Source organism: Phalacrocorax carbo, chromosome 1 (genome assembly GCF_963921805.1).
Source record: "Phalacrocorax carbo chromosome 1, bPhaCar2.1, whole genome shotgun sequence".
Classification (NCBI taxonomy): Eukaryota; Metazoa; Chordata; class Aves; order Suliformes; family Phalacrocoracidae; genus Phalacrocorax; species Phalacrocorax carbo.
Window position 1 is genome coordinate 27845593 of NC_087513.1, and position 250308 is coordinate 28095900.

At 42.4% G+C, this 250308-nt stretch overlaps 3 protein-coding genes across 6 annotated transcripts; 2 read left to right on the top strand and 1 right to left on the bottom strand.

The window, feature by feature from the left end:
- The first annotated feature begins 6357 nt into the window (after window positions 1-6357).
- ASZ1 (ankyrin repeat, SAM and basic leucine zipper domain containing 1) lies at window positions 6358-49527 on the top strand. The gene is made up of 13 exons (XM_064455757.1): window positions 6358-6505; window positions 8027-8123; window positions 13422-13544; window positions 16639-16750; window positions 28348-28459; window positions 28720-28854; window positions 31283-31395; window positions 35048-35123; window positions 35505-35561; window positions 41202-41314; window positions 46201-46306; window positions 46733-46846; window positions 48664-49527. The coding sequence occupies exons 1-13, from the start codon at window positions 6392-6394 to the stop codon at window positions 48808-48810; spliced, it is 1419 nt and encodes a 472-aa protein (XP_064311827.1). The 5' UTR covers window positions 6358-6391; the 3' UTR covers window positions 48811-49527.
- Window positions 49528-56097: 6570 nt separating this feature from the next.
- On the top strand, window positions 56098-74486 carry WNT2 (Wnt family member 2). Its single transcript, XM_064446828.1, has 5 exons — window positions 56098-56884; window positions 58310-58533; window positions 61596-61873; window positions 64734-64998; window positions 73977-74486. The coding sequence occupies exons 1-5, from the start codon at window positions 56805-56807 to the stop codon at window positions 74204-74206; spliced, it is 1077 nt and encodes a 358-aa protein (XP_064302898.1). The 5' UTR covers window positions 56098-56804; the 3' UTR covers window positions 74207-74486.
- A 6647-nt stretch (window positions 74487-81133) lies between these two features.
- On the bottom strand, window positions 81134-241471 carry ST7 (suppression of tumorigenicity 7). Of its 4 annotated transcripts, XM_064446841.1 has the most exons (16): window positions 241192-241323; window positions 175711-175820; window positions 155740-155822; window positions 145856-146015; window positions 139074-139128; window positions 138382-138497; window positions 137154-137229; window positions 134741-134895; window positions 131417-131514; window positions 119041-119155; window positions 107647-107719; window positions 105998-106100; window positions 94027-94177; window positions 89384-89476; window positions 87090-87229; window positions 81134-81455 (listed from the first exon to the last, which is right to left on the bottom strand). In XM_064446841.1, the coding sequence occupies exons 2-16, from the start codon at window positions 175805-175807 to the stop codon at window positions 81360-81362; spliced, it is 1611 nt and encodes a 536-aa protein (XP_064302911.1). In that variant the 5' UTR covers window positions 175808-175820; window positions 241192-241323; the 3' UTR covers window positions 81134-81359. The 4 variants fall into 4 exon arrangements, with proteins under 4 accessions (XP_064302911.1, XP_064302921.1, XP_064302929.1 ...); XM_064446851.1 differs by lacking the exon at window positions 175711-175820 and having other exon boundaries at window positions 241192-241471; XM_064446859.1 differs by lacking the exons at window positions 175711-175820; window positions 241192-241323 and adding an exon at window positions 199527-199906.
- Between the last annotated feature and the right edge of the window lie 8837 nt (window positions 241472-250308).

Sequence of the window (250308 nt, forward strand, 5' to 3'; positions counted from 1 at the left end):
AAACTGGTAAGAGCAAAATAAGAATGTGGTGACTAACAATAATATTATATATGTGAATATACTGAGATTTCTGGATAACCTTCAATCCTGATAAAAGCAATAAGATAGTGATATATGAGAATAAAAAGTAAATGGGGTACAAAGTTCAAAGCACCACTTGATCATAGAGACAACAATTAGCGTACTCAAACATTTAAGTCTCCAGGAGACAGGCATTACTTTTTGAAGTGCCCACCCGAGGATCAGCAGAGAGTGAACAGGCTGAAACAAGAAGGTACTCACCATTCAGCAACATGATAACGAAGTGGGAGTACTGCCAGTCAAGATTAAGGGGAAGAAGTAGTGTAGAACAGAGTAGATAGTGGAGGAATGGGGAGTTTTTATCAGAGAGGATGCATCTAGTAAGAGCAGGAACCATTCTGACATGGACTTGCCATACAGACCAAAGCTTCTAGGTTATACAGAAAGAAGCTAAAACTGTGCCTGACTGACATAAGAAGAGGTATTACCTTCAGAATCCTAATTCCTAGGGGTTTTTATACATTACTGTGATAACAAGATATTTTCATTACACTGGCAACTAGGAGGTCCTGAAAAGGATTCAGGTTTACACAACACCCATAAATTCCCCACTAATTAGTTCATGTGGTCTCATTTTAACAATGATTTAAGACTTTGACCAGAAAACAAATTTTATGAACAGGAAGATAGTTGGTATGCAATTTATACTCAAGCTTTTGGCAGAAAATTGAAAGTTTTACATCATGTACTATCCAGACAGATTTGGCAAAATGGACAGAATGAACACAGCTCTAAAAAATGAATTATCAGAAGCAAAACAGCTGAAATTAAATGCTTTCCATCTATTGTCAGTCCATTAGAACAATGACTGAAATAACTATGAATAAATTTGCTGTAGTGCTGCAGCTCATAAGAAAATTTCAGGATGACAAAACTAAGACTGGTTTAACACAAAGGGTTATTTTACAGATCACAGAAGGACACAGATCATTTCAGTGCTTTTTACAGAATAAATGCCTTACAGTCTGCAATGAAAGTTTGCAATATTAGTCCTACTTTATACTTGAAACACCTTAAAAATAGGAGATGCTACAGGTATAGACAGGTCAGCTGAAAATTCATCCAGGACAACGTAAACTACTATGAAGTACCCTCTTTCCCATTTGTTTCATGAATGTAACCTGTGAAATTGCAATCACCTGTGCTACTTTATGGGACTTTTTGCAAATTATGCAAATCCTGTATGATGTCTTGCCCTTAACCATGGAACTGGTACAGATAGTATTTCACCATCCCCCAGCTGCAAATTTACCGGTAATTTGTGAATTTAGTAGACTCAGAGCTACTAAACTTCTCTGGGAATGAGAAAATCTTACAATTACTAAGTGCCTTCTTTCTGGAGTGCCCATTGCTTGCACAAGGACTTCTTTCCTCCTCTGCATGAATAAATTAGACAATCATGAAAGGAATGGGTTCAAGACCTTCTATCAGTTGTCCCACAGTTCAGTTACGTTTTGTCAAAGTACTATCTAGCTACCATTAAGATAACGAATCACTGAGTTTTTACTCTAAGTAGTGTTACCACAGAGGAAAATTAAATAAGAATAATGCTGAAAGGGCATAGACTGTTACTCAAACTAGTAGCTGTGATAGAGAACTATGTAGAATTCCACTAAAATGCTATTGCTTTTAAACCTCTAAAGTAGTAGCTGCTGCGTTGTTAGTTATTTCAGTAGTTAAGGTTTAGAGTAATTCTCTTTAAACATTTACCAATCCTGATTCTCCTCCCAAGAACAGTACTTTCCCAACATCAAAGCCCATAAATATTTGCTGATTCAGCCTTTTGGTCAGAAACACAGGAAATTGAACCAGTTAAAATATTCTGGAACATTCTGGCAACCATGCTTGAATAAAAATTCTTAGCTATACATCTATCAGTCCCACACAAGACAAAACATGAGGTATAGAAAAAAATACAGAAGAAATTCAGACAAGTAATGAATCCTATTTAATACCAGAAGTAATGAGAGAAGATTAAAAGTCATCTGATTAACAACAACAAGGTGAAGTGTAAATGCAAGTATGGCCGGCAAGGAGGGCAACTAAAGACAAGGCAGGAAGTGTATTAAGGAAGTTCTTTTATTCACAGCAAAAATAGGTTCTTAAAAGAATACTGCTATTTACCACAACCAGTGACTTCTATCCTTATTATTCACTGTATTTTTAACAGGTGAGTTTAGTATAGGCTAACATGCAAGTATAAGTGGTTAGGCTATGCACAGATTAGGTATTTATTTTAGAGTTGGCTTTTAGTGCTTGTTCTGATGCCCCTTGTGACACAGGAAATTATTCTAAGCTGTCTTCCCAGCTTGAGCCATTCTATAATTGCCTTCTGCATGTAAAATGAGTACTGCATAGCAATGAGGAAAACATATGAGGAACTGCTCCTACCAGAGTAAGTAAAAACATACCAATATTTAACAAATATGGATGTGTCATGGCTTAACCCCAGCCAGCAACTAAGCACCACACAGCTGCTCACCCACTCTCTCACCCACCCTACCAGGGCGGGAATCGGAAGAGTAAAAGAGAAAAATCATGGGTCTAGATAAAGACAGTGCAACAGGTAAGTGTATTTCACTTATAGTGATAATTAGAATAGACAGATATACATCACTGTTGATAAGACACTTCCTATTGAAATGTCTTATCAACACTGTTTCCAGCACAATCCAAAACTAGCCCCATATTAGCTATTACAAAGAAAATTAACTCTATGGCAGCCAAAACCAGCATATTCTCCACCACTTATTCCATACCGTTTATGTCATGCTCAGATCCCACATTATCGAAAACATCCTTACTAACCACCCCCCTCCCTTCCTACCCCTTGATATAATACACAGATATCATTCCCTCAGTCTATGGACCACCCCTGTAAGATGTCCATAAAATGCCCACAAAATGCTCATTGAGTTCATTCATTCCATGACTTTGGGCTCCATCTGTTCTGGTGGTCACTCAGGACAGGAGAGGTGGTGTGTTGCATGGATGATGCTACCTGCTGCAGCATGGACTTATCCACAACTGCAGCCACTTTGAGGTGTACCTTCTCCACCATCAACAAAGGGATTGGGCCACAATCCCTTCAGAGGCATACCTGCTCTGGCACAGATGTAACCACAGCCACAGACACTTCCAGATGTACCTGCCCTGCTGTGGACTTATTCACAGCCACAGATGCTTTGGGGTGTCCTGCTCGCACTGGACTCATCCACAGGTCACAGTCCCTTCGACTTGAGTTCACACTGGAGTTCCAGCTTGTCCAGTACAGCAGCACAGAAACAGCAGGGGTGCCCTGGCCATCTGCCAGCCCAGTCACACAACACAGTCAGACGACCAGCAGTACAGCAAGCAGCAAAAGCAAAAGTCAGCCACTAACAAGCACTAGACCCTAATATACAGGAAGGCAAGCAAGCGCCATGGCAAGCACAGGAGCCTGCCAATTAATGGCTAAACAGCAATAACAGCTATAACTGTGATCTAGCACATTCCGATCAAACACATCGTTGCCTTGAACCCTTCGAGCCCCACGTTGGGCACCAGAAAGGACTGTCGTGGTGTAAGCCCAGCTGGCAACTAAGCACCACACAGCCACTCGCTCACTCCCCCCTTCTGGGATGGGAGAGAGAATCAGAAAAGTAAACATGACAAAACTTGTGGGTTGAAGCAAAGACAGTTTAACAGGTAAAGCAAAAGCCACAAGCACAAGCAAAGCAAAACAAGGAATTCATTCACTCTTTCCCATGGGTAGGCAGCTGTTCAGCCATCTCCAGGAAAGCAGGGCTCCATCACGCGTAATGGTTACCTGGGAAGACAAATACCATCACTCCAAACTTCCCCTTTTCCTTCTTCCTCCCCCAGCTTTATACGCTGAGCATGACGTCATATGGTATGGAATATCTCTTTGGTCAGTTGGGGTCAGCTGTCCCGGCTGTGTCCCCTCCCAGCTTCTTGTGCACCCCCAGCCTCCTCGCTGGTGGGGTGGGGTGTGAAGCAGCAAAGGCCTGCACTCTGTGCAATCACTGCTCAGCAGTAACTAAAACATCTCCACATTATCAACACTGTTTTCAGCACAAATCCAAAACATAGCCCGATACTAGCAACTAGGAAGAAAATTAACTCTATCCCAGCCAAAACCAGCCCAGATTGACAGCCAGGACCTACCATACTGTCAACCAAATGAAGAGTCTGCTTAGCTGAGAAATTAAGACAGACTTCACGGTCACAAATGAATTGGATCAGGAACAATGTGAAAAAGAAGAGGGAGAGTCCACATCAACAACATCTTATTTACAGTTCCAAGCAAACACACAAGGAGAGATCGCCTGCTATCACCTCCTGCTCAGTCAGCACATTCACATATCAAACAGCTATCAGGTACACTGGCTGCCAGGTTCTTTGGCACTGTGAGCTTCTGAAAGTGGTTTTTTTTTTTTGTAGTTCTAGGGACTATCAGGGCTGTTACTGAAGGTGAGCTTTTAAAGTGAGGTGACCTTTTATCAAACCAGCAGCATGCAGGTTGCATTTGAAGTGTCTGTTGTGACGTTTGAAATTGTACATAAGATGGTGCAGAGAAAAGGAAAGGAAAAAAAAACCCAACCAGTCTCAAACTTTGAAACCTGAACCAGGACAAATAAATCACAATTGTCAAATACTAAATAATCAGTAGTGTATTAAAAGTAAGGAATCTATAGATAGGTCCATCACCAGTTAGAAGCAACTGTCTTGCACTGCATCAGGTCAACTGTAAAAAGCCATGCTTTGTTCCCCTTAGAGTTCAGCACCTAGGGATATAAATTCTGCTAGCAAGCCCGTGTTCTGTAACACAGCTGAGCCAAAAAATAATATTATGGAAGCTTGATCCTGGATATGGAGACTATAATGCTGAGGACTGGAAGACTCATATAAATATGAAGAAGCTAAATAACAATGCCATAAATTCTACTTTTTCCTCTGCAAGCAGAAAGTGACACAAGAAATTTTCAGGCCAGTGATCAGAAAACTGAAAACTCTGAGAATAAAAGTTACAACTTTATAAGGACATGGCTACAAAAATGTTTCATTACTACATTCAGTAAATATTATACCTTCATTACCAAACTAATTTAAGCAGACCTTTAGTATATGGAGGTAAAGCCAAAACAAACACATAAAGCTAAGCCCTTATATAGAGGTATGTATTATAGCTGAATCAATTTTAGCATCTTTTGTTCCAGGGAGGTTGTGTGAAAGGAAAGGCTTTTGCATTTCTATCAAGTTTCCAGAACTGGGAGTTTCTTTCATGGGAGTTCATTTAAAATATTCAGCTAGCTCTATACCAGAGCTCCTCATTGTTAATAACCTGACTTTCATAATACTTCTATGCAAACAGGTTGTCATATTTTACAGACAAGCAACTAAAATAAAAAAAAAACCCAGCTGTTAAAAATGTCAGGAGTGCACAACTGAAATATGCAGACCATGGGTGTTTTTTAATAAGTGCAATTTTTATAGCACTTAGTATGTTCTATGCACAGCTCTAACTCACCTGCAAATTCCCAACATGGTAAAAGTTACCTCACACACTGCATTGCACCAAAAATAAAATAAAAAAAATAAGAAAAAGAAGAAAAAGGGAAGAAACGTATCATAGCCACCTTCTCAGTAAGATGAGTGAATTTTTTTAAAATGAACTCCCCAAAATTACGCTTTTACACTGTTGTGGGCGCAAGGACTACACACACCTGCCTCTTCTCCAAGACCAGGCTTTTTCCATTCTGTTCTTTCCCGCTCAGGGCAAGAAGACCAAATTCATTTCAGCTCAGGGCAAGGTCTGCACTGAGCTCAAAGAGCAGTTTTGCCTGTGGATGAAACACAGAACGTTGTCCCTCATCTGTTCTTCAAGGCGTTTCACGTGGACCTTGTGACAGATGAGACATCATTATCTGCCATTAGAAGGAAATCTAACCCACAATTCCGAGACTGAAGGCGATGCCCGTTATCTACCCGGGCGGGAGCGGGCAGGGTGAAAGTTTAGCTCATTGCACGTGGCTGCTGTTCAGCCGTCACCACCACAGGCTTTGGCTACGTAACAACGCGCACACAGACACACAAGTAGCGTAACCGGCTGCTATGGGGTTAGGTGGGGTTTTAAAAGCGTATTAACGACGGACAACGGGAATCGAAGCGACGACGCTCCCGCCACGCGACGAGCCGTTGCGCGCGCGGGAAGGCGGGGCGGGGCGGCCGCCGCGGACCACGTGACCCGCGGGCGGGTTGGTGAGGCGCGGCGCGGCGCGGCGCGGCGAGGCGAAGGGAGCCGGGTGCCATGTCTGCCATGTTCGCCGCGCCGTGGGGATCCTGCGCCGTGGCGGGGGGCGACGAGGAAAGCGACAGCGACGAGGACGGTTGGGATATCGGCGGCGTGCGGCGTGAGCCGCAGGTGGGGCCCAGCCGCCCCGCTCTGCTCCCCTCCCGGCGCCCTCCGGCTGGGGCTGCGGCCCGGCGGCCCGGGGCGGGTAACGCGAGGGAGGCGGCCTGGAGCCGCGGTGAGGGACGTGGGGTCCTTGAGGAGGGTGGCCGCAGCTGGCGCCTCCTCTGCCGTTATTTCCAAGCAGGACAGTGGCGGTGTCCGCGTAATCCAAGTGTAAATAAAACCGGTGTTTGCGGGGTTTGCCGTCTTACGTAAAATCTTAATGTTTTCAACCCTTTCGTACCCTTTAATAACAGGCCCTAGTCACTGTTTCAACATGAGAATAACTTGAAAGTGACCAGAGGCCTGTAAAGCTGTTTTAATTATCTGTTTCTTGCTAGCATGAAGACATAAGTGGTTTTATTGTATCTGACAATTGATGCACCTGACTGTGTGAGGCAGAGGGAGATTCTGAAAGGTCTTTTAGCCCTTAGTTTGTCTCATGGCTGGAGTTGAAAAATGAAAGTAACTAGATACTTGCAGGTTATAGTTGCTTTTTCAGTGGCCTTGACCTTTAAATCAATGTTCTCATTTAAAGAGATGGGTTATTTGGAAATTTTGGGGTGAGTAGCAGAAAAGTATTGGCTCTTTCTCACCTTTGGTTTTGTAGACACTAAGCACCCATTAAAATTTTACAGAAGCTTTTGGAAAGATAAACTACAGTGTACTGGGGAAAATCGTATAATTCTGAATTCTCATGTTACAGCTTCAAAACTTATCATAAAATACAACTTCTTTCCATACCCACTTCTGTATGCAAAGGACTAGTGAGTGGTCCTCAACTTAGTGATGTATATTAGTATTTTGTATAATCTGGATAATGCCACCAGCAATCTTCAGCTGCATCTGCACTTCTAATGGAGAACAAGGGTGTGATTCTTCTGAAAGGGACTTGCATCAGGCAACTGTCTGATGCATAAACTCTTCTTTTGGTCAGGGCATTTTTTCAGCCAAATGGTTTTATGATGCAGTAATAGAAATACCTTGGCTACCACAGGAGTAGGAGGAAAGAGGAATGGTAACCTTTTCCAGCAGTGGATTCATGCTGGATTAAGCCACACCCATTGAGCTACCTTGCCCTAAACCATAACTTCTATGTCTGATTGTATTAGATATAATTTTCATGCTGTGCTTCGCAACACATAAAATGTACAAAAAAGGTAAAGTAACATTTTTCTCGCATGAAAAATTGAAAAGGAATCTTAACTGAAATGAAATCAGAAAAACTGAGAGCAGCATAGGAGGATAGCAGGTCTGTTGAGAAAGGTTCCATTCTCTTAAAATGTAAATATCTTCTTTCTGAAAAGTTAATTTTAAAACTTCTGTTTTACAGTAGAGCCTAAGAAGGAAAGTCTTACCTTGCTTCTATCCCTACCACTACCACACTTCATCCTTGCAGAGACCATCAGTGCTTTTATACTGACATCAGGCTGTAGTTTTTACCTTGAAACAGTTAGTAGGTTTTGACTTAACTTCTCTCTGCTTATCTAGCAGTTGGATCAAATGCTGGAGGCGGACAAGAAGGAAGCGTTAAAGCAAGCTCTGTTTTGTGGTGATGTGTCATTAATTGAAGAACTCTTAAACTCAGGTAGGGAAAGTCGGTTATGAAGTTGAATATTTTTAATTGAACTTGGCACAAATTCTAAAGCTTCAAAGTTTCTTGTTTCAAAATAATGTGTTGGGTGCACGTAGGAATATGTGACTGTTGCCAATACAGGATGTAAACTCGATAAACTTTAAAGATTAAATTACTTCTTCAGTGACTCAGCATGTTGCATTCCAGCAAATTCCTTCTAGTTTATATTTATTTCATTAGGAGCCCTGAAAATTGAGAAAAATATAATGTGTGAACAATGAAATAAGGTGCTGCTTTGTTTTCAGATGCATCTTTAGCTTGAAAATATAAAATGCAAACACTGAATTTGAGGTGGTTTAAATTGAGACTGAGGGTGGTCTTACTTTGGTGTTGAAGGTTGCTGGGGGGGCAGGGGCAGGGAAGGGAGGCTGGCGCTTTTGTTTTAATGCTCACTTAGTTTGGAAATTGCTTTTTTTTTTTTTTTCCCTCACTCACAGCACTGTTAAGTTTCTGGTATGTGTCCTGTGTAATAGTGCTGCCCTGGCAACATCAGCTGGACAAAGATTTTGTGACTCAGAAAGAGCTAATAGGGTTTATGTGGCATTTGTCACTAAAAAGTAGTTTGTCTAAACACTAAGAGCCTTTCTCCCCGTTCTGTTCCTCAGTATTTCTCTGTATTGTGTTTCTGTTACTCAGTGTTAGGAGGATTGGATCACTTATTGAAGCATCCAGGGCAATCAAAAACTGCATAGCTGAGTTGACCTGCCTAGTGATAATTGTCGGGGAGTTCTGCTTCAGCAAGCAAGCAGAATATAGTACCCAAGAGCTTGTTCTCTGAGTAAAGTCTTGCTTTATGGCTGGAAGAAGGGAGTTTCCTAGTTAGCAATGAGTTTTTCTGAGTTTTAAAACAGTGATGTTACTTGCCCTTTTAGAAGAAAACTGTTTCTCACCATGGTGGGGAATGGTTTTCTTTTCAAATTAAGTAAAAACTATTGCACAGGCTGAAACACAGAGGTGTAATACTGAGTGAAATACATTTTTTGTCTTGCTTTGAGAAAATAACTTCTTATTTATAGTTAATTTTTAGTGATATCTACACATCAGATTGCTTGTTTTGTTACAGCCATCCATGTTTAATGGCTTGTATTTCAGTCAAACAGCAATAGTTCACTTTCCATGTTGATGCCTGACACATAACGAGCAGTTGTATGCTGTTGGAAGATGACGGTGGATATTCATAAGAGCGTACGGTCAAGCTAAAGATCCCTGTAGTCCAGTGTCCTGTCCCCGGAAAGGCACAAGGCATTATCACAAGAGAATCGTATCATTTCATGAAAATATGATGAACAATAAATCTTGACCCATCTAGTACTGTCCTGCAGAGCTGTAGAACACAATGCCTCTATAACGGGGGTGTGTCTGAAGAAAAGTAACATTGTCCTTCAGAGGATCAGTGCTCAGTCAGATTTAATCTTTGCCTCCAAAGTTGCCTTTAGTGTATGTTCAGTAGAGCTTGCAGGAGGCTCGCTATCAGCACTTGACCAAACTCAGGGTTTGCATTGGAAGTGGATTTCCTAGCAACAGTTGTGGCCCTTTCAGGTAGAATGAGAACAGTTGCCTCTGGCTTGCTTAGTCACTGCTTTAGGAATCTCTGGTGCTGAGGCAGTTTCGCAGAGCTGTTTCAGGAGATGGACAAGGCACAATGTCTTCTCTTACTCCTCTTGTAAAATGGCAACATACTAAGAACAAGTTACTGAAGTGCACGTCACAAAAACTAATGCAAGCAAGTACCAAGTTCAAAGATGATGTGGGTGTTTTGGTCTGCTTTGGGAGTAAAATACTTAACACCATATAATCTATATGTTCATTTTCCTCAAATGAAGTTAAAACTTTCGACTTCATGACAGTTCAGGCTTATCAAAGATATAGCTACATTCAGATCCTCTTTCCTACTTTCATTCAGCAGTCTCTTCCACTTTTATCTTTGCACAAGTGCTGGAGCTCATCTGATCTTGTGTGAGCCAGTTCAGGGAATTAAAGTAGTAGTAAATGGTGGGGGTGGGGGTGCGTGTGAATTATTTTTCAGCCAGTTTAAGACTCTGAACCCTGAGTCAGAACTGTAGCTGGCCCCTCAGTGGGACTTATTAGCAGCTCTGATTTAACTCAGCTTTAAGGTATTGTGGAACTACAGTACAAAGTGCTGACAAACTTAAAATAAATCAGTACTTCTATTAGAGAGAAGTCTGGTAGAATCAAGCGTTTTAGAACTTTTCCCTCTAATAGTTAGAATCATTCACATTCAGACCCAATTTAAGGGCTGTTATTAAATGAAAGTCCTTCAAGACCTTTTTTTGGCATCAAACATGGAATTATTTAGCATAAAAAGCTGTATGTAGAGATTGATTGTAGTTCTTCAGGCATTGCCTTGTTAACCTTTTTGGATTTGAGGTTACATTTTTCTGTATAAAAACAGCCTTTCTGCTATAACTGTTATTAGCCACAGTCAACAAAATACATGAAAGGTACCAGAGAAACTGTAGTAAATACAGAAAGAACATCATTCTTCCTTTGCTGTTCTTCTGCATTGCCATTATTCACGTGCTTTGTATAGTTTCTGCTGTAGGGCATGTCTAGGGCCAGAATGTATTTCTGCCCATTTCTAGTTAAAGAGGAGGATAGTTACGTGTAACTCGGATTGTAAGAAAGAATGTATCTGCTTTGCCTCCTAGACATAACTTTTGAGGTTGTGTGACTGAAAAGCTCCTCTGCTCATGCCCACAAAGGAACACAGAGGGGCAATGGCAGATGGGGAAGCCCAAATAAAACCATGGTCCAGCTCCTCCCAGGCCTGTTGTGGAAGCCATCAGCCCATCACAGGCCCACCTCCACAAGCCCAGAGGAGCAGAGAGTGCCAAGGGTCGGCAGGAACCAAAATAATGGACTCAGAGGAAGGGTCTCCCAGGGCTGTCATAGGGCCCTTGTGGCTGGGTGCTGGTGACTGCAGAGACTGGTGCTGAGTGAAAAGATGTACCAGCCACAGGAGGGGGACCAGGGGTCAGATGCCCATGTGTCCATGATGCCAGCAGCTGGAGGAGATACATCTATCCCAGAGGGGAGCAGGATGAGACCATGGGTGCTGTCTCTGTTAATGCAAGTGCTCTCTCTGCTTGTGTCAGTTAGTGTGGCTGGTGGTATATGTGTGTCCCTGCTGGGAGTATATGCTCAGCATCGATACTGGTTGGACCTGGGGATGTGAAATTGCAGGAGCCTCCCCTATCTCTTGCTGTTGGATCTGGCCTGATTTTTTCACCAAAATTTCTTTTTTCTGGGCTTCACTGTTGCCTTATAGGACTTCTTAAGGGCCATTTTAAATGCTAAACCTTTGCTGCTTACCTCAAGAACAGCTCATGTAATGAGAGAGTCTGAGTAGTAACCAAGGGGAGACATTTCTGGTTTAGCCAACAACTCCTATAACCTTACAGCCAAGAAGCAATGTGACTGCTACTGTTTCAGTTGTCCTTTCTTTGTCTTCCTCTGAGACTGTAGCTGGTTTGCATTGTGGCTTTCACACTGCTTGGTACTTCAAGGCAGTCACTACAAAGGCAACAGGAGACCATGCAGGACAAACACGCTGTAACACAGCTTTGACATTTTATTGCCAAAAAAGGCCATTCTACTTCTAGGACTTAGAAAAAGCACCAGCATCATGACAGACACTGTCTTCTATATGTATAAAGGAAGCAGCAAGGAAAATAACTTCTCAAGAGTCTCTCTATGCCTGCCAAGCAGATCTTTTATCACTGTTATTGAGATATGTATTAATTAAAAAAAACTAGATAGGAGCTGTAGTTACATGGACTGCTTTTCTTCTGAAGAGGAAAAGGGACTTCATAAAGTTGACAGAGTGCCAGCTTTCTGGTATTCCTTTCCTACTAGTGTTATTTCAGTGGGCTGTTGGATTTCAGACTTTCTAAATTCTTGAAGTGACTTGTCTGCAAGGAAGTTCACATAGGACTGCTGAGGGATGCTTGCTGGCTCCCCCTTTAGAGCTTGGCTGGGGGCTTCAGTTAAGTGTTTTGTATACTGCAAACTGGTGTGTTGTGACATTAAGAACTGCAGCTAGTATGTATGTTGTTACTAAGCAGACTTGATTGTAAATTCTGTGGCTTTCAGGTGTTAGAGGTGTTAAGAGTGCTTCAACACCTGGCTTTCATTGAATGTTACTTCTTTACTGGTCACTTCAACTCCAGTGATCTTAAACAGTTGAAGAATCAATCCCAGAGCAGTGACCTGTTACTCCCTCATCTGTAATGACTTTATGTTGCTACACTGAGCACATCTCTGACAAACTGCCAAGGCAGGGAAAGTAAATAAACATTTTGCATGAAGAGGTATGCATATAGCTCAACTGTCACAAATTTCTTAGGACAGTTCTGTTTTCTTTTCAGAGCTGTCTTGTAAAGAAGTGTGTTTGATTATCCATAATCACTGCTGGATTAATATGGAATCAGCTGATGGAAACTGTTACAGAGGAAGTAATATTTGAGGAAGGACTGAAGGAAATCTGATTCCTCTAATTGCAAAAATATACAGAAATTTTTATTTGAAAGTTGTCAGGTGGTTATTTTGGTCTGGTGCATGGTTCTTGGTGAATTTGGGAGGGCTGTCTGGCAAGCTTGCTTCTAGCCACAAAGAAAGATGTGGCAATTATAAAAAGTAACAAATCTGGTGATTGTGAATGAATCTTGCATAATCTTCTATTTCTTCTTTCTATTGAGATAAGATTTTGTTAGTTCTGAACACAAAACTGGTATCTGCTAGTTAACTGTCTTGCAAGACAGAGAATAAAAGAGGCTGTGAAGCAGGAAAACCCTAGTCAATATGATCTTAATAGCCTGACGAGCAAGTTGCTTCCACAGCAGTCCACTTGGCTTGGCAAGAATCATAATTTTTCATTTTGATTGAGGAAAGCTATTGCAAGTAAGTGGAGAAAACAGATTCTGTGCACTTCTCTGAGATTATTTTTGCAGCTAGGCTTATTATGTACATTTTTTTTTAAATGTTGCCTTTCTGTGGTGCTTAACTTTGAGAGCTGAGCTTCCTTGGTGTCAGTTCTGAAAGTTGTTTTCTGGTGTCCTAGGCCAAGGTGTATTAAAAAAAATGAAAATGCTACGAGAGACTTCACTCCCTAGGACTAAACGCAAAGAGTGTGTAACCTTTATAATTGACACATATTAAAGAGTAAGGTTTATAAAATGCATGTTTATTGTGGTGTAGTTTTATGATTTTTTGTATCTTAAATTTTGACAGGTATAAGCATAGAGTCTGGCTTTCAGTTTGGATGGACTCCCCTGATGTGTGCTGCCAGTGTGGCTGATTTTGCAGTAGTGCGTCTTCTTCTGGACAGAGGTGCTAATGCATGTTTTGAAATAGGTAAGATATGAATGAAAAATACTGCCCAGTTAATGCTCAGTACCAGACATTGTCCTATCCTTCTTCTCTTTTACGTATAGAGGGAGAAAACCAAAGTTCACAATGGAACTGGGACCTAGTCTAGCTTTCACAGTTTTGAAGTAAAAGTAGTAAAGTAAATATTGTATTCTTGGAACCGATCTGGATTCAGTTGATGCGCTTTCTTGTTCTTTCTCTCTTACTCTGTCTTTCCCCCCCACCTTCCCAATCCCCAAGTACTTTTTTGAAAAGGGTGTTTGGAAATAATTGTTCAATAATTCTATGATAAAGTTGTAGAGTTAAAACTTCCTTTATTTGATCCTGTTATGAAGTATGTACATGCAGAAACCAGCTAGAATCCCAAACAACAGGAATAGCTTTCAAGTTTCCCACAAACTGATGTGGACTTCTCTAAAACCAGAGCACAATTTTTCTGTTAAGTGAAATTATTCTTCAGTGTGTTGCTAGATCACCTTTTTCTGAAGAGTTCAGTGGAGCTTCTAAGTAATATCAGTTCCTCTGTCAGTTTTTATGGCTTAATAATAACTTAAACTGTGGATATTTTCCTTCTCTTTCATTGTGTTGGAAGATTTATCCAAGTTCAAAAAAAGACATTTCAAAATCTGTGAAAAGACAGGAGAAACTGATCTGACACACAATGCTGCCAAGTACATGAAAGCAGTGATCTTATTTTCTGGTAACTTGCTGGTATTTGTAGTAGTAGTAGACTGAAATGCAGATGATACAAATCAAGAAACTTTTCATAGCCAGAACTTTTTAGCAGCTGAACAGAGTGTGAGATGAGAGTAGATTGCCTGCACCAGAAGCAATCATGCCTTCAAATTATCGTCCTTGTAGCCAACTTCAGAGAACTTCCATGTGGCTGCCCACAACTTATACCTGTTCCTTGTTTATGGCTGTAGAAAGCTATAAATGGGGCAGAAACTGCTGTGGGCAGCAATTTCAGCTGACCAGTTAACCACCGTGCAAGGCATTTTTTCAGTGTGTGACCAACTGTGTTTGCCTGAAGTGGCACCTTGCTAGGATCAGGTTTCTGGGCTTGTTTCTCTTAGTCTGTGTAGGGAAACAGTAGCTAGGGCATATGCGCAGCAGTGTACTGTCCAGCCAGGAAGTCTTGAAAGTCTTTGATTCAGGTCAGGCCACATGTGTTCAGTAAAGCTCTGCCATCCTAAAGTGGTACTAAAAGTCACCAGTCCTGCTGCTTTATTTACATCAGCAGGCAATCACATAAGTGATCCTATACTAATTAGCCTTTAATGCATATAATCCTAATAATAGCTATAGTGTTAATCACTGTCAACCTTTGTAAATGGTTACTTAATTTCACCCCTTTTGGTAGTAGTGAAGAACAAGGACCTAATGTAGCATTCACTGTGTGGTGGGATCAGAGTGCAGTACCTTTGAGGAATAAATTCACTGGCTCTTCTGGGTTTTTCAGCTAGGCTGAACATAAACTAATCTTTTCTGCAGTCACTTACCAGTTTTTCTCTGTAAAAGAGAAACCTGAGAACTCTAAGGTGTTTCTTTCCCTTCTTCTCTTGCTCACATGTATGAGCTATAGGTAGGCTAACAGAAATTAATTTCCCACTCTCTATCACTACTAAATATCATTCCCAGATTAATGGTGCTTATTGCTACCTTTGTTCAATGTCCTGCCATCTTCCCATTCATGCTGTTGTTTATAACCTAGTTATCAATATTTTGAGTATAAATCTGTCAATGTATCAAGTAATTTGCTGAAGTGTTAATTGCTTACTGTTCTGGAGTTTAAGTGACTCTCTGAAACTTAATTTTTCATTTAACATACTGATTTAGGTGTGTTAGAACTTCTACATGAGGTAGTCGAAAATTAAAGGATGGTATATTAAAAAAAAGATTAAATGCAAAACTAAGGTCTTTGGTTGGAGGGGTGGGGGACAAGAAGTGGTGAGAAATAAAGTAGAGCAGAGGAGGGTAAAGTATGTAACAAACTTCTTATGTTTACATATAAAAAAATCTGACCTCAATTGAAGAATAATGGTGTTAATATATTCAGTCTTAAAATTTCTACATGAAAGTTAGAAAATGGGTTGTAACACTTCATGGTATGGTCTGAAGTAGGTACAGCTAAAATTATACTGTTAAAACAAATTGTTAAAGGCATGTTTGAACTTGTGAACAAGTTTGTGCAATAAGCAAAATGGGCAGTTATTCAAATGGCAGTCTTCTAATTGACTCTAGGGCCAAGTAACTTGCTGTGGTCCTTGAGGTGTGATGCTTCCCACACCTCTAGGAGAACTGTGGGAAAGGACATCTACCCGTTCTGTGGGCAAACAGCGGTGGTGCACAATTCCGATTTGTGAGCAAAGATGGCATGTTACACCCAGACAGCTTTAGAGCTGGAGCAAATATGCTGGTTCCTCCGAGAGAATCTCTGTTGACTGTGTAGATGTTCTTTAAATCCACATTTAAAAACATGCTTTTAATCCTCCTCTTGCCACTGCTGCACCATAGTAGTCTAGTTCAGTAAACTTCCTTCTTAAGCCCTATATAAAAGCCTTGTTACTTAACTGTCCTTTGTATGGGCCTCTCTTCTCCCTAAAATTGATGTTGCTGTGTGTTTATAATGCATTTCACGCACTTTTTATATCCATTGCAGTTAACTTCCTGTAAGCTGTTTCTTCCCTTGACTCTATTTTGGGGAAGGGTAGGGAGGAACAGGAAGTGAATCCTCTGGTGTGGAAGAAGATTTGAGAAACAAGCATCTATAGTTAAGTTCCTACTGGAGTTTTTTGGGTACCTAAGAAATATTCTAAACTTCAGTAAGAATAGATGCTTTACTATTACCATTTGCTCTGATTTTTCTGAGTATCTTCTCAGATGCCTTTATCTTACCTGATAATTCTAGTGACTTTCATTGGAAGGAAAACAAGTTTCTTATCCTTTTCTAAATATCTTAGAGTAGCAGAACTCGATTAACAACTCTAGCAAATGTAAAGCCTTTTAAAGGAACTTCTGGGTTAGTGTAGTATTTACATTTACATATGTAATTATCTAACTGCAAGTTTCAAAACAGATAAGTACACTGTGCTGATGGCAGCATGTACTGCGCATGCTTCAGAAGAAGACATCTTGAAGACTGTAGAACTGCTTCTCTCCAGGAATGCTGACCCTAATCTTACTTGCAGGTACCAAAAAAACCCATGTCTCTGAACACAGCATAAAATTTAGTATTAATATACAGAGACATCTTTATAGACATAGATGTTGTTGGTTAAGATGGCGTGTACTTCGTTAGCTTTTTTTGTAACTTCACTGCTCTCTGTATTAGGAAAAATTAGTGTCCAGATATTTATTTCGCCTAGTATAGTCATTCATCTGAGGAAATAAGACTATAATCAGTTTTGTCAAATTTAAGTATATTCCTCAGCTGAACAAGATATAAATTTAAGATAAAAACTAATCTTAATACTTTGGTAGACTGCAGTCTAAGGGCAAGAAATATGTCTTCTGCCTTTCCCAAATTATATTGCCTCTTCTGTATATGGATGTAACTTAAATCAATTAATTCTTTATTTAAATTCATGTCCTCCTCTTGAGCTTTTTGTGGGTATCTATAGTCCTTTCACAGGCAGCCTCCTATGGGAAAAGAAAAATTCTCTATAAACAAAATACACTTATTCCAGTGCAATCTGGAATATTCCAGGTTAAAAGGAGACTTAATCTCCTTTTAGAAACAAGTAACATCTTGTTTCTTGAATCACCACTTTGTCTCAGCAGTCTGAAGTACTGCATTGTGAGATGTCAGTAGTTGCATGGTCTGCTGCAATGTTTCATTTTGCATCAAAAAGAAAGAAATTCTGGGCTGACCCAGGATAATCTGGCCTCCCTCTTCTGGGGGGGGAAAAAATTACTGTTTGGGTCAGATTGAAACTGCTTGTCTTTCAACTAACTAAGATTTTTTTTTATACCACAGCTCTTTCACCACATTACCTGAGATATGTGGACTGTGTAGCCCTCTGAGGGGGAAAAAAAAAACAAAACAAAACAAAAAAAAACACACCCAGAATTGAAGGCCTGTTGGCTCTCATTAGTAGAATTAACTTACTCTGGGCCCTGAACCTCACTGTCAGCGTAGTACTGCTAGACAAGGAGGAAACATAGTTGTGGTGAAGTTCCACTGATGTCTGGTACCACATTTAAATGCCATTAATTTCCTCTTATCAGAGAGGCTAAAAATTGTTCATGAAAGAAGAGAAATCTACAGACTCTGAAATAATTACATATTGTTGCTGTCAGATAGCTGGGTGTTAGGATAAACATCCTGCTTTAAAGAATGGGGGAAGTTTTTGCATTATTAAACTTCGAAAATGTAAGCCAGAGTGCAGAGCTGCAGGTTTACATTTCAAAAGGCCTTTGGTTAAACTTGGGGGGCCAGGGGGAAGTTTGGATTCTGACACAATGAGATGGGAATTTTAAGGGTAAAACTTTATTTATAATCTTAGAGTATGTTATGCGTAGTTGGTCTTTATGTACAAATATTTATTTGCTATCTGTTTCCTAAGACCTTGTGCTAACATACGAGTTATGCTTGCATACATGAGATACCGTTCCGGTTGTGGTTTTTTCACTTTTGCAATAGCAGTCTTTCTCAAATGAAAAGATAAATTAAGAGACAATCAAAAATGTCATATCTGTACCAAACAAAAGTAGAAGTTAATGGCAAGGTCTGGGTTTTTCAAAAATGTTTGTGCTGCCTTTTTGCCTTTGCAGTATTTGACATCGGTGCATACCACTCCCTCATTAGAACTGCTCAGGCAGCAGCTGCTGCTTCCCATGGGCTTCTTCCACAGTGTTTTGAAACGGGTCTGAAACACATCAAACAAGGTTCTGTGAAGATAAGGGATCAAAACAGACCCTCTATATGGCACTGCGGTCCCACTTCACCCATTCCATTAGGGCAAGCAGGGTGTTCTCTGGGAGGACACCAGAACTGTCAGTGAGCTGAGATTATTGTGAGAGTACTTCCTGTGTGATCATCTTGCCACAGGTGTTAAGAACTAAGCTGCACGTTATTTGGCTGTCTCTGCACTTAGGAACCAGAATGACTTCAGAAAGCTTCTCTTTTGTCCGCCACTAACTGGAATGTGTGTGAATGCAAAGCAGAATGCTTAACTTTGATGTAAGGTGGAGTTTGGTATTTATCCTTGCTCTGTTGGGCTGTCAAGGCAGGCAGCAGGCTTTATTTCATGTCATCTGGAGGTGATACACAGAAACCTGCAAAATTTTCTGTCTAATTTGTGAAATGTGCATGGAGCAGGGAAGGACTGGTGACAAATAAGCTGATTTTTGAAATGCAGTCTCAGAAAGTAGATGGGTTTAGGGGTGGGTAGGTAGATGGTTTCTTTGCAATAGGACAGAGTACCAAGGAGAAAGTACCTAGTAGAGTTAACTGCTGATATTTTTGCTAAATCAAAATTGGGGACTGAACGATGATGGCTGTAAAAACAGTTTTGTTAATGAGAACATAGCATATCAAAGTATAAGTGGTAACTGAAGAGTTTTGACAGACAAGCAAGAAGTAAGGTAATGGCTAGGTGAAACAAGAAGGCATTGTAAGACTGCTCTGCATAGTCTTTGTAGAGCTGCTGTAGCCTGAGTGCATCATTTAAGTGCATGCTTCCATGAGAAATTTGTTCTGCTTATCATTCACCTCCCCCTTACTCCAAAATGAAAGTTATACTTTATCCTTTTGTAAGGCCTGGAAATATTTCAGCAGTTTGTGGTTGGTTTTTTTTCCAAACCTCTTTTAACCTGCAGTGCTTTCTTAAATGTACGCTGGTTTTATTGTTAAGCTGTGATTTTGTTATAGGCAGAAGGAAAAGGCATAACCAACTGATAACGAAGTTACTGCTGCTAGGATTACATGTCATAGGTTGTTTAGTAAATATGGATTTTAGTGATGACATCCCCCAAGTTCTTGTTTATGTAAAGTAGAGTAAAAGCAACTTAATGGCTTTGCCAGTAAAGAGAGTGTTTTGAGTTGACGTTTCATGCCAATAGCTCTTTGTTAGAAGAAGGTACAAATAGGTGAATGACTGAAACATCCTTTATTTTGACATAAGCTCTGTGTCTCTTGTTCTGTGTGGGATATGTGGAGGTTTAATTTTGTTTGTGTGGTTTTTTTACCTCACTCTTAAAATTTCTAGCGCAGTTGAGTCATGATCAATGACCAAGTCTTCAGTGTTTCTGCTCTAAAATGGTTATGAATCTTGTGTATACTTAAAGTCTTTAGAAAGTCTCCAATATTTTATTTTCCTCTTTTTAGTGTTAGTATTTTAAGAACTATATCTTTGTCTGTCTTCTGTCATGGTACAGAGTAAAAGTGGAGATGGAAGCATGCTGTCATGTACATGAATGCATATACATGAAAATAATAATCACTGCTCAGGTCTGGTATGAAGTTGCCTATGTTCACCTATGCTTACATTCAGAGCAGTTTTGAGGAGTATCATAAATGGTTTAGTGACAAAAGTTTTTATCTATTTTGCCCTCTTGAGAAGATGATAATGGAAAGGGGAAGTTTTTCAGGTTGCATAGTCAGAATAAAGCAATTGTGTAACACCTCAATTTTAGCAAGATATGTATTTCTACTGATAAGATAGTAAGTATGCACTGCTGCATAATAGTTTCAGAGACCTTGACATTATCATTGTGTGATAGCTAACCATGACAAATGACAAACAGTATGTTTCAGTAAAGGTAATTAACCTGGGAAAAGTTAATGCACCACGGTACATTTTATGGCCGGGGCAAGAAAATCAGGGAATTTTAATACTGATTGAGTCAAGATCTTTGATCCACTTCAGAGTTAAAAATACCTTGTGATGTTAAGCTATATTATACTTCATGCCTTTAACATTTTTTATTCTAGCACTATTAAATCAGGACAGAAAGACTTACTTTATTATGCTGATGAAACATCAGGACAGCAGGACCAAATATAAAAAATCAGATGGTAAATTGCATTTACCAAAGTACTGTGTTCATCTGGGCTATGTCCATATATCTCTTCCCTCCTCTTGTCTGTGTTAGGGAAAAGTCAAAAGCATGGTAAATGTGCAAGTTATGTAGGTTTGGAAGAGTGGCTTTTAAGTGGTGAGGCTTGTTCATCAGATCTTTTGGTAGGGCGAAGGAGTCTAGACACCAAAATAGATGATTGTACTTTTCACAGCTGGTATTGACTGTACAGTAGTACCAACAGGCTAATAACTGTTACTCACAGTTTCTGGGCAGGAGTATAAAATACTTGGGGGACAGTAGCAACACTGGATGCTATTTTTAACAGAGGCATTCTGACAATGTACTGTGGTGTGTTGGAATGTCACCTGAGCAGCCCTTGTGTAAAACAGAAACAAAACCTGCACTGAAATCCATTAGCATTGTATCAGCAACATTCTATGACAAGTATATTAATCTTCCTATCATTGTGTTGTGGCTTGACCCCAGCTGGCAGCTAAGCCCCACACAGCCACTCACTCTTTCCCCCCTGCTGGGATGGGGGAGAGAATTGGAAGAGTAAAAGTGAGAAACTCGTGGGTCTAGATAAAGACAGTTTAATAGGTACAGCAAAAGCTGCACATGCAGGCAAAGCAAAAGAAGGAATTCATTCACTCCTTCCCATGAGCAGGCAGGTATTCAGCCATCTCCAGGAAAGCAGGGCTCCATCACGCGTAATGGTTACCTGGGAAGGCAACCATCACCCCGAATGTCCCTTAATTCCTTCTTCCCCCAGTTTTTATATTGCTGAGTATGATGTCATGTGGTGTGGGTTATCCCTTTGGCCAGTATGGGTCAGCTGTCCCGGCTGTGTCCCCTCCCAGCTTCTTGTGCACCCCCAGCCTCCTTACTGTCGGGTGGGATGAGAAGCAGGAAGGGCCTTGACTCGTGTGTAAGAATGGCTCAGCAACAACTAAAACATCCCTGTTTTACCAACACTGTTTTCAGCACAAATCCAAAACATAGCTCGATACTAGCTACCAGGAAGAAAATTAGCTCTATCCCAGCCAAGACCAGCACACATTGCCACTAACTTCCCCTGATCATGTGTTATTTGCATAGAATCGGTTTGGGTTTTTTACATGAGAGAATTGCCCTTTCATTAGAAACATGGAGTAGATTTCTGGATCGCAGAATAAACTGCCCCTCCCCATAATCCAGGAGGAAGCAGCTGACAACCTGCTGAGCCCCCTGGACACTCACAAGTCTATGGGGCCAGATGGGATCCACCCAAGGGTACTGAGGGAGCTCATGGAAGAGCTTGCCAAGCCACCCTCCATCATTTATCAGCAGTCCTGGTTAACAGGGGAGGTTCCAGATGACTGAAGGCTTGCCGGTATGATGCCAGTCTACAAGAAGGGCTGGAAGGAGGATCAGTGGAGCTACAGGACTGTCAGCCTGACCTCCGTACTGGGGAAAATTATGGAGCGGTTCATCTTGAGTGTGCTTACCAGGCATGTGCAGGACAACTAGGAGAACAGGCCCAGCCAGCATGCCTTCATGAAAGACAGGTCCTGCCTGACCAACCTGATCTCCTTCTATAACCAGGTGACCCACGCAGTGGATGAGAGAAAGGCTGTGGATGTTGTCTACCTGGACTTTAGCAAAGCCTTTGACACTGTCTCCCACAGCATCCTCTTGGAGAAGCTGGTGGCTCATGGCTTGGATGGGCGTACTCTTCGCTGGGTAAAAAACTGGCTGGATAGCCAGGCCCAGAGAGTTGTGGTGAATGAAGCTAAATCCAGTTGGCAGCCAGTCACGAGTGGTGTTCCCCAGGGCTCAGTTTTGGGGCCAGTCTTGTTTAATATCTTTATCAATGATCTGGATGAGGGCATCGAGTGCACTCTCAGAAAACTTGCAGGTGACACCAAGCTGGGCAGGGGTCTCAATCTGCTCAAGGGTGAGAAGGCTCTGCAGAGGGATCTGGACAGGCTGGATCGATGAGCCGAGGTCAGTTGTATGAGGTTTAACAAGGCCAAGTGCCGGGTCCTGCACTTGGGTCACAACAACCCCATGCAACGCTCCAGGCCTGGGGAAGAGTGACTGGAAAGCTGCCTGGTGGAGCAGGACCTGGGGGTGCTGATTGACAGCTGGCTGCACATGAGCCGGCAGCATGCCCAGGTGGCCAAGAAGGCCAAGAGCATCCTGGCTTGTATCAGGAACAGTGTGGCCAGCAGGAGCAGGGCAGTGATCGTGTCCCTGTACTCAGCACTGGTGAGGCTGCACCTCAAATACTGTGTTCATGTTTGGGCCCCTCAGTCCAAGAAGGACATTGAGTTGCTGGAGCGTGTCCAGAGTAGGGCAACGAAGTTGGTTAAGGGTTTGGAGAGCGTTATGAGGAGCGGCTGAGGGAGCTGGAGTTGTTTAGCCTGGAGAAAAGGAGGCTGAGGGGAGACCTTATTTTTCTCTACAACTACCTGAAAGGAGGCTGTAGTGAGGTGAAAGCTGTTGGTTTCTTCTCCCAAGTAATGAGCAATAGGACTAGAGGAAATTACCTCAAGTTGGATCAGGGGAGGTTTAGAGCAGATATTAGGAAAAATTCTTTCACTGAAAGAGTTCTCAAGCACTGGAACAGGCTTCCCATGGAAGTGGTGGAGTCACCGTCCCTGGAGGTGTTCAAGAAACATGTAGACATGGCACTTTGGGACATGGTTTAGGAGGTGTGGTGGTGTTGGGTTGGCGGTTGGACTTGATGATCCTAGAGGTCTTTTCCAACCTTAATGATTCAATTCTATTCTATTTTACATGTATGTACTGAATTTCTTTACTATAGCCCTGGGTCGAAAGTAGAGTTGAAAATAGTCTGGATGATCTCTGATTGTTTGGTTAACTCAGTTGTTTTTCTTCTCTAAATAAAGCTGTGCATGTCTTCACCTAAACCAGCTCGCTTGTAAAAAATGTAATGGAGTGAGGATGAAAGAGACCATGGCAGGATAATTGGGAATGTTCCGCCATCCTCATTGTTAATCTTTATACTAATGTCTTTTATAATCACATCCTTTATATTTTTCTAGTCATAAGAAGCAAAATTTGTAGCTGTCTACCTTCCCAACTCTGTGTGCTGTAGAACTTGTACTGATACCTTTTTAAATGTTGAAACAGTCATGTAAACAGAGTTCAGAAGCAGAAGGATACAAGAACTGGCAATCTAAAATGAAGCCTAAAACTAGGGAACCTGAAACTCATCTGTCATCTTTTGTGGCCCAACCTTCTTACTAGAGCTGTATGACCATTCTCCCAGCAAGTTCTGCTTCAAGAAGGTAGGGGACTCTACTACCTTGCTCCAGCAGACAGTGCCTGGAAAAGTATCCTGCAGCTCATGGTACACTGAAGTATGTTCTTTCAATACTACTTGTTGTCTAGGGTTTCCTATCTCATTGATTAAAACCCAAATAAGCTAGAAAAGGGACAAATAGCTTTGGTTCTGTTGCTGTGGATACACTGTTACCTTTTGTTTCTCAGTTCCAAGCTTAATGTGCAGCACTGGAGTGGTGATAACTGTCTCCAAAAGCTGAAGATGCTTCCTGGTTATCTGAAGCAGTGTTCAGTTCACAGATCAATAGACTAAAATATTGGTGTCTTGTAGAATCATTTCCTATGAGACTAAACTCATAAGGTTAAATTGTTTTCTACCTGCTGTATTTTTCTGAATGTTAATGATACACTGGTCTAGCTAATAAACACATATCCAGGTATAAGACTATGTACAGCTTATTTCTCAAGATCACCAACCTCAAATACTGAATTTTCTATGGATATCTCTCTGATGGAAGGAAACCTGTGTCTAAATGGAAGACATCTTTTCTTCTCTTCCCTCTTCTGAAAGTTTCCAGGAAAACGAATTTTGTCTTGCTTGAGAGCGTGACCCCATACATAAGCATGTGTGTTTGTCAAGTGTGGTGAATTCTGCACCACAGATTCAGCTTAGTGGTAACAGACAGGTGCTCGGGACATTTTTGAGTGAGATAGCTAGCTAGCACTGTATCACCTGGTTTTACCATGGCATGTGGTTATCCAGGGTACGAGGCTCCAAGTGGTAGCTTTTCGGGCTGTTCTGGTCAGCGCGCTCTCTTGTTATTATGTTTTGCCACATTTTTTTTTTTTACAGGATGAAGATGAATTGAGCCTATAAGAACTTCTTGTATCTTTGTGTGGATGTCAAATACAAAGTTTTGAATGGCCCTGAAAAACGTTTTGGTTTTGTGTCCTTCTCCAGCCTTAACATAAAAGCAGGGAGACCTAAAGCTAAAAACAAACAAAACCCTTCATTTGCATGAGACGAGTGAAGAATTCCTTGTTTTTTATTTCAGCATAACTGGAAGCAAACAGTTGGAACAGACATCACACTTAATTGATAAATTGCTTATATGCCTTTTAAGATTTTTATTTATTTATTGACTATCATTTGAGTATCATGCCCAATATGGGCAAATGTTGTGGCAAATTGTGCCATACAAAAGGACTTCACAGGTGTTTGGACAAGAAGGTCATCTGCAAACCAGATTGCTGAAACACGAATGTCTGCGCAGCTCCTGAAAATGATAAAAGGATTCTTCAGTTCTTTTATCTGGGTGGTTATCACTACACTTTCCATATACATTTTCAGATTGTGGTAAAATGTACCAATACATTTAATTTCTCTTCAACTTGAGCAAGAAACAGTGGATTTGGCATCCTAAAGCTTGCTCGTGTAATTGTGGAAGTTCTTTGCAGGGTTAGAAAAACAAAATTTGTTTTCCCTAAAGCTTTAGTCTCCCTCTTGTGGACATACATGTAAACGGACCTTGCTTTCTGAGGTGGTGCCTATGCAGCATGTGTCCCAAGACATTAAACGGTGCCCCCTCCTGTATAGTGGTGCATAAATGCAATTGCAAATTTATGCAGCACTGTATATGTTTCTACCCTGAAACACCTTGTAGCATTTGAAATTAAAACTTGAACATTAAAATTAAATGCTTGAAGGACTAATTGCATATTCATGTTGGTGAACCATTTAAATGTCATGTTTTTTGGGGTTTTAATTAAAAATGGAGAAACTTTTTCAGTGGCTTTAATGTTATTGAGTTGTTGCCTTGATTTCAGATACCATGTCTGCAGTACTGTGCAGCTGTAACCACTACATGGAGTTTTTTGGAGAAAAGACAGTAGCCTCTAGACTTTTGTTCAGTAATTTTTCCTTTGAAAGAGCAGAAAGTAATTGTGAGGTAGTACCAGTGTGCAGGTTCAAAAAAAAACCTACATGTTGAGAGCAGAAGAATTGAAAATGAAAAATAAATGGACTGTTTTTGCAGTCAGATATAAATATTTCAAAGGTGATAGCATGGAAAGTGTGTCAAAGCTACCTGCCACTGAATAGAAAGAAGTGTGAGAGTGAGTGTTGGCATTGGTTATCTATAGACAGCTATATCTCGCTATCTCATCAGTTAGTTGTTAAGTTGTAGAGTCTTTCTCTATTTTTATAGTCATCTGCATAGGATCACAGGGTAGTTCAGATCAGAAGGCACCTCAGGAAGTCTCTAGTCCATCTTGTTCCTTAAAGCTACCTCTGCTATGACGTGGGGTTAGGTTGCCATCTGGTCATGAAACCCCCCAAAGATGGAGACTACAGAATTCCTTGAAGCAACCAGTTCCACTGGTTGACTGTGCCCCATGGTAAAAAAGTCTCCTTATATTCTGGTGGAAATTCTGCTTTTGCAGTGTTGATGGACTAAATCAAATTAGTTAGACTGCTGCAAGTCATCTTTTTTCATTACCAAGTTCCTTTCTCTTATTGACTCTGTGTCTTGAAGGCCTGGCTACCTTTCAATTTTGCTTATCTCCAAGTAATTGACTTTTTTCCTCCTATCGTAAGGCACTTTCAAATTTGTAATATGACTGGATTTTTTTCAGTGTACTTTTAACTGTGTTTGCATAAGACAAAATATTTTCCTTTTGTGAATGAGCAATAACAAGGAACGATGAGCAAAGCCTTAGACCTAGCAATGCTGTGGAAGGAAGCAGGTGGTCTGTGTTTTAAGACAGCTGCTTTGGTTTACTTACGCTTTTCGGGGTCCCTCTAGTGGTCGGTATTGAACTACTTACTAAGAACAGAAGAGTGATCCTCCCCTCAAGTATATCCTAACAAGATAGAATAATCTTTTGGCAGCAGATTTTTGACGCAGAGCTGTACATTAAAAGCAATACATGATAGTTTTGGGTTTTGGTTTTTTTTTTCAGAAAAAAATGCATTTTAAGGTATAATAAATTTTAATTGAATGTTACTAGTAAAATATTTTAGCTTACATCTAATTGCTTCATAGCGATCAGAAACTCCACATATTTGTCTTCCAGTACTGCACTTTTTTAAGTTCTCCAATCCTATTACACCAAAGAGTAAGTGTCAGGCATCTGGAAAGACGCTTTTCTAACAGAAGCTTTTGAGCAATATTTTTTTTCTTTCAGAACAATTCACAATGGCTTCATCTTATAAGCATCTCAATAGAAGTCTAAGGTCAATAGGCTGTTGTCTTCATGGTTTTGGGATATAAAGAAACGGAATAATGGGAAAGGTGGTGTCTGTAAGTAAGAAGTAGTAATACATGTAGGAGAGAAAGCATCAATACCTACACTTCTGGGAACAGAAAACAAGAATGGGGTAAAGGACAAATTTTGATGTGCATTCAGTTTTAGTACTTGAAAAGTTAAGAATTACAGTGTGGTGTTTGTAAGTAATTCTCTGAAGACTCCTCTCACATATATTGAGGGTGGGGCAGGGGGGTGTGGGTCTGAATGTCGATAATACGTGTGCCCTCTGCGCTATTGCACTGCTCTTCTGCACACCAGCAAGAGTTGTGGGACCTGTGGTTCTTTTGCTTACATTGCTTTACCAGAGAGGGTTTTGCAAGAATATACATAGTTGTTGTTCTTCATATTATTCCTCTTAAGTACTCGGTTGTGGTTTACAACTTGCCCTCCACAAAACTGCATATTTCTTTTCAGAACTTTGGATTTAAATTAAACTGTATGTAGAAGCTGTGTCTTTTAAAGATAATTTTTGAAGTAAAAAATTAAAGTCTCTGCCACTTTTTTTGAAGGAAAAATGGGTGAATCGCTGATATTCTCTGCTTTTAGTAAGGTGAAAACTGGGATCTGCAGTTCTGCCCATTCCCTTTTCATTAAGCTGGTCCATGTGCTAAAAGAGAGGCCTGCCACTGGGTCTGCGGTAGCAGCAGGAGGGATGGTCTTTAAAAACTTGTTTTGTGTTGCTCAGAACCAAAACAGAAGTGGTTTAGTCAACGAGCTACCGTGTTTCATAGCTGGGACATGCTAGGGTTATTTATGGTTTAATGCACTACTTGAATTTGGAGGTGATAAGACTGATATATTTTTTAACTTTTTCTCCCAGATGTATTATAAGTCTATATTCTAAACTGAAAGAGACTTGTTTAGTTTTGTCTCAGTTTCCTTCTTGTGAAGGACAATTGACTTCTTTACTTCATTTCAATCAGGAAATAAATGCCAACTCTTAAAATATTTAAAAATTGCTAACTGGACATAAATGAGTTGCTGAATCTCTACGTTCTGTTAAATTGACCCTTGTGCAGAAGCATGAATGCAGTGTCTTAGGCTGTCATCCTCTACTTCTTCTCTAGAACAGAGAATCTTTACAGACTAGAGGTGCTCTAATTGATAATGCAGTTGGATTTTGATATCTTGAAATAATTCTTTTCACCCCTCCCGTTTTCAGGAGACAAATGACTCCGCTGATGTATGCAGCTAAGAAAGGCTATGCTCAGGTTACTGCTCTTCTTGTTGCTCATGGATCACACATAAATGCCCAAGATGAAAATGGATATTCAGTAAGTGACTTATTTGTGTGTTGTAATTAATGAAAAAAATTTTTAAAAGCAAGAACCCACAAACTTGTTTCTAAGCGCAACTTCCTCAGAAATGCTCATAAGTATGTTCTTCTGCGTTAACACCACTTTGAAATTTTGTACTACTTGTCTTTGTGTCCAGATTCTGCCATGTGAAAACTTGTGAAAGTTGCAATATTGATCAAACCTCTGTTCTTTTTGCTCCCTATGTAAACTTAGTAAAATGAAGTTGTTCTTTGCAGGCATTAATATGGGCAGCACAGCATGGACATAAGAGTGTAATTTTTAAGTTGCTTGAGCTTGGAGCTGACAAAAATCTACTGACTAAGGATGAGAAAACAGCAGCAGAGATAGCAAAAATTAATAAACACTCAGAGGTATTTAATTTCTCTTTGCAATGCATATTCTGTGTTTTGCCTCAAAAAATCTGTTCACCAATTTTATAATCTTATGTAGAAGTGTTACCTTAACTGAACTACAGCAGCTAGTTGAATACTTGTGCTATTGCATCTGTGTAGACTATTTTGTGTTATATCCCGGCTTTTCACAGGGCTTTAAATGCTATAATGTTTTGGGAACTTTTTTTTTTTAGTATCCTTGACTTCAGAATTAGAATACAGAACAAGGGATTATTCATGTTATTAATGTTGATATGAGAAACAGAAAAATAATGTATTGGTTTTTTCCTGTCTGCCAAAGTGTGTGAGAGAATGCGGATATCAAACTGATCTGCAGCGTATAGTTTCTGATTGAATTTGGAAGTGAAAAGGCTAAAGCTAAAAGGGGGGGAGTTGGTATTGGCCATCTTCAAAATCCATGCTCAGGAGGGAAGAAGGTGTAAAATAACATACATTGGTCATCAGATCACTGGAAGAACAGCCGCTAGTCACCAATGTAAAGAGAGAGCTGCTGAAGTCAACACATATTCTCCTAAAATAAATCTGTTTACTGCTGTTACCAGAAGATGCATGGTGGATCAATCAGACCAGGTTTCTACGTATTTTGCTTTGAGTTGCTCTTACCAGTGATGTGGCTTTTTGCAGTGGCTTTTCAAAAATATATGTGAATTGTAATTCACTTCACAGCTTCCTTTTCTTTCTTTCTTTCTTCCCCCCCACCCCACCCCAGACTCCAGGGCTAGGCTGGAGCAAAAATGATAACTATGCACAAAGCTGTCAGTGTAGGCTAGCAAGATCAGTGTCTGAGCCTCCGTGATCTGTTAGCTCAAGTTACTGAAAGGGACTACAAATGCTTTCTGCCTTTGATAAATTACTTGTTCAGCAGGCTATGGCCATATAATCTTATAACATGACTTTGTCTGACATGGAGGGAATACAGGCTCCTCACACTTGAGAGGTGGGTCTTGCCTCTTGACCTGTGAAGCGCTAACTTTCACACAGTTACCGCAAAGTCTTGCAGATGGTATTGAGATACTTAATGGTCATGAGCTTCTTCCAGCTTGGGGGTCTGCTCTTCAGGCTGTTGACAGCCCCTTGGGTTGTCATATAGACTATGTCTGCAGAAACTATATCTGGGAGGGGGGAGATATTTTTCTTACGTATTGTACAGGGTTTGGCAGGGATGGAGTTATTTTTCTTCCTGTCAGCCTGTAAGGTGCTGTGTTTTAGATTTGTGACCAGAACAGTGTTGATAACACACCAGTATTTTAGCTATTGCTGAGCAGTGCTTGTGCAGCATCAAGGCCATCTCTGTTTCTCACTCTGTGCCCCCACCCCCACCCCCAGCAAGTAGGCTGGGGTGAGCTAGATATTGGGAGGGGGCACAGCCAGGACAGATGACCCCAACTGACCCAAGGGATACTCCATACCATATAATGTCATGCAAAGCAATTAAATTGTCAGAGGAGTTTTTCTGAAGTAGCCATTGCTTGGAGGCTGGCTGAGCATTGATCTTCTGGTGGGAGATGGTGAGTGATTGCCTTTGCATCACTTAGGTTTTTGAGGGTTTTTTCCCTCCATTTATTGAACTGTATGTATCTCAATCCATTAATATTTTCTCCCATTTACCCTTCTGATTCTCCCCTGTCCTGCTGGGAGAAAGTGAGCAAGTAACTGGGTAGGAGCTTATTTGCCAGCCAGGATCAACCCACCACATATGTATATGTGTATAAAATTTGCTAGTCACCTGAATTTCAGGAAAGTGGTTTCACCATTCTGTCAGGTTTACTGAGGTTCTACTTATTTTGCTGGATTTTCTACTAACTATCTCAAAACTGAGACAGGGGTAATTCAGTTTCTGGAATCCATCATTGATGCATAGTGATGTCTGGCAGAAGGCTTGTTTCTTTAATCAGTTGAAAGAATCCCTGTCTGTCAGATACAGCTAACTTAGATTGTCACTTGTATATTGCAAAATGTTGGGTCCATATATGCACTGGAAATGGAGACATTAAAATAGTCATAAGCCTCGTGCTCTTTAGACTACTTATTCCCTTGAGTATGTAGAACTCTTGTCTACAAACCACAAAAATTAGTATAGTGGTGTGTTGCTCCTTCTGTAGTGACAGATGCTAACTTTTTTAGGCTGTGTTATATATACACTGTTTTCCTCTGTGTCAGTTCATCGTTCTGGAATTTGGTTAATTCAGAAATGCTCTTGATAAACTCTATGGGCTTAGTCTTAACTCCTCGTTGTAGTTGTGTGCTTTAGAGATGATGGTGTGGCAGATGTTTCATGTTCCCTGTAAGTAGTAATTTATGATAGAACTCTTTGTAGTCTTACTCCTGTGTATTTCTTTATGCATTTTGAGTTTCAATAATAATTAATTCATTTTGGCTTTTTCAGATTTATAGTTTACTCTCTTTGGCTGCAAATCACTTGCAAGGGAGATACCATGAAACGATTACGCAAGAGGCTATCTACAAATTTCTGACAGCTGTCCCTGACCTCAGAGTTGGGTAAATACAGTCATAGTGTAATTTCAGCTTATAAGCATTCCTAAGAGATTGTATTTGTTCATATCAGTGATTAAGTTGTACTGATATGTATTGTGTATTGTTTGGAGCACTACCAAGAATCCACAGCAAGTATATTAATGTGCTGTTAATTTTTCAGGATTGCAAAGTTTCTTTACATTATAAACAAAGAGGGTGCTCTAGATGTATCCTTCCTCTCACTTGGTGTAAAGTATAGATATAGAATAGGGTCCAGTGTCACTTCAGTTCATTTCAGATGTGTTCCATTTGGATGCTCCTTGTTGTGTGGTTATCTTCACTTGATGTTAAATTTTTTTATTTTTTCAGTGATTACCTGTTTTCAGTGTGATGCCACCAGCTATGCCCTTTTCTTAATTTTGACTTTCATATACAGGGGAAAAAAAGTATGAACACCAGTTAAGCTCTGTAACTTTTTGCATAGCATGCCCCTGACCCTGAAGCTTGCAGGTGTCCTGTGACTGAAATCAGCACCTACCTGAGCAGCTTCAAAGACATCTGATACTGTTTTGTCCCAGAACACGTTGGCTAAGAAGTCCTCAACAAATCATCCACTTGCCTTCTTGAGCTGCACGGTCTTCAGTAAACAACTTCCACTGCCCATAGTCCATTCTGGTTGGTCAGCCCTACCCTGCTCAGCCAAGTCATGCTGAGTTTGAAGTGCCCTGGTTTTGTATCAGTACACTGACAGCAGTTCACTCGGTAGCAGTTCACGTGAGGTAGTCTCAGTCTCGGACAGAGTACCTCAATTTGGACAAAGCCTCACCAGGTTCTGTTGCTAGATGAATGTGTACATCAACCAGATTTTTATTCCCTGGTGCTTCAACCACAGTCGTCTTAGAGGTACTTCTTGGAGCAGAGGGGTGAAGGCTTCGCATGGTAAAATCAGTTATCTGTGCTGTCCTCTTTGTTCTTGCATCTTACTACTCATAGATTCCTGAAGGCATTGTTCTGGGCATGTCTACCGTGGGATCTGTCTCCCATAGGGATCTGTCTGCTGCTCAGGGATCATCTTTTGAGTCCCTGTATACCTGCCATGACAGTGACATTCTTTTACATAGATTGGTCTTCCAGTACTCTTCACAGAGATTCCTACTCCTAGATAGAGCCTGTACTTAATGACCTCAGTGTTAGAACAGATCTCCCTCTTTTTTTAACAGGTTTAGGTTATTTGGAAAGTCTCCCAGGCTTCTTCTGGTGTAAGGAAATAAACTAACACTATGCAGCAGTTATCCAAATGGATTTAGTGCTGCTGAAACCTGTTGGTGGCCGGAAGACATTCTACCAGTGTCTGGGTAATCTTGATAAGCTTTTAAAATAAGACACTGAAATCCTGAAGCCCACTTAAAATACTTTGTGGCAGCCAGATGTCTAGCTATGCAAATATATTTCTGTATTAGGCAATTCTTGGGCTTCCAGGATTTCACAATGTCTCAGTAGTCTTTTTTCTACTGGTTTTCTCTGCATCAGATAAGCAAATGATTTGTTTGTATGAGCAGGCATTTCTGTCAAGCTCAAGGATTTTTATATTAACAATAGCCAGTTTTAATGTTTCATAACTTTGAGCATTTATGGTAATTAGTAGAACTCTTGGTTTCAGGAAACAGTCCCCTGGAATATACCATATATCTGGCTGATAAACACCTGTTGTTACAAATCTAGCTTCTCCATTTCCACACACACATACCCACCCCATAGTGAGTGGTTTCTTCTTTCTTCTACTGATAGCCAACAGGTACACTGATACCTGTGTTTACTTCATTGAGCTGGATGTCTCCTTCCTGCCATTTGCCTGCATAATTTTCATTGCAGGCATTGCCAGTTTTCTTCTCAAGTCCCTGTTCTCTTGGTTGCTCCTAATGCATCATCTGGCACTGGGTATCAGTTGTGCCCCACCATGCAGGGTCAGTGGGTATAACTTGTCACCCTTGCTGTTGTCATCCTTAAGTAGCAAGTGTGGCTTCAGTCATTGCTGTCTACTATCCTAATTAGACAGTTGACCTGGCTGCAGAGCCCTGGACTATACAAGGAAATGCATATACCTGGCAGGAATTTGCTTTGTTCAGCTCCTGGATTAGGTCCTTTTCTGGTTCAGGGGATTTCAAGTTATTGTCTGGATGCTGAATAGCCCTTTCTTTGATCCTGAGAAAAAATGTCCTTTCCTTGCACCTTTAGCAGAACCAAAAGTCTTGAGTTACCCAAGGACTCCCAAAATCTTTGGAAACTGGGTACTTTGAATGCCTAAATAAAAAGATTTCATCACTGAAGGTCATTCACACAGTGTCTCCTCTTGCCACGTGAGGGGCGTTGGTTGTACATACAATGTTTGGATGCATGTGTGAATTGCTTGCTTCAGAGGCTGGTTGTTGCTGTCTGTGTGTTGAGGGGGGAGGAATCAGGCAGAGGATAACACAGTTCTACACAACTTTATAGGTAGGGATGATGGCTTTAAACTCTATTAAAATTATTGTAAACTCTTTTTATATTTTGCCTGCTGACAGAAGGCATGCTCATAGAATTATTGATTTGTTACAGTGTGGAAGTTGCATAAAATCCTTTGTGTGTGATTTAGGGTGTCCATCCTCGTAAAGGGATAAGTATGCTTAAATACCAGAAATCCTAGAAAGCAAGATTCTCAGTGTGCAAGCCTGAAATGTTTTCTTATATATTCAGAACAATTTTCAGAGAGGTTTGGTGGTTTTTGCAGGGACAGGGAGGGAAGTGTTTGCTTGCTTTTTCTTTTTTGCTGTTGCTACAAATTTTGATAGGAGCTCTTTAAGTCTTTGCTGTGAAAAGGGGGGCAAACCTTCATTTCAGGGCCTACAATAAGATGAAGCAAACTATCTCTCTTAACTCAGGGTTTTGGCCAAGGATTTGCTGTAGCAATTGCATTTGTCCTTTCTGCATTTCATAAGATTTGCTTTTTGGTTTAGTTCTGTTCGTTGCAGTTGTTAATTGTTGAAAGCTGTTCAGATAGGTTTTTTTTTCTTTTCCCCCCCTTATATCTCTCTTCATAGGGTGTAGAATTAAAATTGATATTTTACCTTTGTTTATAAATGTTAAACACTGAACCTACAGTGGGGTGTACTACTTCCTCAGTCTACCTTCTGAACACTGGTCTTCTGACAACAAATTTCTTGTCAGAGTAATTTCCACTATCTTTAATTATAGACATTCCTGTTTTCTTGATAACCTTTTTTGGTTTAAATGGAACTGGGAGGGTAACAGTTGTAAGCTGAATCCAATTTATATGGAAGTTATCTGATAAGAATACATCGTTATCTTCCTTAACCCCACTTGCAAATTTTTCAGGTTTTGCGATCTAACTTTAAGGTGCAGTTAGAACGTTTTGCTACTTAAAATGACATTTATTACATCATTCCCCTTAGGCTCAATTCAACTCATCAGACAGAAAATAATTTATAAAATTTTGATAGATTAAATTGTACCCCATGATGCTTATTAGATACTACTGTCATCAGTAGGTGGGTACAACTTTAGGTTGCTCCTCAGAGCTGTGGCTGGGGAGCTTTTCCATAGTATTTTGTTCTGGGTGTCTTTTTTTTTTCTTTTTTTCCACTGTTCTCATCTTGAACCTCATTAATTATATTTACAGTTCATATTCAACTTTTGATGACATGGAAGTGTTCTTACATGGTCTTGGTCTAGAACACATAATAGGATTGTTGAAGGTAAGTTTGTGGTGTATCTGCTAACTGTAAAGTAATCCATGAAAACAAAATGCACCTACAGCATCAAAAAAGTTCTATCACTATTAGTCTATTATTTCAAATAAATTTATTAAATCAATTAAAATAAATTTATTAAACAGATGTTTATATATCCAGTATTAAGTTAAACTGCAGTGGATTGAATTGGATTAATTTTGATTATGTACATTAGTCACAATGTGTGATGTTTCTAAACTAGAGAACTCTCATTACTTTGATAATGGCGTTGTGTAGCTGGTTTTGTTTCTAAAAGCTGAAGTAAAACATAAGTGAAAAAAATTAAGGGAAAGCTGTTTTCTCGGAAATTCTTTTTGATGGCCAAAACCCCTTTGTTTTATACAGGAAAGAGAGATAGATTTAAGACAACTTCTGGTCATGCAAAAAGATGAGTTAATACAGGTCAGTTTACTACTTTAGAACTTAATTTAGTTCTCTCCTGTTTCTTAAATGTTTTTAATGTCATAACTTCTCTTTATAAATGTCTAACTTTGTAAGACCTCTTTTTTTCTTAAGATCAGTTTTCAGAATCTTCTGCAACTTCCTCAGTTTTAATGTGAATGTAGACAGACATTTTCTAACATATGTAATCCCACAGATCAGTCTTGAATTTTGTGAGTTGAATTCTTGCATCTTTGCTGCCTCGAACTGACTATGAAGTGGAGGTCACCAGTACTTCTTTGCTGCAATGATGTAGGATTTGGGGCGAGCAGGAAATAGTTCCGTTTTAAATTTTAGTTCTTAGCATTTTTAGTGTTTAAGTATGTTTTTCCTGAAAGGAAGTCAGTGCTAGGATTAGCAGTAGATAATCCTAAACAACTACTTTAAATGTGGTCCCCCTTTGTGAGGTGGTAATTTCTGTTGGAAAAATGAGAGCTCACTTATATTGTGGAATCTCATATCCCATACAAGTTTGTTTGGGATATGAGGAAAAGAAAAACAAGGAAGGAGAGAAGATTTGGTTTCTTACAGTTTACGGCAGCTAGGCAGGTTGCTATTTTGCTGTTACCCAGGTGTAAGTGATGCAGTATTACAGGTTTTCAGTTCCCACTTGAGATGAGGAGGTTTCCTTAGCCTTCACTGGAGTTACTGCTGTGGGAAACGAAAGACTTCCTGTGCTTACAGAAGGATGCTATGATAAAATCCAATTATAGGAGTCTCCCTGGAACAAAGCAAGTACTTCAGGCCACAGGATTCTTCTGAGCACTCTGTACCTGGTCTGGGATACCAAAGACGCCTCGTTAAAATAGCTGCTTCAAGCCTGCTCCCTGCTCCTGATACTAGCCATGTCCTCAGTGTCAGCTTTTTTCCCCTGTTCTGGTACCAAGGAGTCATGTGTTATGCTGGGACCAACATTTGCATACAGATACTAATATTCCTTCAGAGTTGGTGTCACGAGGATGTTTTGCATGAAGTTTTGTTGTATAGCTGAGTAGAGTTTCAGTGTTTTGACAGAGCTCAGAAGTAATTCTGTATTCTCAGAGGGTGCACGTATAGGGAGCTTTGTTGATTAAGAGATTTTTAAGAGTTCACTTAGACCTAAATATAATAAGGCAAGTCAGCGTGTTCTGATGTTACTGCTTTTCTGAAGCCTTGGGATCATGCCCATTGGACAGCATCCCAGTGTAGGCTTTATATGAATCCTAAAGCCCCCGTTGACAGGAATTTTGCTCTTAAAGGAGACTTTTGTGGCTTTCGTCTCATTGCTGTGTGAGCTGCTGTCTTGGTCATGATTGCATTAAACTGCAAATCTGACTGAATATATGTCCATTTTGATCATCTCTTTTGATGTTGTATCGTTGCTTGGTTTTGTCCGGAGGACACTGGGGGAAGGGGAGAGAATTGTGGGCTTCAGTGAATGGCTAGGCCATACGGTTCCTTTATAATAGGGAGCCCCAAACATGTTAGAAAACTGAAACAGAAGTTATCTGTTTCTGTGAAATTAGACCTCTTTGGTAAAGGGGAGTTTTTTGGACAAACTGAAATAAATATGTGGATCAGCTGCTCTTGCACAGGAAGATATCTATAGGAACAGAATTGGTTTCCTCTTAAGTCTGCAACAGCAGGAAACACCTCCTGGAAAATAAGTTGTGCTTTGTACATGGACATAAATTAATTAGTCTTCAGCTGAGAATTTTAAAAATGACATAACACTCCTGCCTTATTAGCACTTCATAAGTTACCCTAAATTCTTGATGCAGTCTAGTTTTAGAGCTCTGCTAACAGTTTCTCCCCACACTGCTGATAGAACAAATCTAATCTGTTTCCTCGTAACTCCAGAGTTGAAAGTTTTTAGTGTGATGGCAGATCTTCAGCTAACAGCCAGCTCTTTTTTAAAGAGCCTGGATCTTATTACTACAAAGATTAATGATGACCTCTGATGGATGCCTCTGAACCAAGGTGCTTTGTATCCAAAGAACTGGGGAGAAATCCTGTCACTAACATGATACACTTTCTTCCATCAAACAATATCAGAAAGATATTTTCTTTGTAAATATCTTTATCTGTATTCTACAACAGAGCCTAAACAATGACTCTTTCAAGCTGAAATCCTTGCATTCCTTAAGCTTATAAACTGTTCCGTACTGAGACAAGTCTGTTCAATATACTGGGACATGTCTATTCAACATTCAGAGGTTTTTGTCTGATTCTGTGCTATTCATAATACTCAGATCTTTTTTGTCTGGTTTTTTTGAGGATTTGTCTCACAAGACAGCGACAGAAGTAATTTTACTTCTTGATGCATTTAGGGCTAAGACGTTTCCTTTCTCACGTGTTTATTAGTTTAGAATAAGAGAAATTGGTATCCTGTTCTGGATTTGAGAATGCATAATGAAAAGTTGACACATAAAAATTCAAAATATAACATAGGAGTTTAACTTCATCATTAGAGAATTATCTGGTCTGTGTGCTTCCATATCACAGTTCCAGGACTGTCCTTCCTCTGCCCTCACTCCCTGCAAAAAAAGATTTAATATTTCACAGAAAATTGTCAGTTTATTAAAAATAGTGGCCACTTCAGCAAGATGGCAGGGATGTAACAGTTCATGCATAACCTGACTGGCTTTGAGAAGTATGTCATCCTTGATGTGATGAGGCAATCTGTTATTTGCCTCCTTTTTTGTTTCCTTCTAAACGATGACAGAAAAGTCATGTTGATGCTGGAGCATGAGGGGGAGGATTTTCAGGGGTTGGGTTTTATTTAAGTAAAGAATAAAATAAATGTTGTTATAGTTGACGTGCCTAAAATAAAAATCTATACTGTGAATTGTCTGGTTTACAGATATAAGCAAGTTCTTGTACAACACTTGTGCATTCTTAAACATATGGCTGCTTCACAATAATATTTGCATTATTTGGACTGCAGACTATAACTGAACCAACACCAACTTAAAAGCTTGCTTATCCATAAGGAAGAAGGTCATCTTGCACTGTGTTTGTTCCATGCATTCATCATTGCATGAAGAGTCAAGTTCTGGCTAACCCTCATGTTCAGCAGAAATGGTCTAGAAAGGGAAAATATGTCGTCTTTGGGAAGCAGAATGGGGTGGTCTGTCTGCTCTTGTCGCTAACTTCTGCACCTAGTACCTCTGAATTCAGGATTACTGTGGTGGTGGAAGTCTTCATCTATGATGACTTTTATCACATTCCTTATTTCCTAAACCATGTCTGCAAGATGTGGTGGTGCTCAGTCACTGAGCCATTTGCAGAAGGATGATGCTATATCTTATTTGTAGGGAAAGAAAGTACATCATCTTCCTGCTATGCTGGTGAGAAAGCTGTATCTTGATTCGCTTGTTCCAGGAATAAGAATATGGAGTCAAAAGCAATCCTAATCTTCAGAATAATTCCTGCTTTAAGTATGATAGTTTTTTAATATTCAAGAGTAACTGTCATTCTGTCCTTGGAAAAGCTCATTTAGTTTGTTGATTATAATCAAAAGTAAACTTGCTGTTCTTTTATAAATCAGCTTACTCTCTATCATGAAATGACTGCTGTAATGCTTTGTAAGCATTAAGAAAACATTCGTTCATAACAGATAGGGCTCCACAAGGCAAATCTGAGAACAAATAAATTGAGCAAACTTACAGCTCAACGTAAGTAAAGCAAATTACTTCTAGGAAACCCAGATCGATCTTTCTTAAGGCTGCTAGTGATATTTACCAAAGAGACTTGAGTACAATTTGTTCAGGTACCCATGGCAACCTTTCGGAACTCAAAAGTTCTTGACACCTGTAGTTAAACTCCCTATTAATCTTGTTGGGATTTTAAATTTCTGAAGAACTTACTTGTTTATAGTCTTATAATGTGGTTTTGAAATGCTTAAAGACAGACTTGTGAGCCCATGGTTACATGTTGCCTGTCATTTCTGAACACCTGGTGGAGAATCTGGAGGACTGTTTTATGGAGCCATGATGAACACTGGGCGCCAGAAGCAATAGTCTTGCAGAAAGCAAGCATTTCTCTAGGCATCTTCTCTTCCCTAGAACTGCTGCTGCTCAGCACCATCCAAGGAAGATCCTGGCACTTTGATCTGATGTGTCTTGTCAGCTGTTCCTTCAAAATTCTTTCTGCAATAATTACAGAAAGCTAGAAGACTGCAAACACAAACATCTTAGATTTCTGAGGCTGCAGCAGGGAACTTCAGGTCCTCAGAACACCAGTGAGAGCCGTGTACGTTCTGTCTTTGGAGACTCTGGGATCCTTTTGGTCTCCAATTCCAGAGTGGTCTGCTGTTGCTGCATCCAGATACTCAGATGGAGAGTTAAGAACAAAGTCATGCTTGGAGCTCGCATTACAAGGTTTTTTTCACTTGCGTGGAGAAGCATCCTTAGGGCTGCGAGCATCAGAAGTCCTGTGGTGCACAGCAGTCTACCAGATGAGCAAGGAAAAGTATTGAATGTGCCACAGAAGCGCTTTCGTTTTAACAAATGGACTATTGTTTTTTCTTTGTGTTCTGCAAGAAAACTGTCAGCCTATGATTTAAATATGAGTTAAATTTTAATCTGAAATAGTTTGTGGATAACACAGCTGACAACGTTTTCTGTCCCAGGCATCACTGGGAGAACCTCAGTTACACAATGTATATCTTCTGAAGAAAATTGTGCTTTTGTTATTCAGCTAAAAAAGACAAAAAGCCTTGAGCTCTTCAGAACTTTTCTGTTGTTGTTTGCAGCATTAGCCAAGAGTATAGATGATGAACTGATTTGAGCTTAGGGACTGTATAAGCTGACGTCAAGTAGTATTTAGGTTTGGTCTTAATTTGAGGCAAGAAATCTATTCTGGGTTTATAAGTATACTATTCTTCAGATATATTAAAAGGCTGCTTTTACAGGCTATTCCACGGTAGAAACATCCAGCTGAATGTCTCTTTAATAGATCATATCGTCTCTTTCAACTAGTTTCTGATCAGTTGAGTTTTTGGAGGTAGTGTGAACCATCTAGGTTTTTTTTATAGAAGTAACTTTTTAAAAGAGATTCTAGAAGAAAATAAAGTTTTAGAAAGAGGTGTCACATCTTCTGAGACCAGTTTCTCTAACTGGAAAAAATACACACCCAAAAGCTTGTAAAAGCCCGTCTTAAAATCTGGCCTCTTCCTGTAAAACTCTCCATTTGATGCTGAATTGATAGTTTTCATTCTTTCTTTCTGAGTTAATGTTGCTTCCCCATCATGATTGGTTATTTTGCTATAAGAGATGACTGAGATGATTCTGAAATAGATGAGCATAATGTCCCTAACAACACTGGGGTACTTATAAAAACTGCTACTAATTTTTTAATAAACCTTAAACAGATTTTCTGAGTTTCCTGTAAAATTTCAGTTTGGCTCTTCCTCGGGTCTTGTAATTTTGTTTTGCATCATTGAATAGTTTCTGTGGTTTTCTTTTTTACTTTGGCAGTTACATACATTGTAGTTGGTTGCAATAACTTAAAAGTAACTTCTTTTGACTCTTAATAATTAGAAACTCACAAAATAAATGGTACTGTACTGTTACGTCTAGTAAGTGTTAACTCATATTTGGAATTACTCTTTAAATTTAGATTGGCATTACAAATCCTGGAGATCAACAGAAACTCCTAGAGGCTATTAATGAGCTACAAGTGGGAGAAACAAGAATTGAAGACCTCCCTGAAGTGATGAAGCTGGAATTCAGGTATTAATTCTATATCTAAGGGAATGGAAGTGAAATGTGAACTATTTATGATGACTGTATTGTTTTCTGTAGCTCAGATAAAATTCTCTCACACCTTATCCCGTGCATAACATTCGTGACAGTACACCAGTTAGTGGATTATAAGGGCTGGTGGTAGGCCTGTTTTGTACAAAGAAAGTTGGAAGCATAGATTCCTGTTGTAGGAATTTGTTTCTGCGTTATATTGCCATTATACGCTGTTACTTTGGCCATCTTTTTGAGTGATGAGTTCTTTCTTTGTACCTCAGACAGGGTTTCATGGCCTTGCTGTGCAGGGTTTTCACTACCTGTGTTCATATAAACTCTGCAGCTGGCTTCTTGGGCTCCAGTATTAACTCATTCTTTAATTCCTCGGATAGGCTTCAGTGAGAACGGTTTTTTTCAATTGTGGAAATGGGGTCTTGCCCTCTTTGTTCCCCCATGCTTCAAAAGTGCCATGGACCCTTCAAACCCCACATGATGGGTTCTCTGTAATTCTCCATTGTGTCTATAGACAAGGCAGGCTCTGTTAGTCTTGCAGTCGCATTTGTCTGATTTTAAGATGCGATAAAAAGATGTGTGGGAGGGAGAGATGCATCTAATTTCTGCATAGGGCTTTAATTTTTAACTGATAAAGTAGACATGCACAGGCAATTAATTTAAATGATAAATGTGACTTCTGTATAGATTCAGGATGTTTTTTCCATGTTTTTCTCTTCCACTGGAAGTAGCTTTAACTGGCTTCTAAAAGGCCTCATTTTTTATATTACAGATTAAGAACTTCATAAGGTATTTTCCATATCATAGATTACATGTATCAGTAGAAGTAGGTTTATAAGGAAACTGGATTTTTTTAAGAAAGTGTTACTCCTTCAAACTTCCATTCCAGCTTGGTATTTTTCCCATTATAGGTTCTTTCTTACTGCCTTAAGCATCAGCTCTGGAATACCTCTTATACTTCTAGTGTAGTGCAAAGTTGTCTTAAGATTCCTTAAACTTCTTATCCTCTATTTTGTTGTGTAAATGTAACTTTTTTTCGAGAAAAGTGACCTAGACTTGAATTTAGATTCTATGCTCATATCTTTCCTCTTTTTACTTCCCAGAACTACAGAATTGCTCCTGAAAATAGGATTAGTTTGATATTTTAATTTGCAAATGTTTTAGAAATGGACTTGGGCAGAAAACTGTGGCTTGTCTTTTAGAGGCTTTAGTCAGTTGAACTGTGTGTGTTTAACTTAGACTGGTTTGGAGATACTGCTCCTTCCTCATACTGTAGCTGCATCACTAGTAAGTTAGGCTTTCTGTGCTTGTTTCTCTTCCCAGTCCCAGCACCATTTGCACAGTATTGTGTTGCCTTATTCGCAGTGGCCTGGCTAGAGTAGTACTGGGGAAAAACGCCTCCTTGCAACCAGTCTACTCATTAAGTAAATTTCTACTGTCTAGAAAAGTATGGGTTCAGTTTCTCTTTAAAGTGTGTGTATCTCCCTCTTGACTAGTAACCTGACAGCTGTGCTGCTACTGTTAGCTATTTCTTCCCTCTCCAAAATACTGGGGAGAGCTGTCTGCATTATTTGGGTACTATAAGGCTAAACTCTTTGTTAGTTATGTTGTTCATTGGACTAAAGAACGTGCTTGGGTTCAAATTCGTTCTGTACATGTCACCATCCGTTGGAGGCAGCTGAATCACACTGACACTGTGTATTAGCAGTTGTGTCATGATGTGGTCCTGCCATAGCATTGTCTTTTGTGCCTTGGTTTCGTGAGTCTGTCTACCGGGTACTCCACTCCCGTCTAGTCATTCTTACACTGATTGCTCCTGATGCTGGCACTGTGCCTGTATCTGTATCCAGTACTGTGTTTATACTAAAGAGGCTTTGCAGCCTGCTTGAGGTACATTTTTTCAGCATGATGCCAAGTTTGAGCTGTGGGATGTGGGAAGACATGCAAGGCATTTTGGGAGCCTCTTGAAAGACTGAGGTGAGCTGGGAGAGCAGGGTGTTCATGTCCTAATAGAGGACCTCGATGCTGCTTCTAGTCTGTGAGGAGATTTCTCCATCAAAACAAGCACCTGTGTACTTCCAGAAGAGAATCCAGGTGCAAACTAGTACATGTGCAGCAAGACTGAAGAATTCAAGTTCCGGCATGTGAGACGGTACAAACCAGCATGATATAGACACACCAAAAATACTCTGACAGCACGTGAGCTGCTTTTATTAAAAGAGAGGCTTTGCTGCTGAGCTGAGGCATCTGGATGCCTAGCTGTCCAAGTTAGCCACCATTGGAAAAGGATGTTGACTCTTCAGCAAGGGATAATTAGCTGCGGTTTAGGAGGACTTTCCTCAGTTTAAGCTTCATGCATTTTTGTGCTAGAAATGTATGCTGCTTTCAGATTAGTCTATAGTGGTGTTTAGTATATGCATTCAGGCGGACAGCTTAAAAATTTGAAGAGAGGGACTAAGTGGAGAAATACAAAAAGTTAACAGTTCAGTCTGCATGTGTGGCCAAATACAGTAAAAAGCCCATATGATGTCTGGTGCAGTCTCACACACCAGTGCCATATGGAATTCCTAGGACAGTATGGTTTTAGATCATGTATAGTTCTCAAAACCAGAAAATAATTGATTGACTAAAGATTGAAGTACACAAAATATGACAGCATTTCGGTTATGGCAAGCACTGCATCGTTTTCTAGAAAATGGCTTGACATGTATTCTAGGAATCTGACCTTGAGACTAAAATCATAGGCTATGTTTACATGCTATTATATAAAGATTTTACTTCCCACTTGTTCAAAGTCATTCTGTGAGAAGGAAAATCAGTCATTAAGTCATAGAAAAACTAACACAGTAGAAAATGTTGAACTGATTGATTATAAACTCACAGAGTGTCTAGCACTGTTTAGCCACTGGTGTTTTGACAGCCATTAATTCTTTTAAAAAGTGATTATTTTTTGAAAACATTATTTCCATTTACAAATATAAGAACATGTCACTGCAACAGATACAAAATTATATGAAAATATTTTTTAAGAACTATCATTGGTATAATAAAGAAGTATGAGAAGTATAAATGTTTTTCTTTTCTGTTTTTTCCTCCCCATTTCATGCCCATGACATACTTTATTTTTGCTGAGAATCCTTCCAGAATTCCTAAAAATAATTTCCTTTGTGACAAAGTACAGAAGGTGCCATAACTGATCCTAGTCAGCTGAAAAGTTATCTTTCTAAGTCGACGGACATTTTCCTGAGCATGGCTTGACTGTAGTAGTGTGGAAGAAACTTTCAGACTATCTCCAGATGAGATTATTTTGTTCAGTGTTTGCTATTGTTCAGAAATAAATACTTTATTTTGTAAAAACAAGCTAATAGGCTTTCTTACTTGCTCATCTTCATAGGCACCATGAACAGTCTTGGGTTTTAACTTCCAGCATCCTTACTGATGCTTCTATGTATTTCTGTTTTAAGTGTTAAAGTCTCAATGGTTCAGCAGCGTTACAAATCACAGATGTCCTGAGCAGTGGTGGAAACTTTGCTCACTAGTGATCTTGTGTCAAAGTTGAAGGAAAACACTCTGTGGGCTAAATTCAGTCTGTTTAGATACTTGCACCATGCTGGCATGTAGCTTAGTTCAGCTGTTTGGCAAATTTCACATTTACCTTTTTGCCATCAGAAGCAGCAGCAAGTAAGGTGGTGAGAGTACGTTGCATTTAGGTTTAGTAGCAGGTTGTCCTAGGAAAGAGAGGAGCATTGGGGTCTGAATTCATTTATCAGATCCTCCCATAAATATAATGAGAAGTCCTGCAATAGGAACTTAAAATTGTCTCTTGTTTTGGCCTTGCTTTTGTTATTCACCTGAACGGTTTATAGCTAGTGGAAATGTTTTTGCTGGAGATACAGGCACTTCTCAGGAGTTTCAGGGTTTGAGAGCTCTCCCTGTAAAAACAAATGGATGATCTTCTTGCTCAGTCAATGGCAACAACTTTCTGGCCGAGTCTTACAGTAAAATAAATTGAGTGTCATGTGGAAGCTCTGGAAACTTAGCATGGAAATTAGTCTGTTAAATTTTTCTGTCCTTTTCTCCACTCTTCAATGATACAGATCAAACTAATTTTCAGAGTTGTTTTCCTGTTTGTATTTGACCACTAAGTGTAAATTTTCTTCAGAGCAGGTAACATCAGATATTCTGGGCTTTGAGAAATTTATTTCCAGATCCAGGGGCCAAGTCAGAATTATTGGATCATTCTTTCTTCCACTATGCTGGAGACTAAATGACTCTAACCTAGTCATTTCAGTCCTAGCTCCAAGGTACAAACCAGATTTCCACCCTCCCACCCCCCCACCCCCATCTTCCTCAAAAACATAAGCTGCAGGCCAAGAATATTGATATGTCAGCATAAAATTGACTATAAATTCTCCATTTCTGGTGTTGCAAGACTGATCTGTATGTACAGTAAAAGTGTTGCATTTGTTATGCTTAGTGTGTTATAAAATTACTCATGCAGCAGGTAGTGAAATGCTTTGATAATACAGGGTTGATGAGAGTTAGGAACAAAAGTGGAGGTTAATAGAATGTTTCTGAAAAGCTTTTGGGTGACACTTTTTCAGCTTTTAGTGTGTCTTACTAGCTGAATATTCCAGATAACTTAGTCATTTGTCCAAAAGTGGGGAGGTGGGGACTTGCTAAGATATTAAATGTAGTGTTTAACTACCCTGTGGTAAAATGACACTGGATTTCTTTTTTTTCTTCTATGCAATGCAACTGCATGTCTGATGCACTCACTAGCTGATGTTGGAAACGCGTAGACAATATTTGGCTTACAAAATGTTACAGCCTTTAACAAATAAGGGAATATCATTTTATTTTTGTAGTGGAGATGAATTCCTCAAGTTTCTTCAGAAGTTGAATAAAGACTGTGGTAAGCTGACCGTTCTTGTGCAGGCCGTGAATAAGCATTTCCACAAAAACTCCCATGAGGTATTAAACCAAAGAAACAAATACTGATTTTGAGCATATTAGTCTATTCTACAATATTATTCTACCTTGTAAAATGGAAAATACGAATACTTGTCAACCATCTTGATCATTGTATAGTTATATAGAGCTGTCCAATGTTCTTTCTCTAAAGGACACTTTCTTTTAATGACTTATTTAAGAGAGTTAAGCCACCCAGTTGAAGAAGATAGATCTGTTTCTTTGTGTTTCTGCTGATAGAGGAGTTAAGGTGAGAGAAGGTTCCCACAAAGGCTGATAGAGAGTAGTAGTGTTATGCATAAACCATACAATGAAAACCCAGTATAAATGCAGTTATAACCTTTTTCTGACACTGTTATGATATATTAACCAAAGAATATTAAATTGTAATCTACAGCAATTCTGACAAATAACTGTAACTGTTAACAGATAGTACTGCAGTGGGCAACGACTGAAAGTTTTATTGAAGTCTGCAAAGACTTAGCTCGCAATGTTGAAAAACTGGGAGAAGAAGTTACCAAACTGAAGGACCTGGTGGAGAAGGTACGTGGGAGTGAGGGTATTAGACACCGTATACAAGTTTCTGAATATGCAACCTCAAATGTGACACCCACCAGTGAAATGTTTCATACCTTGGGTCTGGCACAGGCTCTTTAGCTGTAGCTTAGATATTGCATCTATCTCTCCCCCTTCTGCCTTTCCATGGGCAGAATGAGAAATAATCCAGAATATTCCACAACAACATAGACTTTCTCCAAAGGCAGGCACAGTCAATCTTTTTCTTTCTACCACAGGAAAGAATTAAGTGGAGTGTATCCCTGTGCTCTTGGACAACTGCTGTGGCATAAATGCCACTCTGAATACTTAAACTCTTACTTCTTTATTAAGGAATCTTTTGTTTGGAATTATTGACTCCCAAGGAAGATACTAAAGTTTTATGGATTGAATGGGAGGCATCCCAGATAACTCTGCAGAGTGACAAAAGAAGAGGGTGGGAGAGGTCAAGGCTAGATGTTAGCACCACATCAGTCATTCTCAAACCAACACAGTGACACGCTCTTGTCAGATGGGGTCATTTTAAGTAATAGACTAGTAAAAGGAATGGCCGCTGGGATAGAGTAAATGGAGCATCAGTGTCAGAAAGGAATCTGTTGCTGAACGAAGCCATGTGGAACTCAGACCTTGAGCATAATGCTACTAATGCAATTTCCTGTAGTTTAAGTAAATTTAATGTAATATAACAGCCTTCTCCCAATAAATCACTTAACACCAAATGTATTTAAGGGGTAGATCGAGGTTGTGACCAAGAACTTCTTAGCTATTTGTGTTCCTTTTTTGCATATGCAGAAATCAATTGTAAGTCTATATTTGCCTCCTGTATATGCAGGCCAGTTGTAAGGGCTGGGGGGGATCTGAGTTAGGTGCCACTTGACTTTGCTCTCATCTGTACTTAAGGTTTTATAGCTGTCAAGATGAAGCACAGAGGCTCTGTACCCAGTGTTAAACAGAGGTGTTAAAGATTAGCCTTCTAATTACTTCAAAACTGTAATTCCTGTTCTATTAAAATACCGTAGTGTTTTATGGATTTCACTGATGAAGACTTTAATACAAGCCAGTTTTGTGCTACTTAATTTCTGGTGGGCACTCCAGAATGAGTAAAGCACTGAAACATTTATTATGAAAAGTGCCAATTTAAGTGAAACAGTTAAACCTCTTAGACAATAAGTTTGTATAAATTCCCTTAAAATCTTCAGTACAGTTTACTAAGCTTAGTCATTACAAGACTTTGCCAGCAGTACATGTTATGTCTGTAGCATACAATTTTTGAAAGCAAGGTAAAGATGGCCTGCAAAGCGTTATAACTAAGGTTGGGAATCGGGACCTAGCCCTGCTGCACTTCATGACAAGGCTCCACTCAGCTCCAACATGAGCAGGGGCTTGGAAGGTACTTCCTATTCTCCTTTTAATTTCAAGGAGGTCTAATCTGTTATCTATTTAACTTGCTGTTTAATAAACAGTTGTTTATACAAAAAAATTCTGGTTAACCATTGGGGATTAAATGCTTTGTGATTAGATTTCTGTAGCATCTATTAGCAGTGTGTTCTACTCCTGAGGAATTAAGTTTGTAAAGAAACAGTTTGTCTTTCTAATATATATTACAGAATGATCGAGTATCAGGTAAGATGAAGGTTTGCACATGTTTATTTCAATTGAAGTAGGGCACAGAGAGTGAGAAATAATTTCAATCCTAGATGTATGCAGGTTCTTAGGACTGGGTAATTTCTCATGTGCTTAAGAAGCTTTCACACTAACTTTTTTCTTTTGTTGCACTTTTTACATGAACTTAACATCTGCCTCAGCATGATCAGAAGAATGACCACAGCCAAGTGCAACTTCCAGAAAAAGCACCCACCTTGGGAAAAAGATTAGTAAAAATGGGAGTGGTAACATTGCTTGGACTTGGTTTTTTCTTCTTTATAACTAAGTTAGGAGCAAAGAAAACCTGACTTTAAGTTCAGTTCTATGAATAATTTTGGAAAACTTGGTCACATTATGCTTCTGTTCAGTATATGCAGCTGAGCTGAAGTCATGTGAAAATTTGTGTAGTTTCTCATCATACCGGTAGCATTTGCATCCACTTTGATCTAGCAATAAAGTTATTAAAAATTAAAACTGCTACATAAATGTATCTTAAGGTTCTATCTTCAAAATTATTTCTGATGTAGACTGTAGGTCTAAAATCTTGTCAAAGCAGCTTTTTTTTTGCATAAAGCTTACTAATTTGGCATTATTGCTTACTAATTACTGGTTTCATTTTTACCTTTAGCTGTTGTTCAGAGGAGAACATAAGAAAATAACTCTGATTATATCACATGTTTGTATTTAAAATTGTGATGTAAATGTGTTTTGAGGATTGGGAGGGTTTAAAATATTTTAAGTATCTCATGCAATTTTATGTTGATAAAGATCTTTTCTCTTGCAGTTTTTCATACGAATCTATCATATGAAAAACTTCCCGGTGAGGTGTACTTTTCTTTCTTTGTCACAATCACAGGACTGTGGAGATCTTGTTACACATTGCCTGAAAAGTCATTTCCCACTGAACTATGATATTCAAATTATGCCTGAAATCTGTTTCCTCAGGGATACTTACTTCTATTAAGAGTTTCATCACATCTATTAAAAGGATTATAGCAGTCCTTGGCTATAATAACGCAAGCATAGCAGCATGTTTTTTTCTTGGTCTGGTCTTTCACTACAGCAGCTTCATGTTTAGATTAATTTTTTCTTAATATTTTCTCCACTTAAAAAGGTGTTTATAATTCTGCAGTGAAACATTAATATCTGTTTTTCATCTTGTTACCAAACCAGCTATGTTGGAAAAAAGGGAGTTGGTATAAGTAATTCAAATCACAGTTATGTTTTGGCAGACTTCAGTAAACATCTGTAAAAATGCTGAATGTTTCTGAAGGGACATTCTTCTATCAAAATAAAACAGAAGCAGTCTAGAAGAACGTACGCCTCAATGGGTGTGTCATTGCTCTCCTCTGTTTTCAGAGATGTTGTGTGGAATCTTGATCGTTCGTATTCCCTCCGGGGGCTAGTAAGGAGAAGATAAAAACCTGAGTGCTACTCACTGTCACAGTTGTTCTCTGCTTTTTGTTTCAGAAAACTACACTGGGTGTTGGTATGTTTCCTTGTTACTGCAATTGTTTCACCTCCTTTCCTCCCAGGTTTCTCCTTCACGCAAGGACCGTCCTACAGAGTGACGAGGCCAGAGGCAAATACAACAACATAAGCTGGGGTTTTTTTTCCATTCTGTTCCCAGCTCTAGGTCAGAGGGGATAAGCTGTATTCCCCACCACCACCATCTACCAGCAGAAGCAGAGAAGTGCACATACTATCAGCATACTGACTCAAACCAGAAAAGTATAGAAAATGAAATATTTAAAAAATAGTTCTGTTTCTTGATAGTGCCTTATAATTAATCCTGAACTAACAAGACGCATATCACAGAAGGAAGAATCCATGGAAATAGAAAAATCCATTCAATACAAAAATCTGTAAAGTGCAGTTTTAACCGCTTGTCAAGCGCATAGAAACATATATACACAGCACTCCTCTAATTACCTAAAAATACAGTTCAAATGCAGTTCCCAGGGATGGGATGGCTCACAAGCATTACTAGAACTTTGACACGTAACATCTTTTGGGTTTTTCTCCTGTTTTTAGGGGGCAGTGGGAAGGTGGGCAGGCGTTTTGTTCATACTGTGTTTCCAACGTACTTTCACTTCAGTTAAGTGAAACTATTTCAACCACTCATAAGATTTCTGTGCTACTGCCTTGAAAAGGTTCTGTTACTTAGCCTCACTATTCCTTACTTCTCCACTTCAGTGAGAATTTGCATTAACGAAGCCACTTCAAAGGACACTGAAAGTAGCTTCCATTTCAAGAGGTGCATTTCCTACCACCAGCAGATCTTGTCATTTGAGACAGTAACTGAGAATTTAAATGATCTTTTTCCATGAATTTGAAGAAACGATCCACTTGTACGAAGGCCTTTTAAGCTAGTCTTGAAGGTCTTGCAGTTGAATAGATCATCTGCTCCAGAAAATAGTTTTATCAGTATTTAATTAAATTATAGGTTTAACAATGTGAATGATGCCATCAGTATAAAATGGCCATGGGGGAAAATATCATGCATGATACTTGCCAGTAAATGTTGTCTAGCTTGAGAGTTAAAATAAAATATTCATTGCAGAAATGAGTCAAAAGTCTGAATGTGTGGAGCTGACCTCCAGAACGTGTTTGGGAGAAGCTGGTCCTGTTAGCTTATGGATCACTTATTTCAGGTGCTTGTAATCACGATGGCAAACACACATGTGAACAGCAGTTGGGTTAAACATAGGCTTTCTGCCAGCAGCATCCGTAGCACGGTGCACTGCTGAAGAACAGTGTTCAAAGTGGCATAAACCACCCCGGAGGAGCAAGGGTTCTGGCGTAACTGGTGTGAGCTGTCCCATTCACTGATCCGTCATGAACTGTGTTGCATGAGTAAGGTGTGTTAAGAGCCGAATCAACAAAGATCATTTTAACCTCCCATATCATGAAAAATGTCTGTTTTCAGATTCCAGGCTCAGGCTTAAACAATTAATTTCAAGGTCCTTTATTCACTTTCATGTTGTTCCAGTGCCTCTTTCAAAATCCCTGTTTGAGGAGGTATCACAGTCTGGCTGTGATAGGGCAGGAAGCAAAGAAAGAGATTCCTTCGACATCTGTCCCCTGAGCTATGCTGTCAAAATTCTCACCCCCACCAGCACCCGGTGAGGGAGCCTTCAGATGAAAATGTCCCTGCTGAGAGGCCTCCTTCTGTAAGTCATCATATTAAAGTCATTATCCCAGAACAGTAAGAATACAATGATTTGCACATCTATGAAGGGATTGGAGACCGCTAAAGAGCTTTGCATGCATTAAGCAGGTAAGCTGCCGGGCCCTGTGAGGTATTGTTCTCCTCTTACAGTAGTGCAAATTGAGATGCGGGAGGATTGAGTGGATTGGACCTGGGGCCAAATCCTGCAGATACACAGTTGCTTAAAGATGCAGCAAGGTTCCTACTTGCAATACCATTGGATACCTAACTTCTCTCCATAGAGGTGAATATTCATGCAATGGCCTTTTCTGAATCTTTAGACTGGTATGTAAAATTAGGGCCTTGGGTGAGTGATCCCATGGAGATCTGAAAGAACCTAAAGAATTTTTATGTCTGATCTGTGCTGCCCAAGTTGAACTGCAGGTTGTGTTGTGCAAGTCTTCCTGTGTGTTGGGGTTTGCCCTGCTCTTCAAATTTGACCTGTGGAGTACCTGGTCTGTCATAAGGCATTGCCTGGTTATTCCTGTTGGGTACCAGCTGCAAATAGTAGATGGTAATTCGGGGTACGTGCATTCCCGAACTGAGAAAGTGTGGCTTTTTAATTACATTCTCCACTGACTTAAGAGAAGTGCTGTGTTTAGTTTTCCTTCTTCATCCAGCTGCCTTGGGGACAAGACTTAAGGTTGACCTGTGCAGTTTATTCTTTTTCCTCTTACTATCTTTGAACCCCTTCAGGTGTTCCCCAAAGCCGTAACTTGCTCGTATGTGCATGCTGTTTGCTTGCGTTTGCCTCTTCTGTTCCAGCAGTTCTGCAAAAGTTACGGGTCATCTTTCCCAAATAAAGCTGCTCTGTTACTAGGAAAGTAACAGGAAAGATGTTGCTTTAGGCCTTACGTGGTGGAAGATTTTGAGTTTTTAGCCTTGCTAAACAAGTCCCTTTTGGAACAAATTGAATAAATCCATCTTACCCCGTGTCATGAAAGGGGTGACCAAGTGGTCTGTAGCTTGTCTATGTTAGCTGTCCCCTTCCTTGCCATCTGTTTCAGTATTCGTACGGGAGGTAATTTTTCTGCACAGATAAAAAGCCTTGAAGGTCTATCAGGTATCATAGCTGCAGGTTTCTGCTTTCAAAGACTTTTACTGTCATTTCTTTGTTCTGGAGACATGGGGGGAAATGTCTATTTGGAAATTTATATTTCCATTTCCAGGTAATGGGGCTCTGTATTTTACAGACCTGAAATGATAAGCAGTGAGCTATGAAATGGGGTGTTGCTGGCTTTAAATGAGTGATGTGATGTGTATCCTTAACAGCTTTAATAGCTGTTAAATTACTTTTCATTTTCATCCTGATTCAAATGGCGTAGTTTCATGTAATATAGAGCCATAGTCCCTGGAACTGGGACTTGTAGGGATCCCTCTGGGAAGGGTTTTCAATTCTTTTTCTTTTAAGCTGTGCTACTGACTGTGATACATACAGGAAGACGCCTTCTCCTTAAGGGTCTGGTGGGTTTTTTTTTTCTTACTAATTATTCTCAGATGAGCCTTCCATGTCTTCAGCTTTTCTGAAAACAGTCTTTATTTGAATGTAGAAATACAGGTTTAACTACATGATTTTCACTATTGTATTGAAAAACCTCAGCTCGATTTCATAAGGTATGTATTCAGAGAATCGGGCTTTCAGTGTTCCTGGCTACTCTGCTGTCATCTCTCTTGCACATGACATGACTTCTTGACTGGGTGAGAAGCTGTGTGCATAGTACCTGTTGAAGGCACCTACAGCTCTGCAAGTCCAGTCTGCTCTTGCAGCAAGGAGGGCCAACAGCCTCTCCAGGGCTGCATCGGGAACAGCACTGCATCGCCTGCAGGTTGGCGGTGGGATCCTTCTCTCTTGGCACTGGGGAAGCCACAGCTGGTGCACTGGGTCCAGTCTGGGCTTCCCAGTATGAGAGGGACATGGACATGCTGGAGTGAGTCCAGTGAAAAGCCATGAAGATGCTGAAGGGCTTGGAGCACATGAGTTTCGTGGAGAGGCTGAGAGAGCTGGGGTCATTCAGCCTGGAGAAGAGAAGGCTCAGGGGCATCTTATCCATGTGTACAAGTACCTGGTAGGGGGGGAGTGAAGACAGAGCTAGGATCTTCCCCGTGGTGCTCAGGGCAGGGCAAGAGGCTATGGGCACAAACTGAAATGCAGGAAATTCCTTTTAAACACAAGGTGGGGGGAAAAAAAAATCATCCCAGATCTTGACACTGGAGCAGGTTGCCCAGAGAGGTTGTAGTGTTTCTGTCCGTGGAGGTGCTCAAACGTGGACACAGCCCAGAGCAACGTGCTGGCTGACCCGGCTCCGAGCAGGGCGTTGGACTGGAAGAGGTCCCCCAGGGCCCCTTACAACCTCGCCCTTCCTGTCACTCACTATGACAAGAAAGAGCAGTTAATAGAAATAAAGTATCCAAGGTGAATTCATGTAAGGCCAGCGCAGAGTGTAGCGCTGGGAGAAGGAACCTGGGCAGCCGTAAAGCTGGAGCACAGGTGCGGTAAGTGCCCCTTCTGGAGAGGAAGGGGACAACATTCACGAGCTGCCGGTGCAGTTGCCACCAGTAAGGGAGCTCCTGTCAGTACAGAAGGGTGTCTCAGGAAGGTCAGGCGGGTCAACTTTGTACTGCACACCTGAGAAGGCTGGGGGCAGGGAGGGCTGTAGCCTCTGCTCAGAGGGGTCCGAAATGCTGCTGGAATTTGCTGTCCTCTCCCTGGTGTTCCTCTCCCCTGCCAGCTGAACCAAGGTGTATATCTCAAACGTCAGAAACTAAAGTTGGCCAGCAGCTGGAAATCGGAGTGTGTTTTTCACACTGCTGATTCTTTATCATATAGATGTTGAATGCTCATCTGTTGCTTTTGAGACCTGCTGGAGTTAGTAACAGGAACCGTAGTTGCCTCTGGGCAAGTAGTACTGCTCGGGGAGCAGTACTGTGCTCCAGGCTTCACCAGTCCTTAACCTGAAGTCTTTGCAGCCAAAAGCTTGTCTGATATAGGGGGTGGGGGGTGGTGGTGGTTTTTCTGGGGGTGTTGGGGTTTTGGTGGGGAGGGGGCTTAAAGTTAAATTGAGAGGTGGGTGAATGTTACCACCTCAGAAGTTGATACAACTCTACCTTTTGCATTTTCTGAAACACTACGTGTCCATCTGGTTATGTCTAATCTCAAGAAGTCACGCTGAGTGACAGCCTGGAAGACTGATGCCTTCTCCACACAGTCACGCTGTGATTTGCTGCCTGAAGAACAGATCTCAGAGGGTGCTTCCTAGCTCGCTTTTCCAGGATTTTCACCTGGGGTTGACAACCGAAAGCATCTCTTAGGAGCAAGAACTGTGCTGTCCCTAAGTTATTTAGCAACCTTCAGAGTTTGTTAAAGACAACGAGGGCTGACTTTGAACTGGGGCGTCTCCACCTTGTTAATAGTGGTGCGTTGTCTGGAATATCTGTTCTGTATTTGCCCTATAGAGATGACACCAAGTAAAAAAAGTTGCTAAATTCCCTGTTCTTGAATTTGCTTATTTGGCAACCATCAGCCAGGGACTGCTTCACCTGGCAGCTGATTTCTGCTCGAGCGGTGCCAGCGCCTCTGCGCTCTTGGTGTGCGGGCTGGTGCTGCGGTGGTGCCAGCCTGAAGGGACAAGGCACCTTTATGGGTTGGAGTCCAAGGACAGCTGCTGCCTCCTGTGGCACCCGCCTGAGTGCGTGCGTTGTGGGTGACATGGGGCTGATAAAACCGACTTACTAGGACTGTTAAGCTGGTGCGCTTTGGTTGTGCTTTTGTGATGGTCAAAGAGAAGTTGGCGTTAACAGCAGTGAATGGGGAGTTGAGGAGCAGAATGGTTCTTCAGTGGATTTTTTTCGGGCTCGAGGTGTCCCCCCTTGCACTGGGGACGGGGGGGGGGGAGGAGACCTGCGCCGTGAAGAGCTGGTTTGAGGTAAGGGTGAGATGATGGGAGTGGATGCTGCACGGGTGAAGAAGAATGGATTAAGGACATGCAAGGATGGGAGGGAAAAGAGGGGTACGCGGTGGGTGAGGCCTGCCCCGCCGCGGGGCCCTTCACCCACGCCTTCAGCAGCGAGCGAGCGCGTTCCCCCCACGCGTGGGTACGAGGCGGGCCGGGGCCGGGGCCGGGGCCGGGGCAGGGCAGGGCAGGGCAGGGCAGCTGCCGCCGCTCCGGCTGCGGCGGGGGCGGGAACCGGAGCGGCCGCTTCTCCCACTCGCGATCGGGGCCGCGGGGGGACGCGCTCCCGGGACGGAGCCGCTCCCGGGACGGAGCCGCTCCCGCGGGCGGGCCGGGGGCCGCAGCCGCCCGCGGCGGTGCCCGCAGGGCCCGGAGGCACCGCCCCGCTCCCCGGGACGGGCCGCGCCGGTGCCCGCGGAGCCCGGGCGGGGCGGGGCGGCGGCGCAGACCCCGCCGGGGCGGCCGGGGCTCCCCGCTCCCCTCGGCGGGTCCCGCGGTCGGTGCTCGCCGTAAAGCGGCGTCGTGCCAAGGCCCGCGAGGTGCCTGGAAGCGCCGGGGCGGCGCGGCCGGTCGCGAAGCATCTGCTGGCGTGTTCGAGCTGTCTGTCTGTCTGTCTGCTTGTGGGGTTATTGGAAAGCAACTGGCTCCTCGGGATTCCTCGCCTAATCAGAGGTGTTACCTCCTCCTCTTCCCCCAGTGTCTCTTGACATCATTTCATCCATCAGAGTTTCAGAGGAAAAAAAAAAAAAAAAAAAAAAAACACCAAACCAAAAAAAACCAACCCAAAGCAGAACCCACCCAGTCTGCGAGCCGCCCGCACCAGCCCCTCAGTTTTGCTGTGACTGCAGGGAAGAGCTGGATCAGGGCAAAGATGAAGGATGGGAGCGGGGCTGAGCTCCTTGTCCTGAAGGATTTGGTGCGGGGCGAATCGAGGGGAACCCGGAGCGATGCACCGACCGGCATCCCCCGCACCCCGGTGCGGGGTCAGTAAACCCCGCGGCCCTGCGTGGGGCTGCGGAGCCGCTTGACCCACGGAAGAAAGAAGCCCTCAAGGTGCGTTTGCTCCCGCCGGTCATCGCTGCTCCATGGGACTTCTTCTGCCCCCCGCGACTGGCCTGATGTGGACCGAAGCGTTTCTAACATGAACTTTCTCTCTGGGATCTGGTGGTCTCTTCCCCTGGTCTTGGTCTGGGCGACCCCACCGGTCACCTCCTCATGGTGGTAAGTTGTGCAATTCCAGGAATTTTTATTTGCTCTTGGGGAAGGTGGGGTCGGATTAATTGTAAATTGGGGGGGGGGGGGAGGAAGCCTCTCCCTCGCAGGCTCGTACAAGCGGAGCTCGCTGCTGCCAGCTGCTCCGGTCCAGAAAGCCCGGCCTTAAAGCAAGCGGGATTAGACGGTCACGGCATCTCCTTCCACACCCCGTCCCTGCTCCCGGGCCTCCTTCTTCACATAAGCCCAGAGCAGCCGGGAGGGCTGAGCGGGTCGGGGGGCTGGGGGGGTGTGGGGGGGTGGGGACGGACGGGGGGCACCCCCGGCCGCCGCCCCGAGCAGCGGAGCCGCCGGAGGGAGTGGGAGGAGGGCGGCAGCCTTGCGGGGAACACGCCCGCCCGGCGCGGGTGAAGCGCTGCTGCTGCTGCTGCTGGCCGCCAGCCCTCCGCGCCCCGGCGGCCCCGCGAATTGGCTACGGCAGGGACTTTTTTTTTTTTAATTATTATTATGATCCCCCCCCCCCCGCCCCTTCTTCCTCGCCCTCCCCATCCCCTCCCTCCTTCAAAGCCCCTCCCGGCTGCACTGTGAGCGCAAAGGGCCGAAAGCCGCGCCGACAGCGCGGGACCCGCTTCAGGGGCGGCTCGAGCTCGTTGCGGGGCGTCCGAAGCGAGCGGCAAAACGCGGGGCGCTGTAACGGGTTCGGAGGGACACGGAAACCTGGGGGCTCCAGGTCCCCCTCAAACCGGGGGTCCCAGCCTACCCCAGGCTGCAACGTCGTGGCGCAGAAGAGGAGTTAAACCCCTGCTTATAAACCTGGGGAACACATTTAACCTTGACACTGGCTGACGCGGGATCAAAGCCTGATTTATCAGGCTGAGCATATTTCAATAAAATGACTATCTGTATCCATAGCCGTATAAACGTTATTTATTGCGGTGGCTTTTTTGTCATGGTGTTTTTTAACTGCCACTTAAATATATTGGGGGGGGGGGGGGAAATCACGGCTTTAACGATTTTATGATCGTATAAAGTAATGAAAATACAAGAAAAGGACATTTTCTTCTGTTTGATCCCTTCAAAAGACACCTATAGTAGTTTGGGTTTTATAAAAGGTACCTTTCGAAACATTTCAGGACTAATAGAGACCATCTGGCTACAGATGATGATGTAATTTAATTTTTGTCAAGCGTTTTTTGGTTTAGTTTTTTTTTTTTAAGTACTGCACGGGGCTGTAATTGCGGGGTTTGGGGTTCTCCTAAAAGCTTCACGTCATTAAACCCCACAGCATTGGAGGCTAATTTTAAAGGGTTTGCACGGCAGAGGCGGCGGCAGCTGCAGCCGGGGACACCCCCCCGTTCCCCCGGCGCCGGCTCCCGGGGGTCGCGGCGGGCCCCCGCCGCTGCCCTGCCCCTTCCCCTTCCTTCCCTCCCGCAGGTACATGGGGGCCGTGGGCTCGTCGCGGGTGATGTGCGACAACGTGCCGGGGCTGGTGAGCCGGCAGCGGCAGCTGTGCCGGCGGCACCCCGAGGCCATGCTCTCCATCGGCCGCGGCGTGGCCGCCTGGACGGCCGAGTGCCAGCACCAGTTCCGCCGCCACCGCTGGGACTGCAACGCCCTGGAGCGGGGGCAGCGCCTCCTCGGCCGCGTCCTGCTGCGCAGTGAGTCCCGCGGGGCGTGGCGGGGCGTGGCAGGGCGTGGCGGGGCGTGGCGTGGCGGGGCGTGGCGGGGCGGGTGCCTTCCCGCGGGCTCGGGTGGGGCGCGCAGCCTCCGCGCCCCCGCGGGTGAAAAGGGGTTGCGGAGGGTCGGCGTGAGGGTGGCGGGGGGTTTGGGGGATGGTCAGTGCCGGGGCACAGTCAGCGACCCCGAGGGAGCGAGGGCGCGCGGTGGCCCTCCTCCCACCACCCTCCTTCCTAGCAACGGGGAAGCTTCGGTTTACCTTCCAGGAGGAAGGGAAGGGGAAATGCAAAGTTATCCTAGAGTCTCCCAGTCAGCAGAACAGCGCATACGGTAACAAGAAGCGCCCCTTTGCTTAAAAACCTGTATCAGAGCGGAAAGACGTGGCCAAGGTTCAGAAAGGGGGGGGTGGCACAGCTTGGACTGGCCCTGCAATTCCCAGCTTTTCAGCTTTTCATTGTGTAATGGACTCCCAAATGAAGGGCTACAAAGAAATCGAGGTGCCAGAATGCAGTAGTTGGGCAGGGGGCTTTCCAGCACAGCCCACCCTGCCTAGGGAGACCCATACCTTGGGGGGGCTGGAAGGGGCAGCCCGTGTCCAAACAGGATCCCAGTGCGTTGGGATGGCGGCCAACAACCCCTTCTGCAGGCCGGTTCCCACTGGAGCATTTCCCTGGGGAAGCGCCGTGGCAGGGTGCAGTCCCGCCAGGGCTGTGCTGCCCAGGGCGAGGTGTGGGGTCTGCAGCCCCCCAGGCCTTCAGCCCTCTGTGGGGGGTACGACAGCCGGTCCCTCAGATCGGGCTCCGGGGGAGCGATAAGCAGGGACGCACGTGATAGGGGTGAGCCAGGCTTGTGCAGACCCTGAGCAGCTGAAGGCTGCAAATGTGCGTCCCACTCTGAGGGAAGGTGGTTAAGAAGGGTGTTGTTGCCATCTAAATGTTAGACTGAGGCATCTAGTGAGCCTTCAGACAGCTTATGTGGTCCTTTTGACCCAAAGAAAGGGCTAAGATCTGTTACCGTGCCAGGATATCCCTGTCCGAGTGATAAACGAGTTGAGGTTCTTCTAAACCGCCGTTCCTGGGCGCACAGCCGTGGCACGCAGCTGGTGGGGCTGGCCCTGCCCTGGCACCTGTGACCCCGGCGTGTCCCCGGCACCGTTGGAGGCAGCCTCTCCAGGCTGTGAGCAGCCTGGCACCTGCAGCGAGAGCAGGAGGAGGAAGAAAGTACCCCAGGGCCATTGCCCCAGCGGTGGGGGTGGGGAGGAGGGTGGGAGACGCCGGGAACGCTCACCCGAGCGGTGGGATTTCATCTACAGAGCGTCGTTCAGTGCCAGGCTCCGCTGCTGGGAAACAGTTGGTTCCTGTAACCAGCTTCATGTTCCCTTAGCAGTTATTTGTGAGTAATCAGTAACGTCACCCATCAGCTGAAGTTTTCTGTGAGGTTTGTCTGACATTCAGGAAAATGCGTCTGGCAGAACATGGCCTAATTCTGGGGAGGCTATTTCATTTAAAAAAAAAAAAAAAAAAAAAGTAAAAATACAGTTTTTCCAAAAGTGAAGCTTTCACTGTTGGCTCATGGGAGAGAATTCAGGCGTCAGGCTTCTGAGCTCCACGCTGAGCCGGATCAGGCAGTGACTGCGATGGGAAATGTAGCTTGATATTACTCTAATTTGAAATGAAATGTTTTTGATTAATTTAATAAACTCAAATGAAACACTTCTCTTCCAAGAACGTCGAGTGTTTCTTTTTAATTAGAGCTTTAAAAAGTTTTGCTGTTTCTGAATACATTTTCTCAGAAATCCGTCTTCAGAAGAGCGTGGTTTGTAACAAGCCTCAGTATCCCCTGCCGGATTTTGAAGGCAGTGTAGGGAAGGCAGGGTTTGCCCAGTCCTCTTGCAAGCTTTTAGTTGCCATTTGGTGAAGGTTTGCGCAGCGTGCGGAAGTCTAGGGCCCGTTCCCTCAGAACCATCTAGATGCTACCGGAATATAAATACTAAATAATAAGTTATATGGTGTAATGCTGCCCCTACAATAAAAATCACAGGTAACGTTCTCTCTTAGGGTCCTACTTTACTGTACTAACATTATCTAAGGCTCACAAGTCCTCTGAATGGGTCTCTCTCGCTGCCAGTGGCCTTAGATACTGCCCAAAAGTCTACTTCTCACTCCTTCCATGCTAAAAACGGTTAAAACATGTAAATGTCCCATTATCATAAATAGAGTTGTGCCAGTATGTGACAGCTCCGTATTGTAAATTTTTACCTCTTAAACGATACTTAAGCAATTACTGCACTGAAATACATACCTGATAGCTTAAGAGTAGGCGTAGTCTAGAAATGCAGATAATTGTTGGTATAATAAAGTGTCTTCGTTAGGAGAAGGGAAAAACTGCCTGCACAGCTGGCGTGCGGACGTCACGGCTGCCGGGCCAAATCCTGCCTCAAACATGACACAAGCAATGCCATTGATTCAGTGGAACTTGCTTGTATGAATTACTGTTACCGGGCTTGGTGCGAGGCAGGAAACCTAAATTTAATTTATTTTCAAAAAGTAACACCCTAGATTCCTCCCTATCGCCTTTTAAGCAGGAAAGTTTATCCTGAGTGCTTCAGAAGAGGAAAAGCTAGTTTCTGGAGCTATTTGCAGTATTTTGCAACGTACATGTTGTTCCAGTGTCCCTATTTAATAATTTCTTAAACCTATCTCTGAGATAGCACTTCATATATTTTCCTAAATCGTTGAAACACGATAGAAACACCAGCTGTCCTATTCACATATCTGTATAAAACAACTGATCCATGAAAGTGTATTAATCAATATCAGAAGCACACGTTTAATGTTTTCCAACTCTAACACTATATTGATGAGCTTTTACCAGGGAGGGGTCCAAGTTTAAGCCATGAGTAATTCTGGCTCCAGGGAACGTGTGATTTCAGCCCAGTTTTATCTTTTGCTCAGCAAAAAAGTCCAGGCTAAATGGCTGGAATTAGGATAGGCACTCAAACTAACTACCCCAACGATTTTTAAAGTGAATTTTTTTGTTTCAGGTAGTCGGGAATCTGCTTTTGTACATGCCATCTCCTCCGCTGGAGTTGTTTTTGCCATCACCAGGGCATGTAGCCAAGGGGAGCTGAAATCCTGCTCCTGCGATCCCAAGAAGAAAGGCTCTGCCAAGGACAGCAAGGGCCATTTTGACTGGGGTGGCTGCAGCGATAACATCGACTATGGCGTTAAATTTGCCAGAGCCTTCGTGGATGCCAAAGAACGGAAAGGAAAAGATGCAAGAGCACTGATGAACCTTCACAACAACAGAGCTGGAAGAAAGGTAGGTGTCCATCCAACAGATGGCTGGAGATGCTCTCAGTGAGCTCTCACGGGTCTGGGGCAGGTAAAGGTTGGCCCTCGCTGGCTGGTCTCAGCAGTTAGGAAGAACTACGGGATGAGCAGGAGCCTGAGATGCTGCTTCTGTCTCCCTTGGAGGTTCAGGGTGGCCAGAGATCTCCAAGCAGCCTCAGTGCAACTGCTTAAGAGCGCTCCTGTCTGAGCCAGCGCAGTGGCTTTCCTCGTGTGGGAAGTTAAGCCCGAGCCCAAGTCGTTGCAGGATCGGTTTGGATGGAGGTTTTGTTCTGAGCCTAATCTTTAGATATGGAGGAGTTTCAGTTAATAGAGAATAGAAATTCCCAAGGGAGGCTGAAGATCGCACTGAAGAACAGGCTTGACTATTGAAGAGCAAATTCAAAATAGCATTGGAGAAAACAGAAATCCTGCCCATTCCTGTATGTCTATGGTACACCTAAACACAAAATGAGCAGAGATAAAATAAAATTACCTCACTTTTTAAGAAAAACCATCCAAAAGACATATCCCTCCAAAGGCAGTGGCCTTGAGGCGTGACCTGCTCTAAACAAAACCCTTCTCTAAGCATTGTATGGAAATACCGTTCCTGAATTTCAACAAGAAGAGTCTTTTTTATTGCAGGTGAGCAGAAGGAGCACTTGCCAGGCATATTGCCCACTGCTGGTGCAAGGCCTGAGGAATACACGCACTAACGTTTTGTGGTGGTGGCTGTAAATAGTAAGGACAGTGCATGTAAACTGGAAGACACTGTTTCATTATTCAAAGCATAATCAAAACTTGCTGCATCACGACATCTGAAATAATACAGGAAAATATTTTATAGTGCTAGACCAAGCACTTCTAAAATGATCTGTAGAGACTTGTCTTTGGTTTTCCTTAACACATGTTCAGTAGGAAGTGAAGTTCCCTTTATAAACTGGAAAACTGTTCTATACTAACTAGCCCTTATTAGAAAAAACAGATCCCATTTTATGAATTGTACTGCAAGTAGATTATTTTTTCTGGTAAATATTTCTCCTTCAACATCTTTCTTCCACCTGTTTATTACCAGCAGGTGTAATTAATACGTAATACAGACGGATGAACCTATTGAGATCAGTGACATGCATGTGCAATACCATGGCTGCATTTACATTACAGTCCTAAAGAGACTGCAGCCTACGACACAAGCAAAGACTTTATAGGGGTGGATTAACTCCATGCTAGAAAGTACTTTCTGAAATTGTTGAGTATCTTAGTAAGTTTAAAAAAATGCATATGCCAAATAATAAGACGGTATTGGTAAGCAGGCAGGTTTTTGAGAAAAAGATCAAGAGGCTTTAATCAACACGTTCTCATATGATCCAGGACCTGCTTTATAGAAAGGCTGCTGTTGTGTATCCACAGTGCAATCGCGTAGGTTTAGCTTTGCAGGGATCTCACTACCTCAGCCCACCCACGAGCCTGGCATTCAGACCTGGGTGACACCAGCTGTGCCCTTGGCTTTTTTTCACCCCCAAAAGGGGTGTCGGTAGGCTTCTTTTAAAACTAGGCTATTTAGATTTTACTAATTCAAAAATACATAGAATAGATATTTATAATATTCCCATATGAATCATCTAAAATAATACACTGTGTATCAGTACAGGAACATCACTGACAAAAAGAAGTCCTGCGTTCCTATGTGCTTCTTCCACTATTCCAGCAAGTTGTTTTAAATGTATAAGCAGTTAAAGTCATTGCTACCCAGATAATTAAAACCAAGCATCTGCTTAAATCCCAGTTTTGTGGTAGTACCATTGGCAATGAAGTGGGGCTGTGGGAATGTCAGTAACTTCTTTGAAGTAGTCATATCACTTACAAGTTGGGAAGAAAATTAAAAGTACTTTGGTTTTATAAGAGATTCTTGCTTTATTACTAAGTGCTTGACCGAAATATGCTGCCCCACTGTGCTTCAGCCCCACTTCTAATCATGGAGCTTTCCTCTCTCTTACCTCCCTCCCATAATGCTGTTCCTCTTGTACAAACTCTAAAATGTTCATATTTCATAAACCCTTAAGGCATAATGTTTATAGATCAAATATCCATATCTTCAGAATTAGAAATGAATTATTTATTGTATATGAACCCATCAGTTGTTCTCCAACATCATACAGATAACTTAAATGTCTGAGATGAAGCCAGAATGGCTCTAATGCTATCCAGACATTAAAATAATGATGAAGGTGATCTCTACAGTGCCAGCTAATGAAGGTCGTACTCTAAAACGTTTATTAAAAGGTTTATAAACATTTTAAAAATACCTTATTTTAAAAGTTTGCATAAATCTGATGCCTATCTGAGGTATGATGCTTTGCACGGTCTCTGTAAAATCATTTAAATATAAAATGCTGAGGAATTTCTGGGCAACATTTGAAACGCTATTCAGGGCAAAGGGCAACTTCATGAAGGCGAGCTAGAGAGGGTCAGCATGGCGAAGCTTCAGTGGAACGATGGCGAAAGGGGGTTACCTTCGCCTACCAAGGGGCTGAGCGATTCTGTCCACTTCCCAGATCGTTTCCTCCTGCCCAGTCTGTGTCCCAGCGTCATGGACCATCTCGATCTTCGGGATGACTGACAGGAGCGGGGAAGGTAAGCCCACCAGCCGGAGGATTGTGTGTTCGGTTGAGTCGAGCAACCAGAGCAGACCAGCCATGTGGGGATGACTTGATGCTACCAGTGGGTGTCACTACAGACCGTGATTTGGAGACCCAGCGCAAGCCTGGCATTACAGGCTGAATGGAAAAGGGCTGAGAAGCATAAATTACAGTTTGTTTTACCTGTGTATATTTTACTGCGTTTTTAAACAGGCCGTGAAGCGGTTTTTGAAACAGGAGTGCAAATGTCACGGTGTGAGTGGATCATGCACTCTAAGGACCTGTTGGCTGGCCATGGCAGACTTTAGGAAAACAGGAGATTATCTGTGGAAGAAATACAATGGAGCGATTCAGGTGGTCATGAATCAAGATGGCACGGGTTTCACTGTGGCTAATAAGAGATTTAAGAAGCCAACTAAGAATGACCTGGTATACTTTGAAAGCTCTCCAGACTACTGTATCAGGGACAGGGATGTAGGTAAGCCTCTATTGTTACACATGAATGGTTTTATTTCAGACATTTGTACTTTGAAGGACAAAAATTATCATTATTATTGAGTGTGTGTGTGTGTATATATATACATATATATAAATCCATGCATGTAACCAGCAGGAAACAGGCAGGAATAATTTTTGGAATGGCAGCTCTGTACAAGAACAATAGCTCCTTGATGTCCCTAGATGTACGGCAGCCAGTTGTTCTAATATAATTCAGCAGTTCCCTCCAAATGCTGTGGAGCCCTGGAGATGCTGCAAGGCAAAAGCTGCTTTTAGGACAAGTTTGAGTTACGCTCTGGAGGCAGGTCCGTACTGTACACAGCCACATACACGCTTGTATCACACAGCTCTTCCATATTGTTATGCTACTGCTGCAGACGCCCACGAGACCAGCGTCCTCCTTTGTCTGCACGTTCCCTGCAGCTCACTAGGATGCCCTAGTTGTAGGCACACCTCTCCCCATCGGTAATGTAGGAGGTACAGCAGCTTGGTGCAAACCACGCTTGCACCCATCGACGCAGCTGTCGGTAACGTGGCGCGAGGCAGCTGGAGGACATGCAGGTGAATGAAAGACTAGGGCTCGGTGGGGCACAGCACGCTGCATCGAGCGACTCAGCTGCTTCTTCCTCTTCACAAGGCAGTGTTGGCTCTGTCCATGATAACCATGACATTTTCTGAAGAGTCGTGCCAGCCCCAGTGGGAAGAGGTAAAGTATCAGGGCTGCTGTTAACACTGAACTTTTCTGCTGATTTCAATAGAGAGACACTTTCACAGCGTTGCAGGGTTCAAGGCATTGTCAAGCGCCAGGAATCCCGCTAACGGTTCTTGACCCGTGTATAGTATTTCCTGATGTGGCAATTAAAAACTAGCAACTAGAAAACCAGAAGTTTGGAAGAGAAAGACAGACTGAGTAATGTATGAAAGATGTTGTGGAACTAATTAGTAGGTTGTATAACATACCAGATTGCACCCGGTGTGACATATCCCGAAGTATCTGGATAGCAATGTAGCTCAGCTCTTTTTGGCACTGCTGCATATTTACAATCCAAGTTTACTTGGAATAAGCATTGCAAAACAACTGTACTTAAATAAGAACAATATGTGAGATGCTGGTCATGTACTATTGGCTTCAGTGAACCCGCAGTTTTATCCAGTGTTCTTATGTTGTACAGTGTTTCTGGTTAGCTGGGTAGTCAAGGTGATTTTAAATGTTATTTATGGCTTTTGCAGGTGATGCTTATTACCTGCACAGGCACATTTTGTTCCTTGAATAGTGACCAATACTGTAAAGTCTAATACTTTAATCCAAGTGAATAAATGGGCATATTGTGGCATTGTGCAGAGACGAACTTTTTAGACTAGGATTTAGTCAAAACTTGATTTCTTGAAGTTGCCTCGTTCATTGTAAAGCCCGCGATTTCTTTCCCAGCAAAAATGAGAGCCCGTACATGACCCACTTCTATGTCAAAAAGCTGTTTAATAATCTCTTTGCACTAAGACTGATCACATCTGTCAGCCTTGTTATTGTGGAGGAGAGTGGGCATTTTTCACCGCAGCGCGTGACGCACGCTTGCGTGACGCTGTCAAGCCTGCCCAGAGATGGCAGAGTCTGACATGTGCTTTGGCTCAGCTCAAGATAAGGCTGCGGCTGAGGCGGTGTTTCTTTGCTGCTCAGAATTCAGAGAATGTGGCTGTTTGGAAGAGCACATTTTTGGCAAGCTGCAGTAAACCTCTAACGGGATGCGGGATGCCCTGCTGCTCGCGCGGAGCAAAGAAAGAATCAGATGAACAAAAACTGATCTGGCTTTGGCAGAGGTAATTTTGGCAGCTGAGCAGCATTTTTTTCTTTATCACCTTTGGTTTGAACCGTTGAGCGCTCCAGAGTGTCAGCCCTGTTAAATGACTGGAAATGAAATGAGATTATGGAAGTCTGAGTTTGGAAATAAGTGGGGAGCATCTCAGCATCAGCTAAATGTGATACCACAGCGCTTCAGTATGTCCTTGAGCACAGTTCTGCCTTTCATTCTCTGGGGAATTCAAGTAATTTAGTGCTTCAGGGAAAAAAAGTGTATCTAGAGGTTGGTTAGTATTGGGACTGTATGAAGGATTCCCAGAGCAAACCTTATGAAGCATCATGACTTGACCAGGAAACAGCTTCACAAACTGTAAAATGACAGAGCCAGTGTCCTCTGTGGCCTCGGTGCACTAACACGTATGACCAAGTAAATTAAAGGTGCTCAGGGGTTGTATCATCGGTGGCCTATCCAAAAAACTACGCATCTCATCTTCTGCTGTTGGGGCTTTCAGTGGTGGATCTTCTCTCTGGTAGTGGGCAGCCACTGGAGGGTGATGGGATTGAACACACCCCACCGGGTCTGGCATTCTGTCTGGAGGAGGCAGCTGGATGTAGGTACATGAATCACCCCTACGAAGTGAAAAATGTGTTGCTATTATTATTTGTTTTCCTAGAAGAAAAAGAGAAGTCATAGAATCGTAGAATCAGAGAATCATTAAGGTTGGAAAAGGCCCTTAAGATCATCGAGTCCAACCGCTAACCTGTCCCTGCCAAGTCCACCACTAAACCGTATCCTCAAGCAAAGAGTTATTGCTTTTGGGAGTGAGATAATATGTGGAAAACATTAATAGCAACTCAATAGCAAGAGAATGTAATAACCCAACCACCTCTTGTCTAGCATTAAGATTTCATGACTTTCAGAAAAGGACCAAAGGAAGATTTTCAGAAGTGTCCAGAATTCACTTAACTCTGCTCACACAGATGCTGATATAATTTTTACTCACAATTTTTTACTCAATTTGATAGAAACAGAGGTAGGACATCCCAGAGGGCTTTTGAAAATCTTGTAAAGAACTTACAAATTTTGCCATACTTTGCATGGTCTTTCCTTATATCATGATAAATTTCCAGCTCCCAAAACCAATACAAGCATACCCAGGACTACACAAGGAGAGACCCATTAGAAACAATAAAGCTGTGAAGGGAGCAAAAGCGACGGCAACACAAGCGGCAGTCCCGCCGTAGCATGTACTCTCTTAACCTGAATGTGTAAGTTCACCTCCAAAATGTTCTAGAAAAACCTCTTGCTCGTCTGCTTATAAGCTTCTGTCAGAAGCGTTTTATGTTTTGTAAGATTGCTGTTTGACCGTCCATGCAGGCTAGGCAGATTGAAAGCTCTTGCAAGCTTATCATGTTTTGAACGTAGTGGTGGACAAGCAGAGACTGCTTTAGGAAGAAACATATGAGCAGCCGTAGAGTGGGCGTCACCAGCTTGCTGGCTGAGCTTTTTTTACAGGCTGGGATCATAGAGACTATTAAAGCAGTGTAGTGTCTTCCTGCAAAACAAAATATTTTAGAACAGGTTTATTAAAAATTAATTTGTACAGAGCAACCAAAAAATGTAGGTAGTGCTTGAGTGAAGCCTCTTCCTGCGGGGAGACCCCCACCAAACTGTGCAGAGCAAGCTGAGTGCGGCTACGCTGTTGAAGTGGTGCATGTGATCGAGGAGGTCACTCCCCAGGAGAGGACTCCAAGGTGGAGGTGGTGGGTGAGCAACAGGATGGTGTTGGTAGGTGTTTGTTGACTGTTCGCAACTGTTCTAGTAACAATGAGGCTTCGGCCATGTGGAGGTGGTGGTGGAGCAGAGGCAGGTCCTGTCTGTGTGTGCAGGATCTGCTGCAAACCCATGCGCCATGTGCTTCATGTCATCCATAGGTTTCTCCCAACACTCATGTGGTCCTGGTTTGGGTGCTGTCAAAGCCAGCATCGCTGCCTCTGCCTGCGCATAGGGTGTGGGCTGTGTGCCTGCACTGCGGTCGTCATCTCCTGTGTTCCCAACAGTCAGGGTGCTGCGGCTGGCTCTGAGGACCACACCTGGTCTCCTGGTGGAAAGTACTGTGAAGATGTACATGCAGTACTGTGGGCAGCCCCCGGAAGCTGCGCATTGGGTGGCAAACCACACGCCTAGGGTGATCGGCTTTGGGTCCCTCACAGGGTTATTTTCATGTTAATTTACTTCCCCTGCTGCCCCACGTAAGCCATTTCTGAGATGAATAAGACCAATTCCAGAGTGAAAGAAAAATGTGAAATTAAAGCGTAGCCTGCAAAGTATTGGGGCTGGGCAAGATGTGTTAGTACTTCAGATATGTAACCCATGGAGGGAAACCAATCCTGCTCTATGTCAAGAACTTCTCACTGAGGTTAGGCACATACAGGCGGTCCCTGCACAACTTCTTGGCCTGTGCCTCCCAATTTACACATTGCAAACCTGTTGGGCACCGTCCCAACCCTGTGCAAGCTGATGGTGGAGCTTGCGATGATTTCCATCAGGGCAGCCCTCCTCCAAGCACCGTCCGGCAAGGGAGCAGAGCGGTCACCCCAAGAACCTCTGGTTGCCGAGAGGTTATGACAGCTATCAGTGGCTATGGAAATCAGAGTGAGACACGTTTGCTCTAAACAGAATCTGGACAAGCTGTTTTTATCAGCACGTTGCTGTCTCTGTTGCTGGCCTGGGGAATCCCAGCCCCCCTGGACAAGGCTGCCTCTGGCATGTGCTGCCTGCCCTCTCCAGCCCTGCTGTACCGAGGTGTTGTATGTGAAATGAGTGAATGTTTCTTGGTTTGAAAAGTAACTTCGGAGCTACTTTTCTGTGAATATTTCCTTTTTCTTTTTTTCCCAAAACGCTCGTGTAGAAACTAGTTTATTGTTGTCGGGGGTTTCCCAGCTTTTTTTTCAGGTGAAAGTCAAGTAATGAACTTTATCGCTTGAAGCCAGATTTTTAATCAAGAGAAATAGAAGGGAAAATCTCATGTTATTAAGGAATAAATACATTTTAGTGATTTAGGAATGGGAAAAAAAAATATTTTTCAACATATGTTTGCTTAAGAAAACAACTGTGCAAACCAAGAAAAAGGATTTGATATACGGGCTGTAAAGTTGGCAGTATTAAAAGCTGTGGATGTTTTGGCAGGTATAATGTTGTGTGTCGGCATGGCAATTCCAACACTTGAAATAAAAACAAAGAGGTTGCACGAAAACCTTTTACAAGTTAGGACATACTCCTACCTCTTAAGTGATGAGGAGAGGCGTTACAGGTAGGAGGCAAAGCTCAGAAAACTCTGCAGTATTTTGCTTAGTGTCTTGTGTTGCCTTCATCGCCTGGGTATGTGAGTGCCCCCAAGGAGCACAGTAACTTGCCTGGCGGCTCGCCGTCAGTGATTGCTCGTTTTCTTTCTCACGAGAGAAGCCGCAGAGATACTGAAGATGCTGTTTGAACTTTTCAAAAACGTTGGTTTCAGAAACTAAGCCTTTATGTGAGCCTGTTTTCTCTTTCATCACATTCTGTGGATACTTTAGTCTCCTCTCCTAGTGGCATAGTAAATGTTGATATTGTATTGTGGGCAGTATCAGATGATCCTGGCTTCTGACTATCTGTTAGGGCCTGCAATCATTTTGGTTTTGAGGTCTGTGGCAAAACTCCCCTTGAAACCAGCAGGCGTATCCCGCTCACATTCTCCTTCGCTGCTCTGCAGTTTCCCCAAACATCTGGAAATGAGAACTTTAGAGTTGGAAACTAACCTGTGCATCGGCTGAGGAATGTGGTCAGACCTTCCTGGGGCAGATCCTGCACCTCATCACAGCTGGGTGTGATGGCCCATGCCTGGCCTCACGCAGAGGGGATGTGGGGGTCTTCCTTCGACCCCAGCAGCCAGGCGGCACGGCCCTGCTCTGCTGCTGGTCAGGAGGCATGCCGAGGTGGAGAGAGGCTTTGCTTTGCCTCCGCTGGAGGAGTGACACCCGGCCGGCCGCCGCGCGATGGTGGCACAGCGAGGGCTACCAAGCGTCCAGCTCATTTCACAAAAAACCACACACAGAGAGCAAAGCACCAAGCGGTTTGAAATCTAACCCAAATCATGGTTGTTGGAGATTATTGTCCTAGACATTCTGTGTTACACGGCCCGAGCACTCCGGGCCTTTGGGGCTGGGCCCCTTCAGCAGGGTGAAGCAGCACGCAGAGGAGGGGAGGTGAGGGGGAACCCGTGCAGGGAGGTAGAGCAGGAATTCACACCAAATTCCTGACACAGAACGTTAATCATACTAGTCACAAGCTTGGCCTTTGTACCTGCTACGTTTTCTGAGCAGAGAGAGCGGGACAAGCGCCTATAAAAGTGGTAATTCAGTTGTATTTTGCACAGACTGGAATGTAATGGATATTGCTGGGGGCTGACACAAGCACCGGCACTTTACGTTCAGATGTCCCAGCTGTTTGCACAATGTCATGGATGGAGGAGAATGTGGTAGCCAGGAAGTGGGGTTTGGTGTGTTTTCTGCCACAGGCTTCTTATGGGATCACAGGTGGATCATGTAGCTCTGCATCCTCCTGATTCCTCAGCCCTGCCTAGATCAGGGGCACTGGGGGCCACTGGAATCCTCTCTCCCCCAGTGTGGAGCAATTCCTGGAAAAAGGATCTGGAAAGTTTTGGCATCACTGCTTTGCCCATCGGGCAGGTTGCCCTGGTGCAGCTGGCCTTGCAGCAAGAGTTTTGTGGCAGAGGGCTTGCTAGGGGTGGTGTGTGCCTGTGTGGGACGTGGCTGGTGGTACCTTCTCCCCAGGACACCCTGCACCGGGATTCAGGTGCCGTCACTGGCTGCCAGGACAGGAGACAGGGAGTTACTGGTGGTTCCCTGGTGCAGAGTGTGCCCGATACAACACATTGGCCCAATGGTTTTTACATCCATGTGAGGTGCTCCACCAAATAGCAGAGACTTAAAGTGCTGTTCAGCTGCCTCCCCAAGGATGCTACGCAGAGCACTGGTGTGTGGGCAGCAGCCTGAGCGGGTTCGCACCCCAAGGAGGTCTGGGATTTATCAGGCTGCAGGTGCAGGCGCCCATGTCTGGCTCTGTTCAGCATGTCTTTTCCTCCTTCTGCCTTTTCCCTTTCAGATAGCTCAGCAGGTCTCACTTGGCTGGTGCCACAGCACCTTTGCAGCTCAGGACCCCCAAGCCGGGGCCAGGGCCTCCGCCGTCGGCAGCAGCTGGCAAGCAGCTCCTGGGGCAGGTGGCCAGGGTGGCCGTGGGCACCCGCTGAGCCTGGGGTGCATGTGGCCATACAACACCCTTCTTCTGCTCTGCCTGCAGCAGGTCTGGGCCAGCGATTTGCTATTGAAGCTTTCCAGGTGTATAATTCTACCCAATGGATATTTAAATATTTACATATTTAAATAAATACAGGAATATAGGCTGTGGGAGAGAAGGCTGAGATGCCTCCTAGGGACTGAAACATTCCTCTGTGGCAGCAGCTGAAGCCTACCCTGACTTGGATGCAAAAAGAGAAAAACACCCCCCACCGTGGCTAAGAGGCTAAAGCGCATATCTGTGCCATGAAGAGCCGCAGCCTCGGACGGTGACTTTCCTCAAGTGCCTGAGACCACTCGTTGCCTCAGTGTCCGGGCCCAGGCCTGAAAAGACATGAAGTCTCCCTGGTGCTGGGGACAGTAGGGAACGGAGGAACAACAAATACGTGTATATTGTGAAGTGCTTCAATACAGCAGCAGTGGTATATACCACCATAGGGGGAAAAAATGTAGAATTGATGCAGCTTAGAGTTTTAATGATTACAGATTAATTAGAGCTTAAGTTTTATAAATTAAGATTGGTTTGCTGTCCTAGCTCATGCAAATTTGAACTAATGTCTGCATGTATGTTTTTCTTTACGAAGGTAAATTGTTCATGTTTGATGTACACCTGTGAATGCACTTTGTAAAATGTTTCCAGTTAATTTAGTGACTGCAGTTGATATTTAGGGAATCCCATTTTGGCCCAGAACAGAAGAATGGAGCTATAATCAAGTCTAGGGAGAATGTCAGAACAATGTTCATCTCATAGATGTACCTGAAAGTGATTTCTAATAGCAATACATAAGAAATTAGGTAAAGCAATGAGCATTCATGAAGTTTTCAGATGGATAATAATAATCTGTCATCAGATGTGATAGAGATCTGAAAATGAAGCCTAAGGTAAGTTTGTATTAGGTGATGAGCAGCTCCCATGTGGTACTGTAGTTTTTCAGGCTAAGGCATGCCTTAAAGAGCCATTTTGTGCCACGGGGCAATGGGCAGTGGCATTTCAGCCAGTCCAGAGAGACTGTAACAACATGAAGAGGTGGGGTATGTTCCCCTAGCTGTCCTTCTGTCCACAGTAGGCTGTAATTTAGTGTATTCTAGTTTCTATTGAGAAGGACGAGAACAACCCTTGGTGCTTACCCTGCAGAGATGAGAGGTGCACAGAGCAGCCACTCCTCAGCTGCCATCTGAACTGGTGGCATGGGGGGCGGTGGGCGGACACAGCGATGATGCCAAGTGGTTGAGGTGCTTCTGTGCTCACTTCTGCAAAGACTTTAACCACCGGCAGCATGGTTACTCTGCCCAGCGTGTCCCTTGCAGCCACCAAATTTAGCAGTCTCCTCTTTCCCAGCCCTCCCCTGCCCACCCAGGACTCCCCTGCAGAGCCCATGAGCTCCCGAGCACCACGGGGGTGCTTCTCCTGGGCACCCCATTTCACACAGCCCTGGGGGACTGGATGCAGGGGGCAGGAGGGGGCTGCACGCCTCCTTTCGGGAGGGTATCTGCTCGCTGGAGAGGAAAGAGGTGCTACGGAATGAGGAAACAAAACACAATAATGCTAACAGAGTAGTGCAGAGCCTTGAAGTATTTGGCCCATTTTGCTACTTCTTATCTCCAGAGCTGATTTCCAGGACAAATTTGAGAATTCTAGAGCAATTTTACCTTATTATAGACATTTCTCTGGCTTGATATTGAATCCCAGGTGATGTGATGTTGAAGGATCAAATACATTGCAAATTATGTCTCCTATACCTATTTTCATATGCTTTCTGTCCTTCCTTAAAATCCACCTCCTGATCTTTCCTGCATTTCCTTTGCAGGGTCCCTCGGGACAGCTGGTCGGGTTTGTAACCAAACCTCCCGCGGCATGGACAGCTGTGAAGTGATGTGCTGCGGGAGAGGCTACGACACCTCCCGCGTCAGCAGAATGACAAAATGCGAGTGCAAATTCCACTGGTGTTGTGCTGTGCGCTGCCAGGACTGCCTGGAAGTGGTAGATATTCACACCTGCAAAGCGCCAAAAAGCGCTGGCTGGATCTCCCGGACTTGATGCACAGGCTACTGATGCTTGCAGACTACAGCCCTTGCCTTTCCTGGTCCGTGCAAGGAGTGCGTCTGAGGTCTTCTCTACTTTTACGCCAGCTTTGCCTTTGTCTTTCACTGCACAGAAGCTGCTGGATAATTAATACAAACTCTGCAGCATTTACTTCCTATTTCTGCATGACGGTGCTGCTGCAGAGTTGTCTGTGCATAAACTGATGCAGCTCTGGAAGCACGTACTTCTGCAGTGACTCTTCCAACCAACACACACATCTCCTCTGGACTCCACATGTCAGGAACACAGCAAGACGCAAAGATGGGGCATTTTGTACAAGACCACCCCCACCAGCTGCATGGGCTAAGCTTGCTCAAGCGTCTTCCAAAGGATCTTGTGCTGGCTACAGTCGTGCCCTGGATACTGAAGTGCTCCCGAGTTTGAGCACCACTTGCTGATTCCTCCATGAGACAAAATCTGGGGCTAGGCTGGGTGAAAGGCTTTACCGGAGGGGTGTTTGTCCATCCCTGGTGGACTGCCGTTTGCAGTGAGGTGGCCACCTCAGGCCACCCCGGCCACTGTTAGCATGCTGCAGCTTCCCGTGGGGCAGAAATTGTCCCACAGCGAGAAGCAAAGGAAACTGCAGGAGATGTATTCAACCACAGCATTTTCATAAACTATTAAAGAGTCAAAGCAAATGTCTTCTATATTTGTGAAAACTTGCCTTAAAAGCTTTTAAGAGGTCATTAATATTAACTGCTGAGTTTTTTTGTGTTCTGAAGGATTGAAGAGATTTGTTTCTCAGCCTAGTGAGAGCTGGGTATAGGACACTCAACTACCTGCAGATAAGGTTTCCTATTTTTCACTTACTGAACAAGCAGAAAAACATTTGCAGAAAGCTGATGGAGAAGGAAATATCTTGTCTCAGTAATGATCGTGTTTCTAAAGAATCTATCAACTTCTATGTTCTTTTAAATTTAATAAATCTATTAAATGTGTTCAGAATGATACTCTCCATTCAGATGGGGACTTCCAACGAGATTTTTCACCGAATACCTTCTGCAGATACTTAACGTCTATGATTAACAGTGCATTGGCCTCTGATGGAGGCGGCTACAGGTTGTGCCAGGTCCGTATGCTGGGCTGGGATCAGCATAAAACAACAAGGTACTGGAAAGAAGTGCAGGCTCACGAGGCCCAGAAATCACAGCCTCGCTGGAGAGGAGCTGGGTCAGAGAGGGGCCAGCCGTCTCTGCTCAGCACAGAGACCAGCAAATGAGCCAAGACGAAAGACGGGGCCTGTGCCGATAAGTCTAATAAGGCTCCGGAAAAGCACCCTTGAAGTGCAGAGACAGACAAGGTAATGAAAAAATAACGTAGGAAAAGGAGGTTGAGTGGGTGATAGAACCTGCTGTAGATACAGGCAAAATTTCCTTATGAAAATGGACAAGAGGAACCTGGGTGGGTACAAACCGTGCATGACAAAGCAATATACAAGTAGCCACCATGGCAGTAAAGTGAGTTACCCTGGTTACGGTTTGGTTTTTTTTAAAAAAATAATATTTTAAAAGAATGAGGGTTTTTTTTTTTGCATTCAGTGGTCTAGAGAGAGCAGCCATTTACATCTGAAATGCTTTGGAAAAAGTTTGTGTCATTAAAATGGGCAAGTCATCTCCAGAAGGCGCAGCTGGCATTATAAGATTAGGAGGATCCAGAAAGGGATTTATCTGGACAATAAGCTAATGTTTCAGTTACAGTACGCGGCACTAATGTAATGCTAATGGCTAGAAGTAAGAATACTCACGCTCTGGGTATAACCCAACCGCTGGTGGGAATAGCCCTGTCAGCGTGTTAGGGTACAGGGTGTGCGTTACACGCACACACGCAGCGCGTGGCTGCGTACACGCGCTCAGCTCAGCGGCTACACGGTGGCCTCATTACTCTGGCAACTCTGGCTCTGGGCTGCCTAAGGAAAATTTCACACCTAATTGTATTTAAAGGTAAGCCCCAAGGAGAATTTTTTATTAGGATTTCATTGTGAAATTAAACCTGCATGTAGTTCATAACCTGAGCAATATCACATTTTAAGCCTTAAAGAACTTAAAATCAGTATACTGTTTTTTGATTTTTTTTTTTTTGTACCAGGTGTTTTGAAAGATGCAGGGACCCTCTGAGTGGTCTACAAATTCACCATGTAATAATGCAGAAAATATTTCAATGTTCGGGGAAAACTAGAGGCCTCTTTCTTACAAGGGAACTTGTTCTAGAAGTTGAATAAAAGGTAATGAAATCAGATCACTTCTTCATGCCATCATTTGGTTAATACATCAGAAAACAAACCCACCTGAATTCTGCAGTGTTTTGAGGTCACTGTATTAAAGGTGGAACTTTTATTTCCCAGCCTGGCCCTCCTCTTCCTCCTCCACCAAGGTACGCCTTCTTGCTCCAGACTTCCCCCTGCTCTCAGGATTCCTGAAGGCTGGTCTTGCCAGTAAGACCAGAAAATGGTGGCACTGAGTACCTTAGCCTTTCTGGCGTCCTTTGTCACCAGATCTCCCGCCCTGTTGAGCCCACCAAAGGTGCACAGCAGGATGGATTTTATATTCCACACAAGTGCCATATTAATAAGCTGCAGTGCAATCCCCCCACCAGCCCCACTTCACCAGAGGAAAATCAGAGTGTTTTGCAGCACAACAAATGTGTAACAGCTGAGCTGGACAATTATTTGTGTTACATTTTTTGCTGTATTTGATTTTTTTTTAAAGAAAAGAGCTCAAGGTAGGCTTCTTACAGCTGTAAGCATTTCTGTTGCCTCTTCCATGAAGAAAGGACTTCCAGGAGTCCCTTTTGCTATTTCTTAGTGGGATAAGATGCTCAGAGGTGTAAATATTGCTAGGAAAGGCACCGCCTCAACACTCAGCTAATCAAATGAAGAAAACAAAAGCAGGGTTGGGGGGTGGGGTAGAAAAGAAACAGAAATCAGGCAAGGCAAATGAAATAATCCTTAATTTTGGTCTATGGAATAAATTTATTCATGTATTTGGTCATGAAGAGGAAACAGCTGTCCCTAGGTAGACACTTTAGTGTCAGAATAATGCTAGCTGAAGCAAAAGGTTGTAGGATTTATTTTTTTTTTAATCTGAAGTCCAATTTTCTTGAGGGAGTTCCCTTTACTTTTACTGCATGAAATCAGAATCTAGCAGTGCTCTGAAATGCTGTTAGCCTGCCAAGCTTTTTGGGATTGCTCCCTCCCCACTATTTTCTTTTTTTAAACAAACTTAGCCCTAAAAAACATGTTGAGCTGGTTTCGGAGAAATCTCATGAAAAAAGGTGTAAGTTTCTTTTCCCTCACGGAAAATGGGGAATGACTTTTAGGAATGGTGGTGTGTGTTAGGGCATAAGGGTATGGTAGCACGAAAGATTGTTGTGTTGCTTCTTGGTTTTCCTGCAAAACTAAACCCAATTTGTGCACCTCACCCTCACCTCCCGCCCCGGGTAACCCTCTGCCCCCGGGACTCGGCGTATGGTGGCAAAGGGGAAACGAGTGTTTTACTGGGGATTAGTGAAGGTCACAGAGCTTTTGGGCTGAGGAGGCTGCTTCTACCAGGAAAAAAAATCGCTCTTAATCCAGCGTGGCAGCATGAAGCCTACCAACACTTGCTCATCTCTGTGGGTTTCACCCCACACACCTGGGAGGGGCTACAGCCTTCATGTACAGGCGATGGCCACCCGAGGGCAGAGGAGGTTTTGTGGTCACATATGAGAGACTGCAGGTTTCTCCTGCCACTTCAAATGCCACAGCTGAACTTCTTTTATTATCTGAAAGACAGCAGCACTTCATGGGCTCTGAGCACAAACTTTTTTTTCTGTGTATAACAGCTCATTTGCCTGATTAAATGGATGTGACTTCATGATGCAAGATCTTCTCTTGTGTGAAAGAAGCAAATCTGTATGAATCAATATACTGACCGCTCCTCCGTTGTTCCAGGGGTGCCTCTCGGCTCCCTCGGCAGTGGGAACCACAGGAGCCCGCAGGAAGCCGGGTGGCACGCCAGGCCGGGGCTACCTTGCACACCGTGCCTTAACTAGCGCCGCCAAGGAGGTTTTCAAGCCCTCTGTGCAGTGACAGCCACACCGGGTGTGAAGGGGGGCGTGCGAGGGGTGCAGCTTCCTTTGGTTACCTTCTGTAGGCTTCTGCAACCCTGGAAAACTGATTTTTTTTCTTTTCCTCCTTTCTACTGGTGTAAGGACTTCTGGCTATCCTGCTGAAAAATCAGAGTCTGTGTATTTGGCGTTCACACCAAATCACAGCAAACGAGTAACAACCAGGGAAACCAGCCGCCTTCCGTAGGTGCAGCATTCACCTCGCTGAGCGCGGCTCTCGCCTTGGAGCAGCTGTAACTCTACCCGGTGGAAGGGCCAGAAGGTGGCCAGCTTGACTTACCTGGCACTCCTGGGCTTCTCTTTTTGTTCTATGCAGGTACAGTGTAAAGAGATAGCGTGTATCGGGTTGTCTTTAGAGAAAAAAAACAGGAACTGCGAACATTTGGAGCTTAGACGCTCCCCCCGCCATAAATCTGCAAACTGAAGATTTGGCTGAGTTGTTATCTGAACCAGATTTCCAGAAGGCTCATCTCCACACTAAGCCAGAGGCTTTCCATCATTATAATCACGGGCTGTGTTTGCCTTTTGATCTAAGCCATGCTGAACTTCACAGCAAACATGTCAGAGGCAGAAAAGCCTAAGGCAACAAACTCTGCCCGATGAAAAAGAAAACCCTTTTGTCTGACGTGCCTAGTCTCTCAAATGCCTAGAATTATGATTAAAGCTAAAGAGATATTTTCTAGATAAAAATTCATGGCTCATTACTGCTTCCAAGGGAGATGGATACTAGAAATAGTAGAAATAAAATTGCATAAAGGTGTTTCTGAATTCCTAAAAGTTCCCCATGGTTCAAGGGAAGGAACATTCCTTTTTATCAGATTATTACAGATAGTACTTCCCACATAGCTCATAATTCACATTATGCCTTCTTCTAACAGAAGGCCAAACTACTACCTTAGTTGCTGACAAACAGAGATGTTTGTGTATAGCTAGACATATATATGCAAACACATTTACATGTTAGGCCAGTTAATGAACGCAAGTTGTTCTTTTGAAGCATAGGGCATCTATAAATGAAGTTTGAAAGGTTTTTGAGGTGGCTGGGAATAAGCGCCACAAATCAGCACGGGACAACAAGAGCTGCCTGCCTGCTCCCGATTTTCACCAAGCTTAAATAATTCTGACAGTGCCGTTGAGAGGCAGACGAATGAATACGGTTACGCCTAGTTTTACAGCTAGAGATACACAGGGGCACCTGCTGTAAAGGTGTTCCCCGTGGCTGTTCTGGCAATTCAGATGCAAAGCCGAGAGCACAAATATTGGCCCATTTCTCACTTCCACGTGCTGTCCACTAGCAAGCCACTGCCTCTATCTTATGCCACATCCCACATCAAATGAAGCCACACTAATTTCAACATCACAGTGGATGTTTTGCAGGAATAATGGCCAGAGATTAAAAACCTGTACAGAAATCCCCAACAGCGACACACCTCACCAGTTTTAACATTTAGCCATGGGCCTCTCTGATCTTCTGTGTCCTCCCTCGGGTCTCATATTCTTACAGTCAGTTCCTCCGGGTGCGGGGCTGTCTTTTTTCCTCATAGCACAGCGGTGTTTGCTTTAATGCAGTACCGTTGCTCACTTGGGCAAAAATCTTTCTTCTAAGTAGACTAGCCTATCTGTGATCAAGAGGACAAAAAAATAATGTAATGCATCGCCTGCTGTTAAGAAACACTCTCCTTCTATATGAACTTCAATAATAGTTTTGTCTTTGCTCACTCATTTCCTCATTGATTAACAAACTTATCTGCTGGTGATCGCAATCCCTCAAACTGCTCAGCATTTTTAGAACAGCAACCTTGAGCTGGCAAAGTGGAATTTTTGATCCACTGCATTGGGTTTATGCTTCTTTATCTGGGAGAGGAGTTGGGGGGCAAAAAAAATCCTTGAGCCACCTGTAAGGATGCACTTTCAATTCCTGCCAGACAGGACCATTTGTTTCAACTTCCAGATCAAATTCTTGATCTCGGAGCTGGCCTCGTGCACTAGCAAAGGTGTTTGCGGGAAGTTTCCACCTACAGTGGGTAAGTTATAAATGAATACTTTGTCTACACCTCTCACAGCACAACGATAAGATTTCCTGAGGTAAGCACTAATGATGAAACACCAGCCTCTCTATTAATTGTGCATGAACGAACACCGATTTTGCTAATGGGCTTCTGGCCTCAAGCAATAGTTTATAATGCTGATGTTTAACCCGTACAGGAAAAAGTACCTGCTTTTTTCATACTTGAAAAATACTAGTAATGCAATATAAACTCAGCAAGAAATACACAAGGGCATGAATGCAATGATCACTCACGACAGGTAAATCTGTCCTCAGTTCTCTGTCATTACTTATGCTTTGTTCTGTAGGCAGAGAACAAAGCACGGAGCTTCTGGTGGTACTTGAAATAACAGTGGTGTGAGAACACCTGTCAAGCACATGGACTTTCTGAAAACTGAGATGAGGGCAAATCTGACCTATGTGCAGGGACAGGAATCAGAAGCCCAATGTGGCATCCAAACTGCCAGGAGAGCATAAAGCTGCTTTAAGCAAGAGCTTTAACTGCCTAGAAACCGCGTCTAGCCTGTCTGTAGCGGTGAGGGCTTCACCCTAACTGAACTCCGTAAGAAAAGGCAGCAATACCGCTGCTTAGTTGTAAAGTTATTAGTGGTTTTTTTCATTAACTGAATGGAAAGCCAAGCCCTAGCCGTGGTGAAGCAGATAGACCACACATGTTTAAGAACACAAAGTACAATCTGAGCTTTGAAGAAGCAGCCAAAAGACAGCAATGCTGCAATACACAAAAGTTTATTTTTAAGTTTTTTTTTCTGAAGGCAAAATATAATAGAACCTAACATCATGTATTTTGTACAACAAAACAGTTTTTATATGAGAACAGACAATCCATGAAGAGTTTTTAAGTCTTAGAACTGCTTCCCTTTTTTATCATGCTTTCTTGTGGTCAACAAAAAGTTGGCACAGAAGATGTCATGGCAGTCAGTCAGCGGGCGTGCTCCCTCAGATCCTCGTCAGCTGGTGCCACAGGCTGGAGGGCAGGATACTTTCTACTTTTTCCATCACAAAATTTAAAGGGGCAAAGAGGGTGCTGAGAAACTGCAAAGAAATCAGATACACATTCAGATCAAAATCCAGGAGACAATATACCTCAGGAGAAAGCTGTCCAATAAGAGGAGAAACCCCTGCTGCGTTCCTCTCTAAAGCCCTCCAGCATGATAAAAAGTTATATAATTCACATATAAAGACTCTCTGCCAAATTCTGAGCCTTGCATATCTACAGATTTCTGGGTTTTGCAGTAAAAAGAAGCAAGAGGCCCACTTTTATGAAGATCAAAGTGATGAACTACAGGAGTTTTCACACATCTCGCATCCCAGATTCAGGCTCACACTGAAGCCACTAAAAGCTCAAACCAAAGCCTGCTGAAGGGTGAGAGAGGCTTTCTGATATCTGCAGAATCTGCCAGACCACCTCTCAGAGGCAAAAAGCATGTCTTTAGATTCAGGTTTAAAATGGTTCTGGGTTATCTATAGATCTGCTATATACACTGAGGCATCACTAATAGGGATTTATCTTAATATTCCCCCTCTTATTACAGAGCACAGTTGGCAAGGTTGAAAGAGGTTTCAGTATATTAATGTTAGGCCAGGCACATGTGACAAAAATCAAGCTAATAGAGACCATTTGGTATCAGGGAAAAAACACTGCCAGCTATACGTCTCAGAACTCAGGTACTCAAAGCACTCCTAAAATTTTGCAAAAAACATATTAACTGTGCTTTACATTAATAGCAATTTAACTGTACACATTACATACAGCTACGTTGGGGCCCTATACATGTGTAAGAGAGTACAATAACACGCAAAGTCAGCCACCTCGAGACTGTGAACCCTGTGGCTTCTAACCATTAAGGCTGATGAGACCGAGCTGCAAGAGGTTTGTGTTTCAGCTACTGCTCAGTTGTGCTCAGTCAGCACAAAACAGATAAACTCCACTTACTGCACTGCACTGATGTGTATTAAATCTGCTTGGTAGGTCAGTATTAAAGCAAAGCTGGTGCTGGATGTGTTCTCTTTTTGCCTCAGAGAACTCTCTCTCCTGACAAAAGAGAGCATCAGGCTTTATAAACACACATCCCTTTTCATGTTCTGGATTTGTCCCATATATCTTTAGGCACGTAAAGGATGCAGATGTGGGGGTCTGGTCCCCCTGTAGTCACTGAAGAGAACTGAGCACTTCCAGGGAGTAATTCTACCCATCCCAGGGACCAGAATGGCCCTTGGAACTTGTCTCTTCTCTCTACCCCCAGCTGCAGAGGGAGCCGGGGCGGTTGGGCTTTGTCTTCTCCCATAAAGCAAGGACAGCAGCACAGCACGGGGTGCTGGCCTGCCCCAGCCACGCTCCTGAACTGATAGCACAGCTCCTGACACAGCTCTGGCCCGTGCCGGTTAGTTTCTCCTCAACGAAGCCCAGGCAGAGTTTGGGCATAGCACAGGGCAGGGGCAGTTCCCAGCAGCCAGCGAGGACGGGGACATGCTGCATTTGAAGGGAGGAGAGCTTAGAGGTACAGCTGTGAACTGCGATGTGTCACTTGCCTTCGGAGCCACAAAACAAACAATATTTTATTACTTAATACCGATATCTCCTTGGTCTCCAACTTAGGTTCTTAAGTATCTAGTTAAGTATGAAAAATGCAATTTCAAAAATTGTTAAAGGTCTGTGTGCTTCTGAAACACACCTATATATGGCAAATGTATTTAAACCACTTCAGAATTTCAGTATCCAACAGCCAGAGATTATAACCATTGAATAGTATCAAGCAAGAAAATATCTGCAAACAGTTTCACTGTTTACCAAACAGGGCTTTGTGCAGAGTTTAACTGTAAAAATCTATGATGTTTATGATGCTTATGCATTTTAAAGGCAACAGTAAGCACTGAAGTTCTTTTTTTCCTCTTGGACAAGACTGCACACAATACAGACACTATGTCATGGACAACTTGTGCATCATGGGAGAACCAGGTAACACCATCAGCAGTAATAAGATTTTGTCATAAGCACAGGTTGAAGAAAAAACTTCTTCTAACTGAAGCTGAACAGAGTATTTCAGCTGTAGTACTAAAGGTCAAGCTGTATAATGTGAATCACACCTGAATTAATGTAACACTGACTTACCTAACTTTAGAGTTCGCTATTACCATTTCAAGTGGCTTAGCCCAAACAGAAGCATTCCCTCTGGTTAAGCTGTGAACTGTTTAAATAAATATGTCCCTTTAATTTTGCCAAATGCAAAAGGCTCACCAGAGGATATTTTCTGCTCTTTGAGTAGCACTTGATCTATATGGTAAGTTTGCACCATCACATCTACTTGGATAAAACTCAGCTTTGTAACCAACGCAAATTACGTACTTGTTAAGCCAATGAAACAAGAATCATTTGCCTGACAGTAAGTTTTATTGCAATTCATAGGAATTTTGTTGCCGAAGTAGTTGATTGCATCCTATAACAAACTCAGATTGTGGTACTCTTATTGATACCATGTTATCAAAGGAACGGCACTTACATATTTTTAACGATTTCCCAGCTATTGTTATATTTCTGTAACAATGAAAGAAATTCAATGCTACTGACACTGTGCTGACAATTTTATCCAAGCCATGCAATCAGAAATTTGTTCCACTTGTATTCATGTCTTAAGTGACCTCCAAAAGCCTTTTGTTAGAGAGCCTAGGAAAAAAAAAAAACCACAAGCTTTGAACATGCTTCTCCCTAACTGAGTGAAAATGCTAAGACCTACTGCCATTTTAAAGTTGCTTACATTCAGTCTGACAAAACAAAGAACTGGATTCTTTCAATTTCATTATGGGAAGAGTCAAGCTTACTTCCAGGTACAACATTACAGAATCAGCTCGATGCAGTTGGACATACCTAAACTTGCTGCTGAACTGGCAGGCAGCGCTCACAGCATGGTCTGGCTCTAAAACATGGGTGCACTGATGGAGTTTGGTGAATTCCATCCTATGCTGAACCTCCCAGAACAGGACAGTAGTTTTAAAGTACCTTTGACTTCTGCATCCAGCAGGGGAACATGGGCTGCCCCAAGGAACTGTCACAGTGGCACAGGCCACCTTCAGCAGTCTCACACGTGGACAAGGTCCGCAGCTTTCAAGGGCTTTTTCTGCCTTGAAGAACCCAGTGTCTGGGTTAATGGGCTATGGAAAAGGGGAAGAAGGTGCTACCCGGAGGACAGCTCAAAGCCAGTTCCCAACACACAATCATGCTAACCTATTCAGATTTTGTGAAATATGGTAAATATCAGTTTGCAGTAACATAAGCCTGGGACATGCTGGCGATATTACATCTGTGCAATGCTTTTGGGATTGGCAGGCATAAGAGAAGGAATAATTTTGACCTATTAAAATTAAAGCGTATGTGCATAGGTTCACAATGTAATATACCACATCACAATGAGTACCAACCATCCAGGAACAGGTAATTCAATGCACATAACCACAGCAACCGTCAGCACATTCACCTTTTAGCTATTTATGAAATCAGTTATTTATGAAACAATCTTCCATAAAACTGAAAGGGAAGAGCCAGGCCTGGCCAGCCTCTTCTACTCCGTTCTGATACAGCTGCCTTTTGAAGAGATGTCTGCCATGATTTTCTTCAATCTCATACACCTGGGCTACTTTTCCCAGAGGAGACAACAAAATGAGCCTCCTGAATCAAAACCTTTCCTCGAGCTACATGCTACTAAATGAATGTCACAGGCTTAAATTCTGCCCTTCACGTGTACAACAACTCAGCTGCTGCACGTGGTGGTTTATGAAGATTAAGGTATAGCTAAAACAAGTCACAATACATGTTAACTGACATACAAACTGCATCCATACAGGTTCAGAGATCTTGAGTGATCTTGCCAACTTTATGCAACATAATGCAGCCCACATTTCAATTTTATTTGCCTGTGCTTATTTTACTAACTAGGAGCTTTACCTGCTCCGGTATGCAAAACTTAATAACCACATACAGAGTCTTGGGGTATGTATTCTATTAACACCAATGGCAGCTGCACTTATACCTCAGGGAAATAGATCCTTCTGGTCTGACTCTACTCCCCAAAAGGCTTTGGAACCTGCAAGCTCCAAACCATGAGAAGCAACTGCTAATACACCACCAGTGTAGCTTTTGATATCTCTGTTTGACTGCGCTCAGCAACCAAAGCCAAGTGAGTTAAGCCCATGTAGTCATGCTACCAATTTTCTCCAATTCCAGTAGCTCACTGCCTGCTGCAGGAGCACTAAGTACAAAATCTCATTGTATGCCAGCTTGAGGTACATGCTTTGTTCGGGATACAAGGCTGACAAGCACAGGAACAAGGCTAACAGGGACAGATTTGGGGTCATTAACTGTGACAGCATCAGTTGAAAGAGCCCCCAAACAAGGGTCATGCATTTGAATGACTTAAGAAAAAAATCAAGCCAAACAACAAACCCACAAAATAAGCTTTACAAAGAAGTTTAAGATCATATGCCTGAGTTACATCCTTATTGTCCACCAAACGTCTACATACACACTCAAGAAAGAAGAGAAAGTAATAATATTTCAGGTACGTTTCAGCACTTTCTTGCTGATAGAAGTGGTATCTTTTGCTGCTGTTATTTTCCGTCCTCTAGTTTTAAGATAATCTCATTTTTTGTCTTCTAGAACTAATGAAAGAAACTTCTTGATACAAGAACTGTTGCTGTACCAGACCTCTATCACTCACAAGCCTGAGTGGCAGAAGACCTGGTTCACCTGCAAAGCGGGTCTCTCACCATTTGCAATGGAGTTTGAGAAAGTACTTACAATCTGGATTTTGCCAAAGCCTTTCAGCCTTGCCTCTTCCTCCACCCCACCCCTGATGGCCCACAGATCAAAAGCACTAAAAACATTAAAAACAAGGCCAGGAGGCTATTTTTGAAACACAAGACCTACAAGAGATACAAATATATTTGAGAAAAATATATTACAATGGAGGATATTCAGTATTTCTTGGAGAAGAAGACAGCTTTTTTTTTATTATCCTAGAACCTTTCTGTAGGTGGATTTTTCATATCCTAGCACACTGCAGCAATGATGCTCTTGGTCGTGCAAAGAAAAAAGTGTGTTTTAGAATAACTCATGTCCCTTCCCACACATCCTCCAAAATTTATTAATCCTTAGTGGATTAAAAAAGCAGATTTAGCAGAGAATTCCCTGGATGTAGTTAAGAAAAGTTATGAGGGAAATATTGAGACTACTTCCTTCATGGCAGTTTAGGGAAAGAACGCAGAGGTTTGCCCTCGTTAACAGTACACTCTATTTCTGTTCATGCTAATAGTTTCTACTGCACTGGAAAGCACGGCACAGTCATTATGGCACAAAATAGAGGGGTTCTGCAAACCACTATTAATTTATTTTATTGGATTATATATGAAAAAAAGGATACTCCATTCTCCCACCAAGCAAAATCACAAGAGGTGTAGCTTAACAGAAGAGCCATAATATAAACCAGAGAAGACAGCAGCAGTGTGTTTTACTGATTAGTTCCCTAACAGTTGCTCACGTGTCCCCCTGCTCAGACATCTCTTGATATTCTATTTATACTACTGAATATGCAGATATTTAATACCCAGCAATATTTAGCTCAGCTCTTCCTGAATCTGTGTCTGCACCAGAAGAGAGGAGCAGCAGAGAATACTCACAGCTTTTGCGAAGACCCCCATAAGCTCTGGGAACTGATGCGTCAGGAGGGCTAGCATGGCTGTGAAAGAACATAGTCCAGCAGTGAAGAGGATGAAGAAGGGAAGCTCTTTCTTGGGGTAAACTGAAACTTCATGAAATGCTGTAGAAAAAAAGAGGGGAAGGGGAATGCATTATACTTAAAAAAAACCCAAAACAACCAAAACCAAACCAATGTTCTCATGTGGTTTAAACAGCCAGAGACACCTGAAGATGCTTTTGAAGGAAGAAACACACAGAAGGCCTGAAACATGTAACATCTACATTATCATTGTGTCAGTCATCTCACTGCCAAGTAATTCTCATCTAAAGATAATTTTTCTGGCTTACTGTGGTCCTATGTACACGTTACTTTTGCCTGCCTTGGGTCAGCACTAACCATAAGGCAGCTGGGCAACAACTACCCCCAGAAAACTAACCTACATATAAAACATCCAGGTTTTTTTTATGCAGGTCATTGACGAGTCACATGGCTGCACGTTTGCTAATGCAACATCTCTTTGATTTAAATTAAATTTAGAGATTGGTGAATACCAGATCATGGACTTTGTAAGTCTAAGATTTCTTGTGCTCGGTTTTTTGTACTTGCTTTTGACAGAGGTGCAAACTTGTTGTTCTGGTCTGTTATCTAATCATGGCAAAAGTTTTGTGATTGATATTTTAAATGCAGATAGCCTATCAGATCTTAGTGTTCTGATATAATTCCGGCTGACTCTCCTTTAAAACGCACGCAATTAAAGGGTGTGGACAGGTATGCAAAACCCGACCTGTGTCTGTCATGGTATGTTAAACCCTTCCCTCCTCAAACCCAAGAGATTTTGCAGTGAAACGCATTTCCCATAACTGCCAGAGCAGAACACAACTGTCTGCGTATGCTGTTAAAGAGTCCCTCGCTTCTAACATTTGACAGGAACGATTAGTTTTGCATCTAAAAAGAGAATGTTGAGCTGTTCTGCATGACTTTGTCATTCCTAAATCTCCTGACACTCCACCCTCCTCAGCTCAGCATCCCTCTGAGTAAAGCAAGCAGAGCACTCTGAGAGGTGTTGTTATAATTAGGGTGATTATAATGGGGTGGGGAGATATTGTCAGTTGCCAAGGATTTCTGTGTAATATCAGCGAGAATGTACTGTGAAGGAGAGACTCACAATGAGTGGATTTTCGCTGTACTATTCTCAGCTAATGTTTACTCACATAGGCTTATAAAAAGTGGCAACACATTTTTCAGCCCAAACCAGAGAGGTTCTGAATGAAAGACTACAAAGAGTGTGAGTGCAAGTGCCCTCAAAATCAGCCTTCACAGCAGAAAGCAGGTTACATTTTACTTCTTCCAGAACAATTTATCTTTATTCCCCATTCAGAATAGAGAAGGTGAGAGAAGAATCTCCCTCCTTGGATTAAATTGTATTTGCCTCATCTGCCCTGACCCTGCAAACCCCTCTGCACTTGTGCATGTCCCACTTGTGCTCACACAAAGTCCCGCTGACTTCAGTGAGAAAACACATGGGAATGAAGCATAACTGTTTGCAAGATTGGCTGCTTTGGCTCTTCCTCTGCATTTCTGTGCTTCACGGCATGCACTGCAAGAAGTCCCATTAGCTTGAACTGCAGCTCTTCCCAAAGGCTGGATCTGTCTTTATGTATCTTGCAGAGCACTGGGAACTGCTAATACATGCCATAAACGTATATAATAAATGACTGATGTAATTTCACATCAGTCTCTTCATAACAGCACACACACCATTACATGAAGAAAACTGTTTTTGCTTTTTAAGACTGCTTTTCAGAAAACGTCAGCATAACCTGTCAGAATAACAGCTGCGTAAATGATCCAGCCGTCCTCGAGCAGGTTTGATCTTGCCTTGGAATTTAAGTAGCTACTGAGTCTACAAAAGATTAACTCGGCTATGCCACTGTGCTTTTGGTTTGATGGGATGTTACCCTAGATGAAAGATCAGGCATATTTTCCAGTGTCTTGGCAAGAGAGAATAGCAAGATCTAACTGATTTATATCTCTCCAGTAATCTCCCTCCCTGTCCCCACACTGTCAACAACAACAAAGACAGCTAATCGTTATGAACTATGGCTAGGAGCTGCCTCTTAAATCATCAAGGGACCTCCAGAGACTCACTGTCAACACAATTATTCTGATCCAGTGTATTCAATTTAAAAGGCATCATCAATGGACAGCAGTGCTGCAAGACTCAGGTAAACGATTCTTTGATGTCAACAATAAGAAGAGAAAAGTTGAACGTACATGGTAGTAGTTCTCTATCTGCAGTTTCTGTACAAATAGGGTAAGGGTAAAAAAGATGTCCTTTTTCCAGTGGATAAGGGATCATTCTGAAAGCTGAAAAGAAAACAACACCATGCACAAGTCACCGTGAGTGTGGCAGTCACTGGACATAATTAACTATATTTACAATTCAAAAAACAAACACAGACAAAACATAACATTTATATTTGGTTTCAAACAGCATATAAATTGTTTCATGAAATGCCAAAATATAAATCTACACTTAGCTTTTAATCCTGCAAACACTTAATGTTTCTTTTTGTTCTTGACAGAAGGTTCATGAGCGTCAAGTGAGACCACACTACAAGTACATACATAAATGTTTGCGTGATCAGAGCCCATGGTACTTACAACTACATAACCAAATTTACTCATTTTGTCTTAGGCTTTTAGGCTGAAGAACTTTAAAATTTCAGGGGAAAGAAGTGTATCTGATACAACAGGTATAGCCTACAAAAATGACCAGCCAAGTTTGTGAATTCAGGCCAATACTCACAATCTCTGCATCAAGCATAATATAAGTTTTGCAGTAGTGTACTTTTTCCCATCACACTCCAGCAGACCAGGTAACACTCACAACTCAAGCCCAGAGAGCCAGTTTTCCAACGCAGTCATGTTTTCATTTTATATTTGGCAATCAAAGATTAATACTGAATTATTAAAACCAGGTTCCTCACATGCATTCTTTTCAAATGTAGCAGATCACGTTAGATTTCCAGTATAAATCTTCAGGTCATGGATTAAATAATACTTAACCTTATGCATTTTTAGAATTGAAAATAATAACAGAGAAGGCGGGAAATGGATTACTATATCTGGACAGTGATGATGTCAAAGGCCATCTGAGTGTGGTTTACAGAAACATCAGAGCACTTGACTGAATTATAGCTTTGCAATCAAGGCATCCTTTTCCATTACCCTATATATTATTCTCACAGTTAAAATGTCATCAATGCGTTGTTCTCACTACTCCTATGAACATCAGTCACTGAAGCAATATTTTCCTTAACAGATGTCCTAGAAGCGATGTTAGGTACAGCCCACCGCCACACGGTAATACTCCATTATCTCTTGCTCACAAGGCAACTGAGGAATTGGTTTAAAATACACAATACCCCAATATTTTCAGTCGTGCACACTGCATCTGAAATACTGTTAGCTGTATTTTTGGTGCAGTTCTATGAGTGTATTTATTCTTGTTTACTATGTTTAAAGCAATAGTAAAGAATGCAGAAATCCTCAAAGACTGTAAGACAACCTGGGCTATAACGCTCTTGCAATATTAACCCCCCCTCTCCACAGTACCCCAAAAAGCCAAGTACAAATGCAATAATCCAAGCCTTGTATAATCTTCACATGCAACAAACTTGACTGTCTGTACAAAAACATAGGTGGAGGGATGTTCAATGCTCATTACTTCAAAATCATGAACACAAGTATTTCCTTCCAGTCTGGTTTAATATTTAAACAGACAATCAAGGCTCTTCTGCCTTACCCTAAAGCACAGTAGTATTAAGATTCTAACAAAAACAAAAAGGGTCGGTAAAGATGTTGCTTTTACAAATCAAGTGAAAAATGTCTGAATAGATTTTGCTGAATTTAAACAGTCATCTTTGACATGAGATGAAATATGGATTATTTACAGCAAAACAGTTTATTTAGCAATGTTATCAGCCATAGAAGAAAGCGCTCTGGTTCCTCTGTAGCAGTTTGTGTTTACGTAGATACTTCTCTACCTTACAGATCCTATTTTACATTAATCAATTCACGTAGCACAGAGCCAGTCTGCCATTCAACCGTGTGCTCGTCGTAAAAGCCATCATAGTATTTGAGAACCTCTAGGTTTTTCTTCTTCATGCAAACAACAGGAAGCATGACACAAGTTTAGGAACGGACAGTGACGAACAAATACCTCAGACTCTTTTGAAATTTCGTTACACTTGAAACTACAGACATTCCATACGGAGCACCAGAACCAAACCCAGAGTAATGTTTCACGTGGTGTCACTTGGGCTTTTTTAGTTGTACTATGAAAAAAACTGTACTTTCACCGATTGAATGACGATAGAGCAGGAAACAACCAACATTCCAGTTCAATGATGATCATTATTTTTATAACCTCACTTTTCTCAGTCATTGAATGGGATTTGAGAAGACCACTGTGAAAATTTCAGAGTTTAAAATATCACAGAGACACTTCTGCATAAATTTTGTTAGAGGCTGTCTTAATTAGGAGTGACCTTATTCTCCTCAGAAGCATTCAAAATGTACCCCCCAAGTGACTGACTTAATGTACTTAATTCCGCCCAATTCCCACAAGGTCAGAACAGATGGGTGTATACATGCGGGCATTAAATTCCTACATACAAGCGTCCAAAGTGAGGCGTGTGGTTATTTAAGGACACTGACAGAATAGTACACTTTAAAGGCATGGCAAGTACATAAGTACCTAGTGGCAAGTATATAAATACCTACGAAGAAAGCGAGGGCAACTGACCATGTACTGTATGTAGACTGTTGGTTAGAACTAGTATTTAATTAAATTTCTCTGTCATGTTTCCACTGGTTTTAACTTAAAATTGTGCAGAGATGACCAGGAAACATTTTGCAAGTAAAGGATGTAAGAGTGACATAAATAGTTCACTCCAGCCTTAAAGAATATTACCCAGACTAAGATATGGTCCAAAAGTTACGATTATCAGACTAGACACTGGTGAAACCATTAAAATCCATGGAAGTCTCTACATGTGAGCAAAATCTGAACAAAATTCTTGAGGACTGGTGCACTGTTCATCTCTCTCTCAAATCACTGAGCAAAATGAATTACGGATTTTCCTTTAATATACAAATATTAGCTAATAACGTACATATTCTGATTGCTGTGGAGGTAATATGGAGAGGAATCAGTTAATGTAGTTGGATGGGAAAGCCCTACACTGCTTTCAGGCACAGATGACTAGATTCCCTACGTGGCAGGAGGACTGCAGGGCAGCCAGCCTCCTATGCCAAAAGCTGGTCCTTCTAAACAGCCTCTTAGGGACTCCCCAACCTGACAATGCAAAATAAGATCTATTCAGGATTCCCTGCAAAATACTGCTCCATAATGATGGGTTAATGAGCCCTGGGCTAAAGGACTTCTGCAAGCATCTGGAAGAGAAGAAATACTACGTAAAAGCAAACTACTGAAAATAAGGCACTGGGAAGGAAGCTATGACAGAAAAAATAGACTGGGAGAAATGACAAGAAAAGAGCAAGCAGGTAGGACAGAGAACAATGCAGCAGAGCAAACCCCAGGGGGCAATTACATGAATTACTGAGTAAGGTGTTTTATGCACCTAGAAATAATGCCGCTGCTTCCTCAGGGAGCCTAGATTGCAAATTAGGCAAGTTCAGGCCATTTAATATGGTGACTGAGACCCTAAGTCACTTTTACAATGGAGGTATTAAGTGCATTTCTGTAGGAACTATCATGGCAACAAGCTGTTTCTTTTATAACAAACCTAAAAAAGAACAGCAAATGGAGGGAGGAAAAAGAATGGTGGTATACTAACATATGGAGAGGCTAAAAAGATAACAGAAGAAAGCAGAGCAGAAAAGGGGAACCAGATTACAGAAAGAAAAATCTGCATTAAAGAAGCCCAGAGAGGCTGATTCTAAATGGCACTTTTTAATCCTCTGGAACCTGAAAAGAGCACATCTCCAAGACAGAATACGAAAATTTAGGTTAGAAGTTTAGTATATGACTCCGACCTCCTACTGAAAGCAGGGTCATTTTCAAAGTTAGGTCTGGTTGCTCAGGGCCATGTCCACTTGAGGTCTGAGTATCTCCAGGGATGGAGATCCCACAACCTACCAGCAGCCTGTTCCAGTGCAACACCACTCTCACTGTGAAAACATTTTCCTTACATCTAAATGAAATTTCTCTTGCTACAGCTTGTGTCTATGGCCTCTTGTCTTTCCGCTGTGCCCTTCTGAGACGACTTTGACTCTGTCTTCTATATTATCTCTCCATTGGGTGGAGGAAGACAGCAACTGGATCCCCTGTTCACACATCCGAAGTCTTTTCCAGGTTGAATAAAACCAGGTCGCTCAGCATCTTTTCCTACTTCGTATGTTCCAGTCCCCAATATATCCTAGTGGTCCCCCACTGGGCTCATCCCCATTTGTCAATTAAATATTAATGAATAGTATAGAACAAACCAATATTTGTTGTTGTTGTTGTTTTTGTTTCTGCTTATAAGGCACTGTCATAATTTCCCAGTTTCAAAGCGTTCAGAATAATGACAAATAAGTCTCTATAACTCTGGAATGAGGAAGGTAAAATATTAATTCCCTTATTCCATGAGTAAGGAAATGTGTCAAAAAGAAGATGGAAAATTTTGTTCAGTGTCACACAGAAAACACAATCCAAGACTTCAGAACTCTTTTTCTTCATTAGATGAGGTTTGTATTTTCAGTTTGAATTTCAAATATTTCAGTGCTGGTGAGGATATAACTGACCTCCAAAATTCCCACATACCATACTTCACAAAAGCTATTATTTTCTCATGACATTCAATAAAAAATATTTTATTAGCTCCTTTGTAAGAAAGAGAATTACTTACTGCCTTCCCATGTACAGTGTAAGAGATTCAATGCTCCCTCTACTCTTTTCCAGTGTTGAAGATGAAAGAAAGCGTATGCTATTGCTTCACTGTCCCCTCTCTTCAGAATATGTTCAGGGGGCAGAATTAAGCTTTTCATTTCTAGTAGATACTGCAATAAAAAAGCAGAATACAATTATTTCAGAGGTAATAAAAAACACAGAAAGCTGCCTGCAATTCTATAATGCATATTGAAAGGTCTATTTCCCTAAAGTACTTTCCCTCATAAGTGTTTCATCAAATGTGTAACATCACCAACTGCACTTGAAGATAATTATTGAATTATTCCCAAAGACTAAGATACGCTGACAGATGGTTAATGTGCTGCTTTTCAGCTGTAGTAGGGGGAGTATAGAGAATTTCAAAATGAGATGTCTCTCTTATCAAAGGAGATGGAGAAAAGGGCTCAAAGCAGAAAAGAGAATCTAATTATGAGTGCTTTTTAATGAAAAGTGTTTATAATAAAATGAAGACATTAAGCCGCTTGATGCACATAGCCTTTATATAAGGAACATGCAGTACTCATAGTTTGCACACAGGTTGCTTTACTGCATTGCCATCAACTGGTTGCTAAGTCTATGAATATGCAAGGCGGGCAGCCACCTAAGTAGCTACCAACGAGGTACAAAGTAAAAAAAAATACAAAATGTAGCAAATACCCGATTTTCAGGAAAAAAAGGATTGGAGGTTTAAACTTGCTACTAGAAATACTTATTGAAAATGGTATGAAAATGAAAAGCACCACTGACTAAACACACAAGCAATCCTCCCTGTTACTGGATCCCCCATAACAGAAGCGGAAGAAACACACGGAGGGTTCATGCCACAGAGGAAGACAGAGGTCCTGGACATTATTCAAGCAGGTGATTTTATCTCTTTCCCCAGCCCATGAACTAGACCACTACCAGTTCAGCAGACGTTATCTCATCACTGATGTTACCACATTCCAGTTAGTGGAGGGGAAAGATACAGCGGAGATGAAAAATACATCCCTCGTTGGCATGCTTTACAGGGCAAGGAATGACACACAGAAATCACAGGCTGCCGAATCAACTGTCAGTTCTCCAAGAAGTGTAACATTTCCCAGCTGTGTGCTAGCTGCTCTTCAATACTGTAACTGAACCATTGCTCTCTTTCAAGATGTGTATGAGCAAATGTTCTCCCCACCAGACTATTTAAGTTAACACAGAGGCAGCAGGTGAGTCAAGCAGTAGACTGTCAGGCCCCAACACAAGGTTTGGAAAGGAAAGTTATAGTTGATCATTGGCAAGAGAGTGAGCACACAGCCCCTCCACTTCATGAAGCCTCTGTGCCTATGCACTGGTTTCTGCTTTGGTCTGGAAGGAGAAGGACTGCAGGGCTGACAACAACCTGGTGAAGGCACCCAGGAGAAGGCAACTTGACACCAGAGGTGAAACAGAGGCACGGGTGGTGTTAACCCAGCTCCTCTTATACACTGAATGGGACACTACAGGGCATGCTTGAGCACCTGCTCAGTGTGTGAGGTGATGCAGAAAAGAGGAAAAAAAAAAGGGCAAAAGAAATAAATGAGAATTGAAAATCAGCCTTGGGGAAAGGAATAGGAATGCCCAGAGGGAAATGAGCGCAATCAGCATGACGCCACAGAAGGCATCCTAGAACTAGTCAGCGCTTTCACCTGAAGGAGCCTGGAAGGAGCTAGCAAACAGGTGAAAGACTTGAAGAGACTGTGATCAAAGCAGAGAATCATAGAATTGTTTAGGTTGGAAAGACGTTTAAGATCACCAAGTCCAACCATTAACCTAACACTGCCAAGTCCACCACTAAACCATGTCCCTAAGCACCCACTTAGGGTGTCCCCTAAGCACACATCTTTTAAACACCTCCAGGGATGAAGACTCCACCACCTCTCTGGGCAGCCTGTTCCAATGCTTCACAACCCTTTCGGTGAAGACATTTTTCCTAATATCCAACCTAAACCTCCCCTGGCGCAATATGAATCCATTTCCTCTCATCCTATCGCTTGTTTCTTGGGAGAAGAAACCAACAGCCACCTCACTACAACCTCCTTTCAGGTAGTTGTAGAGAAAAATAAGGTCTCCCCTCTGCCTCCTTTTCTCCAGGCTAAACAACCCCAGCTCCCTCAGCCGCTCCTCATAACACTTGCTCTCCAGACCCTTCACCAGCTTCGTTGCCCTTCTCTGGACACGCTCCAGCAACTCAATGTCCTTCTTGGACTGAGGGGCCCAAAACTGAACACAGTATTTGAGGTGCAGCCTCACCAGTGGCGAGTACAGGGGCACGATCACTGCCCTGCTCCTGCTGGCCACACTGTTCCTGATACAAGCCAGGATGCTCATGGCCTCCTTGGCCACCTGGGCACGCTGCCAGCTCATGTGCAGCCAGCTGTCAACCAGCACCCCCAGGTCCTTCTCCACCAGGCAGCTTTCCAGCCACCCTTCCCCAAGCCTGGAGCGTTGCATGGGGTTGTTGTGACCCAAGTGCAGGACCCGGCACTTGGCCTTGTTGAATCTCATTCAAATGGCCTCGGCCCATCGATCCAGCCTGTCCAGATCCCTCTGCAGAGCCTTCTCACCCTTGAGCAGATCAATGCTCCTGCCCACTTTGGTGTCGCCTGCAAATTTTCAGAGAGTGCAATCGGTGCCCTCATCCAGATCATTGATAAAGATATTAAACAAGACTAGCCTCAGTACTGAGCCCTTGGAACCACCGCTTGTGACCAACTCCCAACTGGATTTAGCTCTGTTCACCACAACTCTCTGGGCTCAGCCATCCAACCAGTTTTTTACCCAGCAAAGAGTACACCCATCCAAGACATGAGCCACCAGCTTCTCTAAGAGGATGCTGTGGGAGACAGTGTCAAAGACTTTGCTAAAGTCCAGGTAGACAACATCCACAGCTTTTCTCTCATCCACTAGGCGGGTCACCTGGTCATACAAGGAGATCAGGTTGGTCAAGCCAGACCTGTCTTTCATGAAGCCATGCTGGCTGGGCCTGTTCTTCTGGTTGTCCTGTATGTGCCGTGTGATGGCACTCAAAACCATCTGATCCGTAACCTTCCCCAGCACCTGGGTCAGGCTGACAGTCCTGTAGTTCCACGGATCCTCCTTCCAGCCCTTCTTGTAGACAGTCATCATATTTGCTAAATTCCTATCAGCTGGGACTTCCCATTAGCCAGGACTGCTGATAAATGATGGAAAGTGCCTTGGTGAGCAGTTCTGCCAGCTCCCTCAGTACCCTTAGGTGGATCCCAGCCAGCCCCGTAGACTTGTGTGTGTCTAAGTGGTGTAGCAGGTCGCTAACCATTTCCCCTTGGATTACCTGGCTTCATTCTGCTCCTCGTCCCTTTCTTTCAGCTCAGGGGGCTGGGTACCCTGAGAAAAACTGGTTTTACTATTAAAGACCAAGGCAAAGAAGGGTTTAAGTACCTCAGCCTTTTCCTCATCCTTTGTCACTGTGTTCCCACCACATCTAATAAAGGACGGAGATTCTCCTTAGCTCTTCTTTTGTTGCTAATAGATTTATAGAAACATTTTTAATTGTCTTTTACAGCAGTAGCCAGATTAAGTTCTAGCTGGCCGTTGGCCCTTCCAATTTTCTCCCTGCATAGCCTCACGACACCCTGTAGTCCCCCTAAGTTGCCTGTCCCTTCTTTCAAATGTCATAAACTCTCCTTGTTTTCCAGCCAAAGTCCTATGTTCAGCCACCCAGCCTTCTTCCCTGTCAATTCGACTTTTGGCACCTGGGGACGTCCTGCTCCTGCACCTTTAAGGTTTCCTTCTTGAAGAATGTCCAGCCTTCCTGGACTCCTTTGCACTTCAGGGCTGCCTCCCAAGTAACTCCGTCAACCAGGCTCCTAAACAGGCCAAAGTCTGCCCTCCGGAAGTCCCAGGTAGCAGTTCTGCTGACCCCTCTCCCTACTTCTCCAAGAACCGAAAACTCTATCATTTTGTGATCGTTGTGCCCACGACAGCCTCCAACCATCACATCACCCACAAGTCCTCTGTTTGACGTGCCTTCCATAGTTGGCTCACTCACCAACTGTGTCAGGAAGTTATCTTCCACTCCAGGAATCTCTTGGACTGTTTCCTCTCTGCTGTATTGTATTTCCAGCAAACATCTGGTAAGTTGAAGTCCCCCACAAGAACAAGGGCTAGCAATCATGAGACTTCTCCCAGCTGCTTATAGAGTATTTCATCTGCCTCTTCATCCTGGTTGGGTGGTCTATAACAGACTCCCATCATGATAGCTGCCTTGTTGGCCTTCCCCCTGATTCTTACCCATAAACACTCAACCCTATCGTCACCATCATTAAGCTTCAGACAATCAAAACACTCCCTACCACCTCTCCTGCCTTGCCTATCTCTTCTGAAGAGTTTATAGCTATCCATGAGAACTGTCAGCCCTGGGAAATAGATAAATACTTCAAAGAGGAAAGAGAAACCACACGTTTCTGACGCAGGTAACAGCATTAAAGGAGGATAAATTGAATTAGCAGTGGGAGTAATATGTGTGATACTTGGATTTTCCCTAAAACCTTTCAGAAAAATTTAAGAGAGCTTCAGAGCAGGTGGATTAATGAAGCAAGCTGCAATTTAGTAGGCAGGACAGGGGATTAAGAGTGACAGAGAGAACAGAATAAAGAGCTGCCAAGAAGGACAGTGCTTACAGAGGCTTACAGAGATCCAGCAAAGGTTCTTATTCACTGCCCTAATGAATGTGCCACCCTTTAAAAAACACATTATACCTGTTCAGCAGAATGGACTACAGCTGCAAGAGCTGTATGCTTCTATCTGTTTTATTAATTTGGAACATAACTTTTATTTCCATATTTTTTGCAAAAGGAAATGAGAAAGTAAGTTCTCAATATCTAAATATTTCAATCAAAGGAAAAAAGAAAACCAACCGCAAAGCCATGTCACTATTTGTAAGAAAAGAATAACCAGGAAGGAATGTCCTACTTCGAGGTGCGTTGAGATGAAAACATGTTATTTTGATTCTCTTGCATTGCTTGTTATCAGCAATTAAAACGAAATCAACCAGAAATACCAGATGGAATGATACATCCTGATACTTGTAAATCATTCTTAGTTCTCACTCAGTTGTGTTGACTTTTCAGGCTGCATTTTTTCTCTGTTTCAGAAAGAAAAACCTATTTTTAAAAGTTCCTCAGATCAAAAATGTGAAACACTCCTCCCTCATTACTCTCACACAGCTACTTTCCCAAACAAAAAGTCCATAATCTGGTTTGGTGATAATCAAGAAGAGCCACACATAAAGTTGATGGTTGGCTCCAGTCTCATTCAGGCCTCTTAATAGTTCTTGCTTCATGCACAAAGGTCAGCCACAACTTTCGAGCACACAAGCTGTCAATGAATTTATTCTGGAGGCATTTCCAGAAGGGATGCTAATTGTACACAGCCCCAGAGAGACCTCGTCTGGAACGCTCTGTACAGTTCTCATCAAGCACCTTCAGAAACATAAAGATTAAATTCCACAAGTACAGAATAGACCTAATCAAAGAAATGGCAAATCTGCTTTGCGAGAGGGACTTGAAGGCCTCCATCTGTTTAACTTCTCTAAAGAGAAGTAATGAGTACCAAAAACGTACCCAGCTGTAGGTAGGCTTGATTATTATGGAAGAAGAGATATGACTGTTCATGAAAATTAGGATGGTCTCAATGTCCTAGAATATCGTATCCATTTGTGCATCGCTATATTTTCAAGGAGAGTTCAAGAGTCTGGAGGACATTCAGTTTCCTGGAGGTTTGGCTGACAGGGCTCAGGGTCTACTTGGAGATAGCATAGCCAAGGGCAGCTCCCTTTTATGGTAACTGCAGGATACTGGCACCCAGACACTTGACAGGCAGGACTAAGTCCCAGCAACCTGCTGGCTTTCTAGCAGATTGTCCATGAAATCAACACAGTCCTGAGACGTTTTGGACTGGACAAACAGACAAATTCCAGTGAAATGAAATTAAATGAAAAAAAATATTTCTTAAAAAACTACCCAATAAACTGCAGCCCTCATGCTGCCCATAAAATGTGTGAATCACAGTCCTGATGGACTTCTGCGTGCAACAATTATCTCCATCTCTTGGAAAAAAATCAGCCAAAGACATCTGATGGTACTTCCCAAGAGGCTGCTATTGCGCTTAATCAAACATACTGCACCAGACAGGTACAGTCTTCTCTTCAGCCACCAAAGACTTCAGGGTGGGAATCTGACTCTTAATATCTCGACATATTGAAAGGCCCCAGGCCAAAGCACAGCCCTTGCTGTTACAGGACTAATAGGGACACAAGATCCTACCATACTACTAAAATTCATACCAGTATGAACTCCATCTGGCTTTACAAGAAAACAACCTACACCTCTCGATGGACTCCCTATTAACTGTAACTCCTCATACACTGGCTTCCCCTCAGATTCAACCACGTTCTTTACAACTGAAGTATTAAAACTTCACTACCTTTTCAATACTTTGAATACACAGGGAAGACTCTGTCTTCCTGACAGAGCTCTGAAACCAAGCCTGGCTCCACTTCAGAGTGGGAATCAGGTAACAGGCTAAATAAAGAGCTTAGCAAAGAGCTAGCCATCATGGAGGAAATGGAGATAGCAAGCCCAGCACATCTCCAACTGCATTTCTTTTTCAACGAAGAATGAAGAAGTTTAACTAGAACAGGAAATAGCAAGTCACCGCCACCCAGGGTTATCATGTTCCTTTAAAAAAGGAATCAGCTCAGAATAGACAGTCTAGGAAATTATAGGCAGAATCACCTAGTCTTAATCAAGTTATGAGTGAATGCTAATGTCGCACAATGATCTGTGTCATCAACAGATGGCCCAGCCCTTCTCCACTGCACTGTTTTGGCTTGGATTTTTTTGGTTGTCTTTTCTGTTTTCCTAATCTCTGTCTTCTCTCACCCCAAACTTTTTCCTGCCCAAACCCTTTATTTCAGGAGTTACAACTTGGGTAACAGTATTTTTCATGTGCTTCCACAGCTGGCTTCTGGGCTGGTTACATGACATTGTAACAGATATTGCTCCGCTATAGCCATTCTGTACACATATGGGAATATGCCTTCTAACCAGCACTTGGAGGATGACAATGGACCTTGTAGACATTAAGTGCAACATGGTGGAGTTTATATTTCTCTTACTTGAAATGAATGAATATACATTATTTATTTAATAATATTGACATCACTCTGGCTACTAATTCTCTACTGGGAGTGATTTTAGCATTCCACATTAATGAGCTACTTCAGTGTCCTTTCATAAAATAAAACAACCTATCTCAGGCAGGTTTCCTTCTTTTCCTCAATTGTTCAATTTGCCTCTGAAATTACAGCTCAGGCCACAAATAGGCAATAGTCATTCCTGCACCTGTGACAGCATCCCTCCAGGCCGGAATATGAGAATTTAACACTGTTTGAACAGGAATTCTCCTCCTCCCAGTGGGATGAGCAGCACAAGCCTTAAACAGTTCCAAAATACTGGTTTCTACATGCCCAGAGAAGCCACTTTTAGGTCACCTTACAAGTTCTCATTGGATTGATGGTAATTAAGAAGTTTGGCCTTTTTGCTGGAGATATGAAAAAAAATCACCGTCTCACTGAACTGTTAAAAACTCTCTTCAACATGACTGGAATAGTTTCTCTGTAATATCATGGGGTGTGCGGAACAGATTCATTTCCCATCTGGTATATGCATTTGTTTGCATTATTTGTTTCTATTAGCAACTACAACTTACTAGAAACCACACAAGCATACAGCCAGGCTTAGTTCTAATTAAAATAAAATAAAATAAATAAGAAAGAAATGAGAAGAGGTGAAACTGAGAACAGACACATCTTTAAGAGTGTTCAAGTCAATGGTTTGTTACATCCTTTTAAGAAACTTTTTACACATAAAATTAGTATTTGTTAAAGTAATATCAATATTTAAATTGTCTGATTCAAATACAGCAAACTTCAGCAGGTACTCCCTTTAAATCAGCTCAGTTCCTGGCTTACACAGCAAACACACATAACTGTGGGCAGAGCACACTTTTGATTTACTTTTAACAATTAGATATACGGACCATCATTTGTTTTCTCTTCCGTTTGACTTTACCGAATGGCTTGTGTCTCATAGATCACAGAAAAGAAGGGGTGATTTTCATGAGGAGTTTGAATGCAGGGAGGGAGCCTTGCAAATCAGCTCAGAAAGGGTGTTCCACAATTAAGGAATGTCCCAGAAACAGCTGCAGTACTTTATCAGCATTAGCTTGGGATAGTTGCATTACATGTGAGTGCGGAAGCTCCAAACACAACATATAAATAATATTGATGAAGTCGTGTGTGTGTATACACCTATACTTTTTTTCCCCCCACCCACTCCACAAATTATGTACTTTGTGTGACATAGGATGTACTACTCTCTTTTCTATACAAAACCTTCTGGAATTACAGTGATACCCCAACTGCTTCAGTGTCAATAAACCTGTTTTTGTTTAACTCTTAAATTTTTGAGCAACACATTGTCAGACAGTGTCAGCAAGTCCCTGGGACCAAAACTCCACAGTGCATGGCGCTTCACTGAAGCAAAAGGATACTAGTCCACAGAATCTCATTTAAGAAAAAGATGGTTGAAAAAAATTCAGACGAATGTTCACAAACAAGTGATACAACTTGTTGTGATTCTTCTCACAGTGAAATTCACAGTTCTTTGTTCTCTTTCCTGCTGTACTGCTGACTTCAATCTGCTATGGGTTATGTTTTTCTTCTACTAAGAAGAACCCTGAAACCACTCTACCTGGTGAAGTGCTTTCTTTATACACAGGCAATCTCTGCCGAAGTATAAAGCTGCAATTTGCTGTAGCTGAGTTGTTCCAGTAACATAAACAAGACAAACCGTAGGTAGAGGTAATCCCTTTTATCGGATATTTTTCTGGTACAGCTTAAAAAATTTAGCCACTTTCAAGCACAGAAACATTTTTGCAGGTAAGATTTCTTCAGTATGAGAAGTATTGGTCAGTTTGACAGTGGTGCCATTTTTGGTGCAGTCAAGGAGATCATATCTGACACACCTGAGCTGGCCTTACCCTGCACAGCTCAGCTTCCAGAAACAACAGTGCCAGGTCAGCTGCCCAGCTTCCTGGAGAGGTCTGGCAGGCTGCACTGAGCTCTGGATTGCCTTTGTTCACTTAAACCGAGTTCTGGTACCTTCACATGTCACGTCTTGAATCCAGTGTATTCCAAAACCAAAGAGAATTTATCACCTATTGCTGAGACTTAATGGACTAATCTCTGGGAATTAAACTTCCATTGAAATGTAGTCAAAAATGGAAGAGGAGATCTGTGACAAAAGAAGGTTATTTCCTGGGAGGGTGGCTGCCTGAAGAAAGACTGCTTGCATTAAGAACAAATTGGATAGGAGTTCAATCATAATTGAGTGGAAATTGAGGTGTAATATCCATACTGTGCATAAAATTATAACCAAAACCATATTTTTTGCCACCTTATTCTTTCTGCTCTTGGCTAAAGGATATTAAGTATGAAATCAGCAGTGCTGCTTATTAATCTGATTCAGGCTACACTGTCTTAATGTTAAAATATGAACTAAAAAAACCCTAGTCTGCTCCCTTTACTACCTTGTTATCCTGATAATTTATATGTTTCACAAAGGTTTCAATTTCAAAATGACAGACTTTGAAAAACTGAGGGAATCAATTAACAATGTGAATTGACTTAAAAGCTCAGGAACTTAACTGAGGAAGAGAACGGGAATTTCTTTAAATCAAAAGTACTGAAAATAACACATAACCTGTATTTCACACGTGGGGATGCCTGTCAGAAAGGAGATTTAGCCTTGTATTGAACAGCCACCTGAACAGAAACTGGCTAGTCAGAAGGAGGTCACAAGCGACAAATGAAAGTACTGACCTATAAAAAAAGCAGGATCTTGGAGATCTGGAAGTGCAGAGGTTATGGGGCAACTGCCACAACCTACAGTAAGGTAGATTTTGCAAAGGAAGTCAAACCAAAGAAGAGCAAGCTTTTAAGTATAAACAGAAAAAGAACAGGCAAAAATGAAGACTTAGCCTCTGTTTCATGGCAGTGCAGAGCATGGGGGCAATAGCAGGATGGACATAGAAGCATGTACAGAAGTGGAGGCCACTGCAGCCAATGATCTCTGTCCCTGAACAGTGAATGAGCTAGTCCCAGAAATGGCCAGACCAGCATAAATGACTTAAAACAAAAAGATCCCCACTCAGAATCAAGTGATCCAGTGATGAAAGAAGTAAATGCAATGCCATTCACTAGAGGAGGGAAACAATATGTGTTAGTATGGAATCATTAGTATGCAAACTGTTAAAAAAAGATTTCGATGGAAAGAATTATTGAAAGCATGGAGGTAAGTGAGGAAAATGGAACAGGCTCCCAAGGATTGCTTGTGACAGGCTGAACTGATACCTCTGCTTGGAAAGACAGCTAAATTTTTAGACAGCAAGGATAGAATGCTCTGACAGGGCTTCAGTAAAACATTCATAAAGGTTCACCCAAAACAGGACTGGAACAGACAGTTAAGGAGACAACCAGGCAGAAGAGAAATATCAATGGTTATGCTGGAGCAAGAACCATTGGGATGGAAGAAAGTGAACAGACGTCCACAGAAGCAGTCCTGGAACCAAACTTTGTTTAATATTTTCATTTTATAGCTTGGCACAAAAATAGAAGATCAGCTAGTAATACAAAGGGACTCATCTCACCTAAATCTTGTTGTCTAAAAATCAGGCTTTTACTGGAAAATAGTTGCTCCTTTCATAGTCAATGCAGAAACAGGCACCTCGGAGGGAAAGTCTGTCTAGAGATGTCTAAGATAGTTCCTTCTTTCCACTGCCTGTAGAGGAAGTCTAGATGATTTTATTAAACAAACAGCCTAACTTTCAGATAGCTAAACCACACTATTTAGTGGTTGGCATAACAGATATAGCTCACAGAGAAAATACTTAATTCCTGCAATGCATGAGAATGAACTTTCCGCAATCGGTGTCTACATATGGGAGAGGTTTTGGGTTTATCTTGATCAGACTTGGTGTTCAGCTGTACCTAATGAATAGGCTCCCTACATTAACACACACCAGTCTTGTGCTCTCCAATGGAGGCCACTTACTTTCAAAGGCCAATAGTGGTCCAAAGGTTTGTGGGGTGAGGTTCAGAGGCAGATCTCCAAAGACCAAAAAGCATCTGCCTCTAATTTGCCTTTACAATGAACTTCCAGACTGCAATACTGAGTATCAGGTGATGAAATAATAAAATACATTAGCCTTTAGTAGCCTCTGGGCAAGATTCTTACTGCTGAGATACATATCTAGAGAGGGGATTAGGGAATTAGAACATAAATCCCTTTTCTTACTTTGTAGTTCTCAGCAATTCTTCATCTCGGAGCTTTGCAGTCTCAGAACTTAATGACAGGGTGCTGCATAAGGAATTACTAATGGAACTTATATGAAGCACACCATGAACTCCAAACATAGGCTTCTTTGTATAGCATGCCAAAAACATATTCTTACATGTAATCATCAAAACAAATAAAACATGCTATTTTGAACGAGATCTTTAATGGCTATTTTGTAAATAATAATCTGTCTTTACATTCTGTCCTGCAGCATAGCATCTGGTGGTGTCGACTACTGCAATCCACCATGTAATTGTTGCTCACATAGAGGACTCACTTCAGCTAAAATTTCAAGTTGCACGGTCCAGAGTAGAAGACACTGAATGTGAAATATGAAACAAAAAAACTATGCACACTCTCAGCTTCTTTCCCTTCCTATTGTTTGCTCCCCATTGCACAACATCACTCATTAATCTAACACAGAAATCAGGATTTAGGTCCTCAGCAGTGTTAAAGCTACAACAATGCTTCCTCCATACTCACTTTTGGCACATGTGGATTAAATTCTACTGCTCTGTGAATAGCTTCTACTGCATTCATCTCTGCAGTACTCAGCCCTCGCCTTGAGGCAGCCTCTGGAGAAAATCTACAAAAGCAAAGAAATGAACACATTAGGTCAGAAATGCTAGTAAGAAAAAGCCAGAAAAGGAATCTAGAACATGGGCCCATGTAACCAAACTGAGTCAATTTCCTATGCTCTCCAAACTTCCATAGCAAGTGGAAACTCTGAGTGATCTATTACATCAAGGCCAATGAAAATCCCAGCAGAAGTGGAAAGCATGTTTGCATCTAATCATGGCAGAAAGTCAGTTCAAACAGTCCTTTCTCTGTCACTAATCTAAATTTGCTCTAGGTACCTTACTAAGGGGCATATTCAAGGCTGAAGTTGCAGAAAAAAGAAAAGCAAAAAAAAAAAAAACCCAAAAAACAGTGCCAAATTATTGTTGGAGGGTTTCTATTAAAAACAGGTTTGGGGAGGTTTTAGGGGAGGTTCCCAACCCAATGCCCCTGGGTCAGGTTGGGATGGAAGCACGATGCAGCAGCAGTAGCGGGTGGTCTACTGGCCGCAGCACCATTGCGGGTAGCATGCCCAAACTGTGGGCAAATCATCTGCCCCAAGTGAATGAAAAACCAGACCATGCAATCTCTTTCTCACCTCACACCCCACGGCTAACTCCAGAGCTGTACTTGGCAGGCAGACACCACAGGGAAAGCTGTGACAACCTTAGCCCTGCCCTCCCAAGCTGGAGTCGCTGTGTAGGGAGGAAAGATGTTGCAGTAGGTACTGGCGATCTACAGGATAAAAAGAATGAAAGAAAATTACTTAGATCTTGATGTGTACATACACTTTAAAAGCAAAAACTGTCAGGACGTCAGTCAAGAAAATGGCTTTCCACTCTACTTGCTTTCCAACTTTAGGGAGGCATTCGACCCTCAGGTGCACAGACACAACTCTGCCTCGGATTTGTGTGAAGGCATCTGAGAGCAGAATCGGGATTTTTGAGCTCCATCTCACAAGGAGCTGAGCACCCTTTCAGAGTGGGCCAGTGCTCTCAAGTCCACAGGCATCAAGTAGATGTGCTCAGCACCTTGGAAGGTTGAGACCCAAGAGAAAACCATAACAGGAATGAGCAGATATTTTTGTCTCTAAAAATATGAACACCATCTACCTCTCAGAATCCCTGACATAGTCATGCTAAATACACCTGCCACTATTTAAGTAGATGAGCAGTCTTCTGACAGCACTTGTAAAATGACGTTGCCACCAGCACATCCACATTTATTACCTTTTTGTGGTCTGGTTTATACAAAGTTGAAGAGGTTCAGCCACACAACACCTTTTAGTTGCATCTTCATTATACTATCTAGGAAGCCAAAGCTCACCCAGATAGTATACATAAAACTGAAACAAGAATTGAATTTATGCTATTTCTCTTCTTTTCTTCTTCTGTAATATTTGAAGTGCAATGTTTGATCACTGCAAATTTTTCTTATATATAAAGCCATTTTATGAATTTACTGCAGGACTGAATTCTCCTGCTAACCCAGAGATTGTTAGGGTGTGGGCTCAGCTAAGAGAAATCTTGAGTTAAATCAGGAATTTTGCTGGACAGTGGTTCTTATGCACTTACTTGTCAGAGACAGCTCTGGCTTTGAGCAATGCAGCTGTGTAACATATTGTTGCTGATTTTGGTAAGCTTATATCTGTTGAAAAGAAAGGAAAAAGTAAACACCTGAAAATTCAAAAGTCAGCAGAAAGAAAAGTGTTTGATACCTCAGAGTATGCAGAGTATATGTAAAATTATTACATGAATTCACAATACTTTCTGACCTTGGGACTTGTACTCCCACGTCATATGGATTTTTAAATTTCCATCCAATATATAGGCTTTAAAACCTGTGTTAATGACCACTGGAACTGCTATTTAAGCAGCATCTGGATTCATTATTACATTTAGATGTATTATTAGATGCATGATACATAGATGCATATATTATATTAAAGAATTAATTCAAAGAGTGACATGACAGAGATATAGTGAAAGAATTCATTACTTCATACATAAATATATAGGTAACCTGGAATACATGAATATTTCCTTAGTTCACAAAACATTTAAGTAATAGCTGGGGGCTATTTTATTCACACCTCGTCTTCACTCAGGAGCAGTTGTCTAATATGAGTATGTGGCAGCTATGCAAGTCAAGACAGCTATTTAATAATAATGGATTTGACTTGCCAGCAAACAACTATTAGATTTATTGCAGTTACAGATCAACAGCAAAATAAGGTGGTTTGCCTCTTAAAGGAAATCTTAGACCAAAATATTCACCAGAGAATCTCTGGCCATTTTATGCTGTTGCAGAGACACAGAGGAGCCATAAACCTGATTAACCCATTAGTTCAACTTAATTTATACCTGTTCTCTACCAGTAGATTGGCACAAAACATCCAAAAGGTAGAGAGAAATGCTGCTTAACAGACTTGAGTTATAGATTTGCTCCCACTGTTACAGAGGAGAATTGACTTCCACACTAGTAATCTACCCAGCTGACACATATTTTATAGTGACCGAAATATTCCAGCATTAAAAACTTAAAGATTACAGCTCAATGAAGAAAAAAAAAGAAAACAACCCCCACTAAAGGCTGGATGCTGCAAACACTTCTGCACATTGCAATATTATAGCTTCCTATAGTAAATAGCAAATACACAGCACAGTAAACACAAGGCACTGGAGTAGGCCTACTGTAAAAGTGAGGAGCAGCTGATCTGACTCTTGTTCTAAGAAGCTATCTATCCCTCAGTTTGTCATTAAAGTTGATTAGAAAGATGAAATTACCATCGAGCTTCGTAACTTTAGGGTTAAGAGAAACTTATGACTTACTGAACTCCAGTGCCTTACAAGAGAGGGATCCAAAAAGGAGTTGAAGAGGACAAGCAAGTAATATCTCAGCAGTCACCATCCTTCACTTATTAACAACCACGCAACCAAGCAGAACATTGTTCTGTTACACAGAAGACATTGCCAGAATGACTAAGGCACTTTGAAAATGCTACCTGTTAAATCTTTTCTATTGCCTTTTTATGCACTTGCACTTCAAGTATAAGATGTAAGGAACTTTTTGGAGGCTCCTTTATAATATATTCCAACTATAATTTCAGTGGAGTATGTAATTTAGTGACTAAAGTAATTAAAATCAACAGCATGCAAAGCAGTCTGGGTGACAGATATGTTAATTATTCCACTAATAGAACCTAGCTACAGACACAGACATGAGCACATCTTCAGTGACAGGAGGTGAAAATATTTATAAGCACTTTCAGTAACCCTGCTTATATCAGGTTTTCCTTAAGAGTTAAAAGTTGTTTCCAGTAAACAGAAACGACATTTTTCAGAACATATTGGTCTCTGTCTTTCAGTATAAACCTTATTCATCAAATCACAAATGGAGTGAAAGGTAGAGGAATGGAAAAGGAAAAAAAAAACCAAAACAAACCAAGAAAACCAACAATGTGCTGTCATTTATAAGGTTTTCAGTTGGTCAGTATAATACCTTATTTTTCCCTTACCTGTCAGTGTTCCTCTGGGCCATCAAGCCACCATTACCTCACAGGAAATATTTTTCCCTGAATCAGTTCAAACCTAGTAATGTTGGTTCAGGACCTGACCTTTACAAAATTTTGCATGAATGACACAGAAGAAGAGGGCTACCTAGGAGTCCCTGGAAATACATTTTCCCAGGCAAAAGGCAAACTCCACATATAAAAGAAGTACCAAGAAGATAATGTTTGCCCAGACTTGTGTGAATAATGGACTGAAAGCACCACCTAACTTTTCTGTCCATTTGAAGGAGCTGAAAACTAGGAGTAATCAAGAGGTCTGGAGTATATAACTGATGCAGCAGAGGAAAAACAAGTGTTATGCTGATGAAAGCTGCTGACTTAATTTCATCAAAGAAAGCAGGCATGCCAGCAAAAGCCAGAACAACAGCAAGAAAATGGCAATTCATGGAATCATAAAGTCAGAGAACCATTCAGGATGGAAAAGACCTCTAGGATCATCAAGTCCAACTGCCAACCCAACACCACCACACCTCCTAAACCATGTCCCAAAGTGCCATGTCTACACATTTCTTGAACACCTCCAGGGATGAAGACTCCACCACCTCCCTGGGCAGACTGTTCCAATGATTGACAACCATTTTGGTGAAGAATTTTTTCCTAATATCCAACCTAAACCTCCCCTGGTGCAATATGAATCCATTTCCTCTCATCCTATCGCTTGTTTCTTGGGAGAAGAAACCAACACCCACTTCACTACAACCTCCTTTCAGATAGTTGTAGAGAAAAATAAGGTCTCCCCTCTGCCTCCTTTTCTCCAGGCTAAACAACCCCAGCTCCCTCAGCCGCTCCTCATAACACTTGCTCTCCAGACCCTTCACCAGCTTCGTTGCCCTTCTCTGGACACGCTCCAGCAACTCAATGTCCTTCTTGGACTGAGGGGCCCAAAACTGAACACAGTATTTGAGGTGCAGCCTCACCAGTGGCGAGTACAGGGGCACGATCACTGCCCTGCTCCTGCTGGCCACACTGTTCCTGATACAAGCCAGGATGCTCATGGCCTCCTTGGCCACCTGGGCACGCTGCCGGCTCATGTGCAGCCGGCTGTCAACCAGCACCCCCAGGTCCTTCTCCACCAGGCAGCTTTCCAGCCACCCTTCCCCAAGCCTGGAGCATTGCATGGGGTTGTTGTGACCCAAGTGCAGGACCCGGCACTTGGCCTTGTTGAATCTCATTCAAATGGCCTCGGCCCATCGATCCAGCCTGTCCAGGTCCCTCTGCAGAGCCTTCTCACCCTTGAGCAGATCAATGCTCCTGCCCACTTTGGTGTCGCCTGCAAATTTTCAGAGAGTGCACTCGATGCCCTCATCCAGATCATTGATAAAGATATTAAACAAGACTAGCCTCAGTACTGAGCCCTTGGAACCACCGCTTGTGACCGACTCCCAACTGGATTTAGCTCTGTTCACCACAACTCTCTGGGCTCACCCCTTCTTTCAGTTTTTTACCCAGCAAAGAGTACACCCATCCAAGACATGAGCCACCAGCTTCTCTAAGAGGATGCCGTGGGAGACAGTGTCAAAGACTTTGCTAAAGTCCAGGTAGACAACATCCACAGCTTTTCTCTCATCCACTAGGCGGGTCACCTGGTCATACAAGGAGAGCCATTAATACACATTCCATGAGGTTAAACAATGAGACCAGTCAACACACAAAACCACATGTATAAAGGCTAGTTTCTGCATCAGATCATTGATACTTGAATGGAGAATGTTCAGTGGACATTGCACAGTCCAAGCTGTGAGGATTATTATAATTCTTGGCTAAGAGATTAAGTTATCATACAGTAGGAACTGAACTCGATACAGAGTTAAATATACTAAAATAAAACACTGTATCACAAAACATATTTTCTACTAGGCAGTAAGTGCTCCTGAGTTGGGAATATCTGTGCATACATATTGCAGGATGATCCACAAAGAACTGCTGGCATCTGTAAGGAAGGGAAATGTGAGGTGAGGTAAGGCTCAGATACACCACCTGAGTCCTTTCTGCAGAAAAAATGGGATATCTCAAGGAACGCTGTGTTTAAATATGACCACCCATGGTCAAGAACAACAAAATCAAATAGACTGGATTGTTTTTATAACAGTCCAAATGAAATTAAGTCTGAGAGAAGATACAACTGTTCTCTACACATACCCAAAAGGAACACTAGGAAAGGAGAAGGGCTGCTTAGGTGCAGGATAATGTTGTCACAAGAATAAACAGTTCAGAAATAAATTTAGGCTGGAGATTAAAAGAAGGTTTATGAGAAGTGAATTTTTGAGGCAGATTTCTATGTAGAATAGTGGGGCAAACAAAATAGCTAATTCTAGGATGGAGCTTGCTCAGCTCATGGAAGGGATAATATCATGTAGTGAAGGCAACAGTGGGGGACCTGACTCACTCAGCGGGCCTCTTCCAGTACTATGGTCCTAATGAGCACATGGCAATTATTTGAGGATAATATCTACAGTCCCTTGGAAGAAATACGTGTAAATGTTCATTTTTATGTTGCTGTATGTTGCTGTGGAGATAGCCCTGAGTAGGTCCATGCCTGCTTCCCTCCAAAAGTGTTTTGCTTTTTGTTTGCTTCATATTAGACTATAAGTATTTGTTTCTGCTGTTATTCTGGTCTGATCACTACAATACTTCAAAATCCTGATACAATTTAGGCTTCATCTCCAAAACTGGACCCTTGTAGGTTAGAGAAAAGCATAAAACAATTATGTCTGGTTACAACTTCAATTTAGCAAGGGAATCAAGTATAAACCAGCCCTAGGAGATACGTCGCCTGTCAGGAACCAAAGTGAAGTTTTTCATAAACGACTGTGTCCAGCTCTGTGAGCCATCTGGCAAAATTTCTTCACATATATGGTTTCCCACCCTCCTGTGATTACTTGTGGGGCTCCCACAATGTGCTGAAAGATGTGACTGCTATTCTGTTGTCAAAACCATCAGGACATTTTTGCCTAATAAGAACTGATGTGTCAATCTGAAAAAAAGGCTCTCCTTCTTCCCTATTGCTTGCATCTTTAAACAGAATACAAAATTTAATTTGTATCCAAGATTATATATACAAGATTTATTATATATACAAGTTTTAATTTATGAGCATTTTCTTTCGATTAACCCTAGTCTGCTATGGGGACGGTTGTGAAAGTTAATTCTTATTGGTCATTTGCTTCATAAGCGGTTGCTTGTGACAGTGAACTAATGGAAAGATGCGATGGATACAGAACTGCAAACATAATGTCACTACTTTTCTGATTCAAGATATCCAGCATATGCCATATATCATCTAAATAGGTCAGGGGATTTATTGTTTTTATAAAATAGCAACTAAACCAAGAAATGATGAATCTGGATATGGACTGGTGCAACAGCCCCTCTCCAAGCTATCAGAAAGCCCTAAATGTGAAGAGACAGGCATGCTGCAATTGCTCTAGTCATGAATAAATGTAAAATCAAAGTCACTAATCAGAAATTATTCCCTATTTCAACCCCAAAGCTTATGCTATTCCCAAGTCAACAATACAGATTCCTATTGGCTTAATTTCAGATAGTGGAATAGTCTTATCAGCACTAATAGGACTTTAATTTTGGGGCCATAATTTGCACAGTAAGGTCCTTCCAGTCAAACTGCTAGTTCTTCTTCACATAGCACTGAAGAGAGACTACATTAAGCAGCTGGAATAATTCATATATTTCCAAATATATAAGGGAAAGTATATCAACAAGCTGGAAAAAGTTATGTGAAGAGGTAAAACAAAAAATGGTGGAATACAGGACATGTATTGTGCTATGGCTTGGGGGTGAACCCCAGCTCCGATTTTCTCTCTCTCAGCCTGTCTGTAGACTCTAGTGTTTTTAAGTGATAGGCCAACACTTGCCCTGTCAGCACAGAATTCCCCCCGTTCTCTGCACCTGCATGCTAGATTGTCAGCTCTTGCACAGGTGGTAAGAAAAATTGCTTATGGGAAAGACTGAAAGTGCTCTAGCAAATAAGTATGTGCAGGCTGGATCGGCGATGACAGAAGAGAGATGCGGTCATCTATAAAGACACAAACCTTGAGGAAGAAAGCGAATTAAGCTGATACGAATGGTTAAAAGCAAGAGTAATAGGACGGAATCCAATAAAGGAAAGTATGAACTGAACATCAGGGGAAAAACACTTTGTCAAAAAGATCTAATATCCTGTAGTATTATCTCCCATGAGAACAGTCATTGCATTTTTCCACAAAACGTGGTAGAAAATGTGCTGCAGGGAGCAAAACTATGAACACAGTGATCTAACGCTTACTTTGTGCTTGCAAAACAAAGCAGTTCCGATTCTCTGTACTTTTGACATTCTTCCACAGTGATGGGAAACACCCCAACCAAACCCAGACACACAGCCACTGTGTATGTTAAGGCCTGGGTTTTGGTCCCCTGATAGGATGGGAAAAACATGTCAGCACAAACAAAAAGTGTTTATTTTGCCATGACCACAACTAAAACTCTTCAGTTACAGAAAGATTTTGAGGGTCACTGCTGGTTGTAAACACCTCAGATGCAACTCTTGCTGAGATTAATATCTCAGTGACCAGGCAGGTGTCGGCCCCTTTGATTTGGCCAAGCTCAATCCTAAATGCATATAAAGGGGAAGGAATCATTTCTCCTATAGGAGATTAGAAAGAGCAAGATTAGTATTAGTTTAGACTTTTTGTGCTTTTGCACAAGCAGGAGAAACAAAAAAAACCCAACACCACAAAACCATATGGCAAAAAAAAAGAGACCAGATGGTATGAACAGACACAGAACTGATGCAGAGACCCAGCTGAAGTCACAAGTGACTTGGACATGGAGGAGAGTAACTAGTTCTTAGCAGCAGAAGCTGAAAAAGATGTAATGGGAAAAAAGACAAACTATTCTCTCGACACTGCTGTTTCACAAATTGGGGGTCTTACCTGGTCTGCATCTCTCAGAGAAGGTAGACTAGGCTTTGGTCCTTAACTAAAAGGAACTTCCTTTTAAGGTCTCTTTTCAAAGAAACAGAAGGATTATAAAATAATGTGCATGAGGTAATGCTTGCTTCAATACTGCCACTTGCTACATCTTTAACTCAGAAGAAAACCCTTTCTTGCACTCAGAACACCTACCCAGATAGCTCCACCAGGTAGAACATCTTCTCAAAAATACCAAACATAATCATGGTAAGTGATGAAACTGATGGAGTGGAGCTGTGATCTCAGATATATACATACACACAAAAACCCGGGAGACCATAGCTAATATAACTGAAGACAACATGCAATTGGTTCATCAATTTGCAACTCTCTACAAAAAGGAATGCCTTCAATGTAAATAGAATTTACCCATTTCATAAGCCTGTAAGGACAAGAAGAAATTGGACAGAGGGGGACTGGACAAAGGAGAGTAGCCCATTCAGGCTCAATTTTAGAGAACTAATTCCTCTAAATGAACGGTTTGGATTGTACTAAGTTGAAAGTATTCCAAGACAAAGAAGACTGTGTTTCTAAAGTGCTTCTTCAAAGGCCTGTGTTTTGATTTAACACCATTTTAAAGCAGGATTCTTTGAGGTAAGCCATTACCAAATAAAAATTGTCATAGCCTAGAGCAGAATGAGGCCTTCTGTGTGTAAAAAACACTTTCTTCCTATGTATCCTTTGGTCTAAATTCTCTTCTCAAGTGAACTCTGAATTTGGGACTCTGTCTACATGGTGACATGGTCTTTCTCCTTCTTTGCAAGTGGGTAAGTGAAAGGGGAATCTGTATAAGGTGTTCCTCTTGCAAACCAGAAGGCTTATAGTCTCACTGGAAAACACTGTCATTTAAAAAAAGGAAAGCAAGGACAGGTTTAGGGAGGAACCACTGCATCACTATGACTAAATACATAGGCATCCACTCTTTTTAAATCTGACCTTCAATTGCCAGAAAGGTCTGAGTTTTCACACAATGTCCAGGTTACCAGATAATAACAAGCAAAGCAACTGGCTGCCCAGAGAAGTTAATAAATCATTTGCTCTAAGCATCACAACAAGCAGACCTACTGTACTCGAAAACAATCTGTTTAAAAAGCAAGGAAAGAGGAGCAGAGAAATTTTATCTACTATGAATACCAGAAGCTTATTCCATCAAGAACAGTCTCTTTAGCAGCCATAACTATTTCTGCTGTAAATAACACGGATATGTGTTCCATCAGAGCCAAAAATCCTTTCAGAATTCAAGAGTATTTAGGTCATCTGCACTCTATTGACAGGCACTGAACTCTGAAACCATAATGATGTAGCTCAGCAACAGTGCATGCCTTCCCACTAATGAGGCCCTTTTTCCATGAATAATGAGTATGGACATCAGCTCTGTTGCCAGGTACATAATATAAACACAATTTAACACATGGCTTTTAGTAAAGTAGTGTGTCTGCTTGCACAGGCTGAGGTTTCGCATAATGTGATCCAACTTTTTTTAGCCCAGGGTGGGGGCAGACTGCTCAAGGAAATAATTTGTTCATATGTTATCAAAATACAATAAATCAGGTTTGGTCTTAGTCAAAAAGAGGCAGTGGAGTGGGACCAGCAGAAACTGCAGATAGGAAAGTATAAATGAGTTCATTGTTTTATATTCCAATAAATCTAACAACACATGAAGCTGATGAGTTCTAAAATGAGCTGAGACTCCCTGAGACAGGCCTTCTGAGACTCATGAACTGTAAGGGTTATACTGGTTAAGCCTGAGTCCTTGTGCATACCTGGTGTATACGCACACTTTTGTTTATGTATGGCAAAGCATGAGTTGACAATGCATGGGTTCAAACAGACAAAGGAGAGTTTTATTTTGAAAAGCCTCATTTGCTACATTTACGACCTCAGTTTTGACTCTGTCAGATGCTTTTGAGAAAACAAAACAACCCTTCAAGTTTTATGAACTTCCATGACACAAAGTGCCACCATGGTATTGTTTAAAACTAGGGATCAGTACTTTGGTATGCAAAAGTAGAGCTGGTACAGGAGTTTAGTCTGAGATTTCAGAGGGCATGGCTTAATTCCCTGTTCTGTCACAGTTCTGCTATCTCCTCAGAGCTATTATCTCACAACTACATTAAAGACTAGAAGGTGCCAACATCCTGTGGTGCCTGGGGCATAAAAATGGGCACTCCTATTAACTTGCTTCTTAATGTGCCAAAATAAAGTCCATGCAGATCTACCCCTGTGTCACAGGAATTACTGAAATACATGGAGCTACAAGAAAGACTCTGATGTTTCTACTTTAACAGCAGGTTTCTACAACCAGACTAAGCACAACCAAGATCTCTCCCAGAGTCATTACTGATACTGTATGGCAGTACTTAAGGGCCTGGGTGACATTTTGATCTCTGCTTAGAATGATTTGACTCCAGAAAGAGTTGAAAACATTCCAGGCTGGACTGGCAGCAGTGACTATCACTAATGTTGCCTGTAATCAGTTGCTTATTTATCTTCCATTAAATAACTTCAGCTCCGTCACCATTTACTTACTGCAGGGGTCTGAAATTCGGTAGGATGATTGTGTTAGTATCAAGGCAATGGCCTATTGCTAGCCTTGTTAAAATTTATCTTAATTTCCTAAGTTATAAGATGTTAAAAGAAAGCAATTAGCACATGTTCAGTGGAAGCTTCTGCAATTTTTGCAGATATACTCTCCAAAGATTCTTTGCTCATCAAGTACATCTCAGTACTCCAGTAAACTTATGCATCATCCTCTTGCCACCATTCCATGAGATGATACGGGCCAAGTACTGGGGCTGACAGCAAGAAGCCTCTGTCTGCTTGTACTCTTACTGTTCTGCTTATTGGCATCCAGGCAATGCGGCACAGAATGTCAACTGAAGAGGAGGCAGAAGCCACAGAGAAAAGGGTAGATGGAAAAGATGTATGGTAAGACAGAAGTTGGAAAGTGGTTGAGGATAGGTAGGTAGGTTTGGGATGGGTAGTTAGGAGAGGCAGAAGAATGGAATTAGGGATGAATGGTGCTGGCTGAACAAGAAGCCTCTGGTAGGAACCAGGAGCAGTAGAAAGCTGAAACTGACCATGCAAAAGAGAAGTAGAAGACAATTCAGTAGACAAATAGGACAGAAGATCAACTAAGGGCAGGCTGGAAAAGATGCTAATTCCTTCAAAGAATCAAAGAGAAAGAGTGGCCAAAGCACTGTGGATACAGGCTCCGGAGCCCATATTGGTAGCTATTTATACAACAGTAACTCAAATGATGTCTATCTACCTTCTAAAAGCTTTTGAAATTACAAGCCTTAAAATCTCAGTTCAAAGAACAGCAGAAAGGCTGTAAGAGCTAGTAATTAAGAACATTTTAAAGGCTACACAATCAACCTAGAGAAAGAGTTCAGAAACATCACAATTAGGGCTACCTGTTTCACTTAATTCAGCTTTATGATCCACGTGTGTTATAATTTCACTTTTAGTTATACGACTACATAATATTCCTTTCATAAACTCCCTTGCCATACTCCAGTGCACAGAATGAGACTTTTCTGAGGATGCGTGAGGATTGTGTAGTAACACAAAAGGAAACTGATGGCTGTAGGATTCCTGATTCACTTGTTGCAGAATTTGGAGTGCAGATGGTGAGTAAGCCAGGGACTGCAGGAAGAGGATGAAGAGTGGCACTGTGAAGGTTGGCGAACACTGCTGAGGAGAACTGGTTTGTATTCCTGTTTCTGACACAAAGTTTCTACACAGTTCAAGAAAAGCTATTTAACTTAAACAAGTATGCCAGTTGCTGCTTCTTATTCTGTCCTTTCTCTGTTTGAGACCCTGTGTCTGAATCCAAGTTCAAAGAGCTAGAGCGGCAGTCAGCAGGAACTGTGATTGGAACATAAAAAGTGACATAATGCTGCATAAATCAATGCTTACTGAAAAATACTGAAAATTAACACAAAAAGTTCACCTAGTCTTCCGAGCTTTCCAAGTTTTCCCCATAAGACATGAAGTCTGCTACTCACTAGACTGCTGTGAAGTTAAATCAATTAATGTTTGTAAAGCACTTGTATGCTACTAAGTCAACATTCATAGGAAAGTCCACAAGGGAACTGATAATCTTTTCTTCAGACAAGGTTTGAACAGCATGCAATAAGAAGTCTGCAGAACCTAAATAGTAATTCTTTAAACATCAACAGAAAGCAAAGCAAGCACTGAAGAGCTGCTAGCGAGTGAGTTCCCTCACCCTGTACAATGAATTAAGCATGGGCTGGCAGAAAAAAATGCACAATGATTGGTCTTTGGATTAAGGACTGTGTAAGAGGATCTATGAAGCTCGTGCCAGTCACTCTAATTACAGCATTTCCTAAATTTTAAGAGTTTGACTTAGAAACATTGCTTCTGTGTGTACCATATAAAGAAAATATAAATGTATATGAACTTACCATCATACTTTGCTAAGACTGCCTGGACATCGGCATATGCTTGCAGTTCCAGCAAAGCCTCTAGCAGGTTTTCATGGATGTTGAACATGCTGAGCAGGGGAAACTCCTTCATCAGCTAAAATCAATAACACAAAAGGGTTAGATTATTAACATGGAAAAGGGTTTCTTGTTCAAAATGCATTGAAATAACCAACAACAAGTTAAAACCCCTCAGTTCCCATTGTTCTTGGCTCTTTCCCAGAGTTCACTGTTATCTCAGAAATTTCTGAGCTCTTAATGGACACTGGGTCAGGTTTCTTGACTTGATTTGCATAGGATGTAATCAGTCAAATCCAAGAACACAGCTGCCTGAATATATATCTCTCCTTCAATTAACAGTTTTCTTCAAAGTGAAGAAGACTTATCTTATTGTACTAGAAAATAATCTTCAACAATGTAGTTCCTGTATATCAGTAGTAAATAATCCAGCACCTCTCTGGTATATTAGTAGAAAAAATGGAAAATCCATTGAAAAAAATCAGAGTAAAATAAATTGAGAGAAGCTTACATATGTGCAACTATATTATCGAGTATGTGATATTAGGATTTGTAATTGTGGATACTTTAGAACATAATTCCAATTGTGGCCAATACTAAAAAAATATTTTTTTAAAAAAAAGCAGCAACAATAGGAAGGGTAGGGTTTATACAAATATAACAATATAACTAAAGAATCTGCCTTGTATGACAAACTGAATGAAATGTGTAGTTAAAATAATCTAATCCTTTTACATGTAAGTGCCTTTACTTTATGAACTAACCCTTTGAGAGATACCCGGGATTTGTTCTTATACATCCTCAGTTTCAGGGTCTTCATAGATTCAAACGCCTGAAGCTGATATTCTGTTACATCTCCTTTTTGAAGCCACATCCATATAATTTACTGAAGAACTGATTAAATAATATTTTTTATTGTCAGAGTGATTCTATAAAGAACTGAAGTGTTAAAAGATACTTGCTTCCTTGTGTCCTCTTTATGGCTGCTTTACCATAACTGCCTACATGACGTACAGTCAGCACAAAAAAGTCCCACACAGCATAGAACTAGGAGAGCTGATCTTACTTCTGTTCTTCAGGAACTTGGAGGGGAACGCTATCATTTACAGTCTCTCTGGGATGGTTTATGAGAACAGAAATACTATAACAACCCCAGTAAAGAACATGATTCAAGGTCAGCCTTGCTCAATTTGAAAGTAGTAAGCTGGACCTGAAAACCCTGTCACTTAACAAACTGCCTTTGAAGATATAAATAGAGAAACTGATGCGAACCAGCAAATCTTAATCTCACAAACAGGTAACATAAACAAAAATAAACCAGGATTGAAACAAGAAAGGTGGAGATTCACCAAGAACTTTAGAAAATGAAAAACAGATAACGCACTAGAGCTGCTTCACTCTGTTAAGGAAGATACCTTAACAGGTAAACAGAGATGCAACACGCAGACAATTTCCTCGTGTTAGTGGTCTGGCATAAGTTAATATAAGAACTATTCCGACCTTAATAAATAGATCAGTCTAAATTTGGCTATCTGGGTAGTACTGACTTTGCTGCAGTTTGAGGATTATTAAAATATCAAAGGCAAGGATGGCACTGCTTTGTTTAACTGATTATATAAATTTCTGGTGAGAATCATGGTCACTGAGAGAGCAGCTGACAGACTTCACTGAATTTTTAATGCTAGTGGCATGGGGATGGCCATAAAGCTCCTAGTTTCAATGGTAGGAGTTGAACCTGTGAAAAATAACAGAAACAAAACTGCATAGTTTGCAGATTTTTCGCCTTCTCCAGTTTTCCAAAGAATGGACCACAGGCCTTGGTGCTCGTCTAGGTAAGTGGAAGTATTTGACAATAAAATAAAAAGTTTAAGTCATTGCCCATGACGAAAAATAACTGCAGGTGAAAATTCACATAGTTGAATTCATCAGTTAAGGATCCAGCACACAGCCTTCATTCTTCTCTTCATTCTTGTTCTTACTCAATATTGCATTTTTAACAGAGGAAGCTACTATTTGGCAGGAAAAAGCACGACAGAATCTGGCCCTAAGTAAATAGTGATTTAAAGTTCAGAATGAACATATTGCAATGAAACCCCTCCAAGGGATTAAGAAAGATTATCCCTGCTCATTGAGAATGAATAATGGCTGGCAGAATAACATTCCCTCCATCAGTGAAGAAAAGGGAAGAGCTGCAGCTAGTTACAGATGTACTGTGGCCAGTAAAAGCTCTTACTCTGGTTGTCCGTTTCTCACTGACATCACTCACTGATTATTTTTTTCTATTTTAATTGGGTCCTGTCAGAGTGATAAACCCTGCCTAAGACAGCAGCATTATAAAGGTCACTGTCTGGACTGCCAAGCCTCCAAACTGACAAGTGTTAATAAAGGTTTCATCTGAGAAAGGTCAAACGCTAAAAAGTCCAACCCAGTTATAATTAATTCAGTTGATATTGTAGCTAAGGAAATACAACACCTTTAAGTAGCCACTCAGCTATTCAAACACTGATTGTGCACAAACAACAGAACATTTCCTATTAAAAAAAAAGAAAAGAAAAAAAGACGACATGAACTAATTTCTCTACCATCTCAGGATATATATAGTTTTCACTGCAAATAGTTTTCAGTCACAGTAAAAATTTGGTTTTTGAGAAACTTCCCAGAAAGTAAAGCCACTAAGATGGAAAAATATTATGACGGGTCATCTTTCAGGCCTCATAGTGAAAGCAAACACTGGGGAAGAAAAAAACCGCCACAAAGGTTGCAACATAGGCCTGCTGGATGGTCAGGGCAGGCCAAATACTGCGTCATGCTGAGCAGCAACAGGGAGCAGACCATAAGCCTGCTCCCCTCCCCTCCCTAGCAGATGGAGAGGGAGGTTGGCTCATACTCCACACAGAGATTTAAAGATGGGCACATTATCCCTGAACACAAGATGAAGAATGCACCCTTAAGTTCCCCAGACCCATACAGCAACGAGCTCTAATCTGGACTCTAGTTTAAGTCACAGACCTCCCTTTGCAGCCAAAGATTTATTTCCTGTGAAGTTACAGGCTAACATTTGCCAAATTATTCGGCTTATCAATTTTAATTCTCTTTACGTCTTTACAGTAACCTGACAAATGCTTTCATTTGAGTTATAAGCACTGCACTTAAAGACAAAGGCTCTGTTATCACCTTTTGCCACACCTTAAGATCTCAGGAGCCAGTCATCAAATTCAGCACTCAAGATTTCTCACCAAAGCCTACGGATCTTTATGTAACGACTAGTTAGGACTAAAAGTTCCATTGTAAAATTTCAGTTAGTTGGCTTCTCAGCTGGTATGAAAGAGCTGTGCTCCACTGAGCGAAGCTTATTTTCATAGCATATGAAAACAGACACGACATGGCTATGATGTATTCCCTTACAATATAAGGATGTTCAAACAGCTATTGAACATATTAGACCAAATCTATGTTCACAAGGATTTTACTTTGAACTTTTGTTGTTCAAAATACTTTATAGCGATGAAATTCAGACCTGGGGCTGCGTTAGCCCCTATTCTGTTCTAATTGCTCTGCACATGTGGGGGTAAATAGGCGCAGGTGTAGGAAATGGAATTGCTTTTCATTGAAAGATTCATTAGGTATACTGCAGGCATATAGCTTTTGCAAATAATAATTTTTAATATTTTAGATAAATGATATTTTGGAAGCATAAGTTTGGAGAAGAATTCTGGAAATAAGTCTGACACATCAGATATCTTATCACTAGTCCTGGGAGGGCCATATTTCCAGACTCACCCCAGTCCATATTGCAGGGTGTAGGTTCAATGATTTTGTGATGGATATGAAAACGTGATGATCACAAAAAATGCTTTATGGTACAAGGAAATCCACATCTGATTTACTGGATGAGGAACAAGTTTTATCTCCCAGAACAGTTTCACGAAGAGGACTCCCTTCCTTAAGAATATTTCAGTCATCAGCATTTTCTCATTTAGATCTAATTTTTGAAACACTTTCAAGGAATGTAGCTTTAACTGTTGCATCCGTTATTCTCTCTGTGAGGACATTAACGTCATGCATCAATTAGCTACGATACATTATTTGTGTAGAAAACAGCTTTAAACTACAGTTTATGCCTACGCCTACACCATGGCGCTCAAGGGGATACAAAGGTGGATAAATGAATGATCTTATATATAACCTGGTGTTGACATATTTATTCTCCATTTGCATTATGGCTGTATGCATGGGCACATATTTTACAGGCAGTGCATGCAACCATTCATTGCTGCTTATACTCATATCTCTCAACAAACAAAAACATTTTTAGATCAAATGTATTAAAATGAACGCATTCATAAATATGAAAACTGAATGCAGCTTAAAAAGAAAAGAACAACAACAAGCAAACAAGAGAAATTCAATGCAAACCGTGACACTGTTAACCACCTTAATTCCTAGTGTATCGGTTCCCACAATGGGTATCTGAAATGGTAACATCTGTCTCCTAAAGGAGGAAAGACTGAGGCTGCAGTCTTCCAGGTGCAGCTGTCCACCACCATTGAAAAATCAAACACACAGTATGGATAACACTGTTATTTTCACAAACGCTTTGCATAAGCTGCTTTCTTGTATATGACTTGTCATCTGTAAGAACTGTTAACTGAAAAAGGTAGAAAAGGCTGAACTCCAAGACATTTCTGAGTAGAAAAACAGAAACCTCCACTTCTGTGGGATTCATTGCCTACAGCTGAGCTTTCAGATGTCTAAGCTCTGACTGAAGCTTACCGTGGGCTCGAAGCATTTGCAACATGTCACTCCACACTGACTCTCCAATGTCTTATAAGATACACTAATGCTTAAGTTTTTCTCCTGGCCAGCTCACCTGGCAAGGACAGAAGCGAGGCAACATTGTCAGTAGGCTAGGGCTAGCACACAAAAAGACTCTGTTAACAATGTCAGATGCTTAAAAACTAGGCTAACTCCTGGTCCTAGAAGTGCAAATCATTCCAGCACAGTCTCATTGTGAGTGGGATTCATGTGATGTAAAGAGACACTCTCATAGCTCTTGGAGTTGGAAAATCATCTGAAATTCACTGGACCTACCTGAACTGAAGTTCTACTTAATTACAGCAAAAGTAGGATTCTGTCATTTAATGCATTTCTCTGTGCACTACATTCCTTTTGGCAAATAATCACTGTTTTGTTTGGAAACAGCTCTGCAGTTACACTTTTACAGGTCAGAGAGTATAGAAGCTAAGAAGCCAAATCTACCCGGTCCTGGTCTTTCGGAGCTTGGAAATGATTAGCAGTAGGATCCATGTATTTTCATCCATGGGTGGAATTCAGGGAATTTGTTATGTCATCTAATAGTTGAACTTCAGAGTGTCAGAAAAGAGACCCAGATCCAGTTTACACTAACTGCGGGATGGCACAGGTATAAAATCTGCTGATGTTCCATTTTTAATTTGGCAATTGTGAGTTTAGTCCTAGTGCTCCATAATATCCACAGATAATATGACTTCTCTTCAATGTAGGATTAACAATGAGTCAATAAAGTGAAAAATATCTTACCGAATACACAAACTCTAAGGAAATATGCTAGAACATGCAGCCTTTATATTCTCTCTTAATTGGAGGATTAGAGCCTTCGCAGTATGACTTGAGTTTTTAAGGAATATAATTATGAAAATACTGTTATTTGGACTGTGTTGTAAAGATGCACGTATTTCAGGAATAAAGGGAATTTTAAAGGCAGGTGTGGCATGAAACCAGAAGAGCACAAGTTGTTCCAGATGTACATTTACTACTAAACAATCACATCACATAAAAGTAGTCATAGTGATAATTTATAATAATGTTTGTTACATCAAAGATTAGTAACTTTATAAAGCATGAAAATAAACTCATTACTCATAGCCCTCTTCAAAAACATTCCTCTATTTGCATAACCCCGAAGTACTTTTTGCAGAAACTTTGCCATATTTTTAGAAGTAGATTTTTAAATGAAATTAAAGTGAGGAAATCATCTAGTAGCTCAAAAATGGGCTAGGACATTCCAGAGAGATGGAGGAGCATAATTAAAGCCCCTGCCCCTGAACATAGAATGATGCAAGAAGGCAGACAAAAAAAAGAGTCCAAGTTATCAGGGCTCCTACCAAGACTATGTGACCACATTCTAAGACTACATTCTATATTAATATAGTTACCATGCTGGAAACCCATATCTTACATGAGAAATGTTATTGTTGGGTTTAGGTAGTAGTCACCAAATTTCTAGTTTTTGAGGGTTTTGCACAGGATCACAGCCATGACATAAGTGAGGGGACTGAGTCACGTGCAGGTAAAGGGAAGGGATAAACATCAGGGGAATCACAGGAGTCTCCATTTTGTTTAAGAACCCGTTCAAATGAGGGATATTCCAACCCACACCTCCCACTTACCAGTAACGTGAATCTGTGACAAAACAAACCACATTTGAATATACAGACATATGGAAATGTTAAAATCGGCATTCATCACTTGCTATCATTGCGGTGCTTGTGTGCCAGGACAAGAATTAAGTGAAGATATTACTCTGTGGTGGAGATTGGCAAATGTCACCGTTCACAATTGTAGCACTCTTCTAAAATTTATAAGATAACTCTTGGTCTCATTTAACTAAGAAGTACTTTTCCTTCAAATCTTAGTAAATAGTACTTTAAATAACCCCTACAGATGTTCATAAAGCTAGAATCCCACTCAAGGCAGAGCAGCCTGCTTAACCTGACCTGTGTAACACAAGCCAAAGAATCTGACTCACTAATCCTTGCCTCAAGCATAGAAGTATTTGGGAGAGACAGACAGTAGCTGCCAATGCAAGTAGCTGCAGAAGTTGTGCTGTTAAGTTGCTAGGGATCATAACATCTTTATTAGCAATTAGTACTCTCTTTCACAAAGCTTGATAATTCAAGGTGCAGAACACTGTCCCAGCTCTGTATTCCCATTACCCAAGAGCAAATCAGCAATGCATGCAAGAGCACAGAATCCAAGAGAATACTAAGCAGAAAACCTAATTCAAAGCCCAGCAAAAGAGATTGCCAAGAAAGTATGCTAGATTTGCAGAACCATCGTACCAGCAAAAATCACTAATACCACTGGTCATATAAAGATAAAATCCCAACCTACCCAATCATTTAAATTGTTTTAGTATGGTTTAGTACCCTTTTGAAGCCTTCAAGTGGCAAAACCTCTTAAACCATTTTACATGCTCAGGGCAGCCTAAGCATTTAAACAACTCATCATGCAGCCCATTGATAGGCATGCAGCACTCTAACAATAGAACCTGCTTAGGCACTGATAACTCCGTAGTGTCTCCTGTGGCATAAAGTACACATTTAGAGACTGCAAGTGGGCACTGAGATGAGCACATAAACACATCCAACTGAAATCTGCTCAGCAAGGTCCTCAGAGTTAGGTACATAGAAGTACACTTCTAGGTCCTTTACTATGATCTGAAGAATAATTTCTCAGTAGATATGACTGGTCCCAGAAATAAAATGTACTTTTCTGACCCTTAAAAAGTGTTTTGGTTTCTATTCTTCTCCAGAGCTGAGGAAAGATGTGGAGAGTCCCTCCTCTCCCTAAACCTCACTCATTTCTAAACAAAGCTGCACAGCACGGGGCAAGTTGCAATTCCACTGTGTCTCAGAAACATACTTGTTAAGACTACAAAGCAGTCTTCAAGGGAGCACAGGGCCATGGGTTAGGAGATAAAGACACTCTAGAATGAGTTTATTTCATCTTCTCTCTGAAAGAGGACACAATTAAGAGCTTCTGTTCACTTTGTTCACTAGCACGCCTTCCACCTGCCACCCTTCTCCTTCATAAACGTACATCACCCTTCAAGCGAACGCTCATTCCACAGTCCAAATGTTCTCCAGAACAATCCCAAGAAGCTCAAATTAATTTGACAATTCACTTTCTTGCATGGTGCATTTTCACCTGGATACACCACTGATCCAGTCAAGGAAAATACTGTGTCTGTCTGCTCCTGAATTCAGTAGCACAGTTGCTCATCCAGTTGCCCACAAAGTACAGAGGGAAGAGCCTTTGCATACCTTCCACATCCTCTCTGTTTTTTAGCCAATTAAAAACACGAAACACAAACCCAGCACACTTCTGTTTTCTTCCATTGTAATGGTGAGGGTGTCGTGGTTTAACCCCAGCCGGCAACGGAGCACCACACAGCTGCTTGCTCACTCCCCTCCGCTGGGATAGGGGAGAGAATTGGAAGAGTAAAAGTGAGAAAAAAACCTCATGGGTTGAGATAAGAACAGTTTAATAATTGAAAGAAAATAAACTAGTAATAATAATAATGACAAAAAAATATACAAAGCAAGTGATGCACGAAGCAATTGCTCACCACCCACCAACTGATGCCCAGCCAGTCCCCAAGCAGTGGCCCCCCAGCCAGCTTTCCCCCAGTTTATATACTGAGCATGATGCCATATGGTATGGAATATTCCTTTGACCAGTTGTGGTCAGCTGTCCTGGCTGTGCCCCCTCCCAGCGTCTTGTGCACCTCCAGCCTCCTCAGTGGGTAGAGCATGAGAAACTGAAAAGTCCTTGACTTAGTGTAAGCACTACTTAGCAACAATTAAAACATCAGTGTGTTATCAACATTATTCTCATACTAAATCCAATATACAGGACTATACCAGCTACTAGGAAGAAAATTAACTCTACCCCAGCCAAAACCAGGACAGAGGGAATCAGCAAGTGCAGACAGAGAGCAGCTGGTACAAAAGGCTACCTTTGCTCACCAGCATGCTCACTCAGCTTGCAACGTTGTCCTCAATAAACATTCAACATAAAGGGATACTGAAGATTCCCCACAGCCACTGTTAAGGCCTTTCACCTCTGTACACACCAAATTTTCCAACAACATTTAGAACACACTAGTTTAAATCCTCCTAACATAATCAGCACAACAAATAAAACAACCAGCACCAGAGACTGTCTCCTCAGGGACAGTAAAAGAGACCTAGTTCCCTCACAGACCATATCATGCTCTGTATAAACAGGAATAAAATTGGAATAACTGTTGACTAGACTGGAGTGATGCCAACAATATACTATTCAAAATGAGATCATAAGTTAATATATACAAATAGTGACAGCTGCTGGTTTCTATAGCAAAATATAGTAAATAATTATCATCAGAAACACAAGCAAAAGCTACACCTATGTATGATTCAATTACATGCTTCCATGAAAATTACAGGTTCATTATTCTGATTAATTCAACTCATCTAAATGAATGACATCCAAGCAGCAAAGCCAGCATCAAAATACTACCTCAAAATCAATCACAGAAGCAACAGAAATTCCTACCCAATTTTTTAAACTTAGAAAAACCCCTATATTTAAACAGTTTTTTTAAAGTTTTAAAAAAACCTGGTTTTAAGTATCTTCAGTATAATATTAAATCATATTATTTTCCTAACAGCAGTGTATATAACCATAAAATCAAAATCTTATTTAAGTCACCAACAACTCATTTTCTTTCCATTAAGGTGTTTTAAGCAGGATCTCAGTCTTTTCTTACATAAAATTCAAGTAAGACAATCTAATCCATCAGTAATGTCCTCAAGATGGCCTCATATATGCAATGAATTAAACACTCTAAAATATTTTATTTTTTCAAAGTGGCAAAGACTCACTACATCCCAATCATATTTCCCAGATGGTGTCATGAACCTCTTAACACTTCATTTCCATCATGTTCCATGTCTTGAGAAATCTGTTTTCAATCTTTCAAACACAAACAGGGCCTCCACCCTCTGTCCCCTGATGCAAGATTCAGCAGTCCCCAGCCAACATATTCTTCATATTCTTTTTAGGGTGAATAAATTAATCTCCTCCCTCATCAATCACATAGAAACCTTCAATGACACATTCATGTTCTTCAAACTTCTTCGTAAGTATATTATTTACATCTTCTATGAAGAAATGGAGGATATGCATTAATCAGGAAATAAGTAGCTCCAAGTCAGTCTAAGAAAAGCATCTGCAAAGCTGACTTGACCCTACTCTTGCTCCCAGTGTAGTGGAGGTGTGAGCTACAGATACTGCTGCTTTCATATTTCATCTAGGGACCTGCTAATTCTCAGCTCTGCTTGCTCACAATGAAGAGCTCTAGAGGCATCTAAACTCAGTTCTGAGGATTTGGCTCAGTGTCTGTATGTGGAAAAATACAGAACACATTGATCTGAATTGAAGCTCTAGAAGCTGAAATTCTGTCTTTATACCTCCTTCGTGTTGCATCCAGCCCTTTCATTTTAGCAAAACGTTCCTATTGAGGAGAGTGCTTTTCGTCCTTCAAGTGTCTAACAAACAATGACTTTCGGTCTCCCTGTCATTGATGCCTGTTGAGATCCACATTGTACTTATCTTCAACAACACACAATTTTCTCTCTAGTGACAGAGTAAGCCATTCATTATAATCACAGCATTCTGGGTTTCACTTTGCGTAAGAAACCTAGGACTAGACGGACCATCCAAGTCCCTGAATCCAGTGCTCTGCATACACAATTAACCATACAAATTCACATCAACAGAAGGCTTCACAGAGTGTATGTTCCATATACCCCATCTACAAATCACACAACACATTCAGCAGCCCATAGTAAGCTCCAGTAGCTGCCATAATTATGATGTGTGACATTTGAATGTGAAATCCAAAATTTTATCTTTCTTGTACATTAATGCCAGAACTTAGAATACCAATGTTTGTCCCCAGATTTTCAGTATTTGTCCCAGAGTGCCTGTGTAACAAAATTCATGAAGAATCGGTGGAGCTTACTGGACTGAAAATGTTGTTTTTTAAATCACCATTCTCCCAGCTGACCACAAGACTGCAAAATCATGTCTTTCTTCCTCACCCCTCTTCCTCACACTCCTAGCTGTACAATGGCTGGGTTTTTCAACACCTCTGTCTGGGAGCCTAGTGATTCTGGGGAGTGAGACCTGCGTGCCTGAAAAACCCCAGTGAGACAGGAAACAAAGTTACTTACCACTTGCCATCTGGCAGATTATTTAGGACAAGGACCTGCATTATTACGATAAACTCAGCTCAATGTTTTTAAAAAAATACTCCTGAGTGCCCCAGTTCCAGAAGATGTTGGGTGCTGGATTCCAAGCTGGCAGACATACTTGCCCTACTGCTGTTGATGCAAGCGTCTAAGCTCTAGAGAAAGTCACCTGCCTTTTTAGATTAAAATTCCCACTGACCTTCACCGAGAATTTCCCTTTTCACTAGGCAGGTTCCAGGACCATTCGTCTGAGCTGCCTAAAGCACACTTTACAGGTGCTTCATTCTGGTCTGGGATTCCATTTTGTGCCTTTAGAATTCAGGTCTTTCAACCTAACCTGCAGAACTCTGTATCTTGCCAGATTCATCTCTACCTCACTTCTGTGGGAGCTGGAAAACGAAGTGTAAGAAAGGAGAACACAGGAAACTGGTAACCAGTTTTACCACCATCCGCCCAGAGCTCTAGGGCTCCATTCCTCCTTCTGTCACAGACTTGCTACCTTGAGTGAGCCAAGTCGCTGCCTCAAAGAACTGTGTTCCTAATCTGCATCCAGGGTATGTCACTTGAAGAAATGCTGGGTATTCAACAGCTGTCTCTAAACTGGAGCATTTTACATACCTGAACCATATACAGTGCCTTATGTGGACAGCTGCCCCTCCCGCCTGCCCAAAAACAGCTACCGTTTGGTGTTTCAAATTTGTAGCTTTGTAGCTTACTGACTTATGACTACCATTGGTAGCTCCTCTGCCTACAAAACAGGGATACAATCACCCCCCATCTCAGAGGGAAATCAGTTCACTATAGATTAATTACTTGGTTTTGACTTCTTAGTAATAGGTTTTGCATGAATAAACAACACTGTCCTCAGGTCTGAATAGTGTGACATAAACAATGCAGAGAGCCAAACTGCAGCTTTGCAAGGAGGAAACAGAATCCTTAAGACCTGTTTATTAAGTTAGCAGCATTCATTACGTGCTTCAGAAAAATGTTATGTAACTTCATGATCAAATAATTAAAGACCACACTCCATTGCACATGTACCAGCATGGGAAATTCAGTCTGCATGGGCAACCGTCCATCTGGTATTTTATGACTTCATAGTGTTGCTTTCACAACCTTGTAAATGATCTCTTAACTTAATCTTTATGTACATTACACATAGAAAGTGACTATCAGCAGCGCTGTGTGCAGCAGGAATGGATGCTGACTTGTAAGCAAATGCGTATCATTTCTATGCTACTATTGTCTAAGTATCACATGCGAAACAAATCCAGACTCACATCTCTCATCATTTTCACTGCTTCCCTGGTCCTTCCCAGCTTTCTTGCACACATTGCCAGCCTCCTCTTTATATAAACTAACACATTGGTGTCCCTTCCTGTATAAGAGGAAAAAGAAACAGCATTAAGATAAAAAAGATAAAAACAAAGGTTCATTTAATTTTCCAACACAAAAGGCAACATAGTTTTCTTGCCATTTTTTGTTATTCTCTAACATCAATGCTTTCACAATAATTTTAATAAAAATTACCAAATTCTTCTGATTTAGATGTGGCATAACATCACTGAAATCAGTGGAATTACTCCAGCCATACAGTGGTATAAATAAGGACCTATGGGTTAGCCTTACCTCTATGAAATATAAGCAGATCTGAAGGTACAGAGAACGCTATAGGGTATAGACCATCAAGTAATCAAGTGAGGCAAGGAGAACCCCTATGAAGTTAACATTGGCACAAAACTCTGCAGTCACACACAGTAGTAAATTATTTACCAACTCACATACATGGTTAAGGCAAGAGCAGCCAAGAAAATGCACGTTATACCCTGCCTTTTTGGTAAGTTATGATGTACTTGCTTGTTAATAGGAGATGTAGCAAAACAAATCCTCATCCTCTAACAGTCTTTTCCCTTAAAGATTAGAAGAAAAGACATATACCCTGAGCTTTCTGTTTACAGAGAGCCTTTACTCGTTACCCAGTTATCATCTTCAAATTCCTCACACCACTAATTATGGATGGTAAATTAACACGTTTCAGATATGACAGTCCTATGTGTTGGAAGATGCCCTAATAGCAAAGATGACAGAAACTAAACAGCTGCAATAATTATTCTCTTGGAGAATTCTTACTCATTTCATTTCTCATTCTCTTCCCTATAATTCCAATGCAAACTCTTAACATGCTTCTGTACCAACAGGAAATGAGTGGACAGCTAACCATCTATAAAATTACCATATCGTGAAAATATAAGACACCTGCTACAAATTATCTTTGTGTGTAGTATGTGAACTGTAAAGACTGTGGTCTGTTCCTAACGTTTTCAAGTCTTTCATAATAAGAACAAGACGTGGACTAAAAACATTCCAGACACCTACAAATTGTTTTAAAGCTGTGATTACAATTTTCAGACAGATTAAGCAGCAGAAAAAATAAATAAGGGATGGAAGGAATTTCTTTAGCTGTATTTTATATTATGTAAATCCTTATCTCTGTATTGATTCCTATATATTTAATAAACAATTTATTAGTTACATCTGTTTCAACATGTTTATGTAATGTACCTAAGAGGTATACATTTCAGGCCAAGCTTCTTTTCAGAAGGAATGGTCAAAAGGCATTTACTTACTATGAAATCAAGATAACCTTTCATGCCAAAATTTTCTGTGGTGGCAAATGATTTGGGTTGACTAACATGAGCCACCTTAAAAAAAAGATTGCCCATGCTTTCTATAAACTAGCACCTTTTGAAAGAGGTTAAGTTGGGTACTCAAAGTCATTATTTACTTTTAAAATTCACGGTCTAACATAAAATGCTGTATAAAGGAGATGGAACACATGAATAAACAGAAGTATAGAGCAATATGCTGTTTTTCAAGAAATTACATAGTGTTTTTCTCCTGTAAAAGATGAGAAGCCCCTTCTTCATCCTGAAGTCAACTTCAAGGACCAGAAATGTAATGACAGACATCTCAACCATGGAGTAACTGCCACACATCTGTCCATGGTCCTTCCTCTCCAAAGAGATCTGAGCTCTCTACCTTTGTAAACCATGCAGAAGTCCAGCATATAATCAAGAGAATCCTGTGTCCAAGGCACCATCTGAGGCTGCAACGTCTCTAACTTATGTGGATGCACACTGACATTATGAAGGGAAGGCTGGGTGGTATAGAGAAGTGTGACAATCTAGCCCCTCCTGAAGCCACAGTCAGAGCTGGCAGTCACTTTTCAGGCCCTCCTTGCTCTGTGGCAACGCACTTAATTTTTCGATTCAACTGGTTGCTTCCTCTGCTGTAATACTGAAGTTTCAGGGTGTCAAACATGACGATGACAGTAGCCATCTAGCACACACAGGCTACAAAAATACCATACTTACATTTGCCTGCACAAACTTAACCAGGCTATCTCGGACATAAGCATCATGACAGTGTTTAATTACTCCCATTGTGTATTTTTCATAGAATTGCTGTCATTTTCTGTGCTCAGGACAGATTGAGCACATAAATTAAAGTCTCACAGACAACCATAAGCCTGCTAGAGCCTGAAAATTGCTTCAAGGGCTCAGCTGCTCTGTATTTTTATTTTCTCAAAAAATAAGCCAATCATCCTAAATATCATTTTATAACCAACAAATGTTTAAAATACTACCCCCAAGCTTTATAAAACCTCAGGTTTTCAAGTATAGACTTGTGTACACTTTTGAAAACAGAGATCACAGATAATTTCACTATGTACAGTTTTTATCAGCAATCTTCAAATTATATGAGATAGCCAGAGGCTGTGAATTCAGGTCCTGAGAAACCCAAAGATGCCCCAAGTATGTTAGTGCTTGTACTTACGTAATTAATTGGCATTATTTTTGCCTGAGGTATCCACTGTAGACTAGAAATAACCTAGACTGTTTGCTTTATTTATCTTTTTGTTCACTTAGTGGCAGTGAACCCTCATGTATTTTCTTAGGTTTAAGAAGTATCGAATGAATATCAGCACAGCAGCTAAATCTGCTTCTTCAAAATTAAAAAAAAGTAATCTAGACTTTCAATTAGAGCAATGTATTATTCCAGTTGTTAATTTTTATGTTTCTGTGACCTTTCTTTACATATGCAACTAACTTTTCAAATGCCACACTGGATAATGGGCCTCAGTAACTTTTACACAGAACAATGTAGGTATTTACCCTCACAGCTGACAGAAAAAAAGCTGGCAAAGCATCACTTCACTCCTGTTTCCATCATTCTTTACTGCCTTTTCACATCATGAGCCCATGCTTTCAAAATGGCTAAAGGGACTTCAGTGCAACTTCCTAAAACAGAACCCAGCATTTTCTGAATATCAGGTCTCTTTTGGCTCTGTTACCTTTTCTTTTCTGTTAAGTACATACTATATATTTTCTGCCATGACAAAGAAAAGGTACACCTGTAATCTGAGCATTGCTAGCACAGCAACAGAATCAAGCAAAAACATTGAAACCCAGGAGTCCGGCTCTAGGGCCATATTCCAGCCGATGTTAAATACTGAGAGGCAGGGGAAAAAAAAAAAAAAACCCAAAAAACTCCCTAGGCCTTCTCTGCCTTGAGGAACAGCTATTCCCTCCAAAGAAACTTACTGTGTTGGGCTTCATACTGTGCACCATGGTGCTGTAACTGCTGGCTGCGCCTGTAACAGCCCTCTCCAGCTTTCAGAGCTTGCTTGAACAGCTTCTCTGCTTCTACAATTGTTGTTGCTTCTTCTTCAGCCAAGAGAATATAGGCAGTAGCACACCTGCAAAAATATCAGAGGGAAAACCATGAGAGAGTTGCATGAAGCAAAAGCTATACAAAGACATGCAGACTGGCAAGGATATACCAAATACAGAGGCAATGGAGTTTTGTCATATATCTACTGACAACTGCTCCAGAAAGAAAAGCACAGTCTCACTAAGCAGTCATGGTCTACATCACTAAAACTCCTTCTGGAAACCAGGACCAGTTTTATGCACTATTGTTTTAACACAAAATGTCTCCATTACTGTAATGATATGGAAAGAATCAATAAACCTATAACACTTGCCATATGCAAAGAACAGATTTTTAATGTAAATTGCAGAGATCAAAAAACATAAAAAAAAAAAACCAAAATGAAAAAAAACCCTCACAACAGGAAAGCAGCTTTAGGAATACACAGAAAGTTGAAATGAATGGTGAGAGTCACCTCATTCAGCTTTTAGCTAGTTTAGAACTCTTAACTATCTCTGCCCCTCTACCTCCATCAAGGAACATCTTCACAAAGCCATTAATTTCACATGCTAAAATATCTCTCCAAGAACAGGGTGAACTGCTGAATGGAGATGGCCCTCTCATTGACTATAGAGGTAGCCCAGGCAACTACTTGAAATGCGACGGTCACATTTTTAGCAGCTGAAGTTAGCTGGGATATAGCCCATTGACTTCTTTCCTATACAAAGCACACTGCTGGTAAGATTCTTCTTTCTACAGAAATAGAATCAGGCTGCAGCAGTTGCCTTCCACAGTCATTGGCTGAGGAACCAGAAACAACACGTCTGGGTGAAAATGAGATTCCAGGCACCAGTACTTGCTGTGGGCCACCCAGCTGGAAAGCAGTTTGGCAGAAAAGGACTTGGGGGTCCTGGTGGACACCATGAGCCAGCAATGTGTCCTTGTGGCAAAGAAGGCTAATGGCATCCTGAGCTGCATTAGGAGTGTTGACAGCAGGTCAAGGGAGGTCATCCTTCCTCTCTACCCAGCACTGGTGAGGCCACACCTGGAGTGTTGTGTCCAGTTCTAGGCTCCCCAGTACAAGAGGGGACACAGACATTCTACAGAGAGTCCAGCAAAGGGCCAAGAAGATGACAAAGGGCCTGGAGCATCTCACGTATGAGGAAAGGCTGAGAGAGCTGGGACTGTTTAGCCTGGAGAAGGCTCAGGGGGGATCTCATCAATGTTTGTAAATACCTGAAGGGAGGGTGCAAAGAGGATGGAGCCAGGCTCTTTCCAGTGGAGTCCAGTGACAGGACCAGAGGCAATGGGTGCAAACCAAAACACAGGAGGCTCTGCCTGAACATCGGGAAACACTTTTTTACTGTGAGGATGACTGAGCGCTGGCACAAGTTGTCCAGTGAGTTTGTGGAGTCTCCCTCCTTGGAGATATTCAAAAGCTGGCTGGACACGGTCCTGTGCAACGTGCTGTAGGTGGGCCTGCTCGAGTAGGGGGGCTGAACTAGATGACCTCCAGAGATCCCTGCCAACCTCAGCCATTCTGTGATTTGTGAGTAGAACAGGATAGGCTTACAACTCACTTCTGCAAAAGCCTTTTCGGCTACATGCTCCCTCAGTTAAATGGCTGTCCAGGAACAAACCATTCTTTTTCTCCTTCTGAGGAGAATTGTCCTTCTGTGAAGGACAATCCGTAAGGCACCAGTTTATAATATTCTAGAATACAGTAATCTCTTACAGCAACTTAAGGGACTCTCTCCGCTTTATGCACTTGGCAACATTTATACAGTTTGCCATGCCAGTAAAGCATCACAGCATTGGGTTTACTGTGGGATCTCAGAATACTACACTTCTCATTGAGAAAATAAATAATGGACTTGAAGACCGAAAGTCCCACAAAATTACATCATGTTCTCTAACACTAAGAAATGAATATTTCAGAAGGTGTTTATAAGTCCCTTCTTTCTTGCCTCTGTTCAGGACGACTGAGAAATCCAGAAGGGAACTCTTTATCCCATGAATGCATATTTCATACGCTCGTCAGGAGGCAACTTAATTAACACTTTGCTATGCTGATCCAAAGCCCACTGACATCAGTGAGAAGACTCCATTGTCACCACTGCCCTAAGGATCTTCTGGGTGGCTAACACAACACGCAGCTGTGCTTTTTTCCTCCCATTGTAGGCCTTCCTGTGACAGGCCTGTAATCATGGCTAAAAAATTACTGTGGCAAACCCCCTGCCTTAAGCGATCATCAAATGGATTTTTAAATGACAGGAAATAAATGTTAATGTTGTTGTCACTCACTCATTCAATTCCAAAGCTTCATGTGCTGCAGAAATTCGGGCTTGGGGGTTTCTCTCTCTCCAGGCTTTTTGCATTACTATTCAATAAAAAAAGCAGAACAGGGGCATATCAGTCATTACAGTGTTAACAAGGAGAATCTACTGCATTATAACAACAGAATTTATTGCTCTCAGCCTGACCCACTCCAGAGCATTTCAAAGAGCTCAGCGATCACTCAAAAGATACATAATCAACATGAGCTTTTGTCCCAAATACTCAGATTTATTCTTTCATTTAATTAAACTTTTTTCCATGGGAAAATCTGGCTAAGAGATCGTGCCATCTGCACTGTCACATACAGAGGCGATAAGCAGCTTTTTCCTCTCGGGAAAGTAGATTCCACAGTGCACAAAAGAATCAAGGATAGTTGGAATTCTTACTCTAGTTCTTTACTGTGCTGTTGCTTTAGGTGAATGTTAAATGGAAACAACATCCAGGCTAATCAGACCACCTTATAATTAGCCCACTGAGTTCAGAAAATAGGATTCATGCTTATCATGTATCAAAAAAGCACAGTATGTTCTCCTTTGTAATTACGGCCTCGGAATGGAGTGCCCAACTGTCAGTATCTCTCCTTTCCCAAAAGACAAAGAAGATTTATCTTTTCAGAGGCAAATTCTGATGATCTAAATAATTGTTGTACATTTTTAGCAGAACCAAAGTCTGCACGTGGACTTAACAGTAAAGGCTTAATAAAACTGAAGCTGCTTACATCAAATTCAGTTGCAAATGTGTTGTTCCCATTCTTTACAAAGATTCTAACTACATCAGGGAATGAAACACAGGACTCAAGTTTTACAGAAGCTCTCTCTCTTCTGTTAGCACAGACTAAATGGGACCTGGATAATGTAGCTCAACATACTAGTCGTATTAAGCTATACATGTTTGAAGCTACTGCAAGAAACAGCACGAAAAACCAAGTCTTTACACCTGCAAATGGTACCTTGAATGACTTCAGCAAGGAAGCAGAACAAAAGTAGTGACAGAAATTAAATAGTTTATACCTATATTGATACTTGTTCAGGTCTACAGTACTACAAACCCAACAGCAACAGCTTTCCAGGCACAATCAAACTTTTGCATTTCCTTATCAACCCGAGAGAACTGATGTGTGACTGCATTCTTCTTGCATTGGTTTAAAACAACCATTAACCTATTAGCTAAAACGGTTGTTCGCAAGGTCTCTTACTAGCGTCTGCAGGCCGTAAATGATCCGTGTCACATGTAAAGAATGTTTGATGGTCCTGTGCCGAAAGATTCATATCGTAGTAAGTCAAAGGTTCTCTCCCTGTTACCCACGTATACCTGTAAACATGCCAAGAGACATTTCAGTTAATGAGGTCACATTCGGCAAAATTAATCTAGAAAAGAATCCTAGACGTTAGAGATAGGCATAGCCTACTAAGTGCACCCAGCCAACCTCCTAACCAACACACACTGCATTTCACTGTACTGTGATGGAGTAACCGTAGTTGAACCTAAGCTAATGAGGATGTTGGAAACTACACACTGGAAATTGGTAACACACATATTCAAATATTAAGACTATATGAAACCTAGATGTAATTCATTAGGATGTTTGCTGGAACTGATTTGAACAGAATTATTATATTAACAGTACCAGGTACTCCACACTTAGGTTTTCTGTTTTTTCATAAGATCACCAAAGATGGCAGAAATAACAAGTGCATGAGCATGAATCTGAATTCCTTTCATTAAGAAACATTTCATTAAGAAACATCTAGAAAATGACAGAAAAACATGGCATAAGCATATGTGTCCACAGCTGGTTTTGTTTTTCCATCTCTGAGTTAGATTAATGGAAAAGTACAATTAAGGTCCTTAACCCAGTGCCTAAATCTGTAACATCATAGCACTTACCGATTATATTCAGCTCCTCTGAACAGATTTAAAGGATTTCGCCAGACTTTGCATTCTGTCATAAAGAGAAACACACAACAATGAATCTCTCCCAAATTACAATGGTACTTGAGGTTTATCAGAAACATCAGTTATCTTCTAATGAGCCTTATCAAATAACTTTTAGTTTTTATAGGTGTGAATGGAAAAAAAATCAAGATCATAGAGACGCAGGTAATTAGACTGTTCTTCCCTTTTAAAATAATAACTTCATTATAAATTAGTCTCAACAAATGCTATTATTCCAAACAAATAACCACTAGCAGAGCTCCAAACACCAGATGAAAAGACAGTACTGATTAGTGCCAGGACTCACATTTACCATAATGCAGAATTGAAGAGGGATCACACTGGGTTATTGCACTGAAAAACAGCAATTAACTCAGTCCCTATGGACTTGTTATTTCTACAGAAAAACTTCACTGTCTAGTTAATACTGTAAATCACTGAGAATCTCAGCTACAGTTGCCAAATTTAATTCCTTCATAGCTCATGAAGTAAAAAATCCATGGCAACATCTGCTGACCTTATTTAAGTTATAAGCATCCCACAGGGTTGACAAAGGATACTGAAGTTGATTGGCAGAGAAAAGTTCATTGCACTGCAAAGGTTTGGGAACACTAAAAGCATTTCATACATTTCTCTTGGGGTGGGGAAAAGCAAATTCTTCATGCTACAGGTAGGAATAGATAAGAAAATCCACAAAAATGTAATTTAGAACAGAACTCAAAGAAAATCACAAAAATCAATTTCTATAGCTTTTGAAAAGGTGAGGTCTTGATTCTGGCTTTCCTTCCCTCAGTAACTGATTTGTTCTCTTCCTTTCAACAAAGACAATTTACTCCAGTGAAGGTGAGACCAGGTTCAAACCCAGTATTTGCAACAAAGACTCACTGAGGCACCACAAATCTGCTCCTGGATGACCCCTCACGTGGTGCTCTGCAAAAACTCCTCAAGCACTGGCCCTGCAGCATTTCACCAGCTGCGTTCCACCACCAAAAGTCAACCAGCATATTTTTCCCTATGAAATTCTGTGACATCGTTTTGGAAGAGATAACAGCAACAGTTTTCTTGTGGGATACTGACTCAGCAGGGTATCTCTCCTACTTCATACAACACTGGTGAGTATGTGCCTGTTCCCTTTATGCCTGTTCCATTAAAGAAAGAGACAGACATACAGAACAGCAAGTCAAGCCTGTCTCTTCTCCCACGCACCTACATCCGTGGGACAGGAGAAAGCATTTTACATGCACTATTTGCAATAACATAATGACACCTGCAGCCTCACAAAAACTAGTCAAGTGGTGAAGGAGGTGGGCCCTCAGCTTGGTGCCTACATCACCTAACGTGCACATGAAAGAGAGACATGGGAAGGGCAAGATGTTTGGGAAGAGGGCATTGATTATACACCTGCATCCTTCCAGCAGGTAGGTAATATTAGAAAGCTCCACTAGTTTACTCAGCAGAAGTGCTCGATCGACATTCAGCGTTCCGTTGTGCAGCCAGAGGGTAACAGCTGTTTGCCAAGCTTCAATCTGACAGTCTTTACATAATATGACTTTCAAGCCATAGCAAATATTAAATAAGCATCAGCCTTCTCAGTTCCAGAGGTACAACTCAATGGCTTGGCTTACTCCATTTGCAACCCACGTGATTTGGCAACAACTATTTATTCACAGTGATACCACTTTTTTGCTCACCTTATTTAAATTTAAGTGGTTATATTTTATCCGAAGTATGCAGTACTTCAGCACTGTAGCAGGGAAAGGGGGAATCGGGGAACAAAAAGGGGAGGTAAAGAAGGTATTTTATCACCATCTCCTGTCCTGTTTGGCATCTGTCTGGCTAGTTAAGCATGATATGCTCTTTACTGCTTTTGTCTTGGTATCACAGAATCACAGAATGGTAGGGGTTGGAAGGGACCTCTGGAGATCATCTCGTCCAACCCCCCTGCTTAGGCAGGCACACCCAGAGCAGGGGGCACAGGAACGTGTCCAGGCGGGTTTTGAATGTCCCCAGGGAAGGAGACTCCACAACCTCCCTGGGCAGCCTGTTCCACTGCGCTGGCACCCTCACAGGAAAGAAGTTTTCTCTCATATTGAGGTGGAACTTCCTGTGTTCCAACTTGTGCCCATTGCCCCTTGTCCTGTCATTGGGCACTACTGAAAAGAGCCCAGTCCCATCATCCTGACACCCACCCTTTAGATATTTATAGGTAGTGATGAAATCCCCCCTCAGTCTTCTCTTCTCCAGGCTGAACAAACCCAGGTCTCTCAGCCTTTCCTCATAAGGGAGATGCTCCAGTCCCCTGATCATCTTGGTAACTCTCCACTGGACTTGCTCAAGCAGTTCCTCATCCTTCTTAAACTGGGGGGCCCCAAAACTGGACACAGCACTCCAAATGTGGTCTCACCAGGGCAGAGTAGAGGGGGAGGATAACCTCTCTCAATCTGCTGGCCACACTCCTTTTAATGCATCCCAGGATACCATTGGCCTTCTTGGCCACAAGGGCACAGTGCTGGCTCAGGGTTACATTGCTGTCCACCAGCACTCCCAGGTCCTTCTCAACAGAGCTGCTTTCCAGTAGATGAACCCCCAGCCTGTACTGGTGCATGGGGTGTTCCTCCCCAGCTGCAGGACCTTGCACTTGCTCTTGTTGAATTTCATGAGGTTCCCCTCAGCCCAGCTCTCCAGCCTGTCCAGGTCTCGTTGGATGGCAGCACAGCCTTCTGGTGTATCAGCCACTCCTTCCAGCTTGGTGTCATCAGCAAACTTACTGAGGTTACACTCTGTCCCATCATCCCAGTCATTGATAAATATGTTCAACAGGACTGGACCCAGCACAGACCCCTGGGGAACATCACTAGTGACAGGCCTCCATCCAGACTCTGCCCCATTGATCACGACCCCCTGAGTTCTGTTGCTGAGCCTGTTCTCTGTCCACCTCACTGTCCACTCACCCAGCCCACACTTCGTTAGGTTGCCTGTGAGGATGCTATGGGAGACAGCATCAAATGCCCTACTGAAGTCTAGATAGACAACATCCACTGCTCTCCCTTTGTTGACCCAGCCAGTCACGCCATCGTAGAAGGCTATCAGGTTGGTCAAGCATGATCTTCCTTTGTGAATCCATGTTGACTACTTCTGATAATCTTTTCCTCTACATGCCTAGAAATCTAGAAATTCCTCTACATCCTAGAAATGACCTCCAGGATGAACTGCTCCATCACCTTTACAGGGCTGGAGGTGAGGCTGACTGGCCTATAGTTTCCCAGGTCCTCCTTCTTGCCCTTTTTGAAGATTGGAGTGACATTTGCTGTCCTCCAGTCCTTGGGCACCTCTCCTGTCCTCCACGACCTTTCAAAGATGATGGAGAGTGGTTCAGCAAGAACATCCGCCAGCTCCCTCAGCACTCGCAGGTGCATCCCATCGGGGCCGACGGATTTGCAAGGAACCAGTTTGCATAGGTGATCTCTGACCCAGTCTTTCTCAACTGATGGTAAGTCTTCCTTTGTCCCAGTTTGTCCTCTCTTCTCTGGGGGCTGAGATGCCTGAGGGCCAGCCTTAGCAGTAAAGACCGAGACAAAGAAGGTATCTGCTGGTACCGATGTCTCAATACAATAACCATTCTGACTTTTCTTAAGGAAAAGATCCCTACTGCAATATTCTACCATAGTCAACACCTACGCAGGAAAACATGGTGAGCCAAGTAAAAAACTCATCCTAACCTTGTTGGACAGTGGAAGAAATATCCCAGTGCTGATGTGTGGTAAACGGAAAAGGTTGCCTTTTCTGTTACATTACAAACTAATAACATAACTATGTCCTTATTTTATATAAGCAATTAGGATTTATTGAAGATGAATCTTTCATCTCCTCATTCAAAAATCAGGTTTTCAGCACCAATATGTTTCTGAAGGCACAGGCTAGCCATACAGACACATTATCCAGAAACACCATGGGAATCCCATCTCATAGACCTGAGTGCCAATGCACTGAAAGCAAACACACTCCTTGACTATTTCTTTATATCAGAAAAGTCAAGATGCTTGGCTGAACCTCATTAGTCAAAGTACTGTGCCTTCTGCTTTAAAACGATGGGAGTTATTTCAGAGCTGCTGAAGTGTGACTGAGCGCACTGATGAGTGCACACAGGTGTTTCCAAGCCATCCCATGCTTTCTGCCAGTTCACCCAAATCTAATATCCTGCACCATGCAGTGCTGCTATTCACAGCCTCGCCTCAGATGGGAATGGCAACAGCTGAATTTGCTGTGCTATATGGAGGCTTCCCTACGTAGAAATACTCAGTATAGAGCAAGGTTTTTTGAGGCCACCTATTTTATTTAACTTGTGAGTTCAAAGCTCATTTTTGTTTGCTTGTTTCCACAAACACTGAAGAGAAGAGATAAAATTTGTCAGATACAGACATCGGCACCTCAGCTGCTAAACAATAATGTTTCCTCCATAACTGAATTTGGGTGTTTTTTTCATTCACTTTTCCTCACTTGTTAATTCTGATATATTTTAAAAGCTCGCAAAGAAATTTAATGAAACTGTAATTGATCCTAGGGGCACATCCATAATGAAAGCTCAATTAATTTCTAATATTAAGATTATGGCCTGCATGCCAAGATAGGGCTGTAACTGGTAAGCTTCATTTTACTTATGAGGAACACAAACTGAGACGGTCCTGCCCTGACTTTCTTTAACAGTGAGTACCTCTGACTCAAGCCAGAAGTGACAGTATTTCAGCATCTTCACCACTCATGGGCTAATTTTTCAGTTCATCTCCCCCAGGAAGCTGAGTCACCCAAGCAGTGAGACAAGTTCCCCTGGGACTCCCCTTCAGTCTGCAAAGATGAGTGCTTGGGGGGCTGATTCATTTTAGGCAGACCGGCCCGTCTCTCGGCGGAACCATCCCAGGGCTCCTGGCTCAGAGTGCCTCAGCAGAATCCCAAACCCTGTGACTAAACGAAGTGACCTGCAGGGACAGTTCTGCAGCAGAGCTGCAACAGAACTTAAGCTGCCTCGGTTCAAAACTGATATCTTCCCCTCCATGACGTAAGAGCTGATTTCTTCTGATTAACACTGTCTTCTTCACCAGAGCAAATAAATGTGGATTCATTATAGTAATATATAATTGCATAACAAAAATTGCAACCTATACATTTATACCGTTCATGTAAGGCTCTCAAAACACCTCCTCAGTCATATGTTCATTCAGAATAATCATATGCATTAGAAAAGAAGCCCCAGAATGTCAAGGTCAACTTTAAAGATTTGAATGGCTTAAAGTCATACACCTTCTGCATGATTTGCGACACCCACTCCTTGCACTGAAGCTCATAGGAGCTGTGAATGCCTGGAAGCCGATGAAAATCGAGCACCAAATGCCTGAAATCAGGCCCCCTAAACTGGAGGCCTCTTTTTAAAACCTGACTGTGTTATGACTTGCCCAAAGTCACCAGTTAAATAGGTAGCAGAGTCAGGAACAGAACAAGCCCTTCAGCTATTAAAAGCCACTGTGCTTCCATTCACTAAATGTGAAATCCAAACGTTGTTTACATACGACCTACATTATCTACAAAATAAAGCGATGCAAAAGCAGATGGGCATTCCTGATGTCTTTTTCAGATTTTTTTTTATTTACGGTGTCATTATTATTCAAAAGAATTCAAATAAAAATACCACCTGCCTTTAGAAACAATATTGCAGAAAGAGCACGTGGAATTTATCAGGGCTACAACAACAAGGGGGAAATAGATGCAGTGGCAACATAGCCTGGGCAATAGGCACGGCATGCATTTGGAAAGACATCATTAACCAGAGCCATTAACGAAGCAGCTCTGCCTTTTATTTGACCAAAGAAACCCCAAGCTTAAAGGAAGCCTTATCTGGTCTCACAGCTCAGCCTGAGATGATGTTTGAGAAGGGCAATGAAGCTGGTGAAGAGTCTAGAGAACAAGTCTTATAAAGAGCAGCTGAGGGAGCTGGGGTTGTTTAGTCTGGAGAAGAGGAAGCTGAGGGGAGACCTTATGGCTCTTTACAACTACCCGAAAGGAGGTTGTAGCGAGGTGGGTGTTGGTCTCTTCTCCCAAGTAACCAGCGATAGGATGAGAGGAAATGGCCCCAAGCTGCATCAGGGGAGGTTTAGGTTGGATATTAGGAAAAATTCCTTCACCAAAAGGGTTCTCAAGCACTGGAACAGTCTGCTCAGGGAAGTGGTGGAGTCACCATCCCTGGAGGTGTTCAAAAACGGTGTAGACATGGCACTTTGGGACATGGTTTAGGAGGTGTGGTGGTGTTGGGTTGGCGGTTGGACTTGATGATCCTAGAGGCCTTTTCCAACCTTAATGATTCTGTGATTCTATGTTGGCACCGTGGGCTTATGGCAAGCCACCTGAGGCACACCCAGCTTCTGCTGCCACGACAGGCCTGGGCAAAAGGCGTGCGCAGCACCCCTGGGTGAGGTAAATGTGGGTGCTGCTGGGCGGGAGGGCTGGCTGCCCACCGCGGTGCCGCAGGCAGCCGAGGCTCTGCCACCACCAGCAGCTGCGTCCCGCTCCCGCTTCCACGGCTCACCGCCCGCCCGCTACGTCCCTCCTCGGGCGTACCAAGGACGTTCTCCCCCGCGCTGCCTGACCCCTGAGGAAGCAAAGCTTCAGCTCCACACGCCTGGAGAGCCGAGGGGGCGGCGGCGGCGGCTCCCGCCGGCGGCAGGGCGTGCGCCCGCCGCCCTCACCTGAGACGCTCTGCCGGCTGGAGTCGGCGTCCCCGTTGGCGGCGCTGGCGGCGCTGGGCGCGCTGTTGTCCACCCCGCCCAGCAGAGGGCGCAAGTGGCTCACCGAGACCTGCTCGATGAAGGACGTCCCGTACTTGCGGAAGTACCACCACTCGAAGATCTGCAAGACACGGGGAGACACCGCCTGACGCCTCAGGACGCCTCACCGCCCCGCCCCGCCCCGCCCCGCCCCGCCCCGCCGCTAAAGGCTCCCCCCGCCGCCCCGCCACCCCCTCCCCTCAGCTTCGCGCCGGAACCGTAAAAGGGATGAGGCGCAGGCGGGCAGGCGTCGGCCTCCCCCGGCTCCGCGCCTCCCTCCCCTCGCACCCTCGGGGAGGCACCTGCCAGCGCCTTCCCCGTCCTTCCTTTCCCTTCTTTCCCCTTCCCTTTCCCCTTCCCTTTCCCCTTCCCTTTCCCCTTCCCTTTCCCCTTCCCTTTCCCCTTCCCTTTCCCCTTCCCATTCCCCTTCCCATTCCCCTTCCCATTCCCCTTCCCTTTCCCTTTCCCCCACCCTCCCTGCAGCGCATTAAGACTTCAAATTTGATCCAAGCTCATGCTGAATCCGGCCAATCACTTTAAAAAAACTTGTTTACAGGAGGTAAAAGAATCTCGATCTTGTCAGCAAAAAAATCTGGTGTTTTGTTTGGTTGGGGTTTTTTTCTTAATCCAAAGAACCTTATGTCAAATTATTTCTTTTGAATTTTCTTAAAATTGTTAGGAGTGTTCCTTTAAATTGACTTCTGGAAGCTCAGCTCCGTCCTGTCTGCCATCAGCCACGTAAATGGGTTGCCGCAGTCAGGAATATACTCTCGCCTCATCCTTCCCCAGCTCCCTCTGCGGCCAAGGGAAAGCGAGGAAAAGCAGGTTTGCTTGTTTTCCCAGTAATACTTCCAAAGGAATTTACTGAGCCTAATTTTAAAAAATGCTAAAAATACCAAACAAACTCCAGGAAGCTGAATCCTATCCCTTTCAGGATTTTTTTCCCCAACTGAACTGTGTTTTGTTTTGTTTGGCTAACTTGGGCTGATTCTGAATTCATTTTATTTTCAGACTTTCGGTTCAGCTAGCAAATCAGAAAAAAAAAATTAGCTCTACTTGGAAAATCATTCCACAGCCTAAAACAACCCCTTATAATTGAATTTATATACATAAATATATACTTGTGGTATTTTCACCCAGGAGTTATATTCTTGGGTAAGAATACACATATTTCAGGAAACCACATAAACCTGGAATGAAGACTATTTCATATAAATAGGAAAAAGGTTTTGACCGTAAAAGTTGTAAAGGCACACACACTTATAATGAGTATGTAAAATGAGTGTATTTTGCACTTGCACTTGAATCATCACCCAAATGTCTACATACCAACTGAAACAAAAGCAAATCAAGGGGGTTTTAAAAATTTTGGCAGTATTTTGTAATATCAGTTGCAGTAGGCATTGTGAACGAACGATCTTCGTCCTTTGTGTATTACTTGGTATCTCCATGTCTTATGCCAGTGCTGAAGGCTTTTACAAAATCTCTACCCAAAAAAAAAAAAAAATTATTCCTTCTCACTATAGCTAGGGACGATCAGCAACAGGTGAAAGGACTGAGTTCACACCTTTGGCACCATCAGCGCGCTGTCGAGCAGGTTCTGGTGGGCCGGCCAGGAGCCAGCAGGCTCTGGAAGGCCTCAGGAGCCTACCTGCCACAGAGCAGTCCAGGCTAGACTCCACACTCTTCCTCACACAGTATTTTTTTGTTTTTAAGTTCTCTTGAGCTCTTTATATAACGGAACTGACTTCACTCTCTGTGGGATTGTCTGTAGACAAGACATGCTTTCCCCCCATCACCCTTAAAATCATTCCATAGGGGAAAAACAGAAGATAAACCTTCCAGCACAGTAAGAAAATGTTCCTTTCCAAAGGATACTCCAATGCATTCTGCACTGGGGCTTCCCCTAAATTCAGCTGTGTGGTTAAAGCATCTAGAGCATTCATATGGAGGAAGCTGATCCTCGCTGCACTGGAACGGGGTGGGAGTGTAGCTGGTGGCCACTTGAGACAAAATCACACAAAAGTGCGTGGCAGGCCCGGAGATTACTCAGTCCCCAAAACAATCTAATGGCTCTTCTAGGAGACATCAACAAGGAAGAACGGAGCAGTCCGATGAGGAGATAGAAGGGCTTTGTGAACACATAAGGGTCAAAAACACTTGGGAAGATAAACAGACGGTCACAGAGAAACCAGAACATAAACACACCCAGATCTTTGCAAACCCTATGTCCCAGGCAGATCACCAAAAACCCACAGAGCCTGGACAGTTCCTCCTTACACAGACTCCACAGTGCATTTGTCACTGTACTTGTTTCGTCGGCACGCAATCGCAGCAGCACCCAGGTGGGAACCCTGGGAGCCAGGGACAGAATGCTGAGCAAGTATCACTGAACACTTGCTCCGCACTGCTGGGCTTCCCCTGGCACACACCACTGCCTCAAATGCTGGAGATGGTGGATATGGAGCTGGCACAGGTGAGCCAGCTTTAGTTTTAGCTGTTCTCATGCTCTTAGGGATGCAAGACTTTCTAAAGGGTTTAGAATTTAAATCTTATGATCTAAGAGAGCATCATAATCTAAGCAGGCAGCATGTGGCTGACCATGAGAGAAAGGCTGTGCCGTAAGACACAGTCACAGGTCTGTGGTGAGCATCTGTCCCTGTTTTATCTTTGGAAGCTTGAAGCTTGAACAAATCAAGGCACACAAGCCACAGTTCTACCTGCCCAAGGTCTCAGAGGGAGTGGTTGTTGGGTTGTTGGGAATCAGAGATTATAGTCTCGCACTGAGGCAAGGGACACTCGGCAAAAGTACCACTGTCACATAAGCCAAGGACTGAAGTACAACTCCCAGACTGGCTGCTCAAAACCCTTAGCAGTTATACACTCTATCTAACAAGCTTCGTATTTTCTTTAAGAGAAAAAGAAACCACATTTTTCAAAATGTGCTAATAAATTTCTGCTCATGATTTTGATCATCATCAGCTTTTAGATAAAAAGTCAGTAAGCCCAGAGAGAGAGAGTGAGCAGCACAATAGCACGCGTGAGCCCACTTGCCCTGCACAAATGTACACCAGCTGGAAAACTGTCACACTGAATTTCAATGAAACTGAGAGTACAAGCAGAAAGAATGTACATACATACATATGTGGTCACTACTACGGTTCAGCTGAGTGACAGGAACTTGCTATAAATCTGCCTCCCTAGACTTACAAATACATTAATTACCTTTAAAAACGGCATTAAAGCTCATAAATTGTTTAAGGCAGCTTTGAAAAAACTTTGCAATGTTGAGTGAATCCAGTGCCAGGAAACATCAGCCAGATCTCAGTGCATATAGTCTCTTAGAAATTAAAGCCATATATCATCATCATAATAAGCCTTTGCTTGGAGTGATTTGTTCAGGGTGTATGAGAATAATAATCTGTAATCCGGTACTGAAGTCAAAACAGTAAATCCACAGAATTTTTGCACCTTTCTCAGTGTCAGCTGTTTTGAAACCTGATTTCTACAAATCAAATTTTATTTCTAACTGCACCAGCCACTTTGAAAGCAATGTGAAGTCAACAAGCTTTTGACAGTTCAGCAGGTGAGAGATCATCTGACAGAATAATAACTGACTATAAGGATTAATTTCCCTTTGAAAGAGATCTGGATCAGAGAGGGAATTAATGCAAAAGATCATTTCTGCACCACTACTGAAAGAAAGGGCCCCCTCATTTCTCTCATATGCATACGGTGGGAGGGGAGCTCATCTTCACAGACCTCATCCTCTTCACAGCAGCAGCAAGCTTCTCTAGGTTCCTTCTGGTTGGTGCCTGTGCTTTCAAATTGGAACAGGGTCAGACACCTCCAAACCCTCAAGGGATCTTTGAAACATTATGTTCACAAAGGCCAAGTTAAAGCCCCATTCCGAACATTCCAGCTTTGTGTGTTTAGAAATCCAAATTTAGAAATTTGATTTTTTAATCTGGTATGGATAATGCTTAATGTAAGAGTATTTGATTTTGGAAAACCCTTATTGATGATTTCTCGAAATGCATGGCTATGAAAAAACAATTTTTAGGTGACAAATATAGTTGGGTTAAGTAAGAGCTGGTTAATTGCTCGTAAGTCTTCTTGATGCATTTCAGATACTTGCTTTGGACTATTTTTGCTTTTGCTTCTCTGTGCAGGTACTTCTCTTCCCCTGTGCAATAAAAACATTACAGACATCCTCTTTCTTATCTCTGCTCTCACATACAGAAAATCCCGGATCATCTTACTTCTCTGTGTAGCAAGAAATCTATTCTGCATTACTTGGATATCTGACCTTCCCACCTGGTTTTTCAGAAGAGATATTCCATCGTAAATGCAGCAGTTCACAAGGGATGGTTTTGATGGTGAATCTCACTGGACTGAGTAGTGATGTCTACCAGTGATTTGAATTATGCTTTCCTGTTTATCACATTCGAGACAGGCATCCTCTCTTACAGAGAATACTCTCTCTAGTCCTCTCCTACTGTATGTGTATTGAGTCTTCAAGAGAAGCAGTACAGGATTTTGTTTGCTGGCGACTTCCACAGCTCAGAGTTCTCATTCAGCCTTGTAATGAAGCTTCCAAGTCTCAGAGGAGTAAGATTGGGAGTACTCCTCTATTATGAGGGGTGGTAATAACCAATTTAATTAATTTAAATGAAACTTACTTTCTTGAGGAACAGAATAGTGATAGCAGAACTTGATTCAATGGTTAAACCTATTTGCTAAATAAAACAGGACCACCACGCAGGTTTGGCTGCCTCCGTCATCCATGCTGTTTGTTTGCTAGCAGGCTGCCTGGCCTGTGCCTACTCTCCCAGGCAATGACTGGATATGTTCTGGGGATATCACAGCCCTGGGCTGTTCCCAGTAGACAGTACGGAAAAGATCATCCCATTTTCGGAGGATGTGACTACGCAATGCCACTTGCCTTCAACAAAGCAAGCCCCTGGTCTGTTTTATTTAACTGTTAGGGGTAGCCAGTGACTCAAACAGATCTTCCAGTCCTGCCCAGCTTGGGTGTAGGAAACAGTACGCCTCTGACCACGCTCTCAGTGTATCCATCTTGAAGGCTATGCAGCCCCATTCCTTCTGGTTAAAATAACCCCGTTTAGCATTCTCTTAGACTCTGCTCCTGGTTACCGAAACCCCACTTGTCTTATCTCAAGGAGTCAGCATGAGAAGATAGATGCACTGCTAACAAGCAGCTTATTCAAAATAAATAGCTGTTTACTTACATTTCATCTATGTCTGGAAATACAGCAATGGAGAAGAAAATAATATATTGCCTGGACTAAGTATAGTACTTCTTTCAACACTGGGTAGGCCCCAGCTACTTATGATACCTTTCTTTTGTCTGTGGACTGGCTTGTAGACTGCCTTCCTACAGACCCTTCCTCTCTCATCTGCTCCCTTCCAAGTGTTTCCAGTTTCTTAGGAGCTCCCTATGAGGATTCTGCCCTCCCTGACCTGTCAGCCTCCACTGAGCAGAAGCAGAAACTTTGAACAATGACCACGTATCGCTTTTCAGCCACCAAAGATTGCCTCTGCACAATTGTCAGACCTTCCCGGAGTCTGTGGCAACACCCAGAACTCAGTCACCTTTCTGCCCCTCTGCAGCAGACTACACAAAGGTAACAAAACAAGCCGAAGAACAATTAATATGGTACAGAAAATAAGACAAGTCCCTGCACAGTGATTCAAGCCCTCTCTCAGACTTCCTGTACTAGCACCATTGGCTATGAAAGGCTGGGACTCTCATCCTATACACATACTCGGGTAGTAGCAGACAGCCCACCTGCTCAGCACTACCCAGTGTGCAGACTCACCACTCAAGCTCTACCTCTGTAGACTGGCTTTCTAATTCTTATCTCTGAAAGACCTGCTATTTTGTTCATTGCAGAATGTTTCTCATTGTGTAGCAGAAAACTCTTGTTTTGTCCCAAGCTCTGAAGCAGAATAACAAGGCATTCTTGGTGGTGATTCAAGACTGGGGTTCACTTCTGCCTGTGCTTTGTTAGAAGTGAGACTCCATCCGTTTGCAGTGCAAATGCCACCTGCATTTGCTAAACAACTTTCACTCTGGTAATAACTGTATGTTAAACACGTGGCCTTATTTAGAAATCTCAGTGGCATTTACATAGTTCCAGTTCACAGCATTTACTGGACATCAGTTATGCTTCATGACAGCTTTATTACCCTACCTGTGGAAAACCTTAGCCTCTCAGACACTGAATACAATACAGCTCATTGTATTCTGTGAGACAGAACCCTTGTTTTTTTAATGGATTAAAAGTAACTGTGGTGGAACCAAGTTTCCAATACAGTATTTCTAATGCAGCTTGGGACTTAATTTGTTTCCTATTTTTGATGCCTAAAATAGTGCAGGGATTAATTGAACATAAATTGTTCATTTTTAACTGTGTGCTGTAGTCAAGTAATTATTAAGGAGAATGCTTGAGATAGAAAAGTCTTTTCTGTATGCGTCTGAGCCATCCAGGAAAGAAAAAAGGTCTGAAATCCTTGCTTCATTTAAGTCACATTGCCTACAGCAAGGCCAGAATTTTACCTAAAGAATGAAAACAAGTAAGACACAAAATAAAACAGGAAAGTAGTGTTTTGCAAAGGAGTCACGTAGCATGCAATTGCCCAAAGCTGAACTCTGCAGAGTCATTGTTTCATGGCTCAAACATGAAATAGGAAAAGCATTCACTTTCCCATTGGTTACCACATTTCTGAAATGATGGAATTTTCCATCATTTCATAACCTGTAGTGCTGTGATTTCTCCTTCTGATTAGGAATTGCAGCCAACTGATAATGGAAAGAAATCTGCCAGGCCATATGGTGGAAAATTCCAAGGAATATTAGTACATCTAGTGTGAAAAATACCCCAGTCATGTAGATTTGACAAGAGAACGTTTATTTATACAAGAGTTTCACTTAATACCAATAGCAGGATTAAGAATCCTTTAGAACTGCAGATGCTGTGTAGTATGACAGATGAGTGGGTGGTAATGCAGGCAATTCAGCATGTTACAGGGCCATTGGTAAACAGCAAGATTATTAAGATATAATTAATCTGAGGCAAAATTGGGCTAGTGACTGGGCTAGCACTACCTCACTAGAACTTACTCAGCTGTCTTTCCTGATACACGGTCTGTTCAACTTGCAGTTTCTTCTTTCCATGACCATGTCTGCTGATTTCCTTTCCATCATTCAGTTTACAGACCACGTGTTCCTCTCAACACAGACACCGGTCCCTACAATTTAGGGTTTCTGGCTGTTGCCTGCCTGGCCTATATTAGCTTTTGCACATTTAGGATGGTGGCATATGACCAGCAGACAACAACTGATAGCAGTAGTGAAGGTCCACAAAAAAAGCTTTCACTCTTCTTTCAGTCTGCGTCTACACCTCCATCACCTCACAGTTCCTTCAACTTGTTCATAATGGACTTTGTCATACAGCATTTAGTGAATTTCTTCAGTTAAGGCTCACTCATCTAATCTCTTCTTGGAAGGCTTCTATCAGTGCCCTTTTCCCCCTTCTTCATATCACGGTCCTGGATATTCCTTGCCACTTCCTTCTTGTACTTTCCATCAAAGCACAGCATTTAGAAATTTCTTGCTCACAAGTCTCCTACTGAGCTCATTCCTCAGAAATTGCCTTCATGACTACAGTACAAAATGTACCTACATTTGCAGTCATGCTATACACAGAATTTAGTTACAGGTAATTTAGTTTCTCTTTAGGGTTTTTGTTCCTGTTTGATTCTGTAAGGCACTTCTCCATAGGGTACAAACTGTCTTTTTCTTGCCACCTCCTCCCTCTCGCTGTCTTTACTCTCCAACAACAAATACAGAAGTAGAATTGTGCCTGTGGAACCCATGTTACTACTTCTCTCATTTCTTCTCATCTTGGTGGTGGGGCCTGGCCTTTTGAAGGTTTCTTCTTTCTGAGTGAGAGTACTGAACGTAGCATTCAATATTTTCCTCCCATGCATCTGAGTGAGTTGTGCTGAACTGAATCCAAGTCTTACAGATCTGGCTCCTGTTCATGCTCTGAAAAATCTGCTGATGTCTCCGGAGCTCTGTCCTGTGCTTTGGGGCTCAAACCATGCAGGGATGATGAATGCCCAAGGTATAGAGATTAAATAATTGCCTTCTGCTACAAGGAAACCCCAGAGCAAGGCACAGCAGCAGTGCACCTGATGCTTTATACCTGAAATCATTTAAGTGATGAGAGTCTCACAGGCATTCAGGAGCCAAGGATGCCATTTCTTTGTCTGCATCAGCTATAGCCAACGTGAAAGTAAGAGGTGCAGATTTCCCTCACCAAACTGATACAGTTTAGTTAGGCTCCTGGATGCTTTCAGGTTTCTCTGACATCAGTAGATTCGAGGTGATGTGAACCAGCCCCAAGCCAAGTCTGCCTCTTTCCACTTACCACTAGGTATGTAGGAGTGTATGGTAACTACACTCCTAAAATTGGTGTCATTGGTCTCCCAATGATATGCCTAGTTTGCTACAGTGAGGGAGGGTCTGCAGCTTGTATCCAGCAGGTTCTAAAAGCGTACAACTTGTTCTTAGATAAAGGACCTAAGACTGATTGAACAAACAAGACTAAAACAAAGATAGCCTTCCCCTGAGGAGGGGAAGAGGAGAGGGAGGTGCTGATCTCTTCTCCCTGGGATCCAGTGATAGGACACATGGGAATGGTTCAAAGCTGCACCAGGGGAGGTTTAGACTGAACATTAGAAAGCATTTCGTTACAAAGAGGGTGGTCAAACACTGGAACAGGTTCCTAGAGAGGTGGTCGATGCCCCAAGCCTGGCAGTGTTTAAGAGGCGTTTGGATAATGCCCTTATAACATGCTTCAACTTGGTCAGCCCTGACGTGGTCAGGCAGTAGGACTAGGGGATCGTTGTAGGTCCCTTCCAACTGAAATTGTTCTAGTCTAGTCTAGTCTAGTCTAGTCTAGTCTATTTATTCATTTGTGTAAGTAGAAAGCCAGCTCTCAGCAGTGAGGAAACAGAAGAGCCCAGTATAAGCATAATACCCTAAGTACACTTTACAGATCCTTAGATTTTTTTACCTCCATTTGTTTCTAAGAAGACACTGAATAAAATCCAGAGCAAATGCTCTGCTTTGGACTCCTGCACTGTGATGGTATTATGATTCACTCCACTGCATCAATTTGCACAACGAAGCCCTCAGGGATTACATATGGAAAGAAGGGGGGGGTTTAATGGTTTAAAAATACTCTTCAGACCTTTAAGAAACTAGGCTTAATATGTATTAAGTAAGTTTTTAAAAGTGAAGATCTGAAAGAATTATCCCTTGGAATCTTGGCACCAGAACTGGGTTCATTGCTAATATTCTACTCGCTGTTTCTCTAATAAGTCGTGCCATAACTTTCTAAAAGGACCATGCTAAGCTCAGATAGTTGGTACCTCTCCCCCTCTTCTTTTTACTGGCCTTTTTATTTCTGTAGTACTTGCTGATGGAAACACTTAACATGCAAACACTTTATAAATTACTGTAGGGTTGTTAGTGGGGTGTATTGTCCTTCAAGATTTTTTCCTTCAAAGACACATAGCACTGAAACATCTTCTCTCTTTTTTTTTAATTCCCAGAGAAAAAGAAGAACAATAAATAAATACAAACTTTATGTACTGCAGAAATGTAAGTTCAAGGAAAAAAAAAGACACCTATTAATCTGGATAAAGCCTGAAATCTCATTCTGGATAACAAAATAAATTTGTAAAGTGATATTAATATATCTAGTACTTACCAAAATAAGTCCCGAGATTAATGAGGAAGTGCCTGTCAGGGCAACATAGAACTTGGGGGTTAATGTGTTCAAAAACATACTCACTGAAAAAGAAAAGAGAGGAAACCATGAGTACAAGAGCAGGACATGTTCTCCACGTGTCCCCAACTCCTCCCAACTGCTTTCCAACTTCAGATAAGTTATGACCCTAATTCTGATGAAAAATACAGTTTAAAAAACATCCTGTTCCATCTGCCTGACATGTGATAAAGCAGAGCATTACACCGCCACATGCAGAATTTTGTTTTCACAACAGAGTCAATCACAAGGCACTGGAAAACACTGGCACACACATTTGGGTCTTTCCTATTCCAGTCAGTGCTCCACTGACACCGAGTTCAGGATTCCCCATGATATATGGAACACATTTTATTATCTGTCTTTGCTACTGCCATTGCCATTAGAAATCTTAGGGACTGATCTCAATGTCCTGCATTCAACATTGTCTCAACATCCTGTATGATCTTGGTGAAACTATCTGGACAAATTTTTAAAAGTCTTTTACTTCTCATTACCTTGGTTCCTCACTTATACAGTAGGAGATAATAGCATTTCTCTAACTCATTCCACTGCATGAAAGTTGGTGAACCACTCAGTATGACAACAATATATAAATGCATAAAACAGATTAGGAAAGGACCTAACTGGCTTTCTGATAATTAGGGGTGAAAATCATGATAGCTGTCCAGATTATCTGGAATCTAGGGCAGAAGCAAAGCCAGACAAGCTGCAAGGAACGGCAACTGCATCTGTACGGGCTTCTGGAAATTCAAAGGGCTTTTTTAGTCATACCAAATTTTGGAAGCAGCTGAAAGAATCACCAGGTAGCCATGCTCAGCCCCCCACAGAAAATCCCTATGGCCTCAGAAGAATAAAATAATCTTTTAAGAGGTTTTGAATCACTCTACAGAAGCTACTAGAGAGAACTGGAGCTCCTCCACTAAACTCTAGATATTTAAAGAAAACTCTTGCCTTCCCATCGCTTCCATCTTCCACAGATGAAAACGCTCTCTATTAAACTACATGGAAGGTTAGAATATCTTCTCTGAAAAAAAAAAACCTACTGGTCTCATCCTTAACCAGTGCCAAAGTATTTCTTATACATGTATATATATATGTATATACATGCACATGCATATATACATGCCTCCATGACTGAAGAGGGAACTGACAATAGTTAGCAGGTAAATTGAAAAGGCTTGTAGAAGACTACCAAACAGTTACTGAAAAACACCGATAAAAGACCTGGATACATAGGTGGGAGGCCCTCAGTTCATTCTGTTACCTTTAGAAATGACACTTACTGAAATTAAATAATATGGAGCCAAAAAATTAAGACAACAACAGCAGGATGCAAATCGTCAAACATATGATTAATTTTCTACGACCAGTAAACAGAAAATTGTTTTCCAGCAATGCATCACTAAGATACTAAAATCCTGCAATTCAGCTGCTTTGTTTGGGTTTTGGCTGAATATTTTCTATATTTTTTTCCTTGAAAAAGCCATAAAGTGTTAAAATGGAACTGTCATTTTCTGCTCCGTAGGAGTGGCATTAAGCACCAAACTGATATAATAAAGAACTAGTTTGGTGGTTTTTAATTCCATCGTACATTTTCTTTCATGAACGAGATGGATGCCAGGTTCTCAGCTAGTGTAAATCAGCGTAACATCCCCCATTTTACTGTGTGCAACACAGCTACACTGTTTTATACCAGCCCTGGCTGGCTGGTTGGGGGTCTCCCACATCTTATTTCTTTTTTTTTTCTGTTCTCATTCTTTCTTTCTTTCTTTCTTTCTTTCTTTTTTTTTAATGTCTAATACAAGCTGACTTTGAAATAGTAGTCCCTACTTTCTCCAGCCTCAGTACCTGCTAAGAAGGAGGAGGAATGGAGAGACCAAAATAGCTTTGGCTTCTACAAACCACCCATGAGTCCTTTAGAAGACACATTCCTCATTCTGGAATGCAAACGTAAGCCAGAGACATAATCAAGTTGTGTCACTGGGGAAATTTCAGACTGCCAGTGAAATTACTTCCTCTGCTTAGGTCAGGATATTCCTGAGAGAGAATACACTGTGATGGGATGTAGGTGTCCACATCCCCCATGCAGCACAGTGCTGCTGCAGTGCCAACAATAACATGAAAAGGCAGGCAGCAGGAGACTTCACAGAGGTGCCTTCTCTTCCATTGCTCCACTGTAGCTTCACAGCTCATGGAATGCTGGAATTTCTCCTATTAAACTGGAAAAATTTTCCCATTACCCTGGAAGAAATTTAATTTCCCAAGTTGTAAAGCTACCTAAGCCTCCTGTGTTTTAGAAGATTCCACATGAGGATATCCGTTGAATAAGGATAGAGTCTATTTGCTTTAAGTTCCTGTTGCTTGTTTCACTAAGAAATGCTGCAAAGAGAACAAAGTTTCATAAGCAGTGATGAGATACTTATCATTACTGACTGCCATCAATAAAATTCACTTTGGGAAATGCATCCCCATTTGGAAGAGCCCTCTCAACAAATTAGCTCCATGGAGCTCATCAATGGAGTAGAATGAATGAGGCTTTTAAGACATGCTGTTAGCTTTTCTCTGTCATCACTCTTTTACAAGCAATGTATACTGATTTACAGACAAACCCTCAGATCTGAATGGAGATAGGATTTTATTTATCTGTCATTTGCACCAGTGCTACTGCTTTCTTCTTTGCTTGCACGTATACTGGTTCTCCTGTATGCGCTTTACTATAGGCTGCCGCAATTCTTCACTTTTACAGATTAGTCGTGGGAACAGGTACAATGCTGGATGCTTTTAGATTGCATGGGCCAGACTCCCAGCTAACTGGTATAGGTCAGTAGATTTGCTACAGTTGCACCCAACTACCAGAGCTATTTATGGGGACTGTATCTCCCTAATCCGTTTGCCATTCTTCTTCCCACTCATTAAATATAAGCATCGTCTGTTCCATTATGAAAACTATCAACTTCTGCCAATTACTAACCACCCTCCCAGTCCATTTGTCTCCATAAATATTGTTAACAAAAGCAAACATTTTCTAACAAGAAACATATCTCCAAAACAGTAAAACTAAGGATCTGTGGTCAGAATATTTTTATTCTGAAGTCAATGAGAATTCAGTTATTGTTTCAGAGGAAACTACATCAAGGCCCAGCTCTCATAATATTAATCCCCGAAGTAAGAATCAGCCCACTTTTGGGTTATCTGATATGTATCATTATCCAAAAATGAGTATTTCTTTACAGTCAGCTTTCTGACACTGGAGAAATCACTATCGTATCTAATGACTACATCTTGTAGTGTACACAGGTTTCCTTCAGGGTGTTGCAGCAAACTAGAACCATTAGATAATGCTAAATGTCTATCTGCCTAAATTTGGAAAGCAGTATTTTTCTTCTCTGTTTCAATTTGATGAAATAGCAGGACTGAGGAGCAGAGAGAGATTTCTGAGAAATGAGAGTTGAAGATACTGGCAGAAGATGACTGCAGAATAAAGAATCCAAGTAGAATCACCAGTGAAAGGTGGTACTGTACGTCCTTTCTTCTGAACTGATAACATGTCAGTGTATGCCTAATTATTTCTGTCCACAAAGGGAAGATGGTGCAGTTATTCACCTTGCAGTATCATCTCTTGTCTGTAACTTGGTAAGACATAAAAAGGGCATCTAATGAGTATCTAAAGAAACTTGCCTGATGTTCCTACAGTGCTTACTGTTAAATCCCAATTATGCCCACAGGGTCTTGACAATGAATGATTTGTTTTAGCTGTGTTAGTAGAGATGATGGAATACAGTACAGCCTTTTTTCTTTTAAGAAAACCAGCATGACCTATAAATACTGTCTAAACAAGCCAAGCATGTCTGCTTGTGAGAGGCTCCTGGTCTTACAAATACCCACCCCCATCTTCCTTCCCTTCTCTTTACTGCTTTCATTTTAATCATGCTCGAGTCGTCCAGAGTAATGTACTATTTACATTTCCAAAGGTGCTACATTACCTTAGCAAATCATTCCACCCTATTGTATAATATCTAGGGAAGGACTGTTATTTCATTGTTAACTGTGTGTGTTCACAGAGATGAATTTACATCCAATTCAATTCATTCACAAGCTAAAAAAGCACATAGGTCATATGTAATATTCCCTACTGAGGCTAATCAAAAGAGGTGGTTGAAATGTTCTTGAAAGCTGATGCCATTTCATTCCTGTTATATATGTTATTCATTGCCAATGCTCGTGACTTGTTCCAAACATGGGAATAAACACGAGAGGAAAATCCAGGTATTTTTCAAGAGACAAAATCCTCAAATCATGTAAAATGTATCACTCAAGGTGATAAAGCACTATGTTGCTTTACAGATTTCTTCAAGGATTTGAGCCATAGCAGGAGGGAAATACTGGGGTTAAACTGCTCAAAGTATCATCGTGCTGCTGTATCAGTTAATTACATTAGAAGATCATTAGGGGAGGGAGCATTGCAAACTACCTGTTATTCCCACATGTGGATCTACTAAAATTACAGCCCCATTGCCTACTTCTGAATGTGAGGCTATGTAGCTTGCACAGTAAGGTGCAAACAAAAATTTAATAGCAACATTACATAAAACATATACACAAACAGATTAAGCAAAGACAGGACTGCATCATTTATGGAACTTCTAAGGAAAAATAATTCCCTCAACAGAATGTTATCTTAAAATACAGATAAACGTAAATATATACCAATACTTAGTATAAATAATAACATGCATTACAGACCCAGAAATAAAGATCAAACATAAACAATCTAAATATACTGAAATACACATGAAGGCACAGCTCTTTTTGTGCCAGTATCTCTGTGCTCCTTAGCGAGACAAGGTTTCTGGGTATAGCAGTAATTTTTATGAGAACAAATAGCCAGAAAACACAGAAAAGCATATAGTCACAGAGCCCTTACCGTGCATAACTGGTCCTTAAGTCATCACGGCTGTGATACCTGTGTCACTACAAAATTTCGCTGCACTTTCTTCACCCTCCATAATATTTACTTGGTATGCAGACCAACGCAAGTTCCTGTAACACCAGTGCCAAGAGCCCAAATCCTCTAGACAGGCAACAAGCTAAGAAACCTGTCGCTGAGGACCTTTGACACAGCAGTTCAGCTTTTCACTGCAACCATCCATTCAAGCTGGTGTTCAAACACAGTACAGAGGATGGGGCAGTGACTGCCTTATTTCACAGGGGCTTCAGCATGGATTAATGCAGCCCCCGATTCAAAGTTACTGCAGCAGTGAAGAACTCTTCTACCAAACTGTCAGCAAAGAGGGCAAAATAAAGCTCAATAAACTTCTTTTAATAAATGTGTAACACTCCTCTCTCTGAGTATGAAGCACTGCATACGCTTGACTTTAATTGAACAATTTATACGTAACCTTTTTGAAGGTTCAAGGTTCCTTGTAAGAATGTTAACAATACACTTTTGGGAAAACAGGCTGAATTATGCATTACATACTGCAATGGCCTCAGCTCAATATAAATACAAACCCCACCAGATTTAAAGCTAGCACGGGGTATTGTCTCAGAAAAAAAAATCTTCTACCATTTACCACGGTTTTCCCTGGAAAGGTACCAAGATTTTTTTTTAACTTCTTCAGACTTCTTGAAGAAATTACCAAAAGAGAAGTAAGCGTTCAAAAATTTAAGAATGATGCAGAGTGAGTTTATTTTCACTTGTTGCAAAAGCTATGGAACTTCCTTCTTCAAGGCCTTTGTGTATCTCCGTTTTCAGAAATTGAAAAAAAATTGTCACTCAGAAAGAAACACGTGGCCTTTCCAGGCAGAAAGAGCCGGTGTCTCTGTGCTGTGCACAAGGAAATCCAGATCCCCGCTCACTTTGTTCAACCACCTACTCTTGTCCTAATGGCACGAGCCTGAATGAGAGTCACATGAGAGTCTGGAGCCTAAGCTAATGGCCAGCAAAGCTGTCTGTTGCTCTCAGTGAATGCTGGATCTAAGCCCAGGTGAGAGAAAATGGTGATGTGCCAAAAGCTACCTATTACTTCAGATAAATAATGAGCTCTGATTAACCACATAGTTGCGCACAAAGTTCTGCCCTTACAGGTATTTCTAATTAGTGAATTAAAACTTTCTGGACTGAAGACCGCCACACTTTTCTCTTCCATGTTTCTGCATCTTAAATATAGGTTTTCCCTTTCAACAGAATACCTTCACCACAATAAAAAGGGAGAGTGGGTAGGGACGGTCTATTCTGGAGAGAAGTTGGACATCATGAGGAAGGCTTTTCAGCCACAAAGTACAGCCCAAAGAGGAGAAAGAGTGAAAGGCAATAGTACTGTACCAGCTGTAGGTCAAAAGTATCCAAGTTCGTTTACTTATAACTGAAAAATAAAGAATTCTGAAGGTTGCAGATGACCGCAATAACATTCTCTCCGCTTTGTGACCCGGTGGCCCACTGAGCAAATTATGTCCAGCACAGAAAATTGAAACAAATCTTAGCAAATTCAAGTCATCTTTTCCCAAACAACCCTGCTGGAGGATTGCTAACAAATTTAATTTAATCTTTCTCCTCAACATTTTAATGCATGACATATCTGAAAACCAAAGTGACACAATGATCAGTGCTAGCCTGCTTTTCAACAGCAGATCCGTATTCATGTTATAATGTCCAGTAGTTATTGGACTGGTAAAAATTCTAGTTCAGTCCTAGCAGGAATTAGTCTGTGTTGGTTCTAGAGCTTTTGGGACGTATATGAATATACTGTGTCCTTCAGAGTACATTAACCATGCAGCCTGCTAGGCATTAAGATTGCTCATCCCGACTAAGAATAATATACAGGGAAACAAAACTGATGATAAGAGACAAGAGCCATCACAGAACAGAGGTCAGAAGGACATAGAGGTGAATCAAGGAAACCAGATCTGGAAGACGAAAACCCACTTAGACACCACGGTGACTTGGGAAAGGGAAAAGAAAATAAAACCAGATTAGAGACAGACAAGTATAATACAGAGATGAGTTAAAAAGCAAATTAAAAAATTGAATGGCAATAGTAAAAATTAACATGCATGGAAAGGAGAAGAAGATAGAGAAAACAACAGCAAAAGCAAAATGACACATGCAACGTCAATGTAAATAAAGGCTCGTTTTACTTAAAGATGGTTTGCAGTTCAGAAGTATCTTTTCACTGGGAGAAAGAAGACTGCCAACACTAACAGCTGTGGTCATTTAGGAAGAGATACTATCAACAAGTTATTCTTTGGTATCAAATACACCCCAAAGCCTTGTCTCACAACCTAAAGCACTTAACACAAGATACTGCTAGAGATTCCCATTCCCAACCCAACTACACTTTCTCAGAATGTCCTGCTAAGGTCAGCTGCTACAACTTTCCCCCAGGAGCAGGCAGGCTGGACATAGGGGCACAGGAAGCACTGCACCCACCCCAAGGAAAATATTCCATCTTGCAAATTTAAATACTAAAACCAACTTGGGATAGCTAGGCTCAAGCACAGTATTTTGCTATTCCATTTGTCTGAGATTACAAACTCCCTACCTTGTGGATTTGGGGAGAATAAAAGTATGGAGAAAAAAAGATCAACTTTCCCCCATGAAAGCAGCTATTATAATGCAAATTTCATGCCATATAGTTGCCCCTGCCGAGGGACAGGGACATTTCCTCTTGCTTTCACAATGCAGTGGTGACATGAGTTAATTACACAGCTCCTGTTAACTGCAGAGCATGCTGCATGAACACCAAGATTTGCTAATATCTTGGCAGCAAAAACCCCACTTAAAAAAAAAAAAACACCAAACACACACACACACACCCCCAAAAAACCCCAAACAAACAAAAAAATCCCACAGCATTTCCTTTTAAAGAAAAAGAAAATGAGGGAGAAACTATTTCCTGGGAGCTACAGCCCTTAGCTGTCAGGGATTGAACTACCGCACGTTTTTTAATGACCATCACAGTGTCCTAATGCTAAAAGCAGACTCCTGGTATTAATAATGTACGAGTGGAAGGAAGGAGCTGGGCCAAATAAGAAAGAGGCATGAACGATGAGCAATGACGTACTGAGTAGAGATATCAGTATTTGGATTTTTAAAGATGCGGATGTGCAAAATTGGGTTGTTACTTGATTCTTAGCCAAACTCTCTTGCAACATTTTCAACTTCAATTCTTCTAAAATCAGGTTGCTTGCAAACTGACTTGAAACACTCATTATACATGTCTGCCCTGCAGACATTAAAGCTTCAAGAAACATGAGTCTTTGTCTTAATTTTTACTTCAGCGTTGCACTGCATGAGGAAGCGCTCTCTCAGATTTGTGATGGGGGAGTTTCTTCGCTGTGCAATACTACAAGGTGCCTTTGTAGGGGGAACCAGTTCAGATACTGGAGAAGGCACCTTCATAGTTAGCTTGTGGTTTTCTTTTCTAATCACACATCTATCAGCATGTGTGTGTATCAGCAATTTCCCCAACACAAAAGCAGGGGAAATCCCAATGTGATGCAGTTTATCGGGCAGATGATTTTAAGACTGTTAAGTTTTCAATTTAAGGCATACAACAATTGGGCTCTACTGAAAATCATCAGTAATGTATTTCATTGCAAATACAAGTACCTAAGCACGGCAACAAAATGACCTTATTTTCTGTTCTACACACCAAAGTGTTCAAACAAATCTGTATTTTAAAATTATTCTTAACATCAACCAGTCACTCACGTAAATGGACTGATGCAGCTTTACCCAGTTTGGACAGGCACTGTTTGTGAAGTTAAATGTACCTGTTACCTTAACCGTCGCTTATTCTGAGGCATTACACAGATTTATGTCATTTAGCCTTTCAAAGCTGTATTAAAACAAAAGCCAATTACTAAACCTCATTATCTGGAGTCATTTAAGACAATTAATGGCTTTTGTTCCAAGTGCCAGATCAGCACAGTTCTCTCAATGGAACAGGGTAAGTTTTGTGCTCTTCTTTCATGCAACACTGAGGGAGGTAACAGCTCCATTAAATCTTTTTTATTTTGGTTCATTAGCTGTCTAAAGAATACCCTGAACTAAAAGTTTGCCACAGTGATTAATTCCAGTGCCACAAATAACAAAGGCTAATCTACTCTAGAGAGACAAATCATGCAAAGAGTTTTCACCACCAACTCTTGGCATTTCACAAAAGAAAAAATATCCCATGGGTTCCCATTATGTGGAAGCCTCTCTTGGAGGAGCTATTCCCATGCTAAGACAAAAAGAGGCACATAGATAAAGCACCCTCAGCTGCCCTGCAGCCTCCTTTTGTGCCTCCATTTCTTCCAGGCATGATTTGATATGAGCACTGAACTTACAGATATGAGCAGAACTACATCTTCCAAAGACGAGGATCATCATGGTTTGTGCATCCAAAAAAACTGGCACAGCAATGAAAAAAATTCAGAAAACATAGCTGAAATTTGCACCTTGACTGAAAGTTTTACTATTTTTCAGATACAATTTATTTCTTTTAATTCTGGAGAAATAGTCTATTCCAGACACTTCTGTTCTAACCTTGGTAGCCTCACTCTATAGAGCACATCTATTCTGAGAGTCTCTAAGATACTGATCTGTTCGCATACAAGAAATTGCAAGGTGCTTCTTGGAATAGAGGTGGCTGGAAAACATTTTCATAATTAGAGCCAGCAACCTCATGAAAACTCCCTGGAGATCTACAATACCTAATATCATTATCCTGTCATTGAAAACTCATCTATGCTTCCTACTTATGAAATCAATAGGGTGTTCATGCCATTTTTCTCCTATGAGAAATTTCTGTATGTGGCAGGGATTTTTTTTTTCCAGTAATTGGTGGTCTGGGTAATGTGTCATAAAAAGAAGCAAAAAATTAATTTTCCATCGAGTGTGATTCATTATTCTTACGTCTCTAATAATCAACTTTCCCCTTCAAAGCATTCTTAAAGCTGAGTGACTCACACAGTAATTGTACCAAATGGAAAAGTAGACAAGTTAAGTAGGAAACTTTTACCTCTTTGCCTCCATTTTGGAGTATTTCAAAGAAAGCATAGCAGCAGGTTTGACAAGCGCTGTACAATTTCCATTGTCTGCCAGTCTCTTGGGACACCCAAAACTTATTAAAATGGAGAGGGCTCTGTGCTAACTCTGTAGACAGAATTGCAATCTGCATTCAGGACCTGACTGATGAGGAGACAAACTTTAGGGGAGAATTTTGCATAATAAAGATTTTCAAATGAGTGAACTGCAGAGAAAGAATTCCCAATCAAATGCACGGCAAATGGCGTAGCAGAGGCTGAGGGAGCAGCCCTCTCACATGGCCTTACAGAAGTATAGTGTGAAGTTAAACTTTTCAAACACAATCATCTTGTGGCGGGGTGGTCTTCTTGTCCCTACAGGCAGTGAGACCCTCTCCGGTGTGATTTCCTCCAAAGGTTTTGTGTGTCTGCTAGACAAACTGGACTGTCCATAGTTGTAAAGCTTGTTTTGTTTCATGAGAAGACAAATAAAATGCTGCTTAGACCACCTCATTAGCATTGACAAGAATGATGTTATTTGATTTAGCCTTTGACGAAATCCCAGGAGAAAAGGCAGGGCAAGACGCCCACTATTTTTCTTACTGAATATTTGATGGTTTTCATTCCAAGCATGAGCTGTGTCTGACCTGGCTGAAAACAACTGTGAAACAGCATCCTGTCCAATACTGTCTTCTTTAATTTTCCTTTCTTCTGCTTAAAATGAAAGGTAGGAGGGACCACAGAAGGAGCGGGGCAGGACTTGCAGGCAAAACTCAGCGGGGCTGCATTAGCACCATGCAGAACTGTCGCTCGATGTGCCGCAGCAGTTGGGCTGCTCAGAAACACCACACAAATACACTAACCCCAGCACTCTGTGTTAGCCACCAGCTACTGTCAGATCTCTTTTCCCCTAGAGCCAAACAGCGTGGAGAGAGAAATGAAAAATGCAAGACTGAATTAGCCAAATGTAGGAGACCTGATAGACTAAAAGCTTGCATGAGAAATAACACCTGCGCAGGACTTACTATAACCTGTGTTCTCACTGCTGTTATTGACCCAGTCAGATACTGTATTAGCTCTAACTTGAAAACTGAAAGCTGTGTTTGGAAGCTTCCATATTTAGGCCCAGCCTGGAACCTGTGAAAGTAAATGTCCATTTACCTGTCTGAGTTCTCCAGGTGGACATCAGGGAGCTGAAGAGTGCACCCCCACATTTTAGTAAGTAGGGAAATATTCTGCACGTCACACCATACCTTCCCTTCCATTGCATCATGCAGACTGGGGTCTCAAAACAGGCAGGCAAAGGCTGAAGATATTTGCAAGTTCCCCCCTTGACTCTGACTTGATCTATGGGAACTCCAAGTTCCTCAAAAATCAGGCCAAGATGGCTCAAATCGAATCTCTGCTACTAGAAACTGGTTTTGAAAGTTTGGTCAGGCAGGCACTGAGTCACTGAGGTGAGACTAACCTCAGGAGCTTGGCTTTCCATTCTCCAGGGGTTGGTAAGACCTGAGCACTGAGCAAACCCGGTGACCGTTGCCTGTACTCATTTCTGAACATGACTGAATGCTACTTCACCACTGCACAGGGTGACCAGAGAAACCTGTGCTGCAAAAACAGCCCGTCAAAATGCTGTGGTTTTCTTGCATCTGTTTGTTCCTCTTCTGTTCACATTAGTATATCTAGGACTAGTAACCGTGGCTATGCTAATCCTCAGATACTGGTGGTTAATTATGATAAACACTGCGTTGGGGTTTTTTTCTGCTGTCCTTACTCACACCACCCTGGAAAAATTGTCTTTAAAGCTACAACTTGCGATGTTCTTTCTCTTAATGCAGTAGCAGAAGTTTCTGGATTTTTTTTTTCAGGCAGGGGAATGCCAGCAAAAAGATTCAACAACTGGGGGACCTCACATCCACTCCCAGGTTTCCCTGCACATGCGGTTAGGAACTAGTTTCCTGTCTGGTCCTTGAGGAAGAGCAATAGGAAAGTGATCTCCAAGTGTGCGGCACATGGAGCCGACTCCCCTCTGAACACAGGCATCGGAATGAGCAAGTGCTTCAGCAGAAAAATCCAGAAGAAAACTTTGAGAATGGCAGAATACCAAAATCAATACAGCGATACATTCAAAGCACACTCTGGTACAGAAAGCTCAAAGAGGGAATGCAAAATTATTGTTGGGGACTACTTAACTTAATGCTTTTCAAAATGCCACTTGGCTCAGACACAGAGAGATTCGGAACCTGCTAAGTGTGTTTAAGTGCTTGGAATTGTGGCATTTAAATGACCAACAAAACCCTTATTGCTCGTTATTCAAAGCACGAAATACCACTGAGGGAAGGGGAGCTGACTTTCTGGCTAGAAGTGCCCATTAGAGAGATGCACTTAGGGATACGTAATACCAGAGCAAGACAGAATTTGCAATGGAGTTTGGCTTCTGCTCCCAGCTTCATGGCTGGCGTGACTGCGAGTCATTCAGTGCAGTGTTTTGGGGCTTGGGTTCCCTGCCTGTGCTTTGGGAACAGACCTAAGTAACATTTTGTGTGCAGAAGCAGCAGGGATCTTTGCATAATTTACAGCCCCCCTGTTGGTTTCTTGACTTACATGTAGCACCTTCCTAAGACACCAGCAAAATTAATTGTTCTGGCCTTCTCAAAGGGCTGTTTCTGGTACTATCATCCTCCCAAACCAAAAAAGGCATTACAGAAAATAGCTGATTCTATCCAGAGGAAGGTATTTCATTTAGTGCTTTCCGGCAGACCTGATCTCAGTCCAGCCTGTCACAGGACAGCATGGCAGTCTAAGCGATGGTGGTTCATGAAGAGTCTTGCCTGCTCTCATCACATAAAGGGGTTGGAAGATGGAGTAGAGTATGAAAGGTTACGTAAAGGCAATTAGAACAAAAATCTTAACACAGCTTCGCAGCCTTAAAAACTCTCTTCAGCAGAAAGAGTGAAGACTACACGTAACCTACTGTGATGCGTTTGGGTTTCCCTGTATTTGGCTACCATCTCCCTATTCTCTTTGTTACTTTTTAAAAGGAAAACATAGCTCCCCAAAGAAGGTTCCTCTGAGCTCCAGCAACATTAGCACTACTAAGGGCTGGGTCCCTTGAAGATCTTTTTTTCATATTATGCAATTAATATTTCACGTGGTGAAGAGCTTCCACTGGGCAGAAAGATCCCAAACTTTGAAAACAGGGAACACGATCAATAGGGGAATTAAGGAAAACCATCTGAGCTGGTTAAGGAATTGCTGCCTGAAGGAAACAGCACGACTCCCAGATACACTCTACAGCTCGCCAGCAAAGCCAAGCCCAGAGTTGATACTGGCAACAGAAGCCAAAGGCAGGAGATGCCAATAGGTCTGTGAGCTCGAAATGGTATCAAGAGATGTTACCATTTTGTAGCTGTATTTAAAAATGTATTTGGCTGACATACAGCCGGGCAAGATTTGTTTATTTCTGCATGAATGCATCCATAAAGAAATATTGCATTAACCCTTTCCCAAAGGCATACACAATTTTCTCAGTGAAGCATAACATTAAAACTGATATTTAACTGTTCTCAAAACCCAGATTTATTTTTTTTTTTGCCATTAACAAGTCCTCTGCCCTGAAGACATTTAAATTTTAGATTAAATAAATAAATCCAGTCTTCTTTTACCTGGGAGTTATGAACACAGCTTTGTGGGAAAAATGCACCTCTTGAATTGGAAATGTTATAATAGGCTTTTAGACTTCTCCAAAGTGGCGGGTTCCTTTTGCTGAGGAGTCAGACTCCTGAGGAAACTACTGCAGGTTCATTGCTCATGAAGTACACTCGTTATTTGGATAATTAACTAAATGCTACAGAGTCATTATCTTTTCCCTAAAGCTGATTTTTTTCTGTAGGAGTTTTCCCAAGTTAATTTTATATTGTAGGTTTTCCCAAGCTAATTTAATACTGCCAAATAGGTAAATCCTTCAGAGGTTAGTTAGTCTCAAACCAGAGCTAGAAATCCACGAGGCAGCCGACTTGTAGTGGGTTTTGCTGCGATTGTATGGATGTTGCTTTTCCTGGTTTTCAAAAACAAAGAAACATTTTTAATCTTATGCTTGATTGCTCCTATGAGGCAAAGCAAAAAAGGAAGGCAAGAGGACATTGTTTAGAAAAACAAAGCTCTCTTTGCCCCATCTGCCAGTCCCACTGCTGCAAGAAAATGCCGGCTGCATCGATATATGTCAAGAGACCTGAAGTGCCACAAAATGCCGCAGACACGTTTCCCATACTGAAGTTTTGGGAAATGCAGGCAAACGCTACAGAGGCAACGATGCTAGAGATGAGCATCACTGAGGCAAAATTACAAGTAAACACGTAGCACAGAAATTGAAATGAATAATTAAAGCACACCCTTCCGAGTTCAGTGCGCTGCCTGGCTGTATGAGTACAAGCCCCTGAGGAGTGGTTAAGGAGAGGCCTCTTCACTGAAGTGTTCCAAGATGTTCTTAGGAGCTAGAGAACCTCCCCGACACACAGAGCCAAGCTTGCCTTCAGCTGGGCTGCAAAGGGGAAACTAAACTTTTTTCCCTCCAGTTTCACACTTATTTCATATGGAACCAAGAAATTTCTGCCAAATCCTGAGCGATAAGATTGGATAAGCAGAAAAAAGAAAGCAAAATCAAACAATAAAATGAAACAAGTCTGGGATTCTTTCTTGACAGTCGCTAACCATATCCTTTTCTTTCTGTCTGTGGTCTGCGTAGACCACCGTTTCTTCCTCTGGTTTGCTCTGAGCAGACAGACATTTTTCACCATGGTTATACTCCCTTTCTTTGAAATGTTTATCACCAGGAGCACTCCACTGAGCTGACAGGGAAAGCACAGAGGCTTTGCTAACAGATGGATCCATTAAGATTTTTTGCTCGAGGCCAGCATCAGTGGAAACCACAGTGCTCTCCATACACCTGATTAGCTAAGGTGGTCGCATGGTTCCGAAGGAGTGAATGATTTGTGCCTCCATCTCTTTAGGGCACACCTGCAGTTTGTAAGTTCATTTCCCTAGCACACCAGCTTCCAGCTCACAAGGCCATTTTTACTTTCTTTCATGCTGCAGTAGTTTTTAAAGCCTCTTCTTGCCTTCAGTTCTGTGATGTGCATCCCTTGCCTGCCTCTATTGCAGCTCCTTCCTCTTTGACTTGTAAATTATTCATTCTGGCTGTCATATAGCTCATTTTAGTTTCAATTTCCAAGGTCATCTGAAAAAAGCAGAGTAGATCTATCCCCTTATCCCATCCTATCCTATCCTATCCTATCCTATCCTATCCTATCCTATCCTATCCTATCCTATCCTATCCTATCCTATCCTATCCTATCCTATCCTATCCTATCCTATCCTATCCCATCTGCATGCATTGGGAATTGCTTCAGAAAGGAGGTGGAGACAAGTGCAAAAAGGAGCCAGAAGTGAGAAGGAACCAGAGTGCAAAACTTCTGTTTATGTCTTTTCTGCCAGGAACAGATAACAGCACCAACTTCTGAAGAGTTCCGCAGAAGTTGCCACTTGTCCTTATACAGTCTAATCGTATGGTAAACAATGATGGGCCAAATGCATAGCGAAAATCTGGTGTGCAAAATCTCTAGTCAAAATCCCCATTGACATGGAACAATTCATACTTTTTCTCAGTAAATCATTTTGCAAAGCTTTTCCTAAAATCACATTTCTCTGTATTTCAGCTGAAAATGCAGGGAAGAAATTCCAAGGAAGTGGTTGCTGAACAAATAGATTTGAAGAAGGGAGAATGATCATGAAATACTGCCACTTATTTTATTTAAAGGTAGAATGAAAGGTTTCTTTAACCTTGAAGGAGAATAACCCTATTAAAGAAAATGAAACTACATCACTGCCGTGGCTTTATCGCAAGAATAAAGTCCGCAACTGATTTCTGTACTGCCTGGTGGGGTCAAGGCACAGGGGCTTGTGGAGGGCTGCCAGTCCATGAGGACAACCAAGGGAGGCGGCAGCGGCTGCCCCTGTCACTTCAGGGCAGCACTGCCTCTGCACAACCAAACCCTGCTTTGAAAGGGCGCCCCAAGAAGCTGAAATCAATAACTGAAGAAGTTGCCGCACTCTATCTGCCAAGCCCAGGTGAGGGACAACGCAGGCTCTCCCTGCACGTCTTTTAACAGGCCTGATCAGCTGCAGGAGGAGCGGTGCAGGGAGGCCTGGCCTCATGGTGATGGGTTACCATGCCCTGGCCCCCAAGCCCCGTGGACACAGAAATCCCAGTTGACCTTCTGTTTACCTTTGTTTCTCTATATATATTTTTTAAAAGGCACATGCCTTATTTTTGCCTACTTTTCCTAGATTTTCCAAATGTGTGTTAAATTCCTACGGGTACTGCCATTTCCTACCCCATCCCGACAGACTCAGCTCCTCTGGTGCACTACCAGGGAATCAGAGAGCCATGGAGCTCCTTCTTCCATTAGAAAGAACTAAGAAAGAGGTTAAAACCAGTTCAGTGCCAAAGGGTTCGAGGTCTACCTTTGTTCCCTTATCATACGCCGTGCAGTATCTTGGCCCGGGCACAGCGCCTTTCGTTTGGCGTGGGGGGTGGGGGGGGCTGCCGGGGACAGAGGTGCTCTGCGCCAGGCCTGCAGGTATCAATAGGTGTCCGTATTCACCGCCCCGAGCAAACACAATGGCACAGTGAGAGTTCATGTCATCAATCACACGTGCTGCACCTTATGTAACCTCATTCCTGACTCATGATTCAAAGAGTAAAACAGTAGGATTTACTATTAACCCACCTTCTCATGCCAGAAAAGAGTACCTGCTGCAACATATATTAGGGGGGAAAAAAAACCCAAAACACCAAAATTCACTTCCTGTATTTTTTTCTGCCTCCTCCAGCTCTCCTTCCCCTTCCCCCATTTCTCACTTTCATGTGATGCTGAACTCCCCAGGCAGTTTCCCAACTAACCTATGCTTAAGATGACTCGAAGGACTGGATTTCAAGCCTAGGGATTTAGCTTTCCATCGCCAATTAACAGTACTCGCAGCTCAGCAGCTAAGCCTTTCCGTGTAGCATCAAGCACTTACCCACACTGTTACTGAAGCTGAGGAGTTTCATTAGAACTGCTCCAAAGCTGTTTTGCTCCAGTAGCGAAACCTTCAGGACAGGTCTACACCCAGTAATACATGAAAGTTATTGACTGCAGTTGCTCAGTGGTTTTTAGGCTCATGTCCTTGGGCAGCATCTTCCCCCTCTTTTTCTGAACCACAGAAATACAATAATTTACTGTCCTGTTTCAAGGTAAAGAGACATTGTCACCCTAAATGATTTATTAACAGGCACCTTTTTTTTTCTCCCAGTGAACAGAAAAAGATTGTGTTGAGAACTTCAGATGTTAAATGAAGAAAATAACCTATCTTACTGATGCTTTTTTTGTTCCCAGCCTGTTTGGCTGGAATCTCTGCCGGATTCATGTTTTCAGCCAGACACTCTCTCTGTTTTGGCACTTCACACAGCAATAAAAGAAAAAAAACTTCCAATAAACTAGACTTCTATTACCCATTTTCACATAGATATTGTTGTCAATTTTTAAATTACAACATTGTGAAAACCTGAAGCAAACAAGGATAGTCATTTTGATGAGGATTTTATAAAATGCTAATAAATGTCATCTTTTGCACTTGCATCCTTTGTCTCAATGCTCAAAGCACCTACCAAATAGAAATTCAGACTCTTCCTAATCCTGCAAAAATAGCCTAATATTATGCCAATTTTCCAACTAACATGATCAGAGCTACAAGGGCTGAGAGGCGTACCCCAAAACTCTGGTTGTCCTTTCTTTGTGTTCATCACCATGTTCTATTTCTAGATTTCCCATCTGGTCTGAAGCCCTTTTCTAAAGTGGGATTAATTGCAGCAGCTAGTGTAGCATAATAATGGTGCTTTCTAAAATAAAACTAATAGAAGAATAACTTCTGCATATCTAATAAAAGGGACTTTATTAATGAAGTCACATATGCAGAAATGTCTCCATTGCAAGATCTGGGACTCCAGGGAACGGCCAGAGCGCTCCAGTTCTTGTTGGTTTTTTTGCCACTTCACAATATAACATGAAATATTGATGAAAAAAAAGCACGCAGGGTACATTGCCTGCATTGAACATGGATTGTGCATGTCTATCACGAGACAGGACTAAACGCAGGTATAGAAAGAAATGACTAGAACTCATCAGCTCTTGCCAATTACTCATTTTGCTCATATTAAGCACATTTCTAAACCTTTGCAATTTACCATCATATTTCCATATTTGATATGTTATTTTGCCCAAGCAAAAAGGACAAATCCAGGAAAAATCTAAATAGATCTCAGCATCTGAATGGACTGAATGACATTTGGTAAAGAATTAGTGACGTGACTGTAATCTCTTCCAAATGGCTTTTTCCAATTAAGTTCAGGTGTCTTATTGTATTTTCCACCATCCTTCCATGAGATTACTGACTCTTCCAGACCTCAACCTCATTTCTGTCTTCAGGTCATCACAACCATAAAAGCTCTGTTACCACAACCATGGAAGATACCAAAACTGGATGCCCAAAAGAAAGCCTCTAAAACTCCAAGGAAAAGGGAGCCAGAATAAGTGACACAACTTCTGCTTCAGAAAGGCTTTTGTGCCTGGAAGTTTATTTTATTTTTCCAACTGTAACAACTGGTCTGAGGAGATTGTCCCTTACAACAAATTTATTTAGCACTTCAGTGTCTTCTCCATTGTAGATCTCAAATGGCATTGCTAAACAGAGTGTGGAACAAATTCACATTTTAGAAGGGGAAACTTAGGAGAAGCACTTGTAAACACTGAGTCAGGGGTTGATCTCAGAAGGGAATCACAGGGGAAATCCATCTACCCACCCTGAAGCCAGGGGAAGTTTTGCCACTGACATTAGCAGGACCAGGATTTCACCCTAGCAATCTGATGCTCTGCCATTTTCCTGGTAGGGTTAACACCTCCACAGAAATCTCATCCAGGTAAAGCCATTTTGCTAATTTTGTCTCCAGAAGGCTGACATCGTTATAGCAGTGAGCTACGCAGGGGGATAATGAAGTGACTGATGCAGAACACACAGTTCTTGGGCGCTACATTTTCCCTCGCACATTGGTTACGATTAACAGTCATATACCTCAGACAGAAGAAAGCATCACCTGGGCCCTATTTCCAGGCAATAATGATCTTAGAGCACCCAGAAAGATAGACTTGATAGACAAAAACCATCTGTTTCTGAGCGGATTTCATTATTTTGTACATCTGCTCAGTTCATGTCATTTGGTGTTAAATCACTCTGCTTCACAACAATCTTTTACTAATTAAATAGTTGTTAAAGAAATTAATAACTTGCTTGATTGACTACTGTTCTCTATATTGCTGCCTTTTCTAGATATCTGTGGTCCTGCAGATACTGGGAACAAGCCAGTCACTGCAGGGACTTTTCCAAAGAACCTTACTGAGAAATGAGAGCTCCTTGTTTAAAGAAAGTCCAGTCATGCCACCACAGGAAGACCATTCTTCTGCTCCCTTCTGGGCAGTGTTTTTTTCCTACACAATTGTTATGCAGTTTTTATCTACATTTTTATTATGTGATTGATGTGTGAATAGAAGTCCATGCATGCCTCAGTGGAGGCAATGTCAAAGACAAAATGGGACAGCTGCAGGTTCCTTCTTTGTTTGTTTGGGTGTGGTTTGGGGTTAGTTTGGGTTTTTATTTGCAGCTTTGATGGTCTTTTTCACTTTGCCTTCCATTTTCATCATCCACCTTCTTGACATTGTCCAACATAGTAGGGACAAGGTTCTCTTAATATTGACTATCTACAGCAATACTTCAGTGAAAGGAGGGTTGCTTAGCTCCCCTTCTTACCCTCAGGGGATGAAACCTTCATCCTCTTCAACTCTGACATTTGCTGCTGGCCAAGGATGGTTGGTAAGATATGAGCCCAGGTATCCTGTACAGTCATTCATGAACCTTCTCTGCAACACATTAGGAAAGCACCACATATCGATTACTGCGTTTGTATGCTAGTAAGAATCTACAAGTGATTCACAACAACTAATAAAAAGCTCCCTGCTTCACTACATATCCTGGAGCCTCATACCTGATACTACCTAAAGCTTTGTTGATTCACCTTCCTCTAAGAGCAATGCAGAATATGAGGCCAAAGGTGTGTGTTCAGATTGCCTCAAGCCTTCCCAGTTCTGCTGAAAAGGCAGAAATTTCCCACTTCCCTGCAATGTGGATAGACGTATAGGTCCAAATTCAGCATCCTGCAGGGTCGTCTCAGAGCTTCACATGGGAGCCCAAAAGCTTTGCTTTGTGATGAAGCTCCCATGGAAGCCCCTCTCCACCCTAGTTAGGGCATTAGAAAGAGTCCTTGGGAGACACTCGAAAGCTGTCTTCTGTGTAAGTTTACCGACAGGCTTTTAAGATCACTTAGGCATCTTTTACCTGAACAAAGAAACTAGGAAAAGTGGTCCTCTGTTACGCGACCTTTAATGGGCGTGCAGGAGAGAGAGGCCTTTACTCATAGCACAGAAAGCTTGAGGTGTGTTTATTTATGTATTTAGCTGTTGGTTTACATAGCACATGCTGGAAAACAATATATCAAGATGCCTTTGCAAGAAAGCTTAGAAAGCCAGTCTATTTTACTAAGACCAGCAACTGCAGCACTGTAACTACATTTGATAGGTTTATCTCCCAGTATTTTCCCCCAGTCTTCCCCTTCCTGCAAGCTAGAATCTTCCTGCCAATCTCTATGCAGGATGTTAGCACTACAAATAGATTGGAGACATACATTTTATTTCCCCAGACTGTTTTTCACCTTCACAACTTAATTTCATGTCTTCTTGCATCTTCCCGGAGAACAGCCTGGGTGGTTAGAGCATGAACACCCACACACCATCTTCAGAAAAGATGCTTGAGAAATACAATGATGCTTCTCCATGCTGATGAGAGCTTCTGGTTTTGGTAAAGCCGATTTACCTTTATGGAAATTTCTCCCTATTAAGAATGGCCTGGTTTTCCACATGTTTGGTGGAGGGGCTCTAAGAGACGCGGATGAAATAATCTGGAGACTTTCTTGGCCCTAACAAAACTTAACTGAAGTTAAAAATTTATTTAGTTAAAAATAATCATAGAATGATAGAACAGTTTGGGTTGGAAGGGACCTTTAGAGGTCATCTAGTCCAACCCCTCTGCAATGAGCAGGGACATCTTCAACTAGATCAGGTTGCTCAGAGCCCCGTCCAACCTCACCTTGAATGTTTCCAGGGATGGGGCATCTACCACCTCTCTGGGCAACCTGTGCCAATGTTTCACCACTCTCATTGTAAAAAATGGCCTCCCTATATCCAGTCTAAATCTACCCTCTTTTAGTTTAAAACCATCACGCCTTCTCCTATCGCTACAGGCCCTACTAAAAAGCCTGTCCCCAAATAACGGCCATCTATATACTACTGAGGAGTATATTGATTTTGAGTGAACTACCAGTATGAACAATAACACCAACCAAAAATATCAAATGTTAGATTAAGACCAGTTCTTAGAATTTGAGAGGTCTAATTCTTCACTCAGTGTACTAATATAAGCAGAATTGTTTTCCATGGAAGGAAATGCATGTTTGTCCAATATTTTCAAATGTCTATTCCGTTTAGAACTGTGTGGCAACATAAACTTACACAAATTAGATTAAAACCAACTAGTTAAATAAGCAAATTATCAGCAAGTTTTGGTGATAAAATGTTTCTCAGAAGGACAGGAAGAAGCAAACACAGATCAAGATTTTTGAAAATACCTTATAATTTTAGAGGTTTAAATTAAGGCAATTTAAAAACTTCTAATTTGAGTAACAGAGCACATCTTCAGTAGGATCCTTTGGAATATCTTAGATAAAGCGCTCAACAAAACTGGATTTAAAAAATGTCACTGAGAGTTGATTTAGAATAAAAGCAGGGGGTTTTGTTCATGGTAGAACATTTACTGGTAGAAAAGGAAAAGCCAAAAACCAACTATCATCACACAACCTCTCTAACAGCAACAACAAAATCCTTCAACATAAATTTAGCATGGATCTCAGCAAACCTGGTGCTGCAAAAGATGGAAAGAACATCTAAAGACTACAGCAAGGTGTGTTACAGAGCACCCTGAACGACTGATTACTGTTTCAGAAGCCCCGTGTGGTGCTGCAGGACAATGCCACATGAAGATGCTCATCTTCATGCCTGACAGCAGGTAAAACCCTATTAAACAGCTTGACAGACTAATTAGCTGGAGTACAGCGTTGAGGAACAATATTGCTTTGGTATTACTCCATTAGCTCACTTGAAGCCCTCTCCACTGCATAATATAGACATTCCCTTCACAGGAAAACCTTACCTCCCTTACTTCCATTTATTCAGCTACAAAACCCCCTCAGTTTGTCCCACAACCTTTATATTAAATTCCTATCTTCAGCTTTTTGGAGCTAAATATACTGCTGTATGCCAAATGCTGTAAGCAGCAGCTGAATCTAATGAGTATCCAAAATCCTAAGAGAACTCAGATAAAATGTCACATCCATATTTATTTGAAATGTTAAAAACTTCCAGTCTTCTCAGGCGTAATTAGAATTTGTGTTCTGTATATGCTTTTCCCCTCTGGTAAAATAATGATCTTTCATTTTAAAGGCATCAAAGCATGTTTGTACGATTGGCATCTGACAGATTTCATTAAAGTCAGGTTTCTTTGAAAAGTCATATCTATAATTCTGTTTAATGTAGGACTCCCTCTATGCATTTTATATGTGTAGACATGCCTGTATTTTCCCTCTTTTCTGAGAGTAAATCTGTTTCTGGTATTAAAGAGCAATACATTGGAGCAAGTAGAAATTATACTAATTTTCTATGTAATTTTAATGTATGCAATACATATACAATATATGCACATGTGTGAATTATATGGATTTTGTATTTAATTGAGTTAATTAGTGTCTATCTTACTACTGGTTTCACAGAGCTGGCTTAATACCTGAAATAGTACTTTGCTGTTCAGAACCTCCCCCAACCTGTACCTTCAAGACTTTTCAGCTTTCTGTCCTGAAGTGCAACCACAGCAATCTGCTCCCACACACTGCTGGTCCAGAACATCAGCCTATGGATGGCCTGCACTTCTGAGTGTACTCACCAGCAGGCTGAATATCAAGGATTCATAAAATCATTTAGGTTGGAAAAGACCTCTAGGATCATCAAGTCTAACCATTAACCTAGCACTGCCAAGTCCACCACTAAACCATGGGCCTAAGCACCACATCTACATGTCTTTTAAATACTTCCATGGATGGTGACTCTACCACCTCCCTGGGCAGCCTGTTCCAATGTTTCACAACCCTTTCGGTGAAGACATTTTTCCCAGTACCCAATCTAAACCTCCCCTGGTGCAACTTGAAACCATTTCGTCTCATCCTATTGCTCGTTAAATGGGAGAAGAAACCAACAGCCACCTCACTACAACCTCCTTTCAGGTAGTTGTAGAGAGCGAGAAGGTCTCCCCTCTGCCTCCTTTTCTCCAGGCTAAACAACCCCAGCTCCCTCAGCCGCTCCTCATAACACTTGCTCTCCAGACCCTTCACCAGCTTCGTTGCCCTTCTCTGGACACGCTCCAGCAACTCAATGTCCTTCTTGGACTGAGGGGCCCAAAACTGAACGCAGTACCCGAGGTGCGGCCTCACCAGTGCCGAGTACAGGGTCATGATCACTGCCCTGCTCCTGCTGGCCACACTGTTCCTGATACAAGCCAGGATGTTCTTGGCCTTCTTGGCCACCTGGGCATGCTGCCGGCTCATGTGCAGCCGGCTGTCAACCAGCACCCCCAAGTCCTTCTCCACCAGGCAGCTTTCCAGCCACCCTTCCCCAGGCCTGGAGCGTTGCATGGGGTTGTTGTGACCCAAGTGCAGGACCCGGCACTCGGCCTTGTTGAATCTCATACAAATGGCCTTGGCTCATCGATCCAGCCTGTCCAAGCCCCTCTGTAGAGCCTTCTCACCCTCGAGCAGATCAATGCTCCTGCCCAGCTTGGTATCGCCTGCAAACTTACTGAGGGTGCACTCAATGCCCTCATCCAGATCATTGATAAAGATATTAAACAGAACTGGCCCCAAAACTGAGCCCTGGGGAACACCACTTGTGACTGGCCACCAGCTGGATTTAACTCAAGAGATTTATGATAAATTGGGGGTTTCCCCCACTACTACAAGAGAGGTTCAAGATGTTGTCCCACTTAAATTTGCATGTCTTGCTTACCAAGTGTATTGCAGTCATTAGCTAACCACAGTTCTAATTCCTGCATTTGAATGCTCTTTCATTTAGTACTTCCTGCGGTGACTGGAATTACATTTCAGGGCTCATTGGCTGCGACAGTCAAATGACATTATATGAAAGGACTAAGATTAAAGAAAGTTTTCAACTCAAAATGTCGAATATACAAGAATGTACTGTGAATTAGCACCAAATGACACTGTCATTCTTTATCCTATGGTTAGCTACACATAGAAAATGTCCTTTCTATTCTATCCCTTTTCCTTATAGCTATTGGTTAAATTATTATGCTCTGGTCACTTACTATATTGAACAGTATGAAAAGGGCATATCAGGATAAAGTATACCAGAACCTGAAGGAATTTCTATAAACATAAACCCAGGTTTTCAAAAGAGCTTTCTTCCAATGGCCCTGCAGCAAACCTTGCTCACAATCTGGAATCTTTTCTTTGTATTTATTAGTATTATTCAGAACTATTAGTAGTAGCAATATCTCTTAATAATTATTAATAATTACCATTATTATTTTGATTACAGGAATTACAGCTATCTACCTGGGATCAAAAACACACTTGCATCTTTCTGGGAGTTGTCAGGGTTTTGCATGTGGATGACACTACTTCAATCATAGGATAGACACATAAATAAATATAAATATAATTGAATATAAAAATATTTATATTTATTTGCCACATATATAAAATCCAATATGGAAACTGATGTTTTTCTCTGACAGTAGCTAGTTCTGGTTTTCCCCACCAAAGAAGGAGGTAGACTCAGTGCACACAGGGTTGAGAGAGAAGAATTTGTTTTGGATATGGGGAAATAAATGATGAAGGAATCTAGAAGTGTCAGTATATTAATACACTACTTTGAATACCCACAGGGAAAGCGCAGGCAGTTGCTGCACTCAGTGTCTCCCCTTCTCCCAGTGCCAAGTGTAATTATAGATAGCAGCAACAGATGTTGCCAATAAGCTTAAAAGGAGAAAGGGAAGTGGTAGGAATAGAAATGCAGTGTCATACAGAAAAAAAACACCAGCAGGGACACCTGAAAATGCAGTGACTTTCCCTCCCCCAAAGACAGACCCATGGCAGCAGTGCGTATCTCCCACTGCAGTTAAGCGGACGGTTGCAAAGGCTGTAACGGTACAAAGATCACAGAATATCCTGCAAAGCCATAGAAGGAAGGAAACCAGTAGCATTGCTTAATAGTCTGCTTATTTTACAGTCAAGTGGATTGCCAAGCAACTAAGCTATAACAAGCCCCATATTTAGGGGAGAAATGTTTGTCTTCCGTCTGTCCCTGCTTGCAAATGGCAAGTGGAGGGCATTTCTAAGCCAGATAATTTGAGTACAGCATGTTCCCTGATCCCCAAGCCCGTGATGTTGAGCAGCCAGTGTTAATCACAGCAACAGTTGACAAGCACGCCTTGCCAGAGTCCAAGTTTATCATCATCACCGTGACTTTTACTCTCTACTGCTCAAAACAAAATTAAAAAAAAAAAACAAAACAAACCTGAAAAACCCTGCAGGTACTCAGGAATCTGAGATTCCCACATTACTTAACACGGCCAGATCTCTTTAGGATTACATAAATGACAACTCTTAATGACAAAGATGGCTTGATTTGGTTGTCTAAACGTGTATCCAAAGGTGTTTGAGATGCATAGGGTAGCTGATGCACTGACACAAGGCAGAGACAGAATAGCCCCAGGGACCAACAGCTGGATGCCGGGTGAAATAAGGCCTAGGGCATCTGAAATGGCTCTGAATGACTCATTTAGGCAACTGACCAGAGCCCCACACGAACCCTTCATGTCTTGCATTATTCAGCTTCATTATGCACCAGTAAATATGGGTTAGTATGGCTATTAAAAAGCACCTTTATAAAAGTACAAATATCTGCAGTGTGTACATTTGGGACCTGTGATGGTTTTGGCTGGGATAGAGATATTTTTCATCACAGCAGCCAGTATGGGGCTGTGTTTTGGATTTGTCCTGAAAACAGCATTGATAACACAAGGATGTTTTAGTACTGCTAAGCAGTGCTTATACTTACTTAGTCAAGGCCTTTTCTGCTTCTCACCCCACCAGCGAGGAGGCTGGGGGTGCACAAGAAGCTGGGAGGGGACACAGCCGGCACAGCTGACCCCAACCCACCAAGGGGATATTCCGTACCACATGGCATCATGCTCAGCATATAAAGCTGGGGGAAGAAGAAGGAAGGACGTCCAGAGAGATGGCGTTTGTCTTCTCAAGTAACTGTTACTTGTGATGGAGCCCTGCTTTCCTGGAGACGGCTGAACACCTGCCTGCCCATGGGAAGGAGTGAATGAACTCCTTGTTTTGCTTTGCTTGAGTGTGCGGCTTTTGCTTTACCTGTTAAACTGTCTTTATCTCAACCCATGAGTTTTCTCACTTTTATTCTCTCCCCCATCCCATTGTGGGGGACTGAGCGAGCAGCTGTGTGGTGCTTGGTTGCTGGCTGGGGTTAAACCATAACAGGAGCACATCTTAAATCACTCACAAAGACTAAAGATGTAGTATTTCATCTGCATACAAGCAGATATCAAAGACTCTCACCCAAGAGAATCATCTTGTAAACACAATGCTCAAGCCTGAAGAAAGATCAATTAGGGCAAATGACAGAAGATGCTGAAAGGATAATACTTCAAGTGTTATCCCTGTGGTCCAGTCCCTACCTCAGAGCATCCTGCTGCTGGAGAGGGACAACGCAGCAACAAAAGAAGCCTAGAGGTCATATAGGCAGGAGGCACAAAATGACCCCAGCCTGGGCCATCAACACCTGCAACATTATTTCAAGGATAAATCTAATTGGTCAACCTTGGCACTACTAGCCCACAGGAGAAGATATAATAATAGATATTTGTTATCTCATTAGTGGCTTTTCAGGCGGCACTTGACTACCTTTATTCAGAAGATGTGTCTTTTCCCCTAGCTCAGCTCTCTGACATTGTTGTTTTTCAGGATTCTGCTTAATGGTAATAGAATAAAATTTAAGGAATGATGAAAAGCTATAATGTAAGTGTGCAAGCAGTTCCTCAACCTAGACTGATTTCACATTAATGTCCAGCTGAAATATTAAGGAATTAAAAAGAATTGTTAAAAAGTAATTATTTAGAACAATCAACCAATTGTCAGGCTGATGGGATCAGATTAATGACAAAACCACTGTTTTCCTTCAATTTGGAATGATACTGAGAGTCAAAGTAGAATTCAGCAATGGAAATATCCACTGGCTGATCAGCACTAAAATTTGTTTGGAATGTGACTACAATGTCTTCGCTTGGGAAATTACTGCATTTAAAGTCACTGTTTTCAGTTCCAAATTTACTACATTTCATACCCTTGACTCAGTTCCTCTCCTTATATCCCAACGCTAAAGATGACAACAGAAACACCCAAACCCACAACTGACAGCTAGCCTCCTCCCTGAAGCACTGTGTCAATGGAGGATGTAACATGAAAAGGTCACCTGTAGCTTGTTTATTACATAAACATACACGTGCTCTTATTCTTTCACCCAGTAACTGCCACAAACACAACCAGAGAACACAAAAAAAAGGGTATAAATAACTACAACATAAAATTCTGCCATTGCTTCAAGCAAGTGCTGCTCTGCAAACATGGCAGCTACCTTCCACTCACCACAGGCACTTGCTGCTAAACAGCTTTTAAATCTTGCTCAAGGCAGATGGAATTAATGACTGGAATTGGAAGAAACACTGCATTGTGCAGAGATGTATTGGGGTGAAAGTGCTTCCAGCAGTGGAGCTGTAGCTGAAGAGACAAATTCTCTTCCTTACCTCTTAAAGATGACCCCTGTCAGTCCACCTAGAGACAAGAAAGTCCCATTGTGCAGAAAACTTAACTACCTAACAGGACTTGAGGAAAAGCTCCTCCTCTCACTACTAGGTGCTTAACAAAATAATCCACCAAACATTTTCCAAGAAAATGTCATGTACTATAACTACACAAAGTGGCCACAGCAAGGGCTGGAGCCAGATGTGTTTGTAGTGGACAAAATGGGTGACTCCGGTGGCTGAGATGCACTGTGCATCACATTGAGCCTGATCAGCCAAACCGCATGCAGTGCTGGGAGTCAGTCACTAGCAACAAATTAAAAAGCATCAGGTTCAAGATAAAATATGAGAGATCACTCCAACCCAAATAACTGAAGGCCGTATCATAGATAACAATAACTATTTTCTCTAGATGTGTGTTTGCTTCCCTTCTCCAGGACAGGCTTGTTTTCGTCTTACTTATCCTGCTTACTGTTGCAGACATTCTACCAAAAAAGAATTAAGTGTTTTAGTTTCAGAACAGATTTATACCCACTTTCAAAATACTCAATGCCTATCTGTTAATTGAAAACACATACGTAGCTTTTGGCTACCTATACTTTGGACGCTTTGACTTGCTCGTGCCAGAGACCTAGCTAAGCCCTCTCTCTAGCAGACCGAGCTCTTTAAACCTGGTCTGTCCACCACAGACTGAGAAATGGCCTTCTTTAGATTTACTGAATTAACTCAGTGCACCTTTTTAGGCTCAGGCAACCTATCTGGCATGCTGTACAAGCTGTAACAGAAAGGAGAGAATCGTGCTTTTTACAGCTGAGGACTGTAAAGACTAAGCTTCCAGGGAGAACCTTAAACACTGACTGTTGGAAGTGATCATACAGCATATGAAACAGCAGCACGTTCGGTGATTTTCTCCACTGCCACCTTTAGAATTCTGAAAAATAGGGAGGAAAATCAAGGTAGCTCTTCCAGTAAATTCCCAATACATATTATTAAAATATGAGATTTTTCAGAGTAAAGTGAAAACCATCCAGCAGGAAAAATCTCCATGCGGCCACACTGGTGATGCTGAATGGGTGAATAGGCCTATGCTCAGATATCCGAGTTCTGAACAAAAGTGCCTGCGGAGCAGCTGGAAGCTGCAGGAGATTTTATCAATAAGCGGAGACTTTCAGTTATTTTCTCTGAACCACAAGATGCTAGAGCTAAAGCAAGCAATGGATTGAAAGGGGTCTTACAGTAGATGCAGCTGAAAAGAGGGGAGGCATCACTAAGAAGGGCATAAATGTATGTGCTGTACTCACTTGCTCATTAGAGAAGGAGAAGGGGAAAAAAGATGCAAATTAAATGGAAATGCCTCATTTTCACAGGAGCTGAAAATAACACAGCAGCCCATGGGAAGGCACAGCTGGTACTCAGGCTTATTGCTACCATCAAGGCTGAATGGCTAGCAGGATTAGGAGCAAGCCAGGCTCAAACAAAACAGCACCAGGCAGTTCCTTCTCTCCCCCACTCCCACCCTGCCCCGGTTCTGCTCTTTCCTGCTAGCTACACCGTTAACTCACATCCCACTATTAATTCAGTTTCAAACGGCAGGCTGCACCGATCTGTGTACAAGATTACAGCTTGGGCTCCTGCCTATTTTGTTACGGCACAGATTGCTTCCCGTATTGAAGAGGGAACCATCTGGGAGGAAGAGCAAATGCTCAGCTACTTAATTGGTGCTTTCATTAAAACAGGGTACAGTCAGGATTGACAGACCTAGAGAAAATCACAAAAGCAGCCATCGGAAAGTGAGGGAAGGAAAAAGGAGCCTGCCTCCACTCCAAACTCTGAAAAGATCTGGAAATAAAGTAGCGTTTACGTCAACCCTCTCAACCCTGGATCACCTTGGTTCTCACAGCTTTGCCACCCCAGTCCTAGAGATACTGCCCTATTCTCTCACCCCACACAGGAGCAAGGGGACTGGCTCCACAACACTATAAACACTTGTTCAGACAGCAGTCAAGGACTGTGTAACAATATTTAGTATGGCAAATTATCTACTATCCACCTTCTCATCTAGACATTGGAGTAAAGGGAGACTGATGTCTTGATTTTTGTCTCTAAAAGGGCCTCATTTACTAAAATCAGCAGCATTTTCCACCATTTCCATTTTACACCTTAAGGATGTCTCTTGATTTCTTCACGGGAATGGCAGCAGGTCTTCATGAAGGAAGGGTGGGCAGGATTAAGCATTCCACCATCAAACCTGCTCTGCAGCTCCTACTGCTTCTCTCATCCTCCCTGCTCTCCTACCCATACATACTCCAGCTGCCTATTCGGCATATGTGATTTTAGCTCTCACACTTTCCAAATCCCCCCACAATTCGAGAATTTACTATTCCAGGACCTTCCATGTTGCAGACTTCCTTCTCCCCTCTAGCTCATTACACCTCCTCAATTTTCTTGTTGCTCAAGAATGAATATGATCTGACCTCCTCCTTCAGGTTTCCATCTGTTCTTCAGGTTTCCAACTGTTCTTATTCTTCAGCTTATTTCAGTCTCCACAGATCTGCCATCTAGCCCATACTTGATTTTGCAACAGCTTGCAAAATATATTTTGTGCTCGATTCCTGTTTTTGTCAGAATCTCAAGAGTTTTAAAACCAGCTCAAGTTTAGCATTTAGATCAAAAACAGAACATAAAGAGTAGGCTGACTGCTGTAAAGACTTAACTTTTATACCACCTTGGACAAAGGCTTAAGTGCTGAACTATTACAGATAACACCCTCATGAATTTAAGAAGACCCTTCTCACCTTGTGCTCTCAGAATAGTTGATGCGCTGTGGAACGATAAAATGTCTCTAGGCCTTCCTACAAGCAAGCACCTCAGGGAAGCATGGCCGTATCTATGGGTAAGGCAATTAACACTACCTGGTATCCATTTTCTTGGCATCCACCAAATATATATCACTAGCTTTGCAGAAACATCACCAAAGGGCCGACTGCATGGCAGCAAGATCAAAGAAAACAAAGTTATTCAGTTGTTATGCTTAGAAACTGTAGCTCGTCTTCAACAGATGTGAACTTCAAACCCTTTAACAAAGGTCATTCATGCTTGTTAAGAAATGTGAGAGCACAGCAAACAAGCAGATATTTCATTCTGAGTTTCTGAAAACTACAAGGAGTGTTACGAAAGACATTAAAAACAGAAACAATAAACCATGTCGACATTTTTACATGAATATTACTTTAAAGTACTTTGACCTGTCTGCACCCACATTTTGACACAGTATAGTTCATGGACATTCTTATTTCAGCTAAGAAAGTTTATTTCAATTAATCTTAAACCTTGTTAACTCAATATAGTCCTAACTGAGAATCTGTGTAGGGTTTTTTGTGCCAGCTTAATTAACCTTGTTAAAAAAAAAATCACACTTTCATTTAAACCTAAGTAAGGACACATCCAGACAAACCTTGTAAGAGATCATGTGCTATTTCTGAGAAGAGTAATCACAGAAAAGACTGATCTCATCAATGAGCCTAAGCTCTTAAGAGCCCAGCACAAAGGTTTTCAACACCTATTTAAGACAAGCCTTTCATTGCTCCAAAGCTGTTAGCAAAGAAAAGGTGACCAGCTGCAAAGGGCCAATACTGCAATTCTACTGCAGTGACTCCTACCACAAGTTAACTGCTGTTGATCCCTTATTTTTGGACATTAGCATCCTGAAGTAGCTGGTGTCAAATCACTTACACAGAGGCAATCAGATAAAACTCGAGTCCAAGAAAGCCATGTTTTGCCTTGGGCTCATGTACGAGGCTCTGGAAAAAGCAGCTTCATAAAGAAAAAAAAGGAAGTTGCCTCGACTGTTGCTCATAGCTAGCACTCCATTTTTTCTTACAAAGGGTGAAAGAAAATGAAGTTTTGTAAAAGTAGGTGGTTTTTTACAATGTTCTAAAATATTTCTTGTCATATCATGATTATCTCATTCACCAATTATTTTATAGTTTAGTGTTTCAGATTTGTGATAACAAGTTTATTTTGAGTCAATTTCATTCTGACTATATCCACTGATAACTTTTGCTATTATTTGACTGGCCATCCTCATTTTCTTCTTCAAAATAAGTTAATCAGACCAGTTCTGTAAGATTGGGTGCTAGAAAGCAGACGCATGGCCCACAGACTACAATTCAAGTTTAGGAGTTAATAGTTTTCCTTTGAAAGGTATTTCTAGACTGAACTTCTGAAATAAAGACAGGACTAATAGCCAGATTTTAGCCTATCAAAAAAAAAAACAACCCAAAACAAAACAAAAACCCCCCAAAAAAGAGAGAAAAACCAATGAAGCAATCAATAACCTCCAGCAGCTGATTTTCAGAGATGAAACTCCAGTTTCTGGAAGCCAACTTGGCAGCATAATCCTCCTTTACCTATTGTTCTAGTTTCGGCTGGGATAGAGGAAATTTTCTTCACAGTAGCCAGTATGGGGCTGTGTTTTGGATTTGTCCTGAAAACAGCATTGATAACACAGGGGTGTTTTAGTTGTTGCTAAGTAGTGCTCATACTAGTGAAGGACTTTTTCAGCTCCCCGTGCTCTGCCGGGTGCACAAGGAGCTGGGAGGGGACACAGCTGGCACAGCTGACCCCAACTGACCAAGGGGATATTCCGTACCACATGGCATCATGCTCAGCATATAAAGCTGGGGGAAGAAGAAGGAAGGACGTTCAGAGAGATGGCGTTTGTCTTCTCAAGTAACTGTTACTTGTGATGGAGCCCTGCTTTCCTGGAGACGGCTGAACACCTGCCTGCCCATGGGAAGGAGTGAATGAACTCCTTGTTTTGCTTTGCTTGAGTGTGCGGCTTTTGCTTTACCTGTTAAACTGTCTTTATCTCAACCCATGAGTTTTCTCACTTTTATTCTCTCCCCCATCCCATTGTGGGGGACTGAGCGAGCAGCTGTGTGGTGCTTGGTTGCTGGCTGGGGTTAAACCACAACACCTATACATAAGGCAGCACATGAGTCAGCTGCAATGCAGGCTTGCCCACGCCACCTGTGATATACCTCCACCTTCTTCTGTCAGTATGTCTCTTCTGGAGATGAGAGGGCACTTCAATTTCCAGTTGTATATAAACTTTTGGGCTCCTCACACAGGGGAACAGCAAAAGTTACTAGCTGCCATGGTATTTAATTCCCAGTTCCTGGAGAGAAGCAGTAAGACCACAGCTTCACACCAGTATCTCTATTGTATGGGAGACATCTTCAACCTTCCTTCACTAGGAAAAAACTGCTTTAACTTTGGTCAACTAGTCTGGTTTAAAATCCTAGTAAAAATAAGGCAGTTAGAGTTTTAACTCACAACAGCTGTCAAAGAAAAAAAAAATTAAAAAACATGTACAGGCATACTACATACATAAGTAAAACCTGGGAAGTTTTTTTTAACTCCTTAGTCCATAGTTAAATTGTTCAACGACATGTAGGCTCCTCCTCCTAGTGTAAATCAAAACACATTTGGAGTACATACAAAACAGTGAACTAAAGGAGAATAACTGAAAATGCAGACACTGCGTATTTGCTGCCAGACTGCAGCCAGCAGCTGCTGCCCGCAGTGCCTCGCTCTACAGCGACAGTGGCTGCACTGACGTTCCAGATTAGAGAGGCACATCGCTTCGTTCCCTCAGGGAAGCCTCTGTGTTTAAGGCTATTAATGCAATACTGTTAAGGATGACAAGTCCAAACACGAGCCTTTTCTTCTTGTCTTTTTTTGCATAATTTGTGTGAGTATTTATCTATACTTTATTTTATGGAAGAATTAATTCAATGTCACTATAGACACACAAACAAGAAATAACCTAACTAAATGCCAGGCACGTAGTTCACTGAACTCCTGCAGTACAGGGCACTGGTTTTCAATCTACAGCTTCATTCCTCTCTGACATGCAGCCAAGACCCGCAGAGACTCTAAGTCATTAGCATACATGCAATGCCCCAGAGCGACCAAGCTAATGACTCTTTGCATCTAGATGGGTCACTGCAGGCTGCAATGTGCAATGCCCGCAGCAATGCCACCTTCCGTGGTGCGGAGCTCTATCCTAGCATAGCGAGAACCCCAGTCGTGAAAATGTTGATACCTATGAAGACAACTCTAGAAAAGGTCCCGTGTAAAGGCCTCTGAATGCCTGTTCTTTGTGTGAGCCCTCTCTGCCGTGACAGACCACCAGCGCTTTGGCCTGGGTAGGCAACTTAATCTCACCACCATCGTAGCTGTTGTACCCCTATGGCCTGGGGCAACACCCAGCAGTCCTCCCACTATAGCATGTGTAAATGATGTTACAGAGGATATACTGTGTCTTATTTAATACACTTGACAAATCCTTCATCCCAATGCCACCTCCTTGTGCTCTCATAACATTCCACCTGAAGCCTCAGAAAGGCGTCGCTCACAGGTCAGCAGTCATAGAGGAACCTGCTCCCGCTTGTACTGCCACAGAGCCTCTCTTCTGTCCTGTGACAAAGAGCACGGTACCCTCACGTACAACCTGCATTAGGCCTCTCACGCTTGGGTGGTTTTATGGAGGAACTTCCACTCTTGAATGCAACGCTTACAGATCTGATCTTGCTGCTTTCTATCTAGCTGCGCTCTTTTCCACCGTTCGGAGCTTTCCTCCATCCATCTGCACAGGCAGCCTGACTATCACCCTCTTTGCTCTGTACGTAATAGTAACAGCTTATCTGGAGTTATCACTGTGGACCACCAAGCAGCAGAGGACACAGAGAATAGCGAGGCTGATATACATCGCTGAGTTACAGGAACGCTTCCCCCAGCTTACTCAACCCTCTAGCACACCTTTGCCTCCACTCACTGCCTATAAAATTTCCAGGACGTTTTAGTTGGACTGTTTGGGCTCATGTCCTTGTGGATAATAAAGCACAGCATGGGATCGTCACACACAACTCAACATGTTTCTTTACCAGATAATTTGACATTTCTGATCTAGTGTATTCTCTTTGATAACCTAAATCAAAGCTTGAGAATATTTTATCAGCAGATGGATGGCTTGAGTGGCTGGTTATTAACGCTGTGCAAATACAGCGGCCCAATTTACTACCACTGCAAGTCTTAGATATCTTACTAATGCCAGTAATGAATGCAGCTGACAGGAAAAAAGGTTAGTGGTGCTAATATTTTCCACATTCCGCTCTTTTCCTGAATGTTAAATTTACCTTTTTAGCATGTTTCAGTATTGCTAATTATGATGCTTTTATTTCCTTTTTTTTTTTTTTCCTGTTTTTTTGGGACCAGCAGTATTTTCTTTGTACTAAGTCAGTTCAGAGTCAGTGTGACTCATAACTATTGGTAAGCCAGAGATCTATGCAGTTCAGGTTCTGCTTGGGATACTATCTTCTTACAGCAGTTTTTCCTTTCCTTGTAGTAGAGATCTTGTAAGTGGAGTCAGCTGCCATTTTCTGAGCTCCACGGAGCTGTAATATACAGCCTTCACCTCAGAATTTGCCTTCTAGCGATGTCCTCATCAAACAATCCCTTACTACTTTTTAAAAATGTAGCAAACACATAAAGTGAAAAATATCTGATCTCCTTTTTCTACTCCCATCCAGGAACTTTTAAAATATGTAATTGAGTATATTTTCCTTTTGCTGCATTTGCACAACCACAACTCATAATAATCAAGACCATATCCTCTTAAAACTCCTTAATGCACCACAAGACAAGTACTTGCACACACAGGCAAGTAAGTACAGCAGAAAATCCAAATTCACAACAGCTTTCCAAGACTCTGGCTGATACACCAGAATGCCGAGCTGCCATTCAGTGAGACTGGGACAGGCTGGAGAGCTGGGCTGAGGGGAACCTGATGAAATTCAACAAGAGCAAGTGCAAGGTCCTGCAGCTGGGGAGGAACAACCCCCTGCACCAGTACAGGCTGGGGGTTCATCTACTGGAAAGCAGCTCTGTTGAGAAGGACCTGGGAGTGCTGGTGGACAGCAATGTAACCCTGAGCCAGCACTGTGCCCTTGTGGCCAAGAAGGCCAACGGTATCCTGGGATGCAGTAAAAGGAGTGTGGCCAGCAGATTGAGAGAGGTTATCCTCCCCCTCTACTCTGCCCTGGTGAGACCACATTTGGAGTGCTGTGTCCAGTTTTGGGGCCCCCCAGTTTAAGAAGGATGAGGAACTGCTTGAGCAAGTCCAGTGGAGAGTTACCAAGATGATCAGGGGACTGGAGCATCTCCCTTATGAGGAAAGGCTGAGAGACCTGGGTTTGTTCAGCCTGGAGAAGAGAAGACTGAGGGGGGATTTCATCACTACCTATAAATATCTAAAGGGTGGGTGTCAGGACGATGGGACTGGGCTCTTTTCAGTAGTGCCCAATGACAGGACAAGGGGCAATGGGCATAGGTTGGAACACAGGAAGTTCCACCTCAATATGAGAGAAAACTTCTTTCCTGTGAGGGTGTCAGAGCAGTGGAACAGGCTGCCCAGGGAGGCTGTGGAGTCTCCTTCCCTGGGGACATTCAAAACCCGCCTGGACACGTTCCTGTGCCCCCTGCTCTAGGTGTGCCTGCCTAAGCAGGGGGGTTGGACAAGATGATCTCCAGAGGTCCCTTCCAACCCCTGCCATCCTGTGATTCTGTGACTCATTCCTGGAAGCAAAATGTAAGTTGGCATTTGCTGGAGTGATGACCTATATGAAATAATATTGTCACTGGGCTAATGAGTACCACATTAAACATGAGCGGCCAAGGGAGATGGATGATCTTTCCATTGGCATCTTCAAAACCTCCTCATGGCTTCTTAGGCTGCAGACCTCTTGAGCACAAGGGACATTCCTCCAGAGCTCATTCCCACCACTCTCTCATCCTTCTTCCCTGTTCAGTCAAGCCTTTACAAAAGCTATGTAAGGGCTACACAAACCTGGAAGGACCCCACTATTGCTATGTATGTTCTCTGAAAAGCTCGCCAACTTTGTACCATTTTCCCCTTAGGCTCCTGCTTTAGGCCACAACACTACCTAGCATGCTTTGAGGGTCAACTCAGCATCCTTCGTTTCACTGCACCAAGGAAAGATCTTCCCAGCCACCAGGTTTCTCAAAAGAGGCCAAACATATCAGACTTTAATTTTGTATCGCTGCTTTGTAGTCTCTCAAGAATTTCCCTTCTACTTCCCATGTACTGATCAAAACACTTGATACACCTCAAGATGCCATTTCCAAATGAAACCCATAGAGAGCCCTAAGAACTCCTAAAATACATTCCATCTAATGCTGGGAAGTGACACCGCATTTCTTGTTCTAGGTAGAATAGGGGTTCACTTGCACTCCCAGCTTCTGAGCATCTTAAGTTTATCTCTCAGCATAAGCTTCACCTTGATCAAACACAGCAAAGCCAGCCAATTTTCCACTGAGCTACACTGGATTCTGGGTAGCAAGTGTCTTTATCTGTAGTTGTACAGCTTATTTCCCTAATATACAGCTTCAGCATCCTATCCTTTACAATAGGGAGCATAATGGCATTTCTAAGATTGTGTAATCCTTCATTGTAGATAGTGACCTTCATATGAATGGGTCTAAACAGTAATGTTACATCAGCATTTTCACCAAACAGGAAAGATATCCATTAATCTTTAAACCTGGAATACTCTCTCTGAATCCCACATGCTCTTTTCATAGCACTTTACAGACCTTTTTCTGGTGCTTCAGGGATCAAGCAGGGTATTCTAGCTAAGATGAAAAGCAACAACTTAGACTGTTCTGAGAATAAGGCTTTTTTGCTGAGCATACCCATTAATTTCCCCCAAATTATGGGAAAGTAATGCTTCTACCCCACCTCAAACAATACCACACAGTCCTCGTTGCATGTACTGCACTTCTTATCCGGGTCACATGGCCCAAAGGGACTCTAGTAATCTTTCAATCATCCTTGGGCATAAAGATTTATCCCTATTTCTGGTCCTGTAAATTAAACTGGTCAAAGGTGAAGCTTGTTTTGATCTCATACCATTGTGCAAACATGCAGATGGATTGAGATGGTATCTTTCACTGGCTTTAACTTGGAGATCGGTCCTACATTGAGGGAGGGGTTGGATCCTTCAACCTAAATTATTCTATGAAATTCTATGAAATTGTCTTAAATCTGTAAGATCTTTTGTCACCTTTGACCAATCACAGACCCCTCCGCTAATTATATAGCTCATGCTTTTAGCTATGGCAAGGACGAACCGATTTGACAATCTGAACAAAAAGGTTACCCTATTCACTGCATGCACCCCAAGGTTTCTTGCCCATTCCAGAAGCTCACGTATGGACACAGCTATGCTAGAGACTAGCACTGTATTCAGCAACTTTACATCAGATCCTTGCAACCTCTAAACCAATGAGATAGGAAAGGTGATCCAGGGCTGCAAGAGCCAAATCATCTAGGACTGTCAAATGCATGAGTCAAATCTAGCCTGCAACACTTTTTCTTGTGGAGGAAGAAAGGGCAAGGTGCACTTAAAGTTTCCCAACACCTGCCTGCTTGTAAACAGCTCAACAAAGCAAATTCAAACTGCTATTGGTGCTGTCTGTGAAGGAGGGCTGAGCTTCAAGCCCATATTCTCCTGAGCACACATACAGTCAAGCCCTTGGAGACATTACCTCAGGCATCTAACAAAGCAATACAGCCAAAGGAGTTTACAGAACCTGCAGAATCCTCTCTTACCTCCTGTTTGTATTTTTAAAAAATGCATTTATTTAAAAAACATAATAGCACTGAAGAAATCCTCAAAACCTACTGTAAAGTAGGAGATGAGACTACATTTTCCCTCCAAATATCTTCAAGTTTCACTGCTGAATCTGTCAAGTTTATTACAGCTCCTGCAACTTCAATCCCTTTCATAATTCAGGTTTACTCTGGCATTTGATGCTGCTTGTAGCCAAGCCTCTCTTTGACCTGGTTCTGCAATTTGCTCAACAATCCCAACTCTATGGGGAACAGCGGGAACCTCAGCAGCCAAAGATATTGGTTTAAAGTTACAGCTTCTGGTACGTTCTTGTAACCTCTCTCTGACGTACTGTTGCCTGAGAAACCAGCATAACGTCATTGTAAAATTGTGGCTGTCATCTGACGCCAGGTACCTGTGCTTACTGTTATTACTGGTCTTGGCAATTTGGGACAGCAGCGGGCTCTTTATGCTCAAAAAAAGGAGCATTTTGGTCATCTGAGGGTTCAGCAGAGCCCACCCTTGCCAAGGCTGCCATCCCGCCAGAGTTTCAACAGCCCTGTCCCACCCTCCCTCGTGCCACTGCTCATTTAATCACCCCACGAACCAGCCTGGGGAGCCAACATGCTCAAAACTGACTACCTGCAGAAGTGGTGAGGTTTTGGCTGGCTGTCCCACAGGTGGGGGCGAGTACCAATGCTGGGGAAAGGGGGAGGCAGGCACAGCAGCCCAGGACGGCAGCACCCATGCCAATCGGATCATCCTTTCTCTTAGTATCTGATGCTAAGATCTCTCATTTCTCCACTGTTGGCTGCTGCTGTTTTGCAGGGGTTTTTAAGACTACTTTTCTGATGCCATAAAATCAGTTAACTTGGTGCAACCTTTCCCATTCATTGCATTCTGGCTGGAAGAGTCTTTGGAAAAAAATATGCCCAGGAAAAAAAGCACTTTCTGAACAGACAGAGCAGAAGACAGTACCGTAAGCCTCGGACAAACACAGCAGCTTTCCCTGGCACGCTTAAGTGGGCAAGGTTTCCCCTTCTCCAGAGCATTCCCCAGCCTCCCTGTAGAGAGCAGCCTTCCAGCATTAGCCTCGTGACAGAGGAAAGCTCCTCTTGCCCTTGGGGTTTGCATTTCTCCCACCCTTTGGACAGCTCTCCTTTGGTCCAGAGTCTCTCTGCTTTCCAGACTGCAGCTGCTGATCTACCAGACAGGGACCACCACGAGCATCTCCCTGAGCAGCCCAGGCTGGAAGAGCACCTCCCAGACAACCTCCCATATAACCCCGACGGTTCAGCGTTACTGCTAGGTTAGAATACCCTGGCATGAACAAATGCAACAGTACTGAAAACATCATCTCAGACTTTCACAGCACGCATCTGGGTCCTTTCAACAGCACTGGGGTGAGCAGCGTACACGCGTGTGTGTGATTCCCCTTGCAGGTTCCTACTGGGTTACTCTGTCTGGGGTATCTGAAGCACACATGATGCACATTCTCAGACATGCATGAAATGACTCGCTGAGCACCTCTTTGCTCACTTTATAGGCTTTGAAACACACTCTTCCCCATTCCTTCCCATAACACAGGCAGATTTGGTGCAGCCACATTGCCCTGACCTCCCCCAGCATTGGGGAGCACCACCAACTGTGGCTGCTCTCACATTTTGGTTTCATTTGTGCCTGTGTTGTCTCTCCTGTAGGCCTGCAACTGCCAGTATTATGAATTAGACAAGGGATGTTTGCTGGTTATTTCCCCTAGGCTTGGTGTTATCTCTTCTCCCTGAACTGAGGCTGTCCTCCTCGCAGGGACCAGCTCGTCACTTGTTCAGGGCCTCACCACTTGCCCACCTCAGTGCAGGGCTGCAAAAGCACTTCACCTTCAAAAAGACTTCATTTTCAACCCAAAGCTTTATCAAACCAAGTTTTATTTACCCCCTACAGAATGTGAAACAATTACGGGGAGCAGACAAATAAATCTGTCAGGTCAGCTGGAGAGGTGGAGTGGGATGGAAAGCTGGCCCCCCCATGCATCCAGCCCCCAGACACCACCCCAGCGGCGCTGCTGCAAGTGGATCAGCACAAAAGCACCAAAGATGAAGGGTCTCTGGTGCATACGTTTCCCGTGGGGATTACAAAGAGGACACGTGACCGATGGAAAACACTGAGCATGACCATACAGCGGCTACCCCACCACAGCGCGACCCTTCCCACGGACACTTCACGGGGTTTTTGCTTTCCATACTCCTTCCCCGCTCATCACACGCCACAGAGTTAGCAGCTGTTTGTGCATCGCCTGCTGCCTTATCCCCCTTTACAGGCCGGCATCGCCTGCTGTTTGTCTTTCCCTGCATTCAGGAGGCGATAAGCAGATGCCTGTTTATACAATGGCCCTCGGACTATCTTTTATTGCCCTTCTGACTGCTGTTGAAAGCAAAAAGAAAAACCAGGATGGCTGAATGAGAGTTGATTTGACATTTAAAATATTTTGATACCGAGTGACAGAATAAAGGTTCTAAACCAGGATTTGCTTCTGACCATTTTTCTTGTTTTTTAATCAGAGAAAAGAGAAATAAAAGTGTAAACGGCAGGATTAAAAAAAATGTAATCGGCTCTTTTCATGCTTTTTGGACAGCAGCAGAAACGGCTTGTCATGTTTTCAAGGGCCAGATGATGCTGAATGTTATTATTTTATTTTATTATTTTATTTATTTATGTTCTAACCAGACAGAAGTATTAACAATTAGTCGCACTGCTGCCATTTGACAGCTTGGAAATATGAAGAAGACAGGATGCGAGGGAAGACAAAAAACCCCTAGCTGTGACTGCATTTTGATTAAATTAATTTTGATACAATTTTATTTCTTTGCAAGCAAACCCACTGTTCCTCCAGCAGCGGTGCAGGCAGGGCTAGTTATGCAAAGGCTGCCCTGCACAGGCAGGGGTGGGGGGGGGCATCACCAGTAACCCCGCTCTCCTCCCTTGTGCCAGTAGGCAACAGGACAGCCCATCCAACCTGAAGAGTTACTCCAGTGTCCCAGGTGGCCCCTTGGGTATGAGGTCCAGGCTGGGACCTGCACCTCCCACCATGCAGAGGTGCGCAGGAGGGGGTCTGAACAAAGGGGAGGCCATCACACTGCCTTCCTCTTCCTCTGGCCAGGGAGTGCAGGTAGGGACTGGCCACAGCCTCTGCTCGGATGGGTGGCAACTAGCCATGTTGCATTTAACCCCTTTTTTAAAGACAAATAATGCTTCTAGACCTTCCTGGGAAAGAGGTAGGGGCTGTTACGGAAGCTCCCGTCGCCTTTTTCTAAATTGTGGGAACCATGGAAACAAAAGCAGCCACAGCTGCTGGTGGTGCAACCCAGTGACTTCAGCCAAAAGCCCGATGTGACAAGCAAGCCATTTTTAATGCACCTCACAAAACAAGAGAGGACCACGAAAACGTCAAGGCTGAATAATCTGACTTTCCAAGTATGCAAGTATGCAGTACGCGCTTTCTGCAAGAGGGCAGGTGCGCCACTGATTTTATCTCAAAGCACATTAATATGCATTTTGCAGAGGCAGATCCCATAGACACGCAGGCTGGGGCTTACAGTTCTGGCAGGGTACAAACAGATGCAGCTACAGCATTTGTCATCTCTGCTCACACTCCACTGACCCAGAGCTGCAAACATGTTTACAACCACGCATGAAAAATGGGTCCCCAAACAAAGGAACTCTAAAGGCAAATTTTGTTTTTATGCTGCCTGACCTTGACCAGGTGTTGTGGCAGAGGAGGTGGGGAGCTGCCAGAGTCAGGCAACAGGACCGATTAACCCTTTCGAAGCACAAGGATTTGACAGCCAGGAGGACATGATTCTGAGGTATCCCGATGCTCTTCCCACTTCGCAGGAAGGGCCGAGCCGCAGGACAGGTCCCCGTCTAACGGCACGGAGACATTACACCACACTGCAGGTTATAACGCTCTAAAAAAGCCACTGCTTCACGTTCAAAGGAGACACGTTTTCAACATGCAGCACTATACGTGCACAAAATACAGTGTAAACTGGCTGTTTTCTATTTTTCAGTCACACGGTAATCACTGGATCAAACCGGTCTCCACACAGCCGCACTGTCACCAGCAACATTATTTATACATAAACCCCCAGCCTTCCTCCACGGCCAGATTTGCCAGGTAGGTGATCGTTGTTCTTGTTGAAGCAAAACTGGCTTGGTTTCAATGACATGTGTCTGCACTGCTATTATAGAGCAGACTGCCTCAGTTAAGATTTTCCAGCACAAAGGTTAGGAAGAAACAAATAAATGATCCTATTATTTCGCCTTTTTCACCTCATATTTAGAATTCCAGCTAATTTAATTTTGGATTCTCTAGTTACAGAAGGGATCCCACGCAAACCTCCTTTCACACAGAAACAAAAATGAGGCAAATGAGATAGTCTTTTCCTGCTGATTAAATCACTCTCCCCCAGCTCTCGCCCATCTAACGCTGCAGCATTCCCAGTCCCCAAACATATCATCCAAGCAGAGCATTCACTAGAGCGTTTGCAGCTCCCGATCATTGACAGATGCGATCTTATCAATTAACACATTCAAGCAAAACTGCCTGTTTCTCCCCATCTTTCCGTGGCCCGAATTCAGGAGCACTGACAGCCCTAGGCTGCCTTGCTGCCGGCACCGAGGATGCACCCACAGTTAGGAGGTAGGTGCTTCCACTCCGGCATCTTTCATCCCTTCGTAAACAGGCGAGGACCGCAGCTTTTAGCTGACAACCTACAGCAAAGGGAATGCAAGCACAGTGGGTACAGCCAGGCTAAACCAAGCCCTATTCTCAACAGAAAACGGATGAAGTGAGATGCAGTTACTTACATGAAGATTCAGTGCCAAACATGGCTGGTCCCAGATGCTGCTATTTTAAAAAGGAAAGAAGAAAAAAGAGTGGAAGACAGAGGGAGTGTACGAGAGTAGGGATGAGTGCTACGCAGCAGGGGTCATGAAGCCAGACAATGCAGTCCAGGCTATCCAAGCTGCCAGATTCTCCTCTCCTGTCCTCTCCTCTCCTCTCCTCTCTCCTCCTCTCCTCTCCTCTGCTCCACACCGCAGACCGCTTTCCCTTGCAACCGCAGCAAAGGTCCTTCTTCAGGAAGCAAAAAGCAGGAGCTTCTGTTTTAAATCCAAGAGATAAAGGCAGAGCCGCGTCCCTTCCGTGATACGGGCAGGCATAAATAGGTAGCAGCCACCAGACACCGCAATCCCCAGCCCCTGCTCTCCGTAAGACAATAGCAGGGCTTATGCATACACTGGATGACGTCAGGACACTGCAAAGACTGACTGCTGCTAACCCAGAGGCTCGGAGGGGGCTTGAATGGAGCAGAGCAATTCAGATGGGAATTCCTTTGTCACAAAAAGCAGAAGACAAAGAACCAGACATATATTTCCCTCCGTGGTGATAAAACGCACAGCCGGGGCTGTAACGCTAGCACGAAAATATCTGCGTTGTATTCACACTCCTTTTCTCAGCTGCAGGAGATGCAAAGTGTTTCTGTGCAAACGCATCACACAGAATAAATTTCGGGGACAAAAGTCCAAGTAAATGCCACTTAAGGCATTTTCAATAAAGAATAACCATGGATTTCTACCACTAACTCTTTTCGTGGTTTTTTTTTTCAAAGAAAAATTAAAATCCTGGACCAATCTACACTTCAGATGTAATTTTCACATCAAAGTGCTAGCCAACTGCCTCGTTTACTTACATCTATTGTCAGAATATACTGTAGTAATGCTCTAACCATAAGAAGTCACACATTTAAACAAAAAGAAAAACCCCAAACCTCACTGATCTGAGTGATAAAAGGGCATCCTAGCAACCAAAGAAATATTTTTCTTATTTCTTCTTTACTCTTCTAAAGCATCTAGACTAGGAGTGTTTCTTAGCCATTCCGAGTGCATTTTTGAGTGCCTTGAGCGTATTTTTTTCTGACGCTCAGTAATTTAAAAACGTTCAAACATAGAAACAAAGCCCTAAGCTGGCTCCTTCCGATCCTCCCACAGACAAAAGGAATTTGCCTGGCTTGTGCTGGCGAGAGCAGCCAAGCAGTAAGCTGGTGGTCGGAAGCTCCCAGACATTGGGGGGCATCCATAGGAATGGCTGCCTGGAGGGACCAAAACCGAGAACGTTTTTGATAAGTCTCATTGAACAAGTATATGCAGCTCTAAAGATGGCAAAGACTAAAAAGCACTGCTGGTGGATAAGGAGAAAGGAGATAGACGCAAGTCCAATTAGTGAAGCACTTAAAGAAAAACAACCACCCCCACCCATTTCTGAGCTTTTGCGGGTTAACCGTTCCCAAATGCTCCTGCTGCTCTGTGTGCTAAGGGGGTTTGTGCCGTTTGCAGAATAGGCAATGCCACCCGAGCAGCAGGCTGGAAAAACAAGTAACCCTGAAGGTTGGCAAGACCTGCCACCGGAGGATCTTGATGTGCTTAAATTGTTAGGGAACCACGCAGGTGTTACCGGGGGCCACCACTGCCCTAAGAGCAGACTGAAAAGCAACATACGGGCTGAAGCCACAGCCATCCACTGCCACGCCAATCCCTCCGCTCCTGGGGAGGGGGAACATGGTCACAAGCTCGTACAGTGTGCATGCCCACCAACGTCCGTGTGGACCCTCAACATCCCTGGCTCACAGGTGCTGCAAGGAAGGAGAGAGATCAAGAGGCTGCATAGAGCCTGACTTCCCTGTCCTCCCCGTCCTGGTGCAGAGGTTGGGGGGTACCTGCAAGGAACACCGAGCTCCCCTCCTCGTAACCTCTGTTGGCACAAAATGCTCTTCAACTGTTTCCCTGCTTTCCACCCCACACGTTGAACAGTCTCTGTGTTCTGCACACACCACAAGAATACTTAGGACAAGCAGGCTTTTGGGAGCATTTAACTGTATTTCATCTCTGGAAGAAAGCCACGGGAGAGGCCATACCCTGGGGTGAGACATCTCACAACACACTCTCTAAAAAGCAACTTTTATCCTCTCCACTGGCAGGCAGGACACGGGTGCGTGGTGATTCAAATCAACCCTTCGGCAATGACTAACCAGATGTCCTCATGTCTGTACTTCAGCACCTGAATTAATGGCCTGGCTGTTCAATCGTAATGAATATTTGCAGTCATGTGTATGGACGCTCAGCACCAGGAAGGCATGTCCAAATTGATTTTGACCATAGTGCTATAATGACAGTGGCGCAAACCCTCTGACAAGGACCGTAGTTTTGCTGTTCCCAGAACTGAACTAGTTATTTTGACTATTTAGAGGTGGTAACACCTCCTTCAGTCATAACAGCTTGACAAGAAGCTGCGGTGCGGGGAGCAAAGCATGTGTTCTGGCTTGGCTTTCCAGTGACCGAGGCAAGTGCACAAAGGAAGCATGTCTATTATGTACCAGTAAGTCTCCCAGCATCTTTAAACACAAACCACTGGAACAAAAACCCTAGTGTTCATGTGCAATGGCTGAAGAGTAGGTTCTGCTCTGATGAGCAGATCTGAACTTCTCACAGCATTGTTTCCAAGGAAGATGCAAAACCTCAAGGTTTCCCAATGACATCCTTGAAAGTGTCACGGAGCCCAGGCCCTCTGCCAAGTTCTCATTACACTGACGCACATACACGGTCAAAAAGCCTAAACAACCCATGCAGTATCTGTGAAAGGATTTCATAATAATCTATTTCATTAGCATTAGGCTTGCCAGGTCAGTGCTTTGCCTTGTGGGAAAGGTGACTCTTGACAGGCCACTGAAAGACTTTCTCTGAAAGTCTTTCAAGTCTACCTAAAACACTTTGTAAAATGACTTAGAAGAAGTGTTAAGCACCTATATGGTCTTACCATAACCTTATAGTTAGGCTACCTGTCTAGCAGGATTACAAATTTCTGCTTCCTACCCCGAGATCTGCTGTTGGTTTACTCTGCAAAGGCGGCTCAAAAATTTTAACCTCTTCTTACGAGAAAGTTTATCTCTCTTATACAGCAGTGAAGATAACGCGTATTAGTGTACAGAGAACATCAAATGAAATCTCCTGCAGGTCTTAGCATTGCTGTGATTTGCTTACAATGGGCAAAAGACATTGTTCAAGCGTTAGATTAATTTACAGCGTAACTTCCATACATTTCTCCACACGCCAGCATGAAATATTTAAAGCAGCAAATGTATTTGCTATTCAAAGCTCTGTGCTATACATTCACATTTCCAGAGGGAGGGATGTGCTCTTCAACCATTGATAGTCTAGAGCAGATATTCTTTATTCCTCAATTAATTACTGCAGAAGAATAATACATGTATTTTACTTTGTTTTGTAAGGACATGTGTGTCTAAAGCCTAAAGCATAGTTTGAGTTTTAATAAAGAAGCTGGGTAATGAAATGTTAACATTTTTATACAGATGTAAATTTCTGCTTTTGAGTCATTTCTCTGAAGAAAAACAGCGCAAGCAAGCGGGAAATTGTGAGCTACCAAGATAGATTTGTACACATGCCTTATGCTGATCCACTAAACTAGAAATCTTTATTCTCTCTTGTCACTAGAGAAATATTTCATTTTGAGCTTAACCTCATTTTCCCAGGAGAAACTCTGGGAACAGGAAACGAATCCATCCCACCTGTGAGGTTCTCCTGACCTACTGCCCTGAGCAGCTCCCCTCAACAGGGGAGACCTCACCGGGAGAAAAGGAACAGGTCCCCTCTACAGGGAAAGTAGAGGATAATCTTCATTGTCCTCAAAGATGGGTAAGGATTTTTATTACGTTAGTTAAACTTTACTTTCCAAGTTCTGTAAGGGCACTGGAAGTTTTTCAAGGCATTAAAAATGTTAATGCATTTAAGGTGCTACTGGAAACCTCTGAGTGACTGTGGTGTTAATCCACACTATTCAGCAATCCCCAGAAGGAATTTGTTTTGCCTCTAGGAATGCTAGCTCCCTCCTAAAAACCCCGTGAGACCCGCAGCCACTGACACAATGTGACAGCCATGCTGTGACAACCTCCAGCTTCTGCAGTTTTCGTCGGCTCTGCCAACAGCTGCCACACCAATTATTGATCAACATGACACCAAGAAAAAGGTGGTTTTTTCAGGCTCTAGAGAAGAATGAAGCTAAATAGCAGCAAGTTATCATTGAGCTACAGCTCCTTGGCTTTGCACCTTCTCTGGCCTTGTTGCGCTCAACTTCACTGACTCTTAACTAACTTTAACAAATGTTTCTGGTGAAAAAAAGTTGACATCACAATTACACCAGGGAGACCCGACTGTGATGGCACAACTTCAGCTTCTCATCTCACAGGATCACGTAATTAAGGTAGAAACAAACCCCCAAACAACCAAACCGAAGGGCCTGTGCTGATGCTACAACGCCAAGTCCCCAACAGAGCGGTGTGAATCCTTACCCACCTGCAGGGTATTTTTCCAAACAGGTTCCCACCCCCCTTACTAGATGATGCTTCTGCCTTGGAAACAGCACCTTTGGAGCTGTGGCTGTGGGAGGAGGCAGTGGAGTGGCTGGGAAGGAGGACAGCCCTGATGAGCGCTTCCCAGCAGGAAAGCAGGGGCAGCAGGGCAGGGGTCCCGCAGAGAGGGTCCCCTGGGGTCTGTGGCTTGGATTACATGGCAATCAGAGCCAAGGAGAGCAAATAAAGGCATGTCCCACTGGAAGGAAATGTCTGAAGTGCTTCATTTGTGGAAATGCCAGCACATTCCCACCAGGAGCCAGGCTGGGCAGTGGGGAGAAGAGCAGCCCAAAGCGCGAGGCAGGCTGCAGAGCCAGGACCACGCCAGGCAGCCCGACACGGAGGCAAGGGGGCTGGCTAGCCGGACAGCGAAAATAACCCTGAACATCTGAACTGTCTGGAAGTCTGCAGTGTTGTCCTCATAGCCTGTTCTTATCACCTTCTGTTCAAGGTTTTCCACCCACATTCCCTCTTTGCGACTCGCTATTTACTTACTGCATTGGCACAGAGAGGAAGGAGCCTGCAGGCAGAAAAAAGTCAAGGTCTTCCTCCTGTTCAACAAAGGGGATTTCAGACCAGACTGATTTACTGATTGCAGGAATGTTTTTTCTTTGTATTATTATCTTGTACTGCTTTTTAAAATATTTCCATGTAGTCCATATTGCATTTCTGCAACCCCATTTCACGTAAAAATTCTTTTTCTGCAGCATTTTTTAGCCAGTTAATGCCTAGAATAACTAAGTTTTTGAGTAAACATACGCATGCACATACATATACAAATGACAAGAAAGACTGTAGAGCAAATACTTAATTTTGCCACCAAAAAATCTTTTTCTGTCTGTGTTGGTCCTTATCTGAGAGATGAAGTTCAAAAGACAGATTGCTTTTTTAAAGAGAGACAATGAACCATAAGAGCCAATCATTATATTACTGCAATGTCTTTCAACTTCAATTTTAACAAAGATCTCAGCTTCTGTAGCTGATTACAGCAAGCCGTTCGCTACGGGCAGCGAGAGGCAGCTCCGAGGAGATGCTCAGCAATTAACATAGGAAGCTGTCTGTTTTGCCTCTCCCAGGTCATCTTTCTGGGACACATCTAATGGGTGTGAAGCTCCGGCAGTTATGAAATGGTAGAGTATTACACATGGAAAGGTATATGTATGGAACATTGCATACAAGAAAGTAAATAAGAAAGGATTAGCCCAGCTTAAGCACTTAATTCTAGTGTAAGGCTGAGATTGTGGATCCCAGGCAGGCGTCTAGCTGTCTTCAGAGGGCCGGATGTTTGCTCCTCATTAGCCTTATGATCCTGAACAAACCCCAAATCTTGGGCTCCTCTCTTCTCATAGGAACCAGGAACTTCTGTAAGCGACAGAGCCTTGAGATACTAAGCAATACAGTATCTACTTCTCTGACAGTAGCCCTTGGACCCTACTTGAATATCTGGGGTCTAGTAACAGGGAGCAACAGAAGAGAAAGATATTCCCATTCCCTACAACAGACAATACAGAATAAATCTTTCATTTTCAACAACCACTTCCAATATTCAGCGTGAGACTGGAAAATAAGGCAATATTATTTTTTAAGTGGCAGAGTATAGCTCACCTTCTGCATAGTAATGTCAAAAGATTAGGATGATGATTCACCTCGTTTTTGTTTCTGTTTTGTTGGTTTGCTTTTCGGTCTGGTGTTCAGTTTGGTTGGTTTCATTTTAAACATAAGACTGTTTATCCACAAATATCTAAGCCAGTTACCAACATGGTGTGACAGCCTACTCTCTGTATGCAAATGTCCTATCAAATCCAAATTAAATGCATTATTTTTTCAATAACATCAAGCCCCATGGCTCAACAGAGCATGTGTAGTGGCTTCCTTAAATTGTGAGAGTAGTTTTTGTCCCAAACGCATAGAATTGTGGGATGAAAAGGTGCTACTATCTTATCTGAAAAATGTACCAGCCAAACACAATACCTTTTGATATGATCCAAGGAGAACTTAAAAACAAAGGAAGCAACCAACCAGCACTGTGGTTAAATTAAATACATTTAAATACCCATCTATTTAAATGCATTTTTTAAAGAATAAAGTATTAGAAGAAGAAAAAAGTGTGTCTTTTCTACGCTGAGGGAAATACTCGGAATATTTTGGTTTGGTTTTTTTTATCCTAATATCAGGTCATTTCCAAGGATGTATGCCACAGGAGTGCACATAAGGTACACATGAAAGCCTCAAACGTCAGAGTGAACAGAGGTGGGTAACAAATTTAAAAACAGGTTATAAACAAACTACCATTATTTTTTATGCAACTCTGAGGGACCACAGATTAGGATTAAGGCCAACTCATAATAAACTACATGCAAACTGGCATCAGAGGGAACGTGTGCCCCAGAAAAAACAGAAATATCCAATTTATATGCATAAAAAATAAGTCAGAGAGATTTAGAACAGTACTAAACATTGCCAACATTGCATTACAATCCACATTAATAATGCCTGATCTAATGCCAAAACTTCACGGTTAGGAGTAAGTTTGATTGTTGAGAGAGGAAGATCAAATTTAATTTACTTCTCAGTCTGAGTAAACATAGTAAGAACATTAGATCTGACTTTATAAATAGCAATTATTTCATCATACATACGGGAAAAATTAAGAAGGACTTCTAAGAGTATGAGGGAATACCCACAAAACAGTGTAAGAAGGTATCCAAGGAATTTAGCTGTTCACATGAACATGCTCTGTGTGTCCCCGCTTAGTAACTTGGGAACCAGTCAGCCACTTCTACCCAACTTAGCAAAGGGATAGGAGAAACTAAGTTATCCCACATGCTGTGTGACAGCAAGGAATTATACAGGGAAGAGATAACTTATGAGGGTCCCTGCTGGATATTCAGTGGTGTGAGCACACTCCCTAGGAGACATAAAAGAATCCATAATATAACCATGGGAAAAATGTTAAACAAGAGTTTTATTTTTATTTTCCTGTGTGGATACTCATGTGCGTAACAGTGGATGAGCTGACAGCGCAGCCGTAAATATAATGTAGTTGTGGATCAGTGGGGAAACCAAGTCCACGGGAAACTGTTTCACTAGTTCCACCGGACAAAACTGTAGACATTTAAGGATTTCAGTTTTCCCAAGACACAGCATGTCAGTGGTGTCCCAGCCCCTCTTTCTGCGGGTTCCACCCAGCTCCCATGTGGCGCCAGCCCAGCAGACTAGAGATGTAAAATTTCCCTCTCAGAATAAAAAAACAAAATCCACAAAATTTAGTAGATGTTTGGATAACTTGATTTATCATAGCTTTTCTTGAGAAAGAGGAGCTTCTAAGAGCCAAGAAAAGAGTCCAAGCAAGAGGCCAGCTTGATCGGTGTTAGGTTGCTGCAGGCACAGACGTCCATCGATGAGGCGCAGACAACAGGCTGCAGGCAGCAAGCCTGGACACAACAGTCTCATTTGCTGAACGCTCAACAGCAGAAAAGGAAAACCTCTTCTGGAAATGCAACATTCTCCAAATTAAAAAAAAGTTTGTCTGGGTAAGGGCCAGCCTGAGGAACAAATGTATGGTGAAGAAGAAGCCTCCACCAAAGCACTTGAGCATAGTCCAGCTGGCTTTTAGAAATAGGCTTTTAGAAGTAGGCTCTTTCACATGACAGGCACCTTGGAAATGTTCTCCTAAACAAAGCACTAGAGAAAACTTCAGGTATTTAGTCATGATGACAGAAGGCTTACCTATGCAGGTAGAAGAAAATAAGATTGGAAAGGGTGGTGGCATCTGCCCTCCTCTCAGCAGAGTCAACTGCACCAACATCCTTCCCGCCAGGTGCGAGTCACAAAGGAAAACTGCAGAGACTCCCATGTCCAACTCCATGTGGGAACTCGACTTAGGATGTAAAGCAGACCTTTACTAGGAGCTCACGGCACTTACCGGTTCACAGAGTTTCTCTCACAGCAAACCACCGTGCTGCCAAAACACAAAGAAACCTCAGTAACTATGGCTTACACCTTCCGCCCGGTGATGGTCAATGTATGAACGCTGTAGTAGAACCGTGATTCCAAACGGGCGTGATGGCAAGTGGCACAGCAACTTAGTGGCAATTAAATGATCAGACATTAATGCTATTAAAGCTTCTCAGAAACTGATACAAGTTGCGGGCCTACCTCTGAGCAGACCACGCTGCCCAGAGCCAGGGTGCTTGTATCATGGCCTCTCCCCTTGAAAGGTGGGTGGTGGTACCCACAGAGCTGCTGTATTCCAGCCCCACAAGGAGAGGATGGAGACGTGGAGGTTGTAGCTCCCAACCGCCACACCACCCATCCCAGGAGTCCTCATCAGCACGAATAGAGAGCACTGATTTTGTGAATATTTTTGTTGTCACTTCAGCAGTTTCCAACCTCAGCAGTGCCTGTTCCTCTCTGCTGACTCCAGAGAGAGTACACACAGAGTCGGGCTTGAGCAGCCCAGATGCAGACATCTACATACGTGTAAAAGTGCCTCCTGTGTGTCTGGGAGTTTTAGGGTAAGCATAGAAAAAGGAGAAGGCTATGCTGGGGTCATGGGCCCCATACTTGAAGGAAGGACAAGCAGATCCCTGCACTCCAAACCTACCTTGAACTGTGACCTCTGCTATGGGCACAAGTTCCCCTTGAACAGGTCCCAGGCTTCAGCATGATCAAGTCACACAAAGAGCAGGTGTTTAGTGGAGAGAGACACCCTTTTCTGTCCTGCAGCTGCATAAATCTCCATTACACCAGTGATTTAACAGTATCTCAATACTTGGAAGCGCTGTGCCACTCCTCTGGCTTCAGTGTGGTGAAAGATTCGAGGGCTTGTGTTCAGTACTAGATGGCACACAGAGTTTATCAACTTCATCAGCCCAGGCAGGAAGGTCATGCTGAGCACAGCATTTGCAGATACGCAAAGTAGATAAAATCAGCAGGCGTCACTTCACCAAAGAGCAAGTCACCCCTGCCATGGGACACATTCCTCCTCCTAACACATTTAAGCATGGAGACACATTCCTTTCTTCAAGTCAAAGGGTTTGTGTCCCTTTCCACATACCTGATTTGTTTACTTAACGCCACCTAATCAGTTGTCAAAACAGACTGAAGAGCTTCAGCTTGTAATAGAGCTCATGCCTATGGCTCTGTTCAGCCTGCAGGGTAGGCAGATCCCCTCGGAGAGTCCCTCGTTGATGCTTCATGAAATCCATCAGCCTTCAGATGGCTACAGGCTCTGCTTAGCTCCATTTGTTGTCAGTCAATGTTATTTACCCACTTTAGCCTCTGGCCCTGTTTACACTACAGGCAAGTAGCGTTTGACACCACTTACCCTTCACGGAAGATGGTTTGGTGCTTGGCCAAAACACAACCTCAAGCACAAGGAGCAACTTGCCTCTTGCATTTGGTTGACTAAGGCTGACCCTGCACCACCGCAGCCACGCTGCAGGGCCCCTGCAGGCACCCCCCGGCACGGGCTCGCAGGTCCTTTAAACTTCAGTCAAACAGCATGAGAAATACCTCCTGTGCAAATAGTTTCATCTATTTCTATTAAAATTCTCAAGAAAATGTATTCTGAAATAAATGTCACAGGCTATTGTGCCTTTCTCCAGCTCACACCAAACATACTGGAAACAGTGCACTGGATGAACACGGTCCAGTATGGCACCTTCCCTGATCTCAATCCTCACACCTCTTCATAGACCAGTAAAAACAGAATTTCAGGCTTCATTATATTTCTTGTTGCTAATCGTGTGTTTGGCTGAAATTGGTACAACACATTTCAGGTAGGGAAAAGCAAAGGGTTAAGTCCTTTTTAATAAGAAAAGGGTATGTGATAGCAAGTGTCCAACTATGAACATACAGTCTCCCCTGGCATTCAGTGCCAGGTCCCAGAGAAAAGACCTCAGTGGAAAGTCCCACTATGTCTTAATCATGTGCTTAACGTGCCTCTTATTCCAAATATCTTTCTCGTGTCTGTGCAGAGAGAGTTAAGACTCTTCTGGAACATTGCTTTCATTGTATGAAATAATTGGTTCTTACCAGAGCAATTATTTTTACAGAATATATTCCATTAAAAAAAAAAAGCTCACTCAGTTCAACTTCAGCCATGTATTACAGATGCAAATGAAAGCAACACATACATGAATTTGTATTTCATCAGCAAACTAGCCCTTCACAGACTTTTCATTGTCATTTACTAGCTTGAATTAACGTCAATTTCAATGCAGTTAGATAACAGTCGCTTAAAGAAATGCCAATAAATTTTCATTTTGCTCTGAAATAACATGAAGCATTTAAAAAAAACACTTGTTGAAAAGTGCCCTACGTGTCCTTTGATAAGCGCCCACGCTAACGCAGGCAGTGGACAGACACGTGTTGCGTGCTCATCGTGGACGCCAAAAGGGAACTGGAATATTTTACTTGCAATAGCCACAGTCATATTGCAGCTCTGCCGCAAAATGCAGTGGATTTACATGCAGTAAGCTACAGAGCCAGGAGATGTCTCCAGGGCAGGAGCTTTCTGAAGGGGTAATTTCCTAGTTAGCAAGCTGCAGTTATTTTCTTTAAAATCTGTCTTTTTAATTGTTCTTGTTTTCTGTTGTTATTAATATTGCCTATTTAAAACAGAGTGCTTTACTAGTTTGTAACAGGCAAGGACTACTATGTCTACAGCAGTAAACACGAAGCAAAAACAAATCCAATAAAAACCTACAGGACCAGCTGATGGACAGAGTGGACAGACCCCTTGCAAAAAGTCATGGCAAAGTGGTAAATCACTCTTGGAGGATGGCTGAAACTGAGTAAGACAGTCATGTCCGTAGATCTTTATTCAAGCCGAAATCCAAGTTAGATGAAATGGGTATAGCAAGGTGGCTACTTGTTCGACCTACCCAGCCACAGCCAAGCTGAGGTCCCATCCCTCCTCTTCCCAGACCTACCCCATGCCTGCCCTGCACATCCTAACCCAGAGCTCTGATGTATCAGCGTTTGTCCCTCCCCTTGGGGAGCAAGCACCCAGCCCTTCCCTATGCACAGGCACGTCCCTCCTCTTCTCCAGCACGCAGGAAAATCTGCCTTGCTCCTCTCTCTGCCTTGCTCCATATCCTCTGCTTTACGCCTCCCCTAAATCACTGCACAGAAGCAGCGGTTGGAAGGGACCTTTGAGGATCATCTAGTCTTAGGCCCCTGCTCAAGCAGGGACAGCTGCAGCAGGTTGCTCATGGTCACATCCACCGGGGTTTTGAATATCTCCGAGGACAGAAACTCCAGAGCCTCTCTGGGAGCCTGCTCCCGTGTCTGACCACCCACAGAGTAAACAAGTGCTTTCTCTTGTTCAGACAAAATTTTCCTGTGTTTCAGTGTGTGCTCGTTGCCTCTTGTCCTGCCACTGGGCCCCACTGGGAATCCAATCTGTGTATCCAGTCAACCTCAAAAGCTGCAGCACCTCCTGGCCCAGACTCCACCATTCCCTAAAATCTCCTGATCAAAATATCCTTCCATCTCAGCCAGAGGTCCCTTGGATAAAAATAAGGAGACAACAACATGCACAGTTTATTTAAATAATGTCACTTAAAGCAGATGTCCATATAAATTTTTTTCCCTTCCTTTTTCTAAAATCAAAAAATCATGTTTTTTGCACATGCCTTTGGAATTAACCTCAAACTGAAACTCAGCCTTAACAGCTGAATATTTTTCAAACTTCTGTAATCTGCCCAAGTCTATTCATGCAAGAAAAGTATTCTGTCCATCACTGCGTTTGAGGTAAAAAGACATACAATAAAGTCAGCAAGTTTTAAGGAGCGGGAAGCGTGGATCCAAAAACACATCGTGCCTTCTAATGCAGAGCGACTGAAGCATAAACATAGATGTCTGTGAGGAATATTTTATACTAAAAACTTTAGCAAACAATCAAACAAACAAAGCGTGTCTTTGCTGTCCCCCTTTCAGCATCTTTAAAAAAACCAGAAATTGCAATACTAACAGGACTGTTCTGCAGACCTAATAGTAACGCCTTCAATTGTAGCCTGAGGGAAAAACCATGCTGTGAGTACATGACTAAACATTTCCATGTCATCAAGCCCAATGAAACAGACTGTGTCAGCCAGTTCTGAAGTCTCTGCAGACACAGAAAGTTCATTAGAGCCTTTGACTTCATATCGTCCCAAATCAAGGACCTGTCCATAATGTACCTTGGAATATTGCACAGTACATAGGCTAGATAGTACTTCAGAAACAAATAATGGTTTATATTTTTGAAAGCTACAATGCTTTCTATTGTTTATTGAAAATAATCACACAAGTGATTTACTTACTTGCCTTTGTTGCACAACAAATGAGTTTCTGAACTTCCTTGATTTGAGGCATCAAAGAAAAATTACCTTCTCAATCAAGTCTTTATTTTTTTTCTTCCAATTGATAGATGAATTATACTATTGGCAACACAGTTACCACTGACTCACAGCCATCTCTGCCCGATTTACTGGTCACTGGGATCAGTGACTTCCCATTACCTGGGATGCTATTAATGCAGCAAATGTCGTGGTCATGATCAAGCTAACTAAAAATACAGCCTTTGGTCAGCTTTGTAGCCCTACATACCAGACCAAGAGATCTAACATACTGTTCTCCAAACAGGCAGAACTCAGCCGTTGGATAAAACACAGACCGCATGTATACACTATTCTTTTAAAAAGAGTATAGTTCTTATGGGAAATACAAACCATCCTTTTTCATTTCAATGATGGTTGAAGTAATTTCTGAATAAAGTTTGAAAAGAAATGTAAGGTTCTCTAGATTTAAAGGTGCTGCTTACATGGGACTGGAGTACTCCATCTCAAATGACAAGAGTTGGTCTCTAGACACAAGGTAGTTAATTGAAATGAAGCATAGTCCCACAAAGGTGGACCTATGCAGTCTCTGAATTCTCACTACCATGGGAGAACTCACCAGGCATCTTCCACTCATTCTAACTCTTTTGCCCATGTATTGATTGATTGATTGATTGTGTAGAGTTTGCTGTCTTCAAGCTGTCAGCAGGACCTTAGGAAGGCTTTTGCCTTTTCAAAGTCTCACCTAATCGCTCCTACACTCAAAGAGAAACCACTTCTCCAACTCTCTTCACCAACTCTGAAGACTTCTTTCTACAACCTGCGCAACTGGTATGAAAATGTTGACAGCAGAGTGCAGCCAGCCTCCTACTGTGCCCCCTACCTCCAGACCCTGATCCTGGTCAACAGCTTCCCAGGAGGTCCAGTACAGTTTCTACTTAAAAGCTTCAAACCCTGCCAGAAGGAGCTGGGTTGTCAAATTTCAAATCTGTACTCTCTGCACAGTACTCAGATGCATTTCTGCATTAATAAATATTAGCTCTCCGGTGTGGCAAGCACTTGCCTTTTACACAGACATGACTGAAGCCTTGCAGAGGAGTCTTCCTCCTTGTGCTCCTATTCCTCACTCATTTCTAGTCCAGGCACAGCCTTCCTCTGACTGAGAAAAGGAACTCAAGAAACAGGGGACAAGCGCCCACCCTGCCAGGGTCCAGAGATTCCTCATCAACCACCATTGCTCACCCTACTCCCCAAAAAATCTCTCACATCATGAGTCTCCTCACATGCCTCAGAGCCCACCTCCACCGCCCCAGAGCAGACCTGACTATCCCAGCTTTTCCAAATCCCTGATTTTGCTTTGGCAGGGAGGTAAAAAAGCTATCCATAGGCTGTTCTTATCAAAACCCACCTTCACTTGACTCAAAGGACAGCAAAAGCCATGTCTGAGAAATAAGAGGCTTAATGAAAGCACTATGCAAGAGACTGTTTAGTGTGGCCACAGCAGTGCAATACAGAGCTCCCTCCAGCAACCAGTGAAGGACCTAAGCTAAATATTGCGTCGCAGCAATCCACGTGACAGACCAGGGTTATTTTACAGGTCAGCCAAGGTTTTTGCTGCTACAGGGATGCGCTTGCATTTGCAACACCATTTTATCTAAAATCCTTACGGAACTGCAATGGGCAGCTGCACTTCAAGGACCAGGCTCTGCTGAAAAGCCAGAGCAGTCAAAACAGGCTGCAGAGAAGTGACAGACAGTCAGGAGAGACTGAGGTGCAAACAAAAGGGAACATGAATGACAGGATATGGGAGAAAGTTTACAGAGTAACATGGCAGGGAGCATCATCCGTCCCTCTCTGTACGATCACGGCTGCAAGAGCCACATCCTGTGACCAAAGAGAGCATCAACAATAAACCTCCTCCGAACCAGCACAGCTGTCAGAGGAATTTTCCCACAGCAAGGATCACATTCATCGTTCTGCGCCAGAAACAATATTGCATTGTAACGTCCCCAGGATTCTGGCAGACAGAAGAAAAAACATCCAACCTCAGCCACAAGAAAACTCTGAGACGCGGCCGAAGCAATAGGAGCAATGCTTTTTTGGCTGCACTATATCATGGCAGGTATTTTACATGTTGGCCACATGGCCAAGCACAGTGACATGAACTCAAGTGATGAACGAAGACTAGATCTTAATAAACCTTAAAAGGCTGATGATCAGATAACCAAGCTTGACCTTACCTGTGCATTCAGGGAAGGCTAAAAAAGGCCAGAAACACCCAGGCATTAGATAAAAGCAAGTGTCTGAAACTTATGGATGTCTAAGACCAAAAGGGAAAAAAAAAGTTTAAAAACTTAAGATAAAAAGAAGAAACTGAAGAACTTAAAGTGCTTTCTCTACCTGTACAAACTCACAGATCTGTCAGTGGGAAGAAAACCTGTTGATGGCTGTGGAGACAACACTGTGGGCTTCACTGTTGAAAAAGAAACCCTACTTCCAATCATTTTTTCAGGGTTGGTTTTTTTTTTTTTACATTCCCCTAACATGTGGCAAAGCCTATGTTCTCCTAAGAGTTAAGACTTCTTAACTGTAATGGTCACTGTTATTTTTCTTCCCACACATTTTTCAAGTAATCTTTCTCAGCATTCGTATGAGAACAGGATTTCACAGCCACTCTGTTTTTCTTTCGGTCTGGGACCACTCCATGCTTTCTCACAATCCTTTCAGCCGGAAAGCTGTAGCCTACACAGAGAGGAAAGCATAAATTATGCTACGACAGGTTTATAAGACTAATTCTAATAAATACCTCTCAGTAGCCACCTATTCACTGTCTCCTTAGAAGATCAAGGAGGGATTTTTCTGCTGGCAGCATTTTCAACCGTATCAACGTGTCTCAAAGAAGCGCATGAATTTCAGCGACACTTTCCCAGATAGGCTTGCAGGCCAGTAGGAACAAGGAGGACCTCTCAGAGCTCCCTGGTCTGAAGTAAGACAGACCAGACTTGACCCTATTTGATGTGCAGAACCTTCAATCTACTTTTTTTCACCTCAGATCACTGTGAATCAAAGCTTCTTCCCCAACAAGACCCTGCTCTGGGCAGTTCAACGGGCCCAGGGCCAGGCAAGGCAGAGATGTGATGCGGGGTGCCTGCATCCAAGATGCAGCCACCAGCACCTGAAGCCCAGCCCAGCCCAACCCACTTCCCAGAGGTGTCTTGTATTTTCTGGCATCGTTTCTTGGTGTTTTGTTCAGGTGTGCAGAAGTCCAAAACACCATTCGAAGCTCATTTCAGTAGGGCCTTGATACATATCTGTGTTTCATCCTATCTACTGCCACTGGATTTTTACTGAGAGGGAAAAAAAGCTCCCATATTGCCAACACAAAGAAATTACGGCCCTGAAAGGAGCAGTGTCCAGTGCTATCAAAAGCACTATATCATGTGCTCTGCATGTGGTAGATCTATTTTTCTGTCATTCATCCTTTCATGATTGTTTCTTGTCCTCTTCTTATTGTTTCAAAAAACATTTCATGCCTCACCTACATGTATTTATTTAAATATTGGTTCAGCAGCATCACTGAAACTCTTAGAAACCCAAGTGTCATTTTCAAAAGTTAATTAGGAACATCTTTATTGTTAGCTGTTGTTAAAACATAAGGTATTGTTATAACCAAACCACTGGCTTTCCTAGAAAGTCATGTCACTTTTGAAGATAGGATTTAGATGTGTGATGATGCAGGAAATTCAGAACAACTTCATTCTGGAGACATTAACCAGCCCAGTAGCTCACCTGTACCACCAACCCATACCCCTATCATTTGTTACCGAGTCTCTTATCACTGACATTCGGTGAATGCTGTGTGTTCATGCCTGTTTAAATCATGCAAACTATGAAGGTCTTGGATTAAAACCAGAGGCTGAAGGATAATGTCCAAAAGTTAGAAGCATTTAGTACTACAGCATCTTCTGCAACACTCACAGAAGAGTTTCCTCCTGTGTTACACTTGACACGGAACATATCAAATTATGGCTTCTTACCCTCAGACTAACTCCATTCTCTGTATCATGACCTTAGTGCACAAAATAAGTAAGATTCAAAAGAGCAACATATAAAAAAATAAAGTTAAAAGAAAAGTAGAATTGAACTGGTGATACGAGTTCTTACCACAATAATCTATTGACTCCCCTTTTCCAATTACATGGAGAGAGTTGCACTGACTTTCAGAAGTGTTGGGAAAGTCTTTTTTTTCCCTTACGCAAGATCTGCAGCTGGACTTCTCCTTTGGCTCTCCGTGAAATGCCTTTTAGCCAACCTCTCTGCACTTTTCCTTTTCAGCCCAAGCACTGAGTATCTGACCCCATCCCCCACTTTTTGTTGTGAAACTGGAACATGCTCAACATTTTTTCCTCAGTAGACAATTTATTTTTAAGTCCATGGCTAAGAATTCAGCATAATATATTTTAAAACAAATGTTCTTAGTCGTAATTTCCAGAATATTTCAACCCCTTCACAGGAAATATGATTCAGAACAGCAACAGAATAAAAAACAACAGTTTTCTGTTAGCAAGTGTCCACAGCTCTTCACTTCAAATCTCAGCAACAATAAAAAACTGCAGTAATAAAAATTTGGACAAAGACTGACTCTTTGCAATAGCAATAGTCAACAACTGGAGATCTGTCTGAAGGGTACACTGTACTTCAGTGGCACATATTTGGTCAACTACTGAAACGATCGCTTAAATTATGTTGTCCATCTTAGGAGCATGACAGACCTTCTAGGACTTCAAATAAGTATGGTTTAATATTTACTATAATACAGGTCTAAAACTAGATTGCCTTCTTCAAATAAATTCTCATTGATCCCAATTGGCCTGTTTTTCTAAGGAAGGTTTTCTATCCTAAATGAGGAGAGAGAAGGTCTCCTATACCACAATTCCCTGATACTTCTTAAAAGCACATAATCATGCACAGAAGGTGAGGCTGTACGCCTGGTACTTCTAACAAATTAGTTTATTCCTCCTTCTTTTTCCCCACAGCACTTATAACTAAAGGTGTGTTTTGTGTCAGTGATGAGGAAGGGTAGACGTCAGGTCTGAAGTGTCAGGTTCAAATTTTAAGGTTTTGTAAATTAAGCTTTTATAAATGCCAAGGCCATAGAGCTACCCCACGAGTCTGGGCTGGCAACTTTGGTCACAACCAGGAATTATTCCTTGACTCCCTGCTTACTGCATTACACTTTGGTGCAAAAGTGCTCCTGCCATGTAATGTAAAAGCAGATGAATCTCTCCATTGCACTTAGGGATCCTGTAGGTAATAAGATACCGTATTGACTAAATGTATCTTACTGCCTGCAGCTAGGGGGAAAAATAGGAAATACTACTGCAAATAAATGTCCATTAAATTGCTACATTTCTTTTTTCCTTTAGGTGAATTATTACCTGGGCTTTGCTCACTGTCTTGATTTTTTATTTCTACATTCCTCCTACTAAAACAAGTAGGAATAGACTGTATGTGAAATAATAGAAGTTATGCTGCTATTTTTCATACAAAATTATTCAAAAACATATACAACTTAGGTTCAAATCACAAATTCATGACCAAACATGCAAACATACTTCTATTCATGTTGCAATGAAATTTTACCTATACAAGCCAGTGGAAATCTGCTATTGGCACCGCCGCGAGCAGGTCAGACAATTCAGAAAAAAATGTAACAGGGCAATGTCACCCTAGAATTAAACAAGTTGTGTAAAAAACCAAGTGGTAATCAAAATATAAAATGGTCTGACCTATATGAAGCCTTTTCTCTCAACTCCATTAAAAGGTTAAAGGCAGTTATAAATACACTGTTTTCTAAAATGGGCTTAACAGAGGCAGCATGGGCAGAATCATGGACCATGCCTGATGCTCAGAAACTATAGCATTTGCTGCCCCGCTGACACCATGGTTTGCCAAGTAGAAAGAACAGGATTTCTCTTAGAGAACACAGTGCACATGACGGAAAGTATTTCCAGAAAAGAGTATCCATGCCTTTATCTAGACCTTACACATCCACAGACTGGACCCTGTCTGAGTACCTGCTGTACACCGAGGAGGAGAGTACTCTCATCTCCAAGGCCATGGAGCTCCCAAAGATACCTACTTTCCACAGCAGTATTAACAGGACATTAACTAAGAAAAGCAGTTGCACCTCTGTTGCTGTACGCTTCTATGGGAGAACTTATCTTGGGCCGCATATCTCCGGGACACAGGGCTCTACCCACCCTGGGGACAGTGATGCACAGACATCAATATGATGGATACAAAATGTCCGTTTATTTAACTGCATCACACGCTTATATAGCTCTTGCGCTTCCTGTTCCTGCCAATCCTATGGGGAGGAGTCTATCTTTCCGTCACATCCCGTGATCTTCCGGTCACCGATCCCTGTCTATTCCCCTACACGCCTCCACAGTTATCTTTCCCCCAGAAAACCTATTTGTCATCACTAATGAACCAGCTCTCACCTCATATTCCTCGCAGAGTCCAGTGGTCTCAGACCCAGGGCTCAAGACACTGCCTCCTGGAGCCCCCCCAGCTATTTAAGGCAGATGCCTCCCAGAGAAGGGATATGGCTGTGCCACTGCCCTGCTAGTACTTACATGGGACAATCTATCCAAAGAAACTGGCTAAATAAAACCAGGGTAAGACATTTGTGACTAGAAACCTTAAAAACAACGTAAACCCAACACACCGTACTAGTTGGACCTTATTACATCCTAAAGCTCTGGGTGTAGCCAAAACCCCAAATCCCAACAGTCCTTCTTGCCTCTTCTGATTTTTGCCCATTAGGGTAAAAGGTCTCTATTCCTATGGAATCTCCTTTTTCCAAAGGCATTTCTCTTGCTGTCCATGGAGTTCACAGAGCAGAAATCCATCTTGGCTCACCAGCATGGTTGGTTTCTGACTAATTGCACAGGGAGACTTTCTAAAGCCAGGGGCCTCGCTGGCAGAAAACGACTGCCGCAGTTGTATGGAAAAGCTGTTGAGTTCAGACCATTCCTTGCTGTGCCAGAAAACCTCCTCTAGCCCTGACTGTCCATGAAGTATCACATCTGTGCTGAAATAGAAATGCTGTGAACCAGAACACAAGTTACAACTATGAATGGTTTTCACACACCAGAACAGAATTCCTAACTTTATACAGGGATATTTCACACATGGTTACAAACATACCTGAAAGCTCTTGAGCTTCCCACTTACTAGCAAATAAAGAAAAAAGTGTTACTTTTTTCAAGTTTCTGTTTCTGGTTAACACTGAAGATGAAAAACTGTTAACAAACCAACAGCAGAAAGAAAGAAGACAAATATCTGGTAACCTAAAACAGAGCCCTACACACTGATTTGAGATAGAGAAGCAGGATTTTCAAACACACCTACTCTTTGGAAATCTGTTCCACGATTATGGGCTCTTTGAAGAAGTAGCAAGTAGTGCATAAAAGGTCTTTAATCTTGGCTTTAGCAAAAATTAGTAATGGAAAAAATAATCACATGTCTGTGTCATACAAATTAAACAGTCAAAAGCACAACATGCTGTCAAGATCCTGTTATGGGTGAAACATTCCTGTGTATGACTTTATAGTGTCAAACTTCTAACATCCACAGTTATCTATAATTTCCCAACAATGTAAAACTGATTTCAGGATCACAGATCCATGGAATGGTCTGGGTTGGAAGGGACCTTTAAAGATCCTCTAGTCCAACCCCCCTGCCATGGGCAGAGATACCTTTCACTAGATTGGGTTGCTCAAAGCCCCGTCCAACCTGAGCTTGAATACTTCCAACGATGGGACATTCACAACTTCCCTGGCAAACTGTTCCAGAGTCTCACCACCCTCATTGTAAAAAATGTCTTTATGTCCAATCTAAACCTACCCTCTTTCCATTTAAAACCGATGCCACTTGTCTTGTCACTAGAGGCCACGGTAAAAAGTCTTTGTCTTTCTTATATATTTCTTTATATATTGAAAAGCCATAACATGGTGTCCCCAGAGCCTTCTTTTCCCCAGGCTGAACAACCCCAGCCGTCTCAGCCTTTCTTTACAGAAGAGGTGTTCTGGCCCCAGGATGAGAGATCAGAAGCAACACCCCAACACATACATGTTTAATGGTTGGACACTGGAAGGAGATTCATTTCCATCTCCCAGGCCTAAGATTAACTTAACATGTACACAGAGAGAGATGCCACATGGGACACAGATGACAGCAAAACACTGAGTCTTTTGGAGGGCAAAGATATAGCCCAGAGCATCAAATCACTGGTTTGCTCACATTCAGGTACACCAGTAACTTCATCTCAATGACCTTCTTGTCTGCCATGTTACCCCCCTCCTCAATTCACAACTCTTGACAAAACTACGTAAAAAGAGGATGATCTTCAGGTGGTGTAAATAAACAGTGCAGCCAATTTAGTCTCTGGAAATAACTGGGTTCAGGACAGCTACAGAACCAGTGACCAGATTAGATTTTTTTTCCTGGCAAGCTCTCCTTCAGCTCAACTAACCACCTTGCTCCTTCATAAAATTCTGCAGCCTTTTCCTAGCAATTTGGTCAAGAAAGACATTGAATTCCTCAGACTTAGCTGTCAATGACTTGAAACTGGCGTCACAGCAACCCACGGTTATTCTCAAGTGTCTGCCAGCTTGGCCTTATTCTCCCAGCAACAATGACACTGGGTTACCTCTTTCACTCGTGCCAGAGGACACCTAACACCTATTCACATTCAGCTTTCAGTGCTCCCCAGGTTGCCCAAGGGGCATCAGACAGAAGGGTTTGCCTAATGCTTTACCACCTACAGAGCTCCAGAGGAACCTCTGAAGCATGACAAACTAAGTCTGACAGCATTTTTAGTAAATAATGTTTTTCATTAGCTACAAGACCTATAAAATTAAAGCTTCTGGTCAGTCAGTGCCCTTCTGTTTCCATTTACGGTTAAGAATGCAAAACCTTGACCATGATTTCTTTCCCAAACTCTCCTCAGTCTGTTCCAATTTTGGGACAGAATTCAGTCTAGTAAAAAATATTTTTAAACAATGTGGTTTATTTATAATTGGAAAAGTGATCTTAGCAATCATCAAAACTACTAGAAGTTGCTAAATTTAAAACACGACTACATTTTCTTCTCTCCTCATACAGAGCAACAGATTGAGCAGAAAATCTGAGCACTGCTGTACATGGCTCAACAGAATCTCCTCCCCGAACAGCTGCAGCCAGAGCCATAAAAAAAACCCAGAAAGCAAAAGAAAATTCCAAACCAGCCAACCAACATCATATTAGTATGGCAAAGAATATGAAATATATAATCTCTTCTACATATTGTAGATTATCTATACTTCATGAGTACTACAACTCTATCCAAAGAAAATGACTGTTAGCAGCAGATGGAACAGTAGCAATAAAAATTGTAAGATTAAAAAAAATCAGTACTGTTTAGGTCATGTAAGAGTTAAAGGAGAAGGGATACGGTAAGTGCATGTAGAATATAGAAGCAGAATTGCAAAAAAGCAGCCATTCAATCAAATAAGGGAGAAATTGAGAACTGTACATGAAAATAGGCTTTCACTAAACACATCATTTACTTGCAACGGTCACTACAAAAAGATGATGCTGAAGTCGTGAACTAGCAAAGCTCAAAGTTGGAATTACAATAAGACTATCCAGAAGGGCAATAAAAGGAAAGCCAAGTGGCAAACTTGCATGTGAAAGTAAATTACAAATGAAGAAGCACCTGCTCATTAAGAGTTATTTTACATTGTCGGCTGCATCTGGTATTAAATGTTCTCAGGAAAAAAACTTACACTTCCCCAAAAAATAACCAACCTCCCACCTCCCCCAGAACAACACTAGAAATGCCCTGAGTGACCTCACCACAGAGGTTTCAGTGTTCTGCATAGTTTCTGGAGCACAGCCTACCAGCACACACAAAACCCCTTACGCTGCTCGAAAATATCAAGAACACATTAAAAACCCTGCTTTACAGATAACAGGAAATTGTTCAATGATTTCCAGACTAACTTGAAGAAGCTTTCAACATACGTTATATTATGTTTGAACAGGAGACTGTCTTTTCTTGCCAAGTGAGCACCGTAATCTGTCACACTTCTCCAGCTATGCGACACCCAGCAAAAGCAAGACTAAGGCTGTGGTCTGACAGGCTGCAGGTCAGGCAATAAGTGCTTTTTCACTGCGAACGCCTGTCGTCACCACTCTCCCTACCTGGGGTAACTCCCTGAGGTCTGCTGATGTGACAGCACAGCAGTCAACCCACGCACCAGCCCTGCCTGAGGGATGGGGGTCACAAGCAGAACCAAGCAAAACCACCGTATGGAAAAAGCGTTTGAGCTAACTGAGACCACTTTGTCTTGCCACATCTGTCCAGATGTATACTTGGTTTTGCAGCACAAGTCAGGTGGGCAACAGCGATGAGGCATTTCCCATAGGAGGCTTCAAGTGCATTGGCTTTCACGCTGAATGAAATCTGACCATGATTCAGTTGGTTTTTACCCTCCGTACTCCCAGGCCAGGGTTATGTAACAGCCAGGGATTCATTTGCCTTTGGAATAAAAATGTGAAGATTTTGCCTCCGCTAAGATTTTGCAGCAGTACTGCAAATAGGTGTTAAATATATTGCATGAGGGAGAAAGAGAGAAAAATCACTGTTCTAGTAATGAAGACACTGCTTCTCGGTAACCTCTGGATGCCAGTCTCCAGCTTATTAAGCATCACTTCCCACTCGCTACAACACACTGAACTCATACATCTGATCACTAGAAATGAACTTCCATGACAATTAAACCCCATCCTTCCTGCCTATTTATTTTCAATCACAGGACCTTTCCCAGGAGAGCAGACAGCCTAGTTCCAAGCATGAGTAGAAGAAATTAAGATGTATGCTAGCTAAAATGCAATAACATTAATGTTATCTGCAATGGCTTCTTGAAGGTTTCACAAAGGATGCAAATATGGAAAGGAAGCTTTATGTTCTCACTCTCCCCACAGAACTAAATGTTAAAAGGTTTTCACTTAAATTTGGGTTTAAAGTTGTAAAAAGAAAGTGATACATGGATTTTGAATCCTTTCCGTATCATTGTCCGTGTTCCTCCATGTGCTGCAGAATTTGGGAAGGGGCCACGGTGACATGGCTGAAGCAAGAGAAAAGTAAATTCAAACACAAGTGGAGGGGGAGTGTGAAAGTTATCACTCATTTAAGATCAGGAGAGCAAATGAGAACTCAACGCCAGAATGATATTGGATAACACTTGAGAAATAAATCAATTCATCAGGCATTATTTGGCCTTTACATATGAAGAATTCTTTTTCATGCAAAACATGCAGTAAGCCCCACTCATATTTCACATTCACTGGTATGTTCTCAGCTTCAGATGTTACAATATAATTGGACAAATTTAGCTTTTCACAGTACTTCCATAGGAAGCAATATGTAAACTTCTTTTCATTCTTCTGACCTTGCCATTGTTGTTCAGCATTAGAATACATGGTAAGCTAAGGAAGGGCCCAGGGCTTGACTACCAAGGCAGCTATTCTTTAAAAGTCCCTGCCTTTCCAGTTAACACACTGTTTTATACCATGTTAAATGCAAGAGAGGACAAGGCTGAAATATATATTAGGCGAAGAGATGTAGGAGATGGCTCACTGGAACAGAACACCTATCCCTACGCCCTTGACATTGAATGTGAGTTGCTGGTAGCCATACAAATCTGTTTTCTTGTATACTCTCTTTGAAAACTCTCTAAAATCTTAGTTAAGTTGCTGCCTTGATAGACACCAGCAAATACTTTTGTTCCCTTTATGAACATCTGTCATAAAAGTCATCAGAGCTGAGACTGGTCTTACAAAAATACAAAACTTTTAAGTATTCGTATTCCTTCTTCCTAGTATACCTCATTGTAAGTCTCCTTAGCTGAGGTAGTCCTCCACTTAAAACAAGCCACACTGACACTTGCTCAGCACTTTGGAACCTATTCTAAACCATACCTGCAATGCCATTTTCCACCTTTTATCGCTTAAATTTATCTTTGGTTTATCTGGATAGATCGCATAAAGGTGGGAGCTAGCGTTTAGTACACAGCTGTATAAAGACAAGTCACCAGAGCCCCAACCTAGTTAAAAACTGCCCAAATAAACTCATGATTAAAACTCCAATGAAGCAGATGTGGTGTTCCAGAGGCACCTGATGTTGAAGAGTCTGCTTTAACTGCCTGAGCAGCTGCAACCACCTACGTACTCATATTTTTAAATGATGCTATTGTGCATAAACAAAATATCAATGGCAGTTCCGAGAAAGAACATAAAGCAGCTGGGGAATAAACTGAATGAACAGAATTAAAGCTTGGTTGATATGATTTATAAAAGAAAGAACAATATTCCATAAGGTTCCTTTAGCAAGGCAGACATAAGCATCAAAGGGAAGCGATGCCTTCTTTCCTGACAAATCCCTGATAAAAAATGTCAAATGTTAAAAATTACCAACACACATATTATTTTATGATGGTTATATTGAATCAAAGGGTCAAAGGGGTCATTTTTTAAGACTTGCATCAGTGTCCATAGATGCCTGAAGGGATCAGCTGTACTGAGGGGTGGGGGGAATAAAAAAATTAACCACCACCTCTGATTTGTTTCTACATAGACAAAACTAACAACAAAAAAATAATCTGAATGCATACACAGATGCTCAGACAGATGATACATGAGAGCTACCTAATAACAACTGGGGAAGAGATGAACCTTCAGAAAATTAAGCTAATTTTGCTGTTTGTACAGAACAAGCCAGCCAGTGTTGGGTACACGTCAGACTGTGCTCATACTGGGCTCTACAAGAAGCACCCCGAGTCATGGTCCAGGGAAGGGCTGTACATGCAGAGATGTTCTGCACCAGCCGTCTGCTGCAGGTTAGGCGGTGCTGTGGGAGGGCAGCCAGCACAGGGCTGGGATTGCTGGGGATTGCTCATCCCCCCCTGCCCAACCCGCTCCTGCTGCACAGCCCAGGTGGTACCCCGTGTTTGAGGGGCAGCTCCTCAACCACGCCAGGCAGCCACCCAACGTCACACGATAAACCAGCATGATTTTCTGCATCCTTAAAAATTACTTAAAGTCTGTAAAAGTGCTTCATGACCTTAACGGCTGAGGCAGTGGGGTGAGCAAAGGCAGTCAGGCTGGTAGTAGTTACCTCCTCAGCATTTCAACGCAAATTGTACCCACTGTCAACGCAAAAGTCCCCAGTCCGCAGAAGCATTGGCACACAGATGCAGCACCTGTCACCACAACTGTTTCAAACTCGACAGTCTAGCTAATTCTGTGGTAATCGCTTCAGGAAGACAAATATGAGACATCTTAAGTCAACAATCAGTCTTCTAGTCCTGCGTTTTCCACTTTTTGTCCTACTTAGGATAGTCTGGCTTTACTGCAGGCACCATTGTTGTGTCAATTTACCAAAGCCCAGGATCTTACCTGTCATCTGACCTTGTAAAAGCGATCTAGAGGACCACCTCACAGGCAGACTTCTGAAGGTCAAGGGTGGGATGTGACTCTGCCTTACAGCTACATCAGTTGCAGGATGGCCTTACCACTATATTTCTTACCTATCACGTGACGGTGTTCAACTTAGTACTTCAACTCTGTGGAAAATTTGATGCAATATAATGACTTTATGGATCTCTGCTTATGTGTTTAGGGGCTCCATCACATTCACGAGTTGGCTGCATGGGGCTGTGTCTGTGTGTGCATGCTGACAACCCTTCATTAGGTCTCTGCCACACAGTCAGACCTAAGTTTTTTCCACAGGTTGCAGCCACCTCTCCTTGTCCCTGGATGCCTCCTGCCTCTTTAACAGGATGCCCTCTAGTGTGTAAACTGTACAAGGACTTTTCCACTTCTGCCCACATTACTGCCTATCCAATGCAAACTCTGTTTAAGGCAGCCTAGGCAAGGCACACTGCTGGGCCCGGCTCAAGCGCTAAGGAAACAACCAGAAGGGAACTAACAAAGACAAGGAGGAAAAAAAAACAAACCTACAAACCAATAGTGTAGAACCAAAGTCTAATCTTACTGTTCCCATCTGAATAGCAACCACTAGGAAATGGAAGTGACTCAAATGCAAGTGCACTGGCTTCTAGTTAGTTCTCTGCCTGATAAACATCTGCTCAATCAAAAGTAAGGTTTTATCCCCTTCATAAACAAATTCAATTAATCCTACCAAACACAAACTGCAAGGTGCCAAACGGTAATGTTAACTGTCTCCATAAATAAATATACAGTTTATTTTATTCACTGTAAATTAAGAATCCAATTCAAACTTCAGACCATTCCCATCTACTGCCATGCAGCGTTGTGATCCCCCAACCAGAGGGACACGCATTTTAAGAAAAATGTTGAGGTCCCAAATCAGCCAACGTCCCTCTTGCTGAACTACACTATTCACAGAGAGCAAACACACCGTAACCAGATCTGTTTGAACTGGCGTGTATTTTTGCTGTATTATTGTTTTGTGGTGTTCTCATAACTTCCATTAATATTAACTTTTACTCCAAACTGACATCGTAACTTCCTGCAAAATCAACGGCTACAACGCACAGTACAGAATTACACTAGCATACAAGTAAAAGGTTATTGTGCTATTATTATAGGTGCACATATTATACTGTATATCAGACATTTAATGATTTTCTTACAGTTAGCAAAGAACTTTCTTGTTTATTACTATGCTTATTATAAATAAGTACATGTTAATAAGTAAGCCAGTGACCGACTATAGCGTCTAGGTGATGAAATACATTGGGTGCTTCTGAAAACATTGCCCTGTAGATATAATTCCAGTCTGCTTGTTTAAAATACATACTCCAAATAAACTAACGCTGTGAACTGGATCAGAGAAGATACTTTTAATACAAAGGCAGATAGAAATCTTGAGGGAGAGGGAAAGGAAGAGGACAAAGCCCTTAGTTAAAGGGTGGGCTCAGGTACAGCTGGTGAGGGCACAGCTACATGGTACTGCTTCCATATACAAATAAAAACAGATCCAGAGAACTGCAGAGCCTGTCCTGCACAAGACACACCATTACCTATTCCATCAACATCATGGGTTTCTGATCCTTATGCAAGGAGAATGTTTCTGAGGGGCTAAGCCCAGGACCCCCACCACCGCAGCCTGCAGCGCCTGTCGTGCGAGGCCCTGCAAGGGGATGTCCGCCCCCCCGGACAACACCAGCCCCTTCACTCCTAAAACAAAGGCGTTTGTGAGAAAAGGCTTCATAAAACTTCATTGCTCCTGGCGTCCTTCTCCCTTAAATGCTCCTCTGTCACATTAGATTAGAAAAGGAAAAGAAATGCAAAATTAAACAAGAGAGATTTTGGTTGGCAGGCCTTTCGTTATTCATTTACTGTTTATTATTGATTTTTGTGCCTGTGCAGAAGGGTCACATGCATGTGCATTGGAAAGAGGACAACTGCATTTACAGAGGGCTGTGTATGTAAGGGATCTCAATAACCAGCAAAGCTCTCTGTGGAGTCTCTCTGTGCCTGGTTTTTGGGTGGTTGGTTGGTTGGGGTTTTTTTTTAAACTAAGAAAGTGTCCAGTGCTCACCCTGGGCTAAACCAAAGACTCCTCTGTAGCTCTAAGGGTCCACTGCAAAGATGCAAAGGGCTCGCAACCCAGATAGGAGGATCTGAGATCCCACCATCTTGGGTGATCCCCAGGGCAGCAGCAGCCCTCCCGATGAACCAAGCTGGGTCAGCACATACAGCTCCTGAGCCACCTTACAATAACCGACGGGCAGCTGGTATCATTTGCATCAACAAACAAAATGGCCCGTAACAGCCCTGCAGTAAAGTGGAGAGTACAGAGGTGTACAAACCCACGCTTTTCTGCCAGCCAGTAAGAGGAACACCACCGTATCTAGGGAACCTGAGCTGTAGAAGACAGTAGAATAGTACTCGAAGCACCCAAAATTTTCAGCTGAGCGATTTACTGATCACTGGGTTTGGCTTATATTGTGTAAAATTTGTCATATTGTCAGAAAGCTTACAATACCTTGTAAAACTTAAAAGTTATCTTGCAATTTCAAGAACTTCAAAAAATGTATGGAAAGATAACTGATTAAAGCTCTTTAAACATAAAAGCAGCTGAGAAACTTTGCAGTTTGGGTTTAGACAAGCCAGCTTTTTTTAACACATAATACTCACTAAATACCTTTCTTTAATACTGTCTAACCTGCCCTGCTATTAGTTCTCAGTTTCTTGATATCTATGATGTTCCAAATACAGGAAGGCAGCAAATGTGCGGGCTTATTTCAGGTTGCTGGGGGGTGTTGGGGAGTTATTCATGCTAAATACCCTCTTCCACCAGGACCTAATGTCAAAACACTCTCTGGTCAACACAGTTGTTTCATTAGAGCCAGCAGGAGCTTTGCTGACTGCTTCAAGCAGGCCAGAACTGCTACACAGACTTTGTCAAAACAAACATCGAAAGCTAAATTCCACTTCTACCTCATAGACACCAATCTATCAGCCAAGGGTTTAAAATAAAGCAACATCAGCCCTGTACAAACAACACCCACAAGACCTGGGATGTTCAAAGATTCCCCTCTGCTTTGGTGAGGACGAAAGGCACAGAAATAAAATTATATTTGCTAAAAGTCAGGCTGAGTTGTACCTTAAGAGCTGTATAAAAACACTTCATATATATCAAAATACACCCAGCAAACCAGTAAGATTACTTCAACAAAATCAATAATGAGACAGTAAGGTAAGAAATAGGATGCAGTAGCCCCCAAAACAAAGTGAACACTTACTTCACTTTTGAACGGGAACAAAACTGTTAAATGTGGAGGAAAAGAATAACAAAAGTGGAAGAAAAGAGATACTGTGACAGTAGAAACAGCCATAATTCAAAGAGCTTAACACGGTCAAGACATGGCTGAGTGTGAAATGAAGGGAATATACATAAATCATCTTACTGAAAGAAGTGGCGTTTGAAAAATCAAGCACGGCATCAAGACAGTTTTAATAAATTGATTAAACTCCCCAAACTATGCCAGAATACCTCATATTTCTATATTTAATATGCAGACCCAAGCTACTGCACTACTGACAAAGCAGTACTATGTGAAACTTCCAGAATTTTAAAGATAACAATAAATTAAGCAACGGAGGTAAATGAAAAATTGGATAAAACACAAAATAAATAAATCATGCCAGACCAACCAGATGTGTCTCTTTATTAAAAATAGCTAGTTTTCTAGCCAAGAAAAATGAGTAGCTCTAAACCATCTAGATTTCAGTGAAGTATTGACAGTGCCATTGGAAGTTAGTTAAAACAGGAGACGTGGGGAAGAGAGGGAGGAACTGGCAGAGATGGAGAAACCTGCAGCTTGCCTGGGAGCACTGGGCTATGAGGAGAGCCCATGGAGCTGTCAGCTGAACCTGACTATTTTCATTACCAAAAACAGAGGGGTGCAGAAGGTGGCTGGTATGAGCCGTCAGAGAAGCTGGATCAAAGTTAATGGTGCAAAGGGTTTCTGCTCACGGCCGGTCAGCTGGCGTGACAGGTCCATACCTACTATATGACCACATACTGCTACAATCTACCCAGGAGATACGGACACAAAAAAGGGCAATTTTAACCATACGACTACACGGCAAAATATTTCCAGTGGAAGGCGAGAAAGAATACACTACATACGGTGGATAAAAAAGCCTTACCTTGCTGTATGATGGTTACCCAATTATGAAACAGATAGAAAACGGAAAGAGGAGAGTACTACTAGTATAATCAAGGACATCCAGCCATTTTAGGAGAGCAGGCTAGGGCAGCCTAACTGACACAACCTCACAAGGGAAGGACAAGGAGGGAAAACCCCATGTAAGTGCATTGGGAACTGGTCCTCAGGGCGGCGGCGCAGTTTCTGAAGGTAAAGGAGGGAGCTGTCACACGGGCAAACACATGCAAGCAGCCGCGAATACACCTGCGCTGGAGTAAGAGCAAGATTGCTAACCGTCCGAGTTATCAAGTTCCAGAAAAATCTTTCAGTGCAGTGATTCAGAGGAAGATAACATAAAATATGCCTGAGGACTGGAGTCAGGGACCCAGAGCGCCCCATCCACCTCTCTAGTCCCACACTACACAGCTCCTACCTACCCCTCACAGGAGGCAAGGGAGCTATGCGAGGACATCAAGGGGGAAAACCCCGGCTCCTGCACAGCTGGTGACAAAACACCCTCAGCTGTAACACAAGCCAAATCCTCCCTCGCCAGCCAAGGCAAATCCTGCAGTTCAGGCATTTTCAACAGTCCTGGAGCTAGCGAGAGCTCCTCATGGCTCATGTACCCCACAAGACTGCACGGCTTTTGGGGCTGCTGCTAACACAGCTGTGACCAGTACTTTAAAACCATAGCCTCCTGACAAGGATTTCTGGAGGGAAATCCAAGTTAGGAGTATGTAGGACAAAACTTAGTGCTAAGGAGATTCTCTTGTGCTTGTAATACTCCTCCTTTGTCCTGACCGAAAGAGCTGGACAGAGGGACATCGGGACCAGAAGGCACTTCTATACCACCCAGCACGGAGCCTACTCTGAGCGGGCAGATAAATCCATAAAGTCAAGTGCTATCAAGAAGACCCTCCTGGCTCCTAAAACCGGTAGGTCTGCGTCACCGCAGCACTGCACGAGACCCCCTCAAGTCACTCTCTCAGCAGGGAAGCGCGTCAGCTCGGCTGTGGCATCCTGCTGCTGCACAAAGTCGGTTTCTGCTCAAGAAGCGGCTTGAGTCACACGCAAGGATTCTCTGGCCCCTCGTCCCCTGCACAGAGTATGACAAGCTAGCTGCATGCCCTCTCCTAATGGGGTCTGGTTTAACCTTCTCTTCAAAATCCGAGGAAATGACTAGTCTGGGTCTCCAAGCTGAGACTTGTATAAAACATATGGGTATGCTGCTATCAAGTTCACTTCGGAATTAAAAATAGCAAAAGAAATTTCACATGGAAGATGAAGTGCATTAGCAGATCATATAACCTTGCTCCAGACCAAGCTGCGCTGTAAACGATTTTCAGTCCTCAGCATAAAACATACAGGCAGTGCCATCAAAACATTTAGGTAAGTGAATATCAACATTTAGAGCACTCTCAGGTGACACGCTCATTTTCTTGAGAAATGAATGGTAGCTGTACTAAATAAAAAGACAATGACGATAACATTTCTTCTGCTTTAAATTTGACCTCTCAGTGTCTTTCCACTGAGCACAAGACCTAACATATCAACCTAACAGGCTTGACATTTAATAAGCCAAGTTTATTTCTAGAAAGTGAGCTGGAAATTAAATCTCATGGTTGCAGTTGGCACACTGTGCAGAAGAGGAATCTTACAATGACTGCATTTCATTTTTGCCCTATAGCTTTCATCCTCCTAATTGGTATATTTAAGTGCACTTAATCACTTAAGCATTGAATCTACCGCAGTGATAAATCTCCAGTTTAGTCTCCGTGATAATAAATCTTTGTCTTTTCTCAGCAACTGGCAAGTTTTGATTTAGACTTTGAATTTAAGTCCTTTCCTCAGGCTTAGCAGTAACAACTTGTTTGTTCTGTCTGATGAAAGCATGACATTAACTCTTCTCTTTAAATGCATTATCGTTGCTTAAGCTTAGTCTTCTCTGTGTTAAAATTGGTTGCCCTTCTGCAGTGCCTGACTAAGAAACACACACACAAAAAAATCCAATTAGCCTGTGCTGGGAGTTTACAATGCAACCTTCACTCATTAGTATTTAGGCAGCATCACTGGTCCACATGACACTTCACAGACACGAGGACGAGCTGGAGTTTATAATACAATCTTTCAATAGAAGCCTCCAGTACCACAAAGAGCTAATTTAAAAACAGGTGGAAGGGGCCTTCGGACACCCCCTTTAACAACCAACAGAGGAGCAACATCCCTGCAAGCACCTCACAGTCTGGCCACAGGACCAAGCTAGGTTTTATCTTAAATTCTTTGACAAATGCCCTAAATACGTTCCTGAAGTAGCTCCGGTAGAAAAGGTAAAACTTAGATGCAACCATCAAATTACATGAGGGAAAACTGCTTTTGGACTTAAGAGACCGGAGACTCTATCCCCAGTTTTGCCACAGGCTTCCTGCAGTACCTTGGCAAATTATTCAGGCCCCAGTCGTTAAGAATCCATGCCCATTAATTACCTTTGCAGTAAACCCCTGGACCTACGCTTGCAGAACAAATCATGACATTGAAGGTTTGCAGGACTGGGGTCTCACTTCCCTCTGCCTCATTTCTCCTCTACAGTTAACATAACTCTCAGTTGGATTCGACATACCAACAGATGTCTGGAGTGGGGGCTTTTTTTGTTAAATACAAAATATCTTCATAAACAACTAGTCTTGTTATGAAAAAGCTGAATCCTGAGTAGTGACTGGTGCACAAAAGACACTATCTTCATAATTTTCTGAGGGTAGTGTCCTTTCTGTAGATTTAAGTCCAGAAGAAACTGCTCAATCATCCAATATAAGTCACCACTTGTTGGTTTTATTTGCTTTACCACCTGCCAACATGACAAATAACTCTCCCTTAAGCACAGAGCCCGCCAGCTGACCGAGCTGCGCACAGAAACCCTGGACCCAGTGGGGACGGCGGTCTGGCACATGCACAAAAGTCCTGCCACATCCGGGGACTATCAGAGCCTCCGTGCTTGCACAACATACCTGCACACCGTCAGCAATCGCTTCCAGCTGCAGGTTGTTTTTTTTAACCTCCACAGGACAGCATTGCTGCTAGTCAGCTCTCCTGTTTATCACAGGCCATTAGATTTCGCTCCCGTTCCCCCTGTATTGAGCTTGGCAATCCTCATCACACTGACGGTCTTAATACCACAACAGCCAAAGCTACAAAGCCATCGCATCGCTTGTCATCACAGCTGGGTCCAAACACACACATCTTCAAAAATCTCCTTTAAAAACATGCTTCACATGTGAATTCCTCTGGATCCAGCTTGCAGTCACCCACTTTTGTAAGATTTGTCTCCCCTATGTTAAAGGCTACTTTAGTACCTGCTATTTTCTTCCCACCGCATAGTTTACAGCGTAAGCAACCACCTGTCAATTCTTTGTTTCTACTAAAGCGAGGGCATTGCACGCCGCCTGTCTCACAGCCAGGGTGCTTCTTCACACCACTGATTATTTGGCCCCAAGTATAACCCAGACATTTTAACTCCAAATATTTAGGAAACTTACTATATGTTTGTCAACTAGATTAAAGCTCTTACTCCTCCATAGCTACCACCAAGTTGCTACTGTAGCTTCTCTGTGATTAGGTAAACAGTTTGAGCTTCTTTATGCTAGCAATGTGTTTTTGCTAGGCTCTGTGTAGCTCCTCTCAGAGATGCTGCCATTTTCAGAATTGCAGGCATACCATTCCCCCAAAACCCCGTTTTTATCCAACATCAGCTTCCTAATTCCTGCTACGTGTTGCTCTCAAGGCAGGCATCACGTCCTCCTGTCTTTCACTTAATGTAGAGCTTTGGCACAGAATTATGTATTTCTTTCTCTTTTCAGTTCTTTAGGCACTGACACTACATAACACTTCTTGCATCTTTCACAAATGCAAATTTATGATCTAGATTTTTGCATTTGCTTTGTTTACAAAATAACCATTTTAAAAATCTGTCTTGAAGTTTTCCTCTAATTTAGAATCATAGTAGTTTCGTGGCTGCTCCGACAAGTAAGACCTACAACCTCTCTGAACAACGGGGCTTGTGTTCGTTCAGCCTAAATTTAGCCGGGCACTCAGCGGATGCTTTGGGAAAACCCAGCGACATATGTGCAGTTTTAGGAGCACTTCTGAAAATTTTCATCAGCACACGGAGGACATTGGACTTCAGTTAAAAGCCGGCAGTACAACTCCGTGGCTGCATATCAGCCAGCGTTACCATAAGCTCCCTCAAGATTTTATCAAATATTATTTTGAATGCTCTGGCTTACATATTTCCCCTGAAATACTGGCTGCAAATCTTCTAGAACTTTTGTAGTATGAAAGTAATTTTCTTAAAGAAGTATTTTCTGAAAACCTTGCCTTTGCTACAAACTTCAGTCAGTTTCCTGCGTTTGATGCTGGTTGAAAAATGAAGCTCAATGAAAAAAATTAAACTTGTGAAGAAATGCCAAAATTTGTAGAAAACAAGTATCATTGTGCGCTGCATTCCTCTGGAATTGATCTAACAAGTTTCGTTAGGGCTTTTCCTCCCACAAGAATCCCAAGTTTCATCTACAAAGGCTTTATCCAAAAATAACACACAATTATTGGCACATCATATGCACATCGTATTCCTTTCCATAAAAATAAAAGGGAAAGGTTCCAAGTGTACCATGCTGGAAATACATGTGCCTAAAATAAGGGTTAAAATCTGTTTTATAATAACTTTTTGAATATTAGCCTATATCCAGGTAACAACTAATTTTTTGCAAAACCCAAAAAGGCAGACCAAAGAAACCTCTAACACCCAAACCCTGTCTGGAGGCTTGGCAGCCACTATGAACACTTTATGGTACTGTAACTGATACAACTGAAGATGGAGGTTAACAGTAAACAAAACACTGTTTACTTTAATTCCATTAGGACTGCAGAAAAATAAGATCAGCATTGAGGAACAACTTCATTTACATTCTGAGAAACACAAAAATTAAAAGACAAGTGATTTGGGGTCAGTGGGCAAACTATCTACATATAACTGACATGGTTTCTTCTGTGACAGCCATATGCAGAATTAATGCTGACCTTGCCAGAAGTGGACATGTATTTAAAATTCTGCTCTCAACAGTCTAGTTCAGGCAGAAAAAAACCCTACACACAGCACTTGCAGGGAGCTATGAGTTTCTCCATCTGCTTTTGGTGGCATAGGAATTCTGCTCCAGATATTCCGTGGTCACATCACCACACTCACTTCTGTAGTTCACGCAGCAGGCTCTTACAGGGAAACCCATCACAATGATGGCAAACGACTTTGAAAGAAGGCCAAGCAACTACCAGCAAGTCTGCGACTGTAAAAATAACTGTCCTTCAGTTCTTCTCAAAAGAAGCTGTTCACTTGTTTGTAATCAATTTGAAATTCCCTGGCCTTCAGCAGGTTAATGTTTTCCAACCCTCATGATTACCTTCCCAGGCTTAAATTTATGAAGGGGAACACCACCATCTGACCACGCTGTCAAGGTGCTGCCGCAGCAAACACATGGCGACACGCACGGTGACCAAGCACGCCGCGCAGGCGCCGGCAGCCCCAGCACCAGCGCCCGCAGTCGTGTGCCCTGGCCCAGGGAGGACAAACCCCTGGCTGACAAAAGGCCTTCTGTCCTAAGGGTGCTTTATCACCACCGGTCTGCGCACACGCAGCTCCAGATGGCCAAATATCACCAGCAGGAAAAAAAGTGACCATCAGCTGAATTTTAATAACAGGCAAATGTTTGCTGCTGCTACTTGAATTTGAGACTGTGGGAATGAAAAGTTACTTATTTCTCAAATTGCATCCTATTGGACCACACTGCACTGATACCGAGCATGTATCTGCAAGGTCAGGAAGCCCAGAGAGGGAAGATCAGAGAGGTGAGATGAACTTCATTGACAACAACCACCACCCTAAGACAGCATAGCCTGAACCTGAGAGGGGTGCTCCATCTCCTCAACTCCTGCAGTATTTCTGCTTACAGAATCACACCCAGCTTTCTTGCATAGCTAAACACTGGATAGTTTTCACAAAATGAGGGTTCAATGAGACAAGAGTGGTCCAAGTGCTTTATTTATGAAAGCCTGTGCAATGCACACGTGAATGCATTTGAGGTAGACCAGATCACCATAGCATCTGGCTGCCTAAAAACCTCTCCGTTTCATGTCTTCAGAAAGACTCCTGGATGAAGATAAAGTGTTGTTATCCTAATTTTACAGGGAACAGAGGAGACACTTCGAACACGTCTGCTCCATCCTCCTGCCCATGCATGCACAAACCCTGACTGGGAGTGAGTAATCCAGTGTTGGCCAGCGCTGCAAGCGTTGTTGTACATCAGCCTCCTTCCTCCCCTCTCCAGACAGCTGGCACCATGCACAGCGGCTTGGGCTCTGGGATCTAAGAGAAACCTATTACATTGTCAAAAATCCCACATTAATTAAGATTCTAGGTGATTATTTCAGCAGGAATGTCAGAATAACAATTTAAAAATCTCAGTGAAGAAAACCACTGCTTTCCTTCGTCACTGCCACCAGCCTCTCACCAAGTTGATGTTTTCCTCCTCCAGCTGTGGTTCTGCCAGGGCCCGGCAGGACAACATTGCTCTCTGTCTTTCATGCTGTAGATTTCCAACCCTCCCTTCTCTAGATGTTCAACTGGTGACAGTGTGGGACCTTGCTCCAGTGCAGCTGAAGTGGGATTTCCCGCAGAAAGCTAATAATACTCTGCAGACACTGACAGAGCTAGATTCAACCCAGAGCTGCTCATACCCATGAAATTATTATTCACATTTTTATTCTGATTCCTCTGCCCTCAGCAACCCAAAGGTTTCCTCCTGTCTGCCTTGTCACAAGCCAGTTGCACTTAATGCTCTGGTATTAAATCCATCTTTCTGTTGCACTTCGACAGGGTAAATAAAATCATCAGAAGCTGTTCGACTTCTGGGACTTTCTCCTTCTTAGGATATGACTAGAATGCCAAACTGTTATGTCAGGAAAAACAAACAGGGTTGCACATTTTTAGAAGAGGTGTGTCTTAGCTCAGAGTAATGTGGCATTCAGAAATTGTGTGAGTGCCAGCATGGGAGGAAAATACAGCACGTTATATAAAATAATCATGTTTCTTTTAATTATTTTGGAATAAGAGGATAACCTGTGCTTCCTCAACTACTTATTCTTTATTTAATATTTTAGCCTGGCATATTAAGCCTCCTCTCTTGCTTCCTGGCTAATGGTACGGCACAGTTATGACAGTTCAGTCTTATTCATAAAGGATTTGATGATTTTATTCATACATCAAGCTTCAATAAAATGCAAAAACAGATGAAACACCACAATAAGATTTAACATGAATATTTTTACATGACAGACTAGATTTCCCTTTGATTATACCACAGTAATCTACTCTGCTAAGGATACTGAAATTATGCTTGCCCGAAACTGCGAGGACTTTCAAGCCTGGAAGCCCAATTAAACACACAGAATGACTGACTTGCAGTACCAGAGCTACCAAATACTTGGCACGTACACATGCACATCTGTACAACATCAAAAGAGGGGGAAAAAAAGGCTCCACACTTCATCTTAATGTAACTTAGAGCCAGAACTGACCACTGGACTATCTAGTGAAACCATTGTAATTACTCTGACGGCCGCGGCTGCACAGCCCGCTGCCCAAGTCCTCGCTGACACCCAGTTTAGGGCTGTATGAACACTAGTGACTCTCATTTCGCCATCTGATATGAAGACTTTCAGCCCTGGGAAACCCAAAGGATCCTTTAGCAGCTGATCCACGGTTCATCAAAAATTAATGCCTGATTATGGCTAAATTGAGTTTGCCCTCTGCTTCCAGTCATCAATTCTTATTATTCTTTTCATGATTAAAAGACCGTTTATTTCTCCCCCAAGACAATAGCTCTTAACTGTAATCTAGTCACCTCCTAAGCCAAATCTCTTGCTCTGATGCTTCTCTCCAGCCCTTAAATCATTTTTCCACTGCCTTCTCTAGCTTTTCAACTTCCTTTTAAAAATACTGACAACATGCATGGAAAACCAAAATCACACAACAGTCCGAAGTACCAGTCCCTCTGGTAGGTACTTGTCCCTTACATGCCACGCTAGTCCCTCAGATCACAGCAGCCCACTCTGGACTCGGGTTAAGATGTTTGATCTAAATACCTAAAACCCTTTAAAATCACTATTTCGTGAGGTGCAAATCACACCTGCGGCACTGCATTTCTCTCACTGGCTGTCTAAGCCTGCCTCTGGTGGTACTGAAAACCAGATTATTTGCCCTCAACTCACCAAGAGATCCAGCTTGTTCTGGGAAAATGCCCAGTCATTGGTTTTAATCACCTTATTATTTCTTTACATCATGCAGAAGTTTTCATAGCAACACTGAGATCCATTTGATTAGCATCACATCTGGGGCCAGCTGCTGACTGGGGCCAGACTTTATGAGCAACCTTAACCCACTGGCAGTATCCCACTGTGATCAATTGGGGGGAAAAAAATCCACAATGAATCAGACCGCTTTTAATCCATTCACAAAAGCTTTGGGGAAAAAAAAAACCCAAACCAAAAATAACTCATGTTATTGCCAGTGCTGATTTTTTAATAAACCCCATTTAGGAAAAAATGATGCATAAAGGACATATTGTGCCTATTGTTCTTCCCTGGTAACTCATTTTCATCACACACTTTGGGACTTACTGGTAATCTCTTCAGTCTTTTTAACTCCCTCAGTGCTTTAAAACCCACAGGTGCGAAAAATCTCTCCGATTTGCTGGTTTCATACTGTCGTTTTACTTGCATTTTGGGACGTTTCAACAAAAACCAAGATTATTCAGCTGAAGACGGCTGGAGTAACGTTTCAAATGAGAAAGCGAATCAAGAATTAGTTCGTTCAAACTCAGGAAAAAAAACAGAGGGGTTTGATTAGGTCTCAGATGGACACCTGCGATTTTTTCCAATCGTGAAAAAGATCATAAAGAGTATTCTGACACTGTTGCTTGATAACCACAGCCTGCAATGTTTACCTGGGACTTATGTATTACATAAATCGTTAAGAATCAAGCAACAATAACTGCATCTGGTTCTAATCACTGTGCAGCAATCCCGAAAGAAACAGGACACTTGTTCAGAGACGTATTGAGAAAGTTTGATCAAAATTGTAATTAAAAGCTGGTTTTAATTGTGTTTACTGTCTGCGCCTGAAGAAAATTGCAGTATGACAAATCTTTTTTTTTTTTTTTTTTAATTATTCTTTGACGCTGGATTTGCCAAAGGCTTATTAAATGAGAGCAGGCCAGAAAGACGGGTGAAGAGCACACAGATAACATTCGGCTTCCCAGCAGCAGGGATGCCACATGGGTTACATCTCATCTGCCCCCAAAACCGAAAGCCTTCTCCAGTGGGGGGGGGGGGAAAGATTAAATGATCACGGTAGATAGGAAGCAAAAAAATAAGCCATTTGGAGATAAAGACATAACTGCCCAATTCAGACTGGCTAACACTAGCTAAGTTACTGCTGATTCAGTATAGCAGTGGCATACGGCCTTAGTGAGTCTTAACAGTCAAAGCAAAGTCCACTGCAACAGTGATAACCTTCCAGCAAACCTGCACATGTGTTATTATCATTCAGAAGAATAAGCTGATACCTGATTTTTATCAGTTTCAATTCTATTAAAAAATGCTCAAGTATAATATAAATTGTACAGGAAAATATATTCATTCCACTGCATATACTGCCCAAATCCAAGCATATTCCCCATAATAACCAGTCCTTTTTTATCCTTCAAAGAAACCAAGAATTTTCCACAAATACAGTTTTCCTCTGGAATCCCCCGTACATGCAAATGTCACCTGTTCCTGAGAAAGCTCCCAGAAAGAACGAGCTGCCCTGCGATTGAAGATGGGTCTGTATTTACATACTTACTCAGTCTACATCAGAGATAAGCCTGTTATGGAAATGAATTGAGACCAGGCACATACGAGATGTAAATTACTTTTGGTTGTTCCTGCCTTAGGCTTGTGAATTGAACAAGCCGCACATTTTTGCTCAAGCCCCTGAAATTCTCGGTTATTCTCAGAAGTAGAGAAGAAGCATGAGATTGCGGCACGGAAAACACCAGTCCTGCTATTTGTCATTTATGCAGTAAAACCAGTATACATAGCTTAAGCTACTACCTGAAAATCAAACGCGCTATTTTCTTCTCAGAGAACCTGCTAGTCAAAAAAAACAGTGTCTTGATTCCTTTTAGTAGAAGTCCAGTGAGAAATGCAACTCCAAGAAACAGCAAACTTGAGCGAGGGCACGGCCGCAGTTTGCCCTACGCTCCTGAAGTCATCTTGACTTCTTTACCTCTACTCCCACCATAAAAGAGGAGCCAGGGAAGCTCCTCCAGTGCCACTACAGCCCCTACACCCGAGCAGGCGACAAGGTGCGCTGGCACAAGGAGCAAGCAGAGCATTTTGCAGCATCCCTCTGGCAGCTCAAAGCAAGCAGGAGAGTGACAACCCACCCCCCCCACCCCCTCCCACAAGCAGATCATCTCTCTGCACACCATAAAAGCACCCTCTGGGTGACGCTGGGATTTCTACCGCCTGTTCCTGCTGTACCACAACTACTTTATGGCTCCCAGCTCCAAAAGGAAACTCTTCGCGTACTTCCAAGCCCGCCCTGGCTAAGCCCGGACTAAGTGAGAGTCAGTCACCCCAGCCCCTTTGCAAAAAAAAGAGAACACCCAACCCACCCGTAGGAGCAAGGAAGGGGCTGCGGGGAAAGAGCAAAGCTCTGGGGGATCTCGGTTGCTTCCCACCACCCCGGGTATCCCGAGACGGCATCCGAGGGGGCAGTGGCGATGCTGTCGCCCGTGGGTCGCCCGCCGTCCCCTTACGGGGAAGGGGACGGCGGGCGACCCACGGAGGGGAGAGCACCCCTGGGATGATCGCACCCTACCTGTGGTTAAATTGTCATTGATCTTCAGGGGCACCCTTAAGATGTAGACCAGGAAGAGCATGATGAAAAACCACAGCGTCCAAAGATAAGTCCAAGACCAGACGATGCAAGATTTCAGCTGCTCTAAAAAACCCGTCCCAGCTTCAGCCATGTTTTTGGAGGAGGGAAAAAAAAAAAAAAAAAGAAAGAAAGAAAAAAAAAAACCACCACCAAACCCAAACCAACTCAAACCCTGCTCTCTGCTGCCACAACCTCTCAGCGTGTATTTGTGGGATGATTCACGCCCCCCCCCCCCCCCCCCCCAACCCGAGGCGCTGCCGGTTCTCCACCCCCTCCCGTGCCCGCAGCACGGCGAGGGCCGGCCCGCTAAAATGGACGGCTGCGAGCTCCCCTCGCCGCTCCCGCCGAGCCGGGCAGCGGGGCGCCAGGCTAAAGCCGCCTCCGCTGCAACGCGGGTCCGTCGTCCGTTCCCCCCCCGCCTCTCCCTCCTGCCTTGGAGGGGCGGGGGAGGGAGAGGGGAGCCCACAAACCCCACCCGGCCGTCCCCAAACCCGGGTGATGGGGGGGCGGGCGTGCTGCGGGCGGCAGCTGCAGGATGAAACGCGGGGAGACACCGAGAGGCTGCGGAGAGAGGAGAAAAAAGGATTAAAAAAAAAAAGGGGGGGGGGGGGGAAACCCTTGCAACTTTTTTTCACGTCTTTACGATTTCGGACAAGAATTTCAGGCGGTATTTTCACCACGCAAGGGGACTTTAAGCCTAAAAAGGGCTCACGTAGGATGGGGTTTGGTTTGGGGTTTTTTTTTTTTGCAGTTTACTTGCATATGCGTCTTGCTCGGGTAACAGCACAGACATAAAACTACAATTTCGCTTGCGTGTATTTGTGTGTACAACGGCCAGCAAAGTCCTCAACTGTAAAACGCACCCCCCATGGAAGACATTATATGGCACAAGAAATAATTGTATCTTATTCAAATAGTATCGATAATACACAATCATCAAGTCACAATATTGTACTTTTCTGAAATGCATTCTTCTTCTTCCATGACTCTCTCAAAGAGGTATTTCTACATGAAACAAGATTTGTCAACAGAAGTATATCATTGTTTAGGTTGGAAAAGACCTTTAAGATCACCAAGCCCAACCATTAACCTAACACTGCCAAGTCCACCACTAAACCATGTCCCTAAGCACCACATCTACATGTCTTTTAAATACCTCCAGGAATGGTGACTCCACCACCTCCCTGGGCAGCCTGTTCTAATGCTTCACAACCCCTTCGGTAAAGACATTTTTCCCAGTATCCAATCTAAACCTCCCCTGGTACAACTTGAAACCATTTCATCTCATCCTATTGCTCGTTAAATGGGAGAAGAAACCAACACCCACTTCACTACAACCTCCTTTCAGGTAGTTGTAGAGAGCGAGAAGGTCTCCCCTCAGCCTCATTTCCTCCAGGCTAAACAACCCCAGCTCCCTCAGCCGCTCCTCATAACACTTGCTCTCCAGACCCTTCACCAGCTTCATTGCCCTTCTCTGGACACGCTCCAGCAACTCAGTGTCCTTCTTGGACTGAGGGGCCCAAAACTGAACACAGTACTCAAGGTGCGGCCTCACCAGTGCTGAGTACAGGGGCACCATCACTGCCCTGCTCCTGCTGGCCACACTGTTCCTGATACAAGCCAGGATGTTCTTGGCCTTCTTGGCCACCTGGGCACGCTGCCGGCTCACGTGCAGCCAGCTGTCAACCAGCACCCCCAGGTCCTGCTCCACCAGGCAGCTTTCCAGCCACCCTTCCCCAGGCCTGTAGCGTTGCATGGGGTTTTTGTGACCCAAGTGCAGGACCCGGCACTTGGCCTTGTTGAATCTCATACCGTTGGCTCCGGCCCATCGATCCAGCCTGTCCAGGTCCCTCTGAAGAGCCTTCCTACCCTCAAGCAGATCAATGCTCCCGCCTAACCTGGTGTTGCCTGCAAACTTACTGAGGGTGCACTCGATCCCCTCGTCCAGATCATTGATAAGGATATTAAGCAGAATGTGACAATAATTCAGAGGCTAGTTAACACATCTGATCCCTACTTTTCTGAAGTTACACGAGTTACAAACATTTAAGCAGACACACACTGTATGTTGCAGTTTGGATCTCTCTCCTTCTGTGTTTCCACAGTCTGTTTGCAGTGTGGTAATACCTTCCAGCATCTTAAGAAACAAGTAGTATTTCTTAAGCAGTACCAAAAGAATAAAAAAATCCTGAAGAATTTTTCCGACTGGTAATAGCCACTCTGTCCTGGGATTTTCTAGCCTGCCAATGAAAAAGTCATCATGGAGAGAAACCTGGTAGCTTTTCCAGAATGTTTACATCATCTAAAGACATTAAACCAAAATAAATCTGTAGCTACACAATCTGATACCTTCTTGTATATTAGCAAAAGCACCAAGATTCACATTTTTTTCCTCCAGACTGTGCTATGGGACTTGAAGCTGGATGGGGAAACTTGAAGCTGGCTGTGTCTTGTGTGATTGAAGAAGGCAGGATGTGCTGGGTAAGGGACCACAGTCCCTATGTTGGAATATCGGCGCAAGAATGACAGAAGTTTTTCATGCCAATACATCACAAAACTTTTAAAATGACAATATATACATGGCTTTTAACTACGAAAGTGTCATTTGTAGTTTAATTGCATATCAAAGACAACTGCATTTCATATATTTCAGCTTCCCCTTCCAGTAATAAAGGCAGGAAATAACACATAAGTCACTTCTGAAAAAAGTCAACATTATTCCGTCATGCAGTTATTTATAATTTTAAAAATTAATCTCAAGTTCTATTACATATTCATAAAAACCCCAAAACACTAAGCAATTTTTTTCACTTTTATAAATTTTCATCTACATATTTTAACTTTCTGGATATTATTGCTTATATTATAAAACAGACTATGATCAGTTGCCATTCTGTATGAAAGACAGGTGGTTTATGGGGCTTTTTGACAATTTATTTTTATAATCAACTTTTCATTCTGTTAAGCTGTCTTTTACTGAAAGACTGGAGTGGACTGTGTTGGTTTCTTGAACTATGCTTTCTTTATATCTCCTGTATTACTTGAAGATCAAAACACCATGAACTGTGCCTACTTAGCACAGTTAAGCATAGTTATAAATTTTATGCCTTTCTTCCCTTAAGCACCACTCTTTCTTCTTCCCCTGGCATTAGAGCAGTTATTAATATTTTGCAGTAATTTTATGCCTTTCCCTTCTGGATCTCCAATATTTTTACAGTGAGCATAAAGTATTGAAAAACCAAGCTGCCAATGGAGTCCAGCTCTTCAGGCCCCCAGTACTAGGCTCCAGTGTGTTTCCCACTGGGTGCCACACACAAAAGTTAATAAAGATAATCATCATCACCATCATCATGATCATCAAGAAAGAAAAAGGATGTGTCCAAACCCAAATGTTTGCATGAGGTGAAGAGCAATTACACATTAGGATATCTTGGCTCATGGCTGGCTTGGTGCACTCATACGACAAACTACATTTCTGTTGTCCCTATTAAAGAAGTGCCTACGCTGACGTCCAAGACAAGTTCACAGTTCAGGCTCTGTTTAACACAAATTATCTCTCCTCTTTCAGTTCTGTTTGGAAGGAGTGCCAAGTATTAATACAGAGCCTTACAACATGCATTTCGCAAGTCAAAGCAGCACACTGTACTATGAAGAGACACGATTTTATTAAGTGTCATCTGGCTCCAGGCACTCATTTACTAAGTCAAGACATAACAGATATTCAAAACAGATATTCAAAAATAATTTTGAAAAGAGCCTTTTACCTTTCTGCTAAGATTTTCCACTCAGTTATCTCACTCATTTAAGTGTTTACTCACACAGCCCCTCCAGTACCCCAGTTCCTACCTCAAAATAATACCTATAAGTGCGAACACTACTAACTTACTTGCCATTAGCTGAGTTCAGGGTTCCTAGTGTCTCATACAACTGTTGATGACTTTGCGAAATGAAATCAGGAAGTAGAAGTGATGACAGTTACTAAACACGAGGTACAGTGAAGTTATAGCTTTTTTCCAGAAGAAAGAAATGCCTTTCAGCTTGGGTCCTGGCAAATAAGAAGGAATAGATGGGATGACTCTGCAGCAAGTCTACTTCAAAAATTCTGCCCACATGATCTTTTTATGGGTCAAGATCCAAAGTAGTGGGATTTTTAATGTTTGGGTTTTTGGTTTTTTCTTTTTTTTTTTTTTTTAAATAAACCTTAAAATATCTTCTGTCTGAACATTTCAGAGATCATTACCTTTTCTAGGCCCACAACATACAGTTCCCTTGGAGGCCAGCTATTAAATAAGGTTGCATCAGGTTTCTTGGCAGCTGAGAGGTAGCCAGGCACATTTGTTGAGGACGTTCAGAAAGGGCACGAAGAAGACCCACTTCGACTCCAGACATCTGTGAGCACTGGGAAATGCTGTCAGCCTTGTTCAAAGGAGCCAGACATCCCCCTGACCTTCAGCTGATGCCTGGTTAGCAACTGAATCCAGCTAAGCAGTGTTATATGTGCAACACCTTTTCATCTAGATACATATTAAACAACAATACACATAAGTATGCATGCTTGCATATATCTACACGTGTATCTATGTACACATAAATACATATATTGCACCTATTAAACATATCAGATGCATATTAAACAGTATCAGGGATGAACTGGAGATGGCAGTCTAAACTGAAAGCAGCGATGGTGAGGAACAGCGTGCCAATGTGAGTGAAAGCACTGGAGGAGAGTTCACGGGATCCCATACCCAGCACTTTTCAGACATACCAAAGTCTGAATAAAATGGCTTAAACACATACGAATAATCTGTTAAAGCTCACAGTCCTTAGTCACAGTCTGAAGAACTGAAAATATGCTCAGAAATACTAAAATAAAAATTCATGCTCAATTTACAATGTAATCAATGTTTTTTTCATTCAGACAAAGATATTTCAAAAGAATGCAACTAGCGCCCAGGCTGAAGTTTCTGTTCCCCATCTTAAGAGTGAAATATTACGGAATTACAGGAATATTCTTCATCTTAAAGGGAGACAGTAATATTTAAGGAAATGCCACCATTACTAATGAGGAAAAGTCAAATAAGCATTCACATGCCTCAGGCACCACTTGTCAAAAAGCTTACAAAAATTGTCTTCCTTATTACTTCCAAAGTCGTATGAAGGTGGGAACATGGGGATGAAGCTCTGCCTGTTTTATTGGTTCAGCAAGCAGGGGAGCTGACTCTGAGGAAGCTGAATCTTCAGATTCCCAGAGATCTGCTTAAACAGAAGGAGGGTGGAGAAACGATGAGAAGGCAAACTCCCCTAAACCCACGGGGTTGTCCGTGGCCATGGGGACTCTGCCAGAAAACAAGGTGATGTAGAATATGTCTGGGCAGTTGTAGGGGAGGGAGGAAGGACTGCCTGAAAATCGTTTTAAGATCTTTACTGACAAGGAAATCAACCAACAAGCTGCCTTAACTGCAATACAAGTCACAAAAACCGAGTTAGAAGTTGCTCAGTTAAGACTCAGATGCCAATGCAAAGACAGGGCAAAGAAAGGTGCTACCAAATAGTCGGTGCAACTCAGAGCAGTGTTCCAGTATTTGCGGGTAGTACTCGAAATAAATCTTAACCAGAAAAAAAAACAAACCCCAAACCAAAAAGAAAAAAAAAACTATGCAAACCTGTTTTCTTCTTTTTCTATTTTTGCCTAACAAATTACTTTTCCCCCTAAAAATGAGATGGGAATTCCATCCTGACCATTAGCACGCTTAGGCGTCAGTGCGGGGCAGAGTGCCCCATCCCAAACACACACATTTGCTAAAGAATATTGAATTTATTTATTTTTTTAAATCTATGGAAATATCCCCCACTAGCACTTATATATTTTTATAAAGAAGGTGGACACACACATTCACTGAGGCATTTTATGAAGGTCCTACATAAAAATCAGGTGGTGACCAAGACAGGTCAGTATCTGTATGTGACAGTATGTGCTTAAGATTCATAAAGGAATCACGCAAGCTGCAAGGTCGGCCCCTGGTCAAAAAAGAGCTCTTGGCAAGTCAGAGTCTGGCGTCTGCATCCACACACGTTCTGTATGTCATGGGAGGCAAACAAGGCTGTGGGAGAAATAGGGAGGCAGAGACGACGGAGATGGCAAAAAGCCTGTAAGGAACAAGTGCTCCTTCCCCTGTTTATGTCGAGGTAGAGGACAAGAGCTCAGCTCCCCACATCCGCACCTTGGACTGAAGCCAAACAGTAAATCTGCTGGGGTTTTTTTTTCCCTTTTTTTTTTTTTTTTTTAAGGAGATGCATTTGTGCATGCAGGAGCTAGAGAAGACATGGAATTTTTTTTGCTTTTTGGTATCTTGTCCTTTTTTTCCTTAAGAAAAAAGATGTTGAGTGTAGTCTTTATTTTGCCGAGCATTGATACTATATTTAATAAACAAACCTTTCTAAGAGAGGAAAAGGTCTCAACTCCTCTCCTCTGAAATCTGCAATTAGCAGAGCATAGTTTATTTCCCCCCTATCATTTATCAGCACAGCGTCTTTACCAGCTACATGTTGATAGAAACACAGAAATCCACTGACAGTTACATTTTACCTAATCTCCAGAAATTCAGATGAAGGAAATCGAGCAGCCACAGTGCTGGGCCACGTACAGATAACTATTGCTGCTTGAGGCTGGCAGCTATTTTGGAGGATAAGAACAGCCCTGACTGTAGGCAGACGGGATTGGAGCAAGCAGCACACCCTCTGCCATGGAAGCAGGTAGCATCCAAATGGCACACAATTTCCTTATATCGCAGCTAGATTTGGCTCCTGAGCCAAATCTTGTTAAACCTTTGCAAAATCAAGTACCAAAATATCCTTTTGCCTGCCTGACGCAATTCTTTCCTCCTTGGCCTGCTTGTCGCACCTCTTCACATCCACCCACTACATCGCTGCTGAGAAAACCTCTCTCTGCAGACCATGGAGCCCCCATCTTCTTTCCCTCTCCACAGATGAGGGTCTCCATGAGCTCTTGTCTTTAAATTTGGGCTACAGAACAATTGTCTGTCTTACGTGCTAGCTTCATCAAACCCAGCTTTCTTTCCTCCTTCGCTCTTCAGTCTGTTTTGCTTGATCTATATTCTTGCTGGCTCACGGCATTCTCTTTTCTGCACCCAGCAGTTGTTCTTCCCATCCAAATTGCTTTCTCACAGCCTCCTTTCATTCAGTCCATCCTGCCTCCCCTTTTAGTAATGATGCAATCACGATCCCAAATTACATTTACCTCTCTATATTTAGGTTATAATATAGTGGGAAAAGGAGGAACATATTTTGCTGATACGTGGTGAGAAAATGTTCCCAATAATCTCTGCCTAAACAGAAAGCCTTGCTGATAACCCTGATGTAGTCCCTTAAGGAGAAAGAGAGTTCTGGAAATGAAAAACCACGATGGCCATTTTTTGATTAAAAGTGGCCTGGCTGCAAAAGTGACATTTCAGAGTAAGCCTGGCCTAAGACTTAAGCTGACCCACTCTGTAAATGCTCATGAAGCAGCAGAATAACCCCACGGGCAGTGTTTCTCACTTCCGAGGTGGCTGAGGAATGCAGCCCTTGTCTGTAAAACATTTCTTCCTCAGTGAGCAGGAGCTGACAGACGCTGCAGCCTGTCTCAGGCCCTGCGTGGGCAGGTGATGGGTCCAGGAAAGAGAATGAAGCTTGCTGCTGGTACAGGCACCTGGGTTGCCCAACATCCTAAAACAAGGGTCAGTGTTAATTGTTGGTGCCGACCTCCTACCTTGTGTTGAAGTGGGATGCTCTCATTTGTTACCTGAACCATGTTTCAAGGAGAAATTTCATTAATTTCACAGTAGGCCTTCCTTCCCCTCTTAATATAATCTGAATATTTAATTAATATTAATCTGAATAGGTCATATCTCTCTTCTTCTACATTATTCGAGTAGACTGTGTGCTCTTTAGCCAAACTCAGTCCTAGATGAATTCTACATTATAGAGATGGTTTTATATAACATTGTAATACTTCAGCCTCCTGCTGATTGTGAAGAACACAGAAGAGTGATGTGATGAAGTCCCCCCTGGTCTGAGAAGATTCTCTTCCTTCTCACACCTGCTAGGGCTGGTAAACCGAAACTGAAGTGACTTCCCCTGTCATAAATTACTGCTAGTTCACATCCCACATACTACCTCTTGCCACACAGCTCCGAATTTACTGCAGAGCCGAGCAGAGCTGGACAGCCTTTGCCAAGACTGTTACATGCGTAGGGGCGAGGTGGGTGCCTGCAGCCCCAGGAAACACCATGCATTTCTCACATACCCCACCGGCTTGTCGAGAACAAGGTGCGTTTGTACTCAAGCACCCGTTGATAACTGCAGTCCCATTATTCAGTATATTACCCTGCCCCCATTTACTACCTATTATTGAAAACCTCCTATACATACGGTATTATTCATTCCCTAATGGCTTCTTTCGTGACGCTCGCCCCTACAGTACCAAGTACTTCATAGACTTCAGATGGACTTTTCCATAATCTCTTTTGCAAACAGAAAGCTGTGATGGAGAAGGAATAACACTAAATATAGTCACTAGTATGGGATCTTGTGTGTGGCTGAATGACAACATACATGTTGAACTCCAGCCTGACATCAGTTTGAGACAGCAAATGGTTCTGCACATCTGGGTTTCGCTGGGCTTGCACGCCCCAAGGTGAGGAACATGAGCAGCAAAGGGGGGTTGTAAGGAGCATTAAATAGAAACAAAATTCTCCTAAGACCCAGCAGCTGCTGCTGTGTGGGGAAAAGGGTGGTGGCCTTGCAGCTGTAGGGCGAGCAGAGCGCTGCAGCATCTGGGAGAGGGCACCAAGGTCAGGGCAGCAGGTGCAGGTCTGGCACCAGAACGCTTTGCAATGGCTCTGAATACATAAGCAGAACATAGTGGTACTTACACCAGAGCTTTATACAGATACAGACTGGGAGAGGAGAGCCTGGGTACTGCTGGCCGCTTCCTCTCTGACTCACTCTCCGTGCCAAACAGCGATCGCACAAGGGCAGCCTCCCACGACGGGTGCG

Bases quoted from the DNA above. Each gene is read 5' to 3' on its own strand.
- ASZ1 (XM_064455757.1), top strand. From the start codon at position 6,392: ATGTCTGCCATGTTCGCCGCGCCGTGGGGATCCTGCGCCGTGGCGGGG. The intron at 35,124-35,504 runs GTAAGTTTGTGG...TGTTTTATACAG, and splicing joins ACATAATAGGATTGTTGAAG to GAAAGAGAGATAGATTTAAG. The intron at 46,307-46,732 runs GTATTAAACCAA...AACTGTTAACAG, and splicing joins TCCACAAAAACTCCCATGAG to ATAGTACTGCAGTGGGCAAC.
- WNT2 (XM_064446828.1), top strand. From the start codon at position 56,805: ATGAACTTTCTCTCTGGGATCTGGTGGTCTCTTCCCCTGGTCTTGGTC. The intron at 58,534-61,595 runs GTGAGTCCCGCG...TTTTTGTTTCAG, and splicing joins CGGCCGCGTCCTGCTGCGCA to GTAGTCGGGAATCTGCTTTT. The intron at 61,874-64,733 runs GTAGGTGTCCAT...GTTTTTAAACAG, and splicing joins ACAACAGAGCTGGAAGAAAG to GCCGTGAAGCGGTTTTTGAA.
- ST7 (XM_064446851.1), bottom strand. From the start codon at position 241,342: ATGGCTGAAGCTGGGACGGGTTTTTTAGAGCAGCTGAAATCTTGCATC. The intron at 119,156-131,416 runs GTGAGTCTGGAT...TATTGATTTTAG, and splicing joins CAGTGAAAATGATGAGAGAT to CTGATGAAGGAGTTTCCCCT. The intron at 106,101-107,646 runs GTAAGTGCATAA...TTGCTTTTGTAG, and splicing joins GCCAGAGCTGTCTCTGACAA to ATTTTCTCCAGAGGCTGCCT.